The sequence below is a fragment of the Sus scrofa genome, chromosome 6, assembly GCF_000003025.6.
Source record: "Sus scrofa isolate TJ Tabasco breed Duroc chromosome 6, Sscrofa11.1, whole genome shotgun sequence".
NCBI classification, from domain to species: Eukaryota; Metazoa; Chordata; class Mammalia; order Artiodactyla; family Suidae; genus Sus; species Sus scrofa.
In genome coordinates this window covers 96,878,354-97,131,276 of record NC_010448.4, presented here as the reverse complement: position 1 = coordinate 97,131,276, position 252,923 = coordinate 96,878,354, and the positions used below count along the sequence as shown (strand labels likewise).

At 40.9% G+C, this 252,923-nt stretch overlaps 3 protein-coding genes across 9 annotated transcripts; 1 reads left to right on the top strand and 2 right to left on the bottom strand.

Moving 5' to 3' along the window:
* SPIRE1 (spire type actin nucleation factor 1) lies at positions 16,686 to 197,254 on the bottom strand. 7 transcript variants are annotated; one of them, XM_021096025.1, is made up of 18 exons: positions 196,670 to 197,254; positions 171,547 to 171,581; positions 99,816 to 100,049; positions 95,725 to 95,850; positions 71,201 to 71,278; positions 66,290 to 66,454; positions 58,424 to 58,510; positions 57,195 to 57,324; positions 51,051 to 51,092; positions 45,312 to 45,484; positions 36,083 to 36,173; positions 29,418 to 29,560; positions 26,711 to 26,884; positions 23,023 to 23,160; positions 22,362 to 22,432; positions 21,836 to 21,863; positions 21,604 to 21,740; positions 16,686 to 19,797 (listed from the first exon to the last, which is right to left on the bottom strand). In XM_021096025.1, exons 1-18 carry the CDS (start codon positions 196,965 to 196,967, stop codon positions 19,539 to 19,541), a joined length of 2,409 nt encoding a protein of 802 aa, XP_020951684.1. In that variant the 5' UTR covers positions 196,968 to 197,254; the 3' UTR covers positions 16,686 to 19,538. The 7 variants fall into 7 exon arrangements, 6 of the variants coding, with proteins under 6 accessions (XP_020951684.1, XP_020951686.1, XP_020951685.1 ...); XM_021096027.1 differs by lacking the exon at positions 26,711 to 26,884 and having other exon boundaries at positions 196,670 to 197,253; XM_021096026.1 differs by lacking the exon at positions 51,051 to 51,092 and having other exon boundaries at positions 196,670 to 197,253.
* CEP76 (centrosomal protein 76) lies at positions 218,051 to 237,748 on the bottom strand. The gene is given in 13 exon segments (XM_005665274.3): positions 218,051 to 220,678; positions 221,364 to 221,581; positions 223,839 to 223,929; positions 223,931 to 224,170; positions 225,925 to 226,091; positions 228,204 to 228,392; positions 230,408 to 230,536; positions 230,911 to 231,008; positions 232,827 to 233,012; positions 234,553 to 234,777; positions 235,385 to 235,466; positions 236,702 to 236,857; positions 237,374 to 237,748. Coding segments are annotated over 13 exon segments (1,983 nt in total). The 5' UTR covers positions 237,437 to 237,748; the 3' UTR covers positions 218,051 to 220,539.
* Positions 237,726 to 252,268, top strand: PSMG2 (proteasome assembly chaperone 2). Its single transcript, XM_003356342.5, has 7 exons — positions 237,726 to 237,939; positions 240,749 to 240,920; positions 245,591 to 245,649; positions 248,209 to 248,327; positions 249,978 to 250,151; positions 250,432 to 250,552; positions 251,956 to 252,268. The coding sequence occupies exons 1-7, from the start codon at positions 237,883 to 237,885 to the stop codon at positions 252,046 to 252,048; spliced, it is 795 nt and encodes a 264-aa protein (XP_003356390.1). The 5' UTR covers positions 237,726 to 237,882; the 3' UTR covers positions 252,049 to 252,268.

Here is a 252,923-nt window from a genome sequence, read left to right as displayed (position 1 = left end):
CTTACCCAACCAAATCTGAATGAGCTCTGAAATCCCTGGGTGTTACAGCCAGACTTCAGGAGCCAGCTCTGCCTGCCAGTAGTCTGGCACTAGTCATAGGATCTGGCTTCACCTGCTGGTGGGTAGCAGCCCCTGAGTCTTGAGGACCCTAATTCCACCTACCAGTGAGCCAAAAGGAGCCTCAGGGCCCACTAGGATCTCACAACCAGCCACCTTGTGACCAGGCCCCACTAAATAGCAGCCAGCATCATCCACACAAGGCAGGGCCTGGCACCCAGCCAGACTAGGGACCGAAAAGCTTATCAGACTAACCCACATAGCCCACTGCAAGAGAAGGACCCATGTATCCCTCATAGGAACCTAGAGTGTACAGCTTGGGTGATGAGAAGGAAGAATACTGCTGAATTGTAGAGGGTGCCTCCTACAGAGAGCCACTCTTCCAAGTCAGGAAGCATAAATAACATACCATATACATAAGAACACAGAGAACAGCTTAAAATGAGACAGCAGAGGAAAACATTCCAGGTAAAGGGACGAGATAAAAACCCAGAAAAAGAACTCAGTGACATGGAATTAGGCAACCCACCCGGAGACAGAGTCCAAAGTAATGATTGTAAAGATGATCCAGATCTAAGGAGGAGAATGGATGCATAGAACAAGAAATTAGAAGTTTTTAACAAAGAATTTGAAAATACAAAGAACAACCAAACAAAATTAAAAAATAAAATAACTGAATGTAAAACTAGAAGGAATCAGTAGTTGACCAAATGATTCAAAAGAATGGATCTGTGAGTTAGCAGACAGTAGTGGAAATCGTTGCTGCTGAACAGAAACAAAAATGAAATTAGGACAGTTTAAGAGACTCCTGGAACAACATCAAGTGCACTAATGTTCACATTATAGGGATCCCAGAAAGAGAAGAGAGATAGGGCCTGAGAAAATATTTGAAGAGATAATAGCTGAAAACTCACTCACCTGGGAAAGGAAAAAGTCACCGAAGTGCAGGAAGTGCAGTCACATCCTGCACCCAAGGAGGAATACACCAAGACGTATTAAAATGACAAAATATTTTTTGTTCCCGTCATGGCGCAGTGGTTAACGAATCCAACTAGGAACCATGAGGTTGTGGGTTTGGTCCCTGCCCTTGCTCAGTGGGTTAACGATCCGCGTTGCCGTGAGCTGTGGTGGAGGTTGCAGACGCGGCTCGGATCACGCGTTGCTGTGGCTCTGGTGGAGGCTGGTGGCTACGGCTCCGATTAGACCCCTAGCCTGGATATCTCCATATGCCGCAGGAGCGGCCCAAGAAATAGCAAAAAGACCAAAAAAAAAAAAAAAAAAAAAAAAAACATTGAAAGAATACTAGAAGCTGCAAGGGAAAAGCAACAAATAACATACAAGGCAATTGCCATAAAACTATCAGATTTTTCAACAGAAACTGCAGGCCAGAAGGGAGCGGCATGGTATATTTAAGGTGATGGAAGGGCAAAACCTATATCCCATAGGCTCTCTTTCATTTGATGAAAAATAAAAATTTTACAGACAAGAAAAGGCTAAAGGAATACACATCACCAAACCAATAAATGTTATAGGAGCTTCTCTAGGTGAAAAATAAAAGGCCACAACTAGAAACAAGATTATGGAATGAAAAACCGCACTGGTAAGGGCAAACATACAGTAAAGAGAGGAAATCATCCATAAAGCTACTAGGGAGAGCAAAAAACAAAAGAAATAAGATCATCTGTACACACAATAAGCAGTTAAGGGATACACAAAATAGATGTAAATATAATATTGACTAATTATGAGGGGAGGAGAGTACAAATGCAGGTATTTAAAATTCATTTGAAATTAAGAGATTGACAACTTAGGACAATCACATGTATGTGTGTGTGTGTGTGTGTGTGTGTGTGTGTGTATATATATCATGTGTGGATAGACTGCTACACAAAAGCCTGATAACCACAAACCAAAAATCTATAATGCATAAATACACAAAAAGGAATCTAAACATAACACTAAAGATAGTTACCAAACCACCAGAACAAAAGAAAAACAAATCTAAAACATTAACAAAACGGCAGTAAGAAAATTCATATCAGAATTCCTGTTGTGGCGCAGTGGAAATGAATCAACTAGGAACCATGAGGTTGTGGGTTCAATCCATGGCTTCACTCAGTGGGTTAGGGATCTGGCATTGCTGTGAGCTATGGTGTAGGTTGCAGAGGTGACTTAGATCCTGTGGTGTAGGCTGGCAGCTGTAGCTCTGATTTGACCCCTAGCCTGGGAACCTCCATATGCTATGCGTGTGGCCCTAAAAAACAAAAATTATATATATGTATAAATGTGTGTGTGTACATATATATGTTATATATATATATATATATATCAATAATTACCTTAAACATAAATGGACTAAATTTTCCAACCAAAAGACAGACTGCCTGAATGGATACAAAACTAGACCTGGGAAACCTATGTGGTGCAGCAGGTTAAGGATCTGGCATTGCTGTAACTGTGGCACAGGTCACAGCTGCAGTGCAGGTTCGAAACCTGGCCAGTGAACTTCCATATTCAGCAAGTGCAGCCAAAAAAACAAACCAAAAAATACCAGTATATTTGCTGCCTGTAAGAGACTCACTTCAGATCTAGAGACACATATAGACTGAAAGTGAGGGGATGAAAAAAGGTATTCCATGCAAATGGAAATCAAAAGAAAACTGGACTAGCAATACTCATATCAGTCTTCTAAAATAAAGACTGGAGTTTCTGTTGTGTCTCAGCAGTAATAAACCTGACTAGTATTCATGAGGACTCAGGTTTAATCCCTGGCCTCACTTAGTGGGTTAAAGGATCTGGCATTGCCATGACCTGTGATGTACACCACAGATGCAGCTCAGATCTGGTGTTGCTGTGGCTGTGGAGTAGGCTGGCAGCTCAGCTCTGATTCCTAGCTTGGGAACTTCCATATGCAATGGATGTGGCCCTAAAAAGACAAAAATAAAGTAAATATATATATATGGAGAGAGACTGTTAGAAAAGACAAAGATACTACATAATGATCAAGGGGTCAATCCAAGAAGACGCTATCACAATTGGAAATATATATGCATCCAGCACAGAAACACCTCAATATATAAGGCAAATATTAACAGACATAAAAGAAATTGACAGTAACACAATAATAGGTGACTTGAACTCCTCACTTACATCAATGGACAGATCATCCAGACAGAAAATAAGGACACACAAGCCTTAAAGAACACATTAGATCAGATGTACTTGATTGATATTTATAGAGCATTCCATCCAAAAGCAATAGAATACACATTCTTTTCAAAAGCACATGGAACATTCTCCAGGACAGAGCACATGCTGGGCCACAAATCAAGCCTTGGTAAACTTAAGAAAACAGAAATCTTACGATAGCATTTTTTTCTGACCATAACCCTTTGAGATTAGAAATTAACCACAAGAAATTTAAAGAAAACAGCAAAACCCACAAACACCTGGAGGTTAAACAATATTCTAAACCAATGTATCACTGAAAAAATTAAAGAGGCAACATAAAAAACACCTAGAAACAAATGAAAAGGAAAACATGACGATCTAAAACCCATGAGTCAGAGTTCCTGTAGTGGCGCAGTGGTTAACGAATCTGACTAGGAACCATGAGGTTGTGGGTTCGATCCCTGGCCTTGCTCAGTGGGTTAAGGATCTGGCAGTGCCATGAGCTATGGTGTAGGTTGCAGATGCAGCTCGGATTCCGTGTTGCTGTGCCTCTGGCGTAGGCTGGTGGCTACAGCTCCAATTGGCCCCCTAGCCTGGGAACCTCCATATGCCACAGGAGCAGCCCTAGAAAAGACAAAAAAATAAAACCCATGGGTCATAGTAAAAACAGTCTTAAGAGGGAAGTTTATAGCAATACAGTATAGTCTTACCTCAGGAAATAAGAAAAATCTCAACCTAATCTTACACCTAAAGCAACTATAAAAAACAAACAAACAAACCCAAAGTTAGTAGAAGGAAAGAAATCATGAACAGGTTTTTAAGAAAATCAGCAAGCATCATACACCACATTAACAAAAGCATCATACACCACATTAACAAAAAGTCAAAAATCATATGATCATCTCAATAGACGCAGAAAAAGCATTTGACAAAGTCCAACATCTATTCATGATCAAGACCCTCGCCAAAGTGGGTATAGAGGGAACATTCCTGAATATAATCAAAGCCATTTATGATAAACCCACAGCAAATATAATACTCAATGCGGAAAAACTGAAAGCCTTCTCACTCAAATCTGAAACAAGACAGGGATGCCCACTCTCACCACTGCTCTTCAACATAGTTTTGGAAGTCCTAGCCACAGCAATTAGACAAACAAAAGAAATAAAAGGCATCCATATAGGAAGAGAAGAGATCAAACTGTCACTGTATGCAGATGACATGATACTATACATAGAAAACCCTAAGGACTCAACTCCAAAACTACTTGAACTGATTAATAAATTCAGCAAAGTAGCAGGATATAAGATTAACATTCAGAAGTCAGTTGCATTTCTGTATACCAGCAATGAAATATTAGGAATACAAAAATACAATACCTTTTAAAATTGCACCTCACAAAATCAAATACCTCGGAATACACCTGACCAAGGAGGTAAAGGACCTATATGCCGAGAACTATAAAACTTTAATCAAAGAAATCAAAGAAGATGTAAAGAAATGGAAAGATATTCCATGTTCCTGGATTGGAAAAATCAATATTGTGAAAATGGCCATACTACCCAAAGCAATCTACAGATTCAATGCAATCCCTATCAAATTACCCATGACATTGTTCACAGAACTAGAACAAACAATCCAAACATTTATATGGAACCACAAAAGACCCAGAATCGCCAAAGAATCCTGAGAAACAAAAACCAAGCAGAAGGCATAACTCTCCCAGACTTCAAGAAATACTACAAAGCCACAGTCATCAAAACAGTGTGGTACTGGTATCAAAAGAGACAGACAGACCAATGGAACAGAATAGAGAATCCGGAAATAAACCCTGACACCTATGGTCAATTAATCTTTGACAAGGGAGGCAAGAACATCAAATGGGAAAAAGAAAGTCTATTCAGCAAGCATTGCTGGGAAACCTGGACAGCAACATGCAAAGCAATGAAACTAGAACACACCCTCACACCATGCACAAAAATAAACTCAAAATGGCTGAAAGACTTAAATATATGACAGGACACCATCAAACTCCTAGAAGAAAACATAGGCAAAACACTCTCTGACATCAACATCATGAATATTTTCTCAGGTCAGTCTCCCAAAGCAATAGAAATTAGAGCAAAAATAAACCCATGGGACCTCATCAAACTGAAAAGCTTTTGCACAGCAAAGGAAATCAAAAGAAAACAAAAAGACAACTTACAGAATGGGAGAAAATAGTTTCAAATGATGCAACCAACAAGGGCTTAATCTCTAGAATATATAAACAACTTATACAAGCCAACAGCAAAAAAACCAATCAATCAATGGAAAAATGGGCAAAAGACCTGAATAGACATTTCTCCAAAGAAGATATACAGATGGCCAACAAACACATGAAAAAATGCTCAACATTGCTGGTTATAAGAGAAATGCAAATCAAAACTACCATGAGATATCACCTCACACCAGTCAGAATGGCCATCATTAATAAGTCCACAAATAACAAGTGCTGGAGGGGGTGTGGAGAAAAGGGAACCCTCCTGCACTGTTGGTGGGAATGTAAACTGGTACAGCCACTATGGAGAACAGTTTGGAGATACCTTAGAAATCTATTCATAGAACTTCCACATGACCCCGCAATCCCACTCTTGGGCATCTATCCGGACAAAACTCTACTTAAAAGAGACACGTGCACCCGCATGTTCATTGCAGCACTATTCACAATAGCCAAGACATGGAAACAACCCAAATGTCCATCAACAGAGGATTGGATTCGTTAGAGGTGGTATATATACACAATGGAATACTCCTCAGCCATAAGAAAGAATGACACGATGCCATTTGCAGCAACATGGATGGAACTAGAGAATCTCATCCTGAGTGAAATGAGCCAGAAAGACAAAGACAAATACCATATGATATCACTTACAACTGGAATCTAATATTCAGCACAAATGAACATCCCCTCAGAAAAGAAAATCATGGACTTGGAGAAGAGACTTGTGGCTGCCTGATGGGAGGGGGAGGGAGTGGGAGGGATCGGGAGCTTGGGCTTATCAGACACAACTTAGAATAGATTTACAAGGAGATCCTGCTGAATAGCATTGAGAACTTTGTGTAGATACTCATATTGCAACAGAAGAAAGGGTGGGGGAAAAAATGTAATGTATACATGTAAGGATAACTGACCCCCTTGCTGTACAATGGGAAAAAAAAAAAAAGAATATCAGCAGAAATAAGTCAAATAGATACTAGAAAAAGGTAGAAAAGATGAATGAAACCAAAAGCTGAAAAGATAAAGTTGATAAACTTTTAACCAGACACATCAAGAAAGAGAGCGAACAAATCAATAAAATCATGAATGAAAAAGTTATAACCAATATCACAGAAATACAAAGGATCAGAAGAGACTACTATGAGTACCTATATGCCAATAAAATGAACAACCTGGAAGAAATGGAAGAATTCTTAGGCAGGTACAACCTTCTAAGACCGAAGCAGGAAGAAATAAAAAAATTCGAACAGATGAATACCCATACTGAAATTGAATCTGTAATTTAAAAACTCCCCACAAACGAATGTAAACTGGTACAACCACTATAGAGATCAGTATGGAGATACCTTACAAATCTATACATAGAATGACCATATGACCCAGCAATCCCACTCTTGGGCATATATCCGGACAAAACTTTCCTTAAAAGAAGACACATGCACCTACATGTTCATTGCAGCTCTATTCACAATAGCCAAGACATAGAAACAACTCAAATGTCCACTGACAGATGACTGGATTAGGAAGATGTGGTATGTATACACAATGGAATACTACTCAGCCATAAAAAAGAACGAAATCATGCCATTTGTAGCAACATGGATGGAACTAGAGACTCTCATACTGAGTGAAGTAAGTCAGAAAGAGAAAGACAAATCTCATATATCACTTACATCTGGAATCTAATATAAGGCACAAATGAACCTTTCCACAGAAAAGAAACTCATGGACTTGCAGAATAGACTTGTGGTTGCCAAGGGGGAGGGGGAGGGAGTGGGGTGGATTGGTAGCTTGGGGCTAATAGATACAAACTATTGCCTTTGGAATGGATTAGCAATGAGATCCTGCCGTGTAGCACTGGGAACTATGTCTAGTCACTTATGATGGAGCATGATAATGTGCGAAAATAGAATGTATACATGTATGCTGTACAGTAGAAAAAAATTGTATTGGGGAAATAACTTTAAAAAATAATAACAAAAAAAATTACCAAAAAAGGAAAAAAAAATTTCCACAAAGTCCAGGACCACCTAGCTTCACAGGCCAATTTTATCAAACATTTAGAAGAGTTAACACCTATCCTCATGAAACTCTTTAAAAAAAAAACCCAAAAAACAAAACAAACCTCCCCCAAAAAGCAGAGTAAGGGATACTTCTGCATTCATTCTATGAGGCCACCATCACCCTGCTACCAAAATCAAGCATATATATCACACAAAAAATTACAAGCCAATATCTTTGATGAACATAGATGCAAAAATCCTCAACAAAATACTAGCAAAAGGGATCCAACAATATCTTTAAAGGGTCATATACCTTGATCAGATGAGATTTATTCACACATCAATCAGTATGATACACCACATTAACAAGCTGAAGAATAAAAACCATATAATCTGGAGTTCCCATCGTGGCTCAGCAGAAACAAATCTGACTAGTAGCCATGAGGGTTCGGGATATGGCATTGCCATGAGCTGTGGTGTAGGTCACAGATGTGGCTCAGATCTGGTATTGCTATGGCTGTGGTGTAGGCTGGTGGCTGTAGTTCTGATTTGACGCCTAGCCTGGGAACCTCCATATACCATGGATATGGCCCTAAAAGACAGACAAAACCCTGTATGATCATCTCAATAGATGCAGAGAAAGCTTTTGATAAAATTCAACATCCACTTATGATTTAAAAAAAAAAAAAAACTTTGCAGAAAGTGGGTATAGAGGGAACATACCTCAAAATAATAAAGAGCACATATGACAAACCCACAGCTAACATATGCAATGGTGAAAAGCTGAAGCATATCTTCTACGGTTAGGAACAAGATAGGGATGTCCAGTCTCACCACTCTTATTCAACATAGTTTTAGAAGTCCTAGCCATAACAGTCACAGAAAGAAAAGAAAAGAATCCAAATTGAAAGGAAGAAGTAAAACTTTGTAGCTGTCATGATACTATAAATAGAAAATCCTAAAGATGCCATTAGAAAACTACTAGAGTTCATCAATGAATTTGGTAAAGTCGCAGGATACAAAAGTAAAACATAGAAATCTGTTGCATTTCTATACACTAACAATGAACTATTAGAGAAATTAAGGAAACAATCCCATTTACCATAGTGTCAAAAAGAATAAAATACTTAGGGATAAACCTACTTAAGGAGGTAAAAAACCTGTACTCCAAAGACATTGAAAGAAACTGAAGACCACACAAACAGATGGAAAGTTATATCATGTTCTTAGATTAGAAGAATCAATATTGTTAAAATGACCATATTACCCAAGGCAGTCTACAGATTCAATGCAATCCTTACCAGTTGTGCATGCCATTTTTCACAGAACTGAAACAATGTTTAAGTTTGTATGGAAATACAAAAGACCTTGAGTATCCAAAACAATCTTGAGAAAGAAGAATGAGCTGGAGGAATCAGGCTCCCTGGCTTCGGGCTATACGACAAAGCTACAGTAATCAAAACAGTATGGTACTGGCACAAAAACAGACACCTAGATCAATGGAGCAGAATAGAAAGCCCAGAAAAAACTCCCACACACTTATGGTCAATTTATAACAAGGCAAGAATATGCAGTGGCAAAAAGACAGTCTCTTCAATAAATGGTGCTAGGCGAACCAGACAGCTGCGTGTAAAAGTGGAATTGGAATATCTCTAACATCATATACAAAAATAAGCTCAAAATGGATTAAAGGCTTAAATGTGGGACTGGATACTATAAATGTACCAGAGGAAAACATACACAGAACACTCTTTGACATAAATTGCAGCAATATATTTTTAGATATGTCTCCTAGAGTAATGGAAACAAAAGCAAAAATAAACAAATGGGACCTAATCAAACTTAAAGCTTTTGCACAGCAAAGGAAACTATATGCACAATGGAAAGATAATTACAGAATATAAGAAAATATTTGCAAATTATATGACCAACAAGGGATTAATTTCCAAAATACACAAACAGCTCATACAGGTCAACATCAAAATAACAACCCAATCAAAAAATGGGCAGAAGCTTTAAATAGACATTTTCCCAAAGAAGACATATAAATGGTCAACAGGTACATGAAATGATGCTCAATATTCCTAATTATTAGAGAAACGCAGCCAAAATTACAATGAAATAGGAGTTCCCACTGTGGCACAATAAGATCAGTAGCATCTGCAGTGCCAGAAGGTTCAATTCCTGCCCAGCACAGTGGATTAAAGGATATGCCATTGCTGCAGCTGTAGCACAGATGACAACTTTGTGGCTCAGATCTGATCCCTGGCCTGGGGCAGCCAAAAAAGAAAAAAATAACTACAATGAAGTACTATCTCACACCAGTCAGAGTGGCCATCATCAAAAAGTCTACAAATAACAAATGCTGGAGGAAGTGTGGAGAAAAGGAAACCCTCTTACACTATTGGTGGGAATGTAAATTGGTGCAGCAACTATGGAGAACAGTATGGAGGCTTCTCAAAAAATTAAAAATAGAGCTACTATAGGGTCCAGCAATCCCACTCCTAGATACATACCCAGATAAAACTATAATTTTAAAATAACAGGTACCCTATGTTCATAGCAGTACTCTCTGCAACAGCTAAGACATGAAAGCAATCTAAATGTCTATAGATGATAAAGATGAGTGTGTGTGTGTGTCTAATGGAATATTAGCCATAAAAAAGAGTGAAATAATGCCATTTCCAGTGACATGGATGGACCTAGAGATTATCATACAAAGTGAATCCAGGCAGAGAAAAAAAAATCATAATACTTACATGTGAAATTTTTAAAAATGATATAAATGAACTTAAAGTTCTAACATAGAATCATAGACATAGAAAGCAAACCATGGTTACTAAAGGGGAAAGGAGGAGGGGGGTAAATCAGGAATTTTGGATTAAAAGATACACACTACTATGTATAAAATAGATAATAAATACTGTATAGCATAGGGAACTATATTCAATATCTTATAATTACCTGCCATGGAAAAGAATCTGTGTACACACACATACACACATGTATATAAATGAATCACTTTGCTGTACACCTGAAACACTGTAAATCAACTATAGTTCAATAAAAAATAATAAAGTCGATGACTTTCCTCTAATCCTGAAAATCTGACTTTGCTGCCTTTTAGTAGGAAGTGGCCAGAGCGTTCCCCTTAGGATTGAGGAATATCAAAATGGGGGGTATGAAACCAAGCAGGACCCAGTGTGGCCTTTCCGGTGACAGATCCCCCTTCTGTACCCCACCCCTTGTTTGGAGAAAAGCTTTAGCCTCCCAGGCCTCCATCAAGTTCCAAAGAGCAGATTTAATCAGAGAAGTGAGAAAAAGCAAAAACAGGAAAACAGTCAAATCAAAATAATAATTTAGCCATAAAACAAAGTCAGGGACCTTCAGTTCCTCCCCGAGGGTAAAAGGTAAGACCGAGTCATCTCCTTGAACTGTGCTGCAGATACTGAAACTCCCAGCAGGCCAAGAAACTGCCTGCTGCCCACCAGCATGTAGATCCCAGACCACCAGACCAGAAGGTGGGTGATGCTGAGTCCAGAAATCTATCCGTCAGTCAGAGGGACATGCACAGGCTGATCAGGCTCCCCGTGCCCTCCCCTCACCTGGCCTTTATGAGTCCTTGTCCGAAAGCCACCAGGGAGTTTGGGTCTTTTGTTCATGAGCTGCCAGGTCTCCTTGCTTGGCCCCATGAAGGGCGTCCTGCAGTAAAGGCTGCACTTTCCTTCACCACCACCTGGGGGCAGCAGATTGGCTTTGCTGTGTGTAAAGGGAGCAGACCCTGGTTTGGTTTCAGGAACATGTTCAATTACTGGTAGCTGTTATTAGCTACTGAAAATAAAAATATTTTTTAAATTATGCATTAATAGTAACAGCACAAAATATCTAATATCATAAAGCATATCTTCGTATCTTATTTTCTTGGCTAAATTGTTTTAATATGACAAATTCAAAATAGTTTAATATTTATTTCAGCTCAGTTGGCACATAAATTTTAATCAAAATGTTATGATTACTTGTAAGAGTTAACTATACCATGAAAGGGGCAAGTAGTAAAGAGGAAACGAGCATGAATTCAATGCTGACGCATACACACTCTGCATTTACCAAGCAGTGGCAATTACAAGTGTCCAGGGCTCTTATTAACAGCTGCCTGTGAGTTTGTTAATGAAAGTTGCTGGATGGGGGTCAGGAGGCAGGGCTGAGCACAGAGGCTCTGCTGGGGCTCTGGGAGGGGCAGGAGCCTGCAGTCAGGCCTGTGTCTGGTGGGTGGGTTTACAAGGGTAGGGAGGAGACCCTAGGAAAGTTTCTGTGCCTCCAGAAAACCGTTTGGCACACACTGCTGTCAAATCCTGTTCTGGTCGCCTTGGTGGGACTGCAGTGATTTGCCCACTAAAGGAACACAGGGCCATACACGGCACTTATGTGCTAAGGAGCCTGACAACATCTATGTCAATCGATGTGAAGACATCTTGGTTTCATCTTTGTGTTTCTCACATATCTTCATTTCCATATTGAACCTGCTCATTCATTAATTCACTCCACATTTACTGAGCACCTTTTGCATACAGTTTTCCAAATCTGGGCATGTGGCAGTGAAGAACCCTGACAAAGACCCCTGTTTTCATGGGACGATGGTTAAAAAGATGCAGAAGAAGGAAAAGGAAGCCACTGCTTACAGCAAGCAGCCCCGGGAGGGAGGTGCGATGTGAAGCAGAACCCAGTGAACAGTGGCAGCGAGCAACACGAGGGCTGACCTTCCCAACAATGGGCCTGTTCAGGGGTGGGAGCTGGCAGAGTATGCATCTGTCTGGCCCTGGATGTGATTAATCAGGGCCAAGAGCCTGAAGATGGACTGATGTGTCCTTGGGTCAATTCCAGCTCTAAAAGCCAGCAGGGTACAGATTTTGTGGGAAGGAGCGAGTGCTCAGGGAGAGACAGGGTCTCTAGCGCAGAGGCTGGGGGGTCCCACTGCTCCACAGTGGAGGTGTGGTAACTATTTCTTGGAGCAAGCTGCATGGCTAGGGTTGTCTACTTTGTTTCCACTTAATGCAACCCAAACAGTCTGTTCCATGCAGCCCCTGCAGCTGCTGGCTTCCTTTACTCCACCAGCGGCACCACAGGGCTGTGCGAATGGACACCAAGCCATCTTTCCATCGCAGGGCTGGAAGACGAACCACCACTAACTGACGCAAAACGGTGGCTGCAGGGAGTTTCCATTGTGGCTGCTTGGGTTAAGAACCTAACTAGCATCCACAAGGATGCGGGTTCAATCCCTGGCCTCCCTCAGGGGTTAAGGATCCATTATTGCCCCGAGCGGCGGTGTGGGTCACAGATGTGGCTTGGGTACTGCATTGCTGTGGCTGTGGTGTAGCCTGGCAGCTGCTGCTCCAATTTGACACCTAGCCTGCAAACTTCCACACATGCCGCAGATGTGGAAGCCCTAAAAAAAAAAAAAAAGTGGGTGCAGAGGGGCTTATCTGTTTTTTTGTCCTTTTTTTTTAATTTTGGGGTGATGAACTCCAGTTCTTTAGAGCAATTAACAAAACTGAATTTGCCTTTGCTTCCTCAAGTTTCAAATAAATGCAGCATGTTGTGTGCTTTTTTTCTTGTACTCATGTAATATACACAATCAGGTTTGTCATCAATGCAGAAAATACTGTTTAAAAGTGACTTACCAGTCATTTCACACTTCAGTAAAGGGCTAGCTTGGATGCACAGATTTTTCTAGTTTCTCATCACAGTTGACTCAGGTATCTGTGTAGAACTGATGTTTGACCCACCATGTTGTCTCTCTCCTGGTTAAAAATGACCTTAGAAAAAGTTTGTGTTTCAAAAGACATCAAAACTAAAGTGAGGCATTCTCTTGTGGTGCAGCAGGTTAAGGATCCTGAGTTGTTGCTGCAGTGGTTAGGGTCCCTGCTGTGGTGAGGTTTCAATCCCCAGGCCAGGAACTTCCACATGCTGCAAGTGCAGCCAAAAAAAAAAGGGAAAAGACCAACAGATTGGGAGAAAATATTTAAAAATTATATATCTCATAGGGAACATGTATCCAGAACATATAATGAACTCTTACAGTTCAACAATAAAAGACAAACATTCAACTAGGACAAAACATCTGAGTAAATGTTTCTCCTGGGAAGATATACTAATAGCCAATAAAAATATGAAATATATAATTCCATCCAATCATACATCAGAACAGAGAAATCTGCAAAGAGGCAGTTTAGTGGTTTCCTGGGGTTGATGGAGAGGAGGATTGACAGACAGCAGGGGAAAAAAGCTCAAGTGCATAGGATTTCCTCTTGAGAAAATAAAAATGCCCTAAATTTGGTCATGGTGATGGTTATACACATCTGTGAATAGTCCAAAAATCACTAAATTGTGTACTTTAATGGGTTAATCATATGGTATATGGCCTATATTTCAAAGCTCTTTTTAAGAAACTGGTATAATATTGTAAATCAACTGTATTTTAATTTAAAAAAAACCTTGCCAACATTTATGTTCATCTGAACATGCAAAGGTGTGTTAAATACAGACTGATATTCAAAGTAAGCATATTAAAAAAACCTTTTAAAAGAAAAATAAAGTGACCTTACAGACCGCCTCATCCAACACTTGGTTTCAAAAGGAAGAGATGAAATCCAGAAACACACTGGAACAGCTGTCTGCTGCCAGGCTGCAAACCAGTTTAGGTACAACCACTGTAGAAACCAGGCACTGCTGGAAGGCTCTGGGGATTTTTTATTTTTTCAGTATCACGTCAAAAGCTCTTGGGACCTAAAAGCTCTTTTTCTAGTGGCTTCCATTTTGGAGCAGAGTGCACTCCAGCCCCACCGTGGAGGAGGGGTGCCCACTGGCATCAGGCCACGCAGGGGTCACGTGGAAGTGGGAGCTGGGTCCCAGCTCACATCCTGTGCATCTGACTCCTGAAATGGCCTTGAGCCAGCAGGAGGATGGCACAGCCGAGTCCCCAGTTCTGTCAGGGCAGCTAAGGTGCTGCTCTTCCTGTTAGGAGACGTTGCCTCTGTCCTCTGTCCAGTGGGGGCTTCTCGCTGCACCTTTTTTCTTCCTCCGTATGGTTTCCTTCCGTTTTTACACCGAGTTCGCATAGGAATTGGATATTCAGGTTAGCTGTACAGACATCCGCAATGTCTCTTGGGTACTGCCAGTCTCCTAAACACGGCTGCTCCTGGGAGGGGTAGGGGTGTGACATTTTCCACTGAGTTATGCTGGGTGGTGGTGGTGGGGTGGTAGACAGGGCAGGGGGCACAGATGAGCCCGGCAGGCACAGGGTCACCAAGGCAGAGGAGAGCACCTAGGGCAGTCCGGTGTCCAGCTTCCTCAGGGTTGCCCCCCTTGTGTCCCTTCAACTTAGACTTGCCAGAGCTGCTGGGAAGACACCCTAGTGCAGGGGCAGCATCTGGCCCCCCACTGTGGAGCATCCGGTGATCCCTCGGCTGAGTAACTTCCCAGGGATGTAAGTGAATTGCCGATGTCCCCATTTTCAAGAGCCTACTTTCTAAGAACCATGTCCTGTCAGTTCTGAGATCCTTCTACTTCCATTCCTTCAATACCATGGCAACAGCTCAGATTTTGCCACCACCATCAAAATCCAACAGCAGAAACAGCTGCACAAAGTTCTGCACAGTAAAATCTAAGTACATGAGTATTTACATTATGTACATTTCAATGGAACAAGTTGAATAGCATTGAGACTTCAGTCTGCAGGCAGCGTTTTATATTAAGTAGGTTCTTAGTGCTTAAGTTTTTTGGATGGGCAAAGGGAGAGGTTTCTAGGCTGGCGGGGGGGAAGAAGGGGTTCTGATGAATCTGTATCTGTGTGCATACATGTGGCAGAGAGCAGAACTGAATCCTAAAACACATGCATGCAACCGAGTCCTTTCCTACAAAAGTTCTCCCTATGAAACCAGACGCTGATGATTTGCAACCACACACCCTCTCCACAGGAGCCAGAAGGAAGAGGACATGGTTTTAGACCCCATGGTCCCCTCCTGGTATCCGACGTCTCCGTGTCTCTGGAATCCAGGAGGCACAAGAGAGTGCTCTGATCTGGACTCAGAAAGTCAGTAGACATCTGTCTTTCTACACATCTCACAGAGAAACTTTAGTGGAAGAAGATCCTAAAATACATCTGGCCAATAAGGGAACAGCTTGTGTAAAGGAATGAATATCAAACTGAATATCACATAATTAAGATACATAAAGGGCCAATGATGTGCTCTAGTTAGGTAACATAAAAACATTGAGAATTTTCCTGAATTCATTGTGGGTTTAAGCTTCCTAATTTTTTTTTTTTGCTATTTCTTGGGCCGCTCCCACGACATATGGAGGTTCCCAGGCTAGGGGTCCAATCGGAGCTGTAGCCGCCGGCCTATGCCAGAGCCACAGCAATGCAAGATCCGAAACGCATCTGCAGCCTACACCACAGCTCACGGCAACGCCGGATCGTTAACCCACTGAGCAAGGGCAGGGACTGAACCCGCAACCTCATGGTTCCTAGTCGGATTCGTTAACCACTGCGCCACGACGGGAACTCCCCCTAATTTTTTCTTAAGCCTTTCCTCCCCACCCCCTCCCCGGCCATGCTTGTGGCATGTGGAAGTTCCTGGGCCAGGGATGGAACCCATGCCAGAGCAGTGACCTGTGCCACAGCAGAGGCAATGCCAGATCCTTAACCTGCTGTGACAAAAGAGAACTCCCTCTTATGCCTTTCAGAACTACAAGAAATTTTCTTTGATGGGACATTTGAAGAACATACCCCTTGAGGAAAAAAAAAAAAAAAAAAAAAAAAAAAAAAAAAAAAAAAAAAAAAAAAAAAAAAAAAAAAAAAAAAAGAACATACCCTTGAGGAATTCTATTTAGAAGAAAAAAAACAAAAGCTCTATCTTTCTCTATATAATTTGTCCCACAGATGTGACTTCTTTTATAATAAATTGTTATATACTAGTTATGGATTTTAGTTTCCTACCCCACTGAGGTGAAAAAGGAGGCAGGCTGCTTGGTGACAAAGCAGTTACAGTGGTGGCTCATTTTCAGTGATTTCCTTGTAGACTGTATTTCTCAAACTGATCATAAACCCCTGATACTAACTTCCCACCCTAGGTGGTTTCTAACAACTAGTTACCAAAAGAAATTGCCATTTTACAACAGGAACTCCACACAGAAGGCATGATGGAAAGTCATTTATTTTTCCCCCAGATAAATTTCAAAATAAAAGACTTTAATGGAAAATGTTTAGTACCGTCATGTCACGCTGAATGCCAGCAATACCTCGACTTTTATACACACAGGAAGCCAGGTCGCAGTGTACACATTTCTTCATGGCCCTTCAACAGTTTGCATGTACAAAACTGCCTGCTATTTTGCTTTTGCAAATAGCAACGTGGTTTGAAATTTTCATGTGTCCTGTGTGACACCTAAAATCCAGACTTAGTTTATTAATACAGTTAAAAAAATAAAAGCCTTGAAAAATTCCCATTATGAGTTCATGGTGCTAATTACATGGGGTGAGCATATGAGTTCATGGGATCTCATCAAATGTAAGATCATTAAAAACTCCATAACAACCTTCTAGTTTAATCTGAAAGGCTTAAGACTTAAAATCTAGTAAGACTGCTAAATCGATGTACAAATCAATTACTTGGTTTAACATTTACTCGCCTTGGGAGAGTTAATTCTCACTGTCCACTGGAATGAATGCCTTTCGAATATTAATCACTATATTACAGTATTTACAAGCATTCTTAGCTATTGCAACACTGGCAGCAAGTTAAGCTGTGAGAAGGGAAACAAAGGTCTCCCTGCAGGGTGGGTTCATGGGGTGAAAAGGAGGATCTGGGGGGACAGGGTGATGCTGGGGGTGAGGCAGGGGACCCGCAGAAAGTGCCGAGACAGGACAAGGAGGAGCAGCGAATCGGGAGTAAGGAACTGAGGGGACGAGGCTGAGGGCTGTAATCACCACACGCTCTTAGCAAGAGGCCCTCTGGAAGTGACCATGAGGCCGAGGAGGTGGGGCATCCATAAATAAGGGAGGGCTCAGCACGAGAACGTGTCCCTGCACATGGGGTACCCACCGTCTGAGCTGGCCACGTGCCTTCTTCCTCTGCTTCCTGCAGACTGTCCCGGGAGACCCTCCCGCCTGAGCTCCCAGTCCACGTGGCGGACCCCAACTGCACTGTTACCGCTCTGCCGAGAGGCCTGTGCCCCAGCGGCCTCACAGGATCAAACTCGGGGCAGCTGCGGCCAAGACTGGTTTCATGTGCTGGTTTCATCTGCTGTGTGAATGCAGGCGCAGCTCTCATCTGGGGCTACTGCTTCAAGACACCTGTAAACCGGTCACCATGTCTCGAAGCGCACTCTGCTAGCCGGGACTGCGCATGGGGACAAGCCCCGCCTGCCACCTAGCATCCCTGTCCCAGGGGTGGTCAGAGGCTCCACCAAACAACCCAGGCTCTAGAGTCCAAACTGACCTTGGAAAATTTTACAAGTGAAGTTCACTCAAAACAATGTTTACAGCTCTTAAGTAAGAGTCTTTACAACCATTTAAACATTTTCAAAGTCACTAAGAGTTGCTGGTGGCCCACTTTTACCTGCAAATACAGACAAACTGTTCACATGCATTACTTCAGTCAATTGGTAAAGTTTATTTTATAAGTATAAGCAATTTTAAGCCATTTACTAATTTATAAATTTCAGTCATTAAAAATTCGCAGCGCAGTTCTGAGGTATCACTGTTAATGTACTACAGAAATGTTACCCTATCTGGACATGGCATGAAGTGTGACCGCCATGCCTTGGGTTAAGTGGTGCTGTCGCAGCGCTGACTACGGAGAAGCTTCAGGGAACCGCAGAGACTGGCACCTTGACTGGGGTCATTGCTGGGGACATTGCTAAGCATCCAAAATAACAAGGGACGGCCCAGGGAATGGGCCAAATAAGCCGAGAGATTACTGGTGTACAATGCTACCCTCCAACCTACCTCACCAAACCCCCACCCTGCTCACTCAAGCCGCTCACAGGGAAAACGTGTGCAAAAAGCATCCAAAAAGCCTATCAGCAGGTTAATTTTCTTGTAATTTTAAAAGAACTAGACAATGGTTTTTTTTTTTCCATTTAAAATTCACTTATAAAAATAAATAAATTTCAGTTTGAGACCTTAGGTACCAAATTGTGGCTGAATTTAGGCGTGATGGCGAGACTATAAAGTTATGACACTGTGGTTGGGAATGTGGGGTTCCAGCTCACTCCCTGCAGTGCGGCCCACAAGGGCATCCTTCACGGTCACAGTCTTGTCACAGCTGGCCAAAACGCTCAACCCCTGGACAAACTTCTAACCTTTCTTTGACCCAAAATACCACAAAACTTTACTTCTGAGATCCCCGTTATGAAAGGACTGGTAACCATAATACATTCAAGACAAGAGCAGAGGAGCTGTCACTGCTCCGAAGATGCTCCCCCACTCGGGGCAGAGCCAGCAGCGTGGAGGACACGGCCACCCACCTGGAGCAGAGCGGCATCGACGTCCTGCACGGGCGTGGCCCTCACCCCAGAGAACAGTCCCACACAGTCAGCCAGAGAGTCAGAGCAAACCCTGCGGGTTCTGTGCTGGGACAGGCAGCGCTGCGCACATCGGCGAGGACCATGTCCTGGAGATGCCATTGTGACTTAGCGCGTGCGGGCAGCGCCGAAGTCCACGCCGTCTTAGACCCAGTTCGTGCTGAGACGCTTTCTGCCTTAGTCAGACAACTATGTGAGGAGCAGTAAAGAACTGAACTAAGGAAAAAGGTTCTGCCTCCACATCCACACACACACACACACACAAAAGCAAGTTTCAAACCGCTGTCCTCTCTCAGAGTGGACAAGCCACTGGCTGACCTGTCATGTGTCATCGAGGTGAACACAGTACTCAGTCTGTGGAATAAGGTGATGCAGCAGAAACCTGCCCTGATGCAACCTCTAGCCCGAGGCTGAGCCGGGCCAGCTAGTGCCCTCCACCGAGGCCGCCGGGCACAGGGCAGGGCTCAGACCTCGCTGATGGTCCTCTCCGAGGGCCAGTACTCCGAGGGGCCTGCAGAAGCCATGGAGAAAGACTGGGTTTTCCTTTTCAATCGGGCTCTCTTGTTGGCCAACACGAGGCTATGCCGGCTTGAACTGATGATCTCTGAAATGAACTTTTTGCAGTCTACACACACCTCCATGGCACTCCAGTCCTCCATCAGCTCTTTGGGAAACTGTAGGTCTTCATCTGATTTGTCCACAGACTTGGATTTTGAAGACAATCTGGGAAAAAACAAAAACATTTAAAGCATACGGGATTGTTACTTATAGTTCTACCACAATACTAAGAACATATGTGCAGAAAAAGTAAATTTGCTGCCAAACATTACAGAATAGGTGAGTCATGTCATGTTCATCCGAAGAAGTTATGACTGGTGACAGAGTTCGAAATATTAAAAAAAAAAAAAAAAAGAAACCAGGAAACATGTTTTCTTAAGAAATAATAATACTAAAAACTCTTAGTACCCCTTCTAGGATTTTTGGAAGATTACTCAGAGTACTCACTGGATTACTGTACACATATAGATCGTGAACTTTAACAACAAAAACGACATAAAGCATGTGTTGCTAACGTCCTATTTGATGACTCAGAGAACTTCAAGCTCTTTCTCCAGTGACCAGTGTCATGGTTAATGAACCTCAGTTAACTCTGGACAGTAGGTCAGACAAGAGGAACTCAAGTACATTTATCTTAATCCTATGACATATCCTGAACAATGATCTTTGGACCAGCTGTCTTATCATTTTTGTTATGATCAAATATACCTCACCCTCCACAACAGTTCTCTGTAACTGAGTAATTGAATCCAAACAGGATTCCAGAGAACAGGAATCAACTAGACCAACATCCGACCAAATGTTCTGGGTAAGTTTTGGAAATAACGAGGAATCATGTACTCATTTACTGTTTCGATTAAACCGAACAAGAGCACAGGTTGGAGTCAGGAAAGGAAGGAACACAGACTTGTGGTCCCATGGCCCCGAGCCTGTGGGGCAGTGCACAGTCAGGCCATGAAGGAGCACCCGCACCTCAGCAAAGCCTGGCACCGGGGCAGGGACCTTGGGCACGGGTTACTTTCTGGGCTCACAGCTTCCCTGCCTCACTGTCCACAGACCTTGACAGGCGGAAGTGGCCACGGTCTAGCATTTGACACCAATTTCAGGGTTCCTCCCAAAAGGGGGACAGCTGGTGCATAACACCCCAACCCCCTTGGCCCTGCCGGGGTGTGACCCGAGCTGGTCTCTTCCTTGTGTCTCTCTTAGGACCAGCACCAACCTTACTCTGCATTAAATGCAATGGGGTTGGTATTCAGGCACCTCTTTTCTTTTAAATTGCCAGCTCTCGGCCTAAAGCTTTCTTTCTGCTTTTACAATAGGAAAGTGAGCCAAAGTTACTGCAGACTACTGTAAACACAGGATTGACAGATTTTCTTTCAAAACTAAAGAAAGAAGGAAAGATTAGACTGTTAGGTGCAGGTGTTCAATGCCATTGAAAACAAGGTCAGTTTTGTGGGTTTTTTTTTTTTTTTTTTTTTTTTTTTGTCTTTTTGCCATTTCATGGGCTGCTCCCACGGCATATGGAGGTTCCCAGGCTAGGGGTTGAATTGGAGCTGTAGCCGCCGGCCTACGCCAGAGCCACAGCAACGCAGGATCCGAAATGCATCTGCAACCTACACCACAGCTCGAGGCAACGCCGGATCCTTAACCCACTGAGCAAGAGCAGGGATCGAACCCACAACCTCATGATTCCTAGTCGGATTCGTTAACCACTGAGCCACAACGGGAACGCCACAAGGTCAGTTTTAAAGATGACTTTTAAAGGCCACACAAATTATCTCCAAAGTAGTAAAAAACTAAACTATGAGACTAAGTATCTTCCCAGGAGCTACCTTTGGCAAGTCTTGGTAATGTATGTCTGAGTCGAAACTCCATTAAAACCCACTCACTGCCCACTCTCCCTCAGGCCCAAACCCCAGCACATCACCACAGTCTGCAGAGGATGCTCTGGAGACTCAGGCCCCTGCTCACCTGGCAATGCTCCGAAGTGGTCGATGGTGGCCAGTGGAGGGCTTTTCTGGCCTCAGACAACTTTCCCCTCTCTGCAAGGCAGAAGGTCCCAATGAAAAGATAGGAAGGGTGGAGTATGGCTTGGAAGGCAGCCGCATCTATTATCCCAAATAAAACTGAGAATGAGCAGCACTGTTAGAGAGGCAGAGTCATTACAATCAGCACAAGTGTAATTTCACGAGGCTTAGCTTACCTTCTTGCAACACTGTGAGCACACCGGCCTGTACACAAAATCAGAAGTGTTACTTAGCATGATACCATGGATGCCTGCGTGGCTGTGAATCCTACAATAAGCCCCCAAACTCTCTGGTTCTCCCATCAGAATGTAACAAACCGATACAACTGTGGATTGCCAAGGAAGACAGTCAATCTGCAAAACTCCACTCACACTGTGTCCTATGAGAGGATCAGCTTACATCAGTTTGGAATTTCCTTACTTGTCTATCCTGGATCACATGACAGTCACATCTATTTTTTTCTGTTCAAATGTGACATATCCTTAGAACTATCTTGGATATGTAAAAGAGGTACATGCAGAGAAACATTTTCCAGGCTTAATACCAAAGCACTTGTTCGTTCCACTCTTGAAGCAATCAGTGTTACTAACTCACAAGCACAGACTGGGTCACTTCTAATATTGTTCCTGTGAGGAAAATGATGAAACATTGATGGTAACTGGTGTTTCCTTGACTACTGTCGTCAATTACAAAAAGCCTTACCTCTTACAGAACTGACAGGTATAAGACCAGGTGAAGAAGGAAAATCTCCTGGTTCGGCAACAAAAGCAGAGCTAAAAAATACAAATTTAAAAGGAGAAAAAAGCAATGCCAATAGTTAATGTCCTAATTTTCATGTTTGAACACACTTACACTTATATGTGGGAAAGTTTAGTAGACAAAGTGACGAGAGGCTTTAGAGGCCCTTTCTTGAGTTTGGCTCTGTGAGAATTACAACCTGGCTTTGTTTGATTATAATTCTACTTTTAAGAGGCAATAAAAGGCTACAGCTTTCAAGGGTCTCACCATCATGGAAGCAATCTGAAGAGGCTCTGGAAAAGTCTCTTGTTCCTCAGATCTATTTTCCTTACAACCACTTACACTTAGAAGTGTAACAACTAAGTGCTAACATGGCTTTATGAGGGCATACCACTATTTAGTATGGTGCCTTAAAACCTTCCAGTGTCCCATTTCTAAGGGAGAAATAAAAATACTCGCTTTTGTGAACAGGCAGAACTGGGGCTGGCTGCCAGAGAGTAAGTCTCTTGCCTCCCAGAACCCCCCAAGGCCTGTACCACCTGGTCAGAAGACAGTGCCTGCAGGGACGCCCTGTGACCCGCCATTCTTCTAACCCTGCAGGTCCGTCAACCATCAACAGTTCTACCTTTCCTTTCTTCAAAGCGGTGTAGACATCTTTATACTGCTGGTATTTTTCCAGCTCTGCCTTCACCAGGACCTGACGGATATGCATCACCTCCTCCACAGTCAGCGCCAGGCACTCCACTGGGTAGCAGAACTCCTCCTAAAATTCAAAATTCCACATCAGTCAGAAGCTCCCACCCACTTTTGGCCAGATTTCCCTTCAGATCAGTCACTTGGTTAGTAGCTTCAGAGAAGAAGGAGGGTTCCCAGCAAACGCTGCAGCAGAACTGGCTCCCTCTGGGGACCACATGACTTCCAATGACACTGAGGCAGCAGACAGCAGCAAACTTAGGGGCAATGTGCCACACAGCAGCCCCTGTCATTTCCAACAAGTGAAAGCTGCTCACATCTGTGCCTCAGGGATCTTTCTTCCAGTAAGTGTAGCTATGCATCTAAGAATGCAATCTTGGGAAAAATTTTTATTGTTCTACACCAAATTTGTCACTTTTCGCCTATGATTACACAAAAACATTATTTAGTTTTGTGTAATATACTATTTGCTAATAGATAAATAGCAAATCTACAACACTGATACTACTATTAAAAAGAACTGATTTGTGGTACCCAGAATAGCCAAAAGAAGGTGGTTAGTAATTGATACTGAGCTGCATTATTTGGGGGTGAGTTACATCAGCACCTCGAGTGGGCCAGGGACTCGGAAGACTGGCACAGTTCACAGCCAGGCGGCTCTCTCCACAGGCGCCCCGTGCACCCCAGGTCTGTCCTCACTTCCAAACAATTGCAGAAGCATAGTCAGCGCTGGAGTGACGTGGGGGCGCCCGGAGGACTCTGAGATAATAGTCAGGCTCATATCTGATGCTGATGGTTTCCCCAACAACAGCTGAGGAAGGTGTTGATGTAACCGGCCCCATGGCATAAAGAGCCTTGCACCAGATGCTCCCCATCTGGCCCTGCGCTTGATTGGTGGGCCCAAGAGAAAGACAGAACGGTCTCCCGCCTGCACCCCACCAGGCCTCACAGGGGCCACTGTGGGGCAGGGACACAAGCCCAGTGTTCTCTGGGCACACACACTGTCACTCACGCCCACACACAACAGCGTAGCATCCTGGAGTCAAACAAGCCAAATAAGAAAGCTTGGGACCATGAAAGCAGTCCATTTATGGAGTTTTTAACAACCAGTTCTGTCTTTCGATCAGAGAAAAACAAAAAAAAAATCGGGATTGCAAACTTGACAAACATTAGCATTTACTTTAAAAAGTAGGTTGCAGCACTATTGCTTCGTAAAATCGTCAATACAAAATCATCTCTGTTCAAGCTGACTAGGGAAGACTAAACTTGCTGAAAATGTTTTGGCAGGAATACTCCAACTAAATTTTTAAGATGGAGAGCTTAGTATTTGGAGGGCAGGAGAATAGTTTGTTCAGAAAGATTACATCATGTGCCCAAGGATGTCCAAAATACTTTCAAAAGGCCACTGATAAATATTTTCTCTTTCAGTGAGAAGAGCTTCCAAGGATAACAGGATGAGTTGGCATATCCAACATTTACTGAGCTTTGCTCGCCCATGAGAAGGGTGTGGCGTGGACCAGGCTCGCCTGTGACTGGACATCAAAACTGCACAGACAGGAGTGTCAGCTGCACATGTCTCAATAACGACTCTCCTCAGCTTCTAACATAGTTCATAAGAAGTGTGCCTATGGTCACTGGTATACATCAGTGGACATGGTACACTTCGGACAGCTAACTATGTGACAAAATTGCTCAGTTGGGACAAAATGATACATGAATCTAGCAAATAACCGGAAGAACAGGACTGAGGCTCGCTGCCGCCGCATATGCAAGAGGATGGCAAATGGGGTCCACCTCACAAGTGTGACTCGGGCCAGGAGCCGCTTCCGGCAATGGAAGCCTGTCCTTTGCGGGGCTTCGCTGGCGTGTGACAACCGAGCCCTGCACGTCCCTCTCCTCAGTCTTAAGTCACAGACAGGCTCAGCTAAAACTCACTTTCAGCGACCTGCTTGGAGCCATATACAAATCCAGCGCGTCATTGGATATAAAAAATTGTGGGGTTTTTGGTTTGCGTTCTTGTTCTCTTTTAAAATTTCAAGCAGATTATCCTTTAGTAAAGTACTTTCCATCAGGTCAAATGCTAATGTTTTAATTCTGGTGCTTTCCCAAGGACAACAAAACTTTAATGCAACATGAAAGAAAATAATAAATAGTTACTAGTTTTCATCATTTTTTCAACGGACAAATATGAATTCAACATTCCTGACGCCAAATTAAACCTTAGCAGATCTTGCTGAGAGGCCAGTGCTCCAAATGTGAGTGGGAGCCCCCTCCCCATGGCTGCCCTGAGGGGTCACCCACAGCTCCGCTTGGGACACAGCACGGTGGCCTCTCGGCTCCCTGGGTCGCCTGTCGTGGACCCCAGAGCTGGGAGAGGGAAACCACCCCTTACATGCTCAGTAAGGATTACAACAGCCAGGAGCAGGCATGCCTGGAGAACTTACTATCATGTATGTCATGAATTTTTCTTAAATATTCTGGTTTTATTAACCATTTAAAAAGGGTCAGAGTTAGGCAACACAGAAATTAGAGACCACAGTGTATAATCTGGAAACTGGGCCAGAGAAATGGAAACAGTCTTATTTTATACAGTGTTCTCGGTTAGTAAAAATTTCTTAAGTAGCAGATACGTGAAAATTGTCCAAAATAACCAGTTTTTTGGTTTTTCATAAACCAGAGAAAGGCAGATGTAAATAAAATGGCAAATGTTAGGTTTAATCACTTGTCTCTTTTTTCCAGAATTCAAAGTGGATTCTTTGTTCACAGTCGCATGCAGACTTAGCACACAGACTGCTTGGGGAGATGGAGAATAAAAATAAAGTGTGGGCAGGTCTTCAGAAACAGCAGTGGGAGTGACAGGATTGAAATGGCTGTCCCTGCAGTGGACCGTGGACTCACAGGCAGATCCCACATGAGCTCAAGGACAGGTGAGTCCTGTATCTTGACGAGTGAGCAGCAAGGAACCTGCTATACCCCCAATACATTCAGTTTCTTTGCTAAACCAAGAAGGGGCATAAAGAATAACAAAGAATCTAGCTGCTGGATCACTTGTCAAAGACGAGGAGAGGGGACAGGGAGGCAGGGCAGGGCCACTGCTGACACTGGTCAGCACATGGGTGACATTGGGGCAGGGGACCCCACTGTGGTCTGGAAATTACTATGCTTTAAAAAAACCCTCAAAAACAATACAAAATGAGAAGTTTAAATATTCTAAATAACCCCATCGATAAAAAGAAAACTCCCTATTTCTCTCTACAGAGAAGCAGAGTGGGCTTTTCATAAACAGCACAGAAACCCTGACCATCACAACCCAGCTTTAAAGGCGCTGGAGAAGAGAGGGTCCCGGCGGGCAGCCGTGTGTGTGGCCATTGCTCTCCTGAGAGACCCTGACCTGACTGGGGTGGCCGCTAGCCACTAGCCTGCTGCTGCATTCTGGTTTGTTGTCCTTCCCGTTACACCCTGTCAGCGAGATCGTGGTGCTACCTGTGCATCCTACCAAAGATGGAATCAACAGTCAGAAGCAAAGTGTCCATCTAAGCTGTTAATTTCAGAGTGCAGTAGTTGAGGTGTCACTCAAAGACAGAGAGGAAAACTCCCGGAACTGGCAGGAAGAGGCCAACCTTTGCGGATTTCCACCTGCTGGTAAAAGCTCTCTGACACAGACAGTACATAGCCCCTGCTACCCCCAGCATGGCTGCCTCCACAGGGTGAGAGCTGAGCAGAGAAGCTGTTTGTATGGTAGAGAAAAGTGGTCGGAAAGACGTCCTGGGCCACACTCTGCTTATCCTAGGAACCTGAGCCATCACGAGGGCAAAGGAAATGGCAGGGGAAAGAAAAGGAGAAAACAATGCTGAACGTGAGTGACCTACGAACAGCCATCATAGAGCACAAAAGAAAAACAAAACAAGAACACCACAGAGGGCAGTGGCGGCGGGTTCCATACGCGTGTCCACGCCATCGTCTGCGTCCACATGTGTCCCTCGGGAACCACACTGTGAAGCCACGTCTATAGAGGCTCAGAGTTCATACAGCGAAGACTGAGGATTTCCGACACTGGTCGTCCTGTGAACACTGAGGCTCCTAAATGCGGCGAGGGCTGCAGCGCAGAGGCAAGAGCGGGAAGCGTGGGAACACTCCCGGGGAGGCGCTTAAAGACACGTTGCCTTCACGTACATGGGGGACCACCCTCAATTGTGTGACCAAATATAAAAAATTACACTTTCAACATCCCAAGGAAAGGTAGGGAGATACAATACAAATGAAGAACAACAACAAAGACATTTCTGCAATTTTAAATATAAAAAGGATTCCATATTTTCTAAAATATATTCAAAATTTTAAATCATCATACTTACTGAGCTAATGATTCTACCACAAAAGAAGTGTGATCTTATGGATTTCTCAAGATAAGTTGCAAGAAAAGTCAGGACTTTCAACCTGGGTGGGGTTCTTTCATCTCAGCTGGTGCCCAGAGGCACCTCAGGGCGTAGTTCTGTGTGGACCCTGAACACCATCCAGCACTGACCACGCGCCCCATCCACCCCCGCCTGCTCGCCAAGCCCCTTCTCCATGATGCACACTGGTTTTGATGGCTCTCCTTCTCCACAAAGAACAACTCTGCCTGACGCAGCACACTCACAGTTCCCCTTCCCCTTTGCCAGGAAACACACCTCCTGGGTTGACAGTCCTTCTTGGTATACCTTCTATTACCAGCCAAAAACTCCTTGTAGTTGCTAAGACAGTTTCTTTACACTGAAATATTTTAAATCTAAGTCTAAACTCAACAGTGATGCCATGTGATCACAAGGCCAGGCACATAGATGAATGACTTCTAGGAAAAGCTCTGTGAGGAAAAGGATCTCCTGGCGCTCCCTCTGTGGCACAACAGGATCAGCAACATCTTGGGAGCGCTGGGACGCAGGTTTGATCCTAAGCCTGGCAGAGTGGGTTACGAATCTGGCATTGCTGCAGCTGCGGCTTAGGTGGAAACTGTGGCTTGGATCTGATCCCTGGCCTGGGAACTCCGTATGCCATGAGGTGGCCAAAAAAGAAAAGAATCTCCTAATTATTTGTGGGGAAAAAAATCACACAGGAGCTCCTTCTTACAATATTTCTCAATTGTGACAATAACTTGAGTATTTTGCTAAATAACTTTACATGAACAAAAGCCTTTTGGATGTTAAAGTTTGAACCTATCTGGCTAGAGTTGTTTTCCTGTTGTTAAACCACTGATGAAGCTATATTTCACCATATATAAGGGTTTGGTGACTACTTAGGAGTTAGAAGAATCCTAATAGGAATTGCCACAAAATCACTGGGTCTTGACTTGCACTATTTGGGAACAGAGATGACTGATACAACTTCAACACTCTAAACTCGGTTCAAACTTGCTCTCTTCACAATAACCACACCATCTCCCTTTACCTGGAGGGAAGGACCCTGTTACTGCTTCCTTTGAACACTGATGATTCATCGTGACCTAAGAATTTGGACTAAGCATAGGCCAGTGCTTTATTCATAAGCATCTAAAGAAACATTAGCTGGTAGGTTGGTTGCCAGTAGAATTACTGACCGAAGCCTTGCATCTAATCTGCAAGTATTTATGAAGTCAACTGGGACAAAAAGAAACTGCTGACTTCCTCTGGCTGGAAGCCTGTTAGCTCTTCCTGGAAGAGCCCTGGGGGCTGCATCTCCCTGACTGAGAAATGAAGAGCCATTACATGAACCCGAAGTCTCTGGAAAACAGCAAAAACCGTCAACCCGTCCAAATGGCAGCTTTGGCCCCAATATCACGAAACATACTTGAAAACAATGAACAATGGTACTTCATGGATCAAAATTCTCCCCTGTACTTCTGCATCAATAAAAGAGTACAGTAGTCAAGCGGTGCAAACTTTTTTGTTTAGTTTTTGCAATTTTTAAATGGATTAGTACCCTCTAAATGGAAGAAAGTATTTCTTTAATAAATATCCACACTTTCGGAGTTCCACAAGGTTAAGGATCTGGCATTGTCACTGCAGCAGCTCAAGTCACAGAAACAGCTCAAGTCACTGCTGTGGTGTGGGCTCGGGAACTTCCACATGGCTCAGGCAGGGCCAAAAAAAAAAAAAAAAATCATACTTTCAACCATACCCTTATTAATAAGTCTTCTGAAAAAGAAGTACTTTAAATGAACAAAGAATGATCAGATTCCATTGGATTACTGCTAAGGTTGTTTCTTTAGCTAGTAAAAACAGAAAAGGTTACTTCAAGTTCATTCTAGCCTTTGGAAGCGTCTCAAGAAAGCTGATGGCTCGAGACCCTGTGCAGAGTCTGTGGGTTACTTACGAGTGACCGGGAGCTCTGCCTGGATGGGGGCAGGAACTGCCTCACGTTGGTGGGCGTCTCCTTTTCAATGGAGTGCCGTCTCTGTGGTGGCTGCCGCCTCTCTGGCTGGGGTGTGGAGGATATGGGCAGGAACTTCGGAGGGTCTAAGAAAAGGGAATGGACCAAACTGAATCTACTCTTACCCAAACAATCTCAAGTTTCCAATTTCTAACAGAAAACTGTCATTTGTGACAAATACTGCACTGAAAGATGAAATGTTTCTTTGGGTCGAGAAGTATATTAAGATCATTAGGATTATTACAGAAGAATCTTTGCAAGATAAACTTGCTACAGAAATAGCAAGGAAAAAGAAGAAAATGTTTTTAATATTCATTTAAATTCATACGTAAGCACACAACATAAGAGTTTCCTTGTGGTACAGTGGGCTAAGGATCTGGCACTGTCACTGCAGCAGTTCAGGTCACTGCTGTGGCACAGGTTCCATCCCTGGCCCAGGAACTTCCATATACTGTGGGAGCAGTGAAAAAAACCAAAACAGAATATAAATATAGCATCAGATTTGTATATATAAATGCTATCATGTTATTTTCCATAGAATTTTGCAATGAGAATCTCGGGCTTTATTAAAACATTTAATTGGACAAAAAAAACTTGTATTCAATAACCAATTTCAAAGACAAAAAGCTCGAGAAATAGAACTTGAGCTTTATTTTTAAAAAATGTAAAAATTATGTATTCTGTGTGTCAAATCATTCAAAATTCTCAAAATGTACCTATCTTAAAGATAAAATATGAAAACTCTTCTTTCTTGATGTGTATCAAGACTTTTTATCCTAAGGTTTATTTTTTAATTTTTACTTTTTCGGTCTTTCTGTCTTTTTAGGGCTGCACCCACAGTATATGGAGGTTCACAGGCTAGAGGTCCAATGAGAGCTGCAGCTACTGGCCTACGCCACAGTCACAGAAATGCGGATCCAAGCCTTGTCTGTGACCTACACCGCAGCTCATGGCAATGCCAGGTCCTCAACCCAATAAGCAAGGCCAGGGATCGAACCCATGTCCCCATGGATGCTAGCTGGGTTCACTAACCGCTGAGCCACAACGGGAATTCCTTATCCTTAGGTTTAAATCAAACTGTATTTAACTTTCAAAAAATAAATTCCGGCTTCAATGTTAATACTTTATATACCACTGCTCCTCTGCCTAGTAATATTTTGGGACAGGGTTTGAAAGGAGAGTGTTTCTGGTCTGATTCATATTTTGAAAACATAAGGAGGACATGAGAAATCAATTCTTTTTAAAAAAAATTTTTTTAATGATTTTTATTTTTTCCATTGTAGTTGGTTTACAGTATTCGAGAAATCAATTCTGCTGCCAGAGTTCTACTCTGTCTCACTCCTTCTCCTGTCTGCATGGAAAGTGGGTGGAGAAAGTGACAGTCAGTACAAAGTGAACAGATTATAAACTAATTGGATCGTCCCAGCAAGAAATCACTAAAGGGAAACAAAGAACATAATTTCCTCAGTCAAGAAAAGATATAGAAATCCATCATGTACAACCACTATGGAAAACAGTATGAAAGTACCTCAGAAAACTAAATATAGGAACTACCATATGACCCAGCAATCCCACTCTTGGGCATATATCCAGACAAAACTTTCCTTGAAAAAGATACATGGCACCTGTATGTTCATTGCAGCACTATTCACAATAGCCAAGACATGGAAGCAACCTAAATGTCCATCGACAGAGGAGTGGCTCAAAAAGATGTGGTACATATATACACAATGGAATACTACTCAGCCATAAAAAAGAACAAAAGCATGCCATTTGCAGCAACATGGATGGAACTAGAGACTCACATACTAAGTGAAGTAAGTCAGAAAGAGAAAGACAAATACCACATGATATCACTTATATCTGGACTCTAATATAAGGCACAAATGAACCTTTCCACAGGAAAGAAAATCATGGACTTGGAGAACAGACTTGTGGCTGCCAAGGGGGAGGGGAATGGAGTGGGATGGACTGGGAATTTGGGGTTAATAGATGCAGACTACTGCCTTTGGAGCAATGAGATCCTGCTGTATAACATTGGGAACTGTGCTAGTCACTTTTGATGGAGCATGATAATGTGAGAAAAAGAATGTATATATGTATGTGTGACTGGGTCGCACTGCTATATAGTAGAAAATTGACAGAACACGGTAAACTAGCTATGATGGAACAAATAAAAATAATTTAAAAATTTATTTAAAAAAATTTTTTTACTTTTTGTCTTTTTTTTTTTATCTTTTTAGGGCCATACCCGCGGCATATGGAGATTCCCAGGCTAGGGTCTTACCAGAGCTACAGCTGCTGGCCTATGCCACAGCCACAGCCACACCAGATCCAAGCTGCATCTGTGACCTACACCACAGCTTACGGCAGTGCTGGATGCTTAACCTACTGAGCAAGGCCAGGGATCAAACCCGCAACCTCATGGTTCCTAGTTGGATTTGTTTCTGCTGTGCCACGATGGGAACTCCCACTTAAAAAATTTTAAAAAAAGAAATCCATCATGTGATTTAATTGAATCTCCATAATATTTAATGGACCTGGGCAAATACCAATTACAGATAATAACTAAGGTCAGCTCCTATTACTTTTGATATAATCTGTTGAAGTAAATCAAAATACCATTTAAAGAATTTTTTTTTTTTTTTTTTTGGCTGCGCCCATGGTATACAAAAGTTCCTGGGCCAGGGATTGAGCTCACCCCACAGCAGTGACAACACCAGATCCTTAACCCACTGATCCACCAGGGAACTCCCAATTATTTAAAGAATTTTAACCACTGAAACCTCCATGTATATAGAAAATGAAGTCAATGTGCTAAGAATATTGTGATACATGTTTTTTGTTAAGTTTTTAAATAACTGCAGTTAAAATACACATAAAAATATTTACAATCTTAACCACTTTTAAAGTACAGTTCATTTACATTGTTGTGCAACCATTACCACCATTCATCCCCATACACTTTTCATTTTGTAAAACTGAAACTGTATCCATTAAACACTAACCTCCATTCTCCCCTCTCCACAACCCCTGGCAACCATTGTTCCATGTTCTGTCTCTGTGAACCTGACTACTCTAAGTACCTCATATAAGCAGAATCATACAGTATTTGCCTTTTCGTGACGCCTTATTTCATTTAGCATAATAACCTCAAGTTCATCTGTGTTGCAGCCTATTACAGAATTTCCCTGTGTTTAAACGCTGTATGGATATATCACATCTTGCTTATCCATTCATCCATTATGAACACTTGGGTTTTAGCTTTTGTGAATAATGTTATAAACTGAGTGTACAAATATCTCTTCAAGCCTCTACTTTCAATTCTTTTGGTTATATACCTAGAAGTGGAATTGCTAGATCATATCTAATTCTATTCTTAAAATTTTAAATAATCAATATACCGTTTTCCACAGCACCTGCACCATTTTGCATTCCCATCGACAGTGCACAAAGGCAATTTCTCCTCATTCTTGCCAACACTTGTGTTCTGCCATTTTTTTGGTAGTAGCCATTCTAGTGGGTATGAGGTGTTATCTTGAGTTTTGATTTGCTTTTCCCTAATGATTGAGAATCTTTCATGTGCTTCTTGGCATCTTTATATCTTCTTTGGAGAAATGTCCATTTTTGAATCAGGTTGACTTTGTATGCTGTTGTAAATGACAGGATTTTTTTATGGCTAGGTAATATTCCATTCCATTGTATATATTTATAATATATATATATCGGTGTATATATACCATTTATATACGCACACCCCACATCTTCTTTATCCATTTATCTATGGACACTTAGATTGCTTCCACATCTTGGCTACAAATAATGTTTCAATGACCACAGGAATACATCTTTTCACAAGTGTTGTTTTCTTCAGGTAATACCTGGGAAATAAAGTTGCTGGATCACACGGAAGTTCTAATTTTAATATTTTAAGGAACATCTATACTGTTTTCCATAGTCGCTGCGCCACGACTGGTGCGTGAAGGGCCCCCCTTTTCTCCACATTCTTGCCCACACCAGTTGTTGTCTTCTTGATGACAGCCATTCTGACAGGTATGAAGTGCTATCTCACTGTGGTTTTGCTTTGCATTTCCCTAGTGATTAGTGATGTTGGGCATCTTCTCATTGTCTGCTGGCCATCTGTACGTCTTTGGAAAAAAATGTCTATTGAGGTTCTCTGCCCATTTTTTTTTTCTGGTTGCCTAACAGCATACAGAAGTTCCTGGATCAGGGATCAGATCTGAGCCACAGCTGTGACCTATGCTGCAGCTGTGGCAATGCCAGATCCTTTAACCCACTGCACCAGGCCAGGGATCGAGCCTGCACCTCTGCAGCAACCCAAGCTGCTGCAGTCAGATTCTTAACTCATTGCACCACAGCAGGAAGTCCCTTCTGCCCATTTTCTAATCAAGTTGGGTATGGTTTTTTTTGACATTTTAGTTGTATAAGTACTTTGTATATTTTGAATATTTACCCATTACCAGATAAACTGTTTGCAATACTGTCTCCCATTCAGTAAGCTGCCTTTATGCTTTGTTGGTTTCCTTTGCTGTGCAAAACTTTTTTAGTTTATGTAGTTCCATTTGTTTATTTTTGCTTTTGTTTCTCTTGCCTGAGGAGACATATCCAAAAAAAAATATTGCCAGGACTGATGTCAAAGAACATACTGCCTATGTTTTCCTATAGGAGCTTTATGGTTTCATTTCTTACATTTAAGCCTTTGATCCATTTTGATTTTATTTTCAGATATAGTGTGGGAAAGTGGTTCAATTTCATTCTTTTGCATGTAGCTATCCAGTTTTCCCAGGACCATTTATTGGAAATGTTTTAGAAATGTTTAAGAAGAACTGGTATTAGTTGTTTTTTTCTTTTTCTTCTGGTCTTTTTTTTAGGGACGCACCCACAGCATATGGAAGTTCCCAGGCTAGGGGTAGAATTGGAGCTACAGCTGCTGGTCTATCCAGGGATTTTTATTTATTGGGAAATTTTTATGATTATAGAATCAGTAACTTTTAAGTTATAGGTCTATTCAGATTTTCTATTTCCTTCTGATGTAGTATTGCTTGGTTTCTCATTTCTAGGAATTTGTTCACTTCATTTAGTTTATCCAATCTGATGCTGTACAACTATTCAAAGTACTCTTTATAATTATTTTTATTTCTATAGCAAGAGAAGTAATGCCATCTCTTTCATTGATGATTTTAGTAATGTGAGTCTTCTCTCTTTCTTAGTCCACCTACCGAAGGTTTGTCAATTATGTGGATCTTTTTGAAGAAAAAACTTTTGGTTTTACTGATTTTCTCCATTATTTCTCTATTCTCTTTCTTTGCACTAAATGATTTCCTTCCTTCAAGTCAGCAGGTTGCTGACTTGACATCTTTCTTGTTGGTGGTGGTTTTTTTTTTTCCCCCCACTTTTGGCCACCCCAGCCCCTGGCATATGGAGTTCTGGGGGCCAGGGGCCTGGGATCAGATCCTTCCAGCTGTGTGTAGCTGCTCCAGGAACAGCATAGAGTGCTAGCATCCAGGAATGAGTAGCTGCTACTGTGCTAAGAGCAGAACTATACTAAAATTAACTGCAATTTACCATCCAAGTCTTCTTCTGGAAATTATAAGCATCAACAGACTCCAGAGTTCCAAAATCATTACATCAGACAGATTCTGCCGCTGTAAGTGTCTATATGGGAAGATGAAATCCTGGTGCCTCCTATTCTGCCATCTTCCCAGAATCCCCATAATATATAACTTTAATGAAAAGATTACCAATAGTATTTTCAAAAATAACTTAACTTTAGACTCTATGTTAGGACATATTGCCTGCAGAGTTATGAAGGTGTTTTTCTATATACACGTGCATGTGGTAAGGATATGTCTATGTGTGCATGTGTGGGGGGCATATGTCTATGTGTGCATGTGTAGGGTGGGGGCATATGTCTATGTGTGCATGTGTGGGTTGGGGAATATGTCTGTATGCATGTGTGTGGGGGGAATATGTCTGTGAATGTGTATGTGGGGAATATGTCTACGTTTGCACGTGGTGTGTGGGGAATATGTCTATGTGTGCATGTGTGCGGGGGGCATATATCTATGTGTGCATGTGTGTGTGGCGAATATGTCTATGTGGGCATGTGTAGGGTGGGGGCATATGTCTGTGTGCATGTGTGGGGTGGGGAATATGTCTATGTGTGCGTGTGTGTGTGTGGGGGGAATGTCTATGTGTGCATGTCGGTAAGGATTTGTATATGTATACATGTGTAGGGTGGGGAAGATAAGTGTGATTACTTAGGACTGCTGGCTTAAATTTAGATAACAGGTAAGTAATCTAAAAAGTACACACAGACAGTTGACATATTCCCTACAACTATTACCTGTGAGCCCAAAAGTGACTGGTTTATTATACACTGAAAACCTGAGACCCAGTTACCAGTTTAGCCCTACCTTACAATGTCATTCTAGGAAAACAAGTGAATATTTCTTCTCCTGACTAGTGAAATTCAGGGTTAGACTAGTTACCCCAAATGATCACAAGGCACTTGGGGATTCCCTTTTTTAGGCCAAGTCTGCTTTGTAAGGTATCTGACACTAGTACTTTGCACCACCAATACTCACCCTTCCTCGTGGACACAGCCTCCAGAACAGGATCTTCAAGGAATGAGGGAGATGCACTGCTGCTGCTGGCTGACCTGGGCAGAGTGTCTTCCTGAGAGAGGAAGAGAAGAGGGAAAGGATCCTCAGACACGAGTGCTCTTGAACTCAGTAACGATACTCACTAGTAAGCATTCATTTTAACACAAGGCATTGAATTTTAATGTTAATGGTCAGGGCAAGTTGAAGACACACTAGAAGAGATCTAAAATTAGGTATATCTGTGTTTGCGCCCTGGCTTTGTCCCTTATTAGAGTGATGTGACATTGAGCAAGTTTCTTACCTTAGTTTCATAATTTTTATAGGGTTATTGTAAGGACAAATCTGATAACACATTTAAAATGCTTAACACATTCCCTGGTACACAATAAATGGTGATTTAATATTATCATTAGTGGGGCATTTAACATATTTATAAAAGTAACAGACTTGGAACTCCACAAGGGTAGATGTGGTGTGTCTTGTTACCTAGTACCAAACCCATCACTTAGTATTTTATATATATTTATTAATTAATAAATATTTGCTGAATGAAGGAAAATAAACACTTAATGAAATGTCAAATGAATCTAGAAAAATGTATGCATTGCACCAAATCAAGTTTAAATTCCTATTACCAGTGAGAAGAGACCTTCTTTTTTTTTTTAATAATTTTTTTTATTTTCCCACTGTACAGCAAGGGGGTCAGGTTATCCTTACATGTATACATTACAATTACATTTTTTCCCCCACCCTTTCTTCTGTTGCAACATGAGTATCTAGACATAGTTCTCAATGCTATTCAGCAGGATCTCCTTGTAAATCTATTCTAAGTTGTGCCTGATAAGCCCAAGCTCCCGATCCCTCCCACTCCCTCCCCCTCCCATCAGGCGAGAAGAGACCTTCTTAATTTGTTTTAGACTCTACCAAAATGAGGTACAATATTTACTCATAAAAAATTTATTATTTATTATGTGACAGGGGATATACATTAACTAGAAGACAACTTACTTCCATAATATGTATAGAAAACTGCTAAATATTTTTAAATACAGAAGAAAATTAGGTTACTATATTAAATTATGACTATGTGAGACAAATAGTGAAAATTCTCTGACCTACTTACAAAGTGACTTTAGGAATTAGCCATTCATCAAAATTGGCTTCACCTCAAACCCACTGCTGAAAGCATGAGTTTCAAATAAGCTGCACTACAAAGGATCTGGTCAAGGAAAGGGAGGCAAAGAAAGGCCATGTCCACCGTACAGTTCAAACACGGAAGGTCTGGACAGCGAGCTCCGAGCTCTTGGGCTCACCATGAACAAACCAAGCACCAAAAGCCAAGCCTCAAACAGACACACCGTAGACAACACAAGTCTCCAGAAAAGCTTGTAGAAACTAGCATGACCTCCTTCTGCTTAGGAAGATCAAAAGGACATCAAGCCAAGATAAATCTCAGAGGAAAGCAGAAAAGGAGTCACACACAGGACTTCCCATTAATTACGAGGCGGGCCTACCCTGATTCAAACAGCAGAAGCCACCCCCAAGCTCGTGTATTTCAGCCCACCTTCCCTAGACTCATTTCCACAGCCTAATTTTACACAAGTCTGAGACATCCATGCTTCCACTGGACTCATCCTTCCTGGTCAGAAATGCTCCCACTGAGGACAGCCAAGAGTCCGTCCCGGCTGGGCAGGGAAGATGCAGGTCAGTGTGGAGACAGATCATTGTGGGGACAGGTGCATGGCTCCAGGCCTCTCGGAATTTGCTACCAGAAGCTGTGGATGGTCCTCTGTCCCTGTGTGCCCACCTCAGGCAGCTGCACCCACTTTCAAACTATTTGAAAACTAATCTTCCAAGTCCATGACTTTCCTTTCTGTGGAAAGGTTCATTTTGCACTGTATATTAGATTAAAAGATGCAGACTATTGCCTTTGGAATGGATAAGCAGTGAGATCCTGCTGTGTAGCACTGGAAACTATGTCTAGTCACTTATGATGGAAAATAATGTGAGAAAAAAGAATGTATATTTGTATGTGTAACTGGGTCAACATGCTGTACAGTAGAAAATTGACAGAACACTGTAAACTAGCTATAATGAAAAAAATAAAAATCATTATATAAAAAGTTAAAAAAAAAGAAATAAAAAAAAGAAAACTAATCCTACCATAAAACAACAAACTCAAAATGGATTAAAGACCTAAATGTAAGACTGGACACCACAAACCTCCAGAGGAAAATATAAGCAGAATATTCTTTGACATAAACTGTGACTATATATATTATATGTGTGTGTGTGTATATATACACACATATATACATACATGTATATGTACATACGTGTGTGTGTGTGTATTTTTTTTTTTGCTTTTTAGGGCCATACTACGGCATATGGAGGTTCCCAGGCTAGGGGTCTAACTGGAGCTATAGCTGCCGGCCTACACCACAGCAATGCCAGATCCAAGCCACATTTATGACCCACACCATAGCTCACATCAATGACGGATCCTTAACCCCACTGGATGAGGCCAGGGATCGAACCCACAACCTCATAGTTCCCAGTTGGATACGTTTCCACTGTGCCACGGCAGGAACTCCAACTGTGGCAATATTTTTTTGGATCCACATCCTCAAAGTAAACAAAAGCAAAAATAAACAAATGGGACCTAATTAAACTTAAACATTCTTTTGCACAGCAAAGGAAACCAATGACAAAACGAAAAGACAACCTACTGAATGGGAGAAGATACTTGCAAATGACCTGACTGATAAGGGGTTAAGACCCAACATTTATACACAGCTCATACAACTCAACATCAAAAACACAAACAACCTGATTAAAAAATGGGCAAAAGAACTGAACAGACATTTTTTCAAACAGGAAATGCAGATGGCCAACAGGCACATGAAAATGTGCTCAACACTGCTAATCATGAGGGAAATGCAAATCAAAACCACAATGAGTTATCACCTCACACCTGTCAGAATGGCCATCATCAAAGAATACAAATAACAAATGTTCGTACATAAGTCTTTCCTATGGTCTGGCTTCTGAAATTTGCTTGTTTGTGTTGTCTGATCCCAGTCACTCCTCTCTGACACTAAGTTAGGCCTTTCTAGTTCTACGTCCGACAAGTGACTCGAGGTCACTGTAGAGGTCCTACAGCTTTGCTTCTAGGGTAGCACTGTCACTGAAAGCTGCCAGAATCGTCTCAGAGACCAGCCTGGGCAAAGGAAGGAAAACCTCCCTGCTCCTGAAAAGAAGCCCAGCGAAGGCTCAGATACTGCTCCTTTGCTTAGCTTTCCAACTGAAAGCTTTGATATGACTCCAGTGAAAGCTTATCTTGATTTTTAAAATGTTACCTGGGATAGACTAGCAGAGATTATTAAAGATAAGCAAAAAAACTGAAGTTGAGTTTTAAGGGAGTTCCCGCTGTGACTCAGCGGGTTGAATCCAACTGATAGCCATGAGGACATGGGTTTGATCCCTGACCTCACTCAGTGTGTTAAGAATCTGGTGTGGCTATGGTTGTGGCGTAAGCCAGCAGCTGCAGCTCCAATTCCACCCCTAGCCTGAGAACTTCCATATGCTGAGGGTGTGGCCCTTAAAAAAACAAAAAAAAAAAAAAGAAGTTTTAGGAAGAGAAAAAATAAGAAGAGTGATGGTGATGTTGGGAGGTCTAGTGCAGCAGGGTTCTGCTACTGAAAAGTTGTATGACCTTTTAAACTTGGTCTCTCTAGGGGCTCTGTTTTCTCAGTGAAAAGTAATGATATCGCACAAAATTTCTAAGGCCCCTTCTAGAGTAAATTATTTAAATTCAGGCATTCCCACATGCTGCCAGTTGGAATATTAGAATGTTTATGCCATACGCAGACTTTGGAGTTAGACTTGGGTTTCAAATCCTACTCTGTAATTTATTGACTCTTTAACACTCTAAGTTCAGAGACAAAACCTTTCCGTGTGCCTGTTTCTTTACCCTTTATAGAAACATCTTAGCTACTTCTAGGGTTTTTGCAAAGATGAATTCATAATACCTAAAGTATAGTTAGCATTAATTCAATAAAAAGTACATATTAGAGCTTTCTTTAAGAAATCTGGCAATATGTATCAAAAGCTATAAAAATGCACATTCTTTCACCTGGCAAACATTCTTCTAGAAATATTGGTAAAAATAATTCAAAGCAAAAAATATACTATAAGGATGTTCACAATAATAGTCTTATTTGTAACAACAGAAAACTGGAAATAGCCTAAATGTTTAAAAACAGAAGACAGGTTAAATGAAATATGGTCAATTATTATGATGCTGGAATACAGCACAGATATTAGGCATCATGCTGGAAAAGGATTAATCAGATAGGGAAATGCTCATGATATTTTGTTAAGTAAAAACATGGGTTACTTCCAGTTCTGGCAAAACAGCAGATGAGGTAACCTATTCCTAAGGCCTAGAGCAGGTGTAAGGTGTAGCTCAGCTTCACAACTAGAAACTTTTAAGACATCAATTCAAGCTTGTAGTTACTACTTATTATGGAACTATTATTACTATATAAATGTGCAGCACTGCTGGGTAAGTCTAAGAGGAAAAAAAATCAATCACTTCACTGGTTTTGTGATTGGAGTTCTTATTTGACAGAAAGAAAGAAAATGTATTTCCCTGATGAATCAACTTAACGGCATTAAGAAAACTAAAAGCTAGTCATTATCTCACAGCTCTGAAAATGATTAAGGAACTTTTCTTTCTGTATAAAGCAGCTGAGTTTATGTTGATAATGTAAATAATACATTAATATTCAATTTCATAAGAATATCTGACCTATAATAATATATTGATGATTACAGAGAAACTCACTACTCTGTAGGGATTATTTAAACAGAAATCTCTCGGAGTTCCCTATTGGCTCAGTGGGTTAAGTATCCAGCAGTGTCAAAGCAGTGGCTTGGGTCACTGCTGTAGCGTGGGTGAGAGCCCTGGCCTGGGAACTTACATACACCACAGGCATAGCCAAAATAAATAAGTAAATAAAAGATAAACAGGAACTTGTTCTCTGTGATAATCCAGACCCGGGTTTAAGTCAACTCAAAGACAGCAAGGGCAACAGGAGTTTTCTGGTGCACAATGGAACAGAATGAAACATGTCTGCACAGGTGATCAAGGTGAGAGCCTGGGACAGTGGGAGTCAAATCTTAATGTGAGGTCTCTGTGCAAGAGGAAATTCAGTGAGGTCATGTTTGAAAGAGTTTACCATACAGTCAGTATTTTGATGGCTGGAAGATACTTTTTAAATGTGAGAAAAAAAATCTCTGATGGGCTGAGGATGCTAGGTTAATAGGACATGTAGGAGTTTGTCGTGGCTCAGCAGAAACGAATCTAACTAGTATCCGTGAGGACACATGTTCGATTCCTGGCCTCGCTCAGTGGGTTATGGATCTGGTGTTGCCAAGAGCTGTGGTGCAGGTAGCAGACTCAGCTCAGATCTTGCGTGCATAGCTGTGGTTGTGGCGTAAGCCAGCGGCTAAAGCTCTGATTCAACCCCTAGTCTGGGAACCGCCATATGCCGAGGGCATGGCCCTAGAAAAGACAAAAAAAAAAAAACCCCAAACAAACAAAAACCCAAACAAACAAACAAAAACCCCCCAAACCAGGACCACTTCAACATGTGCCACAGCACTTGCTCTGTGGGGAGTAAAACAGTGCTCCAGCTGCAGCTGGAAGCGCTGCTGTCACTGCTCCATCCCTCCAGGGGGCTCTAGTCACTCCTCTAACCACGGAAAGGGCCGAGATGGTGCAGAGAGTCTCTGCATGGAGCAGGAGCTGCAGGCAGACCCACTGGTTAGAAGGCCAGTGTCGGAGTTCCCGTCGTGGTGCAGTGGTTAACGAATCCGACTAGGAACCATGAGGTTGCGGGTTCGGTCCCTGCCCTTGCTCAGTGGGTTAACGATCCGGCGTTGCCGTGAGCTGTGGTGTAGGTTGCAGACGAGGCTTGGATCCTGCGTTGCTGTGGCTCTGGCATAGGCCGGTGGCTACAGCTCCGATTCAATCCCTAGCCTGGGAACCTCCATATGCCGCAGGAGTGGCCCAAAGAAAAAGCAAAAAGACAAAAAAAAAAAGAAGGCCAGTGTCAGCAGATACTACAGTTGCCTTAGAATGGAACAGGAATTCTCTGTTGCTCCAGGAGGCTTAGGGAAGGTGTAGGGGGTGGGGGTGAGAGTGGCAGGGCTCTGTCCCCACCTCCATTTCTAGCTCACCTGCCTTGTACTTCTATAGCTTTGATGTTAAGAAATTTTGGTGCTTAAAAAAAGTTGGAAGCCACTCAAGAAATGGGAGGGAAGGAGGAAAAAATGGGAGTGGGTGATAAAATTAAGGGGCTGGAAGAGAAGAATAAGACCAGTCTTTTCTGAGCTGCTTCTCCCACCCTCCACCCCTTTTTCAGCCACACCCACGGCATATAGAAGTTCCTGGGCCAGGGATTGAATCCAAGCTGCAGCTGGGACAAAACCAGATCCTTAACCCACTGAGCCAGGCCAGGGATCAAACCTGTATCCTTACAGAGACAATGCCAAATCCTTAACCTGCTGAGCCACATGGGAACTCCTCTGTGGCCATTTTACAGGTGAGCAAATACGACTTGAAATAATCAATCTCGGTTTAGGAATTCTCTGATATCAGGAATTCACTGAAGTGGGAAAAGAACACCCATCCATCAATTTAGAAAAGACAGGATTCTTCAGCCTCTATTCCATGTTCATAATTCTGGGCAGAACTGCCACATTCTGGAGTTGGAGGAAACGTCGGATGCAGGACTAAGGGACAGCTGGCAAGATAAGGGACCTGTCTTGTGCCCCGTCCACATGGCAGAGCCAGAACCTACTGCATGTTCCGTGTGGACAAGACAAATCAGTAAATCACTGTAAGGAAACATGGCTTGAGTTTCAAGGTGCTTCATTCAGGTCTATAGAAATGTTGGTTCATTATTAGGCTTTACAATAGACATTCTTCTGAGTTAGCCTTAGTAAGCTGGCAAATAATCTTAAAGTAGCTTTAAAAAATAAAAAGGTTTTTAGGATGAACACAACTAATCTATCACAATTAAAGCTGTTTCATCAACAGAAATTCTACCAAAACTTTATTACAAAGCTCAAGTTTGAAATATAGTTGTTTAAAAAAATAAAATCTTCTGCTTATCTTTGTCTTCTAAATGTTAAAGTTTGAACATATTTAGAATTTTAAAATTTCCCAATCAGAAAAAGAGTGTACATATGTATGTAGGACTGGGTAACTTTGCTGTATAGCAGAAACTGACAGAACACTGTAAATCAGCTATATTAAAATAAATAAAATTCTCCAACCAGAAGTGTGAAAAGAAAGGGACAAAAGGCCTTCCCACGGTGAGTGTCCCTGACTAGTCTTCCTTAGTCCTTTAAAGCCTCCACCAGAACTTGCAGAGGAGGGCATGCTGGTTCTGGTCCCTGCCCAAGACCAGCCCTTGGTCCCAGGAAGCAGATGACGCCCCCAGGCCTGAGCCAGCAGCCAGAGGCAAAGCCCCAAGTAAGCTGGCATCTCAGCACCTCATGCTGTGCCTCCCATCTAATCTCCACCAGGCAGGTGCAGGACACATGAGCTCTCATCAAGAAAACCCTGAGCAGCCTCAGGGGATCCGGACGTGAAGCATCAACACGGCACTTTGGGGAAAAGGAAAACTAAGACAATGGCTCTCACCATGGCGGGGCGTCTTGCTCGGGTGAAGGAAGGACCAGGAGAGGAGCCCACAGTGGGTCATGGGCAGGGAGGAGGGCACGCCCCCTGCACAGGCACAGCGCTATCCCACAGACTTTGTGAGGGTGGCCCTGAGTCTGCACCGTCTAGCGTGGTCACCACTAGCCACATGTGGGAACTGTGAGTGAACTAAGTTTCCCATCTATTTAATGTGATTTACATTTCAATCATCACATGTTGGTGGCTGGCTACCAGATCCTCTTTCAATTTAAACTGTTCTCACAGGTTAGCCTGAATGTCTTTAAATACCTGGGTGTGGGCTGGGCGTTAGGAGCTGGGACACGAAGTGGACCTGGCACAGTCCCCCTCTCTGGGAGCCTTAACTCTGGGGAGAGAGAGACAACCGGGTAATTCTACTACAAAGGGTCAAGGACTCCAACCAAACACAAGGCTCAGAAAGTTACTAGGGCATCGCAGAAGGGTTAGGAAAGAGGACTGGGGTGGGGCAGCCTGCACTCGGAGCACAGATTAGAGGAGCCAAGAGCAAGGGGCTGAGTGGGGCTGGCGGGTAAACTGAGACAGGGAGTGGTGGGCACCAGATCGCACATCTTCTGAGGAGATGAAAACTCAATCCTGTAAGTGGCGAGGAGCCTTAAAAAGGTTTCAAGCAGGAGTGACAAAGAGTCTGGTGGTGTCTGTAAGATGAGTAGGGGAAGCGAGGATAAGGGAAGCTAAGACTGGACTGATGAGAGAGATGTGCTGAAGACCTGCAGCAATAGGGTGCCTACCATTCTCAATACTTAAACATTTAGTTGCACAATTGCTAATACTGATGTTGCTGGATTTGCAGAGACTGATGAGTGTGTCATTAAAAAATAATCCTTTATATTCTAACCTGGATGAATGAGGAGAGAATGGAGCTAGCACCTAAGACAGCAAACAGGAGATGAGAGGGACAGGGATTAATCATTTCATTTTACGTGAGCTGATTTTGAGGATAGGGCAGTGGAGATAGACAAGACTGATGCTGCAGACACAGGCCTGCAGACTCTTGGGAAGCAGCCACATCAGGAGCAGGAAGTGTCTGTGGGGCACTAGCACAGCTTTTTTGGAGACTTGTCTGTTGGTATTACCATTACAGAGAGAACTAGCTTCAGTATGAGTATATGAGTCAGTGTGTGTGTCTAAAGACAGGGAAGAATCTATGAAATGTTTCTCTTTTTCTTCCCCCAGACAGAGGAAAAAATATTTAAGATATACAGGTTTGAAAAGTGTTGACGTGTTTTGACCTCACTATAATCTAAGACGACATACATATTGTACAACTCATTCTATAAACTACAGCTATTATATTGGCCTTTATTAAATAACAAAGTCATTCATGGTTTCATTTTCTGCTAAAGAAATGAATTTTAATCCTAACTTTACTGACTGAAAACTGGGAAGAGGTGAAGCGAGAACTGAAGCACAAGGGAGGTTCACCTCCGCAGGCCTCACCTCGGAGTCAGAGCTGCCCAGCTCGGCCAGAGTCGGCGCTTTGAGAAGCTTCCTCCGCTGCACAGGCACCTGCTGTGGGGCAATGGGCCCACTTTCTTTTGATTGTGACGGCAACCCTCCATTCACCATCGATGACTCCACCGCACTCTTCGGAGATTCAGGGGTACTTACATCTGGTAAAACAAAGGCGAAAGCTTACCTTTCCTTGAGCCCAAGAAGGTAATCAGTGGACTAAATGCACTTTCCTAAGTCCCTGCTTGGAGTCCCACCCAGGGTGATGGGGCAGCTCTACATCATGCAAACAGCACATAGGCAGGACACTACAACACCTGTGCATACAGAACGTGTGCTCTAGATATTAACTCTCAGCTTCCAATGAAGGAAACCTTTAAGTGAGTAATTTATATTCACATTTGCAGATTAAAATTTAGAGCTAGAAGAAATTGTACTGATTCCAATTTTCAAAGGCCCAGAAAAGCTAGCCTTATTCTATAGCCTCCAGAGAGCTGGTGATTGATGGATCAAAGTGATGGCGGGCACACAGCCTTATTAGGCATATGGTTGTAACATTTGAAAATGGCTTGGAGGGAGTTCCTGTCATGGCTCAGTGGTTAACGAATCCGACTAGGAACCATAAGGTTGCAGGTTTGATCCTTGGCCTCCCTCAGTGGGTCAAGGATCCGGTGTTGCTGTGAGCTGTGGTGTAGGTTGCCAATGTGGCTCAAATCCCGAGTTGCTGTGGCTCTGGTGTAGGCTGGTGGCTACAGCTCTCATTCAACCCCTAACCTGGGAAACTCCATATGCCTCAGGTGCAGCCCTAGGAAAGACAAAAACTAAATAAATAAATAATAAATAAATAAATAACTCGCTCAGTGGGTTAAGGATCTGGTGCTGCTGTGAGCTGTGGTGTTAAGCCAGCAGCTGCAGTTTCCGATTTGACTCCTAGCCTGGGAATTCCCATATGCCATGAGTATGGCCCTAAAAAGCAAAAAAAAGAAAGAAAGAAAAAAAGAAAGAAAAGAAAAAATGCCTTGATTTAAAAATAAAAATAGCTAAAAATCTATATACATAAAAACATGAACACAAAGAATCATGATATATTCCCTCTGATAAGATGACTGAGATTATTCAAAGCTCAAATCTAGAGGGTAAGGCAGTGAGCAATGTGGCAGAATAGAGAACAGAGCATGGAGTAGAGAGAACAGACTACAGAGCACAAAGCACACAGCACAGAGCACAGAGTACAGAGCATAGAGTATGCAGCACAGAAGACAGTGCAGATTAAGAGTACATGGCACTGGGTACAGAGTTCAGAGTTGAGAATACACAGTATCATAAGATGCAGACGGTCTGGATTCAAAGTCTAGCTTTGCTGCTAATTGTCTGACCCTGAGCAAGTTAGCTAACCTTTCATTTCTTCATCTGTAAAATGGGGCTAAGAACAGACATGGGCTTGATTTGAGGACTGAATAAGTTAACAACTGCATATAAAACACTTACTTAACACTGTGTGTAATAAAAGCAGTATACAATAAATGTTGGCAATTATTAACACTGACTTTTATCTCCACTTGTACCCGAGCCTAAGGTTCAGTGATTCAGCCTGTCACACAGCCAGCGTGGCAGAGCGGACACTGGAGTCCTTGTCAGCACTGACTCTAGAGGCCACCTGTTCTTGCACTGGAGTCTATAATTCTCCAATGCAAGTGGAACTAACCTTCTTCATGATTTCAACAGCTACCTAGAGTATTTAAAAATGAGAAAAAGCAGTCACTGCACATAAACCGACCTTTGATGGTGAAGCAGACTATAAAACTCCTGCAGCTGGGGGTAAAGGGATGCTAAGCTCTGAGGAGCAAAGACACAATGAATGCTCCTGTATCAGGGAAAGCACTGGACCTCAAGTTACGATAAAATACAAGGATGTTCTATCTATAGTCATTCCCTCAACATATAATATTTATATGCTTGACATGTAAGAGACAAATTTCCAGGAAACATTCAGAATGTCTGTCCTAGCGCAGCCTTCCTTGACATTAAATGAGTTGTGTAAGTTATTTATTATAAATGATAATATCTAACTTAACAGTCACAATTGCTGTTTATTTTCAGAGACCAAGAAGGCCAGAACTAGAACTAGAACTGGCCTTATGAACCAGAGGAAAGGATTTGGGTAGCAAGAGAGGAGGAAGGAGAAAAGGAAGAAGAGAGGTTTGTCCACCGATCATTTACCATGTTTATTAGAAAACTTGACAACACAAGAGTTAATTTTGTTATTGTCTTTCTAGATATTAAATAGCTAGAACAAATATATAATTGGGGGAGGGGTGTGCTGAAGGAGACAGAGGGCAAAAGCAGAGAGTTTTTACACAAATTATAAATGTTAAAATCTTTAAATAAACCTTTCATAAGGAGGTGTGGTGAGCAGTAGGTTGCCACATGTTTTCCAGAAAGCAAAGGAGGAAATGATTGGGCTAATTCCTATTCAAGAAAAAAGGCAATGTTTAAATATGGTCCTTCAGTGTACTTGGAAGCATCTTATTCTCCCTGCATCTTATTCTGCACCTTTCCTGCAGAGGCTCAGGCTGTAGGAGGAGTCTGTCCTCAGAGAAAGTTTCCCACCCTCCCTATCACACCCCCAGGCCCCACCCTGGAGACAGAGAGCACCTCCAAGCCAGAGCTTCCCCAAGGGCAAAATCACTAGTAGTGCATGGAGGAATAGTAAAGCAGTTTTAATGGTTATATATTTATTTTAATATTTCAGAAAAAATGTAACTACTAGATCAGATACATGATTTTATGGATGTTTTTGTTTAAGAAATGTTTAAAAATCACTTATGGTAGATTAGAAAAGGTTAAATCTGGAGTTCCTTGGTGGCTCAGTGGGTCAAGGATCTGGTGTTGTCTCTGTAGAGACTCAGGTTGCTGGGAGGTGCAGATTCAAGTCCTAGCCCAACAAAGTGGGTTAAGGATCCAGCAATGCAACAGCTGTGGTGTAGGTTGCAGCTGTGGCTTGGATTCGATCCCTGGCCTAGAAACTTCCATATGCCACAGGTATGCACCCCCCACCCCAAAAGCTAAATAGTACTGGTAGTAGTACTTAAGTCTGGTAAAATCATGAGGGTGGAGTTCGTGCACTGAAGTTTAGGGAACACTGGTAAGTGACAGCAGCTGCCATGAGCTAATTCCATTCTCAGTGCGAAGGGATTGGAGAAATGACCCAACAGCTTTCTAACCGCCTGAACACCGTGCTGACCTTGATCATGGTATCTGAGCTCACCAACTGACATTCTGAAATAAACAACTAGTACTAAGTTCAGAGCTCTGGGATAAATGGGATTAACAGAAAAATACGTCACGGCCAGGTTTCAGGAGCATCTCCATATGTAAGACTAAATACCATGTGTGATTTTATCACATGTTGCATATCCATAAAAGCCCCAGTTGAACATATTTTTAAGAGATATTTTTAAGTAGTTTGATTACTTATACTTTTCTGCTCAAATGATTACATTCTCATTACTTCACTATATCCAGTAAAAACCAAATCTTTGGGTAAGACTTTATACTTTTATGTAAGACAGAATTTCTAGTGATATAAGTAAGCAAAACATTAAAGATGCTAGACATAGCTCAGATTCAGAATCTAAAATGTATAACCATGCTAACAAATACTTTATGTAATAACATCTACTATCATATGGTATAAAAATTGTGTGTCAGATACACCAGCTGCTGCCTTATTTAGATGGAGGAAATATGATTGGAATAGATTGTACATTTAATATCTGTATCAGAAAATTATACTTACCTTAATCTATGTTGAATGGATGAAGATTTTCCACTAAGAATTAATATTTCTAAAACATACCTAAGCAGCAGAACATACTTCAGTTTGTCTTATTCTACACTTAAGTTCAGAGGCATTATCTACACAACATGTTTAAATATTTACTCCTCATCTTGCTAATTTCCCAATTTAGAGAATAAATGCATCCCAATCTTTGCATTTAGAAGAATGGATGAATCTTTTCCAATTATAATTCCGGACATTTAAATTGATTAGGCAAAATGAAACAATGAAAACATGAAAGCACAACAAATTGAGAATGAAGGATGTGGAAACTTTGAAGTATGCTAAGTTACAGAATAAATTATGGAAAATGATAAGACATGAAAGCAAATAAAATTTTTTCACTTTTATATTAAGAAAGCTAAGCATCAAGAGCTTTCTTCCTGACACAAGAACCCATCCAACACAGCTACACCTGACGTAACTAGAACGTGCGTGGCATGCATGCGCCTAGGCCCCCTGCTGCTGCCTAACTCGCAGGAGGCTGAAGTCTGTGCGCTTGGCAGCCAACCACTCCCAGACAGTGCACCTGAGAGGAACAGCCTTGGCAGATACTTAGAAGGGCTACAGTGTCTGTAATACGTACTGGCAACTTTTGGAGATCAGCAGTAATACATATGTTCTAAAACATTTCTGAGTTTATTTTCCAGACCAATTTTTTTTCCCCAAAATCACTCTGCAAATGGCTGATAAAATAAAAATTGCCAAATGGATAAAGAAAATAGAAAAAGTTCTTCAGTGATCAGTCAAAAGTAGTAAGTGAAGGATGTAAAGTATTTATCTGGGTTTCTTGAAAGTGCAAATATTAGTCACGCCTGAGAGAACTACAAATATAAACAGAAATTTACAAAGCAATTGGGAACCAGTTTAGCAGTTGGAAGATACTCAGTAAATATTCACAGATAGAACACAATACTAGGATTCTCTGGCTCTTTAAATATGAATCGGTATATAAAGTGTGCCAACAATTCTATGGCACGGAAAAAGAAATTCTAAAAGGAAATACTAGTGCCAATATCTTATCTCATCTTACATTCAAAACAGCAGTTTCCAAAACTAAAAATTTTAACTTGTCATTTTGTTGGGACTAAGTTGGCTTTGAAAATTCACTCATATATAGTTTAAAAACTCAATTTAAAAAGGGGGTGATCATAACAATTATGTTATGTTACTTTAAAAAAAGGGGGGAGCTGACTTTACAGATCAAATTTAGTCATTAATAGTTACCGGTTTCTCTATTAATCCCTGCCTATTTAACAGAAGGGTCTAAACTTGTACTACAAGCCCAAGGCACATAATTATATTTTACAACCAAAGTCATGGCAATGCTCATGTGTTCTCAGACTCTTAACCAGCACATAGAATCCCCCCTACCCCCAAAACACACACACCCTTGAGATGAGGCTCCCACACAGGAGCACCAGGCACAAAGAAAGGTCCTGCCGACCAGGAGAGGAGCAGGCCTCCTCCAAGGCTGACAGTTGTGAGTACAGCTACTAGATAACGGAGCAAGTGCTTTAGAGGGTAAGAAGTGTCACACTTTGCTTCATGACACTGTTTCCCATGCTCTGCAGGCAGAGCGCTGCCACTGCTGCTTTAGGAGACGTGCCGAGAGAGGCAACCACAGCCTGGGCCCCTGCTCCATCACTTGCAACAGTGGCTCTTCCACAGGCCCTTGGGAGGCAAAGGTTTACTGTAGTTTTAATTTTTTTTAAGTATATTATTTTCAAAGAAATAGAATGGTTTATTTGACTGACCACAGCTGAGAAGAAGCCTTTCAATTTTCTTTTTTGACAGGTTTGAACAAGCAGATGAATGAAATGTATTTCACAGAGACCACAAAACCCACGTCAGGTGTGAAAGTGCTTTTTTTTTTTTTTTTTTACCTGACAAGTCAAAACTGTAAGACATGCTAAGTGGCCGCATTGCTGAAAAAAGAAAACAAACAATAAAAAGAAAACAATTCAGCTGTTAGGAATATACAGAGAGGATGAAAAAGGGAGGAGGGTTCCAGATCTGCAGTGGCACATTTCAGACTTTAAAGGCAGAAGGTAGTGAATAACAATCTGAAATACAATAAAACCAGGAGTCTTAGTTTTAATTATATCACTAAGACCTGAAATGGAGTAATGAAGAAAAAATAACAACTTTTTAAAGAACATGTTGAAAAAGAAAGCATGATAAATGTGCAAACATTTTAGAATCATAGCATTGGACTTTTTACTTAACTATAAAAGATATCAAAACAAAGTATAGCCATATTTTAAAAACATGACTTTAGGGAACATACAAAATCTTTAAAATTTAAGAATAAATGTATTGTTCTTAAATAATTTATTTCAGGATGAAAATTTGGCTCTCTGCATATTGGTGAAACATTTTATAAAAAATCTTATTCAGGAGTTCCCGTTGTGGCTCAGCAGGTTAAAAACCCAACTAGTATCCACGAGAATGCGGGTTTGATCCCTGGCTTCGCTCAGTGGGCTAAGGATCCTGTGTTATCGTGAGCTGTGGTATAGGTCGCAGATGTGGCTTGGATCCCGAGTTGCTGTGGCTATGGTGTAGGCCAGCAGCTGCAGTTCTGATTGGACCCCTAGCCTGGGAACTTCCATATGCTGTGGGTGCAGCCCTAAAAAAAAAAAAGGATAAAAATCTCATTTAGACACCACCAGCATCCCAAGGTGCCAAGAGTTACCTAGGGTTGGCAATTAACTGGCTGTTGAAAAGAGGCCTCAGGAGTCAGAGAGCCTGAGTTTGAACCTCAGCCCCGCCACTTTCTAGCAGTGTGATACTGGGCAAGTTACTTAACCTCTCTGTGCTTCAGTTTTCATCTGTTAAATGGGAACACTGGCACCTACTTCATGAAATTATTATGAAAATTAAGTGATTCCATACCAGAAAAAGGTGTTCAGAATAGTTCTTGGCACATAGTAAAAGTTAAATAAATATAACCTCTTAAAAATAAGCTCTTTCCCGTTGAAATCATTTGTTTCAAAAATTTTATTACATATACTAAAAAACATTTAATTGCATATTTTAAATTGGTGTATTTTATGGTTAGGTAAATTACATCTCAATGAAGCTGATTTTAAAAGGTTATTACAAAGATTTGATGGGTTTGGGTATTCATGAGTGAGAATTACCTCTTTTCACTGCAGCCCCAAATTCTCACCAGTCCATCTATTCTATGGCTGAGGGTCAAGATGCCTTTATGGTCTGAAGAGAGGCCCTCAGGGCCACAGTGAGGACAGTGAGGCTCATCAGGCACAACGTGCCCTCAGTTCCTGCTGTTGAGGTGGACCACCCAGAGAGCTCTAACATCCAAACTTAATATACAGAGTGTAAGTAACTCTCAATATGTTGTTTTGCAGATGTTTTTAAAGGGTCAACTTACATATACAGCTCCAAATCTTAAATACAGCATTAAAAAAAAAAAAAAAAAAAAAAAGGTGTGAAAGAAAAGCATGGAGTTATATCCCAAAGAAAACTTCGCAAGATGTCAGAATCATATGCAGATTTTGTTTTTGTTTTATGACTGCACTCGCAGCTTACGGAAGTTTCCAGGCCAGGGAATGAATCCAAGACATAGTTGCGACCTATGCCACAGCTACGGCCACACTGGGCCCCTAACTCACTGTGCCGGGCCAGGGGATTGAACCCATACCTCTGCAGTGACCCAAGCCACTGCAGTTGGATTCTTTTTTTTTTTTTTTTAATCTTTTTAGGGCATACCTGTGGCATATGGCGGTTCCTAGGCTAGGGGTCAAATCGGAGCTGTAGCCACTGGCCTATACCACAGCACAGCAATGCAAGAACCAAGCCTCATCTGTGACCCACACCACAGCTCACGGCAATGCCAAATGCTTAAGCCACTGAGTAAGGCCAGGGATTGAACCTGTGTCCTCATGGATGCTAGTCAGATTCGTTTCTGCTGAGCCACGACAGGAACTCCTGCAATTGGATTCTTAACCCACTGCACCAGAGCAGGCACTCCCATGTGCAAATGTTTTAAAAAGCACTTATGTCAACAAGGAGGAGGTGCATCTTAAATGGGGCAAATAAAGCAACTATTTGTTAACAGTCATACTTACAGATTGTGCTTAGATTAAATAAGCACTTTACTGTGTTTTAGTTGTCTCACAGGAAAGTTCTTAGAGATTTGATGTTGATGAGAATATGAGAATACATCTCCACTTACCATTCAAAAAACTCTGCATTGCTAAATTCAAATACTATCAACTCTAGATCCCCCTAATTAGGTGCAAATAAAATATGACATGTTCTCAAAACACTCATCACTCTTCTCTAGTATGCTCTTCTCTGACACAAGAACATATCTTGAAGTAAGACTGGTGCTACATAAGAAAGGGATGCCATTATTTCTGGGAAGATGAGGTTCAGATCTTGTCCAAGCTCTATATGCCACAGAGGCAACAGCTGAGCATAAGAGCAATTCAGATGATCAAGGGAAAGACAGTTTTAAAGGAACAACGTATATTTAAAATCCCAAATCTATACACTGTGTGAGATATTAAGAAAGGAGTTAGGGAAAATCAAAGTGAGTAGATATGAACAAAGACTGATGCATAAGAACAGTAATTTCAGACTTAATAGGAAAAAATGGAACTAGCCTGTAAAACAATAGAGAAATAAAAGACAATCTAGCCATAATTTGTACTCATGTTCCCATAATAACCTTCTGGGTCATATTTAACGACACAGGAAGATGCTCACGCCACATACAATGTTAAACAAAGGCAGCCCCTGTGCACAGAGCTCTTATCTCCACTTCGGGATGCACAGCCAGGCATAGCCCACACTCTGCTGCTGGGATTATGGGCAACGCTTCTTTTTTAAACATGTATACATTTCTCCAGCTCCTACAGTGGGTTTCTACTTGCAATTACATGGAGGGGGAAGGTTATAAAACTATTTATGGAAACTTTTCTTCAGGAAAATTCTACCTCCTTTATTCAAACTCCCCAAAGTGAAACTGCATGGTAAGAACCAATGGAGAGCTGCAGAAAAAATGAGCCCAAATCGTTTACTTTCCAACTAAGGTTCAAGATCAATTTTAAAAGTAAGACTGTCATAGAAGAGTCACTTTCTATAACAGCTCAAGTCATTGTTGTGAAGCCCCAATTCATAAGGTTAAAATAAAATAATATGATATACTAGAAGATTGATATTTGATAATCCTAAAGTAGGTTTCCTGTTAGTTAGCATCTAATTTGTTTAAAGTGAAACAGAAGAATATGTACAGGACCAGGGCTCATGAAGGCCTTTCCAAGCAATGTGAAGCATCCCCTTGTCATTCACAAGGACTGCTGGTCTCCACAAACTGGCCCCAGCCGCCCGCACACCACTGCTGGCTGGCACTGCTACCGCCAGGCTCGAGGGCACTCGCCACACTAAATATGCTCCCACTCTGAGCTACTCTTCTAAGCACTCATGGACAGGGACCACATCGGCTCATCGATCTACCCCAACAGCTGACACAGTCACATAATAGAAAATAAAGATTCAACACACTTGGAAAAATGAAGGAACCACATGTCAAACATCATCCACTTTACACAAGCACGTTACGCCTATCTTGCTCCTGCCTCTGTTCTACTGGACCATCCACTGAAGTTTCCAGTCCCTGCTCTTTACTCCCGTAAATATTGTGAAGCTTCCTTTTCTCATGGTAATGTACTTGTGCTGCCCTACAGTTCTGCTGCAATCTTTTCAGTTACCCCTATTATTCTGGCTCAATTCCTCTTTAATGTTTAAAAAAATCTAGACTTAAGCTGCCATCCTATAAACCATTTCTTAATTTTTTCACAGTGCTTCTTACTCTTTTGAGGCTGTCGACCCTTTAGAAATCTGAGGAAAGCTACAGAGCCTCTCTCCAGAAAAAGGCACAAACAAACACTCTGTGAAATGTGTACATATGCATATATTTCAGGGGATTCAAACCCTCCCCAGGCTCACTGAAGGACTCGCAGGATAAGGACTCTTGGTTCACATGGTTTACCTGTTGTGGCTCATTATTATATAAATGCTCACGTGGACCTGCCACTCAGCATGCTTTACACATCATTTTAACTGGAAAGCACTTGCTGTCCTAAAGATGCAGATTCGTAAGTGAGAGGTACGCTCTATTATTTCAACGCCTATGGGAGTACCTTTTGTTTTTGCTCCCCACAGTGGAGACCAAGTACACAACAATGAACCAGAGTGACATGGACCCTGCTGTCATGGAGGTGTGTGACAGAAGGGTCGAGAGTCAAAAGGAAGAGCATCAAAGTGTGACTGAGAAGGAAAAAAAAATGTGACCGAGAGTCACGGGAGGCAGAGAGAGCCACCAGAGCTAACGCCACTAAGCTGGTGAGAGGAGAGGAGAGCCTGGTTAGGGCAGAGGCTGCGGGGCTAGAATAGGGGAGACCACAAAGCGCAGAGGAAACTCAGCAGGCCTGGCTGTCAGGTCAGAGTCAGAGGTGATGCTGAGGTCTCTGCCTAGGCACTGAGACAGCGAATCAGGAGAAGATGGTCTGAGGGGAAAGCCTGTGGCTGCTGGCTTGCCCTGCGTGATGAGGTGAGGACCTGCCCTGTGTGGAGTGAGGGCCTGCGAAGCACAGAGATCTCTGGGTCTGAACTTTCAGGGAAACTGTGCTATAGGTCAGGAGCTAAAGAAGCCAGACACAAAACCATGGGAGAGGGTGTGGTTGCTTAGGGAGAAGGGAGCCCAGGATAGAAACTTGGAGGACCAAGAGGAATCTGAAAAGGTAGAAAAAGAGATCAGAAGAGAAAACCAGGAGAGGCAGTCAGAAAACTGGCTCAGGGAGTTCCCATCATGGCTCAGTGGAAACGAATCCGACTAGTATCCATGAGGATGTGGGTTCAATCCCTGGCCTTGCTCAGTGGGTTAAGGATCTGGTTCTGCTGTGAGCTGTGGTGTAGGCAAACAGCTACAGCTCCAATTCAACCCCTAGCCTGGGAACTTCCCCATGCTGTGGGTGTGGCACTAAAAAGCAAAAACAAAAACAAAAACCTGGCTCAGGTGCCACTGTGCTCTATTTTCCTAAAGGAAATTTCCCTGAATTCTTTGGGCATCTTTAACCCTACAAATTGGAAGAGAGCTGTGTAAACAAAAATGTTTTTATATTTTATAATATGGTCTTGCTATAAGTAAAAGTCAACGTGTTCTTATGAAAATATATATTATATTAATATATAATAAACTTAAGGACACAAAAATAATTTAAGTGATATCAATAATTGATCCTCTCATCATAATACTGTACTTTAAAACCATAATTAGACAGTAGAGGAGTTCCTGTCGTGGCGCAGTGGTTAACGAATCCGACTAGGAACCATGAGGTTGCGGGTTCGGTCCCTGCCCTTGCTCAGTGGGTTAACGATCCGGCGTTGCCGTGAGCTGTGGTGTAGGTTGCAGACGCGGCTCGGATCCCGTGTTGCTGTGGCTCTGGTGTAGGCCGGTGGCTACAGCTCCGATTCGACCCCTAGCCTGGGAACCTCCATATGCCGCGGGAGCAGCCCAAGAAATAGCAAAAAGACAAAAACAAAAAACAAAAAAAAAAACACAGTAGAACCCTGCAGTAAAATTATACGTCTATCATTTATATTTATAAAACATCATAACTTAGCCATATATATGTATTACAACTTATAAAGTATTCGGACCACAATCCTGTTAATCCTTACAAGAAAGCCATAACGAAGGTGCAGAGGAATTTGCACCCCTTCTGCTGATGAAGACATAGGTGCCCAAAGAGCTAAAGAGACTGATTTGGAGCCACGACCTAGAGCTCCTCCCACTATGCCATGGTGCTGTCCTGCACTCAGTACCACGGGCAAAGTACACACTTCACGTATGAGGGCGTGTGCATGAGGGAGAGGGACAGACAGGAAGGAGAGAGACAGACAAGCAGAGCACGCTCTGCACAGTCACGGAGGTCCCTCACTGGCTGCCTTCAAGCCGACGACCCCAGGCTCGGTCAGGCCTCGGGAGGCAGCAGACTCACCTAACCGGCTGCGTCTGGTCTCCTCTGGTGAGACGGGCCGTAGCTTTCTCTCTGCCTTGATTTCTTCCAGTATCCTTTCATGGAGGCTCCGAGGCCGTGGTGGGGTAGGTTTCAGTTTTCTGGCTGAGGCCTTGAAAAACAACGTAAGGGCTAGAGACTTGAGTAGCTGTCCTGAAACAACTTTTAGTGAAATCCATTCATATAGTACAGTGTTATAAAATTACATTTTATTGATTACAACACTGAAAAGACAATTTTCAAGCAGTAGGGAAATGACTGGATTTCACAGTGGTTTTAGTCACATGTGCTCAACTAATCTGAAGGAGTCCATTTTGCTACAGTTATAATCACATTCCTGATAGGTGGCCACAACAGGTGATCAACTGAAACGTAAGCTGTATGTGATCTGTTACTATTACTGTTTTTGAAAGTAATGTTTTGGAGTAAGTCCTTACAACCTTCTTAGGCTGTCTTCGATCACAGTTGAGAAAACAGAGGCTCAGGGAGGCCGATTAACTCGCTCAGACACCTGCAAACCCGGGCTCATCTGACCGCATGCTCTTTCCGCCCTACCATGATGACCAGCCTTCCTAAAATGACTTCCTACTGACCTCTTTATTTTAAAAAGATTTATAAAAGAGATCATTAATTATGTTTCAGATGCACACAAACTGATCAAGAAATACCACTCCTGCTCTAGTTTCTGAGTGTATGTGGGGGGTTCAGGCCTTGGTGAGCACTGGCTGTGTAGTAGCCAGGGAAAGGAGTACTAACAGAGGAGACACAAAGCAACATTCAGAGCAGATCAGAGCACTCTGATTTCGTGGGCCCCAGAAAGAACCCGATAACATAAGAGAGAAGGCCCATAGAGTGGATTTACGGTACACCAGTAGCGAGAGGACAATTTAACCAAGGTGGTATATTTGCACCATACAGTAAATACGGAGGGCAAGCCCACATCAGGAATTATCCGTATCGTATTTAGAATACTAGGAGGTATCTGGCCAGGCTTTGTACCATCGCTCAGGTTATTCTGAGCTAAAATATCCTATGATTGCCTTGTATTAAATAATTTTAAGTATTTTTTGGTGACTGAAGAATGCTGTTTACCAGTGGCTTCATAATTCTGAGAATGAAAGCTCAGGCTCTAAGAGCTGAGTTCTAGAGGTCCCAGGCTAGAGGAGACGACTGTTATGTGCCAATCAAGAACAATACATCAAGTTACATACTGGATTCAGAGGAGGTCTTGATCTGATGAAGTCCAGGATGATTTCATGAGCACTTTTTTTTAACCGAGGCGGGATATCACCATTCACCTGAAAGGAGGCAACAAGAGGGAGATTCATGTGACTACGGGACTATCATTTTAAGTTTCTAGGTACAGCTGTGAGGTCAACATATGTCACTTGAAAATTACTCAAGTATAATCTGGCTCCATCAAGGACACATTTCAAATCAATAAAATGGAGAGTAAACAGCTAAGCGATACAGAGCAAAAATAACTGTAGAATTGAAGAGAACCCAAGTCCACTTCCATTCTATCATCTTGGGAAATTGTGTGAGATACATCTTTCCAATAAAAAGTTTCTAAAATTATGTGAGTGGAATAAATAATGCTGTGTTTATTTATTTTATAATTTAAAAAGTCTTTTACTTCTTATTTTCATCCTTGTAAAGTATCTTGGTAATGGAAAGGACTAGGGACATGATTCACATTCTGTAAATAAAACTCAGACTCAATCAAGGAGGGTGTCTGCTCCATTTGCAGAATTAGTTAAGTAGCAGAGTTCTGGCAAAGTCCTGATCTGTGTGACTTCTGCTCTAATGTCCTCTCTTTTTAAAGCAACATATTACAAAAATTAACAAATTTAAGAAAACTCTACAAACACCGCCCCTGCAAAAACCCCACTTTCTGACCACCCAAAAGGCACAGTTGTAACCATCTCAGTCTCATATGACCAAACAGACCTGCTAGGCATTTTCTGTCATGCTTCTCATAAAAGATGGATAAAGAAAGAAATATTAACAAACTATAAATTTTAAAAACTGAATCCTTTAAAATTCTCAAAGTCCATAAAATTAGCACAAAATTTTTATTAATGAATTGCCTGAAAAATCTCTATAATACTTTTTTCCTCTACTTTGGTACCTATTTTTTTATCTTATCCTATTGTAATAATTTGATAATATCAATTTTATTAGAGAGAAAAAAGATAATTTGGTTATTCCTTGAGCACCAACATTGCTTTTTTAAAAAATTTTTTGATAGGTTAGAAATGTTTAAGCTTTACAACTTGTTATTGAAATGTCGAACTTTTTTTTTTTTTTTTTTTTTTGTCTTTTTTGTTGTTGTTGTTTTGTTGTTGTTGTTGCTATTTTTGGCCTCCTCGCATATGGAGTTCCAGGCTAGGGTTGAATCGGAGCTGTAGCCACCGCCTACGCCAGAGCCACAGCACACGGATCCGAGCCGCGTCTGCAACCTACACCACAGCTCACGCAACGCCGGATCGTTAACCACTGAGCAAGGCAGGATCGAACCCGCAACCTCATGGTTCCTAGTCGGATTCGTTAACCACTGCGCCACGACGGAACTCCTGTCGAACTTTTAAAATTATTTTCTTATCTTAATTGTAAGATTTCAGGGCACAGACTTTTTTCTTGCATTGGTGTCAATTTCAAATACTATTTTAATTGCTCACTGTCATTAATCAATTGGTTATTAATTTTCTTCTTTTTTTTTGTCTTTTCTAGGGCCACACCCATGGCATGTGGAAGTTCCCAGGCTAGGGGTCCAATCGGAGCTGTAGCTGCCGGTCTACGCCACAGCCACAGCAACTAGGGATCTGAGCCACATCTGAGACCTACACCATGGCTCACAGCAACGCCGGATCCTTAACCCTCTGAGCGAGGCCATGGATCGAACCTGCAACCTCATGGTTCCTAGTCGGATTCATTAACCACTGAGCCATGATGCAAACTCTGGTTATTAATTCTCTATTGCAGCTATATATTACGAAGTTTTTTGTCAATGTCACATTTTTTTATCAGCTGAGAAATTAAATTAAAAAAATAAATAAAAAAGAACCTAAACTGCTGCTCCCAGGCCCAGTGTCCTCTGCTGACAACACCCACCCCCTAACTCCATGCCCTTCCGCCAGCCCTGAAGGAGGGCAGGTTGGTCCACGGTAAGATCTAGGAGCACAAGCTGCTTCAGCCACGCCAGGCTTGTGACTGACAGTGCTTGGCTGGAGGGCACATGCCCCAGCAGCAGAGCCAGAGGCCTAATGTGGCACCACTCTTTATCCATGGACTTCATGTTACACAAGGTATTATTTAAAAATCCTCACTGTATCAACCTAATCAGACTTTCCTATACTACTCCTTAACAGGATAGTACATATCTTTCTGGCTGTTTTTCATTTGCTTTTATTTTAATGTTATTCCATCACAAGTGCAGGGTTGAGATAATGGATTAAATTAGGCCAAGGCTGTAATTTTCGTTCCCCAAATGTGCACATTACTTCAGTTTCTTCACTCGTCAGAAACGGTTTCCTGGATCCCAATGACAAAATAAGTGTCAGTGCTCAAAAGGGAGACAGATGGTGGCCAGCACGGACATGAGTCAGTTTAAGTCCTTACTGGCAGGAGGAAAAGCAACTTTGTGCAAATACCATTCTGCTGCTGGGTCAGTTAAATTAGCTTTTTAAAATATAAATACAGAGCATATCCTAAAACAAGCTCTCTGGGAGGTTCTGTCATGGCACAGCAGAAACGAATCTGACTAGGAACCATGAGGTTGTGGGTTCGATCCCTGGCCTCGCTCAGCAGGTTAAGGATCTGGCGTTGCTGTGAGCTGTGGTGTAGGTCGCAGACGAGGCTCAGATCTGGTGTTGCTGTGGCTGTGGTGTAGGCCGGAGGCAACAGCTCAGATTAGACCCCTAGCCTGGGAACCTCCATATGCCGAGGGTGCAGCCCTAAAAAAAGACAAAAGGGAAGAAAAAACAAAAAACGAAAAATGAGCTCTCTCAGCTACAACCATAAATGATTTCTGGATGAACACAAATAGTAGACCCATAAGTAAATAAAGCCAGTTATAGAACTTGATCTTATTTTTGGGCCACATGCCTTAAATAAATAACTTCTAAACAAAAGATGTTATATTTCTGATCTTTTTTTAAGTGAGTTATTTGAAGGTTTGTTTTTGTTTTTATCTTTTTAGGGTTGCACCCATGGCACGTGGAACTTTCCAGGCTAGGGGTCAAATCAGAGCTGCCTACATCACAGCCACAACAACTCAGGATCCGAGCGGCGTCGGCAAACTACGCCAAGACCTATGGCAACGCCAGATCCTTAACCCACTAAGTGGGGCCAGGGATCGAACCCACATCCTCATGAACACTAGTCAGGTTCTTTAACCCCAAGCTGCAATGGGAACTCTTTATTTGAAGTCATGTTAGAATTGAAGCATTTTACCCATACATTTTGGAAAGTCAACAGAAATGTCTTACACTTCTATAACTTAATACTCTGAACGTAATCCCATATGGCTAGGCCATTCAATTCTCACTATTAGCAACCCAAATATACAGGAAAAAAAACAGTGTATTATTATGGTATATTTATGTAGTTTACACCTGAGGATTAAATTAAAAACATCTTGGCATTTCTTCAGATACAGATAAATTACGCATAAAAATCTTCAGTGTTCACTCTTCACAGAAACATTGTAAAGAACTTAGAAAGTGGCATTAGATAGATAATAGCCAAAAATTTTTAAAATACATCCAGTTTTTGTATGGTTAAACAGGAATAGCTGAATTTCCACTTTCATTTATCAGTTACATATAAGAACCAGTTAAAACCTTAGCCTGTTAAACTAAAACTGGAAAACTTCTCTGAAATGACAGTAGTCACCACTGGAACTGCCATCTGCCCAGGCCCCTGCCCAGGGGCTCAGGGTAAACTTATCCAGGTGAACTGCACACAGCCAGAGAAAGACAGGAGAAGGAAACAACAATGGGTAGGAGATGCAGCTCCGACACTGTCACAAAACCACCTTTCAATTCGAAGCTCTCAGTGTGCTCAATAAACAAAAGGTTTAAATAACTTGATCCTTAATAAAGAAACTTTTTTTCCCTATTTTTGTCCTAAGTAAAGCAGAATCATGAATGACATAAGAGCACAACTAAAAATGTCCAAAGTTTAAAAGTGAGTAATATTGAGCCCCTAATCAAATTTCATTTTCCCCCAGCTTTATTCAGGTATAACTGACAAAAGTTATATATAAGATGTACGGTGTGTTTATTTAATATACATAGGTATTGTGAAACGAATACCACAATCAAGCTAATTAAACCACCCATCACCTCACAGATATTTTGTGTATGTGTGATAAGAACTCTAAAGATGTACTCTCTTAGTAAATTTTAAGCATACAATACAGTTTTATTAAGTATAGTCAACATGCCGTACATTAGATCACAAGAATTCACTCACTTTACAATTCAAAGTTTGGACCCTTTGACCAATATCTCCCCATTCCCTCCCACCCCAGACCCACTGGCAACCCAAGACCCACTGGCAACCCACTATTCTACCCTCAGCTTCTGTGAGTTTGACTTTTTCATATTCCACACATAAGTGAGATCAAACAGTATTTGCTTTTCTGTGTCTGGCTTATTTCACCTAATGTCCTCCTGGATCATCCATGTTGCAAACTGTGCAATTTCTCTCTGTTTTATGGCTAATACTCCATTGTCTGTATGTACAATGTTTTCTTTACCCATTTATCTGCTGATGAACATTTAGTCTGTCTCTATATCTTGGCCACTGAGGATAATGCTGCAGTCAACATGGGAGTGCAGACATCACTTTTGAGATTCTTTTTTCATTTCCTTTGGAAATACACCCAGAAGTGGGATTGCTTGTTCACATGACAGTTCTATTTTTTATTTTTTGTCTTTTTTAGGGCCACACCCACGGCACACGGAGGTTCCCAAGCGAGGGGTTGAATTAGAGCTGTAGTCACCAGCCTACGCCAGAGCCATAGCAACATGGGGTCCGAGTTGTGTCTCACAGCAATGCCAGATCCTCAACCCAGTGAGCGAGGCCAGGGATCAAACCTGAATCCTCATGGATGCTAGTCGGGTTCGTTAACTGCTGAGCCACAATGGAAACTCCATGATAGTTCTATTTTTAATTTTTTCAGGATCACCATACTGTTTTTCATAGTGGCTGTGCCAATTTACATTCCCATCAACCATGCACAAGGGTTCCCTTTTCTCCACATGCTTGAAACACTTGCTATGTCTTGTCTTTCTGATAATAGCCATCTGCAAAGGTGTGAGGGACTATTTCTCTGAGGTTTTGATTTGCATTTCCCTGATGATGCAGGATGTTGAGCACCTTTTCAATACCTGTTGGCCAGCTGTATGTCTTCTTTGGAAAAATGTCTCCTCAGGTCTTTTTCCCATTAAAAAATTCTTTTTCTATTGAATTGTATGAGTTCTTGTATACTCTGGGTATTAATCTCTTATCAGGTATATGGTTTGTCTAATGAAATTTCAAAAAGGTATCCTTTTATTAAAAGAAAAACAGGAAGTTCCCATGTAGCGTGGTGGGGTAAAGATCCAGCGTTGCGCCAGCTGTGGTGCAGGCGGCAATTGCAGCGCGGGTTTGATCCCTGGCCTGGGAACTTCCACATGCCACAGGTGTGGCCAAGAAAGAAAAAAGAAAAACAAATGCCTACAACATTAATGCAAATTCTCTTATGAAGAACATCTGCAAATAAATAAGACTAAAAACAGAAAAGAAAAATGCACAAAAGACATAAAACTACTACAACTAAGAGCAACTGCATGATGCTTACTGTGCTCCTAGGACTTCCATTCACAGAGTTGCACAAAACATGTGGCCTGACACATACTACCACCTGAGCCTCAACACACATACTTTCAAGACAATGTAAAATACTTTTCTTCAGAAATATGTGAAACTACAATTTTAGCATTAGGATTTCAAATACATATCCAATTTTCACACCACAATGTAGTTTATGAGGGTTTTAGACAATCTGACAGTATTTTTCAAAGGCCTTAAAGATATGTATGTTCACTGATTCATGGCTAAAATTTATCCTAAGAAAATTAATACAGTTTTTTTATATGACTAAAAAATTATAAATCTCAAAACCAGAAGATCAGTAAAAGTTTAATAAATAAATTAGGGTCTGTCCACTCAATAGATTACTTTGGAACCATTAAAAAGATGTAGAATGGAGGAGTTCCCTCCATATGCAGTGGGTACGGCCATAAAAAGCCAAAAAAAAAAAAAAAACCCACTGAAAATCACTCAATGTAGTATGTCACATTAATAGAATGAAATAAAAGAACACACATGATTGTCTTAATTGATGCAGAAAAAGGATGTGACTTTCATGATAAAAATACACAACAAACTTGAAAGAAACTTCCTCGGCATGATAAAAGTCATTAATGAGGAGTTCCCATAGTGGCTTAGCAGAAACGAATCTGATTAGCATCCATGAGGATGCAGATTCGATTCCTGGCCTCACTCAGTGTGTTAAGGATCTAGCGTTGCCTTGAGTTTTGGTCTAGGTGGCAGACACAACTTGGTCTCACGTGGCTGTGGCTGTGGCATAGGCCAATGGCTACAGCTCCAATCCAACCTATAACCTGGGAACCTCCGTATGTTGCAGATGCGGCCCTAAAAAGACAAAAAAAAAAGTCATTGATGAAAAAACTGGATGTTTTCCCCCCTAAGATCAGGGATCCAACAACATGGATGACTGCTTTTGCCACTTCTGTTCACACTGAATTGAAGGTTCTAGCCGGGGTAATGAAAAGCATCCATATTGGAAAGGAAGAAGTAGAAGTATCTCTTTTCACAGGTGACATGACATACATACAAAATAAAATATCTTAAATAACTCATTAAGAAAACTATTACAGCTATTAAACTCAGCAAAAAAAGAGCAACACAAAAAACAAAAATTGTCACCATGTCCCTATATTGTAAGGGATATGGACAGCACACTGGAAATACACGGCAATGTGAGCTACCGATATCGATAAAGACTTTTCTAACGAGCAAACATCTGAGCAGAGACCTAAAACAAAGAGGCGAGTCACACAGACATGTGAAGACAGACCTCCAGCGAGGGGCAGCAGCCGAGGCTCAGCTACAGGGTCATGTGAGGCACTTTGAAGGCAATAGTAGAGACCAGGGTGGCTAAAGAGGGGACACCAACCAGGGAGGTGGCAGAAGGCGAGGTCTGAGAGGTAATCCAGACCAGACTCTGGACAACGTCAGGATGTGGAGTCTGAGTGTGATGGAAGGAAGTGGAGAGTTCTGAGCAGGACATCATCACATTTTCACTTTAAGAGGTTTCCTCTGGCTGTTTTGGGGGAAAATACACTGAAAGGGGCAAGAGTAAAAGTAAGAAGACCACCTGGAGGCCACAGTAATAGTCTGAATAAGAGATGATGGTGGTTTGGAAAGGAGGGTATCCGAAGTGGAAGTGGTGAGATTCGGGACATATTTCAAAGGTAAAGCTATGAGGCTTCCATTTCTAAGAGTTTAAGGATTTCACTGCAGCTATTCAAAAAGATTTTTATGCAAGGATACATAAAATAGGCTGCTTATGGCTGGAGATCAGTTGATAAGTTTAATAAACTGGTACAGCCATAAAGTGAGAAAGATGCAGTCATTTAGAAATGATGATCTTGAACATAATGACACAGGAAAATGTTCATAATACACCAAGTGAAAACAAGTGGTTATAAAACACGGTATTCAATATTAACCCATTTTGTCCAAATAAAATGTACAGAAATAAGACTGAAGGTTGTTATTCACCAGCATGTTAACGAACTTTCTGTCTGGGTTGTAAAATTAAATATTTATTACCTTTCTTCTTTGACCTACTGTATTTTCTAACTTTTCTATAATGCCCATATATTAATTTTATAAGATGAAATAAACTTTAAAACAAAATAATTGAGAAGAACATTTTCAACAAATAAGACTGCCAAAAAATAACCATTTGAGTCCATTAATAACTTTCTGTTACTTACCATCACTTTTCGCAAGGTGTATCTTTTGGATCGAATGTCATCCATTAGCATCTCGTAAGGGGTGAGCTGATACTCAATGGGCAGAGGGTTATACTGCCGCTCTTGGACCTTCTTCAGTTTCACTCCATTCCGCAGATCCCTCATCACCTGCACCCAGAATCGAGCCTGAAAGAGCCAAGGGTGGAAAGACATCCATGAATAAATTTACTAGTTTCCTCTAAATAGCTACAGTCACACAGAAAAAAAAATTAAGAGCTTGAATTACAAAACACTGAGTAAAACAAACAAAAAAGGATTTTAAAAATTAGATTTTAAGATACTGAAAAGTGGGTATAAAGCCAGCAAAGAATCTACCAGCACTAACTGTGGGGACACCTGGATAAAACCCTACCTCACCACTGCACTAGCCTGCACCCAGGACCTCAGCTCTTCACACCCCTCGTGCTAGATCCTGGCACGTGGCTTTGCTCCCAGAAGAGAACTGTGTTTCCCATGCCTGGACTTCGGGCTTGGGCCCTAAGACTCGCTTGGCCACTGGAATACTGGTGGATACTACATGACCAAAGGCCCACCAGCAAATGCACAACAGCTTGTCACTCAGCTCCTGTCACTGCCATGAGAATGTCATACCTGGCTTGGCATGATGCCCACCGGTAGGACTGTTCAGAAGAAGGACGAGGCACAGAGTGGAGCTACCATGCTGCCCTGCAGATGTATGAGCTAAATAAATGCTAATCTTTGTGCCACTGTATCTGCAGTGTTCAGTTATGCTGAGTTACTGTGATCACAGCCACTGTCCACTGTTCAGTTACATTGCATTACGGTGATCACTGCTAACAGGCACCACTGTCCACTGCTATCTGACATCTGGCAAGTTCCTCACCTTTCTGAACCCTGGCTTTCTCATGAAGAAAAGAAAATGGTACTTCATGACTTGTTGAGAAGATCAGAGTTGATGTATAGTGCTCGGCATAAAGAAAATGCTCAAAACTGACAATTTTTAGGTTATTACTATCTTTGTACAAATTATTTAACATAAATTTTCTTTTCTTTTCTTTTTCTTTTCTTTTTTTTTTTTTTTTTTTTTGCCTTTTCTAGGGCCGCTCCCATGGTACATGGAGGTTCCCAGGCTAGGGGTTGAATCAGAGCTGTAGCCGCCGGCCTACGCCACAGCCACAGCAATGCGGGACTGGAGCCGCATCTGCGACCTACACCACAGCTCACGACAACGCCGAATCCTCAATCCACTGAGTGAGGCCAGGGATTGAACCTGCAACCTCATGGTCCCTAGTCAGATTCGTTAACCACTGAGCCACGACGGGAACTCTTTAACATCAATTTTCTTATCTACAATAATAGAAAGTTTCTTTGTCTGCCCCTCAAGAAAATGAGGTATACGTGAAGTACTTATACTATATTTAAAGTATATTAAATATGTATATTATCATTATACTTTAACCCTTTTGTTTTCCTGCCTATAAGCTAAGGTGTCATATTCTCAACTTCAGTGAAGAGAAAATCAATTTAACTGAAACATTATAAGTTGTTAAAAATTAGTAAGTGGCTCAATAGCTACTTAAGTATATTTATTAAAAATCAGGGAGTTCCTGTTGTAGCTCAGTGAAAATGATCCCAACTAGTATCCATGAGGATGTGGGTTCAATCCCTGGCCTCACTCAGTGGGTTCAGGATCCGATGTTGCCACGAGCTGTGATGTAGGTCGCAGACATGGCTCTGATTCCGCATTGCTGTGGCTGCGGTATAGGCTGGCAGCTGTCGCTCTGATTCACCTCCTAGCCTGGGAACTTCCATATACTGCACCTGCGGCCCTAAAAAAAAGCAAAAGAATAAAAATAAAAAATCAAGTGACGTATTTCATAAAAATTGTCTACACTGATTAAATTTCTCAAAAATGATTTGTGATTCTGTAAAAATATACACTATTTCTTATTCCCAAAGGGATCTGGGGTACTTAACATTGTACTATATCCATCAGAACATCTAAAATATTAACATTTAAAACAGGTTCTTAGGAGTTCCTGTCGTGGCCAGTGGTTAATGAATCCGCCTAGGAACCATGAGGTTGCGGGTTCGATCCCCGGCCTTGCTCAGTGTGTTAAGGATCCAGCACTGCCGTAAGCTGTGGTCTAGGTCGCAGATGCGGCTCGGATCCCGTGTTACTGTGGCTGTGGCGAAGGCCAGTGGCTACAGCTCTGATTCGACCCCTAGCCTGGGAACCTCCATATGCCGAGGGAGCGGCCCTAGAAAAGGCAAAAAAGACAAAAAACAAAACAAAACAAAACAGGTTCTTAGATTCTGCCATTAAAGATATCCTAATATAAATCTCTAAAATACTTAGATCTCTTTTTCTGGGTGAGTGTTCTTATCTCAACTTCTCTTACTCTTTCCCTTAAGAGCCAGTTCAAATACCGTATCTCTCTTTTTTTTGGCACCCTGCAGCATATGGAGTGGGAGCAACCTACTCTGTAGGTGCGGCAATGCCAGATCCTTTAACCCACCGTGCCAGGCCAGGGTTCAAACCTGTGTCCTGGTGCTGCAGACACAGCTGATCCTGGGAACTTACCATCTCATTTTTAAAAATACTGTCTATTTTGTTGTCCTCAGGCTTTAAAAAAACCTGACATATGAAACTCTGATTTCTCAAAACAGGGAAGTTAGGTATGACTACTCACATTAGAAGCTTTTGTTATAATTTATGAAAGGATTCCAACACACTCTTTTTATAGCCAGTTCTTTCTGTATTATTATTTGGCCAAAAAAAATTTTTTTGGTTCCCAGGCTAGGGGTCAAATCGGAGCTGTTGCTGCTGGCCTAAGCCACAGCCACAGCAACGCCAGATACAAGTAGCATCTGCAACCTAGATCATAGCTCACGACAACACCGGATCCTTAACCCACTGATCAAGGCCAGGGATCGAACCCGCAACCTCATGATTCCTAGTCAGAACAGGAACTCCATATTTGGCCAAAATTTTAAAGATGACTTTTCAGGAGTTCCCTTTGTGGCTCAGTGGTTATGAATCCAATTAGCATCCATGAAGATATGGGTTTGATCCCTGGCTGCGCTCCATGGGTTAAGGATCAGTGTTCCCATGAGCTATGGTGTAGGTCACAGATGCAGCTCGGACCTGGCATTGCTGTGGCTGTGGGGTAGGCCGACAGCTGAAGCTCCGATTTGACCCCTAGCCTGGGAACTTCCATATGCCACAGGTATGGCCCTAAAAAAAAAAAAAAAAAAAAAAAAAAAGACAAAAAATGCAAAGGCGCAGCCCTAAAAAGACAAAAAAAAAGATGACTTTTCAGAAATTAAAGTCACAGTTATTATATAAAATAATGAACAACTGTCACTGTATGTATTCCTAGGGATTTTATCATTTACCTCTTATTCCACTAGAGAGCTTCTAAGATGGTTAAATTCTACCACCAAACATATTCTAATTCTCCTCATTCTACTCCTCGTCTTTCTTCATTTCATTCTACTCTTTCTGGGTAACTCATCACCTCATGAAAAACAAGCTCTTGATCCAGGCAAATGTAACTCCCTTTGGGGACTGTTCATCTCTTGTCAGTGATCATACTGCTGTTTTTAAATGAGGTTGCTTAAGACAATTAATTAAATTTTGGTTTAAGTTTGTACTAGCTATTTGCTAACTTATGAACACGAAGTTATTTAGCTTTGATAGGAAAATAAATGTAAAATTTTATTAGCCAAGATTAAATACACTAGAGCAACACTACACAGAGGAAACTGATAATCATTATTCTAAAGTGACAATACTAGCTCATAAAACAATATAGAATACGTGTTGTTTTGTTTTGGCCACCCTGAGGAATATGGAGTTCCTAGGCTAGGAATCAAATCAAAGCCACAGTTGCAACCTATGCCACTGCCGTGGCAAGACAGATCCTTAACCCAGTGTGCCAGGCTGGGGATCGAACCCTTACCTCCACAGAGACAAGCCAGATCATTAACTCATTGCACCACAGCGGAATTCCTAGGCTACTTGTTTTCGTTTTTTTGTCTTTTGCCTTTTTAGGGCCACCAGTGCAGCACATGGAGGTTCCCAGGCTAGGGGTCACATTGGAGCTGTAGCTACTGGCCTACACCACAGCCACAGCAATGTGGATCCAAGCCGCATCCGCAACCTACACCACAGCTCACGGCAATGCTGGATCCTTAACCCACTGAGCAAGGCCAGGGATTGATCCTGCAACCTCGTGGCTCCTAGTTGGATTCGTTTCTGCTGCACCACGACGGGAACTTCCTACCCAGTATCCTTAATATGAAAAGTCAGATTCCTAAAATGCCTTCCCACTGACACCGGAACACATTTCAGTCTAGCTTCATTATACTTCCTGTCCTATCCCCAAGGCCATGTTGTCACACCTGCCTGACTGACTGTCACTAGGTCTAGGATCTAGTACCATCCTGGAAAGGCAGTAGATAGAGTGTGTCACATGAATACACCGTAGCCATCTGTCCTAGAAATCTGTCTTCTGTTTTATGAGGGCAGAAATGCTGTATTACTCATTCTGCATCCCCAGGGCCCTAACCCATTATCACTGGATAAATTAATGTACTACACAATAGTTTCACCATATCCTGCAACAAAGCTCAAACTGTGACTTACACAGGAGACAATGCTAAGGTATTAATTAGAAAGGTCAATATTTTAAAACACTGAAATTCCTAGAAACACTGGAGTGGTTTAATAAAATCAGTCTTTTTTTTTTAAATGGAGAATAGCTATTTCCTCAAATGTAAGACTAGCCATTCAAATTGGTATAATATCAATTCACACTACAATCCTTAAGATAAGCCAGCATTTGAAAAATATGATATGATTTCTTCAACACTAAACATAACAAAGAGAATACCCAGCTCTCTCACCCAGTCGGCGTTTTTCAGCTCCTCCAGGTCTGTGTTAGATTCATCACTCTTCTCCATTTCTTGAATCTTCTTCAGATTCTACCAATTAAAATTCAAATACAACATTTAGGCATAAAATTTCACTAAGGTACTTTCTTAAATTAAAAATTTAAATGGACACATTCAGATAAAATATATAGAAAAGTGGTACTGGAGCAGACAATACAGAACTACCTCTCTGTAAATTTCAGCCAACTCAAACAGATACGGTCATACAAAGAGATGAGCTGAGACTGTCCTTCCCAATTTCCTTTTAGACCTTGTTAAGCCTCAGTCCCAATATTAATTCACATTTTCTACACTGTATTAACATTTCCTTTCTCCCTCAACTCCCATATTCAATCCATCATTAATCTCATGGATATTACTTCCTTTCTCTCTCCCTCTTTTTTTTTTTTTTTTTTACTTAAGTCCTATTCTTTCTATCTCCACTGCAAATCCCCTAATCCAAACACCATCTTATTTTGCCTGGACTTCTGAGGTGGTCCAACCCTGGATGCTCTCCTCTCCCCCCTGCCCAGTCCTTTTCATTGCCCACTTCTCTTCTTCCTTCAGATACGAGGCTCAACAGGATCACCAAATCTTCTGGGAAGCCTTCCCTTCCTCCTGGATTAAGCCAAATCCTCCTGTTATACAATTTACAGCACCATAAACTTTTCCTCTATGGCTCTTATCAACACAATAATTTTATATTTGCTTGTGCCTTCATTCCAGACTTGATGAGGTAGGATTCTACTCTCAGAAGCAAGTTTGTAAGCGTGTGTGTGTGTGTGTAACTAAATCACAGACCTGCAACTAACACAACATTTTAATCAACTATTTTCTAATATAAATAAAAAAAAGTTCTATTTGCTCTAAAAAAAGAAAAGAAGCAGCTAACAAATTTTGGCATTTTTGATGCTCAATATATATTTGTCAAATAATTTAGTGAAGAAACTTCAATATAAAAATATCCCTTATTTATTTATTTATTTGCCCTTTTTAGGGCCGCACCCACGGCATAGGGAAGTTCTCAGGCTAGGGGTGGAATTGGAGCTGTAGCTGCTGTTCTGATCTGAGCCATGATCTGAGCCACTTCTGTGACCTACACCACAGCTCACGGCAAGGCCGGATCCTTAACCCACTGAGCAAGGCCAGGATTGAACCCGCATGCTTATGGATATAGTCAGATTCGTTTCCACTGTGCCACAAGAGGAACTCCTCCCCTATTATTTTCTAATTTAACTCATGTATATATTGTGAAATGATTATCACAGTAAGGTTGGCTACCACATCCATCACTCATACCTTTGTTGTTGTTGTTATTCTTGTTGTAAGAATATTTTAAGATTCACTTTCTTGGCAATTTTCAAGTATATAACATACTGGTGTTAACTGTAGTACCATGCTGTACATTACACATGCAGAATTTATTCATCTTATAATGGAAGTTTGCACCCTTTTTAATTGTACTCATTCAATGTTTGCAATTTACCTAAAGTCAACATAAGGAAGGAAATCATAAAGATCAAAGAGGAAATCAGTAAAATAGAGATTCAAAAAAAACAGACAAAATCAATCAAACCAAGAGCTGGTTCTTTGAAAAGGTAAACAAAATAGACAAACCTCTGGCTAGACTCACCAAGAAGAGGAGAGAAAAAACTCAAATAAACAAAATAAGAAATGAAAAAGGAGATGTCACAACAGATACCTCAGAAATACAAAAAACCAAAAAACCATTAGAGAATACTATCAACAATTATATGCCAACAAATTTGACAACCTAGAAGAAATGGACATCTTTCTAGAGACCTACAGACTGCCAAAACTGAATCAAGAAGAAATAGACCAATTGAACAGAATGATCACCAGAAATGAAATTGAATATGTCATAAAAACACTACATACAAATACAAGTCCAGGACCAGATAGCTTCACAGGAGAATTCTACCAAACATACAAAGAGGAACTTACACCCATCCTCCTTAAATTTTTTCAAAAGGTTGAAGAAGAAGGAACACTCCCAAAAACATTCTATAACACCACCACCACTCTAATTCCAAAACCAGACAAAGATACCACCAAAAAAGAAAACTATTGACCAATATCTTTGATGAATTCAGATGCAAAAATTCTCAACACAATTTTAGCCAACTGAATCCAACAACATATAAAAAAGATCGTACACCACGACCAGGTGGGATTCATCCCAGGTTCATAAGGATGGTTCAACATATGCAAATCAATCAGCGTCATACACCACATTAACAAAAGAAAAGTCAAAAACCAAATGATCATCTCAATAAATGCAGAAAAGCATTTGACAAAGTCCAACATCCTTCATGATAAAAACTCCTAACAAAGTGGGTATAGAGGGAACATTCCTTAACCTAATCAAAACCATTTTTGACAAACCCACAGCAAATATAATACTCAATTAAGAAAAATTTTTAAACTTTTATTATGGTTGATCTACAATATTCTGTCAATTTCTGCTCCACAGTAAAGTGACCCAGTTATCCTGATAAACAATCATCTCTTGGTGTCCATGGGGGATGGGTTCCAGGACCCTTGGCAGATATCAGAATCAAAAGATGTTCAAGACCCATGGCTGGCTCTCTGTATCTGTGGTTCCGCATCTATGGATTCAACTAACCTTGGATTGTGTAGTATTGTATGTATTTACTGAAAAAAAAAAAAAAAAAAACACATGTAAGTGGACCCTCACAGTTCAAACCCATGTTGTTCAAAGGTCAACTGTACGTGTTAACCATAGATCTATGTTGTAGCATTCCTATTCACAATAACTTAACTCTAGTTAACATTCTACATTTGCTGAGCCTATTTGTCTGATTGCATTGGAGCTGAGTTTTTTTTTTTTTTTTTTTTGTCTTTTTTCTAGGGCCACACCCATGGTGTATGGAGGTTTCCAGACTAGGGGTCTAATTGGAGCTGTAGCCACTGGCCTATGCCAGAGCCCCAGCAACACCAGATCCGAGCCATGTCAGCAACCTACACCACAGCTCATGGCAATGCCAGATCCTTAACCCACCGAGCAAGGACAGGGACTGAACCCGCAACCTCATGGTTCCTTTTAGATTCGTTAACCACTGAGCCATGGCGGGAATGCCTACATTGGGGCTGAGTTTAAATGCACTATATGAAACCTAGTTTATTTTATATAAAAATACTGAATGAATACTTACTATGAAAATTTCTAAACCATTTATTTTTAGCTTCTCAGAATCTCAGATTAACCATCTGCAAAATGAGATTAACACCACCTGCTTTGTATACTCAATAACATATAGGAGTGTTAATACAGAAAGAATATAAAATTACTCTGAACTTTAAGAAAAGATGGTAGACATAATTCATTATTTCTTCTCTCCCAAGGTAAGAACTAGGGAGGGTGGAAAGGATGGAATATTTCTGATTTTTTTTTTTTTTTTTTTGTCTTTTGTTGTTGTTGTTGTTGTTGTTGCTATTTCTTGGGCCGCTCCCGCGGCATATGGAGGTTCCCAGGCTAGGAGTCAATCGGAGCTGTAGCCACCGGCCTACGCCAGAGCCACAGCAACGGGGATCCGAGCCGGGATCCAAGCCGCATCTGCAACCTATACCACAGCTCATGGCAACGCCGGATCGTCAACCCACTGAGCAAGGGCAGGGACCGAACCCACAACCTCATGGTTCCTAGTCAGATTCGTTAACCACTGCGCCACGACAGGAACTCCATATTTCTGATTTTTAAAATGTGTTTCTACAATTATTTTTTTAAAAACCAGATTTTCTGCTTGCAACTATGCAATAATACATGTGCCATCCTGATTCATAGCCTTGTCTGAGTTGCCCTCCTTTCCACACTTTTAAAAGATATACAATGGACTACTACTTAGCCATTTAAAAAAGGACAAAACAATGCCATTTGCAGCAACATGGATGCAATTAGACATTCTCATACTGAGTGAAGTCAGAAAGAGAAAGACAAATACCATATCACCTATATGTGGAATCTAAGCTACAGCACAAATGAACCTACCTATAAAACAGAAACAGATCATGGGCAGGGAGAGCAGATTTGTGGTTGCTAGGGGGAGGTGGTAGGAAGTGGGATGGATGGGGAGTTTAGGGTTGGTAGATGCAAACTATTACATTTGGAGTGGATAAGCAACGGGGGACAAAGTAAACAATGTCCAATCTCTTGGGGTAGAACATGATGGCAGATGGTATGAGAAAAAGAATGTGTGTGTGTGTATGCGTGTGTGTATATACACACACATTTATATATATATATATATGTATATATGTATACACACACACACATACAGACACACACATTATATACACACACACACGCATTTTATATATATATATATGACTGGGTCACTATGCTGTACAATAGAAATGGACACAACACTGTGAATCAATTAACTCTAATAAATTTTTTTTTTTTAATTTCTTGGGCCACTCCCGCGGCACATAGAGGTTCCCAGGCTAGGGGTCCAATCGGAGCTGTAGCCACTGGCCTACACCAGAGCCACAGCAACGCGGATCCGAGCCACGTCTGCAATCTAGACCACAGCTCATGGCAACGCCGAATCCTTAACCCACTGAGCAAGGCCAGGGATCGAACCCGCAACCTCATGGTTCCTAGGTGGATTCCTTAACCACTGAGCCATGACGGGAAGTCCTAAAATCTTTTTAACTTTCACAATAAGGATGTATATATAATGATTTAACATAATTGGCTAATTACGTAAATTGTCCAGGGCTCGTATTTTTTTTTGAACAAATGATTTAAGTCATGGAAAGTAAACTATTATTAATTTTAAAAAAAGAAAAATATTACTATCTACCTCACCGTGTTGTTGTGAGTATTTAAAATATAATCAGGTAAACATAACAGAGCCTTGCGTTTACACACTGAGGAACAGCTGCTCCAACATGTACATTTGCGTTCTCCTCTGTACTCCCCAGCCCCTTTCCTTGTTTCTTGCCCAGAGCCTTGCTCTTTTCCAGTGGTCCCGGTTGCACTCTCAGCTGTAACAGGGTGCTGTCACAGTATTAAGAGCAGCTAAAAGGTGCTAAGCCTTCAGACAACCATCATTTAACCCCAAACACAACCCATGCTATATGGGAAACTGAGGCTCACAAAATCTAACTAATATGCCTGGGATCACCACAAGGTGAGTGATAAGAGCAGAAGTAAAGCAGGTGGAATTGGCAGCAGGGCCCCAGACATGAGGCAAGACATGTGGAAGGGATACCAGACAAGGAGAAGAGTGGTCCTGTTGGCAATTTAAGTGTCCGCATGCTTAGAGAACCCTTAGAAAATAAATGGATAATTTCCTACTTTACTTTTGCCAAAAATGAGTATTTATGAATTGGTATTACACAAGAAAAAAGAACAGAATTTATGACTTGTACCTGGGCTTTGCAGATAACAGGTACTTAAGAGGTGGTGTAACACCAAGTCAAAATCTGAGTAACAATCATTATTAACTCAAATCAGGACTCTCAGTTTTCTGACTTTAAAAATGTATCAAGTATACTGGTATATACAATATTTCTGGTATTCAAAATTCCTCATTTTTTGCTAAGGATTAGTAGTTATCTTCAAAAACATCTGATGGGAGTTTCCATCATGGCTCAGGAAAAACAAATCTGACTAGTATATGCAGGTTTGATCCCTGGCCTTGCTCAGTGGATTAAATGATCCGGCATTGCCATGAGCTGTGGGGTAGGTTGCAGACGTGGTTGGGATCCGGCATTGCTGTTACTGTGGCGTAGGTCATCGACTATAGCTCTGATTCGACCCCTAAGCCTAGGAACCTCCATATGTCATGGGTTCAGCCTTAAAAAGCCCCCCCCACCCCTACAAAAAAAAAAGAAAATCTGATGACTTAAGCCTCAGTTTTCAACCCAAGAGCACAATCTTCATGAAATATCAAAATCAGAATTAAGCGGGGAAGAGACCGCAAAGGAGAAGCTCACGTTATTCTGTTCCTCTAATGACTGTCCACAGGCTCCATTCCCAAAAGAATTAAAGTCACACTAGTCCATTGACTAGAAGATTCTTCCTTCCAGCTCTTCTTACAATTAAAATGGTGAAGGAAGAGAGATTTAGGAGATGAACTGCCTCTGGGCCCCTAGAACTCTGTCAGGCTGTATCCTCAATCAGCAGCATCACTCAAAACCCACGGCTGCATATGAGCACCTCACACACCCTTCTCGTTCTGGCTCAGGTGTCACCTCCTCATGCAGCCTACCTTGACACCCTGCTATGACCAAGCCCTAGTCTGTGTCTTTTCCCAAGGTTTCCCAAGGTTCACCCTGCCTTCTAACAGTGCCTATGTTTTCCTTAATGTGTTTACTGTCTTCCTCTCCCTGTTAGATTCCAAGCTTCCTGGGGAAGTAGTTCTGGTCTACTTTGTTCACTATTGGGTTCCTCAAATCTCTAGAATAGTGCTCTGCATTTAGTAGGTGCTTAGCAAATATTTGTGGAATAACTGAATTAAGACATTTCAGTCAAGAATGTCCACTTAAATCTCTTCAATAACTCTTATCAAGTCAACTTTAGTAAGTAGAAACTCAATCAAAAGGGAAATTATTCATTTGTAGACTTTTTGATAATGGCCATTCTGGCTGGTATAAGATGGTACTTCACAGTAGTTCTGATTTGCATTTCTCCAATAGTAAGTGATGTTGAACATTTTTTCATGTGTTTTTTGGCCATCTGGATGTCTTCTCTGGAGAAACATCTATTTATATATTCTGTCATTTTTTTTATTGGGCTGTTTGGTTTTTTGATATTGAGCTTCAGGAGGTATTTGTATATTTTGGAAGTTAATCCTTTGTCAGTTGCTTCATTTGCAAATATTTTCTCCCATTCTGTGGGTTGTCTTTTCATTTTGTTTATGGTTTCCTTTGCTGTGCAAAAACTTTTAAGTCTAATTACATTCCATTCGTTTATTTTAGTTTTTAATGTCATTATACTAGGAGGTGGATCTGAGAAGTACTGCTGTGATTCATGTCAGAGAGTGTTAGGCCTCTAAGAGTTTTATAAGTAATCAGTCACAAATGATGGAGAGAGTGTACAGAAAAGGGAACCCTATTACACTGTTGGTGCGAATGTCAGTTGGTGGCACCGCTATGGAAAACAGTATGGATTCCTCAAAAAACTAAATACAGAACTACCATATGACAGCAAAGCAGCAGGATACAAGATTAACATTCAGAAATCACATTTCTATATACTAACAATGAAATATTAGAAAAGGAATACAAAAATATAATACTTTTTAAAATTACACCCCCAAAAAATCAAACACCTGGGAATAAACCTGACCAAGGAGGTGAAAGACTCATACGCTGATAACTATAAAACATTAATCGAGGCAATTAAAGACGATTCAAAGAAATGAAAAGATATTCCACGCTCATGGGTTGGAAAAACTAATATTATAAAAATGGCCGTACTATCCCAAAGCAATCTACAGATTCAATGCAACTGCTATCAAATTATCCATGATATTTTTCACAGACCTAGAAGAAACAATCCAAAAATTTATATGGAACCACCAAAGACCCAGAATTGCCAAAGCAATCCTGAGGAACAAAAACCAAGCAGGAGGCATAACTCTTCCAGACTTCAGGCAATTATTACAAACCTACGAAATCAAGACAGTGTGGTACCAAAAACAGACATACAGACAAATAAACAGAATAGAGAACCCAGAAATAAACCCAGACACCTATGGTCAATTAATCTTTGACAAAGGAGGCAAGAATATAAAATGGGAAAATATAAAATGGCACCCAGCAAGTGGTGCTGGGAAAACCAGACCGCTCTGCATGTAAATCAATGACACTGGAACAACACCCTCAGACCACACGCTAAAATAAGCTCAAATAGCTTAAAGATTTAAACCTAAGACAAGACACCATCAAACTTGTAGAAGAGAACATAGGCAAAACATTCTCTGATATCAACATTAAAAATGTTTTCTCAGGTCAGTCTCCCAAGGCAACAGAAATAAAAGCAAAAATTAACCAATGGGAAAAATAACTACATAAATAAACCAATGGGATCTAACCAAACTGAAAAGCTTTTGCACAGCAAAGGAAACCATAAAAAACAAACAAACAAACAAAAAAAAAACAGCAAAAAGACAACTTACAAAATGGAAGAAAATAGTTTCAAATGATGCAACTGACAAGGGCTTTATCTCTAAAATACACAAACAACTTAGACAATTCAACAGCAAAAAAGCCAACAACCCAATGGAAAAATGAGCAAAAGACCTGAATAGACATTTCTCCAAAGAAGATACACAGATAGCCAACAAGCATGTGAAAAAATGTTCAACATTACTGATTATTAGAGAAATTCAAACCAAAACTACTATAAGGTACCACCTCATACCAGTCAGAGCAGCCATCATTAATAAGTTCACAAATAACAAATGTTGGAGAGGATGTGGAGAAAGGGAACCCTCCTGCACTGTTGGTGGGAATGTAAATTGATACAACAACTATGGAAAACAGTATGGCGGTAACTCAGAAAACTAAATATAGAACTACCATATGACCCCACAATCCCACTCTTGGGCACATATCCCCCCAAAACTTTCCTTGAAAAAGACACATGCACCCGTATGTCCATTGCAGCACTATTCACAATAGTCCAGACATGGAAACAAACTAAATGTCCATTGACATATGATTGGATTAAGAAGATGTGTGTGTGTGTGTGTGTGTGTGTGTGTGTGTGTGTGTTACATGATGGAATACTACTCAGCCATAAAAAAGAACAAAATCATGCCATTTGTAGCAACATAGATGGAACCAGAGACTCTCATACTAAGTGAAGTAAGTCAGAAAGAGAGAGACAAATACCACATGATATCACTTATATCTGGAATCTAATATATGGCACAAATGAACCTTTCCACAGAAAAGAAAATCATGGATATGGAGAACAGACTTGTGGTTGCCAAGGCAAAGGGAGTGGGATGGACTGGGAATTTGGGGTTAATAGATGCAAATTATTGCCTTTGGAATGGATAAGCAATGAGATCCTACTATATAGCACAGGGAACTATATCTAGGCACTTATGATAGAGCATGATAATATGAGAAAAAAGAATTTATATGTGTATGTGTGACTGGGTCACCTTGCTGTACAGTAGAAAATTGACAGAGCACTGTAAACCAGCTATAATGGAAAAAAATAAAAATCATTAAAAAAAAAAAAAGAGCTATCATATGATGCAGCAATCCCACTCCTGGGCATCTATCCAGAGAAAACCATAATTTGAAAAGACACATGTACCCCAATGTTCACTGCAGCACTATGTACAATAGCCAAGACATGGAAGCAACCTAAACGTTCACCAACAGAGGAATGGATGAAGAAGAGGTGGTACATACATACAATGGAATATTACTCAGCCATAAAGAATGACATTATGCCATTTGCAGTAACATGGATGGACCTAGAAACTATCATACTAAATGAAGTTAGCCAGTGAAAGACAAGTATCATATTATATCACTTACATCTGGGATATATTTTTTTAAAAGGACACAAATTAACTTATTTACAAAACAGAAACAAGTTCACAGATTTTGAAAAACTTTTGGTTACGAAAGGAGACAGGTGGCGGGTGGGAGGGATGGGCTGGGGTTTGGAACTGGCATATGCACACTGAGGTATATGGAATGATTGGCCAAGGGGAACCTGCTATATAGCACAGGGAACTACACCCAGTATTCTGTGATAATCTATGTGGGAAAAGAATCAAAGAGAATGGCTATGTGTATGTGTATGACTGGGTCACTCTGTTGTACAGAAGAAATTATCGCAGACTTGTAAACTAACTATACTTCAATAAAACTTAAATATGCTTGAGAAATTCCTGTCGTGGAGCAGAGGAAATGAATCCGACTAGAAACCATGAGGTTGAGGGTTCGATCCCTCACTTCGCTTAGTGGGTTAAGGATCCAGCGTTGCCATGAGCTGCAATGTAGGTCGCAGATGTGGCTCAGATCTCATGTTGCTGTGGCTATGGTGTAGGCCAGCAACTGTAGCTCCAATTCAACCCGTAGCCTGGGAACCTCCATATGCCATGGGTGTGGCCCTAAAAAGCAAAAAAGAAAAAAAAAAAAAAGAAAGAAAAATAAATAAATAAATATGCTTGAAATAAATATGTATGTGAAAATGTTATCTAATAAAAGAGGGAAATCATTCTGAGGAAAAGCTGTATTTTCTTCTCTAAATCAGAATCCACTGGAGGGATGAGATAGAGAAACCTTATCTTTCTGTCATATTCCCCCATCATCTAAAGGCTGATCCTACAAAAAGCACTATTTTATATACCCAACAATCTATGAACCAAAAGATAATGAAAAAAAGAGGAAAAACACAATGTGAAACTCATCTTTATAAGCTTATATTGTTTTTTAAAAAGTCAAGTGGTCTCTAGGTCCTTTTAGGATCAAACCAAGCGAAGGCAAGACACAATGTACAGAGACAGTGGAAGACGGGAGGTCTTCGGCAAGATGAAAATCTCTCATTTTTTCTTGATGCCCACTGCTACTGCCAAAAACTTGATTAAGCAGGTGTCTGAACTGTTCTTTCTGCTTCAGTTGCTTCCTCAGTTAGTTTATCTTTTCAGTCCCCCAGGATCTGCTGTGGCCCTCAAAGTGCAGGGCCTGGAAGTACTTCTGGGGACCTCTGGTCAAACGGCAGAGACATATGCAGGGAACACTTACAATTGCAGATGAAACTGACACAATACTCCTGGATGCTCCAGCAAGCCACCCAGATCTACACCTTCCCCTCCCCTTTCAAGAATGAAGTGTTCTTCCACCGGCTGCCAGGGGTGTTGTCTCTTCACAGCCTAAACCCCACCCCCAGAAGCTGGGGTCAGCTCTTCCAACATCACCCCCCTCTGAGTAGCCCACGTCCAATCACTGGTCCATGAGGAAGGACACAAGTCAGGACCCCTTATTTCAATTTGGGGCATCTCTGAGGGGTCATCTGAGCTCCCTGTGGGGTTGGCTGACCTGCTATACCTGCATCACAGTAAAGTTTCCCTCAACCCTTACAGGTATTCCGCAAAGTAATCCCCAACAGACTTCCTGAATTTATTTTACCTAGGAGTCTACCTCCTGGAGGGACTCAATCCACACATGGAATGTTTTAAAAATAGTAACAGATGAAGCCATCTAAAACAAAATTTACATGAATTTTAAAGTTAAAATTCACTATTTCAAAGATATTTTGACTTATACTGAACTATATATATATACCCCTCAGTGTGCATCTGCTGTTTTTCCAGAAGCCCTTTACTTCTCTTCCATTAATAACTATCCCTCTTTCTCCTGGGGAACACACACATTGGGTAGAGCTGGTCCATGCCCAGCACCACAAGGCCAGTCACAGGGTGAGGACCCACTCGCTCACAGTGACTGGTGCCCTAGTGGGGACAGGACTCCCTTCCTTTCTCCAAGACTTTTTTGCCTCAGTTAACAGAAAAAACGTTCTGCTGGAGCTACTGTGCTGAGGGCATGCTAGCTGTGGGCAGCAGTCTATCCATTTACGTGTCAAAAGAGCCTGTCCTGGGGATGTCGAGAGAGAAAGCCAGCCATGATTACAGGCTTGGAGAGACTGGATGCCCAGAGCTCTGTTCCCTTAGATTCCCAAATAAGGGAGCCCATTCTCCCCTCCCTACCAAACCTGGGCTAATTTGAGTGGGTTCTATCACTTGCAAAGGAAAGAGTTATGATTCTATAAGTCCCCTTAGTACAGAAACATGGGCTCATGCTTCTATGTCTTAGGGGTAGCCAGGCGGAAGGGTCTGAGCAGCATACAGCCCAGTTCCCACCCAACCTTAACTGTAACTATTCTCCACCACATCCCTGATGAAATGTAGGCAGGATGGTCTCCTGTTAGGACTTTCGCATCTATCTTTACTTGCGCTGTGACAAAATTCCAAACTACCTGCTTCTAAGAAAAACTATTCAGGATACAAAATTAATACACAGAAATCAACTGCATTTCTATATACTAACAATGAAAGATCAGAAAGAGAAATTAGGGAAGCAATCCCATTTACCATCACATCCAAAAGAATAAAATACCTAGGAGTAAACATATCTAAAGAGACAAAAGACCTGTACTCTGAAAACTATAAGACATGATGAAAGAAATCAAAGACGACACAAAGAGATGGAAAGACATACCATGCTCTTGGATTGGAAGAGTCAATATTATCAAAATGACTATACTACCCAAGGCAATCTACACATTCAATGCAATCCCTATCAAATTACCAAGGACATTTTTCACGGAACTCAAACAAAATATTTTAAAGTTTGTTTGGAAACACAAAAGACTCAGAATAGCCAAAGCCATCCTGAGAAAGAAAAATGGAGCTGAAGGAATCAGGATCCCTGACTTCAAACTATACTACAAAGCTATAGTCATCAAAACCATATGGTACTGGCACAAAGACAGAAATATAGATCAGTGGAACAGGATAGAAAGCCCAGAATTAAACCCACGCACCTACAGCCAACTCATCTATGACAAAGGAGGCAAGAATATACAAAAGAGAAAAGACGGCCTGTTCAATAAGTGGTGCTGGGAAAACTGGACAGCCACATGGAAAAGAATGAAATTAGAACACTCGCTGACACCATCCACAAAGATAAACTCAAGTGGATTAAAGACCTAGATATAAAACTCTTAGAGGAAAACACAGGCCAAACACTCTCTGACATAAACAACAGCAACGTCTTCTCAGATCCACCTCTTAGAGTCATGACAGTAAAACCAAAAATAAACAAATGGGACCTAATCAAACTTAAAAAGTTTCTGCACAGCAAAGGAAACTCTAAACAAAACGAAAAGACAACCCACAGAATGGGAGAAAATCTTTGCAAATGAAGCGACTAACAAGGGATTAATCTCCAACATTTATAAACACCTTCTGCAGCTCCATACCAAAAAAACAAACAACCACATCAAAAAAGGGCCAGAAGATCTAAATAGACAATTCTCCAGAGAAGACATACAGATGGCCAAAAAACACATGAAAACATGTTCAACATCACTCATTATTAGAGAAATGCAAATCAAAACCACTATGAGGTACCACCTTAGACCAGCCAGAAAGGCCACCATCAAAAAGTCTACAAACAATAAGTGCTAGAGAGGGTGTGCAGAAAAAGGAACACTGCTATACTGTTAGTGGGATTGTAAATTGGTGCAACCGCTGTGGAAAGCAGTATGGAGATTCCTCAGAAAACTAAAAAATAGATCTACCATTGGATCCAACAATCCCACTGCTGGGCATCTATCCGGAGAAAACCGTGACTCGCAAAGACGTGTACTCCAATGTTCATTGCAGCACTCTTTTCAATAGCCAAGACATGGAAACAATCTAAATGTCCATTGATAGAGGAGTGGATCAAGAAGATGTGGTACTCATACACCATGGAATGTTACTCAGCCACTAAAAGGAATGAAATACCAGCATTTTTAGCAACATGGGTGGACCTAGAAATTATGCTAAATGAAGTCAGTCAATCAATGAGACACCAACATCAAATGCTATCACTGACATGTGGAATCTGAAAAAAGGACACAATGAACTTCTTTACAGAACGATACTGATTCACAGACTTTGAAAAACTTACGGTTTCCAAAGGAGACAATTTGGGGGGTGGGGGGATGCACTGGGGTTGTGGGATGGAAATGCTAGAAAATTGGATTATGATGATCATTGTACAACTATAAATGTAATAAATTCATTGAGTGATTTAAAAAAAGAAAAAGAAAAACTATTTGTTCTTTATAATACTGAAGATAATTTAACAAATGGCCCTAGAATTCCATGTCTTTATTTTTCTCAACAGTAAGTAGCACAAACTGTAACTCAGGTACTTCCAAGCTGTGCAACTCTGGACAGTTATGTAACTGCTCTAGTGCTCAGTTTGATTTTTCCCACCTGTAAAAGGCAGGTACTAAAATATTCAGATTTTGCTAATATTACATAAAATAATACAGAAGAAATACAGTATGAGGCCTGGCTCACATTAAGCAGATTTTAGATATTAATTATTTAGTATTTATCCAGTAGGTATTACTTTCAGCGGGACTCACAGTGTCTCCCTAAAGCCATCTGTCTGCCCTTTCAGGTTTGTGTTTTGGTTTTGTTGTTGTTGTTTTGGTTTTTAGGGCCATACACGTGGCTTATGGAGGTTCCCAGGCTAGGGGTCTGATCAGAGCTACAGCTGCTGGCCACAGCCACAGCCACAGAAACGCTGGATCCTTAACCCACTGAGTGAGGCCAGGGATCAAACCTGCAACCTCATGGTCACTAGTCGGGATTCTGCTGTGCCACAATGGGAACTCTCCTTTCAGCTTTTATACTCATAAACTCTTCACACCTATAAACATGCAGTGATGATCATTGTAAAAACAATCATTAAAATATGAGACAATAATCACAAATTATATTGCAAAAGCTCTTTTCCTAATAAATACAAATCAATAAGACCAATACTCAATTAGAAAAATGGGCCAAGAATATGAATACGCAATTAACAAATACAGATAGCTCTTAAGCATATGAAAAGCTACTCAATCTCATTCATAATAAGGAAAATGTAAACTAAAACTTTGAGAAACATTTTTACTTCTCACTTAGAAAATACATTCATGAAGACGTAAAAAAATAAGACACTTTTACACTTTTCCAAGGAGAGTATCAATTAGTAAACCTCTATGGAGTTCAGTTTCATAATATTTCATGAATATTATAAATGCACAGTTCCTCTGGCCCAGTAATCCTACTTTTAGGAATCTGTCTCATATACATAATCACACTTGTGAAAAATAGGTTAAATGCTATCCACTGCAGCATTGTTTGTAAATAGCAAAAGACTGGAAGTGACTTACTATTGTCAATAGAGAACTTGTCAATAAATCAATTATAGTTTATCCACACAACAGAATATCATACAAAAGGAAAGGTTCAGAACATCATTAAAAAGGAAGAAAAAATACTGATGTCTTGGTTAGTTATACACGAATCATCTCTGTAAGGACAAAGAACAAATGAACAGTATCTGCTGCCTGCAGGGGAGACATGGTGTGGCCAGGGAGACAGAGTTTGTAAAAGGGTGCGCTTACTATAAGACTTCTGCGCTCCGGGAGTGGAAACATCTGAATTTTTTATTTGTTAAGATAAAATTAAGTAAATTCAAAGTTACTAGATGTGAAAGGTAGAAGAGTTCTGACATGATCTTTTACATAAAAGATTCCTCTGAAGCATCTTAGCAGAGCAAGTAGTGACAAAGGCAAAGAAACCTAAGGGCAGAAGCAGTAATTTCACAACTGCTGAGGAGGTGAGCCCTGTGTACATTTACTAACATTCACAAAATAACAAACTGAATAGAAAAAACAGACACAGACAAGGACCCTAAGAAGTCACAAATGATAGATGATTTAATTAAAATGAACAAATGGCAATCTTATAAAGAGACATCTGGTGGTAGATTCTTTCAAAAAATATGTGTACCACTTAGAGGAACAGAAATCTGTTTTGGCTCTAGGGAGAAATTTCCAGTTAACTTAAATGTCATTGTGGTTTTATTATTGGAGGTGTTGTGAGCAGACATGACAGGGATAGGCCAGGAATATAGGAAAGCTAATCAAAATACACTTCAACATGTGAACGAGACGGAGATCTTGAGGCTTTATCTCTGTGAGTATATTCAAGCAGAAGACAATCTGAAGTCATGTCATGTCTCAGGAATCAGTGTGTTAACTGGCAATGACACTACTCTATAGGTGGGCTTGGATGTTAAGAGATACTGAGTGCGGAGTTCCCGTCATGGCTCAGTGGTTAATGAATCTGACTGGGAACCATGAGGTTGTGGGTTCGATCCCTGACCTTACTCAGGGGGTTAATGATCTAGCGTTGCCATGAGCTGTGGTATAGGTCACAGATGTGGCTCAGATCCCACGTTACTGTGGCTGTGGCGCAGGCCGGCAGGTATAGTTCCGATTAGACTCCTAGCCTGGGAACCTCCATATGCCGAGGGAGCGGCCCTGGAAAAGGCAAAAAAAAAAAAAAAAAAAAGAGAGAGAGATACTGAGTGGGAAATATTTACATTTGATTTTTTTCAGCCAATTATAGGTTATAAAATGTGGTTATGTGATTTAGAAAAACAGACAAAAGATGATTTCATGCACAGGAGAGGAAAAAAACATAAAAAAACAAAAAGGCAACCTCTGGAATGGGAGAAAATAGTTGCAAATGATGCAAATGACAGGGGCTTAATCTCCAAAATACACAAACAACTCATACCAATCAACAATAAAAAAAAAACAACCAGTTGAAACATGAGCAGAAGACCTCAACAGACGTTTCTTCAAACAAGACATACAGATGGCCAGTAGGCACATGAAAAAATGCTCAACATCACTAATTATTACAGAAATGCAAATCAAAACTAAAATGAGGTACCACCTCACAACTGTAAAAATGGCCATCATTAAAAAGTCTACAAAAAACAAATGCTGGAGAGGGTGTTGGAGCAAAGGGAACCCTCCTCCACTGTTGGTGGGAATGTAAACTGGTACCACTGTGGAAAACAGTATGGAGATTCCTCAAATACAGAACTACCAGAAGATCCAGTAGTCCCACTGCTGGGCATACATCTGCCCCTCGCACACTCTGGTTTACAGACACCTCCTTCACGTCCTCATCTCCTACTGCAAGATCCATTTCTGGTGTTTGTCACTATTTCTAAAACATTAAAAAGCAGCACTAATCCCAATTCTTCCTCTCACCACTGGCAGCTGATTTATTATAGTTTGTTTAACTGTGCTTCAGTTTTCCTCCCTTGGAAATGAGGTGGAGGCATGCAGTAGTACTCCGCACCTAACAGGACTACGTGTTCACAGATGCTACAAACAAGAGACACACGGGGATTATAAATGTCTAGGTGAAGTGACATAAATTGCTTGAGTTCAGAGCCGTTGCTGAGTGGAAATCTTTTAAAAGTTAATAAAAATCAAATAGTACTCAGATGCCTGACCACTGCGTGAGGAAGGCATGGGAGAAACCAGGAGGGAGGCTCTGTGTTCAGAGACGAGTCAGGAGAGTCAACATTCAAGATAGGTGGTAAGAAGTCAGATCTACAGTATCTGACCATGGATCCTCACTCAAGGTCATTCAACAGTGATCAAATATCCACCGAGGCCCTACTACACTGCAAATACAACAATGAATTGGAGAGAACAGGTCTCTGTCTTGAATGAAAATATAGCCCAGGGGCAGATATCAATGAGTAAGAAAGGACAGACTGTGCCGGCTGCCAGCAAGGAAATACAGGGGTAACTGACTTGAAAGAAAAAGGCCGAGAGCAGGCACTTAAGATGTTGAGGGGAGGCCTCAGAGGCCTCAGGTAGCTGAAGACTGAGAACCATAAACAAGAGAGTGAATGAACATGGAATTTATCAGAGGAGTTTAAGATGTCAACAAGAAACTGAATCAGCAAGGACCACAGGTGCAGCCACACTTGAGACGAGAGCAAAGATCATTATAAAGGGGTAATCAGAAGTGATAATCGACACTGGGAGGGCCCGCCGTGGAGGACATCCAAGATGGCTTACTTAGCTCTCAAAGACCAAGGGGCTGCACCTCCAACTTGGGTTCCTATGTGTGGTACAAGAAACTGAAGAGGAGAGAAAATTTTCATCACTTTGAGCACATTATCTTCTACGAGAATTAATGACTTTAAAAATCTGTTACACGTCTCCTAATTTAGAGTTCTTATTACGGCATGAACATATAATGTTTCATAATGCTCAATTACTTTGCTGTTCTTTCACTTGTGGCTAATATTACCAAATTAGGAATTTCCTCTTTACAGGGAGTTGTTTACCATTAGATTTTAAAATACAGATGTCCTAGTCCCCACTGACATTAAGTACAGCAGTAATGTCAACATCGAGTGTTCCAGCTCAATACTAACAACACAGTTTTCCTATAAAATCTATCTCAAATTTAAAGTATAAAACAGCATAAAATATAAAATAATTTATAACTTCACCGTATGTTACTGGGAGTGCACTCAAAATGTTTATGTGTATGCATTTTGCCTGCACAAAACAAAACTGGTACAAAAATAAGGAAAATCTTGCTACATGAATAGAATACTTAGTCACATGAATTATACTTTCTGCAGAGAATTTTATGACTAGAAGGAACCACTGCATATCTAATTGCCCCCTCTTCTCTTTTTAAAGTTAAGTAAACAGGAATCTAGTAAAGGCTATTATTTGACCTAAGTAGTCACAGGAATAATGAGCAGAAGAATATGATTCACCAACAATAAAGGGGCTTTTAAAAGTGACCGGTGTTGATATAAATACTTTAAAAATGAAAAAAAAATGAGTTATTTGCTTGGGAAAAAGGGCTCTTTGTCAAAAGAAAGATTCTTCTTAACCAGAGTACTTCCCTGATACATCAAGTTTATTCTACTATAGTAGACAGAGTTATACCACTACTGTGAAACAAAGTATTTCCTAGAAAATGGGGCTGGGGTACACTACACACCTCAGCATGGAGACAGTGATGTTTAGAGCACTCAAGGAACATATTGGAATCAATCAATCTTCTTTCTAGTCTTAAAATAATTTTACTCCCATCTTGGACATTTCAATGCCACTCTTGCCTTTGCCTGTTTCCCACACCCTTCTTTCCCACCCTGCTCAGAAGGCTATATGGAAGTGACACATGCACTTTCCTTCAGGGCCTCTCTTCAGCTTTGTCCCAGTACAGTCTGTTGCAGGGGTCTTTGCCAGGAAGGAGTGCAGAGTGAGGGTGGAAACCTGGCGTGAGAAGTGCTGAGAACTCTCAACCATGTGAACCTCTAAGCTAAGCCTCAGTTCACTCATCTGCCCAGTAAGAGGTACAGGACTATTCAGGGGGTTAAATGAAGTAGGCCACAGTGGCTACTGGATAGCCACAGGGATACACAACCGAGAAAAGCAGCAGGGATTCAAGTTTGAGGAAGCGATAAATAATTTCATTTAATAATAACAAAGTCAGGAACTGAGGATCAAAAACTACTGGACAGCAATGAATTAAAGCACACTACCATTACTATAATTTCCTTCTTCCCATTAAAATACTTTACACTTGAAATTGCCAAGCTACTTCTCCACTGCCCACTGCTCATGCTCACTAGCCCCACTGGCTGGCCAGGTCTGGACAGTGGTGGGTCCCTGGCCCAAGGGCACAGGCTGCCTCTTCTCTCATACAACCTGATGCACCAAGTGGATCGCTCAGACAGTCCCTCCATCTACATTTACATACAAGCATATCAAATTGCTTATGAGATACGAGAATATGCATTCACTTCCAAGGATATCAAATTGCCTTTGAGACAACAGTGACAGCAGGCCTATCCAAATCTTCTCTATCATTTGGAAAACAACCTTAAAGGATCTCATTCATTGTTTAAAAAGGAAATCATCACATCATGAAAAGAGATTAGAATGAAAATGAATTTTCTTTCTAAATAAATAGATAAACTACAAAGCCTTACGCTCTGTAAAGTAACTAGGTCTGGTAAATGCAATGACCACTTTATAGAATAATTATACACTTGGAAATAGATTATGGGATTTATATTTTAATAAATTTCCAACTGAGCATATAAGAAATTTAATATAATTACTTTTGCTCTATCAAATCAAGAACATTATCAGCAACTGAGCTCAAATGTTCTAAGATCTTACCCTAATTTTATACACGCACATACAGAGAAGGTTGCTTAAAACATCACTGATAATCAGATAATCAACTTGTTGAATCAGAGGTTATTACTTTGAAAATTCCAATTGATATACTCTAACTCAAACTCACAAAAGAAAGATTGTCTTATTCTTAAAATGTATATTTGGAGATCTTCAGAAAAAAATACTAAATTAGCAGAGTATTTTACTATTAGTGTGAAGCTAGCACTTTTTAGGTTAAAGGTTAAAATGACTAACATATGCCAGGAGTTAATATGTATGAAAATGTTTTATAATTTCAAGAAAACTGCATACATTGAAGAGGAAAAGGAAACCCATTTGTACCCTATAAGACTTTATTCCTAAAACCTCAGTATTGAGAGGTAATTTATATACCATAAAATCTGCAATTAAATGATACAAAATGTTCCTAAGTGTTAAGATTTCTATGTATTCTGGGAGTTCTTGTCGTGGTGTAGCAGAAACGAATCCGACCAAGAACCATGAGGTTGCACGTTCGATCCCTGGCCTCGCTCAGTAGGTTAAGGATCTGGCGTTGCTGTGAGCTGTGGTATAGGTTGCAGACGCAGCTCAGATTCCACGTTGCTGTGGCTCTGGCATAGACTGGTAGCTACAGTTCCGATTACACCCCTAGCCTGGGAACCTCCATATGCTGCAGGTGAGGCCCTAAAAAAAAAAGGACAAAAGAAGACCAAAAAAAAAAAAGATTTCTAAGTATTATATGGCTTATATTCTCAAGACACAATATTGAATGAATTTCTGTGTAAATTTCAATAATGGAAAGATCACTCAAAGATCTCACCTATACTCCATAAAACTTCTTGTATTTAATAGCAATGTCTTGGCCAAAATGTTTCTAATGGAAAAGTTTCAAACTTGGCTTCTCTCAACCAGAAGAAAATTTTGGAAGTTCTAAAGACACATGGACATAATCCCTAAATTATTTCAGTTCGACAGACATTTCTAGAGTGTTCCTAAGTGCACACACTACAATAAGTCACTGATGTGAAAATAATTTAAAACACAGTCACTTATCTCAAGAAGTATCTGGTCCAGCTGTGGAGAAAAAGTCTGAAGACACGAGCATATAACTCCCACAGAGTATGAGAAGTGGAAGCCTGAAGGGCATATAAGCCCCCAAGGAAGTGAAGGACCTAAAACTGTTAGAGGTGTGGGGAGGTAATATGGAGTAGGTTTAGATGGGTAAACAGAAGATTACCAAGCAGACAAGGGGATGAGGGAATGCCGAGCCGAAAGAACAGAACGTGCTCAGGTAACAAATATATAACAACCATGATGTATTCAGAAACTGGGAGTTCCTGCTGTAGTGCAATGGGATTGGTGGCATCTTGGGAGTGCTGGGAAACAGGTTCGATCCCCTGCCCAGCACAATGGGTTATGGGTTAGGTGTTGCCAAAGCTGCAGCTTAGGTTGGAGCTGCAGTTCAGATCTGATCCTTGGCCCGGGAACTCCATATGGAGGCAGCGAAAAAAATAGAAAGGAAAAAAAAAAAGGAAAGAAAGAAACTGGATAATTTTGACTGATAGTGTAAAATGCAAAGCAGGTAGACTTGAAAAGGAGAATAAAAACACAAACACGTGAAATACCATGAAGGCTTCATGTGTATTGTAATGTAGTTTACTTTGACTCTACCGCCATGCTAATCAGAAAGCAAACTGCTGTGCTGAGTTGCAGGTGTCCAGTGGTCAGGAAGGATGAGCCAAACTGAACATAACAATCACAGCTTTATCTCCTTACTGCAGCAGTGCAAACAAGAGGCCAAAAAGGATGTTTTGCTCCTTGTGTTCCATTTTCCCCTCAGGATGGCACTGGGTGAAGGTCAGGCGGCACGCAGTGCAGGCGGGGGAAAGTCTCAGTGTGGAAGAGCCCTGGACCCGGGGCTGGTGGGAAGGAAGGAGGCAAGGCGAGTGCCCCAGCCAAGGTCCTTCTAGCAAGGTCCTCACCTGCTCCTTCTGGGTGAGGAGTGCAGGTGTATGTGTGCACGTGGCCTGCCTCCAAGTCCTTGCAATCCCTTCCAGAAAGCCAGAGTGCAGCGCACAAGTCCCACATGGAGACACCAGTCTGCCCCAAGAGACCTACCAGGGAGAGTAGGCCGAGCGTCAGGCATGGAGGATCACACAGAGGTTGGGCTGGAGCCAGATTCATAGGTCATATCTGTGATCTACAAGAATCACCCACCGACAAAGTGGAAGATGAAGTGGGCAGAGAGAACTTCCAGTGATAAGACTAGCAGAAGACCGTGTCATAATCGAGGCTGGACATGTGAAGCTGAACTCCTGATAAAGTGACTAAACCTAATCCACACAGGACAAGAAGAAAATCTAAGAAGGCTGATAAACCAGAAGAAAATGGAGGAGTCAAATGACAAGGTGGGTGTGGGCAGCAGTGCCAGAAAGAGCTCAAGGGGCAGGAGTTACAGTTGGAGGAAAGGAGTGCCAGCCAGGTTTCCAAGGTGGGATGACAGCAGGTGTCACAAGGACCAGGCCATGTCCAGGCAAGCAGAGTGCTGAAGGAGACGAGCAGTCAACAATGCAAAGCTAGGGTTTCTTTTTGTCAAACAAGTCAGTCAAGATGACAGCAGATGACAGTGACAATGGGTTCAAGAATAACAGAAGTGGGAAGCTCCCACGAGGTGCAGCAGGTTAAGGTCACAACTGCAGTGCAGCTTCAATCCCTGGCCCAGGAACTTGTACATGCCACAGGTGTGGCAATACACATAAATATATAAAGAGTACCAGAAGTGGGTGGTACCCATGAGGTTTGGGTACAAGTCTGAGGAGTCACTGTTGAGAAGCAGCAGAGAGGTCAGTACCCCACCAAAGTCCGGAGATGAAGACAGGGAGGACAGAACAGCTTCCCACAAGGGGGAGGCAAGAGAGCACTAGCTCTGGGGGATGGAGTGCTCTGAGAAGAGCCTGAGGGTACTGAGGAGTTCTTTTTTAAAATGGAGCAGAGTTTCTAGAAAGAAGAACGGAACGGTTGGACAGAAATCAGCAAAGTAGGGAATCAGAGTAGGAGATGAGGAAAGAGGACAGAACTAGTATCTCTAAGACCTGGATGTGGGGTGGCACTGGAGGGTGACAGGGTGGAGTATGGCTGGAACCCTGACCTCGAGGTCCCTGGACAACCAGGGCTTGGCCGGTCTCTCTGGGCATCACTAGAGCCACCAATGCTTCAAACACTCATATTCTTTTACTCCACTCGTGAAACTTTTATTTAATCTCTTTCTGGAAATATGTTTGACAAAGTTTTTGTCAAGAACAAAAAAAAAATTTAAGCTCACTAGAATAGAAAAAATTAATACTGTTCTTTAAGCTCAGAAATGATTCCTAACACTGTCTGTGTTGGAAAGACTGTAAGAGCTCATTTAATTTTCTTTAACCCCATAGGACTACACTCACATCCTAAAAATGACACTAGCCTCTCTGGAGAAGGCAATCTCAATTCCAATGAGTTGGGGAAGATAATTACAACCTTAAAAAGTCATCTTTTCTACAATTTAATAAACCTTTACTGAGGATGTGCTTTCAGATGTTTACTCTGAAGCTTTTAATTGGACCCTCTGTCCTCTGGTTCTGCTCAGGAGGAAAAGCTAGCCCATGATACATTTATAATTATTCTTCAACTAACATTTAGTTCAGCCTTTCCACCTTTTGAACACTTTCCTCTTGGATCCAATTCTATTAATTCCATAAAAAACAGACATCACTTTCATTAGCCTATTAAAAAAAAAAAAAAAAAAAACAAGACAGAGAGAGAGACTATAAGCAGTATCCTGGTTAGGACTAAGGAGGAATGCTTGGAGCTCTTATTGAGACATATAAAGCAGATTTATTTAAGGTGATTTATCAAGGGTGATCTATCTGAGATATCCAAAACTTACTTATTACCAGAGCTAATTAGTTTTCCTTGACTACTATAGGTTAGTACTTTCCTTCCTCCTTAAGCATCCTATATGTGTCCCTCCCCAAACTGTATGTCATCATAAGTTTTAAACTAATGTTTCTGATAAACTCTATACTTCAGGCACAAAAGAAATGACACCCACCACAGATCACATACTGAGCTCTTACTATATGCCAAGTGCTTTACAAAGATCTCAAGAGTCTTCACTACATGCCTGTGGGATGTAAAACCATGGCTTCACCTTTAACTCATAAACACTGATAAATAATAAATAAAATAGATTCTGGATTATCTGAGTATTAATTCTCATGCCCTACGTTAAATATTTAATGAAATTCACTATAAAAGTTAAATTATCAGATGTGTAGCTTCCTTTCTGAGTCCTTATCCCTTCCTGAAAGATACACTAAAATGTTTTAAAATAGACAAAGGAAGAAAGAGGAAGTGGAAGAAAAAGGGTGAGAAGCAAGTCATATGGGAAACTGACTAAAACAGGTCAGTAGTATTACTTTCCATTTATAAGGAAGTTTTATGAAAAATCTGTGTTATAAAATGGATTCACACAGTAACATTTTACACAACAAATTTAATTTTGCCTATGTTGCTTCTTTCCTGAATAGTTTTCAGTACTGATCAGAAGGATGTCAATATATTGTAAATTATACAATGGGTAATGTTGAAAATTCAGGTTTCTCTTCTACAATACAATAATCTGGAAAGCAGTGGTACTTACCTCTTTCGCACTTTTAATTTTAGTCAGAAATGTATGTAGCTCCATTGTCTCTGCAAACAGTGCCCGACATACTGCCTGATAATGATTTGGTGCCTCTGATTCAGTTGGGAGGTGAGCAGCACATAACTATAGAAGAGGAAAATAATGGTGCTTTTTTATTATTTGTAGGGGTTTTATATCCTAAAAACAGACACAGCCAGTATTTTTGTATTTTCATATCGGATAGCAAGGCAATTCCACAATTCCCGTCACCCAAAGCTTAATGCATCACAAGACCATCAGTAAAGTTCATACAATTGTATGGAAAAAGTGGTCCAGTAACTAACATACACCCCACAACACAGATGGGCTCACTAAAATTAGTCAGCTTCTACTTGAAAATAATGGGACATATGTACAAGTTTTGGTTAGGAATAGAAAGGGAACTACCCAATTAAGGGTATTGATCACAACTCAGGCATTTTAACAGCTAGCATTTACTGAGTTATTTATTAGACCAGGTACTATATTTGACATGTCATTTACACAGCATAATATTATTTACACTTCAAAGTAACCCTGAATTAGCACCATTTTATAGCAAAGCAGGAGTTAAGTGACTTGTCCACAATCAAGCTAACATGACAGAGAAGAAGGATTCAACACAGTCCTATTGAATTCTGAAGCCTAGGCTCATTCTACTACACATTGAATTGTATAATTTCGTAAAAAGAATGTCAGGAAGACATGTGGCCCACTAGGAAGATCCTCACCAGTCGATGCAGAGTAGAGGAAAGAGGGCAGAGGGTAACCGCTGATACCTCCAGTCCCAAGGTCCTTCACGCATAACCCCTACAAAACTACTTGTGGCTTAAAGTCACAATTTAACATCAAGCACAACAATTCAGATCAAGCACAACAATTCAGAACAGTCAAACACAATTTATTAGATTGGAAAAACATCCTATTAAGAGTCTAGTGCATTGGGATAATTTTATCTTTCTGTAAAATAATAATTTTGTATCTGTACAACAACTATGCTTTAAGGTACTTCATTTGCATTAAAAAGTAGTTAGTTCTCCCTTATTTGTTACTACTTTCAATAAATTTTACATTAATATAAGTACTGAAAATATACATTATATTTTAATAACTTGATTCTATCTTCAATAAAAACACATCCTCAGGAAAATATTTTGAGTTTCAGGAAGAAACTTTCTCCACAGCACCAAAATCAGGCTAAGAATTGATTCATCAGGAGCATGAAAGGCAAAAATCTCACAAGTTTAATTTTTTTTTTTTTTTTTTTGTCTTTTTGCTATCTCTTTGGGCCGCTCCCGCGGCATATGGAGGTTCCCAGGCTAGGGGTCCAATCGGAGCTGTAGCCACTGGCCTACGCCAGAGCCACAGCAACGCGGGATCCGAGCCGCGTCTGCAACCCACACCACAGCTCACGGCAACGCCGGATTGTTAACCCACTGAGCAAGGGCAGGGACCGACCCCGCAACCTCATGGTTCCTAGTCGGATTCGTTAACCACTGCGCCACGACGGGAACTCCTTGTTGGTTTTTTTTTTTTTTTTTTTTTACAAGTTTAATTATTTACAGAGGAACCAATGAACAGAGAGTATATTTTTCACTCAATTACTCTTGTATGCAGGAAACAGCTTCCCATATGGAATTAACATTTCCAAGGTTATGAAAGGCAACTGCTAGGACTTTCACTCTTATCTAACTAATCCCACAACTTTATATTCCAATTATACTTGTGAGACATGGCATAACATTTTTTACTGTAATTCCCAGTAAGAAATACATTTTAAATAAGGATTCAAACACAGGTATATGTACATGTTTTATACACAAAAATTTCACAGGACAAAACTTGTGTAAGTTTCGATTGATTTTAATTGATTTCACAACCCACTAACAGGCTGTGCTCTAAAACTTGAAAAGCACTGATGTAAAAGGCTAAAAATTTTTTTTGGCCGAACTGGTGGCATGTGGAAGTTCCTGGGCCAGGGATTGAACTCATACCACAGTTGCAACCTGTGCCACAGCTGTGGCAACGCTAGATCCTTAACCAGTTGTGTTACACACAAACTTCTTAAAATGTTTTTTTAATGCATATGACATGATCTTATATAGAAAAAATCCACAAAACCATTAGAACTAAGAAGCAATTTTAGCAAAGTTATGGGATACATGGTCAATGCACACAAAAAGGTATATTTCTATAAAACACCAATGAACAATCAGAAAATGAAATTTAAAAAAAAATACTGTTTTATAATATCAAAAAATACTAAGGAGGGAGTTCCCATTGTGGCTCAGCAGTAATGAATCCGACTATTATCCATGAGGATGCAGGTTCAATTCCTGGCCTCGCTCAGTGGGCTAAGGATCTGGCTGACCTCACCTATACCATAAGCTGTGGCATGGAGTAGGTCACAGACATGGCTTGGGATCTGGCCTTGCTGTGGCTGTGGTGTAGACCAGCAGCTACAGCTCCAGTTTGGCCCCTAGCCTGGGAACTTCCATATGCCAAGGGTGCAGCCCTAAAAAGACAAAAGACCAAAAAAAAAATTAAAAAAGAATGAGACAATATAATAGTTCAGTTCAAATGCTGAATGTCCAAGAATTTTTGTTTTATAATTTAACATATTTAATATCTTGTAAGACTTCAAAGACTCCCTAGCCCTTATCTTCCAAATGTGTGATATAGGAGAGTAATCTGGCCATGCCATCTCTCATCTGACTGGTTAATCTACTGACATGACTGGAGAGGGGTGTCCCCTCCTCCTTCACCACTCATGTTCTCCTATCCTCCACATAACCACTAACCCACCACCAAAAAACAACCAGCTCTGTTTTAGAGGCACATGCAGTTTTGTTTCTTAATGGAAAACCTTATACTCTTCACTAACTATTTACCATTGGTCTACAATGGAACTAATAGGTCATTTGTGGTCTGCAGAAAGATTATGTGTGTGTGTGTACACATATATATCATATATACATTTTAATAAACCTTAACATCTAGAAAACATAAACTGAATTAAATGCGTGAAATTTCAATGTGTACAAAAATGAGGCTATTTTTCTTGTATACACAGTTGATTTAAAATGAGTATTAAAAGAGTATTAAAAGAACTCAAGAACATATCAGAATTTCCTAAGAATCACAACTGTATGGGCCCATTTCAGAGTTCCTAAGATTTATTATCCAAGAACGAGCAAGAAGCAGAGTGTACAGCAGAACACCTGAAAAGTACTTTCATGATTGCTCTCTTTGTCTCTGAAATTCTTAATGACAAGTTGGAAAACAACTGGTATAGAGCGAATACTGCTTGCAAAATCTAGGAAATATCAAATGCAAATATTTCTAAACAGGATGCTCTTTTAAGACTAATTTAACAAATTTGCCTTAATTTTAATCTCTGAGCATCTAGCCTTATATAAATTATGGCCTTAAAGTACACAGAAATTTTTACTTAAAGAGAAAAATTTAATTCAAGCTACAGAATTTGTTTCATTACACATAAATACCACTGGATAGGAAGTTCCCTTATGGTACAATGGGTTAAGGATCCAGTGTTACTGGAGCTGTGGCAGAGGTTGCCACTGCAGCACAGGTTCCATCCCTTGCCCAGGAACTTCCGTATGCCATGGCTATGGCCCAAAAACAAAACAAAACAAAACAAACAAAAAAACCACTGACTAGGTCAAGAAAATTAAATCGGTTGTAATACCTCAGCATCTGTATATAAATAAGTAGATCAAAGTTATTATTTACTCCATAAAAAGGAAAACACAGAAGTCTATTGAAGACATAATACCCAGTGAAGTACGTGTACAATATATTATAATAAGGGGAATATAATAATTCAAAGTGCTTTTTCTGAAAGTTATGATTCAATCATAAAAAATTTATAATGCCAACAGTTCGTTTTACCTTAAGCTATGAACAAATCACAAAATCAAGAGAATTTAGTTCCTTATTCAATTCTTTTATAGCTGAAGGTCCAGAACTATATCAAATGCTCAATCATCATCAATTTCTTAAAGTGAAATAACAACTCTTGAAAGAAACAGGTACTATTGTAACTTTACCTTCATGACGTCTCTATATGACCGGATAACTGAGGTTTTTCTCTTTTCATCGTCGTCCTCCTCCAGACCTTCCTCCGCAGCCTCATAGCCCTCATCATTGCTGCCATCAGCCTCTGCTGTGTTGGCCATGCCATCAATGAGCTGCTCCAAGGGAGGGCTCAATTCCCTTTCTTCATTTTCCTTCAAACCATAGTCCAAGGCCTTATAGATAATAATTCCCAAAGATTCAATAACCTAGCAACATTAAGGAAGGTGGTTAATGGAGAGGATTAAACAGTTTTATAGAACTAATTATAAGGCATAAAATATTTAGCATAATATCTAAGCTAGGTCTAATCTCTTCCATTTCAAAAACATGACAAATTAAATTTGAGGAGTTAGTTAATAAAAGCCTCACTTATGCATTAAAAATCCCAGATGGATTGTAAATTGGTGCAACCACTGTGGAAAACAGTATGGAGATTCCTCAGAAAACTAAAATAGAACTACCACTTGATCCAGCAATCCCACTGCTGGGCATCTATCCAGAGAAAACCATGACTTGCAAAGACACATGTACTCCGACGTTCACTGCAGCACTATTTTCAATAGCCAAGACATGGAAACAACCTAAATGTCCATCAACAGAGGAGTGGGTCAAGAAGATGTGGTACATATACACAATGGAATATTACTCAGCCATTAAAAAGAACGAAATACCAGCATTTTTAGCAACATGGATGGACCTAGAAATTATCATGCTAAGTAAAGTCAGCCATACAATGAGACACCAACATCAAATGCTTTCACTGACATGCGGAATCCAAAAAAAGGACAGACTGAACTTCTCTGCAGAACAGATGTTGACTCAAAGACATTGAAAAACTTATGGTCTCCGGAGGAGACAGTTTGGGGGAGTGGGGTGATGTGCTTGGGTTGTGGGATGGAAATCCTGTGAAACTGGACTGTGATGATCATTATACAACTACAGATATGATAAATTCATTTGAGTAATAAAAAAATAAAATTAAAAAAAAATCCCAAATGGAAATCTTTGTATGATTTCTTCAAAACAGGATATAAACATACAAAAACCCTCTTCATGTTTTCTTGGGTTCTATACACTAAAATAAACATTCCCCATTTACATAAAATACCAGCCAGGTTGAGTTTCTACATTTCCAAGAGATATTTTTGACAACAGAGTTATCTAGGAATGCATCTTTTTTTGATTATTTGTTTGCTTTTTAGGGCCGTACCCGTGGCATATGGAGGTTCCCAGGCTAGGGCTCCAATTAGAGCCACAGCTGCCGGCCTACACCACAGCCACAGCAAAGCCAGATCCAAGCTGCATCAGCAACCTACACCACAGCTAAAGGCAATGCCGGATCCTTAACCCACTGAGCAAGGCCAGGGATTGAACCCGCAACCTCATGGTTCCTAGTCGGATTCATTTCTGCTGTGCCACAACGGGAACTCCCAAGGAACATCATATCCTTTCAGAACTCTTTTGCCAATGTTTATCAAATTAGGGATTTCATAGATATACCAAGGATCTGAGACCAAAAATTCAGTGACTGGTAGCAGCTAATTTAAGCTTAAACAAACAAACAAACAAACAAATCTGTTCATAGTCATATATACACTGCTCATTGAGCTCCATTCAATTATTGGAGACGCATCTATCTCATACAAGGCAAACAAGAGACTTCCAGACTCTGAGCTTTCACTGTAGTGTACAGATAACTATTCCTGCCACTCACCAACTACCTCCTGGGAAACATGAGCCTGGCTTATGAACAATGATACACATCATTTCCTTGATATACTCTGATAAATGCTCCAGTCTTTGGCCAATACAGGGAATTCTACTTTATTCCTCAGCACTGTCTTCTTTTCCACTCATAAAAAAATCACAGATAAACAACTCTTAAAAAAATACAATGCCAACAGTTCATTTTACCTCAGCTCTTTTGGAGGAAAGAGCACAGGCAATGAAGCCAAAGATTTATAATTTTCACCACTTTTACTGTTAACCATTTGACTTAAGGCAAATTATTTACTTTAGTAAGGCTTTTTATGTGTAAAATGTGTACTAATGATCTCTACATCTCATGGGGTTTTGTTAAGACTAAATGCATTCAGTGTGCATGGAAGTATTTAGTACTTGGTTTCAAATAGGTACTGATCACATGTTATCTACCCCTCCTATGCCTCAACTCACTCTTTTCCAGTGTTTATCCAGTTACACACAAACATGCATATATCTTTCCTTCCCTTTATTCCATTTGTAGCTGTTCTCAATGCTGTGCTCTTTTTTTTTTTAAGTTGTTTATCTGGTATCAGAAAAAAGCAATCAGAAATTTTGACAATGAGTTAAATACATAGAATCACTGACACCATATACTACAGCCCTTAAAAGCACTCAGGTGTTCACTCAAAAAATCTCTACAAAATCTGAAATCTATCTCATCAAGTAAAATAATTTTTTTCAATACAAGTTTCAAAATGAATCAAAGGCTTAAAAATTCCAACTTGAGTCTCCCAAAGCAACAGAAATAAAAGCAAAAATAAACCAATGGGATCTAATCAAACCGACAAGATTTGCACAGTAAAGGAAACCATAAAAAAAAAAAAAAAGACAACTTACAGAATGGGAGAAAATAGTTTCAAACGATGCAACTGACAAGAGCTTAATCTCTAAAATACACAAACAACTTTTACAACTCAACAGCAAAAAAGCCAACAACCCAATGGAAAAATGAGCAAAAGACTTGAATAGACATTTCTCCAAAGAAGATGTACAGATGGCCAAGAAGGACATGAAAAAATGCTCAACATCACTGATGATTAGAGAAATGCAAATCAAAATTACTATGATGCGCCATCATAATTGATACCATGCTGTACAGTAGAAAATGGACAGAACACTGTAAACCAGCTATGATGAAAAAAATAAAAAACATTATTTAAAAAAAAACTACTATGAGGTACCTGCCTCACACCAGTCAGAATGGCCATCATTAGTAAGCCCAAATCCTAAAGAGGGTGTGGAGAAAAGGGAACCTCCTGCACTGTTGGTGGGAATGTAAATTGGTACAACTGCTATGGAAAACAGTAATGGAGGTACCTCAGAAAACTAAATATAGAAGTACCATATAACCCAGCAATCCCACTCTTGGGCATATATTCCCACAAAACCTTCCTTGAAAAAGACACATGCACCCACATGTTCACTGCAGCTCTATTCACAACATTGGATTAAGAAGATGTGGTACAGGAGTTCCCGTCATGGCGCAGTGGTTAACGAATCCGACTAGGAACCATGAGGTTGCGGGTTCGGTCCCTGCCCTTGCTCAGTGGGTTGACGATCCGGCGTTGCCGTGAGCTGTGGTGTAGCTTGCAGATGCGCTCGGATCCTGCGTTGCTGTGGCTCTGGCGTAGGCTGGTGGCTACAGCTCCTATTCAACCCCTAGCCTGGGAACCTCCATATGCCGCGGGAGCGGCCCAAGAAGTAACAACAACAACAAAAGACAAAAAGACAAAAGACAAAAAAAAAAAAAAAAAAAAAAAAAGAAGATGTGGTACAGGAGTTCCTGTCATGGCACAATGGTTGACGAATCTGACTAGGAACCATGAGGTTTCAGATTCGATCCCTGGCCTCACTCAGTGGGTTGAGGATCCGGCGTTGCCGTGAACTGTGGTGTAGGTTGCAGACGCGGCTCAGATCCCTCATTGCTGTGGCTCTGGAGAAGGCAGGCAGCTACAGCTCCGATTAGAGCCATAGCCTGGGAACCTCCATATGCCACGGGAGCAGCCCTAGAAAAGGCAAAAAGACCAAAAAAAAAAAAAAAAAAAGAAGAAGAAGAAGAAGAAGATGTGGTATATACATGATGGAATACTACTTAGTCATAAAAAGAACAAAATCATGCCATTTGCAGCAACATAGATGAAACCAGAGACTCTCATACTAAGTGAAGTAAGTCAGAAAGAGAAAGACAAGTACCATATGATATTGCTTATATCTGGAATCTAATATATGACACAAATGAACCTTTCCACAGAAAAGAAAATCATGGATATGGAGAACAGACTTGTGGTTGCCAAGGGGAGGGGGAGGGAGTGGGATGGACTGGGAATTTGGGGTTAACAGATGCAAACCATTGCCTTTGGAATGGATAAGCAATGAGATCCTGCTGTGTAGCACTGGGAACTATGTCTGGTCACTTGTGATGGGGCATGATAAAGTGAGAAAAAAGAACGTATACATGTATGTGTGACTGGGTCACCTTGCTGTGCAGCAGAAAATTGACAGAGCACTGTAAATCAGCTATAATGGAAAAAATAAAAATCACTATAGAAAAAATTCTCAACTTGCAGTGTTTAAAAAAGTTTTTTTTTCTATTTCTCATTGAAAATATATAGTATTTTCCTTAGTTTTATGGTTCGACTGGAACTAGCCACTATTTTCAAAGTTGTTCTGTGTGAAATAAATCTTCTGAGTTCCAAGACAGCTAAGTACTACTTTGGTTACCTCCATCTGCAGACCAAACCTCCCTCAACACGCTAACCCCATCTACCAATCTATCCTGGAGAAGGCACCTGCTCTGGTTCTCCCTGGCAGAAGGTCCACACTACCAGTAACTCTAACCACAAACAGCAATTTTAGGGCTTTCAGTTCAATGTCAACAGAGCCTAGCATTTTGCTACACGTGTAATAAAAATTTGTTGAGTCTAGAGTCAGCTAATATAATGAAAACCTTAGGTATCAAGAAAAAGTTAAACTATGTTCAGTATATTCTTTTTAAGGCTGAGAAAATCTTGATGCAATTATTCTCATTCAGAAGTTACATTAAATTGAGAGTCTTACATGCTTGAATGAATCTAACCATCCTCTCCTCTAGAGCTGGTTGAAGAGGAAATAAAAGCAAACCACAACAAATGCCAACACTCATAATGGCTTCCAACTTTAGCAAGGACCAGAGCTGCTTGGCAAGCTTCATCCTCAACTGTGCAGACCTCCAACATGCCTTCTGCCTCTCTGGGTCTCATAACTCTTCCTCATACGCCACTGCAAAGTAGGCCACTAGATGAAAATTCACCCATTTTCCCACCTTGGAATGCATAATGTGAGGGAGTTCTCTTGTGGCACAGTGGATAAGAATCCAGCACTGTCACTGCAGTGGCTCGGGTTGCTCCTGTGGCACAGGTTTGACCCCTGGCCAAGGACTTTCCACATGCCATGGGCATAGCCAAAAAACCAATTTACAACCTGGTAGGCATCTCCACTTACTTTGTCCTTCCTTTCCCACTAGAGTAAGCATTTCTGCTCCTATCAAAGTCAAACCTACCTTCCCTGAAAATGCCATGCAGCTCCAGACACAATCCCAGTGGGCACTCCCTTTCCATGCAAAACTTCTCAAAAGGGGCCGTCTTATATGCAACGCCTCTCTTTTCTCTCCTTTCACTCATGTTTAATCCACTCCAGTTTGGCATCTGATCTTTTTGTTTTGTTTTAAGGGCCACAGCTGCAGCATATGGAAGTTCCCAGGCTAGGGGTCAAGTAGGAGTTGCCAGCCTACACCACAGCCACAGGAATGCTAGATCCAAGCTGCATCTGCGACCTACACTGCAGCTCACAGCAATCCCAGGTCCTTAACCCACTGAGCAGGGTCAGGAATGGAACCCACGTCCTCATGGATACTAGTCAGACTCATTACCACTGAGCCACAACGAGAACTCCCATATCTGATCTTCTGAAGCCCCTGAAACCAGAGGTAAAATCACAATCTCAATATGCCCAAACTTTTTTTTTTTTTTTTGTCTTTTTGCCATTTCTTGGGCCGCTCCCGCAGCATATGGAGGTTCCCAGGCTAGGGGTCCAACCGGAACTGTAGCTGCCAGCCTATGCCAGAGCCATAGCAACACAGGATCCAAGCCGCATCTGCAACCTACACCACAGCTCATGGCAACGCCGGATCCTTAACCCACTGAGCAAGGCCAGGGATCGAACCCACAACCTCATGGTTCCTAGTTGGATTCGTTAACCACTGCACCATGACAGGAACTCCACAATATGCCAAAACTTTTGAACAATTCTGTCCTCATCCCAAATGGCTGTTCAGTGGCATCAGACACAATGACAAGAGCCATCTATTCCAAACACTCTGCACATCTGATTTCCTCTCAACTCCACAGCTCCTCCTTCTCAACATGCCTGCAAGTGCCTTCTCCTGCAGCTGTTGAAATGATGGAGTTCCTCAAGAGGCACTGATGAAAGTCCATGCCCTGGGGGGATTCCCCTTCACCATGTCCTTCAGGGATGTCCCAGAGAGGGGCTGACAGTGATGAAGCTGTACACTTATAAGTGCTGCCTGCATATTAGGCAGAACCATCTGTGGACCAGGCTGGAGTCTTCTCTTCTTCAGCTGCCTGCAGAACTCCCCGCAAGGTGACAGGCACAGGCGAGGAAAGTCAAAGCCACTAGCAAGAGTGCATTTGGGTGATGCCTTCAGGGCCCCTCAGGGCGATCACATACATAACACTTTTGCTTGATCATGGATGTTCATCATCCCCAAATTCATAGCTAGAAGGGTCAAACAACACCCAGTTTACAATGGGCAGCTCAGGGCTCATGGTAACTCAGCAGCCCAGTGCTAAGCGAGTTAAGTGTTCAGTCTCTACTATGCCCAGTAGCAGGCCAAGAGCTATTTCTCAAAAGGAGTATAGCTATCCAAGGCGCTACTCCAGAATCCTAAGGGCCTGCACTGTGATTCACCTACTGGGGCCAAGGCTCCAGAGAGCATCGCCACCTGCCACCGACAACACAGGCACCATCACTCCTGCTGAAGCGCATGGCCCAAGCGGCTGAGCAGCACTGCAGCAGCACTGCAGCTCTGAACTGCTGCAGAGCCTTTCCCTGTTCCAGGTCCTAATCAAAACTTGCAGCTTTCTGGGTCACTCAGTAAGTGGGCCAGAGCAATGCAACACATGAATGATTTTGGAGGAATATGTTGCCTTTAGAATCCCAAGAGGCCACCAGGCATTGTGCCACTTTTCTGGTTACAGAAAGGGACAGATGCAACAACTCAGCCTTCATCTCAGAAGGGGTATCCTGACATGCCCCACACCACTGGACCCCTAGAAATTTCACTAAATTTTTGTCAGATTTATTTCCCACTCCCTGACACATAAACTCTTGCCAGTAAGTTTAGAACAGTTGCTATTCTTGATCACTGTGTCCTAGCAGCATTAACATCATGAACGTAATGTATGTATCTGGTGGAAGAGAAGGGCAATCAAGACCCCTATGAACCAAGTTCTGACACAGGACTGGAGAGGTGACCTACCCCTGAGTAGGTCAGGGAAATGTATTGCTGGCTTGCCAGAAGAAAGAAAACTGCTCTGCTAGTCTTTCCTGACAGAGATGGAGAAAAAAGCATTTGTCAGATTGAGAGCTGCATACTAGATACCAGGAGATGTATAAGGTGCTCAAGCAATGAAGCCACATCTGGTACAGCTGCTCCAATTGGAAGCCATTGCCTGATGAAGCTTATAATAACCTGATGTCATTCTCCAAGATTCATCCAGGAATAAGCCAGCAGGCAAGTTGATGGAGATGTGGTGGGAATCACCTCCTCTGCATCTCTGAAGTCCTCGGTGGTAACACTAATCTCTGCAATCCCTCCAGGAATGTGGTCCTGCTTTTGAGGTAGTATCCTCTTAGGCAGAGGCTATTCTAGTGGCTTCTACTTGGTCTTCCCCACTACATCAGCCCTTACTGTACAGGTCAGGGAACCAGTGTGGGGATTGTGCCAGCTAATGAATATATCTATTCTAATTTTGCTCTCAGAACTAAAAAAATAACTGGACAAATAACCAGACTCAGGATGGGTTCAGGAGTGAACTGGCCTCACTGTGGGATAGCCCTGAACTAAAACTCCACTGAGCCTCTGCCCTCCATGAGCCCTATTCTAACTGGAACACTGCAGGAATATTTTGAGTCTCCTAGAATCAGTGTCAGCTCAGAACCAGTGTCCAGCAGTCCCCCAAAGGTCTGATTATTGCCTTTGCTCCAGCACTCAGCTACCGCGGTAAAAGGCTGAGGCCAAGATTAACAAGATAAATACTTAGCAGCTACTGGGATCCTCCTTCAAGGGGACCTGGCCTCTCCTTCATTCGAAGGGTTCTGGGTCTATAAACAGTTCAAGTCTGGGAATTAACTGACTCTCTGTCTTTATGATTCAAAAAAACAAAACAAAACAAAACAAAACACAGGAGTTCCCGTCATGGCTCAGTGGTTAACAAATCCAACTAGGAACCATGAGGTTGCAGGTTTGATCCCTGGCCTTGCTCAGTGGGTTAAGGATCTGGTGCTGCCATGAGCTGTGGTGTAGGTCACAGACACAGCTTGGATCCTGCATTGCTGTGGCTCTGGTGTAGACCGGTGGCTACAGACAGCTCTGATTAGACTCCTAGCCTGGGAACCTTCAAATGCCGCGGGTGCAGCCCTAGAAAAGACAGAAAAAAAAAAAAGCTCTTGTTCACTTAACCTAGAATTTTTCTGTTTATACCTACCAAGTAAGAATTTAGTGGGATTCCTTCTTATCTACTTCACTGCTAAGAATACCGTGATCAAGCAGCTAAATGCCATAGTGTCTGGGAGTCAGAGGATTCTAAATGCTGCTTTGACTCTGCAGTTTACCTTGCCTTGTGGGTGTGGGTAACTGCTGCCACTTGGCCTCTGCCACCCCAGGATCTGATTATTCCCATTGCATTTAGGTTTCCCCATTCAGTGAGTGCAGACACCTGCCCCTCTAACCTACAAAGACTGATCATAAAGCTCTGCAAGGATGCCAGGGCCCCTCTCATAGATTTACTTCTCACAGTCATGAGAAAGGTGTGTCTTCCAGACATTCCCAGGGTAGGTGAGTAAATCTTAAATGACAAATCCATTCTAATACTCCTGTTTCCTCATCTTGCTATTACTCACCTTTTCAACCGAATCTTCTATTATCACTCATAAGCACTGCTGTCAACTATACTCGTTTCTTATTCTTTCTACACTTTTTCCCTGTACTATTATTCAGTGTCATTCCTACTTTCTACATGGTTTTTTTCCTACACTTTTGTATGTTCAAATTGTACTCATTTTTCCATCCTCCTACTCAAAGTAATCTCTTCTGTGGAAGACTTGCTAACCCTGATTTTACCATCACATCACAGTCTCTACCCACCCTTCTTTCGTAGACGAAAACAATAATTTTTTCTTGAGACTAGCCATGACATTGACTTTTTTTTTTAGGGCTGCACCTGCAGCATATGGCTCCCAGGCTAGGGGTGGAACCAACCTACACCACAGCCACAGCCACGTGGGATCCAAGCTGCATCTGCAACCTACACAGCAGCTCACAGTAACACTGGATCCTTAACCCACTGACTAAGGGGCAGGGATCGAACCTACGTCTTCACAGACACTAGTCAGATTCGTTCTCGCTGAACCATGACAGGAACTCCAACACTGACTTATAACTTTATGTTTCACTTCTTAGACTTGGATTACAGTTAATTATGTACATATCTTAATTCCCCAATGACTAAGTACCTCGATGGCAAAATCCTCTAAGATTCACCTTTATATCTTAATATTATTTTATAAAGAGCAAAGACAATAGTTAATAAGCGATTAGCCAAAATATAAAATCTTTCCACTCCTATGGAAATAAACATATATGGTTGAAAGCTGGAATGGAATTTATGGACAGATGCCAAGACACCTGCCAATTAACCTTTCTCACCGCAACTGATCACTACAGTGGCAACCCAGCCCTACAACAGCTCGGAAACATTTTGGAGGGTCTGCCAGCTCAAGGATCAACTATGCCCAATCTTGTTTAAGTGTACCAAACCTACTCACCTTTCCTGATTTAAACCTGAGCCATTAAGCAGTCCTATGTTTAACCCAACCTCTTCAAATACAGCATAATAAGACCAGGCATTATTAGACTGACATGCACACAAGGTGATTCAACACTTTCATGACTAAGGGAAAGGGAACTTCTAGTCTTTTTCTAGAGAAGCATATACCTAGATCTTCAGACACATTCTTAAGCTAGGGTAAGTGGTTACCACCCCAAAAATAATTGAAACATAACAGTACCTGGACATGCCAGCTTGCCTAGACATATACTTACTAATTTTAGAAGCTCATTTGCCAAAACCTATGGAAACGTTAAGAAAACCCAAGAGAAAGAGCAGCGTCAGACCTGAAATATTCATCTGAGTCACCAGTCTCCAAGCAGCTGGAAAATCATTGCTCGTGTCCTGTCACGGCGGCACCAGGCCTCCTTGGACACCACTAGAGATTCTAACATTCATTAAACTGAGCAGGAATTGCAACGTAAAACCTTAAATGGAACAAATGAAGACTAGAATGCTGTGGTTTTTAAGCCTAACTGATTGATAAAGGGTAGGAGAAGAAGACATTAAACAAAACTACATATTCCATATTTGAAAAACTTATGGTCTCCGGAGTAGACAGTTTGGGGGGTGGGGGGATGTGCTTGGGTTATGGGATGGAAATCCTGTGAAACTGGATGGTTATGATCATTATACAACTACAGAGGTGATAAATTCATTTGAGTAATAGAAAAAGAAAAAATATATATATATATATATCTTTGCTGTTCACCTGAAACTAGTACAACATTGCAAATCAACCACAATAAAAAAATTGAAAACAACAACTACATATTCCAAAATTTAGGGCTGCCATGTCACGCCTAATTACCTCCCAGCTAGCAACAGCCAGCTACAAGGCCCATAGCTCTGGGATAAAGAGACATAGGACTGGAACTGCCTGTTCCCTGGCCCCCAGACCCAGTGGCATTGACCCTGAGGGCAGCACCCATGCCAGCACAATGTTTCATGTAATCAGCCAATGCTGCTTCTAAGCCCACATACAGTCTCCCTCTGACCACACCATCCTTCATCTGGCCCCTCTTCGCATTGACTTGTACTTCCTAAAAATGTCTCAGTCCATATATCTGCATTTCCTTTACAAAATGTAAACTTTTTTAGGACAGGGATCAAGTATGATTCTTCCTAGTATTTGCTACAATGCCTAAGACTGTTTTGCACAGAGTATGTGCTTTAAAAATCTTTGTTAAACATGTGTAAAGTATAGAAGCACAAAAGCCTTTAATGCCAAATCTGATGAAAGGGAATGTCCTACATCAAGGGTGTCAAGTACGGTACCTGACACTACGGCAGATATCCAACAAATAGTAGCTGCTCTTGCCTTCGTCATGCCTCTCTGCCAATTCCCCCTCTTCTCTAGCCTAAAGATTACAACATAAAACAGTCTCTTCAACTCTTTTTTTTTTTTCTTTTTATGGCTGCACCTGAGGCATATGGAAGTTCCCAGGACAGGGGCTGAATCCAAGCTGCAGCTGCCAGTCTGTGCCACAGCCACGGCAACACCAGATCCTTAACCCATTGAACCAAGTTAGGAATCAAATATGCATCTTCACAGAGACAATGTCAGATCCTTAACCTGCTGAGCCATAAGAGGAACTACTGTTTCTTCAACCCTTCAAGTCCCCTTGCCAATTAGATGAATGAGATTGCCTTATATGTATAACATTTTATTAGGAACGTGTTTTCCTTTATGCATCACAATCCTGTAAAATAGACACAAACCACACTTTAAAGACAAGGGAGGAGTTCCCTGGTGGCCTCGTGGTTAAGGATCCAGTATTGCCACTGCTGTGGTATGGGTTCAATCCCTCACCTGGGAACTTCTGCATGCCACAGGTGCAGCCACAAAAATAAAAACAAAAGATACATAAGATGAGAGAATTGAGCTTGAAAGAGTGTCAATAAATTGCTAAGCATCAGAGAGTTAACAAGTAACAAAGTCAGGACTCCAATCTAGCCCTGTTACTTTTGAAATTCCACTCTCAGAATTCTACACCACAAAGCTGCACATCTGAACATCTCCTAGTCTGCCAATGTTTGCCTAAAATGTGGCATCCAGAATTAAATCTTATTCCATGTGTAGCACAATCATCACAGAATACACCAAATGAGCACCTTCCTTGTTCCACACCACATACTTCTATAAATACACCCCGTTTGCTATTCAGATTCCTGGGAAACTCATTAAATTGCTGATGCTCTGGGCTTGCAGTCAACTAGAGTGGCCAAGTCATGACCACCACATATTTGTTAAACAACTTTCTCTCTTAGCCTGTGTTTTGTAAAGATGTTTTTATGTATCTATTGTAGTTTTTTGGTTTGCAGTTACCATGAGGTTTTTGATAAAGCAGTCTACATATATAAAAGATTGTTATAAGTTGCTGGTCTCTTAATTTCAAATGCATTTCTAATATCCTGCATTGGTATTCTCCTCTTCTCATAACTGCTAGTTTTAATATCATATTTGTGTATGGATGATTTCCTACCTTTATTGTATATTTGTTTTCCCCATTCATAGTTTTCTTGTTTATAGTTGTGGCCTTCTCTTTTCCACCTAGAGAAATTCCTTTAGCATTTGTTGTAAAGCTGGTTTGGTGGTGCTGAATTCTCTTAGCTTTTGTTTGTCTGTAAAGCTTTTGATTTCTCTAACAAATCTGAATAAGAACCTTGATGTGTAGAATATTCTTTTTTTTGTTTGTTTGTTTTTTGGTTTTTTTTGGGTTTTTTTGTCTTTTTTTTTTTTTGCTATTTCTTGGGCCGCTCCCGCGGCATATGGAGGTTCCCAGGCTAGGGGTCGAATCGGAGCTGCAGCCACCGGCCTACGCCAGAGCCACAGCAACGCGGGATCCAAGCTGCATCTGCGACCTACACCACAGCTCACGGCAACGCCGGATCGTCAACCCACTGAGCAAGGGCAGGGACAGAACCCGCAACCTCATGGTTCCTAGTCAGATTCGTTAACCACTGCGCCACGACGGGAACTCCATGTAGAGTATTCTTGGTTCTATGCTTTTCCCTTTCATCACTTTAAATATATGCCACTCCCCTCTGGCCTGCAGAACTTCTGCTGAAAAATTAGGTGATAACCTGATGGCCATTCTATTGTATTTGTTGCTTTTCCTTCATTGCTTTTAATATTTTTTCCTTGTCTTTAATTTTTGTCAGTTTGATTAAAATATGTCTTGGTGTGTTCTTCCTTGAGTTTATCACATATGAGATTCTCTGCCCTTCCTGAATCTGAGTGAGTTTCTTTTCCCATGTTAGAGAAGTTTTCAGCTATAACCCCTTCAAATATTTTCTCAGGCTATTTCTCTCTCTCTCCTTCTAGGTAGCTGGTAAAGTTTTTTTTGTTTGTTTGTTTGGTTTTTTTTTTACTTTTGGGTTTTTGCTTGTTCCACACCACATACTTCTATAAATACACCCCGTTTGCTATTCAGATTCCTGGGAAACTCATTAAATTGTTGTTTTTTTTTTTTTTACTTTTGGGTTTTTGCTTGTGCTTTTTAGGACTGCACCCATGGTATATGGAGGTTCCAGGCTAGGGGTCAAATCAGAAATACAACTGCCAGCCAACACCACAGCCACAGCAACAGTGGATCCTTAACCTACTGAGTGAGGCCAGGGATCAAACCTGCAACCTCATGGTTACTAGTCAGATTCATTTCTGCTGCACTACAACGGGAACTATTGTAGAGATATTTTTTAAAGAACTGATATGGGATTTCATATTTTTCTCAAAACTATTTTATCCTTTTTATTTTGACCAATCATTCTACCTTAGGAAGATCATTTAAAATATAGAGTCCACTATTTAAGTCATTATCTATCACCCTTAAACTTAGAAAACATACTAATTTGGGTATGCCTTCTGAATCTTCAGAAAACTGATTAAATATTAAATGAGAGAGTCCCAACAAAGAAGCTCTTCAGGAAACCAGAGACATTTTTCCCATGCTGACATCGACTGCAATCTATATTTGTAAATACCGACCTGACACTTCTCCATCTTTCTCACAAAAACATTAGAAAAGGCTTACTAAAATTTTGTGTTGCCATCTCTAATTACTAACTATGGTAACTTCATATCTAGTGAAATCTATCCCCCCCAAAGCACAATTTTCTATTAGCTAATCTAGCTAATTACAATTTGCTTTGTGCCCTTCCCTTCAGTCATTAATTCAATCAACAGGTATGTGCTAAGAGTAAAGTGTATGTGGCAATGAAGAAATAGATGAGGTCTCTGGCCTTCACAAAGCTTTTGTCTTAGGGAAAACAGATAATAAAGAAGTCAAATGATTGTGCTACACATTATAATAAAGAAAGGAAGGATGTTATAAGAGCACAATTTATTTATTTATTTATTTACTTACTTACCGTCTTTTTCTAGGGCTTCACCCACAGCATATGGAGGTTCCCAGGCTAGGGGTCAAATCGGAGCTGTAGCCACCAGCCTACGCCAGAGCCACAGCAATGCAGGATCCCAGCCGCATTTGTAACCTACACCACAGCTCATGGCAACGCAGGATCCTTAACCCACTAAGTGAGGCCAGGGGTCGAACCCACAACCTCATGGTTCCTAGTCGGATTCATTAACCACTGAGCAGCAACGGGAACTCCAAGAGCATAATAGGGAACTCTAATCTAGTTTGAAGATCATTAAGAAAATAAATTTTAAACTGAAACCTGAAAGGTAAGAAGAGTTAATCAGGAGATGAGAGGATTAGAACAGAATTCCAAAGAAAGGAAACAGTGAGTATGAGGGCCCAGAGGTCAAGAAGAACACAGAATAAGTGGAGAAAGATCCTAATTATAAAAGGAAGAGTTAGGGTGAGGCTAGAGAGCTGTGGAGAAGGGAATGAAGGAGGAAATCAAAAGACTATGGTATCACAAAAATCAAAGAGGAATTATTTCAAGGAGGTCATGATCATGTGTACTGAATGTGGATAAGAAGTAAGAGGAGGCCTAGGACACATCCACTGGATTTAGTGAGGCAGAGGTCACTGGTGCCTTTGGCAAGGGCAGTCTGGGTGAGTAAACAGTGCCATGTGTACACAGTACACTCAGAAAGCTTTATGAAGAGGAAGGGAAATACATGGCAGCAGCCAGAGGTGAAGACAGGGCAGAGGTAGGGGTTTTTTTAATTACCTTTTTTTTTTCCCAAGACTGCAAGTCTTAAGCATGTTTACACGGTGATAGAAAGGAAACAGAAAAGAGTAAGTTAAGGATAATGAAAATACAAGGGATCAGAGTACCCGATAGTAACCTGTGTTCTGTCACTCCATAAAAGGTTAGTCACTCACACACACACACACACACACACACACACACACACACACAAACAAAACAAGAAAACAAAAAAAAAAAACGACCCCTCAGACCCCGAAGACTTTTAGGAAAGGGAAAAAACACATATAATATGTGCATAAAAATACACATAAAAATACATCAAGGAGTTCCTGTCATGGCTCAGTGGTTAACGAATCCGACTAGAAACCATGAAGTTGCGGGTTCGATCCCTGGCCTCGCTCAGTGGGTTAAGGATCCGGCGTTGCCGAAGCTGTGGTGTGGGTTGCAGACGTGGCTCGGATCCCGAGTTGCTGTGGCTCTGGCATAGGCCAGCAGCTACAGCTCCGATTCGACCCCTAGCCTGGGAACCTCCACATGCCTCAGGAGCAGCTCAAGAAATGGCAAAAAGACAAAAAAAAAAAAAAAAAAATTCATCAAGGACAATCAAATCTGAACAAGGCTAAGACCAAGACAGGAATTCTCCACTACTGAGAGGGGAAAATATGGCACAAATGATCCCGTTTACAAAACAGAAACAGACTAACAGATATAGAGAACAGACTTGTGGTTGCCAAGGGAGAGGGAGGGGGATGGACTGGGAGTTTAGGGTTAGTAGATATAAACTATTGCATTTAGAATAGACAGGCAATGAGGTCCTGCTATACAGCACAGGGAACTATATCCAGTCTCTTGGGATAGACCATGATGGAAGATAATATAAGAAAGGGAGTGCATATGTAGTTATGACTGGGTCACTTTGCTGTACAGCAGAAACTGGCACAACATTCTAAATCAACTATGCTTTAATAAAAAAATTTTTTTAAAGAGGAGTTCCTGCTGTGGCCCAATGGAATCAGAGGTGCCTTGGGAGCACTGGGACGCAGGTTCAATACCTAGACTAGAGCAGTGGGTTAGGCTCTTTGCCACAGCTGCGGCTTGGATTGCAACTGTGGCTCGGATCTGATCCCTGGCCCAGGAACTCTATATGCCATGGGGTGGCCAAAAAAGCAAAAGAAAAAAAGAGCGGGAAAAAAAAATCTATACACACACACACACACACACACACACACATGATGACTAGTAATAAAACTTACTTTTAAGTGATTAGGGCTAGACATACAACAAAATACTGTTCAGACTTAAATGAAATTCTGAGATGTGCTGCAACATGGATGACCCTTAATGAAATATGCCAGACACAAAAATAAATATATGTATCTACATACATGAAACATCTAGAGTAGAGAAATTCACAAAAACAGAGAGTGGACCAGAGGTCAGAGAGCTAGGAGGGGGTGCTGAGTATTGCTTACCAAGTACAAAGTTTCTATCTGGGAGTTCCCGTCGTGGCGCAGTGGTTAACGAATCCGACTAGGAACCATGAGGTTGCGGGTTCGGACCCTGCCCTTGCTCAGTGGTTAACGATCCGGCGTTGCCGTCAGCTGTGGTGTAGGTTGCAGACGCGGCTCGGATCCCGCGTTGCTGTGGCTCTGGTATAGGCCGGTGGCTACAGCTCCGATTCAGCCCCTAGCCTGGGAACCTCCATATGCCGTGGGAGCGGCCCAAGAAATAGCAACAACAACAACAACAAAAAAGAGAGAGACAAAAGACAAAAAAAAAAAAAAAAAAAAAAAAGTTTCTATCTGGGGTGATGAAAAAGGTTTTAAAAAGATGGTGGCGATGGCTGCACAACACTGTAACGTAATTAATGTCACTGTACACTTACATGGTTAAAATTTTATGCTATGCGTATTTTCACCACACATACACAGAGAAATGATGGGGGCTGCTCAGTTTCTCAGGAAGTGTTATCACTCAGCGACATTCAGGAAGGTCCAATTCTTCTGACTGAGAGAGGTTGCTAAGGTTTCCAAAAAGCAAGAAAGGAACCAGTGCACCTCACCTCTCTCCTTGGACCCAGAGACCCTTCAGAGCCATGGCTCTACCGGCACCACCATTCTCTCTGGGGCCCTGGGAGTGGCTCTGGTCCACTTGAACCATCAAGCTTTGGTAACCAGCACTCACATAGTTACCAGGCCTAATTTTGTCTTCTCTTGATGCCACATCCTCTGTTTTTCTTCTTCTCTAGACTGATGACTTTGACACGAAGCTCTAATAGAGTGCCTCTCAGTGAAAACAGGAGAAGAGCAAAGGGAGGCAGTGGTGCCAGATATAAATAGCTCTTTCTGGTTATTTATGAAACAATATTCTTAAACAGGTATTTGGTGCAGATGCAGGGAAGGGCGGGTGGCGGGAGAATAAGAAAGTTCTCTTCAGGTTGCCTCTATTTTATTGAGTGAAATAAGCACAAATGCAGCTGAGAGTGTTGGAGGGATGAAGGAGGAGAAAAGATGTGAACCTGTTGCCCAGCCATCAAGCAATGCGATCTCTTTAAAAAGCCAAGTTTAATCCTGTCCCTCTCTTGCTAAAATCCTTCACTGCTTAAAAAAAAAAAAAAAAAATCAAGTGCTCTACATGAAAGAACCTCCCCATAACTCCTGGTCACATGCAGCAATGACGTCTCCAGCCAGAGAGAGGCGTGGAGCTGCTCATGTGTATCAACACAAGCACACCAGTCCCGCCCCTGAGCCTAAGTGTGCACAGAGCGGCTATGACCTCCACGGGAGTCAGTGATATCTACTGAATGCGTATCATGGCTGCAGCTAGGATTTATTTCCAGTTTACTCACAAACTTTTTTTTCATTAGAAAGAACTGGGCTTAGATAAGTGACGTGACATCACAAGGTGTTAGGCCACAGCTATACCATGTGTGAGGTACTTTACACATTTATCAATTATCAAATAAAAAACAAGGTGATACAAGTGAAATTCAGAATAGTAATGATAGTTTTATTATTAACATTAAAATCTATACACTCTAGGTGTCGTAGGCGGTTTTTTTGTTTTTTGTTTTTGCTTTTTAGGGCTGCACCCCCAGGCTAGGGGTCAAATCTGTGCCTACGCCACAGACACAGCAACATCAGATCTGAGCTGCGTCTGCGACAGCAATGCCGAATCCTTAACCCACTGAACAAAGCCAGGGATCGAACCCACAACCTCATGGTTCCTAGTCAGATTCGTCTCCACGGCACCATGATGGGAACACCTAGGTGTCATAGTTTTAATAGTAAAATAAAGCTTATTTATTCTTATTTTCAAATTTGCTTCATTAATGTTATCTAGGAAGTGAAGATCTAGAAAACAAACCAAGACTTTATTTCTTTAATAAAGTTCAATTTAAAATTAGGAGATCCCAGAGTTCTTGCTGTGGCTCAGCGGAAACAAAACTGACTAGTATCCATGAGGACGCAGGTTTAATCCCTGGCCTCGATCAGTGGGTTAAGGATCTGGTGTTGCCATGAGCTGCAGTGTAGACCAGCAGCTACAGCTCTGATTCAGCCCCTAGCCTGGGAACCTCCACATGCCATGAGAGGGCCAAAAAAAAAAAAAAAAAGACAAAAATTAGGAGCTCCCATTTTGATTCAGTGGCTTGAGGACCCAATATAGTCTCTGTGAAGATGAGGATGTGAGTTCTTTTTAGGGCTGTACCCTTGGACCCTTGGCATATGGAGGTTCCGAGGCTAGGGGTCCAATTGGAGCTGCAGCTTCTGGCCTACGCCACAGCAGTGCTGGATCCTTAACCCACTGATCGAGGCCAGGGATTGAACCCGAGTCCTCATGGATGCTAGTCAGGTTCGTTAACCCCTGAGCCATGATGGGAACTCCCAAGGATGTGGGTTCTATTCCTGGCCTTGCTCAGTGGGCTAAGGATCAAGCACTGCCATAGCTGCAGCATAGGTTGCAGAGGCAGCTCAGATCTGGTGTTGCCCTGGCTGTGGCGTGGGTCTCAGCTGCAGCTCCGATTCTGCCCCCTAGCCTGGGAACTTCCATATGTTGCAGGTACAGCTGTAAGAAGAAAAAAATAATAAGTATATAAAATAAAATAAGATTACACATATTTACTTTCCTTATAACATGGCAATTTCCTAAGTTCATTACATGACTAATTTTTAAAAGATTGTGAAACATAGTAATGTCCCAAATGTTCATCAACAAAAGTGCTATAGCCACACAATAGACTATTATCCAGCCATAAAAAGGAATGAACCTTGAAAGCATTATACTAAGTGAAAGAAGTCAGCTACAATACGACATAGATTGTATTGTTCTATTTATATGAAATGTCCAGAATTGGAAAATCTATAGACACAGAAAGTAGATTACCAGTTGCCAAGGGCCAGGGTCATTAGGGGAAATCAGGAATAAATACCAGTGGGTATAAGAATTATTTGAGGGGTGAATAAAATGTTCTAAAACTGAGAGTGGTGATGACTGCACAAGGCTGTGAATATACCAAAAACCACAGAATTATATACTTTAAATGGACAAAGTGTATGCCATACGAATTGTATCTCAATAAAGCTGTAAAAAATTCACATTAATGAATACTATATGCAAATCTCTCTCCTCCAAAACAACAACACTGTATGATGGGAGGGTTAGTCAAATCTGGGTAAACTGACAGCAATACGCTAGTGCAGTTAATCTGTATGTACTCTGAGGCTGCCTACAATTTGAGGCAATCTGAGCCACAGGAAGAATTGCGAAGTCCTCATGTGCACAAGACCCCTGTGACCCGGCTCCGCTCACCTCTCCAGCTTTACCCACTTCTCCATCCCAGATATGCTCCAACAGCTTTACTCACAGTGCCTCGTGCCTCTGGGATCCTGTGCATGTTGGTCCTACGCAGACCAATCTGCAACCTAACCAAACATGTATGTCCTCCTTGGGTTTTTTTGTTTTTGCTTTTTTCCTCTTTAGGGTCACACCAGGCTAGGGGTCAAATCAGAGTTGCAGCTTCCAGCCTATGCCGTAGCCACAGCAAAGCTGGATCCTTAAACAGAGCAAGGCCAGGGATGGATCCCACATCCTTATGGATACTAGCTGAGTTCTTAACCCACTGAGCCACCATGGGAACTCCCCCTTCCTCTTTATTTACAATCAGTTTGACATGGTATTTGGGATTTACGACCATAAAAGTTAGAGAAAAAGGAACTTGCTCTGAGTTCCATCTCCTTCCACAGAATTATCAAATTTGAATCATGCCCTCTTTGCCAAAACATTACCTACCACAAAGGAAAAACAATCCCATTTGCTGGGTTCCTATTATATTTTAAACTGGCTACTGTGCTACAATATATACTCACTTAATCCAAAGAAATAGATGAATAGGTTCAGGAAGGTTAAGTAACTTGTTCAAGGTCAGAGTAGGAATTTGAATTTAAGTTGGGATAATTTCAAAGCACATGATCTTTCTACTATACTAAGTTACTTCTCACAAAGTTGCCTCTTACAATGATCAGGATAGCTGCCTGGAATTTTGGGACTCAGAATATTAATGGAGTTGAAATACACTATCAGAAAAACCTAGAATAAAACCCCATAGTCATGGAATGATGTGGTATCATATGGAAAGAACTGAAATCAAAGCACCATACTAAAAAAATAGTGTTTTTAATATCACAAAAGGAACACTGAGATAAGAACTAGGAAAAGGCTAAGAACCAGAGGATGGTTCATCTAAAATCCTAGCTTAGGGTAGAGCTATGATGACAGAGTCCCTTTGAGTCAACCGGTATATATAGATAAAAATGGGCAGCATGCTTTATTCTAAGTTGCAGCACTGTCTAACAGAACTTTCTGCGTGACAACATGGTCTCTATCTGTGCTGCCCCATTCTATATCCTCCAGCCACACTTGAAATGTAGCCAGTATGCCTGAGAAAATAAAACTTTAACTTTACTTCATTTTAATTAAACTTAAAGGAGGGCAGTGGCTGCCATACTGGACAGTACAAGTCTAGAGGAAGGAAAACAATGGCTTCTAGTGACTCTATGCACACGTTACAGAGACAAGAGAAAGAGCAAGAGCGTAATTACCAAAAAGGTCCATAGTTCAAAAATTGACCTAAAGGGTAACAAAGACAAGGACTCCCCCATAGACACTACCTACACTTAAACATTTAAATGTCTTATGTATGTTGCACAACAAAGAGACCAAGTCTTTTTGTAAGCATCAGGTGATACAGTTTATAGTGTGAAAGCACTATATAAATGTAAGAGAAATGTATATACATTTTTATAATCAGGACAGACCTGGAGAAGATAAGAAGTTCACTTTTCTTACTTCCAGGTGATTCTTCTGTTTACCCTCAAGGGTAGGGATTTTGTTTTATTAGGTCTCTCTCCTGTGCCTAGCACAACGCCAAGCACATAGCAGGTGCTCCATAAATGTCTGCTGAACTACCAAAGTGAGCAACTCTTTACTGAGTTTCCAAGCCAAGGATGATAGAAAAGAACTCAAGAAATACCGACAAGTGACACCAAGAATCACCAAAAAATGGGGAACATGTCGCATGTCATCAAAAGAGCACAAAATAATCCTGACATTTAAGTCAACAATCCTATGCTACTCATTTCCACCAAAAGTTCTCAAACTACTTATTTAACATATCATTACTTTGAACTAAAGTAACTTTCATCTAAGTTGCTTAAACCCTGATGAGTAACCATTAATTAAGGGCCCATACTGTATAAAATATAATTTCCATTTGAAAACAGGAAAACCAAGGCACCAAAAAGTAAATAACCAAGATTAAAAGGGGAAAATAAAAAAGCAAAAAGCCACTCTTTTTTTAACTCTAACCTAATTAAATCTGAAAATACCATCCCCACTAATATTTTTCCTTAACTATATCTACTGAATCAAAATTCTTTATGAGACTAACTAATGTTCTAAACACTTCATTTCAGAATACAGACAAGGACTTGATGAACTACTTTTTTAATCATAAGTTTCATTAACAATTGGCTATAACTCTAGGAGCTCCTGTTGTGGCTCAGAGGAAATGAACCCAACTAGTATCCATGAGGATGTGGGTTTGATCCCTGGCCTCACTTGGTGGGTTAAGGATCCAGTGTTGTCATGAGCTGCAGTGTAGGTCACAGAAGTGGCTGGGATCGCACATTGCTGCGACTGTGGCGTAGGCCAGCAGCCGCAGCTCTGATTTGACCTCTAGCCTGGAAACTTTCATATGTCAAGGGTGTGACCATAAAAAAACAAGAAAAAAAACCAACTGGCTACATCTCTAAGAGATTCACATTCCCACAGTTTGCTTCTTAAAAGTAAATTAATTTCCTTGCTCAACTAAATAAAACAACATCACGAGTATAGTACTAAACAAAAATCAAAATCAAATCCTTTGAATCCCAGTGGATTTTATACACTATAAACCATGATGAATGTCAAATAAGAGAATCAGTAACTTAAAAATAGGAAAAAGCCTAGACGACCAGCCCAACCACTCACTCCACACTTTCATCCCCTCTGCTGAATGTTTCCAGTGACTAACACTGCTGATGTAATAAAGGCACAGAGGCACATTCAGCCAAAATGTGCCCTACAGAGCACATGAAAAACACATAGGAAAGCTTAAAGAATTATGTGAGCAAAAGGGAAAAATTTACCATTTCTGCTTTGGTGTCACTCAAATGGTGATGATGACCAGGCATAACTTAATGAGCGAGAAAGAGAACGAGAGTACTAAAACTATAGGATGTTTCCTTGCTTTAGGGGATCTATGTTTCACTTCACAATTATTAACTACATCAAGAGAGTCACAAGTTGTCACATGATAAAAAAAAAGTCCATAAAACATCAGTCCAGATTATTTCAAATCTAGCTGATAATCATATTACCTAGAGGGTTTTTTGTTTGTTTCTTAACATATGTATCCAGGCTCCATAGCAGATCTACCAAATCAAAATCTCTAGGGTATAAGGCCAGGTATCAGTATATTTTGAAGCTACTAGGTAACTCTAATAATCACCTACCCATCCACTGATTCACTGAACAACTGTTCACTGAGCGCCTATGTACCAGGTACCAGGTCTGGTGCTAAGGGGCCGGTGGTGAAGGAAACAGACATAGTCTGGACCCTGTGCTCAGGGAACTTAGTACAGGGACCACAGAGACACAATGAACAGCCAGGCAGCAACTGTGGCAAACTGGAGAGTGGAACCCCTAAAAACGGCAGCAGCTTTACTGCTGTAGTTGAATGTGTGCATGACTGACATCACCTTATATGATTTTTCAAGAAGGCAAGGAAAAAGGGAGGTGCTGAACCAAAACATGACAAATAGACCAATACAAAATAAGATGAAGGAAATGAATTCAAACATACCAGAAATCATAATAAATGTAAATGAGCGAAACATGACTATTTTTTAAAAAAGACTCTCAGATGACATTTAAAAGAGAGATAATCTAACAACATATTGTTCCCCATAAATCCACCTAAAACAATATAGTACAGAAAGGTTTAAAATAAAAGGATGGGAGTTCCCGTCATGGCACAGTGGTTAACGAATCATGAAGTTGCGGGTTCGGTCCCTGCCCTTGCTCAGTGGGTTAACGATCCGGCGTTGCCATGAGCTGTGGTGTAGGTTGCAGACACGGCTCGGATCCCAAGTTGCTGTGGCTCTGGCGTAGGCCAGCGGCTACAGCTCCAATTAGACCCCTAGCCTGGGAACTTCCATGTGCTGTGGGAGCAGCCCTAGAAAAGGCAAAAAGACAAAAAAATAAAAATGAAAAAAAAATTAGGATGAAGAACATCTGAATAATATGATGGACAACTAAATGGAAAACACACACATACATTCACCCCTGTGTATGACACTAGGGCAGCAAAGCATTTCACCCTTCAGGAATAAGCATAATTTTTCATTAGAAAAGCAAAAGTTAGGGAAATTGAAAGACCAAGAAACTTTGAGAAATGAAGAGCAGAGAAAGAGACAACAAGGATCCCACCAGAGAGAAGGCTTTCAACAACAGCAACAATTCAGATGTCATAACAAAATAAAATTCAGAAAGAGAATTCAGGTAATTCTCTTCTTTGCTGAAAGCTATTGTTCCTTCCACACATATGAAAATAAGGGGAAGGCTAGAAAACTTAAAAAACATTTACAAAAAATAAGTCACAATGGAAAACGGAAAACATGTGATACTGTCTATAGGGGAAAAGTCATATTTTGGTTAAAAAGGCAGTCTCTGAAGTTACCTGCCTAGGTTCACATCTTGGCTCTACTATTCAGGTATTGTTGGGAAAGTTGCCTCACATATCTCTACGTCTGTCAGCTTTTGTATAAAATGGAGATAATAATTGTACCTCTTTCACAAGGTTCTTGTGAAGATTAAATGAGGTAATATATACACAAAGAGCTTAGAATAGTGCCTAGCACAAGGTCAGCCTTCAAAACTGTTTGTGTGCCATTAAACATGAGGCAGCTCTATACATACTAACATGTAAAAAGATGCCCAACATGCATTATGGTTCCAAAAAAGGCTCTTGCATAAAAATACTGGTACACAAAAGAAATATGTGTTTAATAAACAGATATGCCTGTGTATAAATACGCATTTATTTAGAAGAATATATAGTTTTTTTTTCTTTTTATGGCCGCACCTGTGACATATGGAAGTTCCCCGGCTAGGGGTCGAATCAGAGCTGCAGCTTCTGGCCTAAACCACAGTCACAGCAACTTGGGATCAGAGCCACATCTTCGATCTATGCTGCAGCTTGTGGCAACTCCAGATCCTTAACCCACTGAGTGAGGCCAGGGATTGAACCCGCATCCTCATGGACACTATGTCGGGTTCTTAACTCACTGAACCACAATGGGAACTCCTATATAAATTTTTAACAGTTACCTTTGGCAAGTGAGACTAGAAAAGCTTGACAGTTTCTTTCTGTATTACGTGAATTTTTTGTAAGAGCCTATAGTACTTTTATAAATTCTAAATTACAAAAAACATAAAAATCATTTCTCACAACTTATTTTGCCCCCATAATCTTAAAACATTAAGCCCGTAAGTAAACTGTTATTCCCACAAATAATTTGGTTTGATGCTTGGCTATATGCATTCCTATGCCCATAAAAACAATGATTCTCAAAGATCCCAGGTTACTGTGCTATTCCACAGGCTACAATAAAGCATCACATACCACCAAGATCCAAGAAAAACAACCTCTCCCAAATCACAGGAATACTTAATGAAGACAATTCTCTCAAATCCATCAACTACACTTTTACTGGCAGATGATCAAACAAATCAACAATATGCAAATTAAAAAATAACATGTTTCGGAGTTCCTGCTGTGGCACAGAGGGTTAAGGATCTGCCTGCAGCCGCTCGGGTCACTGCATAGGCACGGGTTCAATCCCTGGCCTGGTGCAGTGGATTAGGGATCCAGCATTATCACAGCTGTGGTGCAGGTTGCAGCTGTGGCTTGGATTCATCCCTGGCCCAGGAACTTCCATATGGCATGGGTGCAAACAAAAAAACAAAACAAAAAAAATCAACATTTTTACAAAGAGTTGATTCAGCTTAATTCCATAGCTTTTTCATGGATGTGTATGCTTAAAATGAATTTATATTCTGTAGATACAACAAAGTTATTATATGCTAGTAAAACTGTTTCTAGTTTATAAGACAGTTTTTCATGTGTTCTGTAACAAGCATAGTGGTTCCATCCTCTGAATATATTTGACAATCATTGTTCTGGATTTACCTACTAAGGCCTGTCACAAAAATTATAATGTAGGTATACTGAGAAAAAGCATATTTTGTTTAACGATCCTTTTAGACATACTCCTGACCCCAGACCCTTAAAGAAAGCTAATACCATATGAAAGAGCCTATTATTAGAAATGACAGCTAACATTTACTTAGGACAAACTGCGTCAGCGACTACACCAAGCACTCCACATGAACTTTATCATCAAATCATCACAACAGTTCTATCAAGTAGGCATTATTCTTTCTAATTAAGAAACGAAGCACAGAGAGGTCAAGAAGTTTATTCAAAGTCACACAGCCAATAAAGAGGCAGAGCCACTAAGAAAGCAGGCAGTATCTAAATCTGTGGTAGTGGTAGAATGTATTCCAAAAAATAGTGTGATGAAATGGAGTACTGGATTGGGCACAAGCAGATCAAAACCGGAATTCCAAATGTCCCACTTAGTAGATTTGAGACTACCAAGAAAAAACTCAACTTCCCTGCCTTTAGCTGCCTGGCAATGCTAGAGTTGTTCTAATGTAATTCCAAATGCTAAATAACTGCCATACACACACACACAGGCACTAAAAACAAAACAAAACAAAACAAAAAAATATATATATATACACACACACACACGCACACATACACTTATATATATTAGTGCTGATAAGGCACTAAAAAAATATATATACACACACATACACTAATATATATATTTGTGCTCACAAGAAAGCCAAAGCAACTGAATGAAAATAAAGGTTGGATCAGCAGCAGACCCAGGAAAATATTTAAAAAGGAGACTCTCATTGAGTGGTTCTCAATTCTGATTCAGAGAGCAGCCGATTCCTCAGGGTGCCTATTAAAAGTCAGAGTCCCAAGCTCTTCCCAGGACCCCCGAATCAGAATCTGAAGAGGAGGATCTGGGACTGCACACTGGAACAAGGATTTGGTGTCCACTGACTTAGGTATCAGAATCTAGTTCTGTGAAAATAAACTATTCAACCCCTTATGCTTTTTGAAGTTAGGAATTATTTATTTATTTATTTATTTGGCCATGCCTGCAGCATGCAAACATTCCCAGGTCAAGGACTGAACTCATACCACAGCTGTAACCAGAGCTATAGCAGTGACAACCCTAGATCCTTAACACACTGAGCCATGAGAGAGCTCCAGGAATTCTTTAAAACTGCTTAACTGGAGTTCCCACTGTGACTGAGCAGGTTAAGAATCTGACTAGTATCCATGAGGACTCGGGTTCCATTCCTGGCCTCACTCAGTGGGTTAAGGATCCAGCATTGCCACAAGCTGTGGCGTAGGTTGCAGATACAGCTCGGATCTGGTGTTGCCTTGGCTGTGGGCATAGTTCGCAGCTGCAGCTCTTTCCACGCCTAGCCCAGGAACTTCCATATGCCACATGTGTGGCCCTAAAAATAAAATAAAATAGTTTAATTTTAAAAACTAACAGCTGTCTTGGGATATAATCACATACCGTATCACATACGTGTATAACCCATTTAAAATACACAAATCAGTGATTTCTAGTATATTAACAGTTATGTAATCAATTTTAGAACATTTTCATCACCCCCAAAGAAACCTCATACCTATTAGTAGTCACTCACTACCTCTTCCCACTAGTAGAAAACTGTAAAACTACTTCCTGTTCTATGGATTTACCTATTATGGGCACTTCATATAAATGGAATAATAGAATATATGATCTTTTGTGGCTGGATTCTATTACTTAGCATGTCTCATTACACACCCCATCCATGCTATAACATGTATTAGGATTTCATTTCTTTCTATTCCAAAACAGCATACTTTATATACCTGTATGAATGTACCACAATTTATTCATCTATTTATCAGGTGATGAATATTTAGTTGTTTCTAAAATTGCCTACCTTTAACACAGGAAAAAAAAAAGGGGAATCAATTAAAATTTTCTGCATTAAGAACTTTCCAGGTACCCAAAAGTCCATGGACAGATGACTGGATTAGGAAGATGTGGTATATATACACAATGGAATACTACTCAGCCATAAAAAAGAACAATATCATGCCATTTGCAGCAACATGGATGGAACTAGAGACTCTCATACTGAGTGAAGTAAGTCAGAAAGAGAAAGACAAATACCATATGATATCACTTATATCTGGAATCTAATATAAGGCACAAATGAACCTTTCCACAGAAAAGAAAATCATGGACTTGCAGAATAGACTTGTGGTTGCCAAGGGGGAGGGGAAGGGAGTGGGGTGGTTGGGGAGCTTGGGGTTAATAGATGCAGACTGTTGCCTTTGGAATGGATTAGCAATGAGATATTGCTGTATAGCACTGGGAACTATTTCTAGTCACTTATGATGGAGCATGGTAATGTGAGAAAAAGAATGTATACATGTATGTGTAAATGCGTCAACATGCTGTACAGTAGAAAAATAAATAAGAATTTTCCAGGTAAATATATCAATATCTTCACTATAGTAAATCTTACTACAATGTAAAAAAAATGTATTAAGAGTTAATAGCATATTTCATATATTATTAAACAAATATGCTACTGAAACATGAATTATTACATGTTAAAAGCAGAGGTTTTTATTTCAAAACCAAATACTGATTCTTTCAAAACCAGTTGTTAAATTCAGATTCTGCCACCAGAGGTTATAGCTTCCGTGCTGGAAAACTACTGACTCCATTTTGCAGCTCACAATCGCTCTCCTTGTTCCACTTTTTTAACCTCTGTGGACTCGCTCCAGTCCACTTCACAGGCCTTGTTTCTTCCTACTCCCATTCTTACTTGTCTAGCGCTGACCTACTAATTTGTCCTTACAGGCAAATCTGTTAGCTTGTGAAAGCACTTTTATTCAGAACTCTGGAAAACTACACTGATTTTCCTAAATCTTTTTTTTTTTTAACTTCAGAATTCTGTATTAGGCTTTCAATTTAAAACTTTATCCTCGCTTCACTTCAAATTTCTTTTTTTTTTTTTTTTTTGGTCTTTTTGTTATTTCTTTGGGCCGCTCCCGTGGCATATGGAGGTTCCCAGGCTAGGGGTCCAATCGGAGCTGTAGCCACCAGCCTACGCCAGAGCCACAGCAACGCGGGATCCGAGCCGTGTCTGCAACCTACACCACAGCTCACGGCAACGCCGGATCGTTAACCCACTGAGCAAGGGCAGGGACCGAACCCGCAACCTCATGGTTCCTTGTCGGATTCGTTAACCAATGCGCCACGACGGGAACTCCCGACTTCAAATTTCTTTTTCCGCTTTAGATCAGGTCAAAAGCTTGCTTCTGATAACCGACAAGTTCAAGGCACAACCATTTTTCTTTCTCACTGGACTCTGTGCTCAGGTCCACACCTGTCCTGGTCCAGGCTGTACTCAGCAACCAGCAGAGAACAAGGATAGTTATTCATATTCTTGTTGAAAGAGTAAATACAAGAAATATAGCTTAGGAGTTCCTGTTGTGGTGCAGCAGAAACAAATCTGACCAGGAACCATGAGGTTGCAGGTTCAATCCCTGGCCTCACTTAGTGGGTTAAAGACCCAGCATTGCTATGAGCTGTGGTGTAGGTCGCAGACGTAGCTCGGATTCGGCATTGCTGTGGCTGTGGTGTAGGCTGGCAGCTGTAGCTCCAATACAACTCCTAGCCTGGGAACCTCCATATGTTCGGGTGTGGAACATATGGAGCAAAAAAAAGAAAGAAAGAAAAAAGAAATACAGCCTAAAGTAGATTTTTTATAATATAGTGAACATCTACTGAGCTTATTTACACATGCAGCAGAGGTCTGAGATGAACATTTTCATGCACATCTTTATCAAATTCATCACAGCGCTATGAAACGGGTATTATGCATATTACCCTTCCCAATTGTAAAGATGAAGAAACTGAGATTAAGCAAAAGAGCCAGAATTCAAACCCAGGTCTGCCTCAAGGCCTGTGAATTTAACCACCATGCAGCTCTAGTCACAGTCAAAAGGCAATAGAGCTAAAGCCAGAACAGCAAGTGAAGGAGGAGGAATACTCGTGACCACAGAGCAGAGCACTCAGGGCCCAGTGAGGATGTCCGAAGGCAGCTTGCTCCTTGGGGGTTTTCATTCAGGAGGGAAGGCAGGCACACTCTTTCTATGACCTTTCTTCAAAAACACACACAGACAGGACAGAAGAGGCACACGAATTCCCACAATACATGAAATGTCTCTCCCAGGGTCTACTGAGGTTGCTCTTATGTAAAAGGAGCTCATTCTGAGTGGTTCACACTTTATAATTTCTGTAGCAAAAAGCTTCTGTGCTAAAATGAAAAACAAACAAACAAAAAAAGGACAACTTGAAAAGAGTCAGGGCAAGGACAGCCAACTGCTAGCTCCCTCTGGTTCTAAGCCAGTCACAGCCACCACTCATATTTATCTGCATCCAAATAGGGAAGCAGGGGACACATTTTTTTAAGGATTAAATTACCTGTGCTCAACAGAGAGTGGTTTAATGCAACAATGATGTTAGGTTATCAAAGTAAGTACTTTTCCATTGTTCATATTTGATTTACCTTCATAAAGTAAAAATAATGATAAAGAAAAGAGATTTAAATTTTTAAGTGCTTACATATAGAATATACTTTTAGGACTAGTTGGGATAGGAGGATATTCTGATCTTGCCTCTTTTAGTAACATTTTTCCTAAGTAACAATGGAAATGTCATTCTAAAAGGCAACTCATAACTTCTGAATGGGTTATGTTCCAAAGTTCCCCTTTTAATACAGTCCAAAAACTAGAAATCAATTTTTTTCCCACGGGGAAAAAAGTTATAAACTATTCCAAGATTAGGCCACAACACTTTTTAAATTGAAAATAAAGTGCACAAGTGTCTGAGCCCTGAGCAGAGGATGTTGGGGAGAGTCTGCAGAGCCAGGAGCCCAAAGCAGCAGGGAGGGAACAGAAGGGAGCACACTCCCAGGAGGCCATTCCCAGCACTGGCGGCAGGAGCACTACAGCTTCCTGGGCTAGGCAGCACCGTTCTGGAGTCAGGGATCTCCTACTGCACATGTTACTGTACACAGTTTGTGAAATGGTTTATACAACGCCCATCATGTCTTCAGCCATGGTATAAACTCACTGGGGAGAAACTCAGTCAAAATGATATCTATAAACTTAGAACCAATTACTAACACCTTTGTTTTTATTTTGTTTATTTAATGATTTTTATTTTTTCCATTACAGTTGGTTTACAGTGTTCTATCAATTTCTGCTATACAGCAAAGTGATCCAGTCACACATACATACCTTCTTTTTCTCACATTATCCTCCACCATGTTCCATCATAAGTGACTAGATGTAGTTCCCCGTGCAGGATCTCATTGCTTATCCACTCCAAACGCAAAGTTTGCATCTATTAACCCCAAGCTCCCAATCCAGACCACTCCCTCCCCCTCCTACTTAGCAACCACAAGTCTGTTTTCCAAATCCATGAGTTTCTTTTCTGTAACATCTTTGCTTTTAGAGATGGGAAAAGAGATTCTACTGATTAAGTTATCTGCCAAATAGTACACAGCCAGCGATACAGCAGTGAAACAAACAGACAAAAATCCATGCCCTCCAAAGCTGACATTCTAGAAGAAAGAGAGAAGGGCAATTAACAAGATTAATAAATAAATTACAGTATTATTACCTTAGAAATATATACATAGAACTACCATATGACCCAGCAATCCCACATATATCCGGACAAAACTTTCCTTAAAAAAGACACATGCACCCGCATGTCCATTGCAGCTCTATTCACAATAGCCAAGACATGGAAACAGCGCAAATGTCCACTGACAGATGATTGGATTAGGAAGATGTGGTATATATACACAACGGAATATTACTCGGCCATAAAAAAGAACAAAAGCATGCCATTTGCAGCAACATAGATGAAACCAGAGACTCTCATACTGAGTGAAGTAAGTCAGAAAGAGAAAGACAAATACCATATGATATCACTTATATCTGGAATCTAATATAAGGCACAAATGACCCTTTCCACAGAAAAGAAAATCATGGACATGGAGAACAGACTTGTGGTTGCCAAGGGGGAAAGGAAGGGAGTGGGATGGACTGGGAATTTGGGGTTAATAGATGCAGACTATTGCCTTTGGAATGGATTAGCAATGAGATCCTGCTGTATAGCACTGGGAACTATGTCTAGTCACTTATGATGGAGCATGATAATGTGCAAAAATAGAATGTATACATGTATGTGTAAATGGGTCAACATGCTGTACAGTAGAAAAAAATTGTATTGGGGAAATAACTTAAAAACAAATAATAAAAAAATAAATTACAGTATTATTATAAGGTGCTATGTGTTCTGGAGGAAAATGCAGTGTCAAGTGTCAGCGTGGTGATGGTATAGTGTGTAATGTTAAACAGGACAGTCAGTGAAGACCCTATACCAGGTGGTTACACAGAAGCAACTGGAAGGAGGTGAGAGGGCAGGTGTGTGAATTACCTGGCAGAAGGAACAGCCAGTGCAAAGACCCTAAGGAGGAAGTGTGCCTGGAATGTTCTATCAACAGCAAGATGGCCAATGCATCCGAAATAAAGCAAGAGAGGGTATGAAATGAGAAATAATGGCCCCAGGCACACAGGACCTTGCTGACTGCTGTAAGAACTTTGATTTTTACGCTGAGGGAGAGGGGAAGCCACTGAAGCTTGTGAATAGAGAAGTGACAGTGACATAACTTACAACTAGAAATGAGAGCTTCTGGAGTTCCCATCATGGCTCAGTGGTTAACAAATCCAACTAGGAACCATGAGGTTGTGGGTTTGGTTTGATCCCTGGCCTTGTTCAGTGGGTTAAGGATCTGGCGTTGCCATGAGCTGTGGTAAAGGGTGCAGACGCAGCTTGGATCTGGCGTTGCGGTGACTCTGGTGTAGGCTGGCAGCGGTAGCTCTGATTGGACCCCTAGCCTGGGAACCTCCATATGCCACAGGAGTGGCCCTAGAAAAGGCAAAAAGACCAAAAAAAAAAAGAAATGAGAGCTTCTGGTTCTTGATTGAGACTCTTAGAGAACAAGGGCAGGAGGAAGAGGTGCTGGCTGAGAGGTGGGCAGCTCCTGGTTGTACCAGAAATCAAGGATGACACCAAAGTTTCTGTCTTGCTCAAATAAGGAAGACTCTGGGAATAGCGGGTTTTGTAGGGAGGGGAATCAGGAATTCAGTTTTAGGCAGGTTAAGTTTGAGACACCCATTAGATTTCTCAGAGGACCATAAATTGGCAGGCGATTTCAGGGGAGCAACGCAGGTTACAGATATCAAGTTGTAAGTCGTCAGCACAGAGATGTTATTTAAAACAATGAGGCCAGATGAGATCACTGTCCTAGATTTAAGAACTTGAGTATAGAGAAAATAATTCACCAGGATTTTCCTTTTTCTGAGATAATAAAAAATTTTGTCAGCAATTTAAAATTACTGAAAAAAAAATTACTAAAGATTCATTTGAAGGGCTTTTTAAATGTATAATAATACTAGTAATCTGTTAAATGTAATATTATCCCATTTTTCATTCATATGTCTTCTCCCAAGAGTAAGGTTCTTTTTGTATTCAGATTCTTTTTGATCATCAGAAAAATCAGACCATTTCTAAAAGTGAGTTTAGAGATCACCTAATCAATTCCTTTGCTTTATAGAAAGGAAGATGACTGTGAAGACAGGCTGGACAGCCTGCTGAAATTCACACAACCAACCAGTGGCAGACCCCACGCCCAGTACCCCTTCCTGCCCCTCGCCATGGCTTTTCCTGACAGAGGGGGTCCAGTCAGTCTCCTGCAGGGCAGCAGTCCCCAGCCTGTGCCTATTTGCACACACCCGCTCATCACCACGCTCACCATGGGAGGGCAACATCACTGCCCGTGTGGGGAGAGGGTAAGGTGGCTAATCACCACCCCGCCACCACTGCCCTCACCCCAAGAGTGTGCTGCTGCCCAGTGGGTATCACTGCTGTTAGGAGTTACTAAGACGGAAAAGAAAGGATAACTGCCACTTAATGACAACACAGAAAACTTTGGAATATTCACTTCTATTTTATGAGTCTAATCAAGTGCTCTTATCATCTGCTACTATTAGGTTCTCTGATCCCTACTCAGGTATTTGCTGTATGGATATTCTTCCTGTTACCTGATCAAGGCCCAGCTATTATGAGCCATTAGCTATAAAAAATAAGAGCCTTCAGCTTCATGCTATAGTTTTAAATCAATTAAAAGCATAATTACAAGAGTTTCATCAGAGTTAATACCTAAATTACTACTTAAGATAGGCTTAAAAATATAAATAAATATAACCCATTAACTGAAATTAATTAGAAAGCAAATTCTCTACTTAGAAAAGTTAAGACCGCATAGGTATGAGAAACACTAAGGTTATCACTTAACTATCAGTAAAGACTAATATATTATTTAATAGATCAATTCATTTGATAACACGTAATACTAACAACTTTAACAGTATAAAACAATAGTTTTGAAAATATTCTGTATACTATACATCACTTCACAAATAAAAGGTATCATTAATTATTATGCTTATCCAATAAATAAAACTATAAGATTGTTAAAGATCATCAATGATATACATTGGAAACGGAGGCATCTTTCATGTGTTCATTCATTCAAAAATACATTGACTAAGAAGTTCCTGCCAACACTGCACTTAGGGCTAAGAAATGCAATCAGAAATAATACAGTTTCTTTCCTGAAGGAGTTCATAGTCTAGTGGGAGACGTACTTCAAAAAGCATGCAAATAAAATATAGCAGACAAGTTCCCACAGTGGCTCAGCAGGTTCTGAACCCGACTAGTATCCATGAGGATGAGGGTTTGATCCCTGGCCTTGCTCAATGGGTTGGATCCAGCGTTGCTGTGAGCTGTGGTTGAAGGTCGCTAGCATAGCTTGGATCCCACATTGCTGTTGCTGTGGCTGTAGTGTAGGCCAGCAACTGTGGCTCCTAGCCTGGGAACTTACATATGCTGCAGGTGTGGCCCTAAAAAGCAAAAAAAACAAAAACAAACCAGCAGACTGAGTGCTTCTAGAAATAATACAAAAGGCCACTGATCAAGCACAATGAAAGAGTAATTAATCCAGTCTGAAAAAACTCCCTAGAAGAAGAAATTATAAACTTAGGTTTATAAAATGAATATTAGCTAGTCAAAGTGGGAAGTGTGTTATGAGCAGAAGGAACACTATTGCAAATGTCTGGAAGTGAAATAAAGATGAGGTCTTCAAAGCCTTAGAGGTGGATCAATACCACCAAAGCGAAAAATGAGAGGGAAGGGATGGAACAAGAGAGACATGCAGATTAAATACTCTATGAAATGAATAAATAAATCAATAGCCCAAGCGCTGAGAAATGAAGGACTGGTTAAATAAATTATATCCATATAATAGAATACTATGCAATCATAAAATATGATGTTAAGATATATTTGATAACATAGAAAATGTTCTTTAAACAAATATCTTTTTTTTTTTTTTTTTTTTTGCTATTTCTTGGGCCGCTCCCGCGGCATATGGAGGTTCCCAGGCTAGGGGTCCAATCGGAGCTGTAGCCACTGGCCTACGCCAGAGACACAGCAACGCGGGATCCGAGCCGCGTCTGCAACCTATACCACAGCTGACGGCAACGCCGGATCGTTAACCCACTGAGCAAGGGCAGGGACCGAACCCGCAACCTCATGGTTCCTAGTCAGATTCGTTAACCACTGCGCCACGACGGGAACTCCTAAACAAATATCTATTGAGCATCTATTACTGCACTAAGCTAGTTAGACAAAAAAAAAAAAAAAAAAAAATTAAGTTGCAAGCCAGTATGTTCACATGTGATACAACTCTTATGGAAAGCATATAAATGTCCATAGGAAAAAAGATAAAATAACATTGTTGGGGAATGGGGTTGCAGGTGATTTTTCTTTTTCTTTTTTTACTTATTTTTATTTTCTAATCTTTCCCCCTTATTATAAAAGTTAATATAAATAATCCAAAATAGATCAGAAGCCTTTCCTGAAGGCAAGTGTTACTAAAAGAAAACAAGTGGGGGGCGGGGGGAGACAGAAGTAAAGGACTAAGAGGTACAAACTACCACATATAAAATAAATAAGCTACAAAGATAAATAGTACAACACAGCGAATACAGCCAATATTTTATAACAACCATAAATGGAATACAACCTTTAAAAATTGTGAATCACTACAATGTACACCTGAAATGTAGTTTTAAAAAATAAATGTGTATATTTAGGATGACATAATTATATCAAATACATATAAGAAAAAGGTTAGGAGTAAATGATACAGATATTACTTTGTTTTCTTATTTTATACCACACATTTCAAAACTAGATAATCTTATACATCAATAAGAAAAAAATGTGCCTCATGTACCCAGGAAGTCATATTTATCCCACATCACCCTGACCAATTTGCCACAAGAAAAGATAGTGGGGAGGGATTAGAGGAGAATTTATGCACACCGGGCAGGCTCTCAATGCAGCACTACTGTGCAAAACCTGCCTCACAAGAAGCCTCTGTAGAAGCGGCACAATGGCCTGCCCAGGAGACTATCAGATGGTCTCCTCCTGTCCTTCAGCACTCAGGCTATCAAGGGCAGACATGCAGCCAGAGCCGACTGTGTAGGAACAGAGAGCTTTCTAGTAGAGCCAAAGAGCTAGAAAAAAGGAAAAAAGCATAGTATCACCTATCATTCAGTGAAAGAAAACAAAAATGAAGGAAAATATAAAAGCCAGGAGAGAAGACTAGAGTCTGCTCTTATTTTATCTGCCAAATGAACTAAAACAATAATTTTCCCTGTGCATTCACCTTAAAAACTCATCACCAACTCTTGAAACAGTTCTGATTTTCTATATTTTCCCTTTTCTATTTCACAGACATTTCATTTTTCTCTTTCACCATACTACTTCCAATTTTCTTTTAAATAAGGTAGGAACAATCAAATATAAAGTATCAATTTGGCCACTTTGAGTATTTAAACCTTTGTCACACACACAAACTCAGGAAGAAATATTTTTTTCTCACAAAGTTCAAAGAGAAATAGGAGATGTCCTATAGTGCAAATCACACAAGTGATTGTGATTTGAGTTATTATGAAATATCATAAGGAGGAGAAATCCATAGCTTGTATTATAATGACTGTGGCACTAAAACTAATTTAAAATCATGTCTAATTTTGCTCACCCATGGTTAATATTAATATTTAAAATGATGTGTCAATGCACAAAATACACAGTTGAGAGAGATGACTTTTGTCATTTACTTTGTAACCATCTAATGCATGTCCCTTAAGATCAATGTGGATGTAAGACCCTAACAGCACAGGTGCACCCTTTCCAATCCCCTCCTCCACTTGGAAGGTGTGACCACACAAAAACCTGCTCCAATCCTCACACCTTATTCCTTTATTCTAGATCTTGACAGAGGCCTTCCTGTCTTTCTTGCCTCATTCCCACATAATGCTCCTTTACATAACCTAAGTACCCCATTTTCATCATCTCAACTCAAAACTTCTATTCGTCATTTCATTTTTGCAACTTTTCTCTACCCTGTCTCTCTCAAACACACAGTTATCGCAGGCGTACAGCTTATGTACAACCCTTGTGGAAAGAGAGCCTACCCAGTGTGGCCAGCCTCGCTTCCTCAGGCCTGTATGGAGCAGCTGAAGGAGAACCAAGAGGCTGACAGGCCTGAGGTCCCAGCTAATCAGACAGATAAAAGCTGTCTGGGGTGGGACAGGGAGTGATGGGCCCTGCTTTAACCCCTGCTGAGGGACCTTGAAGACTCACCCAAACCGGCATGAGCCAGTAGAGTCTCCTGTGCCAAACCAGTGAAACTGTAATACTATCTCTGTACCTGCCACTTTTCAACATTCACCCAACAAATGGCTTCATCTCAGGACCTCCGAATAGTTCAGCCTCTTAAAGGAATGTTTGGGAAGAAAGAAAACACTGCCTACTGATAGTCTGCTGAGAATTAAATACCAACAACCTCCATAGCTGGCTTCTCTTGCATAAAGAATATTCAAAAAAGTCGAGCAGATATGGTCTCCACTTTTTTTTTTTACCATCTGCTCACCTGCGTGAAAGAGCTGCTGAATTTCTCTGCCCTGCTTTCTAGAGGGCATAACCTCATGCAGGCTGTGGACTCAAATGGCACAGATGACCACATGACTGCATAGCTTGGTGTGTGGGCCCTCCCACCCCCAGCTCCCTGCCAGGGCTCCCAGCAGCCTGGGACTGGCCAGCACTGGAGGGAAGTGGGTGAGGAGAGCCAGGACTGCCCCGGCCAGTGTGCATGTGCAGAGGTGGCAGAGACTCTACATACTTTGGATTCTACACGAGAGACTAGCTTGAGTCACCAAACTAAAAAGGGTATATTATCTTTGACATTAAAAAGTTTTGAAAGATGTGGTATAAAATAAGAAAACAAAGTAATATCTATATCATTTACTCCTAACATTTTTCTTATGTGTATTTGATACAATTATGTCTTCCTAAATATACACATTTATTTTTTAAAACTAAATTAGAATTGTACAACGATTATAAGATATTTTGAACCTAAAATTCCTCTCAATTATGTTGGAAGAAATAATTCTTTCAAGAATACTCCCTAAATTCCTGGTCCTTTATTAAAAGCAATATTTTGAATTCTGCCTAAGATCTCTTTTAGAGAGCACATAAAATTCAAATTACATTTTAATGTCCATACAGAGGAAAAAGTGTACTTCTGTCACCACTTGCTTTTAGGCTGTATCTATCCCAACATATCTTTAACATAAATCTCTGATTATATGCTTTCAGTTTTAGGTTTTTTAAAAAATAATAATGAAACTTCACGAGCCAAATTTAACCACCAATTTAAGCAAAAGTTTAAAGAACAGAATAAGCTTTTTATTGTTTTTTATTTTATTATTTTGTCATTTTAGAGCCACATACACAGCATATGGAGGTTCCCAGGCTAGGGGTCAAATCAGAGCTGTAGCTGCTGGCCTACATCATAGCCACAACAATGCAGGATCGGAGCCACGTCCGCGACCTACACCACAGCTCATGGCAACACCAGATCCTTAACCCAATGACTCACTGAGCCAGGCCAGGGATCGAACCTGCGTCCTCATGGATTCTAGTCAGATTCATTTCTGCTGAGCCATGACAGGAACTCCCAAGAATAAGCTTTTTAAATGCAATTATTACATATTGTTAATCAATAAAATCTACTTTGATGCCCCAAAGTAAGATTAGTACTTTATGACCAACAGGGCAATAATAAAAATAAGCCTATAAATTAGCTTTAGCATATACAAATGTAGTAGATAACAAACCTTCATTTCAAATCAATGAAGAAAAGTAGAAGAATCATTAGTTAATGTCTTAGAAAACATTAGTTAATGTCTTCACACTGAACCATCCCCAAGTTTTCAGGTAAGATTAAAATTTACTTTTTAAAGTACTAGGGGAAAAAATGTGAAAATTTATCTCCCAATAACATGGAAAAGACTTCTCATCTCTTTAAGAGCAAAGAAAGAATCCATTTTTTAAATTCTGTAGGACAAAAAAAAAAATACCATATATCAATGTAAAAATGCTAAGAAACCAATTACAAATATTGCTAACATATGCCAAGGAACAAAATTTAAATAACAAATAATGGGCTTTTACTCAACACAAAGATAAATATCACAACAGAAAACCAAGTGAAAGACATAAATGAACTGATCAAAAAAACTTAAACCAAAATATGGGGATTTTTATGGTTGTTAAAAGTTCAATCATGCTGCCAACCAGTGAAGTGCATGTTTTTAATGAGATGTCCTTTCCGCCTACCATTCAGAAACATATTTTTAAATGTTGATACTCAACACAGCTGCGGCTCAGATTCAGTCCCTGGCCCAGAAACTTCCATGTGCCATTGGGGAGGGGGGGGGCAAAAAAGACATAAAAAACTGTCCTAAAATTTCCTGTATATCCTTCACCCAAATTTAGCCATAGTTAATATTTTGCCCATTTGCTTTATGTTCTCTCTAACACACATGCACGTACACAGTCTTTTTTGAAACCAGCTGAAAGTTGCATACATCATGTGCATCTCTTCTCCAAATATTTTTACTTCCTAAAAATAAGGAAGGACATGTCTTAGGTGACCACAGTACAATTATCAAAATCAGGAAACTTAACATTGATATAATCTAATCTACAGTCTAAACTCAAATTTTACCAACTGTCCCCCAAGTATGTCCTTTTTTGCTATTTTTCCTAACCCAAGGTTGCCCATACCATGTGCTGGCCTGTCTTGTTTATCTCCTCTAACCTGGGGCAGTTCCTTTGTCCTCCCTGACAAGGACACTTGTGGGGAGCACAGGCCAGACTCTGGTCTCCCTCATGCCTCCAAAGTTCTGCAGACTTGGCAGGAATAGATCAGAAGGGGTGCTGTGACCCTTTCAGAGGGACAGAAGCACGTACCGCTGGTCTGTCCCAATACTGGTGATGTTAACATTAATACTATGGCAGCCAGATTCTGAGGTGACCCGTGACCCCAACCTCCTGGTGTTCAAGCCCTGTGTGTCCTCCCTTGAGTGTGCGCAGGACCTGTGTCTTGCTTCTAACCAAGAGAACAGCAAAGATGACAGGATGTTCGTGACTACAAGTGTATGATTACGTCACAGAAGATGCAGCTTCCGTCTTGCTGGAGCGTCCTCTCCCTTGCTGGCTATGAGGAAGCAAGTGGCCATATTGGGGAACCCACATGCAAAATAGAGACAGCAGCTAAGAACTGAGAGCATACTTCAAACGGCCAGCAAAACAACGCAGATGTCCAATCCTGACCGCAAGGAACAGAATGCAGCAAACAAGCATGTGAGCAGGAAGTGGACCTGCCACCATCCAGGTTCCAGATAACCCAGCCCTGCTTGACACCTGGATTAAAGTTTCACTGGACTCTGGGCAGAGGATCCAGCAAAGCCATGCCCAGACTTGTGACCCACAGAAACTATGAAATAATTTTACACTGCTGAATTTGTGGTGAAAACTTTCTGGGCACTGTTATACATGGCAACAAAAAAAATGAATACAATCGCTCAAGGTGGTTTTGCCAAATTATCCCAGTGTACTGCTTTTCCCTTTGAAACCAACATGTAACTTATGAGGTGTCCCTCTGAAACCATGCCAACATCAGAGGTCTCATCAAACATTCTTTTTTCTTTTCTTTTCTTTTTTTAGGGCCACACCCTCCGAATATGGAGGTTCCCAGAATAGGGGTCTAATCAGAGCTACAGCTGCCAGCCTTCACCACAGCCACAGCAACACAGGATCCAGGCCGCATCTGCGACCTATACTACAGCTCACGGCAACGCCAGATCCTTAACCCACTGACCAAGGCCAGCGATCGAACCCACAACCTCATGGTTCCTAGTCGGATTCGTTTCCACTGCACCATGATGGGAACTGCTCATCAAACTTTCATTGGCTTAATAAACCACTGGTGATTCCTGCCCAGGTTAACTATTACTATAATGTTTGGAAAATAACGATGTTCCCTCCATCATTCCTTCTATATTTATTAGTAGGCAATATGAGGAAAGAACTCTCCCTTCTCCTTCATTTATCTATTCATGTATTTATTTATATGTCAAATACACTTGTGGATTATTTTATTCCATGGCAGATTTAATCCACTATCATCATTTATTGTGATACTCAGATAACCCCAGATTTGACCAGTGGGAGCTTCTATAGGCTAACTCCTGAGTCCTTCTGACAAATCCAGTAACTTTTTTTAAACTGCCTTACTAAGGTACCATTTCCTTACCACAAAATTCACTTACTTAAAGTATATAATTTAGTGATTTTTAGTAAGTTTACAAAATTGTACAACCATCACCACAATCTAATTCTCAAATTTCAATTTTTATCACTCCAAAAACAAACTTGCCCATTTACAGTCACTCCCCTTCTAATACCCAGCTCCAGGAACCCACTCATCTATTTTCTGTTTCTATAGATTCCCTTTTCAGGACATTTCAAATAAATGAAACCACATAAAATGTTGTCTTTTGTGTCTGGATTTTTTTTTTTTTCCACATAGCATGTTTCTGAGGTTCATCTGTGTTGCAGCACTTGTTCCTTTTTATTGGCAAATACCACTGAATTGTGTAAGCACACTCCTTAGCTTTTTGGTGTGCTTCCTTAGCTCTTGGCACAACCAAAAGTTCTGGGCTCATCTTCTTCCCTCCCTGCCCAGCCCTGGAATCAGCCATTTCTCAAGGGAACCCTGGCTACTTTCGGTGGGGAAGGCTATTTAGAAACCAAGATCTAGGTGGCCAGGAGTGCTCAGTGTTACAGGAGTGCCCCTCTTTAGTAACTTTACAAAATTATACAGGCTTCCAGACCCTTTAGCAATAGGTGTGTGTGCAAATAAATAGGTATCTATAAAGACACACATATATACTTACTTATAAACATAAAAGGTTGGCCTACTTTTTGTTGCTTACAGTTGAAAGCATCCTAACTCACATAAACAGCAACATCAGAGATGAGATAAAATTCCTTCCTTTTGGAGTTCCCATTGTGGCACAGTAGAAATGAATCCAACTAGTATCCACGAGGATGCAGGTTCAATCCCTGGCCTCAACCAGTGGGTTAAAGGATCTGGCGTTATTGTGAGCTGTGGTGTAGGTTGTAGACGCAGCTCGGATCCTGAGTTGCTATAGTACAGGCCGGCAGCTACTATGGCATCGACCTCTAGCCTGGAACTTCCATATGCTGAGGGTGTGGCCCTAAAAGGCAAAAAAAAAAAAAAAATTCCTTCCTTTCTCCAGTTAGGAAGGAAATGGAAGTAAGAACAAAACAAAACAAAACACCAGACTAAATGTTTAATTTCAATTGTGTTTTATAACTCTGAAACATATGCCCAAAAGGCTTTACTTGGGCCTTTCTGGCAAAGAAATCTTTTTCAAGCAATGATCCCAAGTGCTGGATGTTAAATGTTTATTTTCACCTTCCCCTCTAGAAAATCACATAGAGGTACGAGACTACTCCGGTTGAGAGCTCCCCCACCCCCAATGCCTACCAATTCACAAACTGGCTTAGAAAACAGCTGGTGAAGAGGAATTTCTCATTCATGTGTTACTGTGAGTTCACCCTCTGAGATTGTCATTGTACATTTAAACACATTCCAGATAAACTACAACTAATTTTTTAATGTTTCTGAGATATGGTCATACTCACAAAAAGATTAGCATCTCCATGGACTAGAAACAGAAGAGAAAAACAGCAATAAAGTCTTGCAGCCATGGTCTTTTGGTTTCTGTATCCAAAAGCAGCCAGAAGTTAGGGACTCAGGCACAGCTGGAGACTTGGGAACAGGTCTACTGTGTGTGGCTGGGATAAATCTGTCCTGCCATGAAGCCTATAATGTGGTAAATGGTACTGCCTGCTCAGGGATGGAGTCCATGATATCGATGACTCACTGCAGGAGGAGTACTTCAAGCCACCGATACAGGCCCAAAGAGTGTAAGAAGAGTCAGTGCCCTAGTTACACACAAAATCCTTCTATGGGTGTCAGGAGTCCAAGAACCCACTGACCTGTTAGGTAAACATGTGGTATACTGGAGTGTTTGTTTATCTGGGGAAAGTTCCTAATTTTTCATCAGATTTTCAATGAGGTTCTGTGATCTCCATATAGTAAAGAACCACTGCCCCAGTACAGGTGTAAGTTAACACAACATAAATCACATGACGGCCTCCAGAATTTGCAACTCAGTGTTCAGTTCTGCCACTTATTTCTTCAAAAATTTGAGTGCCAGAGGGTGTAGAAATAAACACAAATTCTCTGCTCACTAATTAGTATGGAAAGAGAAGAGCCAGAGTGCTGTCTGTTTGTTTTTTGAACACTGCTCAAAACTCTCCAAGAGTTGCACACTCATGGTTATAGCAGTACTATTTACAATAAGCAAGAGGCGGAATCAACACAAATGACAACCAAGGGATGAAGGATTAAGTAAAATGTGATCCATACATACAGTGGAATATATTCAGCCTTAACAAGGAAGGAAATTCTGATACATATGCTTCAACATGAACGAACCTTGAGACATTACACTCAGTGAAATAACCCAACCACAAAGAGACAAACACAGTACAATCCCACTTAAATGAGGTACCTAGAGTCAAGTTCATAGAGAAAGAAATCAGAATGATGGTTGCCAGGGGCTCTGGGGAGGAAGATTTCTTGTTAATGGGTACAGAGTTTCAGCTTTATAAGATGAAAAGATTCTGGAAATGTGTTGCACAACAAAGCGAATATATTTAGCCCTACACTGTACATTTAAAAGTGGTTAAGATGGACCCAGATACCTACAGTCAATTAATCTTTGACAAAGGAGGCAAGAATATAAAATGGGAGAAAGATAGTCTCCTCAACAAGTGGTGCTGGGAAAACTGGACAGCTGCATGTAAATCAATGAAACTGGAATACACCCTTACACCAGGCACACAAATAAACTCAAAATGGCTTAAAGACTTAAACATAAGACAGATACCACCAAACTCCTACAAGAGAACATAGGCAAAACATTCTCTGACATCAACCTTACAAATGTTTTCTCAGGTCAGTCTCCCAAGGCAACAGAAGTAAAAGCAAAAATAACCAGTAGGACCTAATCGAACTGACAAGCTTTTGCACAGCAAAGGAAACCATAAAAAAAAAAAAAAAAAAAAGACAACTTACAGAATGGGAAAAAATAGTTTCAGATGATGCAACTAACAAAGGCTTAACCTCTAAAATATACAATCAACATTTACAATTCGACAGTGAAAAAGCCAACAAACCAATTGAAAAAAATGGGAAAAAGACCTGAATAGACATTTCTCCAAAGAAGATATATAGATGGCCACAAGCAAGTGAAAAAATGCTCAACATCACTGATTATTAAAGAAATGCAAATCAAAACTACTAAGAGGTACCACCTCACACCAGTCAGAATGGCCATCATGAATAAGTCCACAAATAACAAATCCTAAAGAGGGTGTGGAGAAAAGGGAACCCTCCTGCACTGCTGGTGGGAATGTAAATTGATACAACCACTATGGAAAACAGTATGGAGGTACCTTAGAAAACTATACATAGAACTACCATATGACCCAGCAATCCCACTCTTGGGCATATATCCAGACAAAACTTGCCTTGTGAAAGACACATGCACCCGTTATGTCCACTGTAGCACTATTCACAATAGCCCAGACATGGAAACAACCTAAATGTCCATCAACAGATAAACGGATTAAGAACATGTGGTATAGGGGAAATAACTATTAAAAATAATAATAATAACAAAAAATAAAAAAAGAAGATGTGGTATATTTACACAATGGAACACTACTCAGCCATAAAAAAGAACAAAAGCATGCCATTTGCAGCAACATGGATGGAACTAGAGACTCTCATACTGAGTGAAGTAAGTCAGAAAGAGAAAGACAAATACCATATGATTTCACTAATATCTGTAATCTAATATATGGCACAAATGAACCTTTCCACAGAAAAGAAAATCATGGACTTGGAGAACAGACTTGTGGTTGCCAAGGGAGAAAGGAAGGGAGTGGGATGGACTGGGAATTTGGGGTTAATAGATGCAAATTATTGCCTTTGGAATGGATAAGCAATGATATCCTACTATAAAACACAGGGAACTATATCTAGGCATTTACGATGGAGCATGATAACGTGAAAAAAAAAAAGAATGTATATATGTATGTGTGACTGGGTCACCTCGCTGTATGGTAGAAAATTGACAGAACACTGTAAACCAGCTATAATGGAAAAAATAAAAATCATTATTAAAAAATGAGATAACTTGGGCATCTATCCGGACAAAACTCTACTTAAAAGAGACACGTGCACCCACATGTTCATTGCAGCACTATTCACAATAGTCAGAACATGGAAACAACCCAAATGTCCATCAACAGAGGATTGGATTTGGAAGATGTGGTATATATACACAATGGAATACTACTCAGCCATAAAAAAGAATGACATAATGCCATTTGCAGCAACATGGATGGAACTAGAGAATCTCATACTGAGTGAAATGAGCCAGAAAGACAAAGACAAATACCAGATGATATCACTTATAACTGGAATCTAATATCCAGCACAAATGAACATCTCCTCAGAAAAGAAAATCATGGACTTGGAGAAGAGACTTGTGGCTGCCTGATGGGAGGGGGAGGGAGTGGGAGGGATCGGGAGCTTGGGCTTATCAGACACAACTTAGGATAGATTTACAAGGAGATCCTGCTGAATAGCATTGAGAACTTTGTCTAGATACTCATGTTGCAACAGAAGAAAGGGTGGGGGAAAAAATGTAATTGTAATGTATACATGTAAGGATAACCTGACCCCCTTGCTGTACAGTGGGAAAATTAAAAAAAATTATTAAAAAAATGAGATAAAAAATGCATGCAGCAATAAAAAAATGGTTAAGATGATAAATTTCATGTGTTTCTTTCCATAATAAAAAAAAAATTTAATCACATTATTTTGTTTGCTAACAAATCTTAGAGGACAAATGTCCAAACTAAAAACCAGCAATAAGAGGAAAACTCAAAAATGTAATTAAAAATATCTCATGCATTACTGATGCCTGAAATAAGGAGACCTTTGTGTAATAATACAATTATATTATCTGCAAGTTGAATTATTCCTAGGTAAGCGGGATTGGATATGTAATAGTCTTCAAACAAGTATCTGTTGATTCCATGTGATGGTATTTGCATTAGAGCAGTACTACTGCTGTACTAAGCCAAGCTCTCCAGTGGTCTACAAACTCAGTGGTGAGGACTCACTGCTCACAGGGCCCCCGCCTGACCTGGCCTGCTGCTAGCCAGCTGACCTCACCCACCACCTCCTCTAGCCTCACTGGCCTCCCTGATATTTGGTGGCCACCTGGGTATCTCACTGCAGGGCCTTCACACTTGCTTGCTTTTTCTTCTGCCTAGCTCATTCTCTCACATCATTCAGACCTCTGTTCAAATGTCACTTCTAAAATATACCCCCTCTCTTCTGTCACCTCCACCCCTTGCCCATTTATGCTCTATTCCCTTGCCCTCCTCTATTTTTCTCATAGCACTTAATTCTCTATATTGTTTTATATACATTTATTTGCGTATTGTCTATAAATAACAATGTAAATCTACACAAGCAGAGGTTTTTGTTTGCCTTGTCTGTGGTTATACTCCCAGTGCCTAGAACAGTGTCTGGCAAAGGTAGGTGTTTTCTTTGTAGGAAGAAAGAAAAGAAAAGAGAGAGGTAGAGGAAAGGAGGAAGAGAAGGAGAAAGAGAGAAAGAAAAAGGGAGGAAGGTATGGTGGAGGAGCAGATATCTACCTGCCCACCTAGCTTGTTTCCAGGGCTGCTTATCTACTAAACCAGCAAAGTATTTTCTTCCTTTAATTATTTGACTTTTACAATTAAAAATGCTAATGTTCCCTTTTATTAGTACTATACACATAATTAAAAAGCTGACTTACTCTCATATCTGCTGAACAATGGAATAAAAGATAACTTTGTTAGGATATACAATTTGCTTTTTACTTAGCTCAAGGTAAACAAATGTCAGAAAGTATTTCAAGTATCTGAGAAGACATCTGACCTAAGAGCAACACACTAGAACTCCCAGCTTCATAATTATACTTGTTTAACTGTGACTCATGTACTGGTTTCCATAAGAGCACATTTCCTGGTTTTTAACTGCTTCAGTAACTTGTGACAACCACAATGTCCTGTTTCTTGAGAATGGATTGTGCTGATCCAACAATATTCATGGAAAAGCTTTAAAAGAAATAGCAGATCATCTTTTTAGAAAGGCCTGTAATTGCCAACTTTCCTCTATGTCTCACACTTTTTTCTTTTGAGTCACCTCGGATAGATGCTTTCCACTGCAATTTTTTTTTTTTTTTTTGTCTTTTTTTGTCTTTTTGCTTTTTCTAGGGCCATACCTGCAGTATATGGAGGTTCCCAGGCTAGGGGTCTATCGGAGCTGTAGCCACAGGCCTACACCAGAGCCACAGCAATGTGGGATCTGAGCCACGTCTGCAACCTTAACGGGCTTAGCAAGGTCAGGGATCGAACCTGCAACCTCATGGTTCCCAGTGGGATTCATTAACCATTGAACCATAACGGGAACTCCCTTCACTGCAATCTTATTTTGATTTTCTCTCCTAGCCAAAAATCACTGAAACCCCTAAAGATATTGAATTTTATGGGAATCAACTAAACTTGAGGTCAGGCCCGAAGGCAATAAGCATGGCTTGTTGTCTGCCCTGCCCATCATCAGGCTTAGTCACAGGACTAGGCTTGAGTTTGGACAGCAGAAAGGTGCAGACTGATAGACGCACTCCAGACTAGTGAGAAAGTAAAATGTATGTTTCACCCCACATACCTCCTCCCCATCCCAATACATACCATGTCTCTTTTGTTTTCTTACTATAAAAGCAAAATATATTCATTACAAATCTCAGAAAACATAAGCAATCTAAAAGATTATAGACTAGACCTAGAGAGTATCATACTAAGTGAAGAAGTCAAAGAAAGAAAATACCATACGCTCTCACTTATATGGGAAATCTAAAAAAAGATACAAATGAACTCATTTACAAATCAGAAACAGGAGTTCCCATAGTGGCTCAGAGGAAACAAATCCCACTAGTATCCATGAGGACCCAGATTTGATCCCTGGCATCGCTCAGTGGGTTAAGGACCCAGCATTGCCATGAGCTGTGTTGTAGGTCATAGGCGCAGCTTGGATCTGGGAGTGCTGTGGCTGTGGCATAGGCCAGGGGCTACAGTTCAGATTCAACTCCTAGCCTAGGAACCTCCATATGCCACAGGTGCACCCATAAGAAAAAGACAAAACAACAACAACAACAAAAAGACTCACAGAAATAGAAAACAAACTTAAAGCTGCCTAAGTGGAAGGGGGAGAGGGATAAATTAGGAATTTGGGATTAACAGATACAAACTACTATATATAGAATAGATAAACAATAAGGTCCTATTGTGTAGCACACAGAATTATAATTATATTCAATAGCTTGTAATAACCTACAATGAAAAAGAATATGAAAAAGTTTATAAATAGAAATATATAGATATACAAACCGAATCATTTTGCTGTATACCAGAAACTAACAAAGTAAATCAACTATACTTCAATGAAAAAAAAATTTGTAATGAAAAACATTTATGACCCAATAAATGGAAGCATAATCTCTAATTTTAAAAATATCTATTTTCAACATAAATAAAAGAACATTATGTATAAAATATTACATTTCATATATATCTCACTGTTAACAGTTATCATATTGGTCCTGTGCATATTTGTTAATTAAAACTGGATCATTTGGTACCTACTATTTTAAAACCTCTTTTATACCATACTGGACCACCTTTTCACATAAACAATTCTATCCATTTGTTTTTAATAATGTAGAGTCTTCTGTTGCTTAACAGTGAGACATTCAGACAGATGCTAACTTTCCTCTCATAAAAAGTGCTGCAACAAAGGAAACAATGAAAAAAAAAAAAAAAAGACAACCCACAGAATGGGAGAAAATCTATACAAACGAAGCAACTGACAGAGGATTAATCTCCAAACTATACAAACATCTCACACAGCTTCATATCAAAAAAACCCAAAAAACCCAAGCAAAAAATGGACAGAAAATCTAAACAGACATTCCTCTAAAGAAGACAGACAGTGAAAAGCACATGAAAAGATGCTTAACATCATTAAATATTAGAGAACCGCAAATCAAAACTACAATGAGGTATCTAACACCTCACACCAGTCATAATGGCCATCATCAAAAAGTCTACAAATAGGAGTTCCCTTGTGGCATACTGGGTTAGGGGTCTGCTATTGTCACTGCTTGGCTTGGGTCCAATCCCTGGCCCAGGAACTTCCACATGCCATGGGTATAGCCAAAAAAAGGGGAAAAAACCTACAAGCAATAAATGCTGGAGAAGGTGTGGAGGAAAGGGAACCCACCCCCCTATACTATTGTGAACTGGAGAACAGTACTGAGGTTCCTTAAAAAACTAAATATAGAACTACCATATGACCCAGCAATCCCACTCCTGGGCATATATCTGGAGAAAACCGTAATTCAAAAAGATACATGCATCCTAATGTTCACTGTAGCATTATTTCCAATAGCCAAGACATGGACACAACTTAAATGTTCACTGACAGAAAAATGGATAAAGAAGATGAGGTATAAATACATATACAATGTGATATTACTCAGCCATAAAAAAAATGCTATTTGCAGCAACATAAATGAACCTATAGGTTAACATATTAAGTGAAGTAAGACAACGACAAATATCATATGATATCACTTAAATGTAGAATCTATTCAAAATGATACAAAAGAACCTACTTAGAAACAAACTCACAGATTTCTAAATCAAACCTCCGGTTATCAAAGTTTATCTCTCACCATAATGGGGAGAGAGAAACTGGGAGGATAGGATTAACACACACATTACTATATACAAAATAGATAACTAATAAGGACCTATTGTATAGCACAGAGAGATCTACTCGACGTTCTATAATAACCTATATGGAAAAAAAGAATGGATACATGTATATATATAACTGATTCAGTTTGGTGTAAACTCGAAGCTAATACAACACTGTAAATCAATTATATCCCAATAATTTTTGTTAAAAACCATTATGCTAAGTGAAAAAAAAGGGCTGCAAATAAGTATCTTATTGCTCCATCTTTGCACATGTTCTGTATTATTTTCTTCGGAAAAGTTCCTAGACGTAGAATTAAGTCCAGACTCCTTTTTTTTTTTGGCCACATCCGTGACATAAGGAAGTTTTAGATCAGGGAATGAATCCAAGCCCCAGCTGCAACCTATGCCACAGTTGCGGTAACACTGTATTCTTAACCCACTGTGCTGGGGTGGGGATCGAACCCATACCTCCACAGCAACCTGAGCTCTGCAGATTCTTAACCTAATGCACCATAGAGTGTACTCCTAAACCCAGGCTCTTAGAGTGTGATAAACTGCTCTCCAAAACATTAATTACAATCCCTACTCCTACATTTGCATATGAAAATACAGGTATATAATCTGATCTGTGAATACCTTTTAACAAAGTTTTACATTAAGGTGATGACACCAATAATAACAGCAACAGCATCTGCCACTCCAGGAGCTGCTGTTCTAGATACTTTTATTATCTGATATCTAATCCATACAACACCCCAGGGACAGGCGGTAACTACGCTAAGGCAAAAAACAGCAAATTTGAGGATTAGCACCAATACCAGGCCTAACTCAGAAACTCCCAAATGGGGCAAAACAATTTTAAAAGAATACACAGAGGAGTTCACATCGTGGCACAGTGGTTAACAAATCCCACTAGGAACCATGAGGTTGCGGGTTTGATCCCTGGACTTGCTCAGTGGGTTAAGGATCCGGCGTTGCCATGAGCTGTAGTCTAGGTTGCAGACGTGGCTCGGATCCCGCGTTGCTGTGGCTCTGGCATAGACCAGTGGCTACGGCTCCGATTCGACCCCTAGCCTGGGAACGAACCTCCATATGCCACAGAAGCGGCCCTAGAAAAGGCAAAAAGACAAAAAAAAAAAAAAAAAAAAAAAAGAATACACAGAGTCAACTCCATGGCGCATGGTGTGCTAAAGAGCTCACAGGCACTATTAGGAGGCCAGGTACAAACTTTCAGAATTTTGCAGGCTGGCTGATTAACTTCTGATAGCCTAAAATTGGCTGACTCGTAATATTTTAACCACAGAAATCAGTGTTTTGTTTTGTTTTGAGAGTCATTTTACCAGTTCAGCAAATTCAAATATAGAGGTCTATCTTCACTTTCCCCATCATCTCTCCTGGTTGTTTCCCAGAGGAGAAGAGCTGTTTATCTTTTCCCCACTAAACAGTTGCCTACTCTACTCCACTGCGAGGCAGAAGTCAGGTCTCCTACCTGCAGGTGTCACAGGGAGCCCCACCTACCCCTCTCCAGTGCCCATGGCCCACACCTCACCTGCTGTGAGCATGCCAGCACCTATACCACCTTGCTGTGTCTCCACTGACCACAAAGGGACAGAAGTCACAAGCTCCCATTACCCATCTCCCACCTCACATCACACAGGACTCCACAGTTCCCTCTACAACACCTATGCCCACCCCTCCCCTCACCAACTCTTGAAACCCTTTCGTCAGGCACAACTTAGGGTTTCCTATATCTTCAACTTGTCTGAATGTTCCCCCTCACCTTTGTGCTCCCCAGAGGGCCATGCTGGCCTGGCTGTCTTTTCTGTACCAGTCCTCTGGGCCTGGAACTGGAGAAGATGTCCCCACACTTTCTCACATTCTCCCTCTCTCCTCCCCAAAGCCTTCAACGTAGACTCACAACCCCCACCACACACCCCAGTCCTCCTTGTTGCAGTCATCTAGAACTGCAACTACTCATGGCACAGAGATGACTTTAGCTGCTGATTTACTGTCCTCCTCTCTCAATTCTCAGTAATGCTAACAGGACCCTTCCAACACAGGCCTCTGATTCCTGTGACCTCCTCTACTGGAATGATGGTTTTTTTCCCCCACCCAAGCTCAGCCACTCACTGCAAGGCAATGCCCCAGACTTCCTCATTACCAATAAGTGCAACTTTCCATCATCTCAATTTCAAGGATCCCTCTCTTTGACAACCTCCTTCTAGCTTTCTAATGCATTCCCTCTAGGATCTGATTGATTCTAATACTCTTTAGACCCCACTTGGACCTACAATCCATTGATCCTATGTTTGTTTCACTCTCCCTCACCTTCTTTAGCTACAAACCCCACTCTTCACCGACCCCCACCTGCCTTTGACAATCGAAGGTGACTCGAGCAAAACAGAAAACTATGCTAACTGATCTTACTTAAATTGATTTAAATTCACAATTCTGCATCTCATGTGTGTGGTTAATACAACCCAGAAGCCACCAACACTGCCTGAGTTCAGCCACTCTCCCAGCTGACTATCCTTCCTCCTCTCCCCTCCCCACACTACAAACAGGACCCTCAAATCACTTGAGAGCTGAAGTCATCAAAAGGGCACATCCACAAATTCCCACCATCACAGCTGGCTGCCATTTAATACCTTCCGCACATATACATACACCGTCTCCCCTCCTGTTACTCTATATGGACCAGCCTCACCTGTGTGCAGTCAGTTCTCAATGCCTTCTCTTATGCTCTACCCCTATTCCTTCAAGGATCACTTGCTGGCAATTTCCCCCTCTCTAATCTGCATCAACAGTTTCTCCTTCTATACTGGACCATGCCTGGATCAACATACAAATATGCTTACTTCTTTAATCAAGACAAAAATAAAACGAAAACTAAAAACTCTTTGGGATCCCAACTTCCCTGCTCCAGGGTTAGCCAGCCTCCAAGATATCTGGTCCCAGCAATCCCCACATTTGGCACTGGTCATCTTATGGAGTTCTTCCCACACTCTGTTCAGGTGACCAACAGAAGACAGCACAAGTGATGAATGTGACTTCTAAGGCTAGGTCATCAAAAACACCAGTTTCTGATGATCACACTCTTTGGAAGCAGTCAGCAGCCATGTCGTCAGGATACTTGAGCAAGTTCATTGGTGAGAAGCTGAGGCCCCTTGCAAACAGCCCAGTAAGCGAGCCGTCATGAATGCAGATCCTCCAGCCCTCACTGAGCCCTCAGATGACTGCAACTCTGGTCAACATCTTGACTAAAACCTCATGAGAAACTCGGTGCCAGAAGCACCCAAATAAGCCATTCCTGAATTCCTGACCCACAGAAACAGTGCAATAGCAGATGATTTTTGTTGGGTTATTTTGGTTTTTGGTGGGTTTTTCTGGCTACACCCATAGAATGCACAAGTTTCCAGGTCAGTGTTTGAACCTATGCCACAGTTGCAGCCTGTGCCATAGCTGCAGCAAAGCTGGATCCTTAATACACTGTACCACAAAGGGAACTTCCAAATGTTTGATGTTTTAAGCCACTAAGTTTTAGAGTAATTTGTCATGTCGTATATAAATGACATATCCACAGTTTACAGAAAAATGCCTCAAAAAGCTGTCTTTAGAGGAGTTCTGGCCGTGGCTCAGCAGTAATGAATCCAGCTAGTATCCATGATAATGAGGGTTCGATCCCTGACCACGCTCAATGGGTTAAGGATCCAGAATGCCCTGAGCTGTGGTGTAGGTTGCAGACATGGTACAGATCTGGCGTTGCTGTGGCTGTGGTGTAAGCCAGCAGCCTACAACAGTACTCCAACTCCACTCCTAGCCTGGGAACTTCCATATGCCACAGGTGCAGCCCTAAAAAGCAAAAAATAAATAAATAATCAATAAAAATAAGCTGCCTGTATACATTGTTACTGATTTCTTTCCTTTTAAACTCACTCCAATAAGGCTTTTGCCCCCACACTAGTACACCAAAACTGCTTGTCGGTAACCACCACATTGTCAAACTCACTAAGCAATTCTTAGTTCTCATCTCACTTGATCTGTTAAACATTTCACAGAGTAGATCACTTCCTCCTCCTTGATATACTTCATTTACTTGCTTTCCTGGACACAACCTCACATGGTCTTCCTCCTGCTTTTCTCAGAGGTCACTTCTTCTCAAGTTTTACTGGTTCCTCCTTGCCTCACCCCCTTCTTCATGTTGGAGGATCCCAGGGCTCAGCCCTGAGCCCTTTCTCTTCTCTGTCTACCCTCATTGCTTTGAGGGTCTCAAAGTCTCATGTTTACAATAGACCTATAATGGCTTGTAAGGCTCTGCTAACCAGTGTGGTCCTAACTTCAGCAGCAGCAGCAGTACCTAAGAGTTTGTTATCTCTGGCTCCACTCAAAAGCAACCAAATCAGGGAGTTTCCCATGTGGCACAACAGGATCGTTATAATTTCGGGAGCACTGGGACACAGGTTTGATCCCTGGCCCAGTACAGTAGGTTAAGGATCCAGCATTGCCACAGCTTCGGTTTAGACTGCAACTGTGGTTCAGATCTGATCCCTGGCCCAGGAACCCCATATGCCATGGGGCAGCCAAAAAAGAAAAAAAAAAAACAACAAAAACAACCCAATCAGAATCTAAATTTTAGAAAATCCAAAGAAGGTTTGTATACATATTAAATTCTGAGAAGTACTGTCTTCTGTGATCTGCTCTCGCCATCACAGAGGCTTAGCAGGTACACTCCCCCACCTTAGGACCTGGGCAGTAGTATTCCCTCTTTTTGAAATGCTCTTCCCCAGATATCTAGATACTCATTCCTGTAGCTCCTTCATAACCATTTTGGGAAGCCTATTGTAATCACCTTGTTAAAAATTATGAACATGCTACCATCATAGTTCTCTTTATTACTTTTTTCCAGTGCACTCATAACCTTCTACATACAATAGTTTATTTATTTATTTATTTATTTATTTTTTTTTTTTTTTTTTTTTTTTTTTTTTGCCGTTTCTAGGGCCACTCCCACAGCATATGAAGGTTCCCAGGCTAGGGGTCGAATCAGAGCTGTAGCCACTGGCCTACACCAGAGACACAGCAACGCGGGATCCGAGCCACGTCTGTGACCTACACCACAGCTCACGACAACAAAGGATCCTTAACCCACTGAGCAAGTCCAGGGATCAAACCCGCAACCTCATGGTTCCTAATCGGATTCGCTTACCACTGAGTCACAACGGGAACTCCTATTTATTTATTTATTTTGGCCACACCTGCAGCATATGGAAGTTCCTGGGCCAGGGGTTGAATCTGAGCTACAGCTGCGACGTTACACCACAGCTGCAGTTGATCCTTAGCCCACTGTGCCAAAGTGGGAACTCCTTATATTTACTTTCTGTCTACCCCTGGTACAATACAAATATTTAAAGGGCTGAGATTTTCATCTGTTTTGTTCACTGGTGAATCTCAAATCTTAGAAGAGAGCCTGGACACAGCAGGTGCTCAAGAAATATTTGTTGAAAAAAGAGTCTAGTCTTCAACAGCTTCTTCAAGGGCGTGGCAATCAACTCACACTGTGACTCATGTGCCCCTGAAATCACTTCCTTAGCAGTTATTCATGCCTGTATTCTCTCCCCCTCACCTACCTGGAATCTACTCAGTATATGTGAGAACATCCATCTACTCCTCTAACCAAGCCCCTCACTATGCTGCCACTGCCTTCCCACTAAACCTCAGGATTTTCTAAAAAATAATTCACAACTAAAACTTTTGTGGTCTCTTCAAATTTCTCATTTCTTAAATATTCCCATTCTTCTTTCTCCCTACTTCTTTAACTTAGTGTGGTTATAGAGCACTTGAAGCATGGCTAGCCCAAACTGAAAAGTGCTGAACTAAAATACACACCAGATTTGAAATACTTAGTATGAAAAAAAAGAATACAAAATTGTTCGTTAATAATTCTCATATTACATGTTGACAAGTTAGAAATAACATGTTAAATCAAATATATTATGCAAATTGATTTCACCTGTTTCATTATACTTTTTAATGTGGCTAATAGAAAATTTTAAGTACATGGAGTTTTCCTGTGGTGCAGCAGGGTAAGGATCTGGTGTTGTTACTGCAGCGGCTCAGGTCACTGCGGGCCAATGGTTTGATCCCTGGCCCAAGAACTTTCACATGCCACAAGCACAGCCCCCACCACAGACACACATACACCAAAAAAAAAAAAAAAAAAAGGACATTTATGACTCCCACTATATTCCTTTTAGATAGCACTGCTCTACACCAGTTCCAAACAAAATGCTTCCTTCTGTCCTGGAAAAAATTCTTCCCCTACTTTTTCTGTTTTTTGTTGTTGTTATTGACTGTACCCACTGCATATGGAAGGTCCCAAGCCAGGGATCAAATCTGAGCAGGAGGTTCAACCCACTCCTTAGCAATGCTGGACCCTTAACACGCTTCTCCAAGCTGGGGATCAAACCGGTGCTTCCACAAGGACAAGTTAAATCATTAATCCACTGTACTATAGTGGGAACTCCTACTTTTTGTTTTAACAAGCAGGACACTAAGAAAAGAATGTCAGGGAATGCAGCATGCAATTAAAAACAGAAACTAAAATCTCTGTAATGCTTTGAAATGATCACTTTGTGATCTTTGCTTGAAAGCAAAAATTTTAAGATAATGTTTTTCAGGCATACACATAGAGTATATTAAGTAATATTAAAATATAATATCACTATCTGTAAACATTTATCAAACTATAACTTAATAATCCATGCACTTTTCTCAATGTCCTATACTTCAACAAAATATTTAAAATATAATGTTAACACCACACAAATTAATTTTATCCAAACCAAGTGACAGTGTGTTTCTTTGATTCCTGCTTTTGCATGCTTCCTAAAATTGTAAAGGAGAGAAATAAAAGCACCCTCTTCCTTTCATTTCTTCCCTTTAAAGTCAGAGTCCAGTAACAGATCATTTAAATACTATCCCTTCTCACAGCAATCTCCTTAGCAACCTTTTACAGTTAGTCATGGGTTGCAAAATTTTCCCCATCTCCCATTCTTTAAAGAGCCTGTGTCCCTTCCAGAATAAAGAAATTTAAAACAGAAAACAAGCTCTTTAAATGGAAATGTTAAGAAGATTTCACAATCTCCTTCATTGCTTTTGCCAGCTCCTCTCCTCTAGCATTCTGCTTTTTCTCTCTTCTCAAGGTAAAGCAGATCTGGTAACCCGGACCTCTGTGAAAACAACAGTGGACACTTCTAATGATACCTGGCAGTCATTATGAAAGGCCATACCCACTAGCCCACACCCTGAGACCCCATTTCACAAATACAGGATATTGATTCATTTTTGTTGTTATTGTTGATGATTCATTTTTAATTAATTTACTAAATTTCTTTCTTGTATAAGCTGAACAGTATTTAACAGTATATTTGAAAATATCTTCATAAGAAAAGTATCAATACAAATGATTACTCTCGATTCATTTTATTATGTTGGTATCAACTACCTAATTTTATTAACCATGCATAAGGAAAAAAATAAAATCACAAGTTTAATAATCCAAACTTCATATAAATAACAGTTTAAGGAATCAGGTACTAATGCCTCTAGAGTTATGGGAGAATATTTGTGTCCAAAGCATATACCAAATTAGAGCCGGTGCCCACAGTCTCCTATTTTATGCCATGCCCCAAAAAGTATCATCTTCTCTCTCATCTCTCTGGCCTTGACTGAAATATGGAGGCAGCCACAGGAGAAAGAGGAAGAAGCTCTCCTCATATTAAGAAAGACAAATCAACATGACCACCAACACAAAATGGAAAGACTGTCTAGCATGGTCTTTTTAATGACTCCAACTATTTATAAAATGTAAAGGAACAAGACACATTAGGCTCTCCCCAACCATCGACTCACACACATATAATCTCCCTTCCCCACAATCCAAGGAGAGTTTTAACTTCTGCCAGTCCAGCTGAAACCAAGCCCCCCTAAAACTAAGTCCCTTGCTGAGCTTATGATTAACCTCCCTATCCAAATCTTTATTCTATCATCATGCCTCTGTTCCCCTGAGGAATGAGGACTATCCAAGACAAAGGGGGTCTAAACCAAGCAGGACCTTGTGGGGCCTTCCCAGGCAGAAAAGCCCCTTGGTGTCCCCCATTTCCATTTCTTTCTTTTTTCTGCCGCCTGCATCATACGGAAGTTTCCAGGCCAGGGATCGAACCCAAGCCATAGCAGTGACAACGCCAATTCCTTAATTGCTAGGCCACCAGGAAACTTCCATCATTTCTTGTTTGTAGTAGAAAAAAAAAAAAAAAAAAAAAAAAAAAAAGGCTTCAGTCTCCTAGGCCTTTCCCAAATTCCAAAGAGCAGGCTCAAGCAGGTACTGATGAGGACAACCAAGTCACAGGACTCCCAGCTCCTCCTGAAGTGATACAGACTGTTGTCGCCTGATGCATATCTCTGAGATACTCTGTAGAAACTAAGCCACCCACCCAGATGGAGGTTGGTGACCACATGCTGCCCACAGGCATGTAGACCCCAGACTAGTGGGAACCAGAAGTTGAGACTCCCGAAACACCACACTGTTTACCTTACCACCAACCAATCAGAAGGTCCACAAGCCATCCTTGGACCCTCTCCCCAACACTGTCTTTAAAACCCTGGCTTGAGAGCCATCCATGAGTTGCGGTCTTCCGAGCATGAGCTGCCCTTTCTCCTTGCTTGGCCCCTGCAAATAAACCTCACTTGGCTGCGAATATCGGCTGTCCAAGCTTGGCTTTCTGCACTGTGGACACACAAGCCCTCGCTCAGTCACAATTTGGGAATCCAGACAGGACCTCTACCCATCTCCTTTGGTTAGTGCCCTAGGGCTGCTGGCCCTCTGCCAGCATGGAGCCTGGCCTCTGCAGCTGCCCTGGTGAATTTTGCCTCGGGAGCCAGCTGGGGATTCCTGTCTCAACCAGCATCAGCAATCCTGGGCAATACTGCAGGCATGCAGTAAAGGAATGGTTTGGGGATTGGAAGACATCTATTGGTAAGCAACCAGCACAAAGATGCAGCTAAAAACTTTTACTCTTGTATATCGGTGTCTTTCTAGGTCCACTGCTGGATACTGGGCTGAGGGGTGGGGAGGGGGATTGGATTTGGTAAAATTAAGAACCTAGGGGAGTTCCCATCGTGGCGCAGTGGTTAACGAATCCGACTAGGAACCATGAGGTGGCGGGTTCGATCCCCGGCCTTGCTCAGTGGGTTAAGGATCTGGCGTTGCCGTGAGCTGTGGTGTAGGTCGCAGACGCGGCTGGGATCTTGCGTTGCTGTGGCTCTGGCTGGCGTAGGCCTGTGGCTACAGCTGCGATTTGACCCCTAGCCTGGGAACCTCCATATGCCATGGGAGCGGCTCAAGAAAACGCAGAAAAAAAAAAAAAAAGAACCTAGGGTTGCTTTTGGAACTGGTTTGGCTTTTGTCGTGTGTGTGTGTGTGTGTGTGTGTGTGTGTGTGTGTGTGTGTGTGTGTGTGTGTGTATCTATAACTGAAAAGGTTGCACTATTTTATTTTTAATTAGCAGAAATGAGAAACAAAATTTCAGCTCCTAAAAACAATCCTTTAGGATGCATCCTTTAAAACTGGACCATCTTTAGTTATGCTTCCATGACTAAAGGCAGAACAACATTATTTTTTAATACTGCATGGCCATTACAGTCTTTAGACTCTAGAGAAAAACGCCGAAGATGAGGCTCATCTGACAATCCATAATTGGTTTTGTCAGCTCGATAAAATATCTTTTCAGAATTCTGACCCTCAGGAACCCTAAGTTCTTCTAGGAGAACCTTGCATTTCTCTCTCTGTTCCTTGAGATATAAATGTCCTGCCAGAGCTCTCACAAACACTCACCTTATCTAGACCACCTCCAAATCCTGAAAGGAAAAAAAAAGGTGGGGGGAGGAGGGAGGCTTTTTAAATTTAACTTAATTCAACTGTTATTTACTATTGAGTTTTATACTGTAATACCTGAAGCATGACTAAAATTCTAAAATTAGGCTATGAGATCTTTCTGCCTGTATACACGTGTATGTGTGCATTATAAATATACGCCTTTACCTTTGGGTGGTATTATCAAAATTAATTTGTAAAAGTTCTACTTAATTGGCTTAAAGAAAATTAAGCACTTATCTACTTCTCAGAAATATGAAAGCAAATAACCCAAATGAATTTCAGATTAATGTGATCTGGAAAATATTCAATATTAAATTACTATCATATTAAAATTTATCAATTTAATTAACATAGAAATGCCTTTAGAGTCATCAACATTAAGCATAATACTCTTATTATACCTAGGATTACTGAAAGTCAAGTAAGTTCATATTATTTCTGTTGCAAAATTTATCAGCAAGAAAAATAACTTGATATGATGAAACCTTTAAATAAATTAAACATAAATGAGATAAGTGGTTTTTAGGTAAATGTGGTTTGTTTTTGGATTTTGGGTTTTTTTTTTTTGCCTTCTTTTAGGGCCACACCTGGGGCATATGGAAGTTCCCAGGCTAGGGATCAAATCAGAGCTGCAGCTGCTGGCCTATGTCACAGCCACAGCAATGTGGGATCTGAGCTTGCAATGAACCATCCAAAAATGAAATTAACATGTCATTTATAACAGCATCAGATCAATTGATTTTTGACAAGGGTACCAAGAATACCCAAGGGGGAAAAAACAGTCGAAGAAGTAATGCTGGAACAAATGGATATCCACATGCAAAAGAATGATGTTGGACCCTTACTTACTTCATACCTTGCCTAAAAATTAACTGAAAATAAATCAAAGACCTAAGTTAGGAGCTAAAACTATAAAATTCTTAGAAGAAAACACAGAGGTAAAGTCTCAGAAGAAAACATAGAGAGATGGTAAATGCCATGACTGTGGATTTGGCAATGGATTCTTAGATAGACTACCAAAACAAACAGCAACTAAAGAAAAAACAGCTTGGACTTCATCAAAATTAAAAGCTTTTGTGCTTGAAAGGATACCCATCAAGAAAATGAAAAGAAAAAAACACAGAATGGGAGAAAATATTTGCAAATCATTTATCTGACAAGGGACATGACTAGAATATAAAAAGAACACTTTAAAAATGGGCAAAGGATCCACAAAAAATTTATACAAAGAAGTACAAAGAACCAATAAGCACATCAAAACATGCTTAACATTCTTAGTCATCAGAGAAATCCAAATCAAAACCATGATATGCCATTTCACACCCCCCAGGATGGTTAGAATAAAAAAATCAGATAATAGAGTTCCCATTGTGGCTCAGCAGTTAACGAACCCAAATAGCGTCCATGAGGACAGAGGTTCAATCCCTGGCCTCACTCAGTGGGTTAAGGATCTCATGTTGCTGTGGCTGTGGTGTAGGCCAGCAGCTACAGCTCCAATTCGACCCCTAGCCTGGGAACCTCCATATGTGGTGGGTGAGACCCTAAAAAGACCAAAAAAAAAAAAAAAAATCAGATAAAAACAGGTATTGGCAAGGATGTGGAAAATCCAAAACTTTTATACACTGCTAGTGGGGATGTCACCCTACTTTGGTAAACAGTTTGGCAGCTCCTCAAAAGTTAAAACACAGAGTTACCAGTTGACTCAACAATTCTGCTTCCGTATACATATCCAAGAAAAATGAAAACTTAGGTTCACACAAAACCTTGCACAGGAATGTTTATAGGAACATTATTCATTTATTCATAATGGGCAAGAGGTGGACATGCTCAAATGTCCATCAACTGATGAATGGGTAGAAATGAAATATGGTGTATCCATAAAGTTGACTATTCAGAAATTAAAAGGAATGAAGTATTGCGAGTTCCCACTGTGGCACAGTGGGTTAAGGATCTGCCATTGTCTCTGTAGCAGCTCAGGTTCGATTCCCCAGTCTGGCACTGTGGATTAAAAGGATCCAGCATTGCCACAGCTGTGGCTCAGATTTGATCCCTGGCTGAGGAACTTTCATATGCCGTGGGTGCGGCCCTGAAAAAAGGAAAAGGAATGAAGTATTGATTCTATTAAATAGATGAAGCCTGAAAACATGAAGTGAAAAATCAGTCACAAAAAAACACATTTTATGATTCATTTATTTGGAATGTGCAAAATAGACAACCTAAACAGACAGAAAGTAAATCAGTTCTTGGTTGAAGTGGAAGTGGGATAGTAGGGGGATGGAGGATTATAGAAAAAGGGTACTAGATTTCATTTAGAGGTGACAAAAATGCTCTAAATGTGATTGTAGTGATAGCTGCATAATTCTGTATATATACCAAAAACCAACGCACTGCACATGTTAAATGGTTGGTTGACTTATAAAGCTTGTGAATTATATTTCAATAAACCTCTCACAAAAAATTAAGAAACACTATCATCAAAAGAAATCACGGGAGTTCCCGTCATGGCTCAGTGGTTAATGAATCCGATTAGGAACCATGAGGTTGCGGGTTCGATCCCTGGTCTTGCTCAGTGGGTTAAGGATCCGGCGTTGCCGTGAGCTGTGGTGTAGGTTGCAGACGCGGCTCAGATCCCACATTGCTGTGGCTCTGGTGGAGATCAGCGGCTACAGCTCCGATTGGACCCCTAGCCTGGGAACCTCCATGTGCCGAGGGAGTGGCCCTAGAAAAGGCAAGAAAAAAAAAGAAATTACATAATTTGGGAGTTCCCATTGTGGCACATCGAAAATGAATCTGACTATTATCCATGTTTTAAATGCCTTACAATAGCTGCCAAATACTGTAAAATCTCTACCAAATTGAGGAAACATGTCAAGAAACACCATACTGAACAGGAGAAGCTCTCTTCATCAGCCTCGCTCTACCTTACTCACCCATCTCACACTTCTGGTCCTTCTAAAGACCATACAGACTGATCTCCAGGACAAATACTAGCCAGGAGTAGGCTAGCTACTCTTTAGGTCACCAGTGCATTTAGGTCACCTGGTAGGAAGTTGTATGCTCACCACAGGTCAGTTGGGTCTATTCCCAAACCCATTTATACAACTGTACTTACGTGACTACAAAAAAAAAATTTAAATAAATGATACATTAACTGATTAAATATGAATGCATAAATACTATCCCCCCCAAACTATAAGCAAACAGCAAATAAAGATATATATCAGAAGAATGACCCTATAAGATAGAAGAAAATTTCAGAAAGAAATACTTCTTCCGGGAGTTCCCGTCATGGCGCAGTGGTTAATGAATCCGACTAGGAACCATGAGGTTGCGGGTTCGGTCCCTGCCCTTGCTCAGTGGGTTAACGATCCAGCATTGCCGTGAGCTGTGGTGTAGGTTGCAGATGCGGCTCGGATCCCGCGCTGCTGTGGCTCTGGTGTAGGCCGGTGGCTACAGCTCCAATTCAGCCCCTAGCCTGGGAACGTCCATATGCCTCAGGAGCGGCCCAAGAAATGGCAAGAAGACAAAAAAAAAAAAAAAAAAAGAAATACTTCTTCCTGGAAGAGAAAATGGACCCACCTCCAATCTTTTTCTTTTTTTACATCCAAACTTTAATACAGCCTATAAGACCTGGCACACCTTATCTCCCTGCATTTCCTACACCTCCCCCTCACACCCTCCAAGCTGATATCCTGCTGTTCAAAAACAGCTTGCTCTCCGTCCTCACTATAATGACCTTCTGCCTGCAAAGTTCCACCCCATATCAAAATCCTTTCTAGCAGCCTAGTTATTAACTCCCTAAAGCCAAGTTTGTCATTTCCATAAAGATGAATGTGTCCCTAAGAGTAGCATATAATAGATGATCAATGAATAAGTCAACTCTATTATATACATATTTGGAAAGAGATGTCTAGAATATTCTAAATAGTCATTATAACTAGAAGGGTGTGAAGCTATTTTTACTTTCTTCTCTGTCTGTGGTGATTTAATTTTTACAACAAGCAAACATCATTTCTACAAATGAATAAAAGTACTTTGAAAAGTAAATAAAAATATGTAGCCTGTTCCCACTGATCCTATCAGTATTATATTATCTGTGCCAAAAAAATAGTTTTATTTTATTTAAAACACTTAAAATTTGAACTATTTATTAAGGCAGTTGATATAACCCACGGATACAGCAAGTTGTTAGGCAAAATTTCTAATATTAAAGAACGTAGAGGAGTTCCCGTTTTGGTGCAGTGGAAACGAATCCGACTTGGAACCATGAGGTTTTGGGTTTGATCCCTGAACTCGCTCAGTGAGTTAGGTTGTAGACGTGGTGTAGGTTGTAGACGCAGCTCAGATCTGACGCAGCTCAGATCTGGCGTTGCTGTGGCTGTGGCATAGCCTGGCAGCTGTAGCTTCAACTAAACCCCTAGCCTGGGAATCTCCATATGCCATAGGTGCAGCCCTAAAAAGCAAAAAATAAAATAAAATAAATAAAAAATAAAAAAATAATAAAGAACATAGAAATGTGTTAAGTTACCTGAAAGGTAAACTTTCTGCTCCTTCAACAATAAAATATTTACTCCCAGATAATTTGTGTTCTCTGAAATCCTTTGCCAACATACATACAGAATAACTGTCACTGGACTTCAAATACAGTAAAACCTGTACAAAGGAACAGTGCTTGTTAGAAACTTTGTGTTCTATGGTCAAACAATGTCCCCTGTATTTAAGACACCTATGACTGTACCGCAGAACGGCTATTTTGGACATAAATGTTATCTGAGACAGAGAGAAAAGAGAGAGGAAATATGGAAGAGAGGGGGGCAGGGAGGAGAAAGTCAAAGGAACTATCATGATGTCCCCAGTCCACTTCTGATCATACAGGAAATCTAGGTAGATTATTACATCATCAGCATCTCACTACAACCTCTACTAGAATTGACACGCAGAAATAACAACTCAAACATAGACACGATTTACTCTGAGGACACAGTGATTTCCAGACCATATAAATTAATTTGTCAATCAAATGATCATTTAAATTCAAGAATGTTTGGGAGTCTTTAATCCAAAAGACAGGAAGTAGAATATGAGTATACTCCTGTTCCTTTTAGCCAGCTGTCCAAGAAGAAAATGCTGTTGTTACCAGCAGTTAATTTGAATTTACTTTCAATTCTTCCTAAGAACACATATAATTTTAACTTACTGTCATACAATTCCATTTATTAACCATTACAGCAAGACAAAACCTTCTGATGAAAGACAGATATGATAATAACACCTTTTTGTTTCTGCCAGCTATTCCTGGATTTATTTAGTTTGGTATCAAATACTATTTTCACAATTATATAAAACAGGCTCATTATGCAGCAAAAGTTGTGCACCAATGAAAATTTTTGGGAAAAATATTACATACTTATTTCATGTTAGAATTTTTTAGTTACTTCTGAAGTTAACTGAGGGCTATCAAATGTTGATTAAAAGAGGGATTACTCATCCAATTAACGCCATGAGTCTACATGAGCCAGAGGTGAAATCAAAGTACAGGGGGCTAAATTAAGTAAAGATAACATGGATGTGTTAAAGCAGTGAACACCCACATACTATCTTTGGCAGTTTATTTTAGCTCGCTTAGAAAACATTAAAATTTTTCACATAGTCCAGTTTGTGTCAAAAACTGTATATAACCAGAATGAAGTCCCAATACTAACTCTGATATACTTCTTGGCCAATTCTCAAAATTGTTGGGTTCCCCCACAAAGTAGACTAGTTCTAGGTCTGATTTCCCAGGAGGTTCACAGGTATGGCATAATCCTTGAGTCATTCTGAGTAATTTAGAACTTCACTAATTTACAAACCACTGCAGTACAGACCCAACATCACCTAACAATGGGGCTGAAGGCTCGTGGATTCCTTCACTCCTTAGCCTGGTCTCCATCCGGCAGGAATGTATTCCCTGGCTACATAATGCCCTGAGAGAGTCAAAGGTGAAGGGCAGAAAGAGAATAAGGAGACATGCCGCCGTTCCATTATCCCAAATGGGGCACAAAATTAATTATCAACATTATGCAGATACCTTACACTGCAGATAAATAAAGGCTGGATAAAAGCAAACATAAGAAAGGTGAAGAGAAGTGGTTCTGCAACATACTGGCTATATGGCTTTGGGCAAGTTACGTAACCTCTCCATACTTTAGCTCTCATTTCTAAAATGTACATAGTAATGTCCACTTCATAATTTTGTTGTGAGACCTGAATTAGTTAATATCTGTTACAGTACTCAGCATATGGTAAACTCTAAATTACTTTTTAAAGATGCATGTGGGAATGAAACAGAGTAGGTATTTTTACATGGTACATATGAACTTCTAAGATGTGAACATGAATCTTTTTAATAGTTTTCCTCAGTAAAGCTTAAATTTTTCTATTACACTATAATTTTTATAAACTAGCTCTATCAAGATTAAAGTATTGACAAAAGTTATTTAATTTTATATAATGGTTTAACCAATTCCACTTAAAATACAGCAAATCCATCAAGGAGAACAGAACAGGATTGTTCTGGTTACTCATTTAACCTTTTTGCCTGCTAAAGGTAAAGGACCTTTGAGTACTACATAATTAAGTGTGGTTAATAGAAGACAGAATGTGATTTAACTTGGAAAGCTAAAAACAATGAAAACGCCTCAATTAAGACGCTTGAAAATTCAAATCTTATATGTTTTAGTATTGTTAGGTGACTAGCCATTTTTTTCAAATATAAAAGTATAACCCACAAAACTATTTAAATAATGGCAGTTTGGAAAACTTGCAAACTGGGTTTGAAAGTTCCCCTAAACTGTGGACTGGGACTGCTTCTTTGACAGGCAAATCCCCACAAATACAGGTCAGTCACTCAAGAGTTTATAAATCACCAGTTTGAGCTGTGACCCATTCCTAGAGGGGAGGCCAAGGGAGGGAACACACTACTTACATTACATGTCATCCTCAAAAGCACAGGGACCGAATACACATCAGCGATTGCCAGGGACCAGGGGGTTGGGGCGTTGGGGGGGAGTAAGGGGGTGATGAAACTTGATTGTAAGGATGGTATTTGTCAAAACTTGAAGAACTGTAACTAAAAAAAGTTAAATTTTACTAGTATGTGGAATTCCCACTGTGGCTCAGTGGTTTAAGAAACCAACTAGTATCTTTGAGGACGCGCGTTCAATATCTGACCTCACTCAGTGGGTTAAAGGATCCGGCATTGTCATGAGGGGCAGTGTAAGTCAAAGATGCAGATCGGATCCTGTGTTGCTGTGGCTGCGGTGCAGACTGGCAGCTGCAAATCTGATTTGATTCCTAGCCTGGGAACTTCCATATGCTATGGCTGCAGCCCTAAGAAATTAAAATTTAAAAAATTTTACTGTAAGTAAATTATATCTTCAAAACAGAGAAACAAAGTTGTAGGAAAAATTAAATTGTCTACTAAAGTAAAATTTTTCTTGTCTTTTTTTTTTTTTTTTTTTTTTTGCTTTTTAGCATATAAAAGTTCCTAGGCCAAAGAGAATGAATCTGAGCTGCAAATGCAACCTACACCACAGCTGTAATAACGCTGGATCCTTAACCCACTGCACCACAGAGGGAACATTACTTGTCTTTTAAGACAAATTATATGAAATATTTCCCTTCATGAGTTCAAATGCTGGAAAATACTAGCATAAACAAGAATAAAAATTTTCCAAACTGTGAGAAATAAAGTAAAATATCTGATTTTAAGAGACATTATGCTATTCCTGAGGTACAAAATCCCATAAAAGTTGACTCAATGCCTTGCATGGCGCTGTGTTCATTAGCCAGGCTGTGCGCTAAATGCTCTATGTGCACAACAGCCCACCTTTCAGATCAGGCGAGAGAGAAGGGAGTATGAACTGAGCTCAGGCACAAAACCCCCCAGCTGCCTCCGCCCAACAACACCTTCCAACTAGATTAGTCTCGGTGAGGATGTAGGTTGGATCCCTAGCCTTGCTCAGTGAGTCAAGGATCTGGCATTGCTGCAGCTCGATGTCCTCAACCTCCACTGTCCACCTCGGAGCTCTGGTTTTACCTCTCTCAACCCTCAATTCTACTGCACTGTTAGTACCTCTGCTATCCGGGCCCCAGCCCAACAGTTCTCAAACTGGCCAATCTTAAAACACTCAAAAACTACCAGGGAGTCCAAGGAGATTTGTTTATATGAGCTATAATCTATCAAACATTTACTGTTTTAGAAATTAAAACAGAAAATTTTGAATCATTCAAATTAAATTGTTTAAAAATAATATTAAATATGTTAGTATGTGTTAAGTAACATTTTTATAGAAAGAAACACTCAAAAACTTCACCAAAATAGAGCGGGGGTGGTACTCTTTTACATTTTTGCAAAACACTTGAAGTTCATCCTGAATAAAAGCCAGCGACATCTACTCTGCTTCTGCAGTCAATCTGCTGTGACGGCTATGGTCGTGCCGCCACATGGCCTCTGAAAGCACCAGTGTACACTCCTGAGACAGCGAGAGTAAAAGGGCAAATAGTGTCTGAGTATCACTGTGAAAACAGTTTGAGCGTGAAAGGGTGTCAAGAACCCCCAAAGCCCTGGCACCACCCTGGAAAACCACTGCTCTAGCTGTGGCCATCTCTAGTTGAGTCACTTTAGTGTCACCAGACACCCACCCATCACCTCACTCAGACTCGGGTTTCTCTCGGCCCCTGTGCCATGGGCACCAAATGTACTGTCTTCCTCAACCCCAATAACAAAACAAAACAAAACCTCCTACTTAAACTGTCTCCTTCTCTCAAGTCAAATTTCTTGAGAAAGTTCCCACTGCCTCTACTGCCCCTCCCTTGCAATTACCAAAGTGATATAGAGACCTCTCATTTCAAAAAAATCCAAACAACAGATAAATCACCACCCACAACCCCAGCCTCTTCTCCAGAGGTAATAAGCACTGTTACTCTAAAAAATACCCCAAACCCATTTTGTAAACTAAATACGAGATTGAACTTTTTATTTTCTCGTGATTTTTCCCTCTTCAAATAGTTACACCAAAAAAAAAAGTTCTGAAAGAGAGTTCTGTTTAAATCCCAATTCTTTTGGTGACTAAATTATGGATCACAGGACAAAAGCTATCACCTGGGAGATAAGATGAAGTGACATTCCTATACATAGCAAGTGCTAAACAAAATGTTAAAACCATGTTGATTTTATGGCAACATAACATAGTAATAAGAATGAGACTTTCAACTATGCCTTGTATGTAAAATCCTCACATTTCATTACCTAAATGCAGGTGAATGCTGATGACATTTGTATCATTGTGATATAGACAACAGTGTCTTCAGAGTTTATAAAATATTTGCAGCCATATTATCTCTTTAAAATTTCACCACCCATGAGGTAGAGATTACCTTAACATTTTATAAATAAGAGAGCCAGAGTTCTTAGAGAAAAAATTACTTGCTCAAAATTACATATCCATAGAAAGATGCACACTAGAAACTACAGACAAAATTTATATTTTTGGACTCAAATCCTACTCCTTTATATCATACTGAACAATACATCAAAAATGCTCACAATATAAAAATATTAGCTTCTTGCCCATTTTTACAGCTAATTTGGAAAAAATAATCTCCACTCCCAAAGTTGAATAGAAAATACAAAAAAGAGTTGACTAAATTCTAAATGTCAAAAAGAATAAATCTTAGCTTCTTTATTACACAATATAATCTCTTAGGAAGTTTGCATTTTTACTTAAAAAACAATTAAAATTTAATAAAACCAACATCAACACACAGATATATTATAAAATTAGAAAAATAACTTCTTAAATCCTTAATTAGGTACTACCATTACCAAAAGACCTTTATTAAAAAATAAGAAACGGGGAGTTCCTGTCGTGGCACAGCAGAAACGAATCCAACTAGGAACTATGAGGTTATGGGTTTGATCCCTGCCCTTGCTCAGTAGGTTAAGGATCAAGCATTGCCATGAGCTGTGGTGTAGGTCGCAGATGTGGCTCAGATCCCAAGTTGCTGTGACTGTGGCGAAGGCTGGCAACTCTAGCTCCGATTCCACCCTGGCCTGGGAACCTCCATATGCCATGTGAGTGGCCCTAAAAAGACAAAAGACAAAAGACAAAAAAAAAAGAAAGAAACCTGGAGTTCCCGTTGTGGCTCAGCGATAACGAACCTGACTAGTATCCATGAGGATGCAGGTTCAATGTCTGGCCTCACTCAGTGGGTTAAGGACCCGGCATTGCCGTGAGCTGTGGTATAGGTCGCAGGCACAGCTCAGATCCTGCATTGCTATGGCTGTGGTGTAGCCTGGCAGCTACAGCACCAGTTCAACCTTCCCAAGCCTGGGAACCTCCATATGCCACAGGTAGGGCCCTAAAAAAAAGACAAAAAAAAAAAAAAAGAAAAGAAAAGAAACCTACTTAAATAAATGACAAAGCATTTAATTCATCATTAAGATTACTGAAACACTTTCAAAGTCCCTATATTTTCCTATACCGAGGCAACTCCATATGAGTCCAACACATTTAAATGATTTATTATGACACACTAGATTGAATTTAAAAACTGAATGTAAATTATTTCTTATTAAGGGTTCTTAGCTAACTTCATTTCACAGATAGTAACACAGGAAATTTCTTCAACTATAATTAAGCCAATCTTTATATCTTTATAACACACCTTGGAGTTCCCATCACACCTCAGTGGTTAGTTAACGAATCCAACTAGGAACCATGAGGCTGCAGGTTTGATCCCTGGCCTTGCTCAGGTGGTTAAGGATCCAGCGTTGCCATGAGCTGTGGTGGAGGTCACAGACGCGGCTCGGATCCGGAGTTGCTGTGGCTCTGGCATTGGCTGGAGGCCACAGCTCTGATGAGACCCCTAGCCTGGGAACCTCCATATGCCTCAGGAGTGGCCCTAGAAAAGGCAAAGAGAAAACAACAACAACAACAACAACAACAACAAACCAAAAAAAAAAAAAAACACACCTTGACATTTTTAAATTATGGCAATTCTTCACATTTTACTCTTCCTAACTATAAAAGATATATATACTTTCTCTCAACACATCCTTATCAGAAGACCAAAAACCCATAGCAAGATATTTCTTTTTTTCTGGCTGTGCCCAATGGCAAATGAAAGTTCTAGGGCCAGGGATCAAACCTGTGCCACAGCAGCACCCAAACGGCTGCACTCACAAGGCTAGATCCTTAATCTGCTGCACCACAAGGGAACTCCCATAGTGAGATATTTCAGTACTCAAGTTTGTCTAAATAGGACTGCAAAGCTGCATTACTAAGAAATATTTGAGCATTTCTCTTACCTCTGTTTCTGTACAATGTGAATATCCCAATTTACCTGTAATAAAAATATAAAAAGTTACTTTCAGAGGATTTTGGCTTATCATAGATTAAAAAAAAAAATTTGAGCTATTCTGACTATAGCTTAAATATATCTTTGAAAATCTATGCAAATAGAAGTTTCTAGAATGACCAAATATTCTAGAAGGTCCTGCTTAAAGATTCAAGATTAAATAAACCCATAAAAAAAATTCAAAAGAAAAAGATGGAAAGAATTATACTTAACTGTAATAAGATGTAAAACACACATATATTTAATATGCATTATATATAAATAAATGAAAATAAAATAAAAATACTTGTTCTTTTTAAATACTTCAAAGGCATTTAAAATACTTCGAAATGCCTTAAAAAGTATTTAAAAGACTCTTGGGCTCTTCCCCAAACATTTCCAGTTTAAAGGTACAGGATCATTTCAATGAAAGCAAAAATGTTTCAAATTCCTATTTATTTGAATCTATGAAGAGTGTTTTTCTTTAATAAATGAACAGATACCACCACAGAATTAATTTAGTAACTCTCCGAACAGAGACTCATCTTCAGAATAAGCAGGCTGAACATTTATTTGGCTGCACCAACAGTAATGTTCTCTTTCCATTACTGAGATACAACACCAAAGGAAGTGCACAGTTACAGATCTCTGTCAATTTGGGTGATTAAAACATACTTTTTAAATTCAGAAAAAAACAGCTATTTTAAAGGAAAATCATTTATTAGTTTTAACAGAAACGATATTTATATTAAATACTAAAAAATTTAATTTCCCCAGTCTACACTTCTTAAATCTTATTTGTTCTAAGTTCAAATATACATTTATCTCCACCTCTTTCCTTCCACCCAAAACTATCTTTCCTCCTAACTTCCTCTCCCAGCCGAGTACTCCCATACCTACTCCACAGGGGTTGGCCCATCAGTCAGTCTGTGATTTAATGCTTAACTACAAATATATACCTTAAAGTCTACAATGATGCCACCAAAAAAATCCTAAATAATGTTTTTATATGCCTCTCAACTCTTAAGATGAAAAATAAAGTTGAAACCCACAATTTCTGATGACCTAATGATCCTAATGTGAAACACTGGCTGAAACTGAGACCAGAAAATAAGAAACCTTGGGTTCTGTAAATTTAAAAAGACAGGTAAGCAACAAATAAAAATTATATGAACACATAGATAAAATGGGTTTAATATATGTTTAGTATGTGCTACAGTTTGATAACATTTATATAATATTATTGTATCAAATTATATATTATAGTTATGTATATAATATTATATGTTATCTTTTTGTTTATATATGACTGCTCAGAACATTAGTGCTTTTGGTAAATTAATTATACCTGACTCCTACGAGAAATGGTAATTAATTTAACTTAGGAATATACTGTGGAAAGGAACAGCTCAAAGAAGTCACCAAATACCTCTCAGCAAACACAGAGGCTCTACTCTGCACAGGAGGAAGAAAGGAGGGGAAATACAGTATTAAGCTACAACAGAGAGTCACCTCTTTGAGAGCACATGGATATTCATTTTTGGTGGACATTCATTTTTGGTATGATGTATTCTCAGGGTAAAGGGAATTACAAAGAAATACAGAACTTTATGTAGTAGGTTTATTGTTGGTAATAGTGTTGATGAAAAAAATCTTTTTTTTTTTTTTTTTTTTTTTTTTTGCTTTTTAGGGCCGCAGCATATGGAGGCTCCCAGGCTAAGAGCTGAATTGGAGCAGTAGCCACTGGCATACGCCACAGCCACAGCAACGCCAGATCCGAGCCACATCTCCAACCTACACCACAGCTCACGGTAACGCTGGATCCTTAACCCGCAGAGCAAGGCCAGGGATCGAACCTGCATCCTCAAAGATACTAGTCAGATTCATTTCTACTGAGCCACAATGGGAACTCCTGAAAATTCTTGAATGATTTTGTATATATTGTAGCACTGAGCAATGAAATAAATACAGTGATATCGTTTGGAATCACGGATGGAAGGAAAGGAATATACAAACCTAACGTGAGGAGAGAAAACTGTGGGAGAGATAATACAGAGCTTCAGAAAACCGTCTACTTCCCAGCTCTGGGAGGGAGAAGCAACAGCACCCCAGTTTGCAGGGGCACACCCAAGCCATTCCCCTGAAAGGAACCAGGACTCCTTGGGAAACTGGCTGAAATCAAGGTTGGGACAGAGGAATTACAAGATGAGCTAGAACATTTCTTCGCACTAGAAAGCAATGAAGGTGCTCCTGAGTTGGAAAAATTAATATTGTAAAAATGGCCAAACTACCCAAAGCAATCTACAAATTCAATGCAATCCCTATCAAATTACCCATGACATTTTTCACAGAACTACAACAAAGAATCCAAAAATTTATATGGAACCACAAAAGACCCAGAATCGCCAAAGCAATTCTGAAGAACAAAAACCAAGCAGGAAGCATACATCTCCCAGACTTCAGGCAATATTACAAAGCCACAGTCATCAAGATAGTGTGGTACTGGTACCAAAACAGACAGACAGACCAATGGAATAGAATAGAAAACCCAGAAATAAGCCCAGACACCTATGGTCAATTAATCTTTGACAAAGGAGGCAAGAACATAAAATTGGAAAAAGATAGTCTTTTCAGCAAGCATTGCTGAGAAACCTGGACAGCTGCATGTCAATCAATGAAACTAGAACACATCCTCACACCATGTAACAAAATAAAACTCAAAAGGGCTTAAAGACTTAAATATAAGACAAGACACCATCAAACTCCTGGAAGAGAACATAGGCAAAACATTCTCTGACATCAACCTTATGAATATTTTCTCAGATCAATCTCCCAAAACAACAGAAATAAAAGCAAAATAAACCAGTGGGACCTAATCAAACTGACAAGCTTTTACACAGCAAAGGAAACCAAATAGAAAACAAAAAGACAACTTACGGAATGGGAGAAAATAGTTTCAAATGATGCAACTAACAAGGGCTTAATCTCTAGAATATGCAAGCAACTTGTACAACTCAACAGCAAAAAAGCCAACAACCCAATTTAAAAGTGGGCAAGGAGTTCCCGTCATGGCACAGTGGTTAACGAATCCGACTAGGAACCATGAGGTTGCGGGTTCGATCCCTGCCCTTGCTCAGGATTTGGCGTTGCCGTGAGCTGTGGTGTAGGTTGCAGACGTGGCTCGGATCCCGCGTTGCTGTGGCTCTGGCGTAGGCCGGTGGCTACAGCTCCAATTGGAGCCCTAGCCTGGGAAACCTCCATATGCCGCTGGAGCGGCCCAAGAAATGGCAAAAAGACAAAAATAAATAAATAAATAAATAAAAGTGGGCAAAAGACCTGAACATTTTTCCAAGTAAGATTACAGATGGCCAACAAGCACATGAAAAAATGCTCAACATCACTGATTATTAGAGCAATGCAAATCAAAACTACCATGAGATACCACCTCACACCAGTCAGAATGGCCATCATTAATAAGTCCACAAATAACAAATGCTGGAGCGGGTGTGGAAAAAAGGAAACCCTCCTGCACTGCTGATGGGAATGTAAACTGGTACAACCACTATGGAGATCAGTATGGAGATATCTCAGAAATCTATACACAGAACTATCCTACGACCCGACCCAGCAATTCCACTCCTGGGCATATATCCAGACAAACCTTTCCTTAAAAAAGACATATGCACCCGCATGTTCATTGCAGCTCTATTCACAATAGCCGAGACATGGAAACAATCTAAATGTCCACTGACAAATGATTGGATTAGGAAGATGTGGTACATACACACAATGGAATACTACTCAGCCATAAAAAAGAACAAAAGCATGCCATTTGCAGCAACGTGGATGGAACTAGAGACTCTCATACTCAGTGAAATAAGTCAGAAAGAGAAAGACAAATCTTATATGATATCACTTATATCTGGAATCTAATATAAGGCACAAATGACCCTTTCCACAAAAAAGAAAATCATGGACTTACAGAATAGACTTGTGGTTGCCAAGGGGGAGGGGGAGGGAGGGGGGTGGTTGGGGAGCTTGGGGTTAATAGATACAAACTTTGGAATGGATTAGCAATGAGATCCTGCTGTGTAGCACTGGGAACTATGTCTAGTCACTTATGATGGAGCATGATAATGTGTGAAAATAGAATGTATACATGTATGTGTAACTGGGTCACCATGCTATACAGTAGAATAAAATTGTATTGGGGAAATAACTATTAAAAAAAATAATAAAATATATATATTTAAAAAATGGTAAGATACAAAAAAAAAAAGTAATGAAAGACTCAAAGAATGATAGAGCGATAGCAAAAGTGTACAAAGTCCCATGAAGTAAGAATTTCTCAATGATCTCTATTATAAAACTGAAAATGCTTTCCTGGGAGTTCCTGTCGTGGCACAGCAGAAACAAATCCTACTAGGAACCATGAGGTTGTATGTTCGATCCCTGGCCTCGCTCAGTGGGTTAAGGATCCGGCATTGCCCTGAGCTGCAGTGTAAGTCACAGAGGCGGCTCGGATCCGGCACTGCTGAGGCTGTGGTGTAGGCCGGCAGCTACAGCTCTGATTAGACCCAAGCCTGGGAACCTCCATATGCCTCGGGTGTGGCCCTAAAAAGACAAAAGACAAAAAAAAAAAAAAAAAGCTTTCCTGTAAGAACATCAAAAGTTTCTGTGAGAACATGCATCACTTTTAGTTATTCTATCTGAACTGGTGACTAAGTCATGCAAATATGGAAAGGTGGTTAAGTATGAAGTGCCTGACCACCTGCACTACCCTGTCATCCAAATCCCTGGCCCGACTCTGAGCCAGGAACCAAAAAAATCCCAATTACATGACAGAAGAGCTTAAAGGAACCTTGGAAATGACCTTGCCTAAGCCACCCATCCACAAAGTAGTAATCTGAGTCTGAGGAGCCAAACACATGTGCAAAATGACAGCGCAAAGAGAAGACCCCAAGGCTCTGACCTGCTCATGAGTATCAGTGTGGCTTTGTCATCCTGCCCTTCCATTCCCACTTGCAGGGGCCAGTGTCCCAGCACCTACCGTGGATGTTAACGCTTCTGGGGAAAGGCACCCCTTGATTTAACAGTTGGAAGCTGCCAGTGCAGCACTTACAATTTTCATTTGACAACTTTTGAGGCTCTCTTCAAAAGATGGCCACCTCTGTGCACAGAACCAGACCTAAGGAACCCTTCTAAAACCTACAATCTTATGACTTCACTTTCTGCAATCCCAGTAACCTTAGTTGATAGTGGGCCTAACCAGGTTGCAAATTATTAAATGCAATAAATTAATTCTTTCAATAAAAGTAACTTTACTGATACATTGATTCTATTGATTTGTATTAGGTTGAGTTTAATTAGAAGGCTAGATTATCTATTTGATGATATAAGACAAAAGCAAATATATGAAATGGTATTTAAACATTAAGCTTCAAAATATTTCAACCTTATCAAAGTACTCATACACTAGGAAGAGGGATGATTTGCCCAGCTAGCCAAAAATTCAGTTCAGTACTTCTCAAAAGGAATAAGCACTTCAACAGTGCTGCAAGAATCAAGGCTGGGTTTAGACCCTTCTTTTTAACTCATTCTAAAATAGCTGATGCTCTTAAAATTTACTAGACAAGTTCTCTCATGTCTAGTAAATAGACACAGAAAATAGAAAAACTAATGTCTTCCTATAAATTGACAAAGAATGGCTTTAAAACACCACACTACCCCTAGTAATGCAATGTCCATCATAAAGAACTCATCGCCTAAAGAACACTGTCATCTTTAGCAGACATTTTATTTATTTATTTTTAGGTCTTTTGGGGGCCACACCCACAGCGTATGGAAGTTCCCAGGCTAGGGATCTAATCAGAGCTGTTGCTGCTGGCTTACATCAGAGCCACAGCAACGCCAAATCCGAGCCATGTCTGCAACCTACACCACAGCTCACGGCAACACCAGATCCTTAACCCACTGAGTAGGGCCAGGGATGCAACCTGCATATTCATGGTTCCTAGTCGGATTCATTTCCGCTGTACCATGATGGGAACTCCATTTAGCAGACATTTTAAATCTCAAATGCTGATCATTAGATGTCCCACTCAGTATGCCTGCTCAATAAGGTACCAGAGGGAACGTGCCAATGAACACAACACATTTAGAAAGCCACAAAGCCTCGGCTGTTCACACAGCACAATTTCTGAAATGGCCTCTCCTCAATGGAATCACAAGTTGTGATTAACCACACATCTATTTGGTGGAAATTAAGGCACAATTTCAAAAAATTCACCAATGTTCATGTAAAATGAGTAATACTTTTATACTAAGGTAGTATTTTAGTCTTTGGAATAGAAACCTTAGTACATGGCTGAATTATCACAATCACAGAATTAATACGATTCAAATTAGCTTATTTGCAAAAGAGAAACTGTGCCCACCAAAAAGACATAGAATCTCTGGAATTTCTAGGACAAATAAATAGTTCTGAGAATTATTCTCCAATTTTCTCCTATGTGATCACACCCTGGCCAGTGTTTAGGTCTGTCTGTTCTTTTTTATGCTGAAATGGAGCAATATCAATAGGTATATCCACCATCTTGCCAGCTTACTTCTGCCCTCCTCATTCCTTCAATAAATATTTATTGAACACCTACTGTATATTTGAGGGTCAAGCAGTGTGCTGACTACATTTTTTGGGTTTGGAATAAGAGAGTCTTTTTGACTTATTTTCTCCCTGGAAAGAAGGCTTCAAAGACTTAAATGGTAACAGAGTTGACATTTACTAGGTCCTTACTGTGTGACAGGCGACAGGCCAAGCAGTTCACTTTATTACTTCTGAGCCTCACAACAACCCTATGACAGGTACAATTATTAACCTCTACCTTACAAACGGGAGATGAAGAGCAGAGGCCTTAAATACAGCCAACAGCCCATCTGGAATTCAACCCCAAAAGCCTGGCCTGCAGTCCTTGCTCTTAACCATTGTACTCTGCTCTCTTGTGCCCTGTGCGTCATTCTCTCTGGGACTGTCCTGTCACCCCAGACACCATCAAATGAGAAGCACAGTACAGATGTGTCAGGAAGCCCTGGAGAGCTGCAAGGTATGCTTCCTTGTATAACCAGTGCTGCTCTCAGACTTGATTTTGACCCCAGCCCTCATGAGGAACATAATTTTTCATCTTAATACCACTTATGCTACAATGCATTCATTATTCTCTCTTCATTCATGGACAATTTGTCTGTGTGACGGGTTCTCCCCAGAATCTGACTCCCCTTCTTTGAGATCATCTGACCCCCATCAGCAGACTCTGATTCTAGAACCTTCAGCCTCAAGTAGCCTTTCCCATAAATCTCAAGTTTATCACAATTCTGAACAGTGGGAACTTCTGCCTTAATTTTTTTTTTTTTTTTGTCTTTTATCTCTTTAGTGCCGCACCCGCATACGGAGGTTCCCAGACTAGGGATCAAATTGCAGCTGTTGCTACTTGCCTACACCAGAGCTCATGGCAACGCCAGATCCTTAACCCACTGAGTGAGGCCAGGGAATGAACCTGCAACCTCATGGTTCCTAGTCAGATTCGTTTCCGCTGCGCCACAACGGGAACTCCATTTTTTTTTTTTTTTTGGTCTTTTTATCTTTTTTTAGGGCCACACCTGCATCATATGGAGCTTCCGAGGCTAAGGGTCCAATCGGAGCTGTAGCCGCCAGACTACGCCACAGCCATAGCAACAGCAACATCGGATCTGAGCCATGTCTGCAACCTACACCACAGTTCATGGCAACGCCGGATCCTTAACTCACTGAGCAAGACCAGGGATTGAACCCACATCCTCATGGATGCTAGTTAGGTTCGATAAACGTTGAGCCATGACAGGAACTCCTGCCTTAATTTTAACTTACTCTGTACTGTACTTTGTATCCTAGATTCTTTATATTAAAAAAAAAAAAAAAAAAAAAAAAAAAAAGCAAGCAAGCCTTGACTTACTACTGCTAGTTGCCTTCCTAGGAACAATCCACCCTTGGACTTAACAACCCCAGCACAGCCCCCGCCTCCCTTTCTGCCTCTACATGTTCATCCAATGAGCGAACCCAGCTGACCACTTCACAGAACTAACACCCCTGATTTCTGTCCCTCCTCCACCACAACACCTCCCAAATCTAGGTGGAAATTTGATCCAGACTACAAACCCTCCCAACCTATTCCTTTGTTCTAGAGTAACCAGAATATAACTGAGCTAGTTCTGAAATGAAAGTTCTAATAATGTGTTTTGTTAATTATTAGTGTTATTTTTTCTTTCTATTCAGCAAACTTAAACTTTCTATTATCTCACAGAACAAATATCAAGTATTTTCCACTGATAAATAATTACTTCATTATCAGCATAACTTTTTTCAACAAAACTCAATTATCTTTGTCTACTTCATGTAATTCAGCAACACTCAAAGGTTGCATAGCAAGTACCTATGCAGACTCTCCTCCTGTGCAGATTGTAATCGAGTGGCCATGGCTGTCTAGGATGCTATCTTCAGAAGAGTTCTAAGGGCAAGCATGAGGTGGGAGGAGCCTATGACCCTTCAGCAATGTTTCCATGGGGACAGAAGGGAGGGGCAGTGCAGAGGCTGCATTTCTGACACTCCTGTGTTGGGATGTGATGATGGAAGTTGTAGTTCTTTTTATGTACAGTGTGGATTTAGGTTTTAAACAAATTACCCTAGTGATATCAATTTAAACATTAGTTACCTAAATTTCATGAGACCTAAAAAATACACTGAGATCACAGCACTTTATCACTTTTTTCAAGAACAAAGAGATAGCAACTGCCAATCCCAAATGTTCTCCTATTTCCTATCAACTGAAGAAATCTGGTTTTCTTGCATTTCATACACACCCTGTGTATTCTCCTTAGAATCTCCTCTCTGCTGTTGCCTCTGATCTTGCCAAGAGGAACTCTGTCAGAGGGAGCTCAAGTACTTCTATTCTCAAACTCAAGCTTCTTTAGACACAGTACCATAACCAACATCCATATCCACTTGCCCAAATATGTTATTTATTCTCTATCAAGATTGGGCATATCTGAAAAAAAAAAAAAAAAAAAAAAAGGAGTTCCCATCGTGGTGCAGCAGAAACAAATCCAACTAGGAACCATGAGGTTGTAGGTTCAATCCCTGGCTTCGCTCAGTGGGTTAAGGATCTGGCGTTGCCATGAGCTGTGGTGTAGGTCACAGACGTGGCTCGGATCTGGCGTTGCTGTGGCTGTGGTACAGGCCAGCGGCTACAGCTCTGACTGGACCCCTAGCCTGGGAACCTCCATATGGCCTGGGTGGGGCCCTAAAAAAGACAGGGGAAAAAGAAAAAAAAAAAAAAAGATTGGGTATATCTGGAGTTCCCGTCATGGCTCAGTAGAAATGAATCTGACTAGTATCCATGAGGACGCAAGTTCAATCCCTCAGTGGGTTAAGGATCCAGCGTTGCTGTGAGCTGTGGTGTAGGTCACAGATGCAGCTCAGATCTGGCATTGCTGTGGCTATGACGTGGGCTGGCAGCTGCAGCTCCAATTCGACCCCTAGACTGGGAACCTCCATATGCCACGGGTGTGGCCCTAAAAAAGAAAAAAGATTGGGTATATCCAATTTAAACTATAAAAACTACCTAGGCACACATATTCAGCTAATTAAGTTATATACAGTAAGGGTTATTTTTATTATACCTGTAAGTAAAACCCTAAATTCTTTCAACGCAAATAGAATCAGAATAACTGTTAATTGCAAAAGCAGTCAGAATCGAGGAGCAACTATCATTAGACAATTTTTTTATTATCTGTTTTTGTCTTTTTAGGGCCGCACTCACAGCATATGGAGGTTCCCAGGCTTGGGGTCAAATCAGAGCTACAGCTGCTGGCCTACACCACAGCCACAACAACACGGGATCTGAGCCACGCCTGTGACCTACACCACAAGCTCAAGGCAACACCAGATCCTTAACCCACTGAGTGAGGCCAGGGATCAAACCTACATCCATATGGATACCAGTCGTGTTCATTACTGCTGCGCCACCACAGGAACTCCCATTAGACAATTTTTTAACAAAATTTAATCAAAGCACTTCAAACATTCATCTTTTTACGAAGGGAAGAAAGGCTCAGTGAAAATGTATGTGTGCAGTATGTATGAGTAGACAAAATACTCTTACATAAATTTCCTCATTTGATTCTTCTATCAATTTTGTAAGAAAAACTGGACCTATATTATTTCCACTCTACAGATAAGGAAATAGAGAGTCAGAGAGGTAACATAGCTTGCCTGACGTTATAACTAAGTGATAGTAAGTGTCAGAACCAAGAATCAAAACCACATCTTCTGGGACTTCCCATTGTGGTGCAGTGGAAACAAATCCAACTAGTATCCAATGAGGATCCAGGTTCGACCCCTGGCCTCGTTCAGTGGGTTAAGGATCTGGCATTGCTGTGAGCTGTGGTGTAGGTCAAAGACTCAGTTCGCATCCCCCATTCCTGTGGCTGTGGTACAGGCCAGCAGCTGTAGCTCCAATTCCACCCCTAGCCTGGAACTTCCACATGCTGCGGGTGCAGCCCTAAAAAGAAATTAAAAAAACAAACAAACAAACAAAAAAAACCCCCACATCCTCTACAGCCAACTCCATGTTACCATGTGACATTAACAGCTGGTTTGCAACCTTCTGGAAGAGCAAAGGAACTTGCTAGGAATCAACATTACTCCATAGGAAAAATATTTTTTCTAGGCCAACTTAACTTCCAGCCAGTATAAGTCATCACCTTCCCACCCCATCCTGCTCCTCCTGCCTTCCTCACCATCCAGGCAGGTAGGCAGGAAGTCTGAGAGCCTTCAAGATTCCTTCCTCTTTCTTATCCCCAAGTCAAAACTAAGCGGCTCTAGGTCCTAAATCAATCTCAATCTGACTCCTTCTTCCCATTCCTACTGCCCTTGTTCAGACCTCCATCCCCTCCTGTGTGAATAACCTTAATATTCCTAACTGGTCTGGCAACTTGAGGCTACTAAGATCTAATGATAGGATGCAGTGCCTAGTGCTGTCTCTGCCCTCAGTGTACTCAGTTCAATCCATCTTCCACAGGGCTTATCTTCCCAGAGTAATCTGCTTACATCATCTTCCTATTTTAAAATCCTTATATGGCTCTCCACAGCCTATACAGACTATAAATACAAACTTCACTGTGTGGCACAGAAAGCCCTTCATAGCTGATCCCAGCCAACATACCTTTCCTGCCTCCTTCTCCACCCCTCCCACACACATCCTTCGCTCCAGGCGCAGTGGCCGCCTACTGCAGAGAAGACAAACAGGTTCAACCTCACGTGCCAAGTCCAAATAACTGGTAGTGACTACTTGAAGCACCCTGTTGAGAACTCTGAAGCTGCTTATAAATTTAGCAGCAAAAATGTGATGACTGATAACACAGTGACTGCTACTGGTATGGGGAAGTGGGCGTCAGCACAAATGCCACACTGCAATCTGTGTACCCTGGTTCTTTGAATAGTTCTTCCACATTTCTAAACCTCTGCGCTTACTGCTGCTTCTGCCCAACATGTTGTTCTCCTTTTATCCCACTGCTCATCCTCCAAGACCTCCAGGAAATAGACATCCATGGTGAAACTTGCCTTACGTCACACAAGCAGAGTCGGCCACTCTCTCCCCTGGGCTCAGAGCTCTCTGTACATGTCTCTATTATTCTGGAATTAATGTACTATATTTTAAGTGTTGATTTACGCTCCTGTGATCTTCTTGAAGGCACTTCCTTCCTCCCTGCATCTTCCACATCTAGTCCAATATACTTAGAAGGCACTCAAATATTAGTGAAGTGAATAAATGAAGACTTGTAACAGAGGATTCCTCTAACGTGGTATTTCACTAACATCAGGAAGATATGGCAAGCCCAAGAACAGACAGGTAACTATCTGTGTTGTGCCACCTCTACTCATCATACATTTCCATGTATATCTTTATCTCTCCGAAACACATACTATTAAGGCCTATACTACATAGGAATTTGGCTTCCAATTAGATTAGGCAGAGGAGAAAATGGGAAACACAAGGGGAAAGACCACAGACACAATTTTTTAAAATATGTATTAGCAGGAGCAGTATAAAAAGATCTAAGAATTAGTTTTCAGAAGCTAAATGTGTACGAGCAAATCTTGTTATTAGCGATACAGCCTTTCCATGTACATGACACTAGGCAAATCCTTATTAAATTCAAACTAATGTCCCAGGTTGGCTTTAATTTTTAAAGTTTGTGAGGTACAGGAGTTCCCATCATGGCACAGCAGAAACAAATCCGATTAGAGGTTTTGGGTTTGATCTCTGGCCTCGCTCAGTGGGTTAAGGATTTGGCATTGCCATGAGCTGTGGTGTAGGTCACAGATGCAGCTCGGATCCCACGCTGCTGTGGCTCTGGCGTAAGCTGGCAGCTGTAGCTCCGATTGGACCCCTAGCCTGGCAACCTCCATATACTGCAGGTACGGCCCTAAAAAGCAAAATAAAAATAAAAATAAAGTTCATGAGGTTCAATCACTTTGGAATGCTTTTGGCAATATTTGCTAACACTAAACGTACACATACACTATGAACTAGCAATTCCACTTTCAAGGATATTCTTGACACAAATACTACATTTGCTCACAAAAAGACATGTTTAATAATTATTCATAATATCCAATAACTGGATGTCTAAATGTAAGATCCAAACACTCAAATGTCCATCTAGAGTGAAACGGATATATTATACTATAGTCAAACAATGGAATAAGATACTAAAATGTAAATGAACAAACTACAACTACATGCAACAATGTACATCAATCTCACAAAGTTCAGAGAAAGAAATTAGACATAAGGCAGTAAAACACTGGCTGATTCTAGATATTTAAGTTCAAATACAGGCAAAACCTGTAGCATTACAAGTCATGATGGTAGTGACTTGGAGTGAGTGGTGACAGAAAGGGTGCATAGGGAAACCTTCTGGGATGCTAATACCGTTCTGGTCATCAAACTGTGTCCTGCTTATGTGAGTGTACTCACACTGTTGAAAATTCATCATTTATGATTTATGCATTTTTCTGTTAGTTATATTTTAATTAAAATTTGCTTTAAAAATGAAGACAAAATAGAAATATTTTCAGACTAACCAAAACCGTGAATTCAAAGTGGCAGACCTGTACTAAAGTAAATACTAAAGGAGCGCTATAGGAAGGAGGAAAATAATCCTAGAAGAAATTATAGTAATGTAGGCAGACACAAAGAGCAAGGAAAGAACAAATATGTGGAAGAATCTATGTGAATATTAAATTGTACTAAAATATTGTCATATTTTAAAACTATGAAAACTAAACTAAATGTCAACAATCATAAAAAACAGAACAAAAGAAAGGAGTTCTCATTGTGGCTTAGCGCTAACTAGCCTGACTAGTATCCATGAGGATGCAGGTTTGATCCATGGCCTTACTCAGTGGCTCGCGGATCCAGCGTTGCCATGAGCTGTGGTGTAGGTAGGCAGCTGCAGCTCTAATTTAACCCCTAGCCTGGGAACTTCCATATGCCGCACGTGCAGCCCTAAAAAGAAAAAAAAAATCTATACACATCTAACTATAGCCTCATTGACAAAAAGGTTAATCCACCAAGAAGATAGCACAACTCTAAATTTGTAGACACCTAAAAATAGTCTCAGTGCAAATTTTTTAATATTTAATTTATTATTGGGAGTTCCCTTCATGGCTCAGTGGTTAACAAACCTGACTAGGAACCATGAGTATGCAGGTTCCATCCTTGGCCTCACTCAGTGGGTTAAGGATCTGGCATTGCCATGAGCTGTGGCATAGGTCGAAGACACAGTTCAGATCCCATGTTGCTGTGGCTGTGGCGTAGGCCAGCAGCTGCAGGTACAATTTGACCCCTAGCCTGGGAACTTCCATATGCCATGGGTGCAGTGCTAAAAAGCAAAAGATAAAATAAAATTAAAAATTAAAAAATAGGAGTTCCCGTCGTGGCGCAGTGGTTAACGAATCCGACTAGGAACCATGAGGTTGCGGGTTCGGTCCCTGCCCTTGCTCAGTGGGTTAACGATCCGGCGTTGCCATGAGCTGTGGTGTAGGTTGCAGACACGGCTCGGATCCCGTGTTGCTGTGGCTCTGGCGTAGGCCGGTGGCTACAGCTCCGATTCGACCCCTAGCCTGGGAACTTCCATATGCCGCGGGAGCGGCCCAAGAAATAGCAACAACAACAACAACAAAAGACAAAAAGACAAAAAAAAAATAAATAAATAAAATAAAAAAATTAAAATTAAAAAATAAAATAAATTTTTTAAAATTTAAAAAACATTTATTTTTTATATTTTGAATATTTTATTTTATTTTATTTTATGGCTGCACCCAAGGCACATGGAAGTTCCCAGGCCAGAGACAAAATCTAAGCCACAGCTGCAACCTACGCCACAGCTGCAGCAACACCAAATCCTTTAACCCACTGTGCCAGGCCAGGGATTGAATCTATACCTCTGCAGCAACCTGAGCCATTGCAATTGGATTCTTTTTTTTTTTTTTTTCCTTTTTTTGGCCACCCTGTGGCATATGGAGTTCCTGGGCCAGGGATCAGATCCAAGGTGTAGCTGTGACCTGACTAAGTCACAGCAGCAGCAATGCCATATCTTTAACCCACCAGGCCAGAGATTGATCCTGAGTTCCAGCGCTCCCAAAACTCCACCGATCCCGTGATGCAACATCAGGAATTTCTCAGGTTGGATTCTTAACCCACAGCACCAAAGTAGAACCTCCTCAATATAAGTAAAAACTGACAGAATAATCCATGGCTCAATGAAGAAATTACAATGTAAATTAGAAAGGGTATTTGAATTTAATGATAACGAAAATGTGATGATATGTCAAAACTTCTAGGAGAGTGACATGAAAAACACAGCGAAGTGAAAAACTTCTTTTCATCAAAATACACCATTAACAACGTGAAAAGGAAAGCCACAGAGTTGGAGAAGATATCTGCAATACATATAGCTGGCAAATGGACTGTATCCAGAGAACATAAAAATCCAAACATGTAAAAATGAGACAAAAGACATATTAGAAGTAGACTGGCAGCTATGGGGCGGGGGGAGGAAGAATAGGTAGTTTCTACTTAACAGTTACAGTTTCAGTTTGAGGTGATAAAAAAATTTGGAAACAGGTAGTAGTAATGGTTGCACAACACTGTGAATGTAATTAATGTCATTAAATGGTTAAAATGAAAACTTTTATATATATATGTACATATACACATACATATATATACACACATATATATATTGTGTGTGTGTGTAGTATAAGAAAAAAAATAACAGAAAAATGGTCAAAAGACCTGAAAGGAACTTTACAAAAGCAATATCCTCATGACCAATAAATATATGAAAAGGCACTCAACCTGATTAGCCATCAGATAAAAGCAACTTAAAACCATTGAGATATGTATTACCCAAATAGCTAAACTTTTCATTTTTTAATACCATTTCCAAGTATTAGAGTGCATCTGGAGCAACAGAGACATTGCTAGTAAGAATGGTAAACTCAAACAACTACTTTGGAAAACTGCTTGGCATATCTACTAAAACTCAAGAGACACACATGCAGCAATCCATATATTCAAAAATGTTTATAGCAATGTTATTTGACATAGCTAAAGACTCCAAACAATTCATATGTGCATCAACAGCAAAATGGGTAAATCAATTTTGATATTTTCATACAAGTAAAAACAAATAGCAATGGAAAAAAAACTAAAGCTACATGCAAAGCACTATCTCACAATCACCATGCCAAACAAAAGTAACCAGACACAAAAAACACATAATGTAAGATTCCATACATAGAAAGTTCGCAAACAAGCAAGACTAATGTATGGTGATAAAAGGTAAGGCTACTCGCAATGTTCTTTTGTTCTTCAGGTTGGTATTTACATGACTGTATCATTCATGATTTGTGCACTTTTCTGTATGTAAATTGAACTGTCAAAAAAAAAAAAGGAAAAAGATAAACCCCAAGAAAATAAATTTTGAGAAGGAAATGTCAAAAGTAATTAGATTTTTAGGCTGAAGTGGCTAATGATTCAATTACCTTCAAACAGACATAACATACACCAAAAAATCTTTAAGACATTCTGATGACCAGCCTATCATCATTCAAACCAAAAATAGCTGGTGAACTCTCATGCAACTAAATGAAACCTGTTCAAACTGTATATAAATCTGGTATAATGTTTTCTTAATGTATTTTCTTTGTACGATGAGGATAATGCAAGCAACAAATAAAACAGGTTGTCTATTTAAAATCAACAGAATGCCAATTAGATATTGACCTTACGACAGCAAAGGCTGGAGCAGACAAGCCAAACAATTTCAACGAAAGAAAAAACAAATCTTGTCTTGACCTTGTTACCCTGCCACTCAAAAGTAATTACGCAGAAGTCAGAATTAGAGAAAATATCACTACCAGAGTTCCTGCTGTGGCCCAGCGGAAACAAGTCTGACTAGTAACAATGAGGTTGTGGGTTCGATCCCTGGCCTTGCTCAGTGGCTTAAGGATCTGGCGTTACTGTGGCTGTGGCATAGGCCGGCAGGTGTAGCTCCAATTCAACCCCTAACCCGGGAACCTCCATATGCTGCGGGTGTGGCCCTAAATGGCAGAAAAAAAAAAACAAACATTTGCTCAATGATAGATACTTTGGTTTTCACCTCTTTTGTTTGTTTGCTTTAAGACACTTTACAAGCATATCACAAAGAGTACATTTTATCCATACTTTGTACTTCGGAGCCATAATGAAAATGCATGTTTACAACATGGGGAACTATTTCAAATCTGGCTGATTGTCAAGATTCTGCATGGTTCTGCCACCGCTTGAGGGACACCCCAGCCCAGAGGTGCAAAAGGTACTTGCAAGAGGGAGGCTAGTGGTCAAAAGATTTGTCCCAAACCAGTTCTTGACCATCTACACACCTCAGTCAATCCATACTGGACCTCAGGGCACAATTCTCCGACTTCCGTTCAGCTCCAATATACCCAAGTGTATACCCCAATACAGGCCCTCTGGCTTCAGTTCCCAGGCATCTCTCCCTTCTGATAAAGCTCAGACAGACTGCTCTCTCCGAACCTCCCTACTCAACATGGCTCCATGGTATTCAACAAACAACTGCAGAACAAAAGAACCAATGTACAGGCAGACAGTGCTGGGCATGGGTAAAAGAGAGATACCAGAAAGAGATATGCAAATCTAGCAAAGTCTGAACAACAAAAATAACCAAACCTTTTACCATTTCAATTCTTCTTCTGTATGAAAAACAAAACCACCTCAGTAGCAACAAGGGCACCCAGCCCTGAGCTCCTTGGAGATACAGCTGATTCTAGGGCTGGGGTAGAAAATACATATGATAAACCGTGAAGCATCTTGTGCCACAAAACAAGGATGTGCTCACAAACACAAAAAGATGGGCCACATCAAAGGGACACAGGAGGCAATCTGAAGGAGCTTCCAGTGGCCACAGCTGGAACAATCTGAGCAACAAATGAAATAACATGATAATGGATAACAACTAAAGTATAAAATACAGGTAAAATCAGACTTCATAAATGATTGAATAAATAAGTAAATGAGGGAGAAGAGGCAAATCCTCCTTACAGAAGAATTCCAAATAATACTAAGCAGATATTTGCTTCTCTGCATTCCCCTTGAATGCAGGCTGGACTTAGTGACTCCTTCCCAAAGTACAGAAAAGGTAAAAACAGTAACTCTTTAGTGGAGAAATCTGGCAAACAAGGAACACCTCACCAGTGATTCTGTGTGGCTTTCACCTGCCCCAATCTGGTATGATGGAGCCCTTCCTCTCTCTGGTACTCTCCACTCAAATGTATAGCCCCAGCCTAGCCAGGAGAACATCAGACAAACCTAAATGGAAGAACATTCTGCAAACCCCGCAACCAGTGCTCCCCAAGAAATAAGGCCTTGGGAAACAAAGGAAGTCTGAGAAACTTCCGAAGAAGAGAAGAAACTAATGAGACATGACGACTAAGGGCAATAAGGCATCCTGCGTAGGAATTCTGCAACAGAAAAAGGACACTAAGAGAAAAACTAGGGAAATCCAAACAAAGTCCGGAGTTTAGTTAACAGTAATGTGCCATTGGCTTTAACAAAGGTACCCACTAATGTAAGATGTCAACATCTGGGGTACCTGGTGAGAGGTACACAGGAACTCTCTGTACTATCTTTGCAACCTTTCTTCTATCTAAAATTATCTCAAAAAGTTTATTTAAAAAACATCGCATTTGGAGTTGCCCTTAGGCACAGTGGGTTAAGAATCTAACTGCAGCAGTTCAGGTCACTGCAGAGGTTCGGGTTCGATCCCCAGCCTAGCAAAGTGGGTTAAAGTATCCCCCTTTGCTGTAGCTGTGGCTTGGATTCAATCCCTAGCCCAGGAATTTCCACATGCTATAGGTGCAGACAAAAAAATTTAATTTAAAAAACCCTATATTTGGCAATACGGCAACAGGCAATATTTTCCTTATAGTTTCGAACAAGTACCTAGGAGAGGATACTTTCTTTTTTTTTCTACTTAGTCAATAAGAAGCAAATGGGAAATATAGTATGACTCTAATGATATGATTATGAGTGTGGGATGGGAAATGTTGCCATTTTACAGAACCTATGAAGCAGGAAAGTGATTCTGATCTTAGAAATAAAACAGGTAGTATTAATCATCTTATCAACATATAGACATATGGGTAGATCAGTTATTTTTTCTCTTCTAAAGTTGAGTCAAGGAGTTTCCGTCGTGGCTCAGCGGTAACAAACCCAACTAGTATCAATGAGGATGTGCATTTGATCTCTGGCCCTCACTCAGTGGGTTAAAGGATCCAGCAATGCTGTGAGCTGTGATATAGGTCGCAGACACGTCTCGGATCTGGCATTGTCGTAGCTGTGGTATAGGCTGGCAGCTGCAGCTCCAATTCATCCCCTAGCTTGGGAACGTCCATATGCCATAGGTGAGGCCCTAAAAACACTAAATAAATAATTAAATAAAGTTGAGTCAAAACTCTTTGTAAATGTCTTCTCAAGGGCTCCAACCTACATACCAATATCTATATGTGACTAATCGTTTTCCACCATTTTCCTCTGCATAAGGCACAAATACACATACAAAACCACAGATGCATTACTCCAAAATTTCTACAAAAGTGTGTTGCCACTCTCACACAAGTGGAGTACATTAGAAAATAAACTGAAGCCAAAGTGACAGCAATCTTAACTAATTAGGGCTAAAATATCTTAATCTTACATATGATCATCTGAACACATGGTTAAAGCCCCTCCCAGGAGCCTAGAAGGGAAGGGAGTAAAGAAGTGGATTCCAAGTAAAGCTGCATTTCTGGTAAACTGATCACTCTATGTTCTATTTTCTCCTCTATAGTGACTACAACTATTTCTGTTTACATTGCCCATGGAAACTTGAACACTGGCTGCATATAGCAGGGACTTGATGCATGTTTTTGTTTTTTTGTGTTTTTGTTTGTTTATTGGCTGAGCCCACAGTATGCAGAAGTTCCCAGGTCAGGGATCGAACCTAAGCCACGGTAGTGACAAGGCCTTAACCACTAGGCCACCAGGGAACTACCCAATGCATGTCTTTAAAATTGGATTAATTCCACATAGCTGGACATATTGCTCAAAGGGAATAACTGCTACAACTGATAGGTATTTCACTGACCCCTAACACTGTCATTCACCCCCAGCCTCTACATCCTGGACACATACCTTATACCACAAGTATTCCTTTCACTGAACGATCAGGCTGTAAACTCTCAAGAAAATTACCAAGAATGAACAAAAATTAGTATTTTTAAACATGTTTTCACTATTTCAACCTTTTCTGCAAATATTCTGTCTCTCTTTAAAATCAAAAAGGATATTATTCCAAGACCTCTTCCTACCAAATTAGCATGAACCTTGCTGAGAAGCTAGACTGATTATATCCTCTTTTCAAATCCCAAACAAAGACCCAGTGTTCCCTATACCAAGGGATGCCTTTATTAATCTGTACCCAGTTCTTTATTTTTCCTCCTAGGAAAATCTACTACCAATCTTAAGATTATTTTACATCAAGACGTACTCATAATTTTTTAAGTGTTCTTTATACATTTAAGCTAAAGGTACATCAAGAATTTTGAAACCAAAATCTGAAACAAGTTACTTTTGTTACATAGGTCCTTAGGGTCTAGAAAGCTGCTAAGACCACTGCACTGGTTCTAAGCTTTAGTACCACTACATTAATTCTTTGTGGTATCCCAGAAAAAACATGCTCTTATCTTGTGGAGACTGGAATATAACATAATTTCCATCAATTACTACTTTCTAAAGAATGTGTATACTAAAACATGTGTAAAGAATATGCCAGGAGTTGCCATCATGGCGAAGCAGAAACAAGTCTGACTAGGAACCATGAGTTGCGGGTTCAATCCCTCACTCAGTGGGTTAAGGATCTGGCATTGCTGTGAGCTGTGGTGTAGGTCACAGACACGGCTGGGATCTGGCATTGCTGTGGCTGTCACATAGGCAGGTGGCAACAGCTCCAATTGGACCCCTAGCCTGGGAACCTCCATGTGCGTGGGTGCAGACCTAAAGAGACACACACACACACACACAAAAGACACAAAATAAAAAGCAAAAAGCAAAAACAAAAACAAGAATGTGCCAGTTAGGTGCACTAGTGACAAAGAGCAGATTATATATCAAGAGCTTGAGTATCTTTAACTAGTTAGTTAAAGATTAACTAAGTTAAAACTTCATCAACATGTATGTAATAAACTTTTACCAAACAATTAGGTCTTTTTTTGACAAGTACATAAACACGGGGGGGGGGGGGGGGGGATTAAGTAAGCCATCTAAGATAAATCATAAACCCTCTTGATTCCAATCAACAAATCGCCCTCCTGTCATCACAGAAACACTTCATAAAAGACACTGCCCATTTTAAGCTCCTGATTTATAATTTAATCTCTTCCTCTTAAGATATTCTCTAAAGAACTAATTTTTCAAGTTCCCATTGTGGCTCAGTAATAATGAACCAGACTAGTATCCATGAGGACATGGGTTCAGTCCCTGGCCCTGCTCAGTGGGTTAAGGATCCCGAACCCTGCAATGCCATGAGCTGTGATGTAGGTCACAGATGAGGCTCAGATCCCGCATTGCTGTGGCTGTGGTGTAGGCCAGCAGCTGCAGCTCCAATTCAACCCCTAGCCCGGGAACTTCCATATGTTGTGGGTGCGGCCCTAAAAAGCAAAACAAACAAAAAAACAAAAACAAAACTCATTTTTCCTTCTTTAATTTTTTTCTCTTGCGGGTTCGTTTCTGCTGAGCCACAACAGAAACTCCTTTAATTTAAAGGAGGATTAATTTAAATCCTTCAGTCCTGTATCACACTGATTTCATGGCCATGTCAGTAAATGGCTTTAAGTTATATCTGAATGCTAAATAAAATTATTCATTCTTCATTGTCTTCTTCCGATATTGGTTTCATTCCCATATTTCCTACATTTTTCTATTTCTCTTACAGTATACTTCTAATTTTTTAATTCAACCTGAATTTGAATATTCTGTATGTTAATACTATTAAAAGAAAATAAGGACTAAAATCAATTACTGCTACATTCAACCCCAAAACAAGTCAAGAATGAGTGTGAAGTGCATTTTCTTTCTATGGGACTAAATAGAGCAATACTGCTGATAGTGCTAAGAACCAACTATTCACTCAGCAGCAGAGGGAATGGTGGCCAGCTGAAAGAGTCACTCACTTGGGGATTACAACCAGGATCCATTTCTCCACACTGAACACAATCTTGGGTACCTCCTATCATATTCTAGAAAGTGGGTCTCAACAGCGGACATCTGGCCGTGTCTTGAGACTTTTGTATAATCATGACTCAGGCGACGGGGCATGTGGTTAACTGGTACCTGGTGGGTAGAGACCAGGGATGCTGCTGACCATCCTACACAGGCACCAGACAGCCCCTACAACAAAGCATTATTCAGTCAAAAACGTCAGTGCATAGGCTGAGAAACCCTGACCTAGACATGTGTCCCAATTCTGAGTAAAAATACAGAACAGCTGGACAGAGGCAGTATGACCATATGAAAGGACCACAGGATTAGGAGAGGAAGGGAACTAAAACTCCCTGAGTAGCTGCTACATACCAAGCCTTGTGTTAGGCACTTTACACTTACCTCTCACTCAAACTTCTATCCTGTGGAAAAAAGTAATCTATTCTCATTTTACAGACGTAAAGGTTGCACTTAAGTAGATTAAGGAACTTATTCAAGGTCACTCAGCTGGAAAGGGGAGGAATCATGATTCCAATTCAAATGAAATCTCTTTCATTCCACAATACTACCAGGACCTGGATTTGATTCAAAGAATTACCAGTGTGAATGTGAGCATATCACTTAACTTTCTAAACCTCCATTTAGGAAAAAAGTCAATGGATAACATGTGAAAAAAAAAAAAAAAAAAAAAAAAACAATGTAGCTGACTGCCAACATAAAATCACGTTAAATATCTCAGAATGAAAAAGAAAGTGCTTCTTAGAATGGAGATGTCACAATTACCATTTTTTCTTAGAAAAAGAATTTTTTTTTTAAATGACTGCGCCCAAGGCATATGGAAGTTCTGGGCCAGGGACTGAATCCAAGCTGCAGCTGCCGCCTATGTCACAGCTGGGACAACTCAAGATCCTTTAACCCACTGCACTGGGCCACGATAGAACCTGCACCTCAGCAGCAACACAAACCGCTGCAGTGGAACTCTCAACACACTGCACCACAGTGAGAATTCTAAAAATAAAATTTAACAAGGGTGTACAGTACCAAGTTATACAGGATTTTTAAGAATCAAGATTAAATGTTCAGAAGACACTGTGCTCCCCACAGCCACGCAACTACTCTTAATACTAGGAGGAAATAAACTAATATAAACAATATTTTAGTATGAACTTCCCAGATTTTTACTCAATCGGCCTTAAAATGCTCAAGATCATACATATCAGCAACACAGACTGGGCTCTCCCCAAAACCAGCAGCAAAGGTCACCAGCAGAACTAAGAAGGAAGAGAATGGATTACAAATCCACTATTGCTGCTGTAGGAAACAACTCTGCCATTCTCTCCAGAAAGAGTGTGTTACACTGAGGTCAACATGGTATCATACATAGTAATGATGTAAAAAAAGAATACATTTCAACATGAGGTTATGATTTTTTTAAAAAACTACCAGCAGAATCCAGCAGTCTTTGATAATTAAACTACTAATAGTTCACAAACATAGCTTAAACTATACTCTCTTGGGATTAAGCTCAAGGACAATGTAAATTCGGAATTGTTCCTTTTGGAAATCACCACTACCAATGCCACTTGTTTTTGTTTTGTTTTGTTTTGTTTGCTTTTTAGGGCCGCACCTGCAGCATATGGAAGTTCCCAGGCTATGGGTCGAATTGGAGCTGCAGCTGCTGGCCTACGCCACAGCCACAATACCACCAGATCCGAGCCACATCTGCAACCTATACCACAGCTCATGGCAACGCCAGATCCTTAACCCACTGAGCGAGGCCAGCGATCGAACCTGGGTCCTCAAGGATACTAGTCAGATTCGGATTTGTTTCAGCTGAGCCAGAACAGGAACTCCCCCAATGCTACTTCTAAAACCAGGCTGCACACAACCATTTTTCCCTTTGAAGACATGGCTTTGCTATATTTTACAAAAGCATCTTTTCATGTCATGTTAATAAACTGTAAATAAACTGCAATTATAAATATTTCCCACTAACATTAAGTCCAAGTTTAAAAGCAACAGACATCAAATAGACTAAAAAATTGTCTTAAATAATTTCAAAAGAATCCTAAAAAGACTAGCTTTAAATAAATAAAAATTCTAAAAATCTGTTTATCTGACACCAAAAATAAATAACTACTCTGTTGGAACTGAAAAAATTGATAACATAATCTTGACTGTTCTCTACCCCGATCAATTTAATGAGGATTTTCATTAGATGTCACATTATTAATTCTGAAGCACATCTTTCACCTTAAACATTTTGACACTTCCATCAACTTCCTAAAAGTGAGGGTGGATTTTTTTTCCTGTTTTTAATAGATTTGTCTCTCGAAAGACTGAATTAGATAAAAACTGATAGGAGAAACCTATTATCCACCTCTTTTTCATCCACAGAAATTTGGGTAAGCCCTAGCTATATGCTGACGGGTAGGTAATAGTCTTCCAGAATTTACATCAGAAAATGACCTAAGTAAAATCCACTGTACCTATTTATCTGACAACCTGTCAACTTTTTAACCTCACAAGCCTGTTTTCCATCACAACAAATTGTAAGGTGCACGGAAACCATATTATTTCTTTATTTTTATCATAATTCAGTCGCTTCCTCCATTTCTCCCAAAATAGCTTTCTCTCCTCAGGGCTCAATTGTCTGCATTTTCAACTGAGAGAACCTGGTGTGCAGTGGTTTAAAGTACTACCAGCCTCTCGCTGGATGAGCGCAGCCTCGGGACAGCCGGCCCGGCCAGGTCTCTGGAAGCCGGCAGCGCCCAGCGCGTCCCACCCGGGCTCGGCCCCGAGCACCACCCGCGCGTTCACACGGCCCAGAGCTTTCCGCCTGCGACCCCACGCCTCCCCGCCGGCCGTGGGCAGGGGCGCTGGACAGGCCGCGCACTGACCCTGGAGCCCACACGGCTCCCGGGGCCACCGCCCACGCTCCCACCGCCCGAGCTCCAACACCTCCGTGAGGGTGAGGGGCACGGCGCGGAAGGACGGGGGGCGGCGGCCCCGGGAGCTGCAAGGGAAGGGCCCGGGGCCTCGGCAAGGATCCTCCTGCGAGACATGAAGGGAGAGTGGACCGGGGCGGAAGCGCCGGGGGCCAGGATGGGGATCGTCCGTGGTGCTGCTGGAGATGGGGGTCGCGGTGGGGGAGGGTCCGCGGCGGGAGAAGGGATAGCGGGGCGGGCGGAGGCTCACCCGAGGCGGGGGCCGGCTCTCCCGCATCGCCGGCGGCAGGCTCCAGGGTGACGGCGCCGTCCCTCCACACGCGGATCTGCGCTGCCGAGCGCACCCGGCGGCGGGGCTGGCGGCGGCCAGCGTCCGAGGCGCGCAGAGAGCCGCAGCATTGGTAGCACACGGCCCACGCCTGCTCCTCGTTGATGGGCTGGTTATAGAGCCGCAGGATCTCCTCCAGGCTCAGCGCGGCCGGCGGACCCGCGGCCTCCCCGGGGTCCGGAGGCCCCTCGCCGCCCTCCCGACCGGCCGGCTGAGCCATCCCGCGGGTCGCGCCGCGCTCGCAACGCCGCGTCGCCTCAGCTGCGGAGCATCGTCTTTGCGCGCCGCCGCCGCCTCATCCCCGGAACCCCGCCCAGCGGGCCAGGCGCGCCGCTGCGGGTAGAGGGCGGGGACGGGGCGGGACCGGGGCCGCCACCAGGAAGGGGACGGGCCAGGGACTGAGCCGGGGAGCTGGGTGAGAAACCAGACGGAGAACCTGGGCTGGTCAGGGGGCCTGACAGGACCGCCACCAGCAAGTAGCAGAGCAATGGCGTCCGCGGCCCCGCCCCCAAAGCCCCGCCCGGGGCTAGCCCCGCCCCCTGGTCTCGCCCCCCGGGTAGGTCCCTCTTCCTAGCTCCGCCCCATAGTTAACCCCGCCCCTTAGTCGGCCCCGCCCCAAAGTCCCGCCCCAGGGATTCGCTCCTCCCCGTCCCGCAAAGGCTCCCGCCGAGTGCCAGCTCCTGGGCGCTGGTCCAACCACCGCACCCTCTCTCTTTCGGGCCAACCCTCACAGTGCCCTTGCTCCTCCCGGTACCCGCGCCCTGCTCTGCTCTGTCGGGTACTATCTCCATCAAGGCACCAGACAATTGGCTTGGATAACCTCCCTATCCACTCCCAACTTCACCCTAAGCCCCAAGAGGACTGGATCTTTAATGGGTTTTACTCACCAGCTTTTTCCAAGAGCGCATATCAGGGCCTGAGGTACAAACTTGTTGCAAATTATCTGCCGATGGTAACATTCTACTCTGAGATTAGTGCCGAGTGAGAACCTTGAGTTGGAAGCATCAACCAAGCAAGGAAAGAACCTATAGTAAGTACCAGTAAGCCTTTTAAGGCAGTTATTAGATATGGCACTCTCGACATTTTTTTTTTTTTCTTTTTAGGGCTACACCTGTGGCAAATGGAAGTTCCTGATCTAGGGGTTGAATCCATGCTGCAGCTGCCAACCACAGACACAGCATCCCAGGATCTGAGCCTCTTTTGCAACCTACACCACAACTCACCACAAAGTGGGATCCTTAAACCACTGAACGAGGCCAGGGATCGAACCCATATCCTCGTGGATACTGGTAGGGTTCACTGTTGCCGAGCCATACCGGGAACTCCCAACAATTGCATCTTTTAGTAGAAATTACTGCAGTCTATTATTAATGACCAAGATACCACAGTACATGTAGCAGAATTAGGGAGAAGAGAAGAAAACAGGAGAGAATATAAAAGGAAGAAACTGAGTGAGTTCCTGCTATGGTGCAGTGGGGTAAGAGTCCTACTGCAGTTCAGAGATGCAGGTTTACCACTGCAGTGCATTAAAGGATCCGGCATTGCCATAGCTGCAGCTTCAATCCAATCCCTGGCAGGGGAATTTTCATGTGCAGTGAGTGTGGCCAAAAAAAGAAAGAAATTGAAAGACGAGAGGAAAAAAAATTCTCCTTAGGCACTCAAGTATAATATCATTACAAGAGAGAAAAACAATTATTTAACATCACTTAATCATGGGTTTATAATCCTTTTTATAAAAATGAAATATGTGTGCCACAGCCCTGAGTAGAAAACAACCAATTCCTTACATGATATTGGTAGGATGTATATATATGCCTCTTGATTTAGAAACACAGAAATTAGGGAGTTCCTGTTGTGGCACAGTGAAAACAAATCTGACTAAGGACCATGAGGTTTCAGGTTTGATCCCTGGCCTCGCTCAGTGGGTTATGGTTCCGGAGTTGCCGTAAGCTGTGGTGTAAGTCACAGATGCAGCTCGGATCTGGCGTTGTTGTGGCTGTGGTATAGGCCGGCAGCTACAGCTCTGATTCGCCCCCTAGCCTGGGAACCTCCATATGCCATGAGCATGGCCCTAAAAATACAAAAACTACAGGAAGTATAAAGTCTAGGAGTTCCCATTGTCACTCAGCAGGTTAAGAACTGGACATAGTGTCTGTGAAGATTTGGGTTTGATCCCTGGCCTCACTCAGTGAGTTAAGGATCCAGCGTGGCTGCTAGCTGCAGTGTAGGCTGCAGACGAAGCTCAGATCCAGTGCTGCCATGGCTGTGGTGTAAGACCACAGCTGCAGCTCCTATTCAACCCCTAGTCCAAAACTGCCATGTGCTGCAGGTGCAGCAGTAAAAAGAAAAAAAAAAAAAAACTCTAAGAAAAAAAACGTAGAAATACCCCCACAGAAACAATTCCTAAGTGTTGCTATATTAAAAGTTTAGACCATGTGTGAATTTTGAAAAATAGAGAGGGCTTAAAAATACTAGATTGAACAGAGCAGAAAACCAGCAGAATGGTCTACGTTTCTAGACAACACCACCATCTTCTGGCCTTATGGGATATTGCTGCAGCATTGCACTTGGACAACTACAGCCGAAAGTCAGTAATATTTTTGTCCTTACCTCATTCCCCTCAAAGCAAGTAAATGATCTAATCAGCTGAACAATACATGAGCCAGACTGTTGCTACTCCAGCAGGCATAGGTCAATAAGTAAACCTCAAGTAAAGGTAACAATGACAGGAAAAAATCCTAGCTATCTTCTATTACAAACCTAGTCATTGTATAACCTGTACCTGATGCTTTTTTATACAAAGACAGTATAACTGCTATTTTTTTTTTTTACCTTTTTTTCTTTTTTGGCCGCCAGAGGGCATATGGAGTTCCCAGGCCTGAGCCGCAGTTGCAACCTACCCTGAAGCTGCAGCAATGCTGGGTTCTTTAACCCACTATGCTGGTCTGGGTATCGAACCTGTGTCCTGGTGCTGCAGAGACACCATCGATCCCATTGCACCACAGTGGGAAGTCCTGTACTATTTTTTAATATGATTTCCAGAACCCTTTGCAATTTGGATAAGCCCCACCGTCCATCATCTCCAGGGCTCTTAGAAAGTGACTGATGACAATGATGCAAAGGCTCTCAGATGCTGACATACTCTCGGCAGGTCTAAGCCACGATGGGATAACCTGGGACCTTCCCACTTTCCCATCTTCAACTCAAATTCCAAGATTCAAATGCCTTTATGTACAGTATACTTTGTTCCAATTTCTGTCATTGTTTTTATTCTGTAGATTCACCATTTCTAAAAAATTTCTCTGTATAGTTAAAATGTCTGAAAAACTCAAATCAACATTTATACGCCTTTTTCTTTTCTTTTTTTTTTTTTTAGGGCCACATCCGTGGCATATAGACGTTCCCAGGTTAGGGGTCAAATCAGAGCTATCACACCTGCCTACACCACAGCCACAGCAACATCAGATCCAAACCTCATCTGAGACCTACACCACAGCTCACGGCAATGTTGGATCCTTAACCCACCAAGCAAGGCCAGGGATTGAACCCACAACCTCATGCTTATGGGTCAGATTTGTTTCCATTGTGCCGCAAAAGGAACTCCATTTTTTTTTTTCTTTTAGGGTATACTCCTTTTTCAAATGCTGTGTGGTCTGTGAAAAGTGGTGATGTCACTCTGAATATAATTTTAGTTTTTGTTGATTTTGTTATGTTTATTAAAAAATATTATCCTTGGGAGTTCCTGTCATGGCTCAGTGGTTAACGAATCTGACTAGAAACCATGAGGTTGCAGGTTTGATCCCTGGCCTCGCTCCATGGGTTAAGGATCTGGTGTTGCCATGAGCTATGGCATAGGTCGCAGACGTGGCTCAGATCCCGCGTTGCTGTGGCTCTGGTGTAGGCCAGCAGCTACCCCTAGCCTGGGAACCTCCATGTGCTGCGGGAAGCGGCCCTAGAAAAGGCAAAAAGACAAAGAAAGAATCCTTGAATGTTTTATCAGCTTATGTTTATTTATCATTTTTGCAGAATAAATGTACTTCGTACTTCATACTCTGGATGTGCTGGCTGAGCTGCTCTGTCTTTCAAGGGGCACCACCTTCAGGGAGCACAGTTTGCCTGTGCAGCCCAAGCTTATCCCAGACACTCCCAGACAATTGCTCCTAAGAGGCACATTCACCTAGAAAAGTGCACCAAAAAGGGAAAAATAGAACAGCATATTTTTTCAGTGTTACAACCTAAATTTTCTCTGTCTACAATTATAATACCTTATAACTTTACAGTGATATTTTATGTTTTCAAGGTGCTTTCTTCAGTTATACAGCTAAAGGTCAGACATTATTTAACGCTGTATCACAAGACAAAACACAGGGCTAGTAATGAAAGAGGCAGGGCTGCAATCCAGGCCTCCTGAGCAGCCCTCTCTCTCTACTGCCTGAAAAAGACTCCCTAAACTAGCCTAGACCAAAAAAAAAAAAAAAAAAAAAAAAAAAAAGTCCTTACACTTCATCACACTGCAGGAATACAATAAAAAGTAGATGCTTTAAAAATTGTACATATCAGAGTTCCCGTCATGGCTGAGCAGAGATGAACCTGACTAGTATCCATGAGGATGCAGGTTCGATCCCTGACCTCGCTCTGTGGGTTAAGAATCTGGCGTTTCTGTGAGCTGTAGTGTTGTTCACAGACGCAGCTCGGATCTGGCATTGCTGTGGCTGTGGTGCAGGCCAGCAGCTGCAGCTCCGACTGGACCTCTAGCCTGGGAACCTCCACATGCTGGGGGTATGGCCCTAAAAAGACAAAAAAAAAAAAACAAACTGTACATACCAATGTGATCAATTAAATTTTGATTTTGGTTTTGGTTTTGGTTTTGTTTTTAGGGGTGTACTGGCAGCATATAGAGGTTCCCAGGCTAGGGGTCAAATCGGAGCTATAGCTGCCAGCCTACAGCACAGCTCACGGCAAAGCCGGATTCTTAACCCACTGAGAGAGGCCCAGGTTCAAACCCGAATCCTCCTGGATCCTAGTCAGGTTCATCACCACTGAACCACAATGGGAACTCCTCCCTGGATTGGTTCTCGTGAATTTGTCAGCACTTAAGTTTCACCACAGCAGTCATCTTCGGTGGGAATGCTCCTCAGGGGTCAGTAGCTCATCCCTGTCAAAGGGCTATAATTGACCAGTCCTTCACTCCATCAATAATCTGAAATGCAATTTTATTTTATTTTATTTTATTTTTGTCTTTTTGCCTTTTCTAGGGCTGCTCCTGTGGCATATGGAGGTTCCGAGGCTAGGGGTCTAGTTGGAGCTGTAGCCACCGGCCTACGCCAAAGCCACAGCAACACGGGATCTGAGCCACGTCTGCGACCTATACCACAGCTCATGGCAACACCAGATCCTTAACCCACTGAGCAAGGCCAGGGTCGAACCTGCAGCCTCATGGTTCCTAGTCGGATTCGTTAACCACTGAGCCACGACAGGAACTCTAAAATGCAATTTTAAACTCGTCTCTTGTAATTTTGGATATCAGAGTGAATATTAAGCAAAAATCTTTAAAATTAGTCATGAAAACTAGCATGTGATCTTATATGCAGAACCAGAAGTACAGAGGCCAGATAAGAACACAGCAAAATTGGTTTCCTCAGGTCTATAAACTTGTAAAGAATTAGACTTTTTCTTTCCTATGGCAAAGATTTCTATTGGAAAACATTTGGAAAATATCCATTCATGACCTTTTTCTAAGTTATAACCTAAACCAGTGTTTTCCCACACATTTGCTTTCTTTTTTTTTTTTTTTTTTTTAACGGCCACACCTGTGGCATATGGAGTTCCCAGACCAGGAATCAGATCCAAGCCACAGTTTCGACTTGTGCCACAGCGGCAGCAAAGCTGGATCCTGTAAACCACAATGCCAGGCAGGGATCGAATCTGCATCCTGGCACTGCAGAGATGCCACGGGTCCCTTTTTGCCACAGAAGGAACTCCTCCCACATATTTTCATTCTATAACATCCAATATGTTTGTAAGTTTACCTCGTCTAGCGTGATGCAATCAAGTTATATACCCACTGAAAAAAACTGAAGAGAGGAACAAGGTAAAATATATGAACAGGAGCATATCAGCATGTTCAGGAGGGACCCTGGAAAATACTAAGCCAAACAATAGTTATGCTTCACCTTGTTAATGTAATTCTCCTTTGAAACAATTATTTTTAAACCAACAGGGAAAGATAAGATCCTTATTCTACATGTAAGTGAAATTATTAGTTTCAATGAGTTAAGAAGATTGGATTTGGAAAAGACCTCATAGATCTAAATTTTAGGCCAAGTGACTGTTCTACTCAAGAGAAATTTGAATCTGCAGGGCTTATGTGATTTACTTGAAATTACTGCTAGTTGCCAAAGGTAATTCAAATATCCTTCCTATAACATAAGCTTTCCAGATGCTCTTTTTCAGCCATATTACCTAGTTCTCATCGATTTCAAAAATTAGAATAAGCAGTAGCTTACTTCTTAATTCCAACAGGAAATAGAAAACAATATAAGGCATAAAAATATCTTTGATAGAAAAATGTTGACGTTCAACAATAATTGCTTGCAAATGTAGAATTCTCAATAAAACTTTTAAGAAACCAGAGTTTCAGATTAAGTTAAAGAGACCACATCCAGTAGTTCCCATCATGGCTAAGCAAAAGCGAATCTGACTATTATCCACAAGGACACAGATTTGATCTCTGGCCTCACTCAGTGGGTTATAGATCTGGGATTGCTGTGAGCTGTAGCGAGCTGCAGATACAGCTTGGATCCCACGTGGTGTAAGCTGGAAGCTATAGCTTGGAAACAACCCCTAGTGTGGGAATCTCCATATGCCATGGGTAGAGCCCTAAAAAGACAAAATAAATAAATAAATAATAAATAATAAAACCAAAAGGATTTCCATCCTGACTCAGAGGAGTTTAAGTTGCATTTATTAAAAAAAAAAAAAAAAAAAGAGAGGAGTTCCCGTCGTGGTGCAGTGGTTAACGAATCCGTCTAGGAACCATGAGGTTGCAGGTTCGGTCCCTGCCCTTGCTCAGTGGGTTAATGATCCAGAGTTGCCGTGAGCTGTGGTGTAGGTTGCAGACACAGCTTGGATCCCGCATTGCTGTGGCTCTGGCGTAGGCCGGTGGCTACAGCTCCGATTGGACCCCTAGCCTGGGAACCTCCATATGCTGTGGGAGCGGCCCAAGAAATGGCAAAAAGACAAAATAAATAAATAAATAAATAATAAAAATAAATAAATTAAAAAAAGAGAGACATAACCCATTTTCACATTGAAATTATACCTTCTTGATGAGACAAAGCTAAACCATTTTTTTCTAATATCTGTTACCTTTTGCAGACCTTTATACAAACAAATAAACGAAAAAGAGCCCTTTCTTTTTGCTCAAAACTGTTTCTCCTTTTCTCCTAATGTACACAGGCAGAAGTCTGGAACTGCTTTCAGCTCTCAAATTCTATTCTGACCCTGTGAAAAACTCATTTCTCTTCCAAATCAACATGTAACCACCACAAACATGGACCACCTTTTAATTTAATTAAATTAGTAAAGAGTTAAGCACCTTCGTGTTATCCTGAAGCCTTGCCTTGGTGATTTCCGTGGAAGGTTATGGGTACAACTATACTCCTCATGTTTATTCACTGTTCTGTGAACTGGAGATCCTGTGGCCTCTTCATCCTTTCTCAATGGTATTGCATGGAGCACAACTTTCTTTCTCCTTTCGCCTACTTGCTATGCATGTCTTTCCCCTCAGGAACTGGAAGTGTAACCCTTCCTCTTACTTCCTGCCTAGTAATCACAATCCTTATTAAGAAACTTTAGAAAAACAATCCTTGACATTGAAATTCATAAAGACATGACTCCCAGATTTCAACCTGAAGCTCTACAATATTTTTTTTTTCTTGTTTGGTCACCCCCACAGCATACAGAGTTCCCAGGCAAGGCATCAGATCCTACCTGCAGGCACAACCTAAGCTGAAGCTATGACAATGCCAGATCCTTAACCCACTGTGCTGGGCCAGGCATCAAACCTGAACCCCAGTGCTTCCAAGCCGATCACATTGTGCCACACGAGGAACTCCATCTACAATATTTTAAACAAACATCCTAACTATTCTCTTAATGGTATTAATAAGAATTGGCAAACCCTTAGCTAGACTGCCAAGAAAAAAAAAAAAGGAGAGAGAGAGAAAGAGCAAGCAGGTTCCTATTACTAGAATCAGAAATGAGAGGACATGACCACTGACCATATAAAGAAATAAAAAGGTATAAAGGAATATTATAAACAACTCTACACCAAAATTAGATAACTTAGATGAAAGGGACAAATCCGTAAAGACACGCAAAATACCAAAACTGCCTCAAGAAGTAGTAGATAATCTGGCTACAACTATAGCACCTGAAGAAACTGAATTAGTAATAAAATAAAAAAACTACACAAAATAAAGCTTCAGAATTCCACCAATTAAAGTAAGAAATGACAGAAATGGGGGAGTTCTCTGATGGCCTAACAGGTTGAGGCTCCTACATTCTCACAGCTGTGGCTCTGGTTGCTATTGTGCGGCATAGATTCAATCCCTGGCCCAGGAATTCCCACATACTGCCTATGTGGCAAAAAAGCAAAAATATATACAAAAAAAAAAAAAGCAGGAGAGAGAACCTGAAATAAACGTTGCAACTCTCATTGAAAAAAAGAGAGAAAGAAATGACAGAGGTGGGATTAAGATGGCAGAATAGAAGGACTGGACCTCACTTTCTCTCATAAAAACAACAAAATTACAACCAAATGCTGAACAACCTTCAACCAAATGGACTAGAAACATTCAAAAAGATGTCCTGCTCCAGAAGACAAAGAGGAGGCTACATCAAAATGGTAGGAGCGGTGATTTTGCCATATAAGCAACCTCATACTGCTGGGTGGGAAGCCCACAGACTGGAAAGTAACTGTATCACAGAGACTCACCTACAGGAGTGAGAGTTCTGAGTCCCATGTCAAGTCCTCATGCATGGGGATCTGGCACTGGGAGAAAGAGCCCCTGGAGCATCTGCCACTGAAGCCCAGTGGGGCTTGGGTGCAGAAGCTCCATGGGACTGGAGGAAATGAAGACCCCATTCTTGAAAGGTGCACACATGATTTCATGTGCACTGGGTCCCAGGGCAAAGCAGAGGTCCATAAGAATCTGGGTTGGACCAGACTGCAGTTCTAGGATCATCTCCTGGGAAAACAGGTTGACTGTGGCTCCTTGTGGGGAAGAACACTGGAGGCAGAGCTCTCAGAGATATTCATCAGCATGCATTTCTCTGGAGATGGCCATTTTGGGAAAATCTGGCCCCACCCAGAAGGACTGAGAAGCCCCAGGCCAAACAATAATCCAGGTGGGATCATCACAGCCCCACTCATCATAAACCGGCTGCCTAAAGATCCCCCAGACACACAGCCACCTCTAATCTCTCCCAGAGACAAAGCCCCAACCACCAAAGGGATAGGAATCAGCCCCACCTACCAGTGGGCAGGCACCAGTCCCTCCCATTAGGAAGCTACAGCAAGCCCTCACACCACCTTCAGCCACAAGGGAGGCAGACATCAGAAGTAAGAGTTGGACTTCCCGCTGTGGTGCAACAGAAAAATGAATCCGTCTAGGAACTGTGGGGTTACAGTTTGACCACTGGCCTTGCTCAGTGGGTTAAGGATCTGGCGTTGCTGTGAACTGTGGTGTAGGTGGCAGACACAGCTTAGATCCTACATTGCTGTGGCTGTGGTGTAGGCTAGCAGCTGTAGCTCCAATTTGACCCCTAGCCTGGGAACCTCCATATGCCACAGGTGTGGCCCTAAAAAGCAAAAAAAAAAATAAACAAATAAATAAATAAAAATAGTAATAATAATAATAAAAATAAAAAGAAGTAAGAGAGGCTACAACTCTATTAGTCTGCAAAAAGGAGACCACACCAAAAACCTATAAAAATGAAAAGGCAGAGAACTATAACTCAGATGAGGGAGAAAGAAAAAAACCCCAGAAAAACAGCTAAGTGATCTGAAGATTATCAGCCTCCAGGAAAAAGACTAAACTGATGATGCTGAAGATGATGCAAGACATTGGGAAAAAACTGGAGGCAAAGACTGATAATTTACAGAAAACACTGAGCAAAGAGATACAAGATATAAAACTTAAGCAAGAAGAGATGCAAAATACAATAACTGAAATAAAAAATTCATTAGAAGCAGCCAACAGCAGAAAACAGGAGCCAGAAGAACAAGTAAGCAAGGTGGAGGACAGACTGGCAGAAATCACTGATGTGGAACAGAAGAGAACAAAGATTGAAAAGAAATGAAGACAGTCTCAGAGAACTCTGGGACAATGTTAAATGCACCAACATCCGTATTATAGGGGTGCCAGAAGGAGAAGAGAGAGAGAAAAGGACAGAAAAAATATTCAAAGAGCTAACAGCTGAAAACTTCCCTAACATGGGAAAGGAACCACTCACTCAAATCCAGGAAGCACAACGAGTACCATATAAAATAAACCCAAGGAGGAACACCCCAAGACACATATTAATCAAACTGACCAAAATTAGAGACAAAGAGAAAATATTGAAAGCAGCTAGGGAAAAGAAACAAATAAGTACAAAGGAACCCCTGCCCTGATAAGATTATCAGCAGATTTTTCAGCAGAAACTCTGCAAGCCAGAAGGGAGTGGCATGGTATACTTAAAGTGATGAAAGGAAAAAAACCTCCAACCAAGATTACTTTACCCAGTAAAGCTCTCATTCAGATTTGAAGGAGAAATCAAAAGCTTCACAGATAAGCAAAAGCTAAGACAATTCAGCAACACTAAACTAGCTTTATAGCAAATACTAAAGGAACTTACTTCTCTAGGCAGAAAAGAAAAGACAATAACTAGAAATAAAAATACCACAAATGACAAGGCTCACCAATAAAGGCATATATACAGTAAAGATAGGAAATCATCCATGCACAATTATGCTACCAAAGTCAGAAATCATGAGAAAAGGAAGAAAAAAATGCAGGACACTGGAGATGCACTCGCAATTAAGAGACCAACAACTTAAAACAATCTTACATGTATATAGACTCCTATATTGAAACTTCAAGGCAATTGCAAAGCAAAAATCTAAAGTGATACACAAACAAATAAGATAAATTAACTCGGAGTTCCTGCCCTGGCAGAGCAGAAACAAAACCAATGAGGAAACATGAGATTGTAGGTTCAATTCATCCACAGACGCAGCTCGAATCTGGCATTGCTGTGGCTGTGGTGTAGGCCGGCAGCTGCAGCTCTGATTAGACCTCTAGCCTGGGAACCTCCATATGCCATGGATGTGGCCCTAAAAGGACAAAAAGACAAAAAAAAAAAAAAAAGAAAAGAAAAGTCGACTCAAATACAACACTTGATAGTCATCAAACCACAAGAGGAGAGAACAAGAGAAGAAGGGAAGAAAAAAGAGCAACAAAAACAAATCCAAAGCAATTAATAAAATGGCAATAAGAACATACATATCAATAATTACCTTAAATGAAAATGGACTAAATACCCCAACCAAAAGACATAGACTGGATGAATGGTTACAAAAACAAGACCCATATATATGCTGTCCTTAAGAGACCCACTTCACTTCTAGGAACACATACAAATTGAAAGTGAGAGGGTGGAAGAAAATATTCCATGCAAATGGGAACTAAAAGAAAGCTGGGGGAGTTCCCGTCATGGCACAGTGGTTAACGAATCCGACTAGGAACCATGAGGTTGCGGGTTCAGTCCCTGCCCTTGCTCAGTGGGTTAACGATCCGGCGTTGCTGTGAGCTGTGGTGTAGGTCACAGATGTGGCTTGGATCCCACATTGCTGTGGCTCTGGTGTAGGCTGGCAGCTACAGCTCTGATTGGACCCCTAGTCTGGGAACCTCCATATGCCTCAGGAGCAGCCCAAGAAATGGCAAAAAGACAAACAAAACAAAACAAAAAAACACAAAAACTTGGAGACTAAACAACATGCTACTAAACAACCAATGGATCACTGAAGAAATCAAAGAGGAAATTAAAAAATACCTAGATGCAAATGACAACTAAGATACTACACTCCAAAACCTATGGGATAGCAAAAGCAGTTTTTTTTTGTTTATTTGTTTTTTTGCCTTTTCTAGGCCTGTTCCATCAGCATATGGAGGTTCCCAGGCTAGGGGTCCAAGCCTCCGCCAGAGCCACAGCAATGCAGGATCCGAGCCATGTCTGCGACCTACACCACAGCTCACGGCAACGCCAGATCCTTAACCCACTGAGCAAGGCCAGGGATCGAACCCACAACCTCATGGTTCCTAGTTGAATTCACACAACTGAGCCACGACGGGAACTCCGCAAAAGCAGTTCTAAGAGGGAAGTTTATAGCAATACAAGCCTGCCTCAGGAAACAAGAAAAAGCTCAAATAAACAACCTAACTTTACATTTAAAACAGCTAGAAAGAGAAGAACGGACAAGATTTAAGTTAGCAGAAGGAAAGAAATCATAAAAATCAGAGCAGAAATTAATGAGATAGAAACAAAGAAAACCATAGAAAAGATCAATGAAACGGAAAGCTGGTTCTTTGAAAAACAAAATTGATAAACCCTTAGCCAGACTTATCAAGAAAAAAAGAGAGAGGACTCAAATCAATACAATTAGAAATGAAAAAGGAGAAGTTACAACAGACATCACAGAAATACAGAGGATCATAAGAGACTACTACATGCAACTATATGCCAATAAAATGGAAAACCTAGAAGAAATGGACAAATTCTTAGAAAAGTACAATCTTCCAAGACTAAACAAGATGAAATAGAAAAGATGAACGGACCAATCACAAGTACTGAAATTGAAACTGTGATTAAAGAACTTCCAACGAACAAAAGTCCAGGACCAGATGGCTTCACAGGAAAATTCTATCAAACATTTAAAGAAGAGCTAACACCTATCCTTCTGAAACTATTCCAAAAAATTGCAGAGGAAAGGACACTCCCAAACTCATTCTATGAGGCCACCATTACCCCAATACCAAACCAGACAAAGATACCACAAAAAAAGAAAATTACAGGCCAATTTCACTGATGAACATAGATGCAAAAATCCTCAACCAATTATTAGCAAGCTGAATCCAACAATACATTAAAAGGATTGTACATCATGATCAAGTGGGATTTATCCCAGGGATACAAGGATATTTCAATATCCGCAAATCAATCAGTATGATACATCACATTAACAACTGAAGAACAAAAACCATATGATCCTCTCAAGAGATGCAGAAAAAGCCTTTGATATTATCCAACACCCATTTCTTTCTTTCTTTCCCTCCCTCTTTCTCTCTCTCTCTCTCTCTCTCTCTCTCTCTCTCACTCTCTTTTTTTTTTTTTTTGTCTTTTTTTCTATTTAGGGCCACACCCAAGGCATATGGAGGTTCCCAGGCTAGGGGTCTAATAGGACCTGTTGCCACCAGTCTACGTCACAGCCATAGCAATGACAGATCTGAGCAGCATCTGCGACCTATACCACAGCTCACAGCAATGCAGGATTCTTAACCCACTGAGCGAGGCCAGGGATCGAACCTGCAACCTCATGATTCCTAGTCAGATTTGTTTCCACTATGCCATGACAGGAAATCCCTTCAAAACATATTTCTGGTAAAAACCCTTCAGAAAGTGGGCATAGAGGGAAACTAACTCATCATAATAAAGGCCATATATGACAAACTCACAGCTAACATCATTCTCAATGGTGAAAAGCTGAAAGAATTCCTGCTGAGATCAGGAACAAGACAAGGATGTCCACTCTCGCCATACTATTCAGCAAAATTTTGGAAGTCCTAGCCACAGCAATCAGAGAAGTAAAAGAAATAAAAGGAATCCAAATTGGAAAGGAAGAAGTAAAACTATCACTATTTGTGGATGACATGATACTATAACTAGAGAATCCTAAAGACTCAACCAGAAAACTTAGAGCTCATCTGTGAATTTGGCCAAGTCGCAGGATACAAAATTAATACACAGAAATAGACTGCATTTCTATATACTAACAATGAAAGATCAGAAAGAGAAATTAGGGAAACAATCCCGTTTACCATCACAACCAAAAGAATAAAATACCTAGGAGTAAACCTACCTAAAGAGACAAAAGACCTGTACTCTGAAGACTATAAGATGCTGATGAAAGAAATCAAAGATAACACAAACAGATGGAAAGACATACCATGCTCTTGGACTGGAAGAGTCAGTCATCAAAATGACTATACCACCCAAGGCAATCTACAGATTCAATGCAATCCCTATCAAACTACCAAGAACATTTTTCACGGAACTCAAACAAAATGTTTTAAAGTTTATTTGGAAGCACAAAAGACCCAAAATAGCTAAAGCCATCCTGAGAAAGAAAAATGGAGCTGAAGGAATCAGGATCCCTGACTTCAGACTATACTACAAAGCTATAGTCATCAAAACTATATAGTACTGGCACAAAGACAGAAAGGTAGATTAGTGGAAAAAGGATAGAAAGCCCAGAATTAAACCCATGCACCTACAGTCAACAAATCTATGACAAAGGAGGCAAGAATATACAAAAGAGAAAAGACGGCCTGTTCAATAAGTGGTGCTGGGAAAACTGGACAGCTACATGGAAAAGAATGAAATTAGAATACTCCCTAACACCATACACAAAGATAAACTCAAAGTGGATTAAAGACCTAAATATAAGACCAGATACTATAAAATTCTTAGAGGAAAACATAGGCCAAACACTCTCCCACATAAATGACAGCAACATCTTCTCAGATCCACCTCCTGGAGTAATGACAATAAAAACAAAAATAAACAAATAAACTTAAACGTTTCTGCACAGCAAAGGAAACCCTAAACAAAACGAAAAGACAACCCACAGAATGGGAGAAAATCTTTGCAAATGAAGCGACTAACAAGGGATTAATCTCCAACATTTATAAACACCTTCTGCAGCTCCATACCAAAAAAACAAACAACCCCATCAAAAAAGGGGCAGAAGATCTAAACAGACAATTCTCCAGAGAAGACATACAGATGGCCAAAAAACACATGAAAACATGTTCAACATCACTCATTATTAGAGATATGAAAATCAGAACCACAATGAGGTACCACATTAGACCAGCCAGAATGGCCATCATCAAAAAGTCTACAAACAGTAAGTGCTGGAGAGGGTGTGCAGAAAAAGGAACCCTATTACGCTGTTGGTGGGATTGTAAATCGGTGCAACCACTGTGGAAAACAGTATGGAGATTCCTCAGAAAACTAAAAACAAAACTACCACTTGATCCAGCAATCCCACTCCTGGGCATCTATCCAGAGAAAACCATGACTAGAAAAGACACATTTATTCCAATGTTCACTGCAGCACTATATACAATAGCCAAGACATGGAAACAACCTAAATGTCCATCAACAGAGGAGTGGGTAAAGAAGAAGTGGTACATATACACAATGGAATATTACTCAGCCATTAAAAGGAAAGAAATAACGGCATTTGCAGCAACATGTAGACCTAGAAATTATTATGCTAAGTGAAGTCAGTCAATCAATGAGACACCAACATCAAATGCTATCACTGACATGTGGAATCTGAAAAAAGGACACAATGAACTTCTTTGCAGAACAGATACTGATTCACAGACTTTGAAAAACTTGTGGTTTCCAAAGGAGACAGGTTGCAGGGTGGGAGGATGTGCTGGGGTTGTGGGGTGGAAATGCTATAAAATTTGGTTTTGATGATCGTTGTACAACTATAAATGTAATAAAACTCAATGAGTAATAAAAATAAGTAAATAAATAATAAAGTAAGAAATAACAAACATTTTTCACAAATTCTTCCAAAAAATAGAAGTAGGGGAGTGGGGGGACACTTCCAACTCATTTTATTAGGCCATGTTGCTGACTCAGAATCAAAGACATCACAAGAAAAGTAGACTACAAACCGGTAACTTATGAATACAGACACAAAAAATCCTCAACAAAATAGTACCAGCAAACTGAACATTGTAATGTGTATAAAAAGAATTATACGCCATGACCAAGTACAATTCACCCTGGAACTTCAAGGTTGGTTTAACATTTGAAAATCAATTCAAGAAAAAAAAATCAATTGATGTAACACATCATATCAATAAAATAAGAAACAAAAATCACATAATCATCTCAACAGACACGGAAAGAAAATTTGACAAGACCTGGTATCCTTTTGCGATTAAAAATATTTTTAAGAAGGAGTAGAAAGGAACTTGCTCAACCTAATAAAGGGCATCAGTGAAACATACCAATTAACTTCCACACTTAATGGTGAAAGAATAGAAGAGTTCCCCCACGATCGTGAACAAGACAAGGATTCTGCTTTCACCACTTCTATTCAGCTCTGTGCTGGGGATACTGGCCAGGGCAATTGGGTAAATAAATGACTGAACAAGTAAAAGACATCCAGATTAGAAAACAGTAAAACTATTATTCCTTAAAGATAATGTGATTGTATGAGAATCCTAAAGAATCCACAAAAAAAGAAAATATTAGAATAAGTTCAGCAAGGTTATAGGATATAATATCAATGCACAAAAATCCGCTGTATTTCTATACACCTGCAATGACTATTATAAGAATAATTTTTTTGGTCTTTTTTTGGGGGGCTGCACCCACAGCATATGGAATTTCCCAGGCTAGGGGTCAAATTGGAGCTGCAGCTGAGGCCCCACAGCCACAGAAATGCAGGGTCTGAGCCAAGTCTCAACCTACACCACAGCTCTGGCAATGCCAGATCCTTAACCCACTGAGTGAGGCCAGGGATTGAATTCTCAACTTAATGGATATCAACAGGACTTGTTACCACTGAGCTACAACAGGAAGTCCCCAAGAATAAAATGAAGAAAAAAATCCATTTATAATAGCATCAAAAAGAATAATAGGGATAAATTTAACAAAAGAAGTACAAAACCTATATTCTGAAAACTACAAAACATTGTTGAAGGAAATTAAAGATTTAAAGCAAATGCGAGGAGTTCCCACCGTGGCGCAGTGGTTAACGAATCCGACTAGGAACCTTGAGGTTGCGGGTTCGGTCCCTGCCCTTGCTCAGTGGGTTAACGATCCGGCGTTGCCGTGAGCTGTGGTGTAGGTTGCAGACGCGGCTCAGATCCTGCGTTGCTGTGGCTCTGGCGTAGGCTGGCGGCCACAGCTCCGATTCGACCCCTAGCCTGGGAACCTCCATATGCCGCAGGAGCAGCCCAAGAAATAGCAAAAAAAAAGACAAAAAAAAAAAAAAAAAGCAAATGTGAAAACAACCTATGTTCATGAATCATAAGGCTTAACACTGTTAAGATGGTGATACTCCCCAAAGTAAGTCACAAATTCAAGGCAATCTTAGATCCTAACTTTTTGTGGAAATTGACAAGCTGATTCTAAAATTCTTATGGAATTGCAAAGGACCCAGAATAGCCAAAACAATCTTGAAAAAGAAAAAGTTGGAAGACTCACACTTCCCAATTTCAAAATTTCCAAGCAAGCAGTAATAATCAAAATGCATGATACCAGCACAGCAGAAGCGACTGGCACAATTGGAATAAATTTGAGATTCCAGAAATAAACCTAAACATCAATGGTCAGCTGCTTTTCGACAAAAGTGCCAAGATCATTCAGTGAGCACAGGATAGTCTTTTCAACAAATGGTGCTGGAACAACTGGACATTCAAAGGAGTGAAGGTGGACTCTTACCTGTTAATTTTTGTAACAGATATAAAAATTAAAGAATCCTGGAGTTCCCATCGTGGCGCAGAGCAACTGAATCTAACTAGGAAACATGAGGTTTCGGGTTCGATCCCTGGCCTCACTCAGTGGGTTAAGGATCTGGTGTTGACGTGAGCTGTGGTGTAGGTCGCAGACATGGCTTGGATCCTGCATTGCTGTGGCTGTGATGTAGGCCAGCGGCTACAGCTCCAATTAGACCCCTAGCCTGGAAACCTCCATATGCTGCAAATTCAGCCCTAAAAAGACAAAAGACAAAAAAAAAAAAAAATTAAAGAATCCTTTGAGAAAGGATTAAAGACCTAAATTAAGCTATAAAAATCTTAGAAGAAAACAAAAGAATAAATCTTCCTGAGCTCGAATATGGCAGTGGATTCTTAGATATGACAACAAAAACAAGGATGACAATAGAAAAAAAAGATATATTGGGGTACATTTAAATTTAAAACTTTAGTACTTCATATGACACAAGTAAGAAAAGTTAACCCAGGCGTTCCCGTTATGGTGCAGAGGAAATGAATCTAACTAGGAATCATGAGGTTGGGGGTTTGATCCCTGGCCTCACTCAGTGGGTTGAGGATCTGGCGTTGCCATGAGCTGTGGTGTAGGTTGCAGATGCGGCTCGGATCTGATGTTGTTGTGGCTGTGGCATAGGCTGGCAGCTATAGCTTTGATTGGACCCGTAGCCTGGGAACCTCCATATGCCGCAGGTGTGGCCCTAAAAAGGGAGAGGAAAAAAAAAAAAAAAAAAAAAAGCAAAGGATCCAAATAGACATTTCTACAAAGACATACAAATGTCCAACAAGCACATGAAAACACAATAATAGGGAAATGCAAATCAAAATCATGAGATGCCATCTCACACCCAACAGGATGACTAGAATCAAAAAATCAGATAACAGGTGTTGCCAAGAATGTTGAGAAATCAGGAAGTTCCCGTGTGGCGCAGAGGGTTAAGGATCTGGTGTTGCCGCAGTTGTGGCACAGAACACAACTGCAGAATGGGTTCGATCCTGGGCCCAGGAACCTCCACATGCCATGGGTGTAGTCAAAAACAAAAACAAACGAACAGAAAGAATGTGGAGAAATCAAAACCCTCATACACTGCTGATAAGATTGAAAAATGGTGCCGCTGCTTTGGAAAACTGTTTGGCAAGGTCACCAAAATGTTAAACATGGAGTCGCCAAACTCAATAATTCCTCTTCTAGGTATATACCCAAGAGAAATGACATGTTCACACAAAACCTTGTACACAAATGTTTATGGCAGCATTATTCATAACAGCCAAAGGGTGGAAACAACCAAAATGTCTACTGACTGGCAAGTGGATAAACAATACAGGATATCCATGCAATGGACTATCATTTGCCCGTAAAAAGGAATAAAGTAATGACATAGCTACAACACAGAATGAACCTTAAAAACATCATGCTGAGTGAAAGAAGCCAGTCACAAAAGACCATGTATTACATGATTCCATTCATGTAAATTCAGAATAGGAACTCTATATAGAAGGTAGGTTAGCCATTGCCTAGGGCTGAAGTGGGGGTGGGGCAAAGGGCAGGGAATGGGGACAAATGAAAACAACAACTAAAGGGCACAGTTTCTCTCTGAGGTGATGAAATGTGCTTAACTGGTGATCACTGCACAGATCTCTGAATATAGTACAAACCACTGAGCTGTACATTTTAAATTTGTTAATTGTATGATATGCAAATCACATCTCAATAAAGCTGCTAAAATTTTATTTGGTGACAAAATCTCTTTACTTAAGATCAAATCAAATAGTCATCTCCTAGTTTGGTACTAGCACTGCCCCCATTCCCTCACCATACATTTGGGGAAAAAAAAAAAAGAGCTTTTGTAAATGTAAGGTGACAACTGGTCAATAATGTCTAATGTATAAATTAATGGATTTCAGAATCAACTCAGAATGCAGGCTGATAAGACTAAAATAGTCTCTGGAAGCATGTTAGTGGGCACTAGCTATCCCTGTGCCTCAGCCACTCCGTCAAACTCTTTGAAGCACCAATTAGAGGGCAGAATTCTGTGTACTTTCTATCACCCACTGACCACACTGAAGGGAATCTTAGGCAGCTCGCTGCCTTGGTCAGGGCCTAAGCTTCCCTAGGCCATCCTTCCTGAAACTAACTCTGGCCTCATCCACCAGTGACTCAATACCCCAGATATTTTGCAGTTTGTGGTAGGTTATTCGGTGGGTACTGTAAGAGACACATGCCTTCCAAATTGCTGCCTCTTGGGTAGAGCCACCAAAGGAGAAATGGAAAACTGGGTTGGCGCATTGAGGAGTGGGCAGCACCTGTTTTTTAATGGAGGAGACAGTAGCTAGGGTATCAGGAAGATTTTCCAAGCTGTATGTAGGATGGTTACTTGGTCATTCCCAAGAATGCTGTCCCCAAAGAGAGAAAAAAATTCACATTTGTGCAGAGATGCAGCAAAAGGAAATAAACTTGAAGTCAGAACTCAGTTCTGTAACTGCTCTGATAGAGATATGCTTCCTTAGACAGGGGAACCTTAATTTCTCTGATCTCCATGTCATTAATATATCAATTCAGTGGACTGGAAGACCTGATTCAAGTCTAAAATCCTGAAATTTCAGGCCATGAAATATTAAATCACATGTAAAAATAGCAAAAGGTAGTTAAAATTCTAGTTTTGATCAGAATCCCAAAAGGCTGTGGTTGCCAACAAGGAGAGGGAGTGGGAGTTTGGGGTTAGTAGATGTAAACTATAGCATTTGGAGTGGATAAGCAATGGGTTCCTGCAGTATATCCCAAGGAAGTGTATCTGATCACTTGCGATGGAACATGATGGAGGGTAATGTGAAAAAAATAATGTATATATACATATAACTGGGTCACTTTACTGTACAGCAGAAATTGACAGAACATTGTAAATCATCTATAATTAAAAAAAAAAAAAAAAAAAAAAAAGCCCAAAAGGCTAGCTACCTTCAAAAATGCTAGGAAACATCTATTTAAGAACATTAGTCCTGGAGTTCCCGTCGTGGCGCAGTGGTTAACGAATCCGACTAGGAACCATGAGGTTGTGGATTCAGTCCCTGCCCTTGCTCAGTGGGTTAAGGATCCGGTGTTGCCGTGAGCTGTGGTGTAGGTTGCAGACGCGGCTCGGATCCCGCGTTGCTGTGGCTGTGGCTCTGGCGTAGGCCAGTGGCTACAGCTTCAATTCGACCCCTAGCCTGGGAACCTCCATATGCTGCGGGAGCAGCCCAAGAAATAGCAAAAAAAAAAAAAAAACATTAGTCCTAAATTTAGTAGAATCAGAGAAAGCAATATTTCACTTCACAGGAATATGTGAACCACCCCCAGGAGAGGTGACAACTTTTCTCCTTTACTTCTAACAGCCACGACCACTTCAGAACTGATGTCACGAAGTGATTCACAAACCAAATACAAGTCCAGTGTAACTACAGTAACCACACCAAGCACATCTCAGAAGGAAATATTAAACATTTAATACCCACATTTAAATGCCTTAATGATTATAAAGGAACTTATACTTTAAAAGTAGAATATGCTATAAACAATATGTTAAAAGTTCTTCAAAACTAGATGGCTTCTAGTTTATGTGTTTGGTTATTTGGTTTTTAAGATTTTATATAGGCTTTGGCTAATCTCAAATTATTTAACTGTTCGAAAGCAATGCTGCTTTCATTGGTATAAAAGTTAAGCGCATGTTAAAAACAGATTTGACTCCTATACTTATCTACTGTAAGTACGAAATTGTTATTTTGAGCCAAAGGAAAAAAAATATGAAATTGCATAGTCTAACCTACTTTCTTGTTTAGTAGAGCATGAAACCAGAAGTGTGAATGAGTTACTTTAAGCAGTTGATGGTTTGTAACTAAAGCATAACTAATGCCTTCTAATAGTCAAATGCCTGGCACAGATTACTACTTTACCAGCAATATTATTTTTGAATATAAAACCTACGATTTGTTTGGCTCAACTCTTGCCTTTGTTCAGAAGCAGAAAAATACTTTCAAATGTGCGTACATTCCAGAACTGCCAAGTTATTGATGTTTCTGCAGACCACAGCTAAAAACGTACACCTCAATACCAGAAAAAAATCTTAAAGGCACTTGGACTATTCAATTAGTTGAAACTGAATTTAATAAGTTTTATTCAACAAGTCCACGCTTGAGTAATGAAGTTTCTAGGTTTCTGATATTCTATTAAATAAACACACCTATTAATTATATATATATATACACAGAACTACTTTCGTGCACATATTGTCAAAAAGAACACATTAGAAGCATTATATTAAAAAATTCTTACAATTTTAATAGAAAAACAACTTTTATGACAGAATTATATATACAAGGTAAATTTAATTTTTAAAAAGAAAATTGTTAGTAAGAAGAGTAACATAATTCTAGTGATAAATACACTGAAATATTTTGAAATAAATCATCTTTAAAGGAAAATATTAATTCATGCTGGACTCTAATACTAAAGTGCATAAAAAGGAAATTTATTTTACAATATACACCAAAGGTGCATTATAAGTGCATGTGCTACTCTGGCACAATGAGGCAGAAAGCCCAGTCTCAAAGATAACACAACCTTGAGCTTAATATCATCTGCTTCTTAGTTCATGCTTCATAAATAGTTTGTTCCAAAAGCTGAAAATTACAAGCAATTTTCTGTTGAGAGCTTTTTGAGTAATTTTGGCAACAGAATAAAGAAGTCTTAATTCTTGCTAATTCTTTCATGTTATGTCAGTCTCTCAAGAAACATCTGATCATTTTCAATAAAAAATGATAGAAGAAGGATATTTTCGGACTTTTTAAAATATTTATCATGGAGTTCCCATCGTGGCTCAGTGGTTAATGAATCCGACCAGGAACCATGAGGTTGCAGGTTCGATCCCCGGCCTCGCTCAGTGGGTTAAGGATCTGGCATTGCTACGGCCTGTGGTGTGGGTCGCAGATGCAGCTTGGATCCAGAGTTGCTATGGCTCTAGCGTAGGCCAGCAACTACAGCTCCGACTGGACCCCTGGCCTGGGAACCTCCATGTGCATGGGTGTGGCCCTAAAAAAGACAAAAATAAACAAATAAAAAAGACAAAAAAATAATAATAATAATAAGATACCCAATTCATTTTTATAATGACTTAAACTAACAAATTATTTATAAATTATTCGTGTACCTTCATGTGAGGTTTGTTTTGTTATTAATATTTATGCTTTTCTGGTACTAGTTTTTTTCCTACTCCTGCATCCATGCCTTTCCATACATCTCTGGAAAGTTATAATATCCCTACAGTTATGAATAAACTACAAAATAATTCATCAAAATGTATTTTCACCTATGTAATAAATCTGTTATGAAGTTAATTTTCCTAATTTATATAAAATAATCCGATTAATCTATGAAAAATATTAATTTTACTATGGCTCAAACCCTTAGACAAGTATCTTTCTGATTACCTGTTAATGTAATGAAAACTGAGCAAATTTCATATTCATATTTAAACTACTACCTATAAACAAATTAACATTTATTAAAATAGGATATACATTTAATTTATACTAAATTTCACTGAGATGTATAAAGTTTTCATCCCTAAATTTTAAATACACACATCATGATCTTTTTCAAACATTATTAGTCAAATACATATAAAAGTGAAACATGACATCCAAGACAGATTGTGACTTTTAAAATAATGAAGCTCTATACAGCTAGTGAGGTACAATGTGTAAAATTCAAATGAAACACAGGTATATTCTTTTTTTTTTTTTTTTTTTTTTTTTTTGTCCACACCCTTGGCATGTGCAAGTTCCCCGGACACCAGGGACTGAACCTGTGCCATAGCAGTGACCTGGGCCACTGCAGTGACAACGCTGGTTTCTTAACCCGCTGAGCCACAAAAGAACTCCCAGGTATATTCTTACAGAATATAAATGTTACTCCTATAGTACAGAGCGATATTTACAAGCAAACATGATCCAAACAGCACATGCAGATTCAGGGTAAGTAAACACTCGGACACGAACTGCCAGTCGCACCTGGTCTCCACGGCAACAGATTATTTCTTCACAGAAAGGAGACCTACAGAAGAAAGATGCATTCAGTTAAGAAACGAATGTAGGTTTTACTTTCTTATTCCCAACAAAGTCAGCATTTAAAAGGACTTTTTAAGGGGTTCCCCTCATGGCTCAGTAGTTACCAAATCCAACTAGGACCCATGAAGTTTCGGGTTCAATCCCTGGCCTTGCTCAGTGGTTAAGGATCCAGCGTTCCCATGAGCTCTGGTGTAGGCTGCAGACTCGGCTCGGATCCCATATTGCTGTGGCTCTGGTGTAGGCCAGCAGCTATAGCTCCGATTAGACCCCTAGCCTGGGAATCTCCATATGCCGCTAGTGCAGCCATAGAAAAGATAAATAAATCAATAAATAAAATAAAACAACTTTTTAAAATCCTGTCTCTGCTACCAACAGCTCTGCAATTTTGGTCAAGCTATTCAAATTATAAACTATTGCCTCAAAGTCTATACATCTAAAATAGTACACTAGACAACATCAGTGATTGTCAACTGGATTGTACCAAAATCACTGGGAAAATGATTTCAAAGTCTCTAGAACTTCATGTCAGCCCTAATGAACCACAATCTGTGGCAAGAGGACAAGTGTTATAAAGACTCCTTGGCTGACTCTGAAGCCTTTCCTAAATAAGTACCAAACTGATTGCTACAATTAAGCCAAAAACACTTCTGACATCATAAATTCCACCTTACCGAAGACATGTGGCAAACGCACGCCTTGCATTTCTATACACAAAGTGTATTGGGAACCCTTTAAACGTGTGCCCATCAGGCACAGCCCTCCTTATGGCATCTTGAAACTCCTCGTTGCCTGCAGATATACTTGTTGTACGCTCAAATTCATAAGCAGCCAGAGCTGGTGATAAGAGATAGGAAAGCTGGTCTTCCCACACAGTAGTGAGGCCAAGATCCTAGAACAGTTGAAAGGGAAAAAGAAAAAGCGAGATACATTAATATTTTAAAAATCAATTATAATTGAGATGCTGATTTTTTAAGTATGCCAAGAAAAGATTTTTTTTTTTTGTCTTTTTGCTATTTCTTGGGCCGCTCCTGCGGCATATGGAGGTTCCCAGGCTAGGGGTCCAATCGGAGCTGTAGCCACCGGCCTACACCAGAGCCACAGCAACGCGGGATCCGAGCCACGTCTGCAACCTACACCACAGCTCACGGCAACTCTGGATCATTAACCCACTGAGCAAGGGCAGGGACCGAACCCGCAACCTCATGGTTCCTAGTCGGATTCGTTAACCACTGCGCCACGACGGGAACTCCCCAAGAAAAGATTTTTAAAACCTGTTATAATTTTCTGAACTTCCTATTATTACACAGATAAAAACAGAAGCAAAAAATAAAAGGAATCACAGGTATCAGGTTATACTTCTTAGAAAAGTAACAAAAAAGGTCAATAGAATGATGTTAGCAAAGGCTCCGAATCTTATACTTAATATCCACCAGAGTGGATAAGAGTGCTACTATAGAAGACAGTGTCATGAATTCTGAGTTCACATTTTATTTAATTTTAAAGAGTTTAATGAGATTGAATCTGCTTAATTCGATTGCTCCTACCATAAATTCAACAAACTATATAATTAAACTCAAATATTTATGGAACACTTATTCCATAAGTAGCACTGAAGAACACATGCTACAGGCCCTCAGGGAGTTTAAAACATTTTGAAGGCAACTATAATTTCATGTATAATATCAAATGAGTTACTGATATCTGGACACATTATTTTTATTTACTTATTTTTTCATCTTTTTAGGGCCACACCCACAGCACATGGAAGTTTCCAGGCTAGGGTGGAATCAGAGCTATAGCTGCCAGCCTATGCCACAGCCACAGCCACACCAGATCTGAGCCACACCTGCAATCTACACCACAGCTCACAGCAATGCCAGATCCTTAACCCACTGAGTGAGGCCAGGGATTGAACCTTCGGCCTCACGGATGCTAGTCAGATTTGTTTCCACTGAGCCATGATGGGAACTGCTTTTTTTTCATGTTTTTAAATGTTACAAACATAAACTCAAAATTCTAAATATTTTGATTATCATAATAGACCTTTAGCATTTTATAATTTCACATTCAAAGCTTAACTGGTTTCAAGTGAGCCCAAGGTCCATGATCAGCTATACATTTCCTGTGGCAAAAAGTATCTTACTTCTTGGTTTACAGGCCAATTAACCTAGCTACTGATCAAATCCAGCTCAGTTTTGATATCTTTTCCTACATAAAGTAACTCTTGTAACTAGAAAGCAACACAGATGATGATGGCAAAGGGGACACAGGGAAGAGGCCTTAACTTCCAGCAGCGCAGTGAGCTGGGGCCCTGACCAACCTATTGTTGAAAACATACTACAAATGCCACATTAAGCGCCTTCCAAAACATGCTTTGATGAATTGTTAAGTAAGATTTTAGAGGCCAAAGCAGAATGACTGGGAGCCCAGAAAATCCACTTGATAAATCAGCTTGCCTTTGATGGTCTCAAGGGAACAAGAAAACAGGCCTCACCCAAGGTGTAGAGTCTACTGTGGAATCCCAAATGGTGAATTAGAAATCCATCTTCAGGAGTTCCCATCATGGCTCAGTGAAAATGAATCTGACTAGTGTCTATGAGGACACAGGTTCCCTGGCCTCACTCAGTGGGTTAAGGATCCAGCATTGCGGTGAGCTGCAGTGTTCCGTCGCAGACACAGCTGGGATCCCACGTGGCTGTGGCTATGGCTGTGGCGTAGGCCGACAGTGACAGTTCCTATTGGACCCCAGCCTAGGAACCTCCATATGCCTCGGGTGCAGCCCTAAAAGACAAAAAGACGAAAAAAAAAAGAAAAGTAACCCAGCATTTTCAGTGGGAAATGGCTTGAACGAGTACATCACAAAGAGGAAGTTCAGGTGGCGGTGTTCACAGAGGTCTGAGCAGGTCCAGAACTCCTCAATTCTAGAAGGATGAAGTCAATTCTCAAAGTACTGGTGAATTTAGAAATTTCTGAATCTCAGAACTTTACCCTTGTGAGTTTCAAAACTATAAGATTCTTGAAGGTAGGGAGTGAATTTGCTTTGTTTAAGGGTAGAATAGTGACTGGTACTATTTATATGCCAAAAAAATGTGTTAGATACTTAAATGAAAAAAATGAGTGAAAGCTCAAATTTCAGTGTTCATTACCTTCCTGTGTTCTGATACAAGTAGCCTCAGTTGCATTTCAATTTCATTGCTTGTTACAGAAGCATCGATCGTGGAAGCGCATAGCGGGGGAAGGGGGGAAGGGACGTTGTAGCCCCGGAGCACACACGGATTTAATTGCTTCTTCACTCATGGGTTTCCACTTGGACTCATCATTCAAATCAAATACACAGCTTTCTACTGAGTCAGAGGGCTGACAATTTCCTAGGAACATCTGATGATTGAAAACACAGCCAACTGTTTTATATGGATACAATGGTTTAGGCTGTTCAGCAGCTGGAGGTTCATCAGGATTGGTAGGTTTGTGGATATACCTGTAAAGGATAATCATAATTGTGTGTATAAGAACTTAAAAATTAAGAAGGCAGAATCTTACTGAGGATAAGTTATTTTTAACACTTAAGGCCATTAAGTATATCCCAAGACTAGAGTCCAGTACTTGCTTTTCCTTCTTAAATTTCCAGTTGGATTCTCTATATTAATCACATGGCACACTGCACAATATAGAAACCAACTTTATCCCTTTAGCACAAGAACACAGTCTATCTACATCATTAAGATAAAAGATGTTTACCATATAACAAAATAATTTACACATTTTTAGGCAGACTAAAAGGATCATCAACCAGAGGAAAATAAAGAGGGCCCAGGGCTGTGCCTTCAGGAACTCCCACAGGTGAGAACAGCAGAGAACAGCCAGAGAGGAGATGCGAAGACTCCAAGATAGCCCACGAGGGAAGCCAGGGAGAGAATGTGCCAGAACGAGGGGGCATCTCACTCTTAGCGAATCTGATGACAGTGAGAAAAACGTACTGTGGATTTACCACATGGCGTTGATGACGACATCAAATTTTCAAAAGAAAGAAGGATTTACAACTTGAATTTATTTTTAGGCTTAAGAAACATACATCAAAAAAATATACGCAATTACACAAAATTAAAAATAATTTTTAGGAGTTCCCGTCGTGGCTCAGTGGTTAACGAATCCAACTAGGAACCATGAGGTTTCGGGTTCGGTCCCCGCCTTGCTCAGTGGGTTAACGATCTGGCGTTGCTGGGAGCTGTGGTGTAGGTTGCAGACGCGGCTCGGATCCCGTGTTGCTGTGGCTCTGGTGTAGGCCGGTGGCTACAGCTCTGATTAGACCCCTAGCCTGGGAATCTTCATATGCCTCGGAAGCGGCCCAAGAAATAGCCAAAAAAAAAAAAAAAAAAAGAAATTTTTAAACCAATTTTATGTTGGTAAAAAAATCATCTCAGGTGTACAAGCTTTCTTAGAATTAATGGTTATCTCTTTTTTTTTTTTTTTTTTTTGCTTTTTAGGGCCACACATGCAGCATATGGAAGTTCCCAGGCTAGGGGTCGAATTGGAGCTGCAGCTGCCAGCCACAGCCACAGCCACCAGAACATGGGATCCAAGCCTTGTCTGCGACCTACACCGCAGCTCATGGCAACTCTGGATCCTGAACCCACTGAGTGAGGCCAGGGATAGAACCCACATCCTCATGGTTCTTAACCCACTGAGCCACAATGAGAACTTCTCTCTTTTTTTTTTGGCTGTGCCCGAGGCATGCAAAAGTCTCCTGGGCCAGGGATCAAACCTGTGCCACTGCAGAGACCCAAGCCACAGCAGTAACAACACTGGATCCTTAGCCCACTGCACCACCAGGGAACTCCAATAATTATCTTAATGGAAGTAATTTTTTACATAGTCATCACAAAGGCTCTAATAACTAAAATTATCAATATGTGCCTTTGAGTACCATTAATATAAACAAAGAACCTATAATTTATAATACTTGCACCTTCCTCTTTTTTTTTTTTTTTTTTTTTGGCCATATCCATGACAGGGAAGCTTCCAGGGCAGGGATGAAATCCCCAATGCAGCTGCAACCTACACCATAGCTCCAGCAACGCCAGATCCCTGACCCACTGTGCCAGGCTGGGCATCAAATCCATGCCTTAGCAGCAACCCAAGCTGCCACAGAGACATCAGATCCTTAACCTGCTGCACCAAGGCAGGAACTTCTGCACCTTTTTTCACATTCTTATATAAGCTTAGCTGACAAACCTGTGTCCTGTTAAACTCTCCCAAAAGGTGATGGTTCCATCAGTCCCACACGTCATGACCCATGCATGGGGCACTCCTTTGGCCTTGGTCCCAACACAGACAAAGGCTTCCAGCCCGTACCCAAGAAGGAGGCTGCAGAGAAGGTTAGCATGGTCTTCACAGTCACCCTGGAGGTAGAGGAACTAAAACTTAGTAATTATTCTTCATACGTATTTTGCCTTACAAAAGAATTACATAAATAATAATTTTAAATACAGACCATTTCTACTATATTTGAAATTAAAGTTTAAATCCAGATTCACAACTTTTGGGAACTACAACCTAGGAATAAACCGAAATAATTTTTTGGATAAGTAATGTTTACCTATTTCCAGTTGTCTTTAAGATAAAACCTTCCTATCTGACAAATCAATCTCCAGTCTAAATAGTTTCCAAACACTTTGCCTTGTGAATACCCATATATACTATTTACACAACTCCAGACTAGAAATTACTTCAAAAATACATTAAAGAGAATTCTTTTTTCTGTTGATTCAACAGAGTTGGAATGCTAAAGAGAGTCTTGTTTTCATAACATTATCAACCTTTTGAGAACACAGGAAATTAGAAAACACCCCATAATACATAAAATAGTTTACTGAAACCAACTCATTTACATTTAACATCAATATACATATATAAATTATTATTTTTGTTTTTGATTTTTTTTTGCTTTTTAGGGCAGAAGTTGTAGCATATGGAGGTTCACAGGCTAGGTGTCCAATTGGAACTGCAGCTACTGGCCACACACACAGGCATAGCAACTCAACATCCGAGGAGTGTCTGCGACCTAAACCACAGCTCACCACAATGCCAGATCCCTAACCCACTGGGCGAGGCCAGGGATACTAGTTGGATTTGTTTCTGCTGAATTATAGCAGGAATTCCTAAATTCTTAAACATATACTTACAAAACACCATGCAATCCAAGATGTTTTTGGTTTTTGGTTTTTTTTTTTGCTTTTTAGGGCTGCACCTGCAGCATATGGAGGTTCCCAGGCTAGGGGTCTAATTGGAGCTACAGCTGCCGGCCTACACCACAGCTCACAGCAACTCCGGAACCTTAACCCATTGAGCAAGGTCATAGATCAAACCCACAACCTCATGGTTCCTAGATGGATTCATTTCTGCTGCACCACAACAAGAACTCCCCAAGATGTTTTTCCATATTTAATTTGTACTGCCACTTTCTCTTCTAAAAAAAATCTAAGCAAATATTAACGTGAGCAGTATTAGAGGACCACGGATCTGTCCTGGTACTATCTCTAACCCACAAATTACTGCTCAACCTTGGTTTCTGACATCACAGTACTGGTGGGTCCCTACCCTACAAAAATCACATTATGTTAAATAAGAAACTACATGAGGAAGTTCTGGTTGTGGTGCAGCAGAAACGAATCTGACTAGGAACCATGAGGTTTCAAGTTCGATCCCTGGCCTCGCTCAGTGGGTTAGGGATCAGGCATTATTGTTAGGTCGCAGACGCAGCTCAGATCTGGTGTTGATGTGGCTGTGGTGTAGGCCGGTGGCTGTAAAAAAAAAAAGAAAAGAAAAGAAAAAAAAAACTACATAACTACATGAGACTCATCGACTTGGAAAAGAGACTTGAGGTTGCCAAGGGAGAGGGGGAGGGACGGGGATGGACTGGGAGTTTGGGGTTAATAGATGCAAACTATTGCATGTGGAGTGGAGAAGCAATGAGATCCTGCTATTTAGCACAGGGAACTGTATCTAGTCACTTGTGATGGAACATGATGGAGAATAATGTGGAAAAAAAGAATATATATATACATATATGTATGTGTGTATGTATGACTGGGTTACTTTGCTGTACAGCAGAAACTGACAGAACAATATAAATCAACTATAATGGAAAAAATAAAAATCCTAAAAAAACTACATGTGAAAATAAAGATGCTAAATTTCTTTCTTGATGTAGTGACATTTAAATGTTAGAGAAAATGGTGAAAATAAGACCCTGAATTGTTTATACTGACAACAGGTACTCTTTAATTTTTTTGGCAGCACCCGCATCATGGTTCCCAGGCCAGGCAAGGAAACCATGCCTCAGCAGTATAAGGAGAGCCACAGCAGAATCAATGCCAGATTCCTAACCTGCTGAATGAGAAGGGAATTTCTAACATGCACTTTTTTTCTAAGTTAATTCTTTTACAAATGCACCATAAATTCACAACAACGACGACGCACTGCTTTTGAGTTCCATTTTGTGTGTGGGATACCTTGTTTCTACAGAGAAAGGCCAGCAGAGTGCACCACTGTTCCTGTTTACCTCCTCCTCCGATAACAGGGGCTCTTTCGTAACCAAGGACATTAACAAATCTTGCTGCCTGCCTTGGAGTATCCAGAAGCCTCCCAGCTCGAAGTGGTTTAACATAAGAACAGACGGGTCTATTTATCCCATTTTCATCCTGCAGGAGAAGGGGAAAACATTATTTGTGATGACATGTTACTCATTTCCAATTTTAACACTTTTTCTTAGAACACATTTATGTGAGAGAAAGCAACTCTATAGACAACACTCACTGAGTGAGTGCTCACCCTGCATCCAGCACAAGGCTGCCGAGTGTTGAGTATACCATTTTTCTTTTAATCCTCCTAACATCATTTTCACTTCCTACATAAAGAAACTGAAGTCACAGCTCTTATGCAACAGAGCCTGAGCTTTCTTACTCCAAAGCCTGTGACAGCAGCACTTAAACTCTGACCCAGCAATCCCACTCCTGAATATATACCCAAAGCAACTAAAATCAGCATCTCAAAGAGCATCTGCACGCCTATCCATCTTCACTGCAGCGTTATTCTCAATGGCCAAGTTAGAGAAGCAACCCAAGTGTCCATGGAGGGATGAAAAGATGCGGCCTGTAAATACATAGCAGAGTATTACTCAGCTCTTTCAAGGGTCATTTCACCTGTCTACATCCTCCCTCCCTGCCCAGCCCAGTCCTCTGGCCCAGGATGCCACATGGCAATGAATAGCTCACCTCAGGCTACATAGACAGTGGGAGCCATTTACACTGTTTGGTTTCTCTTCACCCTTGTCCTGATGTCACTTCTACCTTGTCTGGCCTGCCCAGCCATTCGATGTACAGATGATGCTACCAGAAAATAAGAAGCCACTACCCTCATTTCCACCACCAATCAACTAGGGTCTCCCATTCTCAAGCTCCTCATGTAGAAAACTGAACACCTTTTTTTTTTGGCCATGGACATGGGATGCAGAAATTCCCGGGCCAGGGATGGAACCTACGCCACAGCAGTGACAATGCCAGATCCTTAAACTGCTGAGCCACCAGGGAACTCAAACTGAACCACTTTCAGCCTGTCCTAAAATCTAAGGAACTAGGGGTAAAGCTAGACAAATGTACAGGACCTGAGAAATATCACTCAAAATACTACACTATATTCATATAAAAGCCTACATGAGGCTGAATACATATAAAATGTTTAAATTGTTCCTTAGAAGTTATAAAAAATGGACCCAATAATTTATCTTATGTTGGCTGATTTACTTATTTATTTATTTTGCTTTTAAGGGCTGCACCCGTGGCATATGGAGGTTCCCAGGCTAGGGGTCAAATCAGAGCTACAGCAGCCAGCCTACACTACAGCAACACCAGGGCTGCATCTGTGACTCACACCACAGCTCATGGCACCACTGGATCCTTAACCCACTGAGCGAGGCAAGGGATCGAACCCGCAACCTCATGGTTCCTAGTCGGATTTGTTTCTGCTATGTCAAGGTGGGAACTCCTTAAGTTGTTTATTAATAAGAGAAAATGGACTTAGGATACAGAGAAAATAGAAGCCGGGTAAACAAGGGAAATGATGTAGTTACGCATTACTGGTCACTAGCTTAGACACTTTGTTTACATAGAACCATTACACATAATAACTACAAATCCTAGTTCTGCACACAAAAGTTGAATTTACAAATAAACTACAAAGTGTCCTAGTATTTTATTATTCCATACTAAGCATCAATCAAGGACATACTCCAAGTTAAACAAAATGAGTTTTTATCTAGTTTAAATCAGACATATTAAAAAAAGGTTTAGAAAAACAACAACTGAAAATGAAAAGGGAGTTCCCTGGTGACTCAGTGGGTTAAGAATTGAACATTGTCCCCACTGTGGCTCTGCTTCCAGCTGTGGCTCAGTTTTGATCCTGACCCAGGAACTTCCACAAGGCACAAGTGCAGCCAAAAAAAAAAGAAAGAAAAAAGAAAAAAAAAAAAAACAAAGATTATGTCACTCACCTACTTAACACTGCAAGAGAGCATTACAAAATCAGCATTGTATTTTAAAATTAAACTTGCATTTGTCTGAAATAAATACATTTCACAAATTCAAGCAAAGTGAAATTTATAGTTACAACGGTAAATCTTAAATACAGGTGTAAAGCTTTTTTCATATAACTTACTAACCTGTGCAAAAATCTTAACCAGCCGTGAGTTGTGTGAGGGTCGAATTTGCAAATATTCTCTCCACCACTGCTTAGCATATACAAGAAATAACCTCTCTTTCTCTGCAGTTTTCTGACGTTCCAAAGCAAGCTTGAAATTTAAAAAAAATATCAATTAACATTCACTCTCTTTAATTAATCACTACAAAAAACGTAACAAATTTATGTACTTCCTCCGTCTCCACCACTACCCTAACTGAAGCTGCCACTGTCTCCTGGCTTTAAGAGCCTCCTAACTTCCCCCTGTCCTCACACTTCCCTAGGACAGTCCAGTCTCCATACAATAGTGAGAAGCATCTTTCTGGACCCCAGACAAAAAGTTTTAAATAAGGAATAGTATTGTTATTCTCTTATTTAAAACTAATAAATGATATATATCATTTTCTAAAAAGGGAACACTTTCTAAGATTAACAGGAAAAAACATTCTATGAAACAAAAACACAGAGAAATTCAGAATTACTTACTTGCGTGTTCACTACTTCCTGAGATAATGTTTGATTGAGCGGTGGGTACATCTCAAGTTTTATATTTAAAATCCCCACAGAAACTTTTGATTCTGTGCCTGTAAATAAATATTTATAACTTCAGAGATAGCAATATTGTATAGTCAATCAACGTTTAACCAAAGTAATTTAAGAATTTAGTGCTTTACCAGATAAATGGAATAAAATATTCAATGTCACCTTTAATATTCATATTAAAAATGAACCAAATAAAATTAGTTTTTATTTTGTACAAAAGCCTTTATCTAGTTATAAGGATATTATCTATTTTCTTAGCTTCCAAATTACCTCGTAAGGGACTTTTCAGATGTAAAGGATTCAGAAGACTTAATATTTATCTTCATTACATGCATAATACCAAATCAGACTTACACTACAAAGTCAAAACAACTGTTCATACTTTGTTCTTAGAAAATACTTATATACTTTGTCACATGCAGTAAGTCCCATTTACCCCTTTATATTTTTTACATTATATATGAGTACAACTTTTCAACCCATGCCTGGATTTAAAGAATTAGAAAACAAATATACTTTATAGCAGAACTATTTAATATTTCTATGACAAATCAGAAATTTCCAGGTCATTACTATGACTACCATGTTAGGCCTATATTTGAAGACAGCTAATGGGTACCTCTTTTAAAAATAAATCTTGGAGTTCCCGTCGTGGCTCAGTGGTTAACGAATCTGACTAGGAACCATGAGGTTGCAGGTTTGATCCCTGGCCTCGCTCAGTAGGTTAAGGATCTGGCGTCGCCATGAACTCTGGTGTAGGTTGCAGCTGTGGCTTGGATCCCGAGTTGCTGTAGCTGTGGTGTAGGTCGGCAGCTGTAGCTCCGATCCGACCCCTAGCCTGGGAACCTCCATACACCTCGGGTGTGGCCCTAGAAAGACCAAAATAAATAAATAAATAAAAAGAAATTAAAAAATTAAAAAAAAATTAAAAAAAATAAATAAAAAATAGAAATAAATCCCCTACATAAAACTTCTGAGTTAAGGAAAGACATATTCTGGGTCTAACTAATCAAAATCTAAATTACTAAAGGTATACTGTCCCCTGCCTAGGTTTAACTCTGTGGCCAAGTTTCAACACCAGAGTAATTCCATTATATTCTGAGCATCAACTACTGTAGGTTTTACACTATTTCTCACTTCTTTAGCAGATATGTATTACATACCAGGTGGCATGCAAGAGTCCAGGGAAACAATGAACAAGACACGTACTACCTCTGTTCTCAAAGAGTACCACCCATGGATGCTGATGCTCAGCAAGTTTGCCCTTGTCTGAGCCCACTTCCACTACCAAATATAGTAGGAAAATATCTATTCGCTGTTCTGCAAGACCCACTGCTGCAGGACGCCCAGGTACTGATGGAGATGTGAGGTATTCTGCAGTGCGCTGGGGGGGGGGGCTGCCTACAGATGCATGTGTGTACCTGCATGCAGAATCTTAATTTCCTTTATAGCAAATAAATGTAGGGAGTAGAAAGCCCTCGAAATTTCTATATGTATCTCCCAGAAAAGGAAATCTTCTTGGAGTTTCCACTGTGGCTCAGTGATAACGAACCCAGCTAGTATCCATGAGGACAAGGGTTTGATCCCTGGCCTCGCTCAGTGGGTTTAGGATCCAGTGTTGCTGCGAGCTGTGGTGTAGGTCGCAGATGAGGCATTATTGATACCTGAGTTGCTGTGGCTGTGGTATAAACTGGCAGCTGCAGCTCCGATTTGACCCCTAGTCTGAGAACTTCCATATGTTGCAGGTATAGCTCTAAAAAGCAAAATAAAATAATAAAGTAAAATAAATAAAGTAAAAATATAAAATGCATTTACAAACTGTGGTTATAAGAAGCTAGAAGTGATATTATTCATCATACCTACACCCATAAGTTCCACAGTAAGATTGGTTACTCCATTTTCTGAGCCCAAAACTGATCGCCATTCAAGAAAATAGGATGCTACTAAAGTGGTCTCAGCAAATATATCTGTTTTGATTAGCACCATGTGAACTGGGTCACTTATTGATAACATTGTTGTTGAATCAGCCATTCGAGTTCCATCACCTAGCAACATAAACCACAAAAAAATTACACATTACATAGCCAGTTAGGCCAATGTAAAATATTTTTATTGAAAAAGACACTAATAACAAACATATAAAACCAAATAGAATAAGTTGGTAATGCCTCAGAAAGCATGCAACAGACTGGGAATAAAAGCACAGTCCTTGGAGTTCCTGTTGTGGCTCAGCAGTTAACAAATCTGACTGGCATCCATGAAGATGTAGGTTTGATCCCTGGCCTTGATCAGTGGGTTAAAGATCCGGCGTTGCCATGAGTTGTGGTATAGGTCACAGATGCAGCTTGTATCTAGCGTTAGTGTGGCTGTGGTGTAGGCTGGCAGCTACAGCTCCGATTCGGCCCCTCGCCTGGGAACCTCCATATGCAAGTGCAGCCCTGAAAAAGCAAAAACAAAAAACAAAAAAAAACCCTATAGTCCTTTTTCAACCAGCAACTTTTAAGAGGACTGGTAGATATGTGACAAGCTATCTAGTTACTTAATGAATATCAGTGTTACATAACCTATAAATGATAAGTCTGCTCTTCAAAAGTACATAAAGTATATGCTTCTATACTAAAAAGCCTTCAAATATGTCAACATTATTCTCCAAAATACCTTTATCCCTACACCTCTAGAAATTACCACTAGATTATCTACACAAAACTGAAAGATCCAGCACCTTGGAGCTAGCAATTTAAGCTATTAACTGCCTTATTAAGGTTAACATTTTTCACCAGGGGGAAAAAATAATAAAATTTTAGTAGTGCATTAGCCAACTCAGTAATTTAAATTTCTGAAGGTATGATTCTACAACTCTGTTAAGTTTACAAATATAAAGATTTTTGGAGCTCCCACTGTGCCCCAACGGGATCAGCAGCATCTTGGGAGTGCTAGGCAGTAGGTTCAATCCCAAACCGGCAGCATGGGTTAAGCACCCAGGTGTTGCCGTAACTGCAGCTTAGTTCACGACTGCAGCTCAGATCTGATCTCTGGCCCAGGAGCTCCATATGCTTGGAGCAGCCAAAAAAAAAAAAAAAAACAAAAACAAACAAACAAAACATATACATATACACACACACACACACAAATACTTTTCTACTGACAACTAAAATATATACCTTTACAGAAGAAAAATTTAAAATAACTACTCAAGTATCATTATTTTAAAGTTATAAAAACAAGTTAAAGATTCATATCTAAACTTCAATTTTTAAGTCACGTAATACTGTAAACAGAACCATCTCATTCATAAATGAAAAGGCTCATGTTTCTTCCTCCACCTAATGGACATTTAAATTTTTACTATGAAAAACCACCATTAAAACTGTCAAGAAATAATCTTGAAGGAACATTAATCAGCCAAAAATATAGCAAGAAATTAAGAGGTAGTTTACATAGAAAAAAGCAGTGAAGAAAAAATAAAACAAAGGCATGGGGAAATTCATCTGTTAAAAAGCTTTCCTTATGCAGAAGTTGTATAGTTGTTTTGCAATAAAATCAAAGATTTACAAAATTTAATGAAAATTTATTATGGTTTCTTACCTAAGTTTTCTCTGTGTACTTCAAGTAAAAAGCCATCATGAAAATCTGGTTCACAGGCACATGGAACAGGTTTAGAACGAAAACGTTGGTTTCGAAAATGTAAACATAAAGTAAAAGTTGAACAAGGTTGTCCTGGTAAAGGCTCGGGTTCTTGCAGGTGTTCCAAGAAAGCTTTTCCACCCAAAACCTGAAGGTAAAGATACCTCCGTGTTGGATCAATATTAGCTGTAAAGTGTAGCAATATATATAAGGAAACTGCCAATTAACTTAAGGAATGTGATCAAGACAATAGGAAATAATAAACTGACAGAAATAAAACCAAAGACCAAAAAAAAAAAAAAAAGAATAACAAATTTACTATACACAGGACCATTTGCACCCTAGGAAGAATAAGATGATATCTTTTTAGTTTACACTGGCTACTTTCTCCCTGCAGAAAGGAGTCAGAGCCCAGGTTGGAAATACTTTTGCCTATTCAAGATTGCCTCAGGTCCATGAACCAATTCAGACAATTATCAAGTTAACGTGTGTACTTGTTAGATAATGACATTATCATTAAAAAAGCAAGGCTGCTCAATTTATAAATTATATTAACACATGAAAACAGGTGGTCCTGCTTTTGCTTCCACTCAGTTATACATTAAATCCTCTGATATACTTTATGCAAAATAGAATCTAAGTTTTTTGGATGATTAATCACATAAGTATTTCATTCTAGAAAAAAAAAATGGAGATGTTTTATATCACTACAGCCATCAATAAGCAGTACTATCTATGACTAAATTAGTGTTAAAGAGAAACACACAAAAAAAAGAGAGAGAAATACACATACTTTTTTTTAACAGCGTTGACTGTCTGTCAGTAAAGCAAACAGGTTGTTTTGGAGAGGAAGGAAGTTCTTGATCAACATTATCCTAGCACGGCAGAAAAAAATCAAAACAAATTAGAAAACAAAAAGTATAGCTAAGCAAGGAAATCCAATAACAAAACTAAAAACTGAACAAACAGTAGCCAGGATAAAGCCCCCTCAAAAAAGTCCTTACTTTCCTAGCATACTTAGAAAAACGAAAAGCCGGCAAAAATAGTGCAACTGGTCACTTCTAAAGTCTAACATAAGAGATTAGTGGTCTTCAAGCCATGTCCCACAGAATGCTAAAACAAATTTTTAACACTTTATAAAAGGTTAAACATTCTCCAAACCTCATGTAACATCTGGCTTGTGATTCCACCAGGATTGGAACTGGCTTTAATCAGGAAGTGATATTCACACAGCAGAAGCTGTTACTAGGTCAATTTTTATAACAAATGAATTTATAAATCTCAAAAACCAAAAAAGGATGCTGCATTAAAATACTTATCCCCTGGTGTATGAAGTCCATCCAATTTCTTCATTCTATTACTCAGGTATTGAGGTCACAGTCTCTCATTATTGCCTCATTTTCAAAAGAAGACCTACTTACTAATTTGTGCACCGAGAGGCTGTCACCCCACTACTGACCTATTTGTATGGAAAGATTTGAAGGTTCTGATGCAGATAATAATTCTCTTAAAAAACTGATAATGCATTAATCTTACAGAAGAGAGTACCAAAAGAATGAGTTTTAAAAATGAGTCTCATCTAGAAAATTATAGAACTATATTAGTTTAAAAAATCAGGTTAGGGTGAACTAACTTGACATATGTATGTATATACACACATACACATATACATACTTAAAAGTCACAGACCTAGAGAAAAACAAGAGAAAACTGTCACTGTACAGGGAGCAAGATGGCCCATAACTCCAATTTCACTGATATCAATCCTACTTGCTACATTCAAGGGTAGTTAGCACATACTTGAAACAAAGATATTTACTACTAGACAAAATGGTCTTATATCAAAAGCAGTTTTACTAAAAGAAGAGGCCTCTGGAGTTCCCTGGTGGCTCAGAACGTTAAGGATCCAGCATTGTCCCTGCTGTGGCTTAGGGTTGTTCCCTGGACCTGGAACTTCTGTATGCCACAGTCCAAAAATAGTAATAATATAAAAGGAGAGGCTGCAAATGTGAACCCTTATATCAGCCATAGGCATGATAATATACTTAAACAAAAAATATATACATACATACTTATCTCCTTAAATTTCTTCCTCTAAAAGATTACTCACAGGAACAAAATTAAGTTCTTTCATCACATCATCAACGATTCCCCGGCGTCTAAGGGCTTTGATCAAATCTTCCGTTGATAACTGTTGTTGATCAGGTGCCAATTCTTCACGTATAGTTTCAGCAAGGATTTCTCTTATCCTGCCATGGACATCCATCTATGCAGAAAACTCGCATTATGACTCAAAACACTACAAAGCAGTCGAAGATTACCAACTAGCTAATCTCTTTCTAAAATGCTGACTCAGAACAACGACAATAATAACGGGTAGTGAATAGACTAAATTCAAGAAAGCTTCTAGAGTAATAGTAAGTGTAAACGGATACCAAAATTCAGTAAGAATAAAGGTAAGGTTTTTAAAAGAAAAAAAAAAAACTTTAAAGGGGAATTTTTTAGTACAAATCATACATATCATCTCTATTGGTTATCTGCTGCCTTTGTTACCATTTCAACAGACACAAGTCTGAGAGTAGAGCGGAGACCTAGAGAAGGCTTTCAGCTATTTAGGGGTGACCGTGAACTAACTCATCTACCTTCAGAACCTGGGGAAAATCTGCACAGCGTGCGGAGAGCTGGCGGCCCCGGCGCGGCCCCAAGAGCCGAAGCCGTCTCCGCCCTAGGAGCCCCGCAGCCCCGCCGCCTCCCGCACCTCACCCGGGGCCCGCCGCCTCACCTTGCTCAGCTGCTGGTGGATGAGCTGCTTCAGTTCAGACGCCTTCTCCGGAGGCAGCGACATGCTGGGCTCGCTCTCGGGTGCCCGGCGGCCCCAGCGTCTCCGCGGCGGTGCAACAGCCCGCGACCGCTCGCCTCGCGGGCTCCCAGGGTCTCCGCGTCAGGCGGGCAAAGACCGGGAGGAGCCAACTGCTGTTTCTAAACGGCGGCCAGGTTGCCCCCTCGCCGCCTGCCAGTCAGCTGGGCCGGCGCCCCCCTTGCCCCTGGCAACCCTGCCCGCGGCCTCCGCGCCTCCCGCCAGCTTCCGCGCCGCCGCCGCCGCCGTGCACGCCCCACCCCACCCCCTGCGCCGCCCCGCCCCGCGCGTTCCGCCCGGCAGGCAGCAGGACGGGCACCTCAGGACCCCGCGCCGGTGGCCTGGAAGGACCCCGCCCCGGAAGCGTCGAAGGACCTCGCGCCGGCGGCCTGGGAGGGCTCCGCGCAACCCACTCTTCCGCCTGCGGCGAGACCATGTTCGTTCCCTGCGGGGACTCGGTCCCCGACCTCGCGGGATGCACGCTCCTGATGGTGAGTCCAGCCCTGGCGGGCGGGGGGCGAGACCGGGCGGCGACCTCCAGGCTCGCGCGGGGCCGTGTTCCGGAGCCCTTGCAGGCAGAGAGCCGACCCTGCGGGTTTGCGACCTGCTGTCCGCTCTGGTCGCCGGTTTTTCGCTGTACACTTCATCCTGGGAAACCTTTCTCAGCGAATTCTAGGGTCATGCTCAAACTCGCAAGTCATTGTCAGTATTCAGGAGCCTCCGGCGTGGCTAGATGTCACGTTTGCCAGTAGCTAGCACATGGTTTTATCGCTGTTCATTCATTGTTTCAGTGAGCGTTCTTTTCTGTCAAAATGTGAAAGTAAGACCAGGTTCTTATCCTCAAGAGTTTGCAGTCTAATTGTAAACACATGTAGGTAAATAAAGTTAGAACCTTGAAAAAGGTGCAGAAAAGCCCTAAGATCTGTTGGGAGAGGGAGGGGCACAAACACCTGCTGAGAAAAGTTTCCTATGTGGAATCTGAAAAACTAACAGAGAACAGATTGGTGCTGGCTAGCAGGGTGGACAAAAGAGGTGAAGGGAATCAAAAGGTATACACCTCCAGTCAAAAAAAGTCCTGGAGGGAGTACCCATTGTGAACCTGACTAGTATTCATGAGGATTCGGGTTCCGATCCCTGGCCTTGCTCAGTGGATTAAGGATCCCGCCGTTGCTGTGAGCTTGGTGTATGTTGCAGACCCTGCTGGTGTCCCCGTTGCTGTGGCAGTAGTATAGGCCAGCAGCTGTAGCTCCAATTTGACCTCTAGCCCAGAAATTTCCATATGCCGCAGGTTCGGTCCTAAAAAGCAAACAAACAAACCAAAAAGGCCTGGAATGTAACTGGCAGCATGGTGACTGTAGTTAATACTGTGCTGTATATTTAAAAGTTGCTGAGAATAGATCTTAATAGTTCTCATCACAAGAAAAAAAAATTTCTGTGGCGACAGATCTAAACTAGACCATAGTGCTCATATGGCAATATGTACAAATGTGGAATCACAGTTTGTATACTTGACACTGATAAAATGTTGTATGTCAAGTATGTCTCAATTTTTTAAAAGAATGGTAGTTGAAAGTCAGCTTTTGACAATTTTAATTATGTTAATGTACAGAGGAAATGTCAATGGATGCTAAAATTAGCATGTGATAGGTAGAAAGATTGACATCATTTCAAAGGATCTCCCTGAAAAGATATTTATTAATCACAAAAGAGAAAAGTTTATTTTTGCAGGAGGTACCTGGCATGAAAAAAAAAAAAAGAAAAAGAGAAACTTCATAGAGAAAGAAATGTCTGAAAGTTACTAGCGGTGGAGTTCCCGTCGTGGCAAGTGGTTAACGAATCTGACTAGGAACCATGAGGTTGCAGGTTCGATCTCTGGCCTTGCTCAGTGGGTTAACGATCCGGCGTTGCCATGAGCTGTGGTATAGGTCGCAGATGTGGCTCGGATCTGGCGTTGCTGTGGCTGTGGTGTAGGCTGGCAGCTACAGCTCTGATCAGACCCCTAGCCTGGGAACCTCCATATGCCGAGGGAGCGGCGCTAGAAAAGGCAAAAGACAAAAAAATTAAAAAAAAAAAAAAAAGTTACTAGTGGTACCTTTGATAGCTAGTGAAGTGAAGAGGGAAGTTGTATTGGGTTGAAAAAATGGAAGGAAAAGTCAAGACATGTATGTGTTTGCATTTGTTCATTAATTCAGAAATTAAGTTCCTGCTTATATTTTAGTGGGCAGCCAGAGGGAATTTTGGCTCTGGAGGGACACTGAAAAGTGAGGTGGTAGCTAGGGGAGTGTGTGTAAAAGGGGAAGGTTTTTTTATTTTGTATTTATTTATTTTTTTTTTTTTTTGCTTGTTAGGGCCGCCCTCAAGGCATGTGGAGGTTCCCAGGCTAAGAGTCGAATCAGAGCTACAGCTGCCAGCCTACACCACAGCCACAGCAACATCAGATCCAGGCCACATCTGCGACCTACATACACCACAGCTCACGGCTTAACCCACTGAGTGAGGCCAGGGATGGAACCTGCAACCTCACGGTTCCTAGTTGGATTTGTTTCCACTGTGCCACCACAGGAACTCGGGTAGAGTTTTTTAGAAGGAAAGATCAGGGTTTGGGCAGATGTTTCATTTTGTACATGTTGAATGTTCGTTGTCTGTGATACAACCGCGTAGAGATAGTCTTTAGGCTCTGGGGTTTAGATTAAGTGTTCAGCGGGTAGGTGGAGTTGGCATTGGGCTACTTGAAGTCATGGGGATAAAATGTAGGTGCTTAGCGTGAAAAAGACGCTCACTCCAATTTTTAGGCACTAACAAAGCAAGTGGAAAGAAGACCCAAGAGCACTGTTGTTCATTCCTCACAGCCTTTCCCACCTCTTAAAATAGTCTTTTTCCCAAGTCTGGGTGTGACTGTCTCCCTTACTTCTTTCATGGTTACTGGTCATCTGAAATGACTCTTTTCTTGATCACCCTATTTAAAATTGCATGCAACCACAAACACACACACCCCCTTACTCAGTTTTTCTCTATGGCACTTACCATTGTGTATTTTACTATTTATTTTGTTTATCATTTATTTTGTTTATCACAGCAAATGACTCTCACTAGATGGAAGCTGCACAAGAGCAAGAACTTTTGTCAACCTTTGCGCTCCCAGTGCCTAGTACAATGATTGACACATGATAGATATTCACTAAGTTTTAACTTAATAGTCTCAAAGGTGGGGTGATGAAAGGGTCAGTAATGAGCTGTGACAGTAACTTTTAAGAGTGTTGCTAATTTGGATGGCATACTGAACATACATTTCTCTTTCAGCCCGCAGTGTCTGTTGGAAATGTTGGTCAGCTTGCAATAGATCTAATTATTTCTACACTGAATATGTGTAAGATCGGTTACTTCTATACTGATTGTCTTGTGCCAATGGTTGGAAACAATCCATATGCAACTGCAGAAGAAAATTCAACAGAACTCAGTATAAATGCTGAAGGTATGTTTTTATTCTACAAGTTGGAGTAGTTGTAAATTAGGAATGGACTCTTCGGTTATGTCCTGCAGCCCTTAGAGCTGGCTCTGTGCAGAATCCACTGCTGGTCACATCATATGCATCCTGGTGTAGGTCTTAGCCTTTTCTAAATGGCAACTCCCTTGAGAGATGAGATATTTACTGGTGTCCTTGGATAGAATTTGAGATTTCTTTCTCTCTCTCTTTCTTTTTTGGCCACATCTATGGCATTTGGAAGTTCCTGAGCCAGGAATCAAGCCCAAGCCACAGCAGCAACCTGAGCTACTGAGTAACAACACCGAATCCTTAACCCACTCTGCCGCATGACAACTTTGAGATTTCTGTATATGGTTTTTTTGCCCTTTTTTTGGGGGGTGGGGTGCACCTGTGGCATTTGGAAGTTCCTTGGCTAGGGGTTGAATCAGAGCTACCTACAACTGCCAGCCTACACCACAGCTCACAGCAACACCAGATCCTTTAACTCACTGAGCAGGGCCAGGGATCAAACCGGCATCCTCATGAATACTCGTCAGGTTCCTTACTGTTGAACCATGACAGGAACTTCTTGCGATTTCTTTTTTTTTTTTTTTTTGTCTTTTGTCTTTTTAGGGCCGCACCCATGGCATGGCTAGGGGTGCAGTTGGAGCTATAGCTGCTGGTCTACGCCACAGCCACAGCAACGTGGGATCTAAGCCACGTCTGCAACCCACACCACAGCTCACAGCAATGCCAGATCCTTAACCCACTGAGCGAGGCCAGGGATCACACCCGCAACCTCATGGTTACTAGTCAGGTTCATTAACCACTGAGCCACTACAGGAACTCCCAAGATTTCTATATTTTTAACATGTTTTTTTTTTCCCCTTTCATCCTCAGGTTTATTTTCCATCCTTACTGGCCTATGTAAACATCAGTGATTCCAGGGAAAAGAATTGCCCTGGGTCTAGTCTTGTGCGTTTAGTGTATGCTATCTGATATAGGCCTCAGTGGGCCTCTCCCATCGTCGTAGAATCCATGATAATACAGAACCCCTAAGGCTCAGAGAGACTGAATCATCTAATACCTCGAAGGTGTAGGCATCCCCGTACATCTCCATAATCCCTCATTGGGCCATCAAGCTTGACTCATCAGGGCACATGGTTCATGTCACAGCATTATAATCATATGAGACTGCCCTACCTGAGCAGGGGAAATTCCCCAGGCCCTCCCACCCCCACCCCGCTTACTTGGTGTATGGCCAGCTGCTGGGTCAGCCTCTCAGTTGTCTGTTCACCCTTTTCAGGTAGAAGCCAGAGGTGACAGAGGAGATGGAAGATCATACATAGGTGGAATGAGAAAGAAGGGAGCGTTTAAGACTTCTGTGTTATCACGGGACAATTCTAGTTGTTGCCTTAAGGGAGGAAGGGCTATGAGTGGTGGAACTAGAGTTTGTGTGCTTAGCCTTTTGATGACAGCTGATCTATTGAGGGTCCCCTCTGAGCTGAATGCTTTGCAACCACACATACTCATTCCCTTAATCCTCACAGCTGCTCCCTAGGGGGTTTCATGGATCAGGGGCCCTCACACAGAGAAGTTATAGCCTGGCCCCTGAGACCTGCCTCCCAAGCGCCACAGCACCCTGCTTATGCATCTGCACTCCCACACAAGACCCACTGGCTTTCCTGACAAACTGGCAGCTGGTCAACTGGATAAAGTTCTTGCTTCCTTTTTTTTTTTAAGTGCCACAACTGAGGCATATGGAGGTTCCCAGGCTAGGGTTTGAATCAGAGCTATAACTGCTGGCCTACACCACAGCCACAGTAACAAAGGATCCGAGCTGTGTCTGACCTACACCACAGCTCACAGCAATGCTGGATCCTTAACCCACTGAGTGAGGCCAGGGATAGAACCCAGGTCCTCATGGATACTAGTCAGATTTGTTACTGCTGATCCATGATGGAAACTCCATGGATATAGTTCTTTAATCCACTTTTTGTTTTTTGTTTTTTTTGTCTTTTTGGCATTTCTTGGGACGCTCCCGCGGCATGTGGAGGTTCCCAGGCTAGGGGTCTGATCAGAGCTGTAGCTGCCAGCCTACGCCACAGCCACAGCAACGCAGGATCCGAGCCGCATCTGCGACCTACACCACAGCTCACGGCAACGCCAGATCGTTAACCCACTGAGCAAGGCCAGGGATCGAACCTGCAACCTCATGGTTCCTAGTCGGATTCATTAACCACTGCACCACGACGGGAATTCCCACTTTGTTATTTTTTAAGATAAAGTATTTTGAAATAATTTCTAGACATCATGACATTCCAGCCCCAATTAACAAAATTAGCAGTTTCTTAATATCTTCCCATATACTATCCATACTCAGATTGGACCAGTTCACCCAAAAATGTCCTTTAGTCTGTCCAAACCAGGATCCATAGTACCTCTCTGTTGCGCCTTTGAAATCTGTTTTACTTTTGGAGTTCCCTGGTGGCTCAGTAAGTTAAGGACCAAGTGTTGTCACTGGTATGGCTCAGGTCACTGCTGTGGCTCAGGTTTGATCCTTGGCCCAGGAACTTCCACATGCTGTGGGTTCGGCCAAAAAAAGGAAAAAAGAAATCTCTTATTACTCTACATAGCCTCTTTTTTCCCCTTCTTCATGAAACTGACTTACTGAAGAAAACTGGAAACACTGTCCTCTAGAATATCCCACCTTCTACATTTGTCTGATCACTTCCTACTCTATCCTTCTTCACCCCAAATGTACCTAGTGGTCACCAGTTCTGCCGCTGCACCATAGCGCTGGTCATAGCACAGCTTACCAGCTCAACGAGATGGTCCTCAAAAGAAGTTGGGCAGCAAATCTTAAGCATCAGTGGATCAGGCCCCTCGTAAAAGTTGCTGAAATTGTGGACCCTTTTCACAGAAAAACTTACACATACTGACTCAGAAAATTTTGCGTGTTATTTCAGGTCTTTCAGAAACTTCTAAAGAATAGAAATGTACACAGTCCAGGGATTTTATTGCATAGCTAACATTCTCCTACATTTTATTCTTCCTTCTGTTAATCCCAATGAGTGTTAACTGCTTTCTCCAAAAAAGAGGGGAGAATATCAGAAACCAGCAACATTCTCTTTTTTTTTTTTTTTTTTTTTTGCTTTTTAGGGCCGCTCCTGCAGGACATGGAAGTTCCCGTGCTAGGGGTCTAATCAGAACTACAGTTGCCACCCTACACCACAGCCACAGCAATGCCAGATCCTTAGCCCACTGAGCGAGGCCAGGGGTCAAACCCGAATCCTCATGGATACTAGTTGGATTAATTTCAGTAAGCCACAAGGGGAGCTCCTTCCCCAGAACATTCTTAGGAAGGATTTCATTTGTCATAATGCTAGAAATTTCCAGGGGACTACTTCTCTAGTTTTACAGTCAAAGAAGAGAAATGTTATTTATTTATTATTTATTTATTTTTGTCTTTTTAGGGCCACACCTGTGGCATATGGAGGTTCCTAGGCTAGGGGTCTAATCAGAGCTGTAGCTGCTGACCTATACCACAGCCACAGTAACGCCAGCCCACTGAGCGAAGGCAGGGATCGAACCTGCAACCTCATGGTTCCTAGTTGGATTTGTTTCTGCTGCGCTACAACGAGAACTTCAAGAAAAATAATTTTTTTTTTTTTTTTAGTCTTTTTGCTTTTTCTAGGGCCGCTTCCCATGGCATATGGAGGTTCCCGGCTAGGGGTCTAATCGGAGCTGTAGCCGCCAGCCTACACCACAGCCACAGCAACATGGGATCCATGCCATATCTGCAACCTACACCACAGCTCACGGCAACGCCAGATCCCTAACCCAGTGAGCAAGGGCAGGGATTGAACCCGCAACCTCATTGTTCCTAGTCGAATTCGTTAACCACTGAGCCACGACGGGAACTCAGAAGAAAAATAATTTTAGATATTTTCTTAAAGTTCACTTTCGGGAGTTCCCATCATGGCTCAGTGGTTAACGAACCCAAATAGCATCCATGAAGATGAGGGTTCAATCCTTGGCCTCACTCAGCAGGTTAAGGATCCAGCATTGCCATGAGCTGTGGTGTAGGTCGCTGATGTGGCTCGGATCCCACATTGCTGGGGCTCTGGTGTTGGCCAGCGGCCATAGCGCCTAGCCTGGGTCCTAAAAAAATATAAAAACAAAAAGTTCACTTTTCAGAAATTAATCTTTTTTACAGAATAAAGCCCACAGGTCAATTTTGAAGGTGTTTTGTTTTAACAAATGATACAGTTCACATGCTCTACGTTTTAATTACCAAAAACAGGGGCATTCCCTTAGTGGCTCAGTAGTTAACCAATCCGACTAGGAACCATGAGGTTGTGAGTTTGATCCCTGGCCTTGCTGAGTGGGTTAAGGATCCGGCATTGCCATGAGCTGTGGTATGGATTGCAGATGCGGTTCGGATCCTGTGTTGCTGTGGCTTTGTCGTAGGCTGGTGCTACAGCTCCGATTAGACCCCTAGCTTGGGAACCTCCATATGCCGAAGGAGCGGCCCAAGAAAATGGCAAAAAATAATGATAATAATAATTACCAAAAACATTTTAAAAAGTTCTTCTAATTCAGTTTTAATTGTTATCATTAATTTCATTTATAATACCCCTTTGTTCAAACTATTGTGTGGTTTCATTTTCTTATAGTGTATGCATCACCTTCAAAGAAACTAGTGGCTCTTCAGTTAAGATCCATTTTTATTAAGGTTAGTATGTTATTCGTGCCTTTATAAGTTTGTTGAAGTAAAATATAATGAGAAAATACTTAATCAGTATCATTAAGATTAAAAAATAATTTCTTTATATTAGTATAGTTAAGCAAGATCTGGTTCTATAGAGAAATAATCTTAAAAATTTCAGAGTTGTTACCATTATTTCACGAATACATTAAAAGGAATTAGAACATATGGCTTGGGACTTAACATATTCTTGATCCAGGTAGCATTGGTGAAAAAATTTAGGCATGTGAATATTATAGGATTATTCTGTTTGTGTTACATTTGGCATCTATATAAAATTATGTATACATCAGAATGTATTCCATTTTTTTTTTTTTTTTTTTTTTTTTTTTTTGCTTTTTAGGGCCACACCTGCAGCATATAGAAGTTCTCAGGCTATAGGTCTAATCAAAGCTGTGGCTTCCTGCCTACACCATAGCAACACCAGATCCAAGCTGTATCTGTGACCTATGCCACAGCTTGTGGCACCACTATATCCTAAACCCACTGAGTGAGACCAGGGATCAAACCTGCATCCTCATGAATACTAGTTGGGTTCATAACCTGCTGAGCCACAACAGGAACTGCTATATCAGAATATATTCTGGGAGTTCCCATCGTGGCTCAGTGGTTGGCGAATCCGACTAGGAACCATGAGGTTGCGAGTTCGATCCCTGGCCTTGCTCAGTGGGTTAAGGACCTGGTGTTGCCATGAGCTGTGGTGTAAGTTGCATACTCGGCTCGGATCCCACGTTGCTGTGGCTCTGGCATAGGCCGGTGGCTACAGCTCCAATTAGACCGTCCCCTAGCCTGGGAACCTCCATATGCCGTGGGAGCAGTCCTAGAAATGGCAAAAAAACAAAAAAAAGGAACATATTCTGAATCTGGAGTTCCCATTGTGTCCATGGGGACGTGGGTTGGATCGCTGGCCTCACTCAGTGGGTTAAGGATTTGGCATTGCTGTGAGCTGTGGCATAGGATGGCAGCTGCAGCTCTGTTTCAACCCTTAGTCTGGGAACTTCCATATGCCTTGGGTACAGCCATGAAAAAATAATTAATTAATTAAATTTTGAATCCAACTTCTTTTCTCTTCCTGGCCACCACTTCAGTCCAGCCATCATCATCTCTTGTGCACCCCCATCCACCACAAACACCACCACCCATGAGCCTTTAAGTCTCAAGCAAATCACGTCATTTCTATCTTCAAGTATCCGGGGGCTGTGCATTCACAGCTGCTACCATGGCCTGTCAGCCTCTCCCTCTGGACTGACACGGCAGCTGCCGCACACTTGGAGCTATTTAAATTTTGATTCATTAAAAGTAAATAAAAATTCGGATCTGGAGTTCCCATCATGGCTCAATGCAAATGTACCCAACAGGTATCCATAAAGACTCGGGTTCAATTCCTGGCCTTGCTCAGTGAGTTAAGGGATCTGGCATTGCTGGATGTGCTCCTAAAAAGACAAAAAAAAAAGTTAATTATAAAAAAATTCAGTTTCCTGTCACAGTAGACATATGCAAGTTCTCCGTAGCTACTCGTGCAAGCAGCAGCCATGAAGAGTGTTTCCATTGCCAGCGTCTGCTGCGTCCGAGCCAACATCCAGCTCCAGCTGTCCTGTGTGCCTACGGCCTGCTTCCCCCTTTGCTCACCCTGCTCCAGCCATGCTGGCCCCCTGTTTTGTTGAGACAGGTTATGCTCATCCTCTCAGTCTTTCCACTAGTTTCTCTGCCTGGACGACTCTTCCACTTGAGATATAAATGCTACCTTCCTTTAGTCTTTGCCCAACTGTCACCTCTTCAGAAAGGCCTTCCCCAACCACCCTTTCTGTCATCTCATCCCAAGCAAGTCTTCTTCACAAGGCAGCACTGCCTCCATCCCCACTTCTACCTACAACGGAGAGGAGGGACCTGTGCCAGATGGATTGCCTTCTGGATTTCCCTGATTGTTTCCTCCTGATTAGATTCAGGGCAGAAATTTCTGCCAGGAACATCTCATAGATAACAGTGTGGTATTTTTTTGTTTTGTTTTGTCTTTTTAGGGCTAGACCCAAGGCATATATGGAGGTTCCCAAGCTAGGGTTGGAATCAAGAGCTGTAGCTGCCAGCCACAGCCACGGCAACTTGGGATCCGAGCCACATCTGCGACTTACACCACAGCTCCCAGCAACACAAGATCCTTAACCCACTGAGTGATCCAACCCTCATCCTCATGGATGCTAGTTGGGTTCATTAACCACTGAGCCAGGACGGGAGCTCCAGTGCGGTGGTTTTTAAGTAGGTAGATCACTGAAGGAGACACCTGGGAAACCAACATGTGGCTTCCTCCCAATTGGCTCGTCTCTGATGGTAAAGATGAGATGGTCCCTGTGCCTCACCTTTCACCCTTAGCCTGAGGACAGCGAGTGGATCTAGAGAGAATGACAACTTTAGTATATGTGAGCTGTGCGTCATCATATAAAGTGGGTGAAGTATTACACAGACTGCTCCTATTATGCTCTAAGACCTAACTTGCAGCTTTTCTTTTTATTCTTTCAATGGTATACACAGTATAAATCAAAGTCATTCTGCGAGAAACTGCTCTCCTGGGTGAAAAGCAGTGACCTTGCCAAAGTCGTCGTTCTTTCGAGCAGTCACTCCTATCAGCGCAATGACCTCCAGCTCCGCAGGTATGTTTGGCCTTTGCAAAGTTATTTTTGTTATAACTAATATGATGTTATGGTGATTTCTCTGTGAAAAAGTTAAAATAGGTGTTCCCTGGTGGTGTAGCAGTTAAGGATTCAGTGTCGTCACTTGGAGTTCGATCCCTGGCCTGGGAACTTTTGCATGGCCAGGGCGTGGCCAAAAAAAGTTAAATTTTTAAAGCCACATATATCCTTTTGTCTCCTCCCTGGGATTTGGAAAGAAGGTAAAAGAGGAGTTCCCATCGTGGCTCAGTGGTAACAAACCTGACTAGTACCCATGAGGACCTGGGTTTGCTTCCTGGCCTTGCTCAGTGGGTTAAGGATCTGGCATTGCTGTGAGCTGTGGTGTAGGTCGCAGACATGGCTTGGATCCCATGTTGCTGTGGCTGTGGTGTAGACCAGCAGCTGCAGCTCTGATTCAACCCCTAGACTTGGAACTTCCATATGCTGTGGGCTCAGCCCTAAAAAAAAAAAAAAGGAGGAGGTATCAGGAAGAGAGAGTTGGGTGGCCCTGGCAGGTCCTGGGGCTGTGGCACTGGGTGAAGGCGAGGTGGTTCTGGGGCTCTGCTTTAGGTGCTGTCCTGTGCCTGGCACAGAGTTCAGCTGATGAAGAGGAGAAAGGGTACCTAAGGTTTATCGGTTGATCATTTTTGAAAGATTAGATTGATTTTTTCCTCTTCTTTTGACAGCATGTGGAAGTTCCCCAGGCAGGGATCCAATCTGCACCATAGCAGCTGCTGCAGTGGCAATGCTGGATCCTTAACCTGCTGTGCCACAAGGGAACTCTGAAAGATTGAATTGATATTTCTGTTGATTTCTATATATTCAACCATTTATATTTACAGAAATCCAATTGCCTTCCAAGTATAGCTCCCAGGCATGTCAGATTGAATTCTCAAATACAAGACAAAGTATCCAAGAGTTAGAAAATATAAGCTATTTTATCATTTGTGTGCCTATTAAGTGATGAGGGAGCACCATCAGCCAAAAGTAGCTGTTCAAAACTAGAGTGAATTTCTAGGACTCTCAGAGTAGACGTCCCATTTCTAAGACTCTCACAGTCTACCTGTGGAAGCGCTACTATGGAACCTTCATGCCAGCCCTGCCTTAGGTTCAGTTTTCCTGTCTCTTTATATGCTCTCCTAAGTTGGAAACAGCAAGCCAGGGCAATACTGTTCACACGTTATTCTTCCACAGACTGATGAAACTTGTGTTTTGCCTTGTGCGACAGAATATAAGGAGAATGAGGAGTTCCTGTCATGGCTCAGTAGTTAATGAATCCGACTAAGAACCTTAAGATTTCGCGTTTGATCCCTGGCCTTGCTCAATGGGTTAAGGATCCGACGTTGCCGTGAGCTGTGGTGTAGGTTGCAGACGCAGCTGGGATCCCGCGTTGCTGTGGCTCTGGTGTAGGCCAGTGGCTACAGCTCCGATTCGACCCCTAGCCTGGGAACCTCCATATGCTGTGGGAGCGGCCCAAGGAATGGCAAAAAATAAAAGACACACACACACACACACACACACACACACAATATATATAAGGAGAATGAGATGATTTTTACTAAAAGAATTGTTATTTGTCTTAATGTTCTTACTTACAAGTTTTAGAAAGTTAATTACATGATTTTTTTCTAGTACTCCTTTCAGGTATCTGCTTACACCCTCCATACCAAAAAGTGTTCAAAATAAAATACAGAGCCTTAATTGGGAAGAAATGGAAAAAAGTCCATGCATCCCTGAAATAGATGATTCTGAGTTTTGTGTCCGTGTTCCTGGAGGAGGTATCACAAAAACGCTCTATGATGAAGGGTGAGTTTGCCTGTGCACTTGTTCCCTGCCTTATTTGAAAATGAAAGTGAGATAATTGGGAGAGTGTCTGGATTACTTATTGGAAATTTGAAAATGTCTTTGCTAAATAGGTGCTGTGTTACAGTCAACGTAGGGGTTGAAAATGTGCTTATAAGTGATCTTATAATGTGGCGTCTCCTTGCCTAAGACCTGGCAGGTTATCTCAGCTATAAAACTGACACCCTGGAATCATCATCTTGTATCAGCAAAAATACATTTACTTACTCTTTCTTTGTTGCAGCTGTTCTAAAGGAATCCCCATGGCAGTTCTGCTGAAATTTGTTTCAGAAGGAGACAATATCCCAGATGCGTTAGGTCTCGTTGAGTATCTTAATGAGTGGCTTCAGATAATCAAACCATGTGTAAGTTTTACCGAAACTTAAACCTCTGCATTTCTCTGGTTATGTATTCCTAAACTTGCCTTTTTATATAGGATTTAAGTAGGCCAAATTAGGGAAAGTTGGTTAAATATAGACTGATTTTCTGCATTCTTAGTGTTGCATTAATTATACCGAATAGCTTTTTATAAAGATAACCAAGTCGTCTTAGGAATTCAGAATTTTTTTTTTTTTTAAGCGAAGGGTATAGCTGTATGAACAATACTGTACCTACTGAATATGTATTATAATTAGAATACTTTTCTCTGTTATGAAATAAGAGCATTACACCAGGGAAATCAGTTAGCCTTTAGCCATAACAGAAGTATCCAGAGGCTGCTGTCTATGGTAGGTAACTGTATAATTCATGCCTTTGCAGAAAACAAATAGATACAGGTCTCACAGAGCTGATTTTTTCTTTTTTTAACCCGTGTTTCTTTCTTTTTCTTCTTCTTCTTCTTTTTTTTTTGCTTTTTAGGGCCACAAGTGCAGCACATGGAAGTTCCCAGACTAGGGGTTGAATCAGAGCTACAGCTGCCAGCCTATACCACAGCAATTCAGGATCAGAGCTGTGTCTTGGACCTGCAGCCCATGGCAATGCCAGATCCTTAACCCACTGAGCTAGGCCAGGGATAGAACCCCAGTCCTCATGGATACTAGTTAGGTTCATTACCATTGAGCCACAATGGGAACTCCAACCCTTGTTTCTTTTGAATTTGATTCTACTTTATGGACTCCATTCTCAGCCTTTGGGCATATCTTTATCATTTGGAACTTGAGGAGATTTATCTTCAACTGATATAAGGACACAGAAATTTATTTATTTTACTATTACTATTATTATTTTGCTTTTTAGGGTCACGCCCGCAGCATATGGAAGTTCCCAGGCTAGGATCCGATTGGAGCTACAGCTGCCGGCTTACACCACAGCCACAGCAGCATCAGATCTGAGCTGCGTCTGCGACCTACACACAGTTTATGGCAACGCCAGATCCTTAACCCATTGATCGAGGCCAGGGATCGAACCCACAACCTCATGGTTCCTAGTCGGACTTGTTTCCACTGTTCCATGATGGGAACTCCAAGACATAGAAATTTATTACTTTGTTTTTTCCTTATGCAAAACTCAGCCCAGTTCCTGTATAGCACAGTGGGTTAAGGATCCAGTGTTGCCACAGCTTTAGCACAGGTTACAACTGCAGAGCACGTTCGATCTCTGGCCCAGGAACTTCCACATGCTGTGGGCACAGCCAGAGAAAAATAAAATAAAACCCAGCTAAAACCGTTAGAAGCAAAAGGAATAACAAAAAGAGAGTTTTATAATACATGTTAAAAGGAGATTTAGTGGTGAAGTTGAAGAGTTAAAGTATCTTGTTCTTCCCTTGCAGTGTGAGGACACCACAGAGTCGGCCTTGCCGTGGAAAATGCCCAGTTCTTGGAGACTGCTCTTTGGTAGTGGCCTTCCCCCTGCACTTTTTTGATCTGTTTTTAGTTTTATACCTCATGTCCCAAGACACTTACTACCAATACAACTGTTAAACAGCTATATAAAAAGTTGTATTGCCTGAGGATATATCAGGAAATCTTTACTTTCCAGAGGGAATCTCAAAGAGAAGAAGATTAATGAAAGATGGTTTCTGCCATGATTTTCATCATATACAACAAATGTAAATTTTGTGCAATAGAGTATTTCCTAAGTAATTTTGTCTGAAATGTGTCTGTCCTTTTATCTTTTTTAATGCAAACTTCTATATTAGTTTCCTATGTCTGTGGTAACAAGTTACTGCAAAGTTAGTTGCTTAAGACAAAATATATTTATTATCTTACAGTTCTAGAAGACAGAAGTCCAAAATAGGTATCACTGGGCTAATCCAGCTGTTGGCAGGGCTGCATTTCCTCTTGAGGGTCGAGGAGAGAACCCATTTCCTACCCCTCCTCGGCTTCTAGAAGTGACTATGTCCTTTGGCTCATGTCTCCTTCCTCCATCCTTAAAGCCAGCAGTACAACCTCTTGAATCTCTCCCTCTTTTACTTATATGAAGACTTGTGATTACATTGGGCACATTACAACAATCCAGAATAATTTCCCTATCTCAAAAGAATTTTAGCAAAAAAAAGTTTCCTTTTTTTTTTTTTTTTTTTTTTTTTGTAATTTTGCCTTTTCTAGGGCTGCTCCCATGGCATATGGCGGTTCCCAGGCTAGGGGTCTAATTGGAGCTGTTGCTGCCGGCCTATGCCAGAGCAAGGGCAACTCGGGATCCTAGCCACATCTGCAACCTACACCACAGCTCACGACACCAGGGATTGAACCCACAACGTCATGGTTCTCAGTCGGATTCATTTCTGCTGTGCCATGA

Coding starts and splice junctions, on each gene's coding strand:
- SPIRE1 (XM_021096025.1), bottom strand. CDS start 196,967: ATGGCTCAGCCGGCCGGTCGGGAGGGCGGCGAGGGGCCTCCGGACCCC. Junction 171,582..196,669: donor AGAGCCGGCCCCCGCCTCGG/GTGAGCCTCCGC, acceptor TTTTTATTACAG/GTAAATTGGGATATTCACAT. Junction 100,050..171,546: donor CACATTGTACAGAAACAGAG/GTAAGAGAAATG, acceptor TAATGTTGCTAG/GTTATTGAATCTTTGGGAAT.
- PSMG2 (XM_003356342.5), top strand. CDS start 237,883: ATGTTCGTTCCCTGCGGGGACTCGGTCCCCGACCTCGCGGGATGCACG. Junction 240,921..245,590: donor ACTCAGTATAAATGCTGAAG/GTATGTTTTTAT, acceptor ATTTTCTTATAG/TGTATGCATCACCTTCAAAG. Junction 250,553..251,955: donor TTCAGATAATCAAACCATGT/GTAAGTTTTACC, acceptor CTTCCCTTGCAG/TGTGAGGACACCACAGAGTC.